The following is a 288,358-nucleotide window of genomic DNA, read 5'->3' on the forward strand; positions in this document are numbered from 1 at the left end:
GGGGGGTTGGTGTTGGAAAGTCAAGGAAAAGACTCATGTAGAAGATGTCATCTATACTGAGCATTGAAGAAAAGTAAAGGATCTAGGAGGGATGATAAAAGAATGAATTCTGGGCAGGCAGGACACTCTGTGTAAAGACCTGGAGAAGAGATAAAGCATGCAACATGGGAGGAATAGTTAAAAGAAAGGTCAAATTGACTGTAATATATAATTTGTAAAGGGTAATAATAGTCGTTAGAACTAAAGATATAGAAAAGATTTAAAGGTAGAACTTTAAAACTGATCAAAAAATAAAATTAAAAGATATTTTGGACCACAGATTGAAAATACATTTTGTGACCATTGATAAGATCAAATATCATTTTCAATGTTTAAACACAAAATTGGTTGATCATGTATCAGTTTTAAAATCAGTGAATTAAGAATATCCTAATCAAACTCTCCCTTTCCTCAATTAAACAAAATATTAACAAAAAGATAATAGCAACTTATTTAAAAATTCAGTGTGACCAAGTTGGAATTTTAGAAAGGATTAAAGATTATTATAATTTTTACTTAGGATATTTAACCATATTAATAACCAAAATAATTATATCACATGATTATGTGAATAAAAGCAAAAAAAAAAATCTTGAGAAAATATAGCTCTCATTTATACTTAACCCCCCCGCCCAAGCCAAGCTAGATTCACTTTTTTTTCCCTTGAAATATGGGATCTTTGTTTTTTTTATCTTTTAAAAGTATTTTTGTAATATTTTAAATTCTGAACTGTCCCCCTTCCTCCTTCCTCACCCTATATTAAAGAAGGCCACTTTTTGATGCAAATACACACACACAAAACTCTCTCTCTCTCTCTCTCTCTCTCTCTTCCTATAAAACCATACTCAGCATACTTCTATGCATCAGTTCTTTCTCTGAAGATGGATAGCATCTTTCTCCATAGGTTCTTTGTAGTTGATTTAAATGTTTATGATACTTAGAATAACTTTAATATTTATAGTTGTTTTTTAAACAGTATTGCTATTCAAACAATGTTATTGAATATAATGTTCTCTTGGTTCAGCTAATTTCACACTTCATTATTTCATACCAATTTTTCCATTTTTTTTTGAAAATCAGCTATCTCATTATTTCTTATATCATAGTAGTATTCTAACACAACAATATGCCACAACTTGTTTAGCTATGCCCATATTGATGGGCATTACCTCAATTTCAGTTCTTTTCTACCATAAAAAGAGTTGCTATAAATATGTTAGAGAATATAAGTTCTTTTCCTTTTCTCTGATTATCTTGGAGGAAAAAAAAACTAATATGTATGTATTTATTTTATCAAATAAAACTAATATATATATATATATAACTTTTTGGCTATAATTTCAAATTGCTCTCCCAAATAGTTGCATCAGGTCACAGTTCTACACACAGTGTATGTGTCCCAATTTTTTGACATCTCCTTCAATATTTGTAATTTCTGTTATCATTTCAGCTAATCTGATAGGCATGAGATGGTATCTCAAAGTTGTTTTCAATTTGTATTCTTCTAATCAATAATTATAATGATTTAAAGCATTTTATATGACTATGTAATTTTGATTTTTTTGTGGGAAAAACTGCCAATTCATATACTCTAACTACTTATCAGTTGGGAAATGACTTATATTCTTATACATTTTTGCAAATATCTCTGTATATTTGAGAAATGAGACCTTCATGAAAGATGCTATTTAATCCCCCCCCCCCAAAAAAATTCTTCTTTACTTCCAATCTTGGCCACATTGGTTTTATTTGTACTAAATACTTTTTAATAATCAAAACAATACATTTTACATCTGAAAATGTAATTTTTGTAAATTCATAAATTGTGAATATTCTTAAGTCTGATAGGTAATATGTTGCCTGCCCTTCTAATTTTCTTATGATAGCTTTCTTTATATTCAGGTCAGGTATTCATTTTGGTTTTGTCTTGGTAAATCATGTATGATGTTGGTCTCCATTCAATTTTTGCCATTGTGATTTTCAGTTTTCCTATTTTTATCAAATAGTGAATTCTTATTCCCAAAGTTTAAATCTTTACATTTCTCTAAATCATTTATCAAATAGTTTTGTTAGTTACTACATTACAACATAATTAAACATCTGGGACTGTTAACCTCCTTCTTTTTTTTTTAATTTTCTCCCATTGCTTCATTTTATATTTTTGAGCTTTTGTTCTGTTACTTAAATTTTCTTATTTTTTTTTAATTCAATAAGACACTTTTTAGTGATTTAATTTAGTAATTTAATGATTTAAAGATCTCAGAAGATAGTAGAGTAGGTTACTGATTTTCAATTTCTCCAGATTTCCCCCCAAAATAGAACAAATTTACATCACAGGGCAAACATTGATTGGTGAAAAATCACAAAAACTTGGAGCAAAACAGGGGTCCTCCTGATATAACCCTAATTTGGGGTTAACCTGTCTGAAGTGAAAACATCTTTAAGTTAGCTTTTCAGAAACACAGAAAGGGAATCTGGGATTAGCTGGGTTTGGCTGAAGCCTCAGCAGGAACCGCAGAAACTTTCACCTTGGGATGGTATGAGGAGTTTGGAGTTTAAATCTCTGATTCCCTGCTGATTAGCAACACCAGGTACAGTTGTGCTGCAGAGAAGTGGCCCTGGCCTAGAATGAACCATAACACACATGAATGCAGAAGCTGTGAGGTAGGGACACTGTTGGCTGTGGAAACTTACAGGAGTGGGGAACTTTTGGTTTGGAGTTCCAGGTCAGAGGAAAGAGTTGAAGTGAAGCTAGAGGCATAATCCTCCCACCCCATGATTAGAGGAGCATACAGTAATATCTCTTATTTAAAGTAATGGCAAAGAAGAAAGAATACAACCAAAAAAACTTACTATGGAAATAGGGAAGACTGAGATTCACCTTCAGAGGAGGACACTGAAATAAAAAGAGCTTCTTCTATCCCAAAATGTAATAAAAACTATTCAAGAAAAATAAGATTACTGAAAACTAGTTTCAAAGATGAAAATAACTCTTTAAAAATTAGAATTCGGGGAGAGGAAGCCATTAAAGATACGAAAGACCAAGAAATAACAAAAGATTATAAAGAATAAAAGTATAGAAGAGAATGTAAAATATCTTACAACAAAATTTAAAAATTTAGGAAACAGATCAAAAAGAGAAATTATAAGAATAATTGGACTACCTGATAAACTGTAATCAAAAAAAAAAAAAAGAACCTTGACACAATAATGCAAGAAATAATCCAAGAAAACTGTCCTAGAGTTTTAGAACATGAGGGGAAAGTAGAAATAGGAAAAAATCCACTGATCACCACCTCAAAGAGATCCTTTATAGAAAAGACATAGGGACATAACTGTAAAATTCCAAATCCCCCAGATCAAAGAGAAAAATTTTTAAGAAACAAGGAAAAAATAGTTAAATACACTGGCACCACAATTAGAATTGTGAAGGAATTTTTAGCTGCAACAACAAAAAGGCCAAATTAAAGAATAGAATTAAAGGAAAGAATCAGGAGGGATAGGAAAGATATGTGTATATGTATATGTGGGGAAAGGGGATTGTGTGTGTATATGTGTATATATGCATATATAAATATATTCTTCCTTAACTATAGCTTATTGGGAGTAAGAGAGGGAGAATGAAGGTGGAAAAAAAGAATAAAGTAAAAGTAGTTCACAGCAGAGAACAAAAGAACAATTTACAAGGAAGTAAAAAAAAAATGGACACATGAATATAACTTCTTTTACAATGTGTATATATATATATATATATATATATATATATATGTGTGTGTGTGTGTGTGTGTATGTATATGTATACACACACATACATATATATGTATACACATATATACACATGGATATTTTATTGTACTGGTAATCATTGTTATATATTTCAATCCTCCCTGATGTTCTACTGGGCACATGACAATGTTGTCTTTTGTTTTGTTTTGTTTTGTATTCCTTTTCTATTATGCTTTTGTCAAAATTAAAATGAATAAAAAACAAACAAAAAAGTAATTTATTTGGGATGGTATTGAATAAGTAAATAAGTAAGAATTGGTTATTTTAATTTTATTGACTCTGCCCACTGATGAACACTTAATATATCAACAATTATTTGTATCTGAACCAATTTGTATAAAAACAGTTTTTTGATTATGTTCATATGTTTTTGGGTATGTCTTGGCAAAAATACTTGTAGAGGGCCACAGATAGTGGGTAAGATATAAGACCTTTCAGCTCAGAGATAACCTGATGACAATGTCTGGTTCATCTCCTCTAAGGCTGGCTCTTGGCCTTCCTAAGAAGTCAGAGGGCTGTGACAACCTGAGTTATAAAGTAGAGTGATATGAAGTGTCAAAGAATCATCTACATACAATAACAAGTTGTTTATGTGGTCTCATATGTGCAGTATATAATACATGCACAGTGGGCTTCGTTTACATAAGGGTATTAGGATATATATGGCTGAAAAAAATTGGAAAAAATGGCCTCCATGTTTGACCATCCAGGTGAGTCCCACCTCTTCACTCCTCTTCTAAGAGTGATACCAAGTGGCAAAGAGTCATGTACATACAATAGTAAATTGTTTATGTGGTTTCATATGTGCATGCGCAGTGACTGGCTTTGGTTATATAAGGCTGAGAGAATTTGGAATGAACGGATTCCATGTTTGACCATCCAGGTGAATCCCACTTCTTCACTCCTCTTCTAAGACCAAGGACTTGAGCTGGTACCAAGATCCTCCAGAGAACTCATCTGGACACAACATTTGGCACCCAAGATGGGGTTCTAGAAAGCACAGTACATTTTGCCACTCCAACATGGGGCTCTATAAAACTTGGTGCACATGTGCTTAGTATTGATTTTATTTCATTATGGTACCCTTTAGCAAAATGCAGTTACCTTCTTTATCTCTTTTAATTAGATCCATTTTTGCTTTTGCTTGAGCTGAGATCAGAATCTCTATCCCTGCTTGTTTTACTTTGACTGCAGTATAATGGATTCTTCTGCATCCATTTAGCTTTACTCTGTATGTATAACACTATTTTTTTATTATACCTGTTTATTTACAAGATATATGCATGAGTAATTTTTCAGCATTGACAATTACAAAACCTTTGGTTCCAACTTTTCCCTACCTTGCCCCCCACCCCTTCCCCCAGATGGCAGGTTGATCAATACATGTTAAATATGTTAAAGTATAAGTTACATACAATATATGTATACATGTCTAAACAGTTATTTTGCTGTACAAAAAGAATCAGACTTTGAAATAGTGTACAATTAGCCTGTGAAGGAAATCAAAAATGCAGGTGGGCATAAATAGAGGGATTGGGAATTCTATTTCGTGGTTGATAGTCATCTCCCAGAGTTCTTTCACTGAGTGTAGCTGGTTTAGTTCATTACTGCTCTATTAGAACTGATTTGGTTCATCACATTGTTGAAGAGGGCCACATCCATCAGAATTGGTCATCATATAGTATTGTTATTGAAGTATATAATGATCTTCTGGTCCTGCTCATTTTACTCAGCATCACTTCATGTAAGTCTCTTCAGGCCTTTCTGAAATGATCCTGCTGATCATTTCTTACAGAACAATAATATTCCATAGTATTCATATACCACAGTTTATTTATAACTCTACTTTAAATATATTTCTTGTAAACAATATATTGTAGGATTCTGGCTTTTAATCTAATCTAGCTATCTGCTTCTGTTTTATGCAAGAATTCATCTTTCACATTTCACATTTCAAATTACTAACTGTATTTTCTGCCATCTTATTTTCACCAAGTTATACTTTTTTCTTTCCTTTCCCCCTTTCCCACCTCCCTAGTGTTTTGCTTCTGGCCACCACCTCCCCAAATAGCCTCACCTTTTTTCAACCCTTCCCCCCCTTTTTCCGCCTTTTCCTCTTCTACTTCTATTCTCTCTTCTATAAGGCTGGCCCTTTTTTTCACCCTTTCTTCTCCTACTTCTCTGTAGAGTGAGACAAGTTTCTCTGTGAAGCTACATATGTCTGATATTCTCTCTTAGAGCCAAATCTAATGAGAGTAAAATTCACACAATGTGCATCCCACTTTCAATTGCAATAGGCTTTTTTTTGCCTCTTCATGAGATCTAACTTAGTCCATTTAACCTCCTCTTTCTTTTTTTTCCATTACAATCCTCTTTCCTCCTCTAGTTTCTTCTTCATATCATCACAATAAAATCAAATTATACCTATATTTTCTAAGTGTATCTGCAACAAAGTTAGTTTTCCAGAGTTCAACATACCATCTTCCCATATAAAAATGTAAACTTTTTAACTTTTAAAAGAGACAGTTATTTTTTTTTTATTTTTTGCTTTTTACCTTTTAATGCTTCTCCTGATTTCTGTAGTTGAAGATCAAATTTTCTATTCAGCTCTGGTTTTTCATCAGAAATTAATGAAATTTAACTGTTTCATTGAATGTCCATCTTTTCCCCTGAAAGATAATACTTAATTTTGCTGCATAGTTGATTCTTCATTGCAATCCTTTGATCCTTTAGAGTATAAGCTACTAGGTCCTGGGTAATCCTAATTGTGACTCCTCAATATTTGAATTGTTTCTTTCTGGTTGCATGCAATATTTTCTCCTTGATCTGATAATTCTGAAATTTAGCTTTGATATTCCTTGGAGTTTTCATTTTGAGATCTCTTTCAGGAGATGTCTATTTTACCCTTTGGTTGTAGGACATCTAAACAGTTTTCCTTGATGATTTCTTGAAAGATGATATCTAGGCTCTTTTTTGCATCATCATATTCTGGAAGTCAAATAATTCTTAGATTATCTCTCCTAGATTTATTTTCCAGGTCTGTTGTTTTTCCAGTATAATCAAAGTATGTAAAATAAAATTTACTGGGTAATTCACACAGCCTTCTAAATTCATATTTTATCAACATTAACTCTAAAATTAGAAGATTAGGAGAGAAGTTTTTCAGGATTCTTTTCATTTCTGCCTTATGCTCTTATGAACATTCCCATGGAATGAGATTTGGAATTGTCAGAGGACCTGAGTTTGAATCGCGGCTTTGGCATTATGCTCTAATATAATTTGTTCTAAATAAATGAGCCTATTCTTTCCCTCTTGGCTTTAAGTGCATGTCTATGAAGGCCTGTTATCCTGGGAAAATCTCCTTTTTTATCTCTGGGAATTTAGATATTTTCATCAATTGAATCTACCCTTAAGGCTCCAATTATAGCATTATTTCAGATAACTACTTCACATATATCTCTACCTTTCAAATTTACTTCAAGTCTATAGTCAGTTACAGAGTAGGGGCTAATCTTCATTGGTAATAACAGTTTTCTTAAATTTATACTTATAAAATATGTTTTTGTTATTCCATGAAAAGAGCATTGGATTGCTAGGTATAGAAGATGCAGATTTGCAGTTAGGTTTTACGTTTACTACTTGTCTAATCATAGGCTTATTTTAATTCACTTAATCATGCTCTATATTAGTTTCCATATTTGTACAACCTATTTTCTGAAGCAATTGCCTTGTATACCATATGGTTTCATATACATTAAATCATAATTATTATTTCATGCTTCACAATCTTTCTAAATTCTAAGTACCTTGAGAACAACATTTCTATCATTTTTCTGATTTTTATCTTCAGGTATTAGCATCATGTTTTATAAATAGTAGGCCTGTTGCCAATACCTTTAGAAAAAAAAAAATACTACTAGCAAGAAATCATGGGAGTTTATAAAGACCAGCAGAGGGCAACAGAGAGCCACCTGATGTAGGGACTTTACCACATGTATTTCAGAGCAGCATTTGGAATGAAGGTATTAGTAAAATGGGATTAAAAAAAAAAAAACAAGCTAATCTAAAAACTGGGGTAAGTCCAGAAAGAATGACAGAAGAGACTCCAAGTCAAAAATCAAATAAATAGGTCAAAGAAATAAATGTAGAATTATATCCCATATTCTAGAAAACAATGAATAGTAAGAAAAAATACTATTGTTGAAGTCAAATGTCTTATACATGCATCACACTATATTCCAGTACTAAAAATTTTAGAGTTAAGCAGATGAAGGCTGACAGGTGTATCAAAAACTACTGATCATTTCTGCAGATGGAAAAAAAAATAGTGATCCATAAAGTTTTGCAACTTATTTACTTTCAACTTGGTAGAAGTAAAATTAATGTTGATTGAAAATCAATTCTTCATTTCATTATAACTAATCTGATCTCTTTGCAAATGGTCAGGCCAGTTAAAAAGTATTTCTTGGGGGACAGAGCCAAGATAGTTCATAGGAGATATGTCTTTATCTGAGTTCTACCTTATGTCCTTCAGATCAACACCAAATAAAGGCCCTGAACTGGTTGTGGAGTGACAGAACCCACAAATATTTGGAGTGTAACAAATTTCCAGCAAAAGGTATTTTGAAAGAACTTTAGAAAAAGTCTGTTTCAATAGAGAACAGAGGAAGGGACTGAGTGCAGCTTAGTGCAGGGCCCTATGGCAATGTGCTGTTCCATACCAGGGAATATAACAGGGGGAATTTACAAGAGTGTTGTCTATTCTATGCTAGTTGCAAGGTAGTAGATCAACAGATTAGCTGCAAGGTATCCAAAACAAATACAAAAAGCAAATAGTGAGTCTCTGAATGGTCACACCCACCCAGTACCAATCCAACACAGTCACTGTTACTTGTAGAGGATGCTTGGTTAATCTCTCTTTGCCCTAAAAGCAGATCTCAATCTTAAAAAAATGAGCAAAAAAGCAAAAAGAAAACTCTGACCATATATAGTTTTTATGGAGAAAGAGAACAGATTTCAAAACCTGAGGACACTAAAAACAGATCTCCAGATGAAGCCCCAAAGGTTGATATGAATTGGTTCCCATCTCAAAAGGCTCTCTTAAAAGAAATTAAAATGGATCTTAAAAGAGAGTTAAAAGAAAAATGGGGAAAAGAAAGTTAAACTTTGCAAGAGGGTTTAGAAAAGAAAAGATAAATTATCTGAAGAAAACTCTTTAAAAATAAATTTAGTAAAATGGAAAAAGCAAATAACTTCAGACAAAATAGATTTGATGAAATGGAAAAAGCATATCACTCTTTACAAAAAATGATTTGACAAAATGGGAAAAAAAAATAATTCCTTGAAAAACAGAATTTTTGTAATGAAAAGAAAATACATTGAACAAAATAACTTATTTTAAAATTCAATTGGCCAAATACAAAAGGAGCTAAAAAGGTAACTGAAGAAAATAATTCCCTAAACATTAGAACTGAAAAAATAGAAATGAATAACTCAATGATCAATCAAGAATCAGTCAAAAGACCCAAAAAACCCCTCAAAAATTAAAAAGAAAAAAAGAAAATGTAAAATACCTCATTGGAAAAACAAAGAATTATCCAATCAAGGAAAAAATATTGCAAACAACTAGAAAGAAACAAATATCTAATAGTCAAAATTATTCAAAAACTAGCAGATTCCATATTAAAGGATTGAAAGGTCTGGAATCTGATATTGTAAAAGGAAAAGGAACTTACATTGCAGCCAAGAATCAACTATCCAGCTAAACTGAGCATTACCTTCCAGGGAAGAAGATAGACATTCAATTATACATATAGATGTCATTTATTTCTGATGAAAAGACCAGAACTGAACAAAAAATTTAATCTCCAAATACAGAACAACAACAACAAAAAGAAGTATAAAAAGGTAAAAATGAAAGTACTCTTGAGAACTGCATCTCTGTTATGGTATATTTAGTGCAGATATAATTTGATTTTATTGTGATAATATTAAGAAATGAGGTGGAAAGGGGATTGTACTGGAAAAAGAGGAAAATGGAGGTAAAATGAAGGAAATTACATCTCACAAAGAGGCAAAGAAGAACAATTATGATTGAGGAAAAGAAGGGAGGGGAATGAATATTGTGTGAATCTTACTCTCAACAGATTTGGCTCAAAGAAAGAATATCAGACATATTTGGCCTCACAGAGAAAGTTATTTAACCCTATAGGGAAGTGGGAGGGAAAAGTGGAAAGGAAAGAGTAGGTCTAATAGAAGGGAAAACAGAAATTGTAGGAGAAAGGTATAAGAAAGGAGGAGGAGCTGTAAAGAGAGAATGTTGTGTGAGGGAGGTGATGATCAGAAGCAAAATACTGCAGAGGAGGGAAAGAGGGAAAGGAAAGAGAAAAGCATAACTTGGGGTAAATAAGACTGCAGGAAAAACAGAATTAGTCATTTGAACTGTGAATGTGAATGGGAAGAACTCTCTCATAAAATGGAAGTGGATAGCAGACAGGATGAAAAGCCAGGATCCTGCAATATTCTGTTTATAAGAAAAAGATTTAAAGCAGCATGATACATACAGAGTAAAGGTAAAAGGCTGAAGCATGCTTCAGGCGAAAAAAAAAAAAAAAAAGCAGGGGTAGTTATCTTGATCTCAGATCAAGCAAAAGGAAAAATAGATCTAATTAAAAGAGATAAAGAAGGAAATCATATCTTGCTAAAGGTTATCATAGCTAATGAATCAATGCTAAGCATATGTGTACCAATTAGTATAGCATTCAAATACCTGGGGAGAAGTTAAGAGAGCTCTAAGAAGAAATTGACAACAAAACTATAGCTTTGGGGGAATCTCACATTTGCTATCAGAACTAGGAAAAAAACACAAAATCTACAAAATAAATAAGAAAGAAGTTAAGGGGCAAATAGAAAAGTTAGGTATGATAGAACTTTGGAAAAAATTGCATGTAAGCAGAATGGTGTATAGGTTTTTTTTTGTAGTTCACAGAATTTATACAAAAATTGACGATATGTTAGGGCATAAAAACCTCAAAATCAAATGCAGAAAGGCAAAAATACTAAGTATATCTTTGTCAGATCATGATGCAATAAGAATCACATGTAATAAAGAGATAGGAAAAACTAGATCAAAAATTAAGTGGGTGAAACAACAAACCATAGATACAATCGATAATTTTAGCCAAGAGACTGACAATAATTAGACAACATAAAAAAATTTATGAGATGCAGTCAAAGCAATTCTAAGGGGAAGCTTATATCTCTAGATGTTTGCTTGTATAAAATTGAGAAAAATAAAATATCAATGAATTGGGCATGTAACTAAAAAAGCTAGAAAAAGAACATAACCCAAGTACATACCAAATTTGAAATTTTGAAAATAAAAGTGGAGATTAATAAAATTGAAATTTAAAAGCTTTTAAAGTAATACATAAAACTAAGAGCTGCTTTTACATAAAAACCAACAAAAGAAATAAAAATTTAGTTAATTTGATCAGAAAAGGAAAGAATTTCAAATTGTTAATATAAAAAATGAAATGGATGAACTTTACATCAACAAAGAGGAAATTAGAGCTATAATTAGAAAGCATGTTGCATAATTATGATAATCTAAGTGAAATGAATGAATATTTACAAAACTATAGTTTGCCTAGATTAAAAGAGAAGGTAATGAATTACTTAAATAGTATCATCTTAGAAAAGAAATTGAACAAATGATTAACTCTTTAAGAAAAAATTCTCCAGGGCTAGATGGATTTACATATGAATTCTGTCAAACATTTAAAGAACAAATAATTCCAATATTATGCAAATTCTTTGGATAAATAGGGAAAGAAGCAATACTACGAAATTATCTTTATGACACAGATAAGGTGCTGATACCTAAACAAGATATGATCAAAACAGAGAAAGAAACTTATAAACCAAATTCCCTAATGCATATTGATGCAAAAATCTTAAAGAAAATATTAGCAAAAAAATTACAGCATGTTATTGCCAGGATAATACACTATGATAATAGGACTTATGCCAGAATGCAAGGCTGGTTTGGTATTAGGAAAACCATGAGCATAATTGACTCCATTCATAAGCAAACTAACAAAAATCATATGGTTATCACAATAGAGGCAGAAAAAGCAATTAATTAAATTGAAAAGACATTCCTATTAAAAGCATTGGCAAGTGTAGTATTAAATGGAGTTTTCCATAAAATGATGCTAATAGCATTTATTTAAAGCCATCAGCAAGCATCAGATGCAATGGAGATAAACTAGAACCATTCCCACTAATATCAAGGTTCGTGAAACAAGGTTGCCCCCTATCACCATTACTATTCAATATTGTATTAGAAATTTTAGCTTTGGCAATAAGAGAAGAAGAAGAGATTAAAGGAATTAGAATAGGTGAGAAGGCAACTAAATTATTACTCTTTGCATATGATATGATAGTATACTTAGAGAATCCTAGAGAATCAATTAAAAAAAAACTACTAGAAACAATTCATAACTTTAGTAAAGTGCAGGATACAAAAATAAATCCACATAAACTTTCAACATTTTTATATATACCAAATAGTCCAGCAACAAGAGATACAAAGAAATTCCATTTAAAATACTTTAGGTAATATAGAATATATGGGAGTCTACCTGCCAAGGCAAAGTCAAGAACTATATGATCATAAATATAAGACACTTTCTATACAAATAATCTAATCAATTGAAAAAATATCAAGTGCTCATGAGTAAGCCAAGCTAATATAATAAAAATGACAATATTAAGTAAATTAATGTACTTATTCAGTTCCATACCAATCAAACACTTAAGAAATTACTGCACAGAGTTAGAAAAAAAATAATAACATAGTTCATCTGCAAGAACAAAAGATCAAGAATTTCAAGGGAATTAATGGAACACAATGTGAATGCATTCACTATTCACTGCATCACCTAGCTAATATATATATATATAAAATTATATATATACACATTGAAATTATATATATATATATTATATATTACATGAAAATTATATATATATATACATATATATAATTTCAATGTAAAATCATAACATTTTGTGTCAATTGACATGTGTCATCTTTCTAGTAGGAAAACAGATTTAAAGTACAGAGTGCATTGAAAAACAAAGACAGAAGAAAATACATAAAGAGAGAAAAAAATGATGTAGATCAGGATGGAGGGAGACTGATGTGGTCAAGAATAGAAGAAAAAGAATAGAAGAAAGAAGTTTTTTTTTTTTCTCTTCAACAAATGTTGAAGCTTGGAGATAAGAGGAGTGAAAGCTGGAAAGATTACCAATTCATAAGAAGTGTCCCCTTTTACATATCTGTGGTGACTGAACCAGGAGTCAAGGAGCATACTACTGACTTTTATTTCTAGAGATCTAGGATTATTTACAGTATGGAGACTAATAATAAGCAGGGAAAGACTTCACTGTTGAAAAAGTTGAAATATATATCACTGTGGAACTATATAGATGTAATCAATAGATATTAAGATCTATAGTTTCATTGGTTCAGAATAATCGAATAGGGCCATCTAGCTCTTATGTTTGTGAGTAATAGAACAAATGTCTACTTTAGTTCAAGACCATCTCTTTACTTATTTCATCATTCTCATTCTCCTCTCTAATCTCAAACTTTCCTTGCTCCCCACCCCCTCAATTTTCCTTCTCATATGTGTATTTGTATCATTTTTTTTACATATTTTGATTTTTTCTTTTGGATAGGGTTACTGAACTGCTATACCACAAAAATCTTGTAGAAATTCCAGGAAATATTTGCCAAAAATCTCTCATGCAATTTTTGAGGAAACTTGCAAAGATAAGGTCTAGAGGATAGTATACTCAAATGAATTTGGATCTGACAAAATTATTTGATCCCCAAAGCTATAATTAGTGGAACAAAATACAAATAGAAGTCTCTAAGTGAGATAAGCCATGAATTAGTGATTGATGCTTTTTTGGTCACTATTTTATGATGACTCAGATGAAGCCAGAGAAGATATGCTTACAAATTTTCAGATAAAGCTTAGCAGACTTAGCTAACCCAGTGGACAATAAAATAAGAACTCACATAATTTGGCAAGCCAACAAAGGGTGCTGAATGAAATAATAATAATAATAGCAACAATAACTAATGAGCTAGTATTTATATAGAAGCTATAATGTGTCAAGCAACATGCTATACACTTTGAAATATTAACTTATTTAATTATCACAATAACTTTTGGAGGCAGTGTAGTACATATTATTTTGATTTTTAGCTAAAGAAACCAAGGAAAATGAAATTAATTGACTTCTTCAAAGGCACATAGCTAGAAAGTATCTGAGGCTGAATTTGAACTTAGGACTTCTTGACTCCTGACCCAGCATTCTATCATACTATAAGATCTAAAGATAATAACTGAGCTTTAAAAAAAGGTTTAAGATTAAAATGTAAAATTAAAAAAATATGTACAGGATCAATATGGTGTGGCTGAAGTATAATTAAATGACTAATATATAAGCATTTAAAATATCATAAAATAGTATGACATAGTAGCTGCTTTAATAAATTATAACATGATCCTCACTTCCATTGGCTGGTAGTATCCTTGTGACAGCTGAAGCAGTATCTGTATCAGAAAACACACACACACACACACACACACACACACACACACACACACACATACACACATACTTTCTGCATAGTTTCATAGAAGAAAAACAAGCTAGTAGTAGTAACAGCACCAGAAAAAAAAATGCATTGAAGAAAGACAACTTTGAGAATCCAAAATGATATTACAGTAGATGTGTTACAAAATGTCTAGTGGGAACTTCATAAGTACTTCACAATGATTAGAAAGAAACTTCCAATACCACATGACTATAATTGTCCTTTTGCCATATGTACCTTAAGAACTTGAGTCAAATTTCTCCTAGGTTCTGCAATATGCTTGTATTAATGATCTTTGGAGGGATATTTTGAATCAACTCTTCTTGCTATACTAACTTAATAAAGACTCCTTTCAAAAACTTAAGTCAGGCTGGATTATTTATATGAATTGATAACCAATAAAGAGGAAGCACACTTTTTTTTCAGCTTTATCATTAAAAATATAACATAAACCCTTCAAGATCTATTTGAAATATGATGACATATGCAACAGATGCTTTCCCATAATCATGTTCAATTATGGATTGACTTGGATAAACTCTGAAATCCTTTTTAACTGAGTTTCGGTGAGATTAAAGATCCATAATTGCTGTGTTAATGTGGTAATTTATTTTCTCTTTCCCTTTTCACTTCCCCCAGGCACAAGCAATAACTTCTTTCTATCCTGATAGTTGGTTTCTTGAATTTTAGAAAAAACAAAACAAAACAAAACATTAATAACTTGGTGGCTGACAATCAGGGGACACACCAAAATTAAATTAAGTCTGTCAGGTTCAATGCTTAAAAATTGCTATTACCATGCATCATGAAATAGAATTTTAAACCACTTTGCTAAATGAAAATTAAAAGAACACATTAGAAAAGATAAAAAATAATATTAAATACTACAACACATGCACTCTTGTTTTCTTGAACACCTTAGCTTCCCATTAAATCAAGTGCTTAAACTTCAGTGACCTCTCTACACTTTCCATCCTAGCTACACACAATTTGAACTGCATGCTGGATCTTATCATAATCATTGTACTCCCTCCAAAATCCTCTAAAATTTCTCTATCTAACCATATCCTCCCATTTTTTCAATTTCAATCTCTGTTTTTGCCTTGCTGCTCCAAAATGGATTTCTTCATACTTAATGTAATCTCCCTTTGTCCTCCTCTCTTCCCATTTCTTTCAGTATGTTAGAACTGTTATGTTCTACTTTTTATTCAGTCACATCAAAATCTGACTTCAATGAACCAAATAAACCTGAAAAACTGGTTTAAATTAATTTGTTTTTTTTGTTTTTTTTTTTTTTTTTTTTTTTTTTTTGGTACTTGGGTGCCTTTATTCCAGGGGGATCCACACAGTGAGGAAAGGGACACACTCAGGCCACAGCAAGAGAGAGCCCCGCCCCCGGGTCCTGCTAGGAGTTTATTGGCCACAGTGTAGAGATCTGAGGAATTGGCCAAAGGAGGCCGGCCAGGTCCGGGGGACCCCTGGCCGTCTGCCTGTCTGCCCCAGTCAGTCTTTCCCAGAGATCCCTCACTCATCTCTGACCAGTGCAGCATGTGTGGAGAGGGACAGGAGCTGGCTACTCCTCTGCCCAGCGGGACGGCTGGAACATGGGTCCCCCGGCCTGGCAGCGACCACCTTTAGCAGGGCCTCGGGGTCCAGGTGAGCTGTCTCTGAGAGAGAGGTGACGGTGAGAGCCGAGGGGGCCGAGTGAGCGGCCGACCACAGCCACGGCCTCCCCGCGGCCGTGGCGGGCGGCGGAGAGGAAGGCGCCAGAGTGGCGGCCACACAAAGGCCCTGCTCAGAGTCTTCTTCCTGGAGGGGCAGGGGGAGCCGGCTTACGTGTGCTTTGGGGTTCAGGCTGGACATCTTGGGAAGGTGTGGGATGGGTTTGTTGGTGAGGCTGGAGGATCCTGTAGCAAACAGCGAGTGAGCCCGGGGAGCCCTGGGAAGCGGGGTGTTCTTCCTGGGGCTCCCCTGGTGCCCAGCTCCCCAGGCTCTCACCTGGCTGGAGCCAGGGCCCTGGGGCCTTGGGGGCAGCGCAGGCCCGGCCTGCTGGATGAACTGCTGTAGGTTACACTATCTAAACTCTCGGTTCAGCTCCTCCACCTCCTGGGCCTGGGCCTGAATGGCTAGGAGAGGGGAGTCATGAAGGAGCCTGGCCCCTGCCTTCGCGGGGGGGGCACGGCGGGTGCTGGGTCAGGCTGGCCTCACATGCAGGCTCTGCTCCGTTTCCGCCAGGGCCCGGCGCACGCAGGCCAGGCTGCTCTCCAGCCTCTCGCTCTGGAGGGCCTCGGTCTGCAGGTCCCTCTGGAGCCGGGCGGCCGCCGCCTCATCCTGCGGCCTCCGGGGACCCGGCGCCTCCTGCTGCTGCTGCCGCCAGCGGATCTCCTCCTCCAGAGCCCGGGCCTGAGCGTCCAGCTCCCGAAGGCGCCGGACGCATTCCTCGGTGGCGGCCTGCAGTTTCTGCATGTGGCCCTGCCGCTCCAGCTCCTGTTCCAGTTCCCGCTTGAGCTCCTCTTGCCAGAAGCCCTCCTGACCCAGCTCGGCCTCATTGCTTTGGACCAGATGCTCCAGGCCCCACAGCTCCTCTCCCACGTCCTCCTTGGGCCAGATGGAGCTCCTTCCCAAGGGGGGAGAGGGCCACTCCCTGCGGGGCTCATGGTGGGCAGGGGGCTGGGGCCTGGGGGGAAGGCTGGCCCACGCGAGGGAAGGCTCTGGGGGAAGACAGGGGTCCGAGGCGGGCCGTTCAGCTAGGCTGGGCCCCGTCCGCCGGAGCACAAACTGGACGTCGTTGGCAAACTGTCCACATGTGGCCTGGGTCCCCACCGGGCACTCCTGGGGCAGCATTTGCCGCTCTTTGTCTCGGAGTCGTTGGATGAGCACATAGCGGCCCGTCTGCCCCTTGGGTCCTCTCCCCGCAGCTCCAAACCGACCAACCTCGTTGCGGCTCCGGCTCCGACTGAATTAATTTGTTCTTGAATGGAATTACAATCTTGCAAAAATACCAATATTCTATTAATTGCTATATCTAATGTTTTTCATTTTTCATCTTTTTTGATTTATCTTCAACTTTTGATGCTGAAGACCACCTTTCTACTTGACACTCTCCTGTTTTGGCATCAATTGATTCTGATTTCTCTTTGTTCTCCCTCTATTGGTCTATCCATACCAATTTTGGAAGAATGTTTATGAGCTAATTACATTCATGATGAAAAGTCTGGGGATTTAGTGTCTGTTTGTTGTTATTGTTATTGTTTTTTTTTTTTTTTTTTCCCAAAAAAATCAGTTCCTTAGAGTTGACTGTGTAATATGTCCTGGAACTGGTCTCTTCTGTGAAAATAGATAATCTGAATAAATGAATCACAAGTAAAGAATTATCTCTTTGTTAGTTGAAGTAATTTGGGAATGGGTCCTTTTCCAAGAAAAGATACATGCAGTCATCACTTTCTTTTTGGCTTCTAATATGTGGGCAGTATTCCTTGGATTCTGGTTCTTGTTTTTGGCTCACCAAAGTCAAAAGTATTGACTTTTCCAGGAAAGTGATTCAGTGCTAATATTTAAGAATGCCCATTATATATGCATATATATCCAAAAGATGTTCTTTACTTCTTTATAATCTGAGAAGTGATTCCTAACCTAGGGTTTGTGAACTTATATATTTTTTTAAATTGATACAAATACATTAATATATTAGGTTTTTTACATTTTACTTTGTAAATTTAAAATATTATACTGAGATAAGATCCGTAGACATGGAGAAAATTTTCTCTATGACAAGAATGAGATGAGCCATACACCTCTGTTTTTTTTTAACCAAATATGACAAATTCCAGAAATATTTTCTGTAATTGTTGATCTTCAGAGAAATTCAGTTTACTTTTTATATTTTTTCAGAATATGTAAAAAATGAAAACAGAAATTTTCTTTAAAAAGCAAATTACTTTCTAATTCAAGAAGTTCATAGTGGGAATAGTAGGGGAGAAAAACTATCAAAAACTTACCATTTTGTATTTAAACAGGGACAGTTCAGCTATTGAACTACTCATACAAATGGCTGGATTAAGAATAATAAAACTTTAAGTGTATATATAACATTGGTCAGGGACAATTGGTGGTTTGCTTGGAGTTTCTGCAAGCTCCCTATCATTATTATAGACTGAATTTATATATATATATAATTTTTCTCTGTTATAATGTCTGCATTATACTAGTCTTACCAGTAACTTTGCTATCTGCATGTTTAAATCGTATTTGATTTTTAAATTTTATTTACTTATTTGTGGCTTTAATTATTTTCATGAACATTTTCAGGCAGATAATTCATGTAATGATACATCCTGCCCTTACTGTGCTTCTCCCCAATCCCTGCCTCCCTCCTTCCACACACACACATGTTTTTCCAAAATTCTTCCAACACTAATGTTAAGGGGTTGATCTGACTCAGGATTGTCTCCTTGTTCTTTAGGTGTGACAATGTGATGAGATAATTTACTTATATTTCACCTAATCATTAACAACAACAACAAATAATTACAAAACAAAAATTATATAGCCATAGCATAGGAAAAACATACTCAACAAGGATAGAATATTTAGGGCCTGGCCACACTCTAAAACAAAATGATTTTGCTTTTCAGACAGTTTGGTGAATTATGGGGCCTCAGGATTTTCACAAAGTCTAGTAGTATCAGTTCTTCTTAGGGAAACTTTTTATGACCTTGGGTGAGGGCATAATAGTCACAGTTTCTAAATCCAATAGGTTACTGAAACCGCAGCAGCAAATTTTGAGCTATAGCTTCCTGAATCTTCTTTCATTGTTTTCTCAGAAAAACAAAAAGAAACACAAACAAACAAACAAAAACAATTAGCCTACTTGACAAGAGAAATGGAAAAGTGTGGTATGAGCAAGGCAGATACTAATCCTAACATTTGAATATTTTGAACTTTTGACATAAATTTGGTGGGAGTTAATTAAAACCTGAAGTCTTGGAATAATATTTATACTTCATTTATTATTGTGGATTTGGAGGATTTGTTGTTTGTATGGTGTGTGTGTGTGTGTGTGTGTGTGTGTGTGTGTGTGTAACTATATCTATATCTACAATTTAAACAATGGAGGGAGTTATCTGTGAGGAACTTCTTTGAAAAATGTCTATCAGCAAATGTTCTACAACTTGAAGTCTTTAAAATTGCCCAGGAAATTGAGTGATTATATGACTTTTCAGGGTAAACAGCCAGTTTATGTCAAAGTGGGACTTAAACACAGATTTTCCTAACTCTAAGACCACCACTCTATCTAAACAGTTCTTTTGAAATTATTTTGTTTTAATGACTTTTGTTACTATATAATCCTGAGTTCCTATATATCTTGGATATCAAACTCTTATTTGAGATATTTGCTTAAAAAAAAAAAACTACTTTTATTAAAACTATTTGCATGTTTTTGTTCAAGTTTAACCTTTAAATTTTCATATAATTGATATTATATATTCTCTTTTTTTGGATAACCTCTATTCTTTTATTAAAATTGATCATCTAAAAAATTGATCCTCTAGTCACAAATATGAAATATATTTGATTTGCTACTTTATTTTTTTATGTATGGTTTTTACTATGCAGATGAATACATTATTAGTTTTATAGTAAATGGTGAATGTTCTAAATCTGATTCTGATAAATCATTATTAAACATCCCAGCAAATTATTAAATAGAAAACATATGTATATATCATACACATATACACATATATTACTAAATTTTTATATGTGGGCATAAATTCTCAGTTTTATCAAAAATAAAGTCGGTGTATTCATTTTTTCTGGCTTCCTAATCTAGTCCTTTCCATAGATAGGCTGTCCTGGTTTTTTAACCAGTAATAATTTTTTTTAATGATTAGCATTTTATTGTATAATTTGAAGCCTAGGACTATGCTATCCCTCATTATTAATTTGTCATTGTTTCCCTAGAAATTATCATTTTACTCCAAATGACTTTTATGGCATTATTTCTAGCTTTATAAAACATGTCCTTTCTAAAATAGCTTTGTATAGTACTAAACATATAACGTACCATAGATAGTATTCTGAGCTGGGATAAGCAGTTTCCTTACCAAGAAGGTTTTTAGATCAATGAAATCACAAGTCTAGTTCTTATCATCCCAATATAAGATATGGTTTTGGATAGTTTGTTCTTTCCATAAATAATTATATTAATGGTTTTCCTAATGTCATATTATCATTACCTTCCTGTATAATCCCAATTTATCATAATAAAAATATGGCTATATTGCTGTGCCCTCTTTTGGAAAGATTTAATTTAATGTTTAAATTTATATTTGTTAGTGAACTTGGTTTACATTCTCTTTCCTTACTTTATTCTTACCTGGCTTAGGTTTTGGCATATTATCATAAAAAGAGACTGGTAGAACATTTTTTCCCATTTTTGAAAATAATTTATGCAATGTGTGTTAATTATGCTTTAAATATTTGACAAAACTCTCCTGCAAATACTTCTGGACTATAGTATTTCTCCTTTCATATTTTCTTTATAATTTCCTCATCCCCCCACCCTGAAATTAGATTACTTAATATATATATTTCCTTGTTAATATGGGTATTTGATATTTTTTAATATTTTATTTTTTCAATTATATGTAATAACATATATTTATTATGGTTTTTTTTTTTTTGGAGTTCCAAATGCTCTCATGTGACCACCGTGCTAGCACCCCAGATACCACAGAATCAACCAGAGTCAGGATAAGCAAAAGTCCTTAATCTTTATTCTCAGTCCCCAGATGCAGAATTGAACAAGATGGAAGCAGATTCTCCACAACTGCCTTCCCCCTCATCTACCGCCAAGCGTGTCTCCAGCTTGTTTTACTCCACCTCCTACAATCTTCTATACACCAATTGTTGAGCCAGTACTGATAGTGGAAAGGACCATTTTCCAAGCATATGCCCATAGAGTATTGTCCAATCAGTAGTTAGTCTCAAGCACTCAGCAGTCCTGACCTCAGTGCATCAACCCAATAGTTTCAGCCCTCTACACTCTCATCCCTTTCATGCCCCACATTAAGAAGGCAAACAATTTCATATAGGTTATATATGTACAATCATGAAAAGCATAGTTCTACACTAGATATAGGGGAAAAAACAACAACAACAACAACACAGATTCACCCTCAAAAAAAAAAAAAAAACACGAGAAAAATAAAGAAAAACACAAGTTCTTTCTTTGGAGGTGGATAATATCTTTCATAAATTGTCTTGAATTATATTGCTGAGGAGAAAAGTCATTTACAGTTGATCATCATCTAATCTTGCTGCCACTGTGTACAATATTATACTGTTTCTGCCCATTTCACTTTGCATGAGCTCTTATAATTCTATCCAGTTTTTTTTAACATCTGCTTATCATTTCTTATAGAAAGATTGAATTACAATCATATACCATAACTAATTCAGTTATTCCCCAATTGTTGGGCATGCCCTAAATCTCCAATATTTTGCCACCACAAAAAAAAGAAATATATTATATTTCTTTGCCAGTATAAATCTTTTTTACTTTTTATCTCTTTGGGATATAAACTTAATAGTGGTATTACTACATTAAAGGCTATATATGGTTAAATAGCTCTTTGGATACAGTTCCAAATTGTTCTCCAGAATAGTTGGATCAGTCTACAACTCCACCCAAGGTGCATTAGTATCCCAATATTATTAGCTCCAGGATTTGTTATTTGCCTTGATATATCATATTAGCTTTAGAGTTGTTTTAATTTAATTTCTCTAATCAGTTGTGATTTGGGGCATTTTTTTTCATATGATTATAGATAGTTGTAATTTCTTCATATGAAAACTGCCTATTTATATCCTTTTACCATTTATTACTTGGGGAATTATTTGTATTATAAATTTCTTCACATTTTAAAGGGATTTTTTAAAAATTCTCATTTATTTGAAAATAACTTGTGATAATTCTTTTTCTTTTTTTGTGATTCACATTGCTTGCTTTTTATCTTATTTATTTCATTTGCCCCTTTAATCACCTTTTAAAATAATTATTGCTTTTGTTAGTTGTCTCAAAAAATGGTTTTTAATTTTGTTTATCCATCCCACTCTTTTTTGTTTTTCATTTTATTTCTCCCATAATTTTCAAAATAGTTTCTTTTATACTTATTTAGAATTGCTTTGTTGATACTTTTAGCATTTTTTTTCTAAATTGCATGTTCAATTCATGCTCTATTTTGTTAATGGAAATTCTTAATAACATAATTTTCTTTCTGTTTCAGTTGCATGCCAGAAATGTTGTCAAGTTGACTGTTGCAGCATTAATTTTCTCTTTAATACTTCCTAATTTTTCTATGATATATTCTTTTAAAGTCATTATTTAGAATGTTATTAATAAATATCTATTTAGGTCCCTGTATTTTATTTTTACTCCCTCTATTATTTTTAAAGCTTCATTGTAATAGACTACAAATTATACATTTAGTATTTTTTTTTTACAATTAACTGCATTTTCTCAGTATCCTTATCCATGACCATGTAATGATAAAAAGTTTTGCTGAAGAAAAGAAAACTGTGTGTGTGTGTGTGTGTGTGTGTGAGCATTCTTTTATGTGTGACCCAGTCACCTTTTTGTCATATTAGCCCGTCTGATAGGTGTAAAGTGATACCTCATATGTCTATGAATAGTTTTGAGTTTCTTCATTAGGAAACTGCCTGTTCATATACTTTGTGCATCAGTTCATGTAAGTCTCTCCAAGCCTCCCTGTATTTATTCTGCTGGTCATTTCTTACAGAACAATAATATTCCATAATGTTCATATACCACAATTTACTCAACCATTCTCCAATTGATGGGCATCCATTCATTTTCCAGCTTCTAGCCACTACAAACAGGGCTGCCACAAAGATTTGGCACATACAGGTCCCTTTTCCTTCTTTATTATCTCTTTGGGGTATAAGCCCAGTAGAAACACTGCTGGATCAAAAGATATGCACAGTTTGATAACTTTTTGAGCACAGTTCCAAATTGCTCTCTAGAATAAAACTCAACTTTTTAAAAAAATGAGTAAAAAAGCAAAAAGACCTCTGACCCTAGATAATTTTTTGTGGTGAAAGAGAACAGATTTCAAACCCAGAAAAGACTAAAAGCAGATTATCTCCAGATGAAGACCTAAATGACTTATATTGTCATATATTTGATCCAATTCTGTATATATTTGAAAAGTGAGGCCTTTATCTAAGATTCTTGCTCTAAAGACTGGTTCCCAGCTTTTTGCTTTTTTCTAATTTTATTTGCAATGTTTATGTTTATATAAAATGTTTTTTTTTATTTTAATAGATCCAAAATTATGTTTTACATTTCATAATTCTTATAGTTCATTTGATTTCTCCTTTATGAATTTGGATGTTATACTACTTTGTGTATTTTTTAAATATTCATATTGCTTCATATGCTTGGCATTCATTACTTTTAACAGGTATAGTTCCCTCCTTTATCTCTTTTTAATTAGGCCCATTTCTATTTTTACTTTATCTGAGACCAGGATTGCTTCCACTGCATTGGGAAACCAGGATCTACCACTAGTTTGCTGGCTTGCTGCTAGTTTGTTCAGAGCCTTCCTGTCCTGGACTGCATTCCCTTTTTATGTAATACACAGATCTGCATCTATTGAGATAACCTTATGATTTTTATTAGACTGATTATTGATATAGTCTATTATGCTAATGGCTTTCCTAATACTGAACCAGAATAGGAGAGGGAGGGAGTTAAGTTGGCAGAGAGGACACACATTTCTTTCTGACCTTCTCCAATGACTCTCAGATTAATTAGCAAATCCAATCTCTGAATTAATTCCACAAATATTGGGGAAGCAACAATTAACCAGCAGAAAATAATTTCAAAGCTCTCTAGAAAAGGTCTGTTTCAATCAGGCATGGGGCAGGACAAATGCAAGTAGGCTGAGCACAAGACACCAGAGCGCAGGCAGCACAGTCCAGGGGCAGTGCAGGCTAGAGAATCATCTATAGCTGTGTTGCCTACTCTGTCCTGGTTGCAAGCCACTATATGAGCAGAGAAGTTATAAAGCATCCAACAAAAACACAAAAGGTAAATAATGAATTCTGAAAGGCCAACATTTCACAGGACCTGCCCATGCCCACCCATCACTGGAACTCAATTAATGCTGACTCCTTCTAGCAAGCACTGAGCCAACATAGCTGTTGCTGCTTGTAGAAGAAGCTTGGACAATCTCCCTTATCTAAAAACAAAACTCAACTTTTTTATAACTTTTTATTGACAGAACCCATGCCAGGGTAATTTTTTACAGCATTATCCCTTGCATTCACTTCTATTCTGATTTTTCCCCTCCCTCCACTCCCTCCCCTAGATGGTAAGCAATCCTTTACATGTTAAATAGATTACAGTATATCCTAGATACAATATAGGTGTGCAGAACCAAACGGTTCTCTTGTTGCACAGGGAGAATTAGATTCAGAAGTATAAATAACCCGGGAAGAAAAACCAAAATGCAAGCAGTTTATATTCATTTCCCAGTGTTCTTTCTTTGGTGTAGCTGCTTCTGTCCATCCTTGATCAATTGAAACTGAATTAGCTCTCTTTATCAAAGAGATTCACTTCCATCAGAATACATCCTCATACAGTGTTGAGGTATATAATGATCTCCTGGTTCTGCTCCTTTCACTTAGCATCAGTTCGTGTAAGTCTCGCCAGTCCTCTCTGTATTCATGCTGCTGGTCATTTCTTACAGAACAATAATATCCCATAATGTTCATATACCACAATTTACTCAACCATTCTCCAATTGATGGGCATCCATTCATTTTCCAGCTTCTAGCCACTACAAACAGGGCTGCCACAAAGATTTTGGCACATACAGGTCCCTTTTCCTTCTTTATTATCTCTTTGGGGTATAAGCCCAGTAGAAACACTGCTGGATCAAAAGGTATGCACAGTTTGATAACTTTTTGAGCACAGTTCCAAATTGCTCTCTAGAATAAAACTCAACTTTTTAAAAAAATGAGTAAAAAAGCAAAAAGACCTCTGACCCTAGATAATTTTTTGTGGTGAAAGAGAACAGATTTCAAACCCAGAAAAGACTAAAAGCAGATTATCTCCAGATGAAGACCTAAAGAATGATATAAGTTGGTTCCCATCACACAAGGGTATTCTAGAAGAAATCATAAAATATAGTAAAAGAAAGCTAGAAAAAATGAGGAAAGGAAATGAGAACTTTGCAAGAGATTTTGGAAAAGAAAACACAGAAATTATCTGAAGAAAATTCAATAAAAAATAGTGAAATGGAAAAAAAAATGTAACTCTTTAAAAACAGATTTGACAAAATGCAAAAAGAAAATAACTCACTGAAAAAACAGAATTTATGAAATGTAAAAAGAAAATAGCTCCTTAAAAACAGAATTTGTGAAATGGAAAAAAAATAGAGTAAAACAACTTATTTAAAAATTCAATTGAACCAATACAAAAAGAACTAAAAAAGCAAATGAAGAAAATAATTCACCAAACATCAGAACTGAACAAATGGAAATGAATGATTCAATGAGACATCAAGAATCAGTCAAGCAAAACCAAAAAAAAAAAAAAAAAAAAGAAGAAGAAGAAAAGTGAAATACCTACTTGCGAAAACAATTGACCTGAAAAATAAATCTAGGAGAGACAATTTAAGGATTATCAGATTTCCTGAAACCATGATGAAAAAAAAAAGAGCCTAGACCTCAACTTCCAGGATATAATCACAAAGAACTGCCCTCATGTCATAGAATTAGAAGGCAAAATAGTCATTGAAAGAATTGACCAAAAACCTCCTGAAAGAGACTCCAATTTTTTTTTAAAAAATAATTTTAACTTTTCATGGACAGGATCCATGCCTGGGTAATTTTTCTACAACATTATCCCTTGTACTCACTTCTGTTCCAACTTTTTCCCTTCCCTCCCTCACCTCTTCCCCCAAAAGGCAAGCAGTCCTATACATGTTAAATATGGCACAGTGTATCCTAGATACAATATATGTGTGCAGGCCCAAACAGTTCTCTTGTTGCACAGGAAGAATTGGATTCAGAAGGTAAAAATAACCCTGGAAGAAAAACAAAAATACAAACAGTTTACATTCATTTCCCAGTGTTCTTTCTTTGGGTGTAACTGCTTCTGTCCATCATTGATCAATTGGAACTGAATTAGATCTTCTCTGTTGAAGAAATCCACTTCCATCAGAATACATCCTCATACAGTATTGTTGTTGAAGTTTATAATGATCTCCTGGTTCTGCTCATTTCACTTAGCATCAGTTCATGTGAGTCTCTCCAAGCCTCTCTGTATTCATCCTGCTGATCATTTCTTACAGAACAATAATATTCCATAACATTCATATACCACAATTTATCTAACCATTCTCCAGTTGATAGGCATCCATTCATTTTCCAGTTTTTAGCCACTACAAACAGGGCTAACACAAACATTTTGGCACATACAGGTCTCTTTCCCTTCTTTAGTATCTCTTTGGGGTATAAACCCACTAGTAACACTCCTGGATCAAAGGGTATGCACAGTTTGATAACTGTTTGGGCATAATTATAGATTGCTCTCCAGAATGGTTGGATTCGTTCACAACTCCACTAACAATGCACCAGTGTCCCAATTTTCCCACATCCTCTCCAACATTTGTCATTATTTTTTCCTGACATCTTAGCCAATCTGAAAGGTGTGTAGTGGCATCTCAGAGTTGTCTTAATTTGCATTTCTCTGATCAATAGTGATTTGGAATACTCTTTCATATGAGTGGAGATAGTTTCAATTTCATCATCTGAAAATTGTCTGTTTATATCCTTTGCCCATTTATCAATTGGAGAATGGCTTGATTTCTTATAAATTAAGAGACTCCAAAATTAAAACTCCAAGGAACATGATGGGTAAATTTCAAAACTATCAAACCCTGGAAAGAATATTACAAGCAGCTGGGGGTGGGTGGAGATTCAAATACTGAGGAGCTGCAATAAGGATTAGGACCCAGCAGCTTCTACCTTAAAGGATCAAAGAACTTGGAATCTGATATTACAAAAAAAGCAAAGGAATTTGGAATGCAGCCAAGAATAAACTATCCTGCTATACTGAGCATTTTCTTTCAGAGAAGAAGATGGACATCAATGAAACAAGTGTATTCCATTTATTTCTGATGAAAAGACCAGAGCCAAACAAAAAAAAAAAAAAATAACCTCCAAATGTAGAACTCAAGAGAAGCATAGAAAGGTAAAAAGAAAAGAACTCTTGAGAACTATTTCTATTATGGGTATAGATAGAAAGTGCATGTATAATTTGATTTTACTGTTAAAATGTAAAAAAAGAAACTAGAGGTAGAGAGGGGATTGTACCAGAAAAAGGAAAAAGTGGAGGTAAAATGAGGGAAATTACATCTCAAAAAAAGGCAAAGAAAACTTACTATAACTGAGGGAAAGAAAGGAGGATGATGAACATCATTTGAATCTTTCTCTCATCAGATTTGGCTCAAAGAAAGAATGGTAGACATACTTGCTTTCACAGAGAAATTTCTCTCATTTTATAGAAAAGTGTGAGGGGAAAGGGGAAAAGAAAAGGGATAAGCTAAATAGAAGGGAAAATAGAAATAGTAGAATAAAGATATAAAAAAGGGAGAGGGACTCTAAAGAGGGAGGGCTGCTTGAGGCAAGTGATGCTCATAAATATAATACTGGGCTTTTCTCCATTCCCTGCAGGTGGGGACTACACCACCCTGTGTCTCTGCACTGTGCCTGTGCTTGGTCTTCTCCCTCCATACCCGATTGAAACAAATATTTTCTGAAGTTCTTCTAAAATATCTTCTTCTGGAAATTTGTTATACTCCAAATATTTGCGGGTTCTGTCACTCCAAATTAGTTCAGAGGTTTGATTTGGTGTTGATCTGAAGGACATCAGATAAGAGTCCAGATAAAGACATTTATACTCTCTATCATTTTACCTCTGCCCCTGCTCTCTTTCATTTTTAAGAATTATGTTTTTTTATGGATGTCCTTTAATATCATCAAGACCATCTTTGTCATCATATTTTTTTTTATGTTCAGCTTTTATTTATGACATTTTTAACTCATTTCTTATTTTATAAATTTGATTTGTCTTGAATAATTTTGGTCTTTCCCATTGGCACTCTAAGATACTTAGAAAGTTTAAAAGTTTCTGTCTCTCATAAAGTTATTGATTTCCAGCTAAGTTTCAGTTCATTTTCATGCAATATAATTTTCCCTCCCATGTTGATATGCTACTAACTTCATTCCTCTACTTTACCGAAAAATAACTGTTTCTCACACTTCTTGAGCTGAAGAATAGCTTATGGAATGTTGTTAAGCCAAGTTATTATTGTAGTGTCCAGGCAAATGTTCTAAAACAAGGGCTAGGCATAGCTCTAAGCCTGTGAGTATGGAAGGGGAAAAATAACTTATGAATTAGAGGTTCTTTATATTAATTCATAAATATTTTTATTTCTTCTATGGAGAAATTATAATCTGTAGTTTCCCTATATCTGTGATGGACTTTTTTTAGGAGGGAGATCAGACTGAATGTTTTAAAAGATATAAAACAAGATAACAATTTATCATTTTACTAGTAAAATAAAGGCATATTTTAAAAGCAATGAAACTAAGGCATAAAATGGGAAGTGAAGTGAAAACAGGTTTAGTTAATTGCCAAGATTTCTTCCATCTCCAAACTTCAGGATTTTACCCATTGAATAAGGACATTATATTGTTCTGGAAACATTTCAAATAATTTATGAATTATGGTAATGAGATATTTGAAAGGCAAAATTTTGTTTCGTCCTATTTTTGCATCTCTTTAACAGTCATATTCTCATCTTAATTTTCATGTTCATCAATAATCAGGTTTCTGCTTTGTTCCAGTGCTAGCACAATCCTATGGTAAACTCCAGTACATTTGCCATATTTTCTTCCCCTTCTTGATCATGTTGGGAATGATTGGATTCAGCTTGAAAGTAAACTCCTATGAAAACTATTTAATATCTAAAGAAATAACTAGAAAAAAATATTAAAAAGATAAGATATTTTGTAATTCTTTTAAAAGTATGTATACATATATGTGTATATATATATATATGTTTATTTTGTGTGTGTGTGTGTGTGTATGGTGTGTCTGTGTATATCTGATGTGTAATTATTTGTTAAAAAATGTATATGAATTGCTGGCTATAAGTTATGCTGAAGGCAATAGTATCTGCCAGTGACCAGTCAGGAGAGGAAAAAAAAAGTTTATTTCCTATAGACTGAATTTCTTTGATTTACAGCCACGGATGGATAGACATTGAGGCCAAAATTTTGCGAGTCCCACTTCCTATTCCTAGAGAAATTTTGGCAGCTAAAAGAAGATGAAATATGGGCTTTCCAGTCTTTGTTTGCGTCTTTAAGCAAGCCAGGTCCAATGACACCAAAACTCATGTGAATAGAGTGACCCTTTGGAGTACTGTCAGTTATATAAAGGTATGTGAAGAACTCAGGTACCTTACGGCCAAAGGTCACTATGATTTTATTTACATTATTTAAGAAAAGATCAGTGTCACCTTCATATTTTGAAATATTTTACAACTTTATTCACTAGACATTCTTAATTTCTCAGTAAATCTAAGATGTTTCAAAGTTAGAATAAAAGAAGTAATCCAATTAATATATAAAATGTATATATCCATAGTTGATAGATAGTTATTGTGCTCTTTTACATATGCTATTTTCTCTGTTTCTCATTCTCTTTCTTTCTTTCTTTCTTTCTTTCTTGCTTTCTTGCTTTTCTTTCTCTTCTTCATATTTCATTGTGATTATAGTGGATTCTTATTTCTCAAAAATGCACCCAGATCAGTTGTGATATTTCTTACTAAGTTGGGAAATCTTCCAGAGGAAATATGTTAAAAAAAGGTGCCTTTTATTCAAAAATGCTCAGAGATTTAAAAAGAAGCACCTTTTTAATGAGAAGTCTTTGGTATAACAATATTTGTCTGGTAATGGCAAAGTAAAAAACATTTAGAACTAAAATAATATATGTCAATATATTTGTTACTATTTTAAAAATTCATAGCAACAATATTTATATTTTGAATACAGAGTTTAAGTTTAATTCTCAGAGGATTTACTTCTCCCCATTACACGATTCTTCAATAAACCTAATTTTGGATACTAAAAAGCCCCCCAAAAACAGGTTTGAATTATTCCAATTAACCACTCTAGAATTTGACTTCTGCAATATTGTTGAACTAAAAAAAGCCACAGAATACTGGCTATATAAAATGAAGTTAGATTGATTGATCAATAAAATTTAATTGGTAAAAATGTCTAATTCAGATACATAAAATGAAAGATATTTTGAAAAAGCAAACCAGTCAATGTTTATTTTTTCTTCATTATGAGTTGATTACTAACACAACAGAATAAAGATTAATCTCAAACTTTTATGACAAAATATCATATAAGGATATAAAGTCCCACCTCTTCTTCTTTTGGATTTGAAGCACAACATACAAGTATAATTTTCCATTATTTATCTCATTCGTGTTCTTCAGTGAGGTTAATGGGAATTGTAACTGTCAGAAGACTTTAAACTATAGTTGGCAGCTATTAGAATCCTTGATGCGAAATGTTTGTTAGGTCAGAATTCATCATCAAGTAAATAGCTCATCTGTAATCATCCACATACATTTCCAAGATGAAGTTAGAGTTTGACAACCCATAATTAGTTGAAGATGTTTTAAGGTACCTGGCATTTTTCATATTCAATGGTTTACTTCATATTTTTTTCTAAAGAATTTAATGCTGGACCTGACTACATATTCCTTCTTAAGATATTGTGTGAACCTATAGTTTTTAAAATGTAAGTGACACTGTAATAGTTCTAATAATTCCTTTAAATCATCAGCATATATTCTGACATAATTGTTTGGACTTTATCAGCCAATTTCAGTTGCAAATATGAATATTATTATAGGATAGAATTTGTCATGGCTAATCTGTTGGACATAAATATATAAATGTGTACACAAGTGTGATTATGATGTTTAAAGAATGAAAAAAACAGGTTATAGTACTCTTCACTGCATGCATATGATTTAAAAAAGTGTTTCATGTTTGTTTTTATATCATAGAGAAAATGAATATTATAGAGTTATAATATTAACTCTAGATGAAGAAAGAATAACACTCTTTTCCAGGTAACACTGAAAGGCTATGAATTGAAAGAACAAAATCAAAACAGTATCCTTAAATCTCAGAAGTAAAAGAAGAATGATAGAAAAAGAAAAAAATAGATAGGGAATATTTTGGGTTAAGATGAATAGACTACACAGTTAAGTGAGGAAGTCAATACATTCACCTTGGATTGATACAGAACAGAGATTTTTAAAAACAAGTTTGAAAATTAGAATCCTGGACAAAGAACAGGCTGAATTCAAAGCTTTGAAATGATTTCCAGGGAAGGAACCAAGATGGCTTAGAGGACACTCATTTCTTTCTGACCTTCTCTCAGAACCCTCAGATTAATTCACTGATCCAGCCTCTGAATTAGCTCTGGACTGGCAGAATACATTTCAGGAAGAAGCAAATAAAACCTATTATAATTGAGGGGAAAAAAAGAGAGGGGATAAACATTGTGGGAATCTTTCTCTCGTCAGATTTGGCTCAAAGAGAAAATATTGGACATATTTGGTTCCACAGAGAAACTTCACTCACCTGATTAAAAAGTGGGAGGGGAAAGTGGAAAAGGAAAGGCATAAGCTAAATAGAAGGAAAAAGAGAAATATTCGGGAAAAGGCATAAGAATGGGGGAGGGACTCTAAAAGGGGAGGGCAGCTTCAAGCAAGTAGTACTTATAATAAAATACTGGGGAGGAGGGAAAGGGAAAAATGAAAGAGAAAAGTCTAATTTGATGTTAATAAGATGACAGGAAATTCAGAATTAGTAGTTTTAACCACAAATGTAAATGGGGTGATTTCTCCCTTAAAGTGGAAGCAGATAGTAGACTGGATTAAAAGCAAGAATCCTACAATATGTTATTTACAAGAAATACATTTAAAGTGGAATGATACATACAGAGTAAAGGTAAAAGACTGAAGCAGAATCTATTATGCTTCAGGTGATGTAAAAAAAAAAAATAGGGGTAGCGATCCTGATCTCAGATCAAGCAAAAGCAAAAATTGATCTAATTAAAAGAGATAAGGAAGAAAACTATATCTTGTTAAAGGGTAACATATATAATGAAGCAATATCAATACTAACCATATATGCACCAAGTGGTATGGCATCTAAAATCCTAAAGGATAAGTTAAGAGAGCTTCAAGAAGAAATAGACAGCAAAACTATAATATTGGGAGAAACCAAACATGGTTTATCAGAAACAGATAAACCAAACCACAAAATAAATAAAAAAAGAAGTTAAAGAGGTAAATAGAATATTATACATAGAGAAACCAAGGAAATCAACTAAAATTGTATTAGAATTAATCCACGACTTTAGCAAAGTTGCAGAATACAAAATGAATCCACATAAATCATCAGCATTTTTATACATTACTAACAAAATCCAACAACAAGAGATAAAAACAGAAATTCCACTTAAAATAACTTTTGATAGGATAAAATATTTGTGAATCCATCTGTCAAGAGAAAGTTAGGAACTATATGAGCAAAACTACAAAACTTTCTACACAAATAACTTCAGATCTAAACAATTGGAAAAATATCAAGTGCTCTTGGATAATTTGAGCAAATATAATAAACATGACATTACTACCTAAATCAATCTATTTATTTGGTGCTATATCAAACTCCCAAGAAGCTATCTTACTGACCTAGAAAAAATAATAAAATTCATCTGGAAGAACAAAAGGTCAAGAATTTCAAGTGAATTAATGAAAAGAAAAGCAAGCAAAGGTGCCTTAGCTGTACCAAATCTAAAACTTATTATAAAGCAGTGATCATCAAAACCATTTGGTACTGGCTAAGAAATAGAATAGTCAATCAGTGGAATAGGTTAGTTTCACAGGACAAAATAGCCAATAACTATAGCAATCTAGTATTTGACAAACCCCGAAATCTCAGCTTTTGGGATAAGAACTCACTATTTGTCAAAAAATGCTGGGAAAATTGGAACCTCATATGGATTTTGACCCACACATAACTGTATATCAAGATAACATCAAAATGGGTTTATGTTCTAGACATAAAGAATGATATTATAAACAAATTACAAAATATAGGATAGTTTACCTCTCAGACCTGTGGAGGAGGAAGGAATTTGTGACCAAAGAAGAATCAGAGATTATTATTTATCACAAAATAGATAATTTTGATCATATTATGTTAAAAAAAGTTTTCATACCAACAAAACCAATGAAGACAAGATTAGAAGGGAAGCAATAAATTGGGGAAATATTTTTACATTTCAGGGTTCTGATAAAGGCCTTTTTTTCTAAAATAGAGAGCTGACTTAAATTCATAAGAAATCAAGCTATTTTCCAGTTGATAAATGGTCAAAGGACATGAACAGACAATGTTCAGATGATATTAAAACCATTTCTAATCATATGAAAGGTACTCTAAATCACTATGATCAGAAAAATGCAAATTAAGACAATTCTGAGATACCACTACACAACTTTCAGATTGGCTAAGATGACAGGAAACAATAATGATCAATGTTGGAGGTGATGTAGAAAAATAGTGACATGGATACATTATTAGTGGACAAAGCCAACCATTCTGGAGAGCAATTTGGAACTATGAAAGTTATCATACTGTGCATATCTTTTGATCCAGGAGTGCTTCTACTGGGATTATATCCCCAAAAGATCTTAAATGAGGGAAAGGGACCCACATGTGCAAAAATGTTTGTGCCAGCCCTTTTAGTAGTGGCAAGAAATTAGAAATTAAATGGATGTCCATTGATTGAAGAATAGGTGAACAAATTATGCTATATGAATATTATGAAATATTATTGTTTAAGAAATAACCAGCAGGATGATTTCAGAGAAGCCTGGAGAGACTTACAGGAACTGATATTAAGTGAAATAAGCAAAGCAGAACCAGGATATCATTATATATGGAAACAACAAGACTATATGATGATCAATTCTGATGGAAGTGGCTCTCTTCAACAATGACACAATTTGAGCCAATTCTACTTATTCAGTGATGAAGGGAGCCATCTACACCCAGAGAGAGGACTGTGGGACCTGAGTGTGAACCACAACATTCCATTTTCACTCTCTTTTATTGTTTGCTTGCATTTTCTTTTCTTTCTCAATTTTTTTTTCCTTCTTTCTTGATCTGGTTATTCTTATGCAGCAAGATAACTGTATAAATATGTATACATATATTGGATTTAATGTATTTAACATGTATTGGACTACCTGACAGCTAGTGGAGGAGGTGGGGGGAAGGAGGGCAAGATTTTTAACAGAAGGTTTTGCAAGGATCAATGCTGAAAAATTATCTATGCTTGTGTTTTGTAAATAAAAAAGTTTTGTTAAAAAAGGAAAAAGATTTGCAGATGCAGGAAAATCAATAAAGTTTGTGCAAAACTAAACATATTTGCACTTTATGGTTAGTTCTCTGGTATAGGGAGAAAAAGAATGTGCTATATTTATAATCAGAAGACTTGAGTTTTAATTACACATAGTTCTGTCCTACCAAATTCTTTCTATGACACAAATATAGTGCTAAATGAGAGTCAAGGTAGAGAAAGTTATACACCAAACTTCCTAATGAATATTAATGCAAGCATTGAAATAAAATATTAGTGAAGAGATTAAAAAGCTTATCAGCAAGATAATACACAATGAGTATTATTAGTGGAGTTGTGAACTGATCCAAACATTCTGGAGAGCAATTTGGATTTGTGGACAAAGGACTATCAAACTATGCATTGCATGACAATTGGAACTGGCCTGAAATACCTCACCTTTAAAAAGAGCCACATCCAGCCCTCTTTGTAGTGGCCAGAAACTGGAAACTGAGTAGATGCCCATCAATTGAAGAATGGCTGAATAAATTTTGGTATATGAATATTATGGAATATTATTGTTCGGTAAGAAATGACCAACAGGATGATTTCAGAAAGGTCTGGAGAGACTTCCATGTGAGTGTAATGAGTGAAATGAGCACAGCCAGGAGATCATTATATACTTCAACAATACTATATGATGATCAATTCTGATGGACCTGGCCATCTTCAGCAATGAGATGAACCAAATCAGTTCCAATGGAGCAGTAATGAACTGAATCAGCTACACCCACCAAAAGAACTCTGGGAGATGACTAAGAACCATTACATTGAATTCCCAATCCCTATATTTTTGTCTGCTGGCATTTTGGATTTCCTTTACAGGCTAATTGTACAATATTTCAGAGTCTGATTCTTTTTGTACAGCAAAAAACAGTTTGGTCATATATACTTATTTTGTATTTAATTTATACTTTAATATGTTTAACATCTACTGGTCATCCTGCCGTTTAGGGGAGGGGGGCGGTCAAGGGAAAGAGAGGAAAAATTTGAACAAAAGGTTTGACAATTGTCAATGCTGTAAAATTACGCATGCATATAACTTGTAAATAAAAAGCTATTTTAAAAAAAATAAAGAAAGAAAGAAGGGTTCACATAATGCTCATTCCACTCCCTTTTTACCCTCAATTGTAACAGGTCTTTTTTTGCCTCTTTATGAGATGTAATTTACTCCATTTTACCTCCCCTTTCCTCTTCTTCCAGTATATTCCCCCTTTCACTTCTAGTTTTTTTTTTTTTTTATCATCACAATAAAATTCAATTATACCTACACCCTATAAATATTTCCATAGTAGAGATATAGTTCTCAATAATTAAACATATCATCTTCTCATATAGGGATTTAAACTTTTTAACTTTTAAAAGAAACAAATTTGTTTTCATTTCTTTTTCATCTTTTTATGCTTCTCTTTAGCTCTGTATTTGAAGGTCAAATTTTCTGTTCAACTCTTGTCTTTTTATCAGAAATATATGAAATTCACCTCTTTCATTGAATTATACACACAATAAAATAATTAAGATTTATAGCACTCCAATATTTGGTAACCTCCTAAGCTCCAGCTTCTTGAATAAGAACTGCTATTTGACAAAAATTGCTGGGAAAACTAGAAAATAATATGTCAAAAAATCAGCATTGACTTTCATCTCACAATGCATACAAAACAAGGTCAAAATGGGTAGATGAGTTGGGCATAAAGGATGACATCATAAACAAATTTGAACAGCAAAGAGTAATTTACCTATCAGATTATTGGAGAAGGGAGGAATTTATGACCAAACAAGAACTAGAGAACATTATAACAGGCAACATAGATAAGTTTGATTACATTAAATTGAAAAGTTTTTGCGCAGAATATCCCAACAGAAACAAGATTAAAAGGTAAGTACAAAGCTGGAAAAAAATCTTTACAAACAATATTTCTGATTTTTAAAATATATAAAGGACTGTGTCAAATTTGTAAGAATACATGCTAATTCCCAATTGATAAATGGCCAAAGGACATAAACAGACCATTTTCAGATGAAGAAATTAATACTATCTATAGTTATATGAAAACATACTTTAAATCACTATCGATTAGAGAAATGCAAATTAAAACAGCTTTTAGGTAACACTTCATATCCTAAAATGACAGTAAAAATAATGATAAATGTTGAAGGGGATAGAGAAAAACTAGGGCACTAATTCATTTTGGAATTGTGAAATGATCCAACTATTCTGGACAGTAATCTGGAATTATGCCAAAAGAGCTATAAACCTGCAAATGCTTTGACCCAATAGTGCCATTACTGGGTCTGTATTCCAAGAAAATCATAAAGAAGGGAAAGGACCACATGTACAAAAATGTTTGTAGCAGCAATTTTTGTGATAGCAAAGAACTGAAAAATGAACAGATGCCTGTCGATTAGGGAATGTCTACACAAGTTGAAGTATTTGAAGATAATGGAATAGAGTTTGTTCCATAAAAAAATGACAAACGAGCTGATTTTAGAAAGACCTGGAAAGGTTTATATGAACTGATGCTAAGCAAAACAAGCAGAACCCAGGATACATTTTACACAATATCAACAAGAATGTGTGATGATCAACCATGAAAGACTTGGTTCTTCTCAGTTCTTAAGCAATCGCAATAGGCTTTAAACAGAAAATGCCATATGTATCCATACATAGAACTATGGAAACTGAATGTAAATCAATAGTGCTATGTTTACTTTTTTCCTGTTTTTTTTAAGCTCTCCCATGATTTTTCCCTTTTAGTCTGATTTTTCTCTCCCAATATTGTTGTGATCTAGTTCAAATGGATCTGAATCGGTCCCTGTTTGGGCGCCAAAATGTGGTGAGCTTTTTCTTCTCAAAACGCAGCCAGGTGATAAAAGTTCAGATCTTTTATTATCTCCAATATAGCCTGGTTAGCTTAGAGGCCTATCTCTCTGCTTGGTTCCAAGAGCTCTTGCCGCTTTGTCCTTTGCTTCTGCCTCTGCTTTCTTCACCCTCCAGAGCCAGTACCAAGTTGAATCTGTCTTGCCTTGAAGAGAGGGCTTCTGGTGTAATTCTGCTGAAATCCCGACTTGTAGCTTCTTCCTCTGAAGAACTTCCTTGACTGGCCCATTGAAGCTCTATTTATGCTCCCAAAGAGCTTCAAGGGAGGTGTGAACTCATTGAACTCCAATGAGTAAAGGTGTGAACACAAGCCTTGTATTAATTAGTTCTACTTAGTACCTTGTTTCAGGTTCTGCCCAAAACATCTTCTTGTAAGATTAGATCAACTCTAATTAGTTATCAGTTAGTAAGGATTCCAACACAATATTTTTCATAAAATAATGTATATTAAAAATAAATAAATTTACTTAAAAAAGAAAAAATATAATTGTATATACAAATATATATTTTGACATCTATCTGGAACAACAAAGCCAGGAACTATATGAACACAATTTAAAAAAAATAATTTTTGTACATATGATGCCACATCTAAACAATTGGAAAAATATCAAATATTAATGTATAAGCAGAGTTAATATAATACAAATGATAATTTTATATAAGTTGGTCTATTATTCAATGTCATGCTGATCAGAATGCCCAAAAGTTATTTAATAGAGCTAGAAAAATATTTGGAAAATTCACATGGAAGAATAAAACATCAAAGATTTCAAGGGAATTAATGAAAAAAATTATACAAATGATGGTGGCTTAGTAATAGCAAACTTAAAATTGTAATATAGTGTGGCAATCATGAAAACTATATAGTACTGGCTAAGAAATTGAGTGGTGGATTAGTGGAATAGGTTAGATACATATGACAACAACTAGTAATAAACCCCCAAACTCCAGCTTCTGACATAAAACTTCATTATTTCACAAAAATTGCTGGCAAATTTAGGGAATATTGTCAGATACTAAGCCTTGACCTATTTCTCACTTCATTTAACAAAATAAGGTCAACATGATTATATGAGTTGAAAAGGGTAATTACTACAAACAAATTAAGAAAATGAGGAATAGTTTATCTATAAGATCTTTGAAAAGGGGATGTGTTTGTCGCCAAAGAAGAACTAGAGAGCATTGTGAAATGCAAAATGGAAAACTTTGATTATATGACATTAAAAAGATTTTGCAGAAAGAAATCCACACAGCCAAGATTAGAAGGGAAGCAGTAAGAGGGGGAAAATTTTATAGTTAGCGTTTCTGAAAAAGACTTCATTTCTAAATATATTTAAAGAAAGAACTAAGTTAAATTTAGAAGAATACAAGACATTCCCCAAATGATAAATGATCAAAACACATGAACAGACAATTTTCAGGTGAAGAAATTAAAGCCACATCTTTTCATATGAAAAAAAAAATCTCTAAATCACTATTCATTGAAGAAATGCAAATTTAAACAACTCTAACTGAATCTAACAGGGTCTATGAGGCATGTAAAATAATGCTATTCAATTAATATACATCTTAGTACCTCTATTGAACATTATCTATTTTTTTTAATAGAAGAATGGTGCCTCAAAAATTCCCAAGGGATCATAGCCTATAAAAAACGAATTGGTCTTCTAATTCTTCCTTCATGTGATTTTTAAAGTACATGATTCAAGGAGTGTTTTTAATTCTAAACAAGAAGGAAAAATTAATAAATTTGGAAAAGTTGTTTTTAATGAAAAACATCTGGCATAAAGTGTTGGTCTTATTGAAAGTAGAACATAGAATCTGAGACTTTAAAACTTATTCTCAATAGCATATACTTTATTTGTTAATAAATTATACCTCTTGGCTCTTTCCATTAGTTTTACTTATATAAGAAAACAATTCTATATGGGCTTCTTTCTTGACCATTTGAAAGTAATAGCAACATAATTAACATTGTTTTAGACACAACTTCTGATTATCTCCTTCCCTTCCTGCTTCCCTACCTGTGTGTATGTATTTCTGTCTCTCTTTAAAATGAAAAAAAAAAAACAATTATGACATTTCTAGGTTTGTTATAAGATATGTCCTTTAACCAGTTATACTCCATCTATTTCTATGAAATGTATTTTACTGTGGCAATCCAACTAGATCACAAATTGTATTGAATAGAACAGTAGACTGAGAGTAAGGATAGAAATTTTTCTGTTCTCATTTTACAATAGTAAGTTATTTATGGACAAATCATTAGTTTTCTTTCAGCTCCCAGTTTAGTATGTGATGTGTTCTATTTCTGAAAGAATGAACACAATTCTTATGAACAAAGTTTTATATCATTTAATGCATTTTGACTTACACTGACAGATACAGAAGTCTATTAAAAGAAAAACACAGCAAAGAAAGGAAATAAAACAGGGGGAAACATGACTTCTAATGGCTTTTAAATGTATCTAGATGTATAAATAAAATAATAACCATATTCACAAATGTATCCAGAGTAACACTATCCTGCCTATAATGAAGTATTGTTATAAGTACAAATGATGGAAAAATGAAAATTGTCCTTAGATAGGTAATGCAATTTAAAAATAGTATCTCACTTAGCCTTGACAATTTTCTCAGCAGTAGCTTTCTTGTAATGAAAATCATGATGCTCTTGAACTAAACTATCCATGGGATTTATTAAATTCCACACTTGAGTAACACAATGATGCTTTCTTATAATTTTAAAAACAATGTGCCTATAAAAATTGAATGTGATTTTTTTTCTCTCTAAGGGTATCCCTTGATTTCAATTAATTTATTATCTGTCTTTTGTTTTTAATTATCTTCAGAATTGGTTTTGCGAAAGTTCCTAAAAGTAATGATTTTTTCTCTCTTTTATTTTGGGAGGTAACTTATTTGCCATTTTTGTTCCTTGGCTACAATAATATAAGTTGATATGTTTTCCTCACTTTTAAATTTCTTCCATTAAAATCGATTTGTTCATTGTGGAGTTGTTTTCTACTATCTACTTTATTTTGTTATATATTCCTTTTACTTAACTCTCTCTTTTGAATGTCTTTGCTATATTTTTCCCTTTTTTTCTTTTAGGAATAAAATCAAATAAAATAAAATAAATTTTTTTTTCCTCCTAATTTCTTGGAAGCTTTTTCTAAGCTATTGATTTTTTTTCTTCATTAAAGTTTGATATTGGGTTATTAGATCTATAAATAGCTTGTGACAATGTAACCTGTTCTCTTCACTTGAAATTCTTAACTTGATTAGTGTTACACTGTGATTTTATATTGTTATAGTATTAAATTATCTGTGCATATTGAATGATAAATTTAGGATTAGTTTCAAAGTTCAATTTCCTTTTTTAAAATGAAGAATATGGTAATTACTAAAAAATTTAAAATTAGGTTTAAGCCCAATTAAAAGCTATTAAATGTAAGTAATTATAATAGAAATGCATCAAACCCATATAAAACTACAAAAGCCAATGCCTTAACATTAGCCAACACTTTATACAAAAGTTAAAAAAAATAAACAATTACATTAAATTCAAGATCAGTTCAAGGCAAAATTGTTTCTCTATTTCTTCAAGTCTCAGGTCTTTTTTAATTGACAGAAACATATTGCCTTCTACTCTCCTTGCCCTCAAACCATCAGTGAATACTTTCCTGTCCTGCAAGAATGCTCTCAGGTTCCTGTGCTTAATTTATTACTCTAATTTGTGGCAAGATGGTTTAGCTGATAATGGGTTAATGTCTAACTCCTGCTGTTGTATGAGTGCATATTACATTTTAATGATATCTTCAGTACCTTTAGTCAAAATCAGAGGAATTTTTGGCACAAGGTACTTGTTCTTAGAGATCTGAAAATTGGTACAGGGAAGCTTTATAGTAGCCTTTTAAGTATCACATAAAACTTAGAATTGACTACAACCATATAACTGAAAGAAATAAATAAACTGGGGAACATATAGAGCAAGTGGATTAAAAAGGACCAGTTAAGATAAAGACATCACTTTGAATATTAACTTATATAAAAAAGAAATAGTAATAACTTTTCTGTTTTGTCTATTGCCATTTGAACAGTGATCTGTCTCACTGGAAGACAATTGTGATGCAGAATAGGGGACAATGCTGAGTAGCTTACTCTCAGAGTAAGAAACTCAGCAAATCCCAAAAATCTTTGTTAAATCTTAAAGTTTTAAATGGTATGTTTACTTCTAGACATAATGCTCAGAGAGTAAACCAGTTATAGGATAAGTGGAAATAAATATCCAGAGCTAAGTTTTTAAGCAATAAAACTATTATAGAATTACATCATTTTACTCATTTAAAATGAAGCCAAAAGAAGCATTAGGTAGCATGAATTAGAAATCAATGATTTATTGGTAAGGGAAATGTGGGACAAGATAGTTAACTGGATATTTTTCATATGTGGGACCTAAGATTTCATGCTTTATTTCTAACTATTATTGAACATGGAAATTGTTGCCTTCAAGACTCACAAAACCTTCTTTGAGGTCTATTTTATGCTATTTAATATTTGAGGGCATCACAGGTTTGGAATATAATGGAACTTAAGTGATATAACAGCATGATGATACTTTTGCAGATCCATGAAGTAAGTAAGTTAAGTAGAATTTAATTTCCATTAGGTTATTTCACTGCTGAAGTTTCTAAACCATGAGCTTTCTGTTAATTTATATCACTTTTTGTGGTATCAAAGTAATGAAATGCAACTTTGAAGTAAATATATATATATATATGTGTGTGTGTGTGTGTGTGTGTGTGTGTGTGTGTATACAAATTATGTATATGTGACAAATATATGCATGTATGTATGTGATACCTATGTGACAACACATAGATAGATTAAAGAGAGAAAGATATCTGAAGATAAATCAATAACTTGAGATTGGGTTCTTAGGTCTTATATTTATTTGTTATATGAGCTCTAGGAAATCTTATTTATTATTTATAATTACATATTTAATGAACACTCTTTATTCAAATTTTGTTATCCTTATTTTGTAGATGACTTCAATGCAACATAGGGACATTTTTAAACATATTAAAGGTTTCAGTGATTGTTGTGTCTAGTCAAAGAGTATTAATGAGAGGAGCAATAAAATTCTAGTCCAAATCTTGCCTCAGACATTTACTGACTTCAGTACCTTAAGCAATACACTTAATTTTGTCACCCTCAGTTTTCTGAACTGCAAAATAGAAATTAGATTAACACCTACCTGCTATGTTTATTGGGAGGATTAAATTAGTTAACTAGTGTAAAGTGAATTGCTATGTAAATATTAGCTGTTACAATTATTATTATTATTATATCTCCATTTTATACTTGGTCAATTACCTGACTTTTGTGAGTTAGAATAGAAGGGAAAGTGCCATTGAAACCAGAAGCATGATAGACCATCTTTGCATTTATTTGCCTCATCCAGCAATTGAAAAAATACATGCATTGTTGTTTTTCTTATTATTCTTCACTATGCAGAGGAACTAGGATATCTAACAGAAGACCACATCCATAGTTTCTTAGAAAAGAGAGGTTCTCTCTACAGTGATGGCAGCACCTAAATGGCCTGAAATTAAGTGCAGGATATATTGGCTACCAGAAGGGTTAAACCAGTGTAGCCTGACCAGAGGGTTCTAGAGCAGCACAGGTATCTACTCCCATTCCTTTCATCCATATCTAAAACTCTACCATAACAGATGTAGAACAGGAAAATTAAACTAGTACAGAAAGGCCCCAGTAATTCATCTTGATGGAACTAGTAAGGGAGATTCAATACTGCTGAATTGTTCCAGGTAGATGAGCTATGAATTGGGACTTTTGAGCAACCTTTGTACCATATAATCTCAAACAATTAAGTGCTTTAAGTTAGGTGTATTTAGATGTTTCCAAATCCTTTACAAGGGTGATTTAAGCATGGTTGTGCAGGTCATTCACAACCATTTTGTTTTATTTTGAATATTTCACTGTTATCTTCATATGTTTTGTACCTGTGATGAATGGTATATTCGGAACCATGGGGACCTCTGATGATGGTGCCCAGTTGCTTGGATCTAAGTACAGTACTGAGTGGACTTAGTGCATTGTAATGGAGTAGCAGTCTTGGAAGAATCCTCAAAAGCTTACTTTCTTGGGGGATGGAGCCAAGATGGTAGAGAGGACACATGTTTCTTTCTGACATTCTCCAATGATCCCCTATTAATTAGCAAACTCAGCTTCTGAATCAGTTCTATACTGGTAGAATTCACAAACATTGGGAGTGCAGCAAATTACCTTCAGAAGATAATTTCTAAGATCTCCAGGAAAGATCTGTTTCAGTTGGGCACAGAGGGAGGTGGCCAGCCAGAGGACTCAAGCCCAGGTTGTGCAGACCCAGAGCAGAGTGCAATCTCCCCAGGGCAGTGCAGAGTAGACTACCTGTAGTGGAGAATCTATGGAGAAAACTCTTCCACAGTGTAGGCTCTTCTGTCCTGGTTCCAAGCCAGTAGATCAGCAGGGGAAAGGTATAAGAAAGGAGGTGGAACTCTAAAGGGGGATGGATTATAAAGAGGGATGGCTACTTGAGGCAAGTGGTGCTCATAAGTTAAATACTGGGGAGGAGGGAAAGGGAAAAAGGAAAAAGAAAAAGTATAATCTGGGGATAATTAAGATGGCAGGAAATACAGAATTAGTTTTAATCATAAATATGAATAGGATGAACTTTCCCATAAAATAGATAGCAGACTGGATTGAAAGACTGGATTGAAACAATATATTGTTCACAAGAAACATATTTAAAGCAGAGTGATACATACAGAGAAAAGGTAAAAGGCTGGAGCAGAATCTATTATGCTTCAGGTGAAGTAAAAAAAAAAAAGCAGGAGTAGCCATCTCATATCAAGCAAAAGCAAAATTTGCTTTTTAATTAATTAAAAGAGATAATGAAGGAAACTATATTTTGCTAAAGGGTACCTGTGGTGAGCTTTTTCTTCTCAAAACGCAGCCAGGTGATAAAAGTTCAGATCTTTTATTATCTCCAATATAGCCCGGTTAGCTTAGAGGCCTATCTCTCTGCTTGGTTCCAAGAGCTCTCTCCGAATGTCTTTAAATCCAAAGGTCTGGTCCTTCAGCCTCTGCCTCTGCTTTCTTCATCCTCCAGCCAGCTCTACTCTTCATGTCATTCCGGCAAAATCTCGACTTGTAGCTTCTTCACTCTGAAGAACTTCCTTGACTGGCCCATTGAAGCTCTATTTATGCTCCCAAAGAGCTTCAAAGGAGGTGTGAACTCATTGAACTCCAATGAGTAAAGGTGTGAACACAAGCCTTGTATTAATTAGTTCTACTTAGTACCTTGTTTCAGGTTCTGCCCAAAACATCTTCTTGTAAGATTAGATCAACTCTAATTAGTTAGCAGTTAGTAAGGATTCCAACAGGTACCATAGATAATGAATCAATATCAATACCAAATATATGTACACCAAGTGATATAGCATGGGAATTGCTAAAGGAGTAGTTAAGAGACCTGCAAGAAGAAATAGACAGCAAAACTATAGTAGTGTGAGATCTCAACCTTGCTCTCTCAGAAGTAGATTAATCAAGTGAATAAATAAATAAGTTAAAGAGGAAAATAGAATATTAGAAAAGTTAGGTATGATAGATCTTTGGAGAAAACTGAATGGAGACAAAAAGGAGTACACTTTCTGTTTGGCATTTCGTGGAACCTGTACAAAAAAATGACAACATATTAGGACATAAAACCTCAACATCAAATGCAGAAAGGCAGAAATAGTAAATGCATTTTTTTCAGATCACGATACAATAAAAATTACTTGCAATAAAAAGCCAGGGGAAAATAGACCAAAAAGTAATTGGAAACTAAAAAATCTCTTCCTTAAGAATGAATGGGTGAGGTGTAGCATCTAAATTCTTAAAAGAGAAATTGGGACTTCCGGCCAAGATGGCAGAGAGGAGGCACACAGCTGTATAAGCTCCGAGTTTTCTCTCAGAATCCATTTCATGACAAGCCTCTGAATTAATGCTCGACTGAAAAAAAAAAAACACAAATAGTTACCAAGAGAAGACATCCTTGAAATTTGCCAGGAAAGGTCTGTTTTTGCTCGAGGGTGGGGACTGTTTTAGATCAGGCACAGGCTGAGGGCAGGCCACGGCAGTGAGAGCATGGGAGGCAGCTCACAGCCAAGCAGACTGGAAAGGGGGTGGGGTGTGATCTCAGCCGTCTCGGGGGGAAGGGGAGGGGGAGCTATGCTACAGGAGTGGATACTTTGCCCTGACAGCAAGTCAGTAGCGCACCAGAGAGGCTAGGAACACCGGGGGGTGAAGAATACAACCCCAAACAGCTGGAGTCTCTCGGGACATGGCCATCCCTCCACCACAGTGTCTCAGCATGCTCCGGAGTCTCAGAGTCCTGCTAGTGCCTTGCTGCTGCCCCCACAGTCTGTAGAGAAAATAGCTCGGTAACATCACCCAGCCCCTTCCCCAAAAAAGCAGACTCCACTTAGGGTTATTTTCTTTTTTTTTTTTCTTTTTGCTAGTTTGTCTTTGATTCTTCTCTGACAAAATGAGCAAAAAATCGAAAAGGACCTTAACCCTTGACAGCTTCTATATGGATAGAGAGCAGACTCTAAACCTTGAGGAGAGTAAAAACACACTAACTCCAGGTGAATCCCCAAATGAGAAGATCATCTGTTCCTCAGCACAGATGAACCTCATAGAAGAAATTAAAAAGGCTCTCAAAAGAGATCTAGAAGAAAAATGGGAAAAGAAGAGGGAGGCTTGGCAAGAGAGTCATCCCACTCATTTAAAGACAGAGTGGATAAAGAAATAAAATCGTTGAAAAATAGAATTAGTGAACTGGAAACAGAAAATAGCTCTCTAAAAAACAAAATTGGTGAAATGGAAAAAAATTCCATAGAACAAAAGAACTCAATTGGTCAATTAGAAAAAGATATTTAAAAAGATATTTAAAAGAGTGAAGAAAATATTTCATTGAAAATCAGAATTGAACAAATCGAATTGAATGACTCGAAGAGACAAGAAGAATCAGTCAAGCAAATCCAAAAAAATCAAACAATGGAAAAGAATGTGAAATACCTTCTTGGGAAAACAACAGGCCTGGAAAACAGATCTAGGAGAGACAATCTGAGAATCATTGGACTCCCAGAAAAGTATGATGAAAAAAGGAGCCTGGACACTATTTTCCAGGAAATTATCAAAGAGAACTGCCGAGAAGTCATAGAAACAAAGGATAAAATAGATATTGAAAGAATTCATCAATCACCTACTGAAAGGGATCCTAAAATCAAAACATCAGGAAATATAGTGGCCAAATGCAAGAACCCTCAGACAAAGGAAAAAAATACTGCAAGCGGCTAGAAAAACCCAATTCAAGTATCAAGGAGCCACAGTAAAGATCACCCTGGATATAGCAGCATCCACATTAAAGGATCGAAGGGCTTGGAATATGACATTCTGAAAAGCTAAGGAACTTGGTATGCAACCAAAAATAACTTACCCAACTAGAATGAGCATCTTTTTCCAGGGAAGAAGATGGTCATTCAATGAAGTAAACGAATTTCACCTATTTTTTTTTAAATTTTTATTTAATAATTACTTTATATTGACAGAATCCATGCCAGGGTAATTTTTTTTACATTATCCCTTACACTCATTTCAGTTCCGATTTTTTTCCCCTCCCTCCCTCCAACCCCTCCCCTAGATGGCAAGCAGTCCTTTATATGTTGGATATGTTGCAGTATATCCTAGATACAATATATGTTTGCAGAACCGAACAGTTCTCTTGTTGCATAGGGAGAATTGGATTCAGAAGGTATAAATAACCTGGGAAGAAAAACAAAAATGCAGATATTTCACATTCGTTTCCCAGTGTTCTTTCTTTGGGTGTAGCTGCTTTTGTCTGTCATTTATCAATTGAAACTCAGTTAGGTCTCTTTGTCAAAGAAATCCACTTCCATCAAAATATGTCCTCATACAATATCGTTGTCGAAGTGTATAATGATCTCCTGGTTCTGCTCATTTCACTTAGCATCAGTTCATGTAAGTCTCGCCAGTCCTCTCTGTATTCATCCTGCTGGTCATTTCTTACAGAACAATAATATTCCATAACATTCATATACCACAATTTACCCAGCCATTCTCCAATTGATGGGCATCCATTCAATTTCCAGTTTCTAGCCACTACAAACAGGGCTGCCACAAACATTTTGGCACATAACTTTTTGGGCATAATTCCAGATTGCTCTCCAGAATGGAGATCACAGTTTGATCCAAAAAGTTATCAAACTGTGCATACCCTTTGATCCAGCAGTGTTTCTATTGGGCTTATATCCCAAAGAGATACTAAAGAATGGAAAGGGACCTGTATGTGCCAAAATGTTTGTGGCAGCCCTGTTTGTAGTGGCTAGAAACTGGAAATTGAATGGATGCCCATCAATTGGAGAATGGCTGGGTAAATTGTGGTATATGAATGTTATGGAATATTATTGTTCTGTAAGCAATGACCAATAGGATGAATACAGAGAGGCTTGGAGAAACTTACATGAACTGATGCTAAGTGAAATGAGCAGAACCAGGAGATCACTATACACTTCGACAACGATATTGTATGAGGATGTATTCTGATGGAAGTGGATTTCTTTGACAAAGAGACCTAACTCAGTTTCAGTTGATAAATTATGGAAAGAAGCAGCTACAACCAAAGAAAGAACACTGGGAAATCAATGTGAACTATATTTTTGCTTTTCTTCCCGGGTTCTTTTTACCTTCTGAATCCAATTCTCTCTGTGCAACAAGAGAACTGTTCAGTTCTGCAAACCTATATTCTATCTAGGATATACTGCAACATATCTAACATATTTAGGACTCTTTGCCATCTAGAGGAGTGTGTGGAGGTAGGGAAGGGAAAAATCGGAACAGAAGCGAGTGCAATGGATAATGTTGTAAAAAAAAAAAAATTACCCTGGCATGGATTCTGTCAATATAAAGTTATTATAAAATAAAATATAAAAAAAAATGAAAGCTTATTCTGAAAGAAAAAAAAGAGAGAGAGAGAAATTAAGAGAGCTGCAAGAAGAAATAGACAGCAAAACTATAATAGTGGGAGTTCTCAACCTTGCACTCTCAGAATTAGATAGATCAAACCACAAAATAAATAAGAAAGAAGTCAAAGAGGTCAATAGAATACTAGAAAAATCAGATATGATAGATCTCTGGAGAAAACGTAATGGAGACAGAAAGGAGTACACTTTTTTTTTCAGCAGTTCACGGAACCTATACTAAAACTGACCATATATTAGGTTATAAAAACCTCAAACTCAAATGCAGTAAGGCAGAAATAGTAAATGCATCCTTTTCAGACCACAATGCAATGAAAATTATATTCAACAAAAAGCCAGGGGAAAGTAACCCAAAAAATAATTGGAAACTAAATAATCTCATACTAAAGAATGATTGGGTGAAACAGCAAATCATAGACACAATTAATAACTTCACTCAAGAAAACGATAATAATGAGACATCATACCAAAATGTATGAGATGCAGCCAAAGCAGTAATAAGGGGAAATTTCATATCTTTAGAGGCCTATTTGAATAAAATAGTGAAAGAGAAGGTCAATGAATTGGGTTTGCAACTAAAAATGCTAGAAAAGGAACAAATTAAAACCCTCAAGTCAAACACTAAACTTGAAATTCTAAAAATAAAAGGAGAGATCAATAAAATTGAAAGTAAAAAAAAAAAAAAACTATTGAATTAATTAATAAAACTAAGAGTTGTTTCTATGAAAAAACCAACAAAGTAGACAAAGCCTTAGTAAATCTGATTAAAAAAATGAAAGAGGAAAATCAAATTGTTAGTCTTAAAAATGAAAAGGGAGAACTCGCCACTAAGGAAGAGGAAATTAGAGCAATAATTAGGAGTTACTTTGCCCAACTTTATGCCAATAAATTTGACAACTTAAATGAAATAGAAGAATACCTCCAAAAAATATAGCTTGCCCAAACTAACAGAGGAAGAAGTAAATATCCTAAACAGTCCCATCTCAGAAAAAGAAATAGAACAAGTTATTAATCAACTCCTTAAGGAAAAATCCTGAGTACCAGATGGATTTACATGTGAATTCTACCATACATTAAAAACAAACAAACAAACCAACAAACAAAAACAATTAACTCCAATACTATATAAAGTATTTGAAAAAATAGCGAATGAAATACTTCTACCAAACTCCTTTCATGACACAGATATGGTGCTGATAGTTAGACCAGGTAGGGTTAAAACAGAGAAAGAAACTTATAGAATAATCTCCCTAATGAATATTGATGCAAAAATCTTAAAGAAAATATTAGCAAAGAAATTGCATAAAATCATTCCCAGGATAATATACCATGGGCAAGTAGGGTTTATACAAGAAATCCAGGGCTGTTTCAATATTAGGAAAACTATCAGTATAATTGGCCATATTAATAACCAAATTAACAAAAACTATATGATCATCACAAAATGCAGAAAAACATTTAATAAAATCCAACATCCATTCCTATTAAAAACGCTAGAGAGTGTAGGAACAAATGGACTTTTCCTTAAAATAATCAGTAGCATCTATTTAAAACTATCAGCAAGCATCATGTGTAAAGGGGATAAACTAGAACCATTCCCAATAAGATCAGGGGTGAAACAAAGTTGCTAACTATCGTCATTTCTATTCAATATTGTATTAGAAATGCTAGCTTTGACAATAAGAGATGAAAAAGAGATTAATAGAATCAGAATAGGTAATGAGAAAACCAAATTATTACTCTTTGCAGATAATATAATGGTATGCTTAGAGAACCCCAGACAATCATCTAAAAAGCTATTAGAAAAAATCCCCAACTTTAGCAAAGTTGCAGGATACAAAATATATCCACATAAATCATCAGCATTTTTATACATCACCAACAAAATCCAACATCAAGAGATACAAAGAGAAACTCCATTTAAAATAACCATCATTAGTACAAAATATTTGGGAATTGATCTGTCAAGGGAAATTCAGGAACTTTATGAGCAAAAGTATAAAATACTTTCCACACAAATTAAGTCCCATCTAAATAAGAGGAAACATATCAAATGTTCTTGGATGGATTGAGCAAATATAATAAATATGATAATACTATGTAAACTAATCTATTTATTTAGTGTTATACCAATCAAACTCCCAAGTAACTATTTTATTAACCAAGAAAAATAATAACAAAATTCATCTGGAAGAACAAAAGTTCAAGAATTTCAAGGGAACTAATGAAAAAAAAAAAAACAATCAAATGAAGGTAGCCTAGCTACATCAGATCTAAAACTATATTATAAAGCAGTGGTCATCAAAAACCATTTGGTACTGACTAAGAAACAGACTAGTTGATCAGTGAAATAGGTTTGGTTCACAGGAAATATTAGTCAATAACTATAGCAATCTAGTCTTTGACAATTTCAACGACCCCCGTTTTAGGGATAAGAATTCACTATTTGACAAAAACTGCTGGGAAAATTGGAAACTAGTGGCAGAAACTAGGCATTGGCCCACACATAATATTGTATGTCAAGATAATGTCAAAATGGGTTTATGATCTAGGCATAAAGAATGATATTAAAATAAATTAGAAGAACAGAGGATAGTTTACCTTTCAGATATATGGAGGATAAAGGAATTTGTGACCAAAGAAGAACTAGAGATCATTAATTATCACAAAATAAATCATTTTTTATTATATTAAGTTAAAAAGTTTGTACAAAAGTACAAACAAAATTAATGCAGACAAGATTAGAAGGGATGAAATAAACTGGCAAAATACTTTTATATTTAAAGGTTCTGATAAAGGCCTCATTTCCAATTATATGGAGAATTGACTCAATATATTAAATCACCACATTCTCCAATTGATAAATGGTCAAAAGGATATAAAAAAGGAAAACAAAGATGAAATTAAAACCATTTCTAATCATACGAAAAAGTGCTCTGAATCACTATTGATCAGAGAAATGCAAATTAAGACAATGCTGAGATATCACTACACACTTCTCAGCTTGGCTAAGATGACAGGAAAATATAATGACTAATGTTGGAGTGGATATGGGAAAACTGGGACACAGTTGGTGGAACTGTGAACAAATCCAACCATTCTGGAGAGCAATTTGGAACTATGCTCAAAAAGTTATCAAATGGGGCATACCCTTTGACCCAGCATTATTACTATTGGGATTATATCCCAAAGAGATCTTAAAGGAGTGAAAGGGACCCACATATGGAAAAAAAATGTTTGTGGCAGCCCTTTCATAATGGCAAGAAAGTAGAAACTAAATGGATGCCCATTAATTGGAGAATGGCTGAAGAAATTATGTTATGGAATATTATTGTTCTGTAAGAAATGACCAACAGGATGATTTTAGAGAGACCTGGAGAGACTTGCATGAACTAATGCTAAGTAAAATGAATGGAACCAGGAGATCATTATACATGGCAACAAGAAGTTTATTCAATGATCAATTCTGATGGACATGGCTCTCTTCAACAATGAGTTGATTCAAACCAGTTCCAATTATCCAGTGATGAGGAAAGCTCTCTATACCCAGAGAAAATACTATGGGAACTGAATGTGGACCACAGCATAGCATTTTTACTCTTTCGGTTATTGTTTGATTGCATTTTTGTTTTCCTTTTCAGGTTTTTTGTTCTAGATCTGATTTTTTTTTGTGTGTGTGTGTGTAGCAAGATAACTATAAATATGTATACATCTATTGAATTTAATATAATTTAATATATTAAACATGCATTGGACTACTCACCATCTAGGGAAAAAGGTGGAGGGAAGGAGGGGAAAATTTGCAAGAGAAGGTTTTGCAAAAGTCAATGTTGAAAAAATTACCTATGCATATGTTTTGTAAATAAAAAGACAATTTTTAAAATAGGAAAGGAGGGGAAAAAAACTTACTTTCTCCTAATTGTCTTTGCACTGAAAATTCTGACTTGAAACAAGAGAAAAGTAGTAAATTTTGGAAGTAACTATTACATAAAGAACTCAGTCCAATGGCTAACACATAGTAAGTGCTTGAAAAATGTTTACTGATTAATTATTGATAGTTTGAAATAACATTTGTGTATGTATGTATATATGCTGTGTTAAAAATGACTTTGCCAAATGTTTGTGGCAACCCTTTTTGTAACGTCAAGAAACTGGAAATTGAGTAAATGTCCATCAGTTGGAGAATGGATAAATAAGTTATAATATATCAATATTGTGGAATATTATTGCTATATAAAAAATGATCAGCAGGATGGTTTTAGAGAGGCCTGGAGAGACTTACATGAACTGAGCAGAACCAGAAGAACATTACACATGGTAACATTGCAAGATTATACAATGATCAATTCTGAAGGACTTGGCTCTCTTCAAAATGAGATGATTCAGGTTGATTAAAACAGTCTTGTGATGAAGATAGCTGTCTGCAACCAAAGAGAGGACTGTTGGAATTGAGTGTGGATAATAGAATAATATTTTCTTCCTTTTTTTGTTAGCTTTTATTTTGTTTTCTTTCTCATTTTTTTTCTTTTAAGCTGATTTTTCTTGTGCAACATGATATTTGTGGAAATATATTTAGCAGAATTGCACATATTTAACATATTGCATTACTTGCTATATAGGGGAGAAGGTGGGAGAAGGGAGGGAAAATTTTTGGAAGTTAAGATTTTGCAAGAGTTAATGTTCTTTCCATTGTAGCTTCTGTTAGTTCCTATTTACTGAACAGTGTATGTTGAAGAAAGTTCTAGAACAAAAATTTATAGGTGTATTTACTGCACCTAAATTTGATATTTTTCAGGTGGGCTTGAAATTGGAAAAAAATAGCAGCTATATAGAGAAGACAGTACAGACATGAGAAAAGGAAGCAGAAGCTGAAAAAGACTTGTAAAAATATGTAGAGTTACAGAAACTCAATTAATTAATTGCTGAAGAACTAGTGTGAAATAGGGGAGAAGCTCCATGGAATGGGAGAATTGAGAGAAAGTTCCTTACATAAGCAAAGTCAGCTAGACCCAAGTGTTTTGAGAGATTGGATAGGAAGAGATTATAAGGGAGGAAATGGCATCATATCACAAGCTTCTAAATATGTACTATTCCTTTCCTATGTCAAGACATTAATTAATTAGGCACCAGTAGACTGATTTGTAAATTACTCTCCTGGAAAGTTGACATAATTTTTGCATAAGAGAATAGAAAATTTTTTCTACCTGTTTCTTTTCTATGACATTTATCTTTATGTTTTGTCTTGTTAAAATGTTTTATTTCCTATGGCTTGACATAGATATTGCATTGGCCATAGTCTCAATGGTTCATGAACTTGAAAAGTGATAAAAGATCCCACAGTTATATATGAATCTCTAAACCTGGCCTCTATATATATTCAATATTTCTCATAATATACTTATAAAAATTGGCTGCTCCTTATATTTTAGTTTCCTTTAAGAGCTATTAGGTCACTTGTTTAGAAACAGATAAGAAAAGGAAATTTTAAAACAAATGACAAAGTGCTCTGTTTTTGTGTCAGGAACAAGTAATAATTATCTTATTTCAAAATGCACAGTAAGATATACTTCTTTGATCTCTAGATAATTAGGGATTATGAAATATTGTTTTTACAAAAGAAGGGTTTCAATGTAAAATTATGAAGAAAAAAGTACTTAAAGAGGTAGAAAGCAATTTTAATGTACATTACTGGATAAAATATGAAATAATTTTAATGGAAAATAAAATAAGCTGATCATTTTGACTTATACATTAAATATCAGGTTCTTCATGAAGACAGAACTTTACTTAAGTAAAAAGCAGATGCTTATGATGAAAGTAATGATGATGAGGATCTCCAGATGATATATCATCCACTAAGAGAGAAAGAAAGAAGAAAATGAACAGTGGCAGTTGAGGAGTATTGAATTAGCTGTTTTTTAAATTGACAATACAAATAGAAAGGTCTGCTGTCTTCCTGGACTACATATCTAGGATGTGACAGAACATATGGCTAGATTTGTCAGATCTGATGACCACTAACTACATCTGGTTATTTAACTGGTCACAAATGATACTTCCAGAAGAACTTTGGAAAGCATTGCTAGGGATTATTAGACCTGGACAAGAAACCAAAGACCTTAGGGGCACAGGTGGTATTGTCATCACTGCTACCCATCAAAGAAATGAAATATCATATTTGGGAAATGAATCCCTAGTTAAGAAAATGGTCTGGAAGCATTATTTGGATTGATGGAGCACAGATTAAAATGTTTGAATGATGGGCTTGCCTCCAAATTTCAGTTATGTCAAGAAGGGTTAGACAAAATGTATTTCCCTTTACTTTTAAAATCTGATCAAATTTTGTATTGAAAAGGAATATGGAATGAAAAAGTACTTCCATGTGTCTATCAAACTTTATTCGATAGAGATAAATTATATTTAAGAAAGAATAATATATAGAGATAACCAGAAATTCATCAGGGAAAAAAAAAGCAAGAAATGCAAACACTGAAAAAAACCCATATACTTAATTGTTTACATAAAAATGCACAAAATGTGGGCAATGTGAAAAATGAATTAGAAGTTTATGTACAAAGAGACAAAGTGGGTGTCATAGATATTACCAAAAAAGAGAAAATGAATAAGAATAAAGGGGGAAAGTAAATGAAAGGCATCAAGATATTACATAAGACTGATGAGCAATTTAAATATTTAAGAGCTCATCTCTGATTCTCTATTTACTCAAATTAGAGAAGCTTATAATACGTGAGACAGAGAATGATAATTTTTTCCTTCAAAAGGAAAATGGCCAATGAGGAAAAACCTGAATTTAAACCACATAAATGAAAAAAAAAGTTTGCTAAAGTAGAAATGATCTAAACCTTGACAAGAAATGACCCTTTCGTCTAAGAATTTGTAGTAGAAAATGAAAAGAAAGTTGGATATGGTTTGATATGTGTCAAAGACTTTCAGATAACAATTTCTGAAGGATTTGGAAAAAGAATAATTAGGAATAATAAACTATAGTTCCAAAGGAGAAGTCATTGTGAATTGAGAGTGGAAGCTCTTTAGAGAATAATTCTGGAAAAAAAAAAAAGCAAGAAATGCAAACACTGAAAAAAACCCATATACTTAATTGTTTACATAAAAATGCACAAAATGTGGGCAATGTGAAAAATGAATTAGAGGTTTATGTACAAAGAGACAAAGTGGGTGTCATAGATATTACCAAAAAAGAGAAAATGAATAAGAATAAAGGGGGAAAGTAAATGAAAGGCATCAAAATATTACATAAGACTGATGAGCAATTTAAATATTTAAGAGCTCATCTCTGATTCTCTATTTACTCAAATTAGAGAAGCTTATAATACGTGAGACAGAGAATGATAATTTTTTCCTTCAAAAGGAAAATGGCCAATGAGGAAAAACCTGAATTTAAACCACATAAATGAAAAAAAAAGTTTGCTAAAGTAGAAATGATCTAAACCTTGACAAGAAATGACCCTTTCGTCTAAGAATTTGTAGTAGAAAATGAAAAGAAAGTTGGATATGGTTTGATATGTGTCAAAGACTTTCAGATAACAATTTCTGAAGGATTTGGAAAAAGAATAATTAGGAATAATAAACTATAGTTCCAAAGGAGAAGTCATTGTGAATTGAGAGTGGAAGCTCTTTAGAGAATAATTCTGGAAAAAAAAAAACAAATAAAAATAATTATTCTAGAAGATCAGTGTTGAAGCATGTCTCTAGCCTTATGACAGAGTGGTGATGGATTTGATATAGAATAAGACGTATATTAATGTGTAGATGCATGTAAACATATGTGCATAATCTGTAAATGCCCAATGTGGGCATTTATTTTACCTGAATACACATATACTTCCATCTCTATATATGTATGTATAAGTATCAGAAATAGACGTTTTTCTTTTTCACTTTTTTTTTTTTCAATTAAGATGTATGGGTGAAGTTTGGGAAAGTGCAGAGAACAGTATAGCAAAAGAAAAAAAATGAAGTCATTGAAGAATTTTTTTAATATACAAATGAAATTCAAAAGGATTCACAGATCCATGGGATGACTTTGAAAAGCATACATTGTATTTTTTTTTTTTTTTTTTTGCTGAGATATTTGGGCTTAAGTGACTTGCCTAAGGTCACACAACTAGGAAGAATTAAATGTTTGAGGGCAAGTTTGAATTCAGGTACTCCTGACTTCAGGCCTGCTAAGCTCTCTATCATCTAGCTGCCCCTATACCTTATATTTATTAGGCAAATCATCCCCAAAGTCTTAATGCAGCCTTAAGCCTTACTAATTTTAGAAGTATAAATATAAAAAATTTACAGAAAGTTTTAAAAGTAATTAAAACACTACGTCTTATTATAATTCATACATTGCTGTAGTTAATTTTTAAACATTCTAAAATTTTTCAGTTCTTGCTTAGTAGGTTATCTGTGATGTTATCAATAAAATATTTCAGGCAATAATGCTTTGATGCATATATGACAATTTTGATGTGACTTCACAAGAACAACTCTAATGGAAGTTGATTGACTGATCAAAGTGCACAAAAAGATAGCATTTTCTATATATACAGCAGTATGAACAATGTTATCCAGAAATTGTCACATATTTTATGCTTAAAGACAAATTATCCTATCTTACTAAAATTAAAGTGTTCAAAATTCACAAACTCAATAAAAGGCATTTCAATAATAAAACTTTCAACTGATTTTTGTAAATTTATAGCAATTGTATTTCTGAAGTTAAGGCTTAAAACTGCATTGAGACTAAAAAAATGAAGAATCTTGTACATAATGAACATTTTGAGTTTCATTTAAATGTCTCTTTTTTATTCCACCATGATATTCATATTCATTTTCTTTAGTGTTTGAGTTTAGATATAAAACTAAAATAAAATTAAAGAAATAAATGGAAACAATGCTGCTTAGAAAGAAGAAAGCGGATTATTTAAAGAGGCCACTATGTTACAAAAATAATGCACAAACTAAATTTTAAATTTACATATAGAAAATAGAAACAAGTACTGGAAATGTATACTGAATAAAAGACCATGCAAAGGATGAAGGCAATGGTTCAGTTAAGTGAATGCATAACTGACTGAATGTTTATATCTGAAAAATAATTATTAATTATTTGCTTGTCAATGGAAAGAGATTCTGACTTTGAATGGACTCTAGAGACATAAACATCTCTATGCTATCTAAAATTATTACCAATAAGTTGAATAAATTCTGAATCCAAATACTGGAAAGAATGCTGAACAAACTCATAAATGACATGAAACCTGGGGGGCAATGTTTTTGATAGGTTGGAACTTTGAGTCAAATCACAAAATCATTGTATTTGACTTAGTGATAACTTCAAAGCTCATCATGTTTAACCTATATGTGAACAAGAATCTTGTTTACAACATAAGCGGTATGTAATTATCCAGTCTTTATTCTTTTTTTGCCCTAAAAGTAAATATAAATATGTTTTTCTAAATTCCAACTGGCAGAAAAGTAAGTCCAAGGCATGAAAACCCATCAGATAGCTACAAGAGGGAGAAAAAGAGAAAGAGAGAGCAAGAAAAAGACAGACAGACAGAGACAGAGAGAAAGAGAGAGAGAGAGAGGAGAAGGTAGAGAAAAAGGTGTGTGTGGGCATGTTTGTATGTGTACATGTACATGTACACGTGCATTTTTTAAATATTGAAGTCACTGAACATGTCTCCAAATAAAATCATTAAAATCATTAGATTAGATAGATTTTTTTTTCTTGGATCAGTTTTGTGGGAGAAGTGCTTTGGATGGAGGTACTCTAGCATTATTAAACTAACTGACAAACAATAAGTAAAATGGGTAGCCTCTTGCCAACTGTAGTGTTTATGGGTCCAGGAATCTTTTTTTTTTTTTTTAGGTTTTTTTTTTTTAATTCTTAAAATTGCTTTTTACTGTGAATTTAACAATCCTCCACAAACACAGACATTTCAATATATGAAGAGCATATAAAGAAGAATGTATTTGGAGCTATTAAGGTATACAATTCATTTAATTGCATATTAAGTTTAACATAATAGTAACACAATTGATTCATTTATTGATACTCTCTTCTGAACTGGTTTTATTTTCCTTAGTTTTTTAAATGCATTTGCCTTTTTTGTCCAACCTTATCACTTCATTCCTAAGTGCCTTTTTTAGGGTTACTTTCCTTATATTATATATATATATATATATATATATATATATATATATATATATATATAGTTGGGTAGAATTCTTTCTAAAATTCTATTTGTGTATACACACACACACACACACACACACACATATATAATTTTTGTTGTCAATCCTCTTTCATTATTAAAAAACTAAATTAACTAAAGGTAGAAATATTTATTTTAAAATCTTCATATTTTTTATTCATTGATCCAATGAATTTTTCTTTATGCTTTAAATTTTAGTAATATATTTTTATATTGGAATTGTTTATATTGGAATCTCTAGTTTGGTGTTTATTTACAGATTTTTAATTTGTTGCTTTTCTAAGTTTAAAATAAAGTCACTACAATCAATTCTGATGGACATGGCTCTTTTCTACAATGAGGTGATTCAGGACAATTACAATAGATTTGTGATGAAGAGAGCCATCTGTATTTAGAAAGAGGACTGTAGGTATTGAATGTGGACCATAACATAGTATTTTCACTTTTTTGTTGTTGCTTTCTTGCTTTTTGTTTCCCTCTTCATTCTTTTCCCTTTTTGATCTGATTTTTCAGGATAGTAATTGAGGAAAAATATATAGAAGAATTGTACTTGTTTAACATATATTGAATTACTGTTTAGGAGAGGGGATGGAAAGAAAGGAAGTGGAAAATAATTGAAACACAAGGTTATGCAAGGGTGAATATTGAAAACTACCTATGCATATATTTTGAAAATAAAACCATATTATTTAAATAAAAGAAAAAAGAAAGATCATTAATGGTGAAAAAAAGAAAATGCACCCATTATATTTATTTATAACAGGGTTGCCTTATTATCACTTTATTTTCATTGAAATGTATAGATGTATTCATGTTTTTATTGCTTCTAATAATGTAGTCATTTCAGGGGCAGAAAAGAAAATACAGCCAGAGAAATGCATGTCCTTCTTCTATTTCCCACTATCTGCCTTATCAGATACTCAGTGTCTGTGTAAATAAACCAGTAATTGGGGGAAAAAAAAACCAGAAACATCACTAATACATTCATTTTATCTTTATCTCTTTTTTTGATGAATGTCTTTCTAGATAGACAGCTCTGTTCAAGACATAATATTTTCTATTGCGTCTCATGGGTATTTTTCTTTCATTTCTATTTTTTAATTGTAGAAACTTTATTTTTATTATACGTTGCTTTATGAATCATGTTGGGAGAGAAAAATCAGAGCAAAAGGGAAAAATTATAGGAGAGATAAAAAACAGAATAAAAGAAGTGAACTTAGTATGTGTTGATTTACATTCAATCTTCATAGTTCTTTTTCTGAATGCAGATGGCACTTCCAGCCAAGATGGCAGAGAGGAGGCATACAGCTGCGTAAGCTCCATCTTTTCTCTCGGAATTCATTTCATGACAAGCCTTGGAATTGATGCTTGACTGAAAAAAAAATCCACAAATAATTACCAAGAGAAGACATCCTTGAAATTCACCAGGAAAGATCTGTTTTTGCTGGAGGGTGGGATGGTTTTAGATCGGGCACAGGCTGAGGGCAGGCAGCAGCAGCGAGAGCCTAGCAGGCAGCTCACAGCTGAGCAGATGGAAGAGAGTGGGGTGTGATCTCAGCCACATCTGCAAGGAGAGCTTTGCTACAGTATTGGATACTTTGCACTGGCAGCAAGCCAGTAGACAAGCAGAGAAGCTAAAAACAGCAGGGTGAAGAATACAACCCCAAACAGCTGGAGTCTCTTGGGACCTGGCCTACCCCTTCCCATACAGTGTCTCAGCATGCTCTCAGAATCTCAGAGCACAGGCACAGCACAGTCATCACTGTTCTGCCGATGCCTTGCTGCTGCCCCCCACAGTCTGTACAGGAAGCTTGGTAACACCCCCCCCCCCAAAAAAAAAGCAGATTCCATTTTTTTAATTTGTTTTGTTTTGTTTTGTTTTGTTTTGTTTTTTGCTAGTTTGTCTTTGATTCTTCTCTGACAAAATGAGCAAAAAATTTAAATGGACCTTAACCATTGATAACTTCTATATGGCTAGAGAACAGACTCTAGACCCTGAGGAGACTAAAAACAGACTGTCTCCAGGTTAATCCCCAAAGGAGAAGATCATCTGTTCCTCAACAGAGTGGATTAAAAAATTGAATCATTGAAAAATAGAATTAGTGAATTGGAAACAGAAAATAGCTCTCTAAAAAATAAAATTGGTGAAATGGAAAAAAAAAATTCCATAAAACAAAACAACTCACTTAAAAACTCAATTGACCAATTAGAAAAAGATATTTTAAAAAAGTGAGTGAAGACAATACTTCATTGAAAATCAGAATTGAACAAATGGAATTGAATGACTGGAGGAGACAACAAGAACCAGTCAAGCAAAACCAAAAAAAAAAAAAAAAAGAAAAAAGAAACAATGGGTAAAAATGACAAATACCTTGTTGGGAAAATAACAGACCTGGAAAATAGACCTAAGAGAGACAATCTGAGAATTATTGGACTCCTGGAAAAATATGATGAAAAAAAGAGCCTGGACACTATTTTCCAGGACATTATCAAAGAGAACTGCCCAGAAGTCATAGAAATAGAGCGTAAAATAGCCATTGAAAGAATTCATCAATCACCTACTGAAAGGGATCCTAAAATCAAAACACCAAGAAATATAGTGGCCAAATGCCATAACTATCAGATGAAGGAAAAAATACTTCAAGCTGCTAGAAAAACCCAATTCAAATATAGAGGAGCCACAATAAAAATTACCCAGGATCTAGCAGCATCCACATTAAAGGATTGAAGGGCCTGGTATATGATATTCTGAAAAGCTAAGGAACTCGGTATGCAACCAAAAATAACTTACCCAGCCAGAATGAGCATCTTTTTTTCCAGGGAAGAAGATGGACATTCAAAGAAATAAGCGAATTTCACCTATTTTTGATGAAAAAAAAGGGACTTAACAAAAAAATTGATCTACAAAAAAAGAACTCAAGAGAAACCTAAAAAGGTAAAAAGAAATCTTGAGAACTGTATTTCTGCTATAAAGATATATAAAGAGTACATGTATACCTTGTTCTAGAAACTAGAGTTGGAAAGGAAATTGTACCAGAAAAAGGGTAAAGTGGGGGCACTACATCCCATGAAGAGGCAAAGGAAACCTATTATATCCTAGAGAAAGAATGGAAGTGGATGAATATAGTGGGTATCTTACTGCCATCAGAATTGGCTTAAAGATAAAAATTTTAGACATCTTCAGTTTATGGTGAAACTTCTCCCAATTCACTGAAAAGTGGGAAGGGAAAAGTGAAAAGGGAAGCAGTAAGCTAAGCAGAAGGGAATATAGATACTATGAGGAAAATGAGTAAGATAGGGGAAGGAACTCTAAGGTGGGGGGGAGGGACACTAAAAAGAGAGGGCTGTGAGAAGCAAGTGGTGTTCACAAATTTAATACTGGGGAGAGGGGGGAAGGGGAAGAAAGGGAGAAAAGCATAGACAGGGGTTAACAAGATGGCAAGTAATACAGAATTGGTAATTTTAACCATAAATGTGAATGGGGTAAACTCCCCGATAAAGAGGAAGTGGTTAGCAGAATGGATTAAAAGCCAGAATCCTACAATATATTGCTTACAGGAAACACACCTGAAGCAGGGAGATACATACAAAGTAAAGGTAAAAGGTTGGAGATACTATGCTTCAGGTGAAGTCAATAAAGCAAGTGTAATCATCCTTATGTTATATCAAGCAAAAGCAATAATTGATCTAATTAAAAGAGATAAGGAAGAGCACTATATCTTGCTGAAGGGTAGCATAGATAATGAAGCAATATCAATATTAAACATATATGCACAAGTGGTATAGCATCTAAATTCTTAAAAGAGAAATTAAGAGAACTGCAAGAAGAAATAGATAGCAAAACTATAATAGTGGGAGATCTCAACCTTGCACTCTCAGAACTAGATAAATCAAACCACAAAATAAATAAGAAAGAAGTCAAAGAGGTAAATAGAATACTAGAAAAGTTAGATAAGATAGATCTCTGAATGCAGATGACATTTTCTGTCCAAAGTCTATTGAGATTGCTTTGGATCACTGAAATACTGAGAACCAAAATTTACATAGTTGATCATTATACATTCTTGCTATTATTGTGTACAATGTATTGCCTGTTCTGTTTGTTTCACTCAGCATCAGTTCATGTAAAATTTTCCAGGCCTTTCTATAATCAGCTTGTTCATTAATTTTTATAGAACAATAATATTACATTATCTTCATGTACCACAGATTATTCAGCTATTCCCCAATTGATGGGCATCCACTTCTTTTCCAAATCTTTGCTGCAATGCTTTGCTACTGTAACATCTCAAAAAGAGCTTTTACAAAGATTTTTGCACATGTGGGTCCTTTTCCCTTCTTTATGATTTCCTTTAAGACACAGACACACTAGTGTCATTGCTGAGTCAAAAGAATATGCACAGTTTGATATTTGTTTGGGCATAGTTCCAAATAATTCACCAGAATCACAACTCCACCAACAATGCATTAATTTTCCCACATCCCCTCCATCATTTTTCATTCTCTTTTCTTGTCATCATAGCCAATATGAGATGTGTGAAGTGGTACCTCAGAGTTGTTTTAATTTGAATTTCTCTAATCAATAGCAATTTAGAGCATTTTTTTTCATATATAACTGCAAATGGCTTTAATTTTATCATTTGCAAATTTGTCTGTTCATATACTTTGACCATTTATCAATTGGTGAATGATGGGTATTCTTATAAATTTGATACATTTCTTTATATATTTAAGAAATGAGACCCTTATCAGAAATATTGGCTGTAAAGATTTTTTCCCCAGCTTTGTACTTATCTTTTAAATTTGATTCTGTTGGTTTTGTTTGTGCAAAACCTTTTTAATCTAATGTAAACAAAGTTGTCCATTTTATTTTTCACAATTTCTTCTTTGGTTACAAATTCCTCCTTCTCAAAGATCTGATAGGTAAATTATCATTTATTCATCTAATTTGCTTATGATGTCATCCTTTATGCCCAAATCATATGTCTATTTTGACCTTATTTTGGTATGGGGTGTGAGATGTAGGTCAATGCCCAGTTCCTGATATATTATTTTCCAACTTCATTTTTTATCAAATAATGAATTCTTATTTCAGAAGCTGAAGTTTGACAGTTTATCAAATACTAGATTGCTATAGGCCTTGATTATTGTGTTGTATATATCTAATCTATTCCACTGATCCACCACTCTATTTCTTAGACAGTGTTAAATGATTTTGATTAATGCTACTTTATAATATAATTTTAGATTTGGTACTGCTCAGCCACCATCCTTTGTATTTTTGGTTTCATTAATTCCCTTGATGTTTTTGAACTTTTATTCTTCCAGATAGGCTTTGTTATTATTATTTCTAGTTCTCTAAAATAATGTTGTAGCAGTTTGATTGTTATAGCACTAAATATGTAGATCAATTTAGGCAGAATTATAATTTTTAATATATTAGCTCAACCTAGCCATGAACAATTGATATTTCCCCAATTGTTTAGCTCTGATTTTATTTGTGTGAGAAGTGTTTTGTAATTGTGTTCATATAATTCTTTGTTTGTCTTGGCAGGTACACCCCCAAGTATTTTATTTTGTCTATAATAATTAAATGAAATTTCTCTTTCAATCTCTTGCTGATTACATCAGTATCAGTGTATCAGTAATATATAGAAAAGATGATGATTTATTTAGAATGATTTTATATCCTGAAACTTTGCTAAAGCTATTAATTTTTTCCAGTAGGTTTTAGGATGATTTTCTAGTATTCTCTAAGTATATCATCATATCATCTACAAAGAGTGATAGTTTTATTTCCTTTGCCTATTCTAATTCCTTTAATTTCTTTTTCTTTTCTTATTGGTGAAGCCAACATTTCTAATACAATGTTGAATAATAGTGGTGGCATTAAGCATCCTTGTTTCACCCTTGATCTTATTAGTCATGTGTCCAGCTTCTACAAATAATGCTTGGTGGAGGTATTAGAAAGATACTGCTTTTTAGTTTAAGGAAGTCTCCTTTTATCCCTATGCTCTTTAGTGTTTAAATGGGTACTGTATATTGTCAAACTTTTTCTGCATCTAGTAAGGTTATATGATTCCTATTGGTTTTGGCATATAGTTGAAGATGATAATAGTTTTCCTGAGAATGAACTAGCCCTACAGTGCTGTTAGAAATCATACTTAGTCATTGTATATTATTCTGCTGATAAATTGTTATAATCTCTTTGCTATTACTTTATTTAAATTTTTTGCATCAATATTGAATAGGGAGATTGGTCTATAATTTTTTCCTTTGTTTTGGCCCTTCTTAATTTAGGTATCAGTGTCATATTTGTGTCATAGAAGGAATTTGACAGTACACCTTCTTTATCTATTTTTTTCCAAATAATTTTCATGGTATTGGAATTAATTGTTCTTTAAATGTTAGGTATAATTCACTTGTGAATCCATCTGGGCTTGATGATGATGCACCCCAATGAGACTGAACTTTATTGAACTGTTTTCAGCCTATCTTAAGCTGGAAAGTGGTTTCATTCTGTCAGACTCTGTTCAGAGGCTTGGTATCATGTGGTTTTCAAGAGAAACTGGGAGAGCTGAATGAGCTTCCTGATTTTATTCAGCCATCATGGCTCTACTACTGGAACTCCTCATTGATATTTTTAATAAAATGATCGTTTCTTTGATTCATCCTTACTTTAGGTATAATGCTATCTAATCTCCATTTACTTCTAAATCATTTTTATTGGCATTTAAACATATAATATTTATTTCATATCATTAAATACCCCTTTGATATTTCCTCTTCATGAATTTTGAGAATTATATGATCTATTTCATTGCTGTTAAATCATTTTTAATTGTGTCTGACTCACTTTGACCCCATTTGTGATTTTCCGGGCAAAGTAGTTTTCTACTTCTATCTTCTGAAGTAAATAGCAGTGAATTGACCAGGGTCACAGAGTTAGTAAATGTCTGAGACTGGATTTCATTCCATGAATATCAATCTTCCTGATTTCATTCCTGGTAACTCCATTCAATAATTCCCTGTAGGTGAAAGAAGGAACAGAGTATTTGAACCAATGACCATTTGTGGAGTACCTATTATATATCAGGCACTGTGTTAAGTGCTGATTATATTATTAATAAACATACTTTTCATGCTCTACAAACAAAAGTGACTACACATACAAGAAGGCAGAAAATGTGTGAGGTTAAATGCCAATTTTAAGTATAGCGTCCAATGATTTTGTCATAAATCTCCTTATAAGCCTGATATCTTTGAACAATAGTAATATTGAAAATAAGTTTTCCATTAAAGAAGTTGAGTCTGCTTCAATAATCCACCTGGTGTCTTATTTCTTCCTTTTTCTTTTTGCATTCCAATTTTTTTTGAGTTTATTTATTTTTTTTTAATTTTTATTTAATAATTACTTTATATTGACACTCGTTTCTGTTCCAATTTTTCCCCTCCCTCCCTCCACCCCCTCCCCTAGATGGCAAGCAGTCCTTTATATGTTGGATATGTTGCAGTATATCCTAGATACAATATATGTTTGCAGAACCGAACAGTTCTCTTGTTGCATAGGGAGAATTGGATTCAGAAGGTATAAATAACCCGGGAAGAAAAACAAAAATGCAGATAGTTCACATTCGTTTCCCAGTGTTCTTTCTTTGGGTGTAGCTGCTTTTGTCCGTCATTTATCAATTGAAACTCAGGTCTCTTTGTCAAAGAAATTCACTTCCATCAAAATATGTCCTCATACAATATCGTTGTCAAAGTGTATAATGATCTCCTGGTTCTGCTCATTTCACTCAGCATCAGTTCATGTAAGTCTCGCCAGTCCTCTCTGTATTCATCTTGCTGGTCATTTCTTACAGAACAATAATATTCCATAACATTCATATACCACAATTTACCCAGCCATTCTCCAATTGATGGGCATCCATTCATTTTCCAGTTTCTAGCCACTACAAACAGGGCTGCTACAAACATTTTGGCACATACAGGTCCCTTTCCCTTCTTTAGTATTTCTTTGGGATATAAGCCCAATAGAAACACTGCTGGATCAAAGGGTATGCACAATTTGATAATTTTTTGGGCATAATTCCAGATTGCTCTCCAGAATGGTTGGATTCGTTCACAACTCCACCAACAATTGCATTCCAATTTTTATAAATTTATTATATAGTTCAATATTTTTAATTAAGTTCTTTATGATCTCCATCTTTTCAAATCCTCTTCCACCTAATGAAAAGAGAAATATTATGATATCAACTATACATGTGAATTTATGTAAATCATGTTTTTATATTAGCCATTTTCCCAAAACAAAAAAAAAGTAAATTAAAAAGATACAGAGAGAAACAGAATGAGAGACAGTATGCTATGCATATATGAATTATCTTTATTGATGGATTAATTGATTCACAGTGTAATATTGCCATTAGTGTGTATAATGATATGATTCTGCTTACTTGACTCTACACCAATTCATATAGGTCTTTCTATGTCCCCCCCTAAAAACCATCTCCCTTAACATTTCTTGTAGCAAAATGGTATTTCATCCTAATCATATATGTGATTCCATTCTGTGATTGATAGGCATCCCTCCAATTTCCAATTCCTTGTCACTACACAAACTGCTGCTATAAAAGTTTTTGTACACATAAGTATTTTTTTTCTTTTACCCGATATATTTGGGATATAAAACTAATAGTAGTGTTGTTTGAGCAATACCATCTTTCTTGCTATATATTTTCTTCTAGCTAATCCCCCCCACACACACCTCTCCTTTTCCCCTTCTCCCAATGTGTCACTCTTTCCCACCCCTTTATTGTTTTCAGATTATTGCAACATAATCAGCTCACACCTATGTCAATTGTCTGTGTAAATATTTTTAATTGCCCAAGTAATGATAAAGTTCTGCTGAGTTAATTATATCATCTCATAGAGGAAGGTATGCAGTTTGACTTTATTGATTCCCTTATGATTACTTTTTCATGTTTACCTTTTTATGTTTCTCTTGAGTCTTATGTTGGAATATTTTCTCTACAGCAGCTAAAATTATTTTTTTTCTGAAGCACAGTTTTAGGAATTATATTAGCTCTTTGTTGTTTTTATTTTCATAAACAGATATAAAGTCTATTTTGCTTTTGAAGTCTTTCACATTCTGACCACAACCTTGTTAAACATTAATCTGCTATTCCTCATACACAATACTCTTTTCTGCTCTCTATGACTTTGTACCAGTTCTATGTCTGCATCTCTGTTTTCTTTAAAATTAATTCAAATACCACCTTCTATATGAAGACATTCTTGATTCCCAGTTCTCAGTATGCTTCTCATAATGCCTCCAATTCAAAAATATTGTTCCCCCCAAAAATCATTTTTTAAAAGTTTTCATAGAGGCAGAGTGGTTTATTGGTTAGAGAGTAGGCCATGGAGTTAAGGTTCAAGTGTTATCATTTCCACATATTTGACGATATATCCTTCAGCAAATAACTTAATTTTTAAGAATTGTAGGCAAATCCCTCAGTTGTAGAGAAGGTGATGGAAGAGGTAGTTTCTTCAGCAGAATTCTATTTAACCAGTGAAATTAAAGATTTGGTCACTTTTGTATGTCTTTATATCTAACCTCTGGTGTAGACTCATTCTCCCAAAATCTTATGGATTCCAGAATTAAGATATAAGCAAATAGTGAACTAATTTCTGAATGATCTTAAGGGGGTGAAGCTTCTAATAACATATGTATATCATCTATTTTGGTGTGTTCTATCAATCATATCAAGTAAGAAGTTATCATGAATTAACTTTTACAAGGGGATATTTAATGAAAAGATATAGTTAAAAAACAGTTACAAAAACTTCTTAAGCCAAGGTTACCTTCTCATACCTAAATACCTGGGAAGAATAGTTTCAGATTAGCTTGAAAGATGAAACCCTAGTGTATTATGTATTTACATATTCATTCTTCTAAGATTAGAAACTAATAAACTCTAAAGAAATGGATTTCATGTTTTCAAGAATTGGTGGCTGGCTGAGGGGAAAAGAAAGGGAATTTCTTTCCATCCCCCATGAAGAGGATCACAGCAGCTCCAACTCACCAGGAAAGAGAATGAAAAATAATACATTTTAGCCTTTGTTATGAGTACTCAGTTTCAGTTAATCATTTACTGACTAATCAGTCCTTCTGGGTCCTCAACTACCCAGAATAGTCACCATTACATAGGACTGTTATTGTGTCATGTTGAAACAGTTTCTAAAGTTCCATGTGTTGGATCTGAAGCAAGCAGAGGATATTGCATGTGTTCTATATTACTCATCAGTATGAATAAATCTAACCATACTCAGAGGAAAAGGCTCACATTCATTTAATTACACTTACATATGCACATCTTGTCTTTCCAAATAGAATGTAACATCCTTTAGAATAGGGACTTTTTCTTTTTTTGTCTTTGTATATTCAGTGCCTAGTCACATATAACAAATAGTAGGAACTAAATAAATGGTTTTTAATTGTTCCAATCTTTTCTATGACAGTGCCCCAAATTACTCACTCCATCTGACTATGAAACTCTCAATGAAAAAGAATCAAAGGAAGGCCATATGTATGATAAATAATTTTGAATTAATGTTATATAACAATGAAGGGAAAGACTGAATGATGGTTAACATGATGAGGAGAAGAAAGAATTAGAGCTGAAGAACTGTAGAAGGCTCAGTAAATCAGTCAATAAGCATTTGTTAATTACTTCCTATGAATCAGGTGTCATAATATACACTAGGAATACGAAAGATTGCAATCTAAACTGTTCCATCCTGCTCCCTTGATAGTTACCTCCCATCAAACTCTTTTTTCCCTTTCCTTCTATGTATTGCCTTTCCTTTTTAGAATGTATCTTGTTGAGGGCAGAGAATACCATTTGTGTAATACTGATTGTGTAATCAGTCCTTCTAGGTCCTCAGCTACCCAGAATAGTCACTATTACATAGGACTGTCATTGAAAAATGAAATGAGTTTTCTTCAGAAGTAGTAGTTCCCCCTATTCTTGAAGTCTTTTTTAAAAATTTATTTAAAGCGTTTTATTTTAAAAACAAAAGCATGGATAATTTTTCAACATTGACCCTTATGCAGCTTTGTGTTTCAGATTTTCCCTTCCTATTATGAGCTAGAACTTGAAATGAGTTGTTAACTCATTAGAGTTGATAGAAACAATGCTTATGTAATTGGTTCACACCTTTGGAGTTCACATCTTTAGGAGAGTTCACACATTAGAGGTCACATATTAGAGCTCACACCTTTAAGAGAGTTTACACATTAGCTCACACATTGGAGTTCACAAGTTGGGAGATTTCAGGATTCAGTATGAGATTCATGAGTTTACACCTCCCACAATCCCACTCTCTCAGAGGAGGAGTCAACCTTTGGGTTCACATCTTTAAGAGATCATATGTAAGGAGCTCCTGGAGTCAGAAGTGAGTTGAAGAAGATTGAGAAAGGAGGAGTCAGTGGGGGAGATTGAAAAGCCAGAGACTATAGTAAGGCAGAACGAAGGATTTGGAAGAGGAGAGGCTGAAGCTGAGGCAGAGGCAAAGGACTACCAACAGGAGCTCTTGGAAACAAGGAAGGAGTTAGTCTCTAAGAAAATTAACCAGGCGATTTTGGAAGAGACAATAAAAGATTGAATTTTAACTCTTGACTATATTTGAAGTTATTATTACTTGGAATTGAAACTAAGGCTACCGCTAGAAAACATCCCCAAGAAACCTGCTCCCAGAGACCCATCATTTATTATACAAAAGAAGAGAACACCACATCTTCCTCTCCCCCACCCCCTCCCATAGATGGGAAGCAATCTGATATCTGGTATACATTACAATATATATTAAATCTAATATGTGTAAACATATATATGTATACACATATATTTTACATACACATATACACAGTTCTCTTGATGCAAAAGAAAAATTAGATCAAAAAGGAAAGAAAATGAGTAAGAAAACAAAATGCAAGTGAACAACAAAAAGAGTGAGAATGTTATGTTGTGATCCACATTCAATTCCCACACTCCTCTTTTTGTGTGTAGATGGCTCTCTTGATCATAAGATCATTGGAAATGGCATACATCATCTCATTGTTGGAAGGAGCAACATTCATCAGAAAAGATCATCCTATAATATTGATGTTGCTGTGCTCAATGATTTCCTGGTGCTGCTCATTTCACTTAGCATCAGTTTATGTAAGTCTCCCCAGGCTTTACTAAAATTATCCTCCTGATCGTTTCTTAGAGAAAAATAATATACCATAACATTCATACACCATAACTTGTTCAGTCATTCTCCAATTGATGGGCATCCACTCAATTTCTAGTTGCTTGCCACTATGAAGAAGGCTGTCACAAATATTTTTGCACATGTTTCCTTCCTTTAAGAACCCTTTGAGCTATATGTCCAATAGAAACGCTGCTGGATCAAAGGGTATGCACAATTTGGTAACTTTTTGAGCATAATTCCAAGCTGATCTCCAAATTGCTGGATCCATTGACAGTTCCACCAACAGTGTACTACTGTTGCAGTTTTCCCACATCTGCTCCAAATTTCATTATTATCTTTTGATGTAATCTTAGGCAATCTGAGAGGTAGGTAGTGGTATCTCAGAGTTGTCTTAATTTGCATTTCTCTGATTAATAATGATTTGGAACACTCTTTCATATGAGTGGTAATAGTTTCAATTTCATCCTCTGAAAATTGTCTGTTCATATCCTTTGACCATTTATCAATTGGAGAATGGCTTGATTTCTTATAAATTTGAGTCAGTTCTCTATATATTTTGGAAATGAGGCCTTTATCAGAACCTTTAACTGTGAAGATGTTTTCCCAGTTTGTTGCTTCCTTTCTAATCTTGTTTGCATTAGTTTTATTTGTACAAAGACTTTTTAATTTGATGTAATCAAAATTTTCCATTTTGTGATCAGTAATGGTCTCTAGTTCATCTTTGGTCACAAATTTCTTTCTCCTCCACAAGTCTGAGAGATAAACTATACTATGTTCCTCTAATTTATTTATAATCTCGTTCTTTATGCCTAGGTCATGGACCCATTTTGATCTTATCTTGGTATATGGTGTTAAGTGTGGGTCCATGCCTAATTTCTGCCATACTAATTTCCAATTATCCCAGCAGTTTTTATCAAATAATGAATTATTTTCCCAGAAGTTAGGGGCTTTGGGTTTGTCAAACACTAGATTGCTATAGTTGACTATTCTGTCTTGTAAACCTAACCTTTTCCACTGATCAACTAATCTATTTCTTAGCCAATACCAAATGGTTTTGGTGACTGCTGCTTTATAATATAATTTTAGATCAGGTACAGCTAGGCCACCTTCATTTGATTTTTTTTTTCATTAATTCCCTTGAGATTCTAGACTTTTTATTGTTCCATATGAATTTTGTTGTTATTTTTTCTAGGTCATTAAAATATTTTCTTGGAAGTCTGATTGGTATAGCACTAAATAAATAGATTAGTTTAGGGAGTATTGTCATCTTTATTATGTTCGCTCGGCTGATCCAAGAGCACTTAATATTTTTCCAATTATTTAAGTCTGACTTTATTTGTGTAGAGACTTTTTTATAATTTTGCTCATATAATTCCTGACTTTCCTTTGGTAGATAGATTCCCAAATATTTTATGGTATCAACAGTTATTCTGAATGGAATTTCTCTTTGTATCTCTTGCTTTTGGGTTTTGTTGGTGATGTATAAAAATGCTGAGGATTTATGGGGATTTATTTTGTAGCCAGCTACTTTGCTAAAATTATGAATTATTTCTAATAGCTTTTTAGTAGAATCTCTGGGGTTCTCTAGGTATACCATCATATCATCTGCAAAGAGTGATAGTTTGGTTTCCTCATTGCCTACTCTAATTCCTTTAATATCTTTCTCGACTCTTATTGCCGAGGCTAGTGTTTCTAATACGATATTAAATAATAATGGTGATAGGGGGCAACCTTGCTTCACTCCAGATCTTACTGGGAAAGGTTCCAGTTTTTCCCCATTGCATATGATGCTTACTGATGGTTTTAAATATATGCTCCTGACTATTTTAAGGAAAAGTCCATTTATTCCTATGCTCTCAAGTGTTTTTATTAGGAATGGATGTTGGATTTTATCAAATGCTTTTTCTGCATCTATTGAGATGATCATATGGTTTTTGTTTGTTTGGTTATTGATATAGTCAATTATGTTAATAGTTTTCCTAATATTGAACCAACCCTGCATTCCTGGTATAAATCCTACTTGGTTATAGTGTATTATCCTGGGGATGATTTTCTGTAATCTTTTTGCTAATATTTTATTTAAGATTTTAGCGTCAATATTCATTAGGGAGATTGGTCTATAATTTTCTTTCTCTGTTTTCAGCCTACCTGGTTTAGGTATCAGTACCATGTCTGTGTCATAAAAGGAGTTTGGTAGGACTCCTTCAATCCCTATTTTTTCAAATAGTTTATTTAGCATTGGAGTTAATTGTTCTTTAAATGTTTGGTAGAATTCACATGTAAATCCATCTGGTCCTGGGGATTTTTTCTTAGGGAGTTGATTGATAGTTTGTTCTATTTCTTTTTCTGAGATGGGACTGTTTAGGATATTTACTTCTTCCTCTGTTAGTTTGGGCAAGCTATATTTTTGGAGGTATTTTTCTATTTCTTTTAAGTTGTCAAATTTATTGGCATAAAGTTGGGCAAAAAGTATGTATGAATGAAAGAAAAAGTTGAAAAGTTTGATTGGAATCAGGGTCAAAAGGACTTTAAATGCCCAGGTAATGAACTTTTCCTTGATGCCTTTTAACCAGAAGAGTGAAGTAATAAAGGCTATTGTTTAGAAAAGATTATGCAATGAAAATAATAGAAGGAAGAAAATCAAGGAAGAAACTACTGTAAGAAATCAGGCCAAGGATAATTAGAACAGCAATTAGGGTTTTAGCAATGGGAATGGAATATAAGAAAGGATCTAAGAGCCAGTATGAAGGAAGAATTTATTAGATTTGACATCCATTTGGACATTGTAGATGAAGACAAGGGAAGAGGCCAAGATAGTCCTGAGGTTTCAAACCTCAGAATTTCCTCTGAGTGATTGATGGAGTTAACAAATATAAGAGCAAGGAACAAGTTTGAAGCTTTAAGTGGATAAGAATGAGTTTGGTTATAGATATGTTAAAGATGAGAAGCTAATCAAAAACATTGGAAATTGTATTGCAGGTAATACAAAGGCCATGAGGTGACATAATGGACAAACAAGATGCTGAACTTGAAATTAGAAAGGACTGGACTCAAATATCACTTCAGCTGATGATTTTAATGTGGGACTCTCTCATTTTGTTTACTCATCTGTGAAATGGGTGATAATAATAGCAAGTGTTTCACAGAGCTATAGTGAGAATGAAAGAGATAACATATGTAAAAGATTTAGCAAAAATAAAAGAATTATAGAAAAATGATGATGATAAAATATAGGTTTGGAACTTTAGAGAAGTTTTGAGGGCTTATACAAAAGGTTCTATCCTTATAACACAGATATGACCTGCAAGAAATAAAGGATAAAAGAAGTCTGATTTTCTTAGTTTTGTGTAACTCATGCACCTTTAAAATGGGGTAAAGAAAAAGGGCAAATGAAGTTTAAAAATGTCATAAATATAGTAAGAGAGACAGGTTAGGTCACTATCTTAGGATGATACATGTACAGTTTAAGGGATTTCACATTTATTACAACCCTCTCATCTTTACAAATAAGGAAATACGTTTAAGGAGCCCCCAAACTCCTATCAGGAGTAAACATCAGAGGCCATACTTTAATTCTGACTTTAAGATTTAGGATAACTATTCTTTTCACTGTACTAGAATAAGTTCAAAAGAGAAAAGAATTTCAAAAAGAAGTATGTTAATAAAATGACTAAGTGAAAATTAGTACACATTAAGAAAAAAGCCTTTTTTGAGTGACATCTGGGGTGAAGCAAATATGATGGGTGAAGCCAGGAAGATGCTTAAGCTTTCCCATTTTCTCTTGAAAAGTCACATGAAACCAAGCCTCTGAACAGAGTTTGATGGAGTGAAACCACTCCTCAGCCCAAGATAGATTGGAAAAAGTTCAAAAAAGATTGGTCTAACTAGGGGTGAAGAGGTGTTCAGACAGAAGTCTAGGAAAGCCAGTGAGAGGGTCTGAATCACAGTAGAAGAGGAACTGAGATCCTCAGTTCTGGCTCAGAAGGGGAGAAAACAAGTGAGGCAACCTCCAGTGACAGGTCAGAAGACAAATTCTGGGAAGCCAGACTGTTTCTTGGGAAGAGCAGATAAAGCTACTCCCTGCAAACAAAAAAAGGGCCCCTGTGCTCAATGCCAAGGCTTGGAGCTGCAGGGAAGGTTAGGACGCATCGCTTTTAGTACAGGAACATAATCTGACCATACAAGTCACAAAAGAGAAAAGACAAAAAGAAAAGGAAAGAAAATGAGCAAGAAATATAAATGAATCTTGACCATAGAAAGCTAGTATGGTGACAGGCAAGATTACAACATCAACTCAGAGATTTTCCTTGTGGGATCTCTTTCCAGAGGTGATTGATGGATTCTTTCAAAGACTATTTATTCTTCTGGTTCTAGTATATCATGGCAATTTTCCTTGCTGATCTCCTGAAGACTTCTTTCCAGGCTCTTTTTGTGGTCATGGCTTTCAGGTACCCCAATAATTTTTAAATTATCTCTCCTGGATTTTATTCTTCCATCTCCAATAACCATTATTGTATACTTCTGCCTTTGTTTGTTAAACTTCTTGAATAGGCATCCAAAATAAATATACTTTATTTCCCCTTTCTTACTCTCTTCTTAACCTATCGTGATCCAGCTTCCAACATCATCTTTCATTAGCATTGATCTCTTAATTGCAAAATCTAATGACCTTTTCTCAATCTTCAGACAGAGGGTCAAACAATGAGATCATAGATCCATTGTTTCAATGGGGGAAAAGAAAATAGTTTGAGCCTCTTATGACAATAAAAATGGTAGAACTGTGAATTTCTAAATGTGTAATTTGGTCTGAAAAGGATGCATTTACTATTTCTGCCTTACTGCATTTGAGTTTGAGGTTTTTATGTCCTAATATATGGTCAATTTTTGTATAGGTTCCATGAACTGCTGAAAAGAAAGTGTATTCCTTTCTGTCTCCATTACATTTTCTCCAGAGATCTATCATATCTAACTTTTCTAGTATTCTATTTACCTCTTTGACTTCTTTCTTATTTATTTTGTGGTTTGATTTATCTAATTCTGAGAGTGCAAGGTTAAGATCTCCCACTATTATAGTTTTACTGTCTATTTCTTCTTGCAGCTCTCTTAATTTCTCTTTTAAGAATTTAGATGCTACCCCACTTGGTGCATATATGTTTAATATAGATAGTGCTTCATTATCCATGCTACCCTTTAGCAAGATATAGTGCCCTTCCTTATCTCTTTTAATTAGATCAATTTTTGCTTTAGCTTGATCTGAGATCAGGATGGCTACCCCTGCTTTTTTGACTTCACCTGAAGCATAGTAGATTTTGCTCCAACCTTTTACTTTTAACCTGCATGTATCTCCCCGCTTCAGGTGTGTTTCCTGTAAACAATATATTGTAGGATTCTGGCTTTTAATCCATTCTGCTAACTGCTTCCTCTTTATGTGGGAGTTTACCCCGTTCACATTTATGGTTAGAATGACCAATTCTGTATTACTTGCCATCTTGTTAACCCCGGTTTATGCTTTTCTCCCTTCTTTCCCCTTTCCCCCCTTCCCAGTATTAAGCTTGTGAGCACCACTTGCTTCTCACAGCTCTCCCTTTTTAGTATCCCTCCCCCCGCCTTAGAGTTCCTCCCCCTATCTTATCCCTTTCCCTCCCAGTTTCCGTATTCCCTTCTGCTTAGCTTATTCCTTCCCTTTTCACTTTTCTCTTCTCACTTTTCAATGAGGTGGGAGAAGTTTCACCATAGATTGAATATGTCTTAAGATTTTTCACTTAAAGCCAATTCTGAAGGCAGTAAGATACCCACTATATTCATATCCCTCCATTCTTTCTCTCAGATATAATAGGTTTCCTATGCCTCATCATGAGATGTAGTACCCCCACTTTACCCTTTTTCTGGTACAATGTCCTTTCCACATCAATTTCTAGAACAAGGTATACATGTATTCTTTATACATCTATATAGTCAAAATATAGTTCCCAAGATTAATCTTTACCTTTTTAGATTTCTCTTGAGTTCTATATTTGTAGATCAAACTTTTTGTTAAGTTCTGGCTTTTTCATCAGAAATAGATGAAATTCACTTACTTCTTTGAATGTCCATCTTCTTCCCTGGAAAAAGATGCTCATTCTCGCTGGGTAAGTTATTTTTGGTTGCATACCAAGTTCCTTAGCCTTTCGGAATATCACATTCCAGGCCCTTCGATCTTTTAATGTGGATGCTGCCAGATCCTGGGTGATCCTTATTGTGGCTCCTTGATACTTGAATTGGGTTTTTCTAGCTGCTTGCAATATTTTTTCCTTCGTCTGAGGGTTCTGGCATTTGGCCACTATATTCCTTGGTGTTTTGATTTTAGGATCCCTTTCAGTGGGTGATCGATGTATCCTTTCAATGTTTATTTTTTCCTCTGTTCCTATGACTTCTGGGCAGTTCTCTTTGATAATTTCCTGGAAAATAGTTTCCAGGCTCTTTTTTTCATCATGTTTTTCTGGAAGTGCAATGATTCTCAGATTGTCTCTCCTGGATCTGTTTTCCAGGTCTATTGTCTTCCCCAGAAGGTATTTCAAATTATTTTCCATTGTTTGATTTTTTTGGATTTGCTTGACTGATTCTTCTTGTCTCCTCGAGTCATTCAATTCCAATTGTTCAATTCTGATTTTCAGTGAAGTATTTTCTTCACTCACTTTTTAAAAATCTTTTTATAATTGTCCCATTGAGTTCTTTTGTTCTGTGGAATTTTTTTCCATTTCGCCAATTTTGTTTTCCAGTTCACCAATCCTATTTTTCAAGGATTTTACTTCTTTATCCACTCTCTCTTTAACTGACTTCTCCAGGCTCTTTTGCCAAGCCTCCCTTTCCTTTTCCCAAGCTTCCCTCTCCTTTTGCCAAGCCTCACTCTGCTTTTCCCATTTTTCTTCTAGCTCCCTTGTGAGAGCCTTTTTAATTACTTCTATGAGGTTCATCTGTGCTGAGGAACAGATGATCTCCTCCTTTGGCGATTCACCTGGAGACAGTCTGTTTTTAGTCTCCTCAGAATTTAGAGTCTGCTCTCTATCTGTATAGAAGCTGTCAAGGGTTAAAGTCCTCTTCAGTTTCTTGCTCATTCTGTCTAATAATCAAAGACAAACTAGCAAAGAAAAACAGAAAAAACTGGAGTCTTTCTTTGGGGAAGGGGTTGGGTGTGTTACCGAGCTTCCTCTACAGACTGAGGGTGGCAGCAGTGAGGCACTAGCAGGACTGTGCTGCGCCTGCGCTCTGAGATCCCAGAGCGTGCTGAGTCACTGTGGGGGGAGAAGGGGGTGGGCGGCCAGGTCCCGGGAGACTCCAGCTGTTTGGGGTTGTATTTTTCAGCCCCGGTGTTTTTAGCTTCTCTGCTGGGCTGCTGACTTGTTGCCGGAGCAAAGTATCCAGTCCTGTAGCGAAGCTCTCCCCACAGAGACGACTGCGATCACTCCCCACCCCCTCTCCAGTCTGCTCCCGTACTCTCACTGCTGCTGCCCTCAGCCTGCGCCCGATCTAAAACCGTCCCAGCCCTCCAGTAAAGACAGACCTTTCTTGACGAATCTCAAGGGTGGCTTCTCTTGGTAACTATTTGTGGTTTTTTTTTTTTTTTTCAGTCAAGCATTAATTCAGAGGCTTGTAATGAAATGGATAGTGAGAGAAAGCGTGGAGCTTACACAGCTGTGTGCCTCCTCTCCGCCATCTTAATCGGAAGTCCTCTGGCTTCCATTTTATGGGAGAGTTCATCCCATTCACATGCACAATTAAAATAACTAATTCTGCATTTCCTGCCATCTTATTTACCCTGTTATGCTTTTTCCATTCCTTCCCCCCTTTCCTCCTTCCCAGTATTTTGCTTTTGATGATCACTTCCCTCAAACAGCTATCCCTCATTAGAGCTTTTCCCTCCTTTTTAGGGGAAATAGAACCCTAATGCTACTGTTTTCCCTTCTATTAGTTTTCCCTTTTCTTTTCCCCTTTTCCCTCCCACTTCCCTATAAAATGAGACAAGTATATCTGTGAAATCACATGATGTCTGATATTTTTTTCTTTGAGCCAAATCTGATGAAAGTAAAATTCACACAATTCTCATCTCCCTCTCCTTTTCCTAAGTTATAATAGGTCTTCTTTGTCTTTGAGATACAATTTTCCTTATTTTAACCTAATTTTTCCTCTTTTTCTAGTACAATCCCTTTCCACCTCTAGTTCCTTTTTCATATTATCATAATAAAATCAAATACCCACACTCTCTAAATATACCCAAAAGACAAATATCATTCTTAAGAGTCTTTTCTTTTATACCATTTTATGCTTTTCTTGAATTTTGTGTTTAGAGATCAATTTTTTTTGGTTCAGTTCTGGTCTTTTAATTAGAAATAAGTGAAATTCACCTATATCCTTGAATGTCCATCTTCTTCCCTGAAAGATAATGCTCATTTATCTGGGTAACTTATTCTAGGCTGTAATCCAAGTTCCTTTGCCTTTTGGGATATCAGATTTCAGATCCTTCAATCCTTTAAAATAGAACCTGCTAGGTCTTTGGTAATCCTAATTGTGGCTCCTCGGTATTTAAATTATTTGTTTCAGACTGCTTGCAGTATCTTTTCCTTGATGAGATAGTTCTGAAATTTAGCCACAATATTTCTTGGGGTTTTAATTTGGGATCTCTTTCAGGAGGTGAATGGTTAATTCTTTCTATGGCTATTTTACCCTTCTGTTTCTAAAGCATTTGGGCAGTTCTCTCTGATGATTTCCTGAAATATATATCTAGACTCTTTTTTTCATGACAGTTTTCAGGGAGTCCAATAATCCTTAGGTTGTCTCTCCTAGATCTATTTTCCAGGTCAATTGTTTTTCCTTGTAGGCATTTTATATTTTCTTCTATTTTTTTTTCTTTTTTTGTTTATTTTTTGTTTTGTTTGACTGGTTCTTGAAGTCTTATTGAGTCATTCACTTTCATTTGTTCAATTCTAATTTTTAGTGTATTATTTTCTTCAGTTACCTTTTTTAGTTCCTTTTATACTTGGCCAATTGAATTGTTTTGTTCATAGAATTTTTTATATTTCACAAATTCTGTTTTTCTATGAATTGTCATCTTTTTCATATCTATTTTGTAAGGAGTTATATGCTTTTTCCATTTCATCAAATCTATTTTCTAGGGAGCTATATGCTTTTCCTAGCCCTTCTTCGAAAGATCTCATTTTCTTTTCCCATTTTTTCCTAACTCTCTTTTAACATCCTTTATGAAATCTTCCAAGAAAGCCTTGTGGAATATTGACCAACACATCTCTCCCATTGAGACTCCATCTGGAGTTGATTTTCCTTTAGGAACCTCAGGATCTGAGGTCTGTTCTTCTCTCTGTGTCTATGATGTCTATGATGTCTAACCTGTCTATGATGAGAGTTCTTTTTGGTTTTCTACTCATTTTCCTAAGGCTTGATGTCTGCTCTTATTTCAAAGGAGTAACAACTGCTTCACTTTGCCCTGGAGCAGTTCTGATGATTGACTTCTGGTACTGGATGATCATGGCTAGGTCCCGTCTTCTTCCAGGGTTTAGTGGTTTACAATTTCCCTTTTGTAGCAAATCAGTCAGATTACCTACTTGCAACCAGGACAGAGTAGCCTAAGAGGCTCAGAAAAGATTCCAAGGTGCATGGAAACTATAATGCTCTGACTTTCTGAGGCAGATCCTTGCCCCCAGCTCCCTGTGCTGCAATCTGGGCTCAGCAAACAGTCCCTCTACCCATTTAAAACAGACCTGTCTGAAGTTCTTCCAAAGTATCTTCTGGAAATTTGTTGCACTGCTAATATTTGTGGCTTTGGAGGCTTAATTTACTTTAATTTAATTTAATTTAGAGACTTATTCTCCTATTGATTTGAGAGAAGGTCAGAGGAGGTCACAGAAAGTCATGTCTGTTCTTCACCATCTTGACTCTGTACCCCTTCCTTGAAGTCTTAGAGCAAAAGTTGAATATTTTACATTCAATAGCTATATTTTAGAACATATGGCTTTTACCTTTTTTTTTAACTTTCTGAGCATTTATAATTCCACTTCTCTATAAAAAATAAATACTAATATGTTCACAGAAAGAAAGAATAATTATCATCAATTCTAAAGTCCCATTCTCAAACCTAAATATTTATTTAATCAAGAATTTTTGCTTTGAAGATATATTCTATCATTCAAAAAATTTTTTTTTCTCACTGGGGTAATTAGAACTATTAGCAAACTCAAACATACGTGTGACTTCAAATCAAATCCCTTTTTTTTAAAAAACAAATTTTAATCAAGATGTAAATTCTTAATTAAAAAAAAATCTTTGAAAGGGACCTGTATGCGCAAGAATGTTTGTGGCATTCTTTGTAGTGGCCAGAAAATGAAAATTGAGTAGATGCCCATCAATTGGAGAATGGCTGAATAAATTGTGATTATATGAATAATATGGAATATTATTGTTCAGTAAGAAATGATCAACAGGATGATTTCAGAAAGGCCTGGAGAGACTTACACAAACTGATGCTGAATGAAATGATCAGGACCAAGAATACTTCAACAACAATACTATATGATCATCAATTCTGATGGACCTAGCCATCTTCAGCAATAAGATGAACCAAATCAGTTCTAATGGAGCAGAAATGAACTGAACCAGCTATACCCAGCAAAAGAACTCTGGGAGATGACTAAGAACCATTACATCAAATTCCCAATCCCTATATTTTTGCCCACCTGCATTTTTGATTTCCTTCACAGTCTAACTGTACAATATTTTGGAGTCTGATTCTTTTCGTATAGCAAAATAATGGTTTGAACATGTATACTTATTTTGTATTTAATTTGTACTTTAATATATTTAACATGTATTGGTCATGCTGCCATCTAGGGGAAGGGGTAGGGGGAAGGAGGGGAAAAATTGGAACAAAAGGTTTGGCAATTGTCAATGCTGTAAAATTACCCATGCATATAACTTGTAAATAAAAAGCTATTAAAATAAAAATAAAAAGCCTTTGTAATAATAATAAAGGATATAATTCATTAATCTAGAATAATGGAAAAAAAACACTGAAATAGATATAGGAAAATCTATGTCCTAGTATCAACTACTCTAATTACTAACTGTACAATATTGGACCAGCAACTTCACTAAGCATTAGTTTATTCATTTGTATATACTTATTTGTGTTTCTTATAATTATGTACTTATTTACCTTTCATTATAGTTTTTTTTTTAATAATGAAAGATATGGAATAGCTATGATGAAACTATCTGAAAACCACAAATGTTAGACAGTATATTAATGGTAAATATTATCGGCAAGAGTTTAATTTCTTAAACTGTAATGAATGAATGTGGGGTGTATTATTCACATAGACATTGAAAATGTCATTTAATCTTAAGATCCAGTATTTCATTCATTAATTATTTTATTTAAAGAATGTAATTAAATATCAGATGTTATATTAGAAAAGCTATAGTGCTTTAATTGGACATATATCTTTTGTAAATGTGTACTCAAGAGAATATCAAATAAATTTTTAAAAAATCTAATGCACTTTGCATATTTAAGAACTATGTTAATAATGACAATAATAAATTGCCTTGAATAAAATTTTATAATGAATTTATGAGGTAGTTTAATAATGTTCTAAATACTTTAATTCATTGGTTGATTATCACAATTCCTGAGGTGTCAATGAGCTCTTTTTTCCAACCTTTTCAGAGATGAGGAAACTGAGAAGTTAAGGGACTCTCAAAGGATACACAGGAAACTTAAGATCAGCTTTATAGAGTCTTTCATATCATTTTGCCAAGTTGCCTTATGAAGCAGTCTGTTTCTTATAAAATGTGTTTTATATTAGATTTCAGAAAACACGTTGGAAAAAAAAAAAGAAGAAAAAGAAAAAGTAATTAGATACAGAAAGTTAAGCTGAACCAGTGTTAAGATTTTAAACCAAAAATCTCTAAAAAGAATCTAGGAATTTAAAAGTTTTAAGAACTTTTTTTAGCTTTTTAAGAAAAACAAGCATGTTAGTTCAAGCTAGGTTTCCTGAATTCTGAACTTCATGGCTCAGAACTTTACTACTTTATATCATATCATAAGAATAAATTAAATAATGTTTTGCTTCTCTTCACCATTGTAAACACTCTTAGTGTAACAAAACATGAAAGAAGGGCTCTGAATATTAGGATATTGATATCATCAGTGCTGCTATCATCAAGCATCTAAGAAATAGACCAAAACCAATGGACATTGCAGACATCACATGACAGTTATACTAAGGAACCACAAGCTGGTTTGTCTTAGATCTCTAATTTTCTTTATTATGCTATGATTTATTACTTCTTCCTTTTTCTTTTGTAGGGAGGTGACTTGCCTGAACTTTGTTTATATTCATGCATATATTTTGACTACCTGATAGAATTAAAGTTCCTTGAGAACAAACTTTTTTTTTTTATTTTTGGTCTTGATATTTCAGATATCTGGCACATAGTAGGCATGTAAAAGCATTTATAGATGGATTGATTAATTGTATTAATTTTTTAATTGTTCCAAGATAGTGAGATCAGTCCTTCAACAATTAGATAATTCTATTTGTATGTAATTTTTGTCATTCTCTGCCCTAAAAAAAAAAAAATTGATGATCCATTTTAAACGTCTCTGTTTCAAACTTTCAGATCGTTTAATCATAGTATTTATATAATTTAGTCAGACTAGGTACCACTCTGCCTACTTTTCTGGAAAGTATTAGTTCTCAGAACAGTGTGTGTGTGTGCGTGTGCGCACCTGTGTGTGTGTGGCTGGAAGACAGGTAGCAAATGGGACTGATAGGAATATCAATATCAATAACATGATTTTATCCATATAGGCAACTCCTAGAATGCAAATCAGCAATTATCTGTTACTGATAGTCTTCATAGTGCCCTGGGATTATTAACATGTTAAGTGACTTCAAATTTGAATTCCCTTATCTTTAAATCCAAACTCTGTCATTACTTTCATGACCTTGGGTAGGTAACATAATTTCTCTGAACCTCAGTTTCCTTACCAACAAAATGATGAGTTTGCATGGAATGGCTTGTAGGTTCCTTTCCAACTCTCAATATATGAGTTTATGCTTTGTCTAGTGTTACACATAAAGTATCTCAGAAATTGTAAATTAAACTAATCCAGTTATCTTTAAATCCAAACTCTGTCATTACTTTCATGACCTTGGGTAGGTAACATAATTTCTCTGAACCTCAGTTTCCTTACCAACAAAATGATGAGTTTGCATGGAATGGCTTGTAGGTTCCTTTCCAACTCTCAATATATGAGTTTATGCTTTGTCTAGTGTTACACATAAAGTATCTCAGAAATTGTAAATTAAACTAATCCAGTTATCATGCTTTCCAAAATTTGTTCTCCTCTCTAGTTCTAAGAAAATTAGATGAATTTCAAATAGCCACACCACTTCAAAGAGAGGAATCAGAAAAAAAAAATGATGATTAGGATAATGGGGGTCACAGACTCTAATTTTGGATAATCTGTCCACCAAATTGAAAGAAAGAAAGAAGATCCATATAATTTGAACTCAATTAGTATTAAACATAAGAGAATCAGTTTAACATCTGACCTTTTTTTGTTTGATCTGAAAGTTTTTGTAAAATCTGATAAAATTCATAGATTTCTTTTTTTTTCTTTTTTTGGTAACTCAGAGAGTTAAGGAAACATATAAATAGTATATAAAAGGCTGATTATCTATTTTAGTTAGATTGTCCATACTCACCTTGTGCATCTATGTGGTGTGGGGTTCAGCACCAAAATGATGTTGGTGATGAAGGCACCAAATGATAGTAGGCACCAAAAGTTGGGGTTTGGTCATGTGAAGAATTAGCAATGAGTCATTCTCCTTGGCAAAAGTTAGATGTCTTTGGGGAAGAGGTTAAAGACAAAATGAAGATATACAATAGACTCTAGGAATGGTAAATATGAAATAGAATGGGAGAGCATATGAAAGGCAAGTTCTTCAGTGAAGCTCACAATTACTCAGTGGAAAGGGAGCATCCCATGAGATTAAGGCATGCTTTTAGGCAGGCTAAATCTTAAAGGGACTTGTATTCTAAAAGAGTACATTAGTTAGCTGTAATGAGGAGAAATAGGGTTGAAAAGCACAGAAGAGTTAGAAGAAATACCTATCATGTGGCATAGAGAAAGAGGAAAGACATCACAAGGCAGAATGCCATGGTAGACTGACCCCAAAGGAAGAGATCAGCCATAATAGAATAGCCCATAAATAAATTTTATAAGGAAAATTTAAATTCAGGGATCTGGTTTTCTGACAGGATATGGCAAGGAAAGGCTGCTTAAGACCTCTACAGAAGGTGGAACCACAGAGTTAAACTTATCTCTATCAGTGCCTTCTCCCTGCCTGCTTCAGGGATTAATTTTTATCAAATCCTATGGCAACAGCACCTATCATTGAAGACCTCATCATCTATACATATATAGCAGTTCTTGCTACTGAAATTTATTTTTTTTCTGTAGTAAATGTAAATAAGCAAGTAAGTAATCCCATTTCTCTTCTCCCTCCCAATCAGCTTAATTAATGACATTTTGAAGCTTGTCTCTGAAATCCGATTCTATATTGGAATTTTGCTTTTAATTCCTGCATTCTCCAATTTATTCTCTGTGTATGTGTCATGTTGTGCAATTTACTCACTGTAATATTAATGTATGAGTGATCAGATTTATAATTTAAAGGGTTTGAAGAAAATTCAATAAAATAAAGCCCAGAGCAGCTTGGCAAAGCAATCTTTCAGTTTATCAGTAAAAGTTTCACACTAATCCAATGAAAGTGTATAGCAAGGTGAATTCTCTTGACCCAGAGTTGTCTTCACTTGTGCCTTTTTTTCTCTTATATTGTAGCAGTTTGTATTTATAGATCAGCAGATAAAATCTCAAGACTTTTCCTTGTCTTTAATTTGAATTCAAATGGAATCTTTGACAATCACTGAATTATACCATTCCCTAAGGGTTTCATTAATTAGGGCTATATATTTCCTACTGAGATTTTTCAGATACATATTTTAATAATGACAAATGTGATCTCAACCTGTTTATTTGGAATAGAGTATGATCCTTTGTCTTGATGGAATATCTCTGTTGTTGCTTGCTAAAGTTGAAAACTGAAGCCAAAGCTTTTTTTTTTTTTTTCCCCTTTGGCAAACTTTTCCTTACTCATCTCACTTTCAAAGGTTTGAAGTAGAAATTAAATATTGTATTCTAAATGCAAAACTACAACTGACTTTCCCTTCTGTACTTTGTCATTGAATTCAGTTCAAGTTTCCTTTTATGTCTGACAACTTTCAACTTTATGTTCAAGACATTTCCACATAGTAAAGAACACTTAACATAGTAAAGAGCAGATATTAAAAAGGATTATAAACAACAGAACACAAGGAATACAATTGCAACCATTTCCACATAGTAAAGAACACTTAACATAGTAAAGAACAGATATTAAAAAGGATTATAAACAACAAAACACAAGGAACACAATTGCAACCAGAGAGCTATGATCATTATTGTTTGTGTATGCAATTCACTTGATCAACCTGCAAAGCCAAAATAATAGAATAGATGCCGTGAGTCAGTTTACATCAGAATAACTCATGAGAAGAGATTACAAATACGTGAGGACATACAAATCACACGTATATGATTCAAAAAAAAAAAAAACAAACAAACAAACAAACAAACAAACAAACAAACAAACAAAACATATATGGTTTGCCCTCCACATCATTCACATATTTGGACTAGTATGATGTGAATATGGTAATTTGAACTTCATTCTGTTTATTTAAATTCTTCCAATGTTTTAAATGAAAATTCCCTCCAAAGTTAATCCTACTCAGTCATTTACACATTTGGTTGATATTTTAGAAAGGGTTGAAAGAGCACAAAAATGCTGGATACCTAAGGGACAGCTATTGTAGTGGGCTGAAACTCTTGAGTCGTTGCACTGAGGTCGGTTCAAGCATTTAGGGCTAATTACTGATTGGACAATACTCTGTGGGCATATGCTTGGAAAAATGGTCCTTCCCACTATCCTGTGCTGGCTCAAAGATTGGTGTATACAGAGAATTTTAGGAGGGACTAGGGGGTGGAGTAAGACTAGCCAGAGTCACATTTTGGTGGTACACGAGGGAGAAGGTAATTGCAGAGATTCTGCTTCAGTCCTGTTCAATCCTGTGTTTAAAGACCAAGAATAAAGACTAAGAGCTTTTGCTTATCCTGCCTCCGACTGATTCTAAGGTGTCCTGGGTGCTAGGGCAGTCATCACAAGCTATCAAAATTCAGAATATAGAAAAGGAAGAGAACTTAAAAGGTAAACAACATACTTTAGAGTTGTTTTTGTTGTTTTGGTGGCATTGTATTGTATCATTTGTTTGTTTTCTCAGAATTTGCCCTTGTTACTCCACTATCTGAACTCATCTGGAAATGGATTTTAAATGACACTGTGCAAGAAAACATGCACAGATGCATAGAAATATATAACCTTTGTGTAAAAACAACTCAACCCCCAAGACTGACCAATAAAGAGTTGGTAAGGTCATCTTCATTTATCAAAGACTGCCATTTCATGATATGGAATATTACAATAAAGTTTCAACTTTTGTATGGTTCACTTCCTTTGTGGGAGCCCAAGTCTTATTCTCATATAAGTCAATGTGTTTCACCATCACATAAGCTCAGAAATATTACTATGTTTCTTTGAGTATGTATACATATTACATATATAAGTATGTATACTATGTATAAGTAAATGATGATCTTTTTCTTCTCTCTCTCTCTCTCTGTTTATACAAACATATACACACAGAAGATATATAGATAAATATAAATATTAATCTATATGTATACATACACACACATATAGATAGATAGATAGATAGATAGAGACAGAGAGAGAGATTCAGAGACAGAGATAGAGAAAGAGATACAGAAAGATCTGGTTTCAGCTCTTGCCTCTAATTGACACATACTGGCCATGCAATCCCTGTCAAGTCACTTAAGTTTTTAGTGTTGTAGGCCACTTCCTAAGATTGTAAATTCCAGAGACAGTGTCAATCTCCATTTTGAAGTATATTTTTCTCTTCTTGGAGCTCTCTCTATATAGTGCTAGTACCATCTTTTACATACATATATCTGTATATGCATATGTAGATGCTCATCTACTTTTCTAGACATCTATTTTTTTTATCTAAAAAGTGTTATCAATGAAATTTAACAAAAGGTCAAACCGAGATAATTCTTTGTTAAGGAAAATATTTTATTAATAGGGCACTGAATCTTTAAATGAAGAGGTTACTGGCTTGTCTTCATTTATGCCAAAGAAACAGAGAGAGAGTTATCAGAGACATTTAAAATTAGATGTATTTGACTTGAGAATATGTCATTTGGAATTTCCCTGACAAAGACAAAGTAAGTCCCAATTGGTAGGCATTTTAATGAGGAAATGAGTAAATTGTTCTCAGTGAAGTGATCATTTCTAGAACCTGCCCTTCAGAAATTGTCTGCCATTATAACTGGAGTGTGACAAAAACAAGGAAAAGAATGGAACACAGAATAATGTTGGTTATTAAATAACATAGCATCCAATACTAATTTTCATCAATAGCTAAATATAAGTATGATATAGCTATAAATACCATAGATGTAGATACACATAGCCATAGATATAAAGTTTATTTCAGTTTTAATGCTCAGCATATCATCAAATGTATGTGTCTAAGGTAACTCCTAAATTTAGCCAATAATCACAGAATTATGTGTTTGAAGCTGCAATTGGTGGAGGGAGCTTTCACATTTTAAATTATTTTCTACAGTGAAATCATAGCTACATTATATGATTCAGTCCTCATTGTGTGCTATTCTCAATTATCTTCTTTTTAAATCATTCATAAATGACTTACTTGACATACTGATGGCCTTCCTCCTGGTATTATTATTTTTTTTCATTCTGTATCCATTAACGTAGTGTTCAGGATGTCCATTTGTTATACTTGTTCTTGTAACCTAATTTATTTATTTATTTTTCTAGTCATACATTCCTAGATCATAACTCCTATATAGCTTCTTATTCACAAATTAATATTGACAATATTCTATGGCTCGTGTATACATGTTTCCACTCTTTTCCCACTTCCTTCATAATTTTAATAATCTCTTACTATATGTATCAAGTAACAAGTATAAAGTAACAAAGTAAAAAAAAAAAACAAAGGAAATCAGGAAAAATGCTTTTCACTATTATGGAGAGCTTCAACATAAAATTCTTGTGTTTCATAAATAAATGTTTGTTGACTAAGATGGCATTTGATTAAATAACATTAATATTTTTAAAAAACAAGAGATAATGATAAGCACAATTCCAAATAAGTTCAAAATCATTTCTATTTTATTATAGATATATCTTTCTGCAGATATTTCTTGACTTCAATATTTTAAGTGTCTATATCTGTTGTATTAAACAATGTAATCGATTAGGTTAAGAGTTGAAAAAGTGTGTAAGAGGTGACTTAATTGAACTTAATTTATGTTTAAAGTAATAATTTAAAATGTACCTTAGGACAAATGAGTTATAGAAAAAACTTTCAAATGTATTTGAAATTGAAATTGATTGCATGCTCTTGAAAGGGTTGCAATTGAAAGAGTTGCATGCTCTTCTTGTACTTTTACCGTTTTGGCAACAAATAAAACTTCTAATGTCCAATGTGGCTTGTGATTATCTGGCATGAACAAAACTAAATATTGGCATAGTTATTATGAATGAGATTGTCCAGACAAAGCTTCTAGACTCTTTTCAGATTTTTCATTGTAATTTTTATAAAGCTGCTCATGTGCATTCCAGGCTTGGGAGGTGATATTCAATGGGTATATACTGCATTAGAGATGGATAGAGCAATTTAATCTTTGAAGAATTATTAACATTTTAAGTTGAATTAGATGTATGCTATCTGATTTTAAGATCATATTCTAACATCTAAAGATTATAATTATGCCATTTCTTATGAGTTTGCGATGGATGCTAAACTGTAATACAAAATTAAATCAGATCCTTTAATAAACTAATGAAGCTTTTTGAACTGCTTGATTAAGCTGGACTCTGAATTGCTTTCTCCATCATGTCATAACAAGAATACTTTTTTTCCCCCAAACTTGCACATATGCTTTCAGCTTCCTTTTATGTTTTGTCTTTCCTTGCTGGAATTACAAGCACCTTGTTTTGTGCAGTCTCTGACATATATTAAGTGCTTAATAATTACTGGTTTACTTGATGCTAACTGATAGTCTATGTAATTAGTTTATATTATTATACTATGCCATTTATAAATTAATTCAATAGTAATGATTGAGTTCAATCAATGATTGTGCAAGACACTAAAAGTCGAATAGAAGCAATGAGGTAGTCAGAAAACTCAAGAAAAACATCTTCTAATAGAAAAAGAACATTCATAGCATTAAGGAAACCAAGAACACAAATAATTGGAATTATGGAAAAGGAGTTGAAGATAGGAGGTGACCCCTGCACTGAAGTGGAGAAATAAAATAATTCTGAAAGGAAAAGTTGAGAAAGGAGTATATTTTGCTCAAATTTATGTAAAGGCATGAATGCAAAAAAGAGCACATTGCACTTTAGGAAGATACAGCTGTTCACTTGTCTCACAATGTAGAATGTGTAATAAGAGACAAAGCTGTTGAGAAATCATGATAGTCTTTAAATGCCAGGATGAGGAATTTGTGTTTTGTTCTAGAGACAATAGAAGTCACTGAAGATTTCTGAATATAGAAGTGACAGCTGTGTAGAAGATTTATTGGAGAAATGTGAGCAAAAAATCAGGAAATAAGCTGGCTATTACAATATTAAACAAAATTGAATTAAACTATTGTGTTGTTACATTAGTGAAGAGAAGAGGATTCATCTAAGACATTTATATAGCTGGAATCAATAAGACCTCTAGTACAAGAGCAGGTGAGTAGGAAATGTCAAAGATTACTCTGACTTCACTAACTTTAGTTTCTGGTAGAATAATAATATTCACAACACAAAAAAAGAGAAGTTTGTAAGATAATTTTTGTTTGTTTTTGATATGTGTACATAGATAGCAAGGATGAATGGTAAGTTATATTGTTATGATATAGAATTTTATATTAATATCACCATCATAAAAGTTCTAGAGATATTATTGATAAATATAAAGATTTGAAATTGAATGAATGGCTAGGAGAGGGAATGCAGAAAGAGAACATGTGAATATTTAGAAGACAAGAAAGCTCATGACATTCTTCTTTGATAATATATGTGTCAATGGGATTGGTAATAAGAATCAAACCATGTAGATGGACTAAAAGAAGGAGAAAGAAACAGGAAAGAATTTTACAATGGTAGAATTAGTCACTACTCTTTAAATTCATGGTAACTTGAATGTTCATGCCCAATTAAAGAGGTAGTTAATGAACCTGCACTTATATGCAGCTATGATGTTTAACATATTTAACAATGACTTGAAGGGTGACACAGATGTCATGCTAACAGAATTTTTTATAGTGATATAGCTGAGAGATATAGTCAACACCTTTGGTGAAAAAGTCGTATCAAAGATGGTTTTAAAAGATAAGCAATTAGATCAAGCAGTACAAAAAATTATGCAATGCATGTTATATATAATTTCTTATAATTGGGTTAAAATTAGCTTTGTGAAATATATGACTAGAAAGCAGTTCATTTAAAAAAAAGATCTAGTGAATTTGAAGGACTAGACACTAATTTGGTCTGTTAGACCAAATAAATAAATAAATAAAGTCAATGAGATTTTCCTTCCAGATTAAATCTAAAAACAAAAAGCATTTTTAGCCTTGTTTAAGGAAACATAGTGTTCAGGACTAGCAATGTGATTATATGTCAACATTCTTCTCAGGTCACATCTGGCATAATATATTCAGTTTTAAGGACACATCTTAAGGTAGAAAATTAGAGCACATAAAAACAACGTCAATAAGCATAGGGAAACTCATTAAGATCATGAATGAGAATTGGTTACAGGAACTAGGGGCATTTATCCAAAGGAAAAACTATTTCAGGAAGACATCGTTATTCTTTTTCAGAAAATGAAATACTACAAAGACAGAGGGAAAAGTCTAGCATTATTTTGTCACAGAGGGTTTAACCAGAATCATTAGATAGAATTTGCAAAGAATTTCAAAGAAATTATTCTTTAATAAATGCAAGTTTTCTAACAATTCAAACTAATTTTTGAAGCAGAAACCAAATAGGTATTTCAAGTTTCATGGAAAAATTCTTGTTCATCTATGGATTAGAAAATATTGCTAATGACTGACTGCTAATGAAGTCTATAACTCTATGTCAAGGTAGCACAGATTACCCAGGAGGAAGTGATCAACTGAATCAAACTATGTGGAAAAGGAAAAAAAAATAATGCCTAAGAAAAGTTAGTTGCATTTAAAAGTTGAGAGAGTAGATAATTTTTAAAATACAGTTTCAGTAGAGTGCTGGGTTGGAGGTCAAATTATAAGAGAGAAGTAGGTGCTGAAGAAGCAGAATCAAGTTGTCTGGGGTGTGTTAAATGTTACATTAAAGTGCATAAGAGAATGGAGTGTAGAAGAAAATTATGAATCATGTAATGGATATTCTGAGAATTGTGTTGAAATTGCCTAATGTCAGAACTGAAGTTGGAGAAAAGAGAAAGACTGAACCAGACTTTGAACTTGTTTGAAAGGATAATGTCCTTGAGATAGATAACAGCTATTGGGATCTTGATTGAGTGATAAATATTAAGTGATCCTCAAAGATAGAGAGGTTTCTGAGTGATGATGGTAGAAGAAGGTGACCTGAAACTGCTGGAAAGCCTGACTTGGCAAACTTCCAGGGAGCCTGGTCTTATTGAATGAAAGAAGATAACAGAAAGAAAAGAAGTTTATGATGAAAACAAGATTGTTATCTATGAAGAAGGCATATACAGAGACTACAATAGAAGAGTTAGAGGTTACTTTAAAAGTTGTATTGATGTTATATTTGAGGGAAACGGAGAAAAAAGAGAGGTCAATGGGGAGGTATAGAAAAGGTTTAAATGACAGTCAGAGTTTCTGGTTCACCATAATGAGAATATGAAAAAGGTGGAATACATCAATCATTGAGATATTAGTTCAGGTAGGTCATCATTTTAGTGTTTAGACCTTAGGAAAGATTTATTCAAAACATGTTTAGAGGTGAAATGAAGGAATATGTTATGAGGGCTTTATTTCTTCATTTTTCACTGTGTAATAGTGTTGTGTCTAGAATCCCAAAGATTTGAGTTACAATATAACTGCAGATGTTAACTGTGTGGCCTGGGCAAATCACTTCTTCATTTGTCTCAATCTTCACAACTGTAAAATGGAGATCATAATAGCACCCATCTACTAGGGCTTTTGTAAGGATCAAATGAGATAATAATGGAAAAGTATTTTAGCACAGTACCTGAAACATGGTCAGCACTATAGAAATGGTAGTTATTATTATCATTGTTAATGTTGTTACTGCTATTTCTCCAAAGGAGACTGTTTTTTTTTTTTTATTTGCTTCATTTTTTTTCATTTAATTTTGAAATTATATGTTAATATTGGATTTTCCAAAGATTTTGTCAATGGTAGGTTCATAATTGCACACATATATGTTGGACTTTCTCATATTTTTTTAAATCCAAAATAATCATGTGATATAGAAAAGTTAAACATCATCATCCTCATTTTATATACCAGGGAATTGATTTTTCAGAGAATTCAAGAGATTTATCCAGACTCACAAAGCTAATAAATATCAGACTGAATATCTGAACTCCAGTCTTATACCCAAGTCCAGTGTTCTTTTTCTATAACATGTCATAGACATATGTAATATTTAGTCTTGCTATATCTGAAACATTTGATTCATGTCTTCATTATCTTCTGACATATTGATCTACATATACAAAGTGGAATTTATAAGACATCTTACTGGTTTATATGGCCATAATATAGTTCTTTCATGGAACCTTTCCTAAAAACACCTCAATCTCATTATTGAATTTTCATTTACTGTAGTTTAACAATTATTGTTTATTTTTAAAATATTTCATCTTACATGTATTAGATAAAGCTCATATTCTACTTAGGAACTATAGAAAAGGGCAAAATATTCTATAGAATTTTAAGTTTTAAATAGTCCTTTTACCACAACAGTTTTATGGCATTATAGGTTTTAAAACCCCCATTTTATGCTAAGAGAATTAAGGTTATTACAGATTAAGTTACACATGATTATTAATTACTAAGTGTCAGAAATGGGTAGTACACTCAAGTCTCCTATGTTCCATGTTTATTCTAATAAATCTTGACTTTTGGGACAGTGAACTATCTTACAGGATGACTACACCAAACTACAGATACTGAATTAAAATTAGGTACTGTGGCATCACATTACTATTACAAAGGTCTCCGTTTTCTCTGTGTGTGTTTCTCAAGCTGTCTTCATATCCCTGTGATTCTATCTCTTCTCTCTAGCCCTGACTCTCTCCCTTTCTTTCTTTCCTAACCTTGTCTTTTTGAATACCTGTTATGACTTGTCCAGCTCTAAATTCATAAGTCTAGAATTCTATGCTTCCATGATAAATGAAAATCTTCATATATTGTATTTCCTCTTCCCCCAATTACTGAGCATCTTAGCTTTGCCTCAGGTCACCTAAATTTAGAAGATGATATATGTCTATATATATGTATGTAGATATGTATGTGTATAAAAGTTGTTTAGCCTTCATTGTGCAGAAATCTGTATTTTAAATTTGATACTGTAAGATAGATAATATATTTTTCCCTTTTAAAATTTATTTTAATTCCATTGTTTTATGAATCATGTTGGGAGAGAAAGATTAGAAAAAAAGGGAAAATCATGGGAGAGGAAAAAAAAACAGAAAAAAAAAAAGTGAACATAGCAAGTGTTGATTTACAGTCAATCTCCATAGTTCTTTTTCTGGATGCAGATGGCATTTTCTGTCCAAAGACTATTGGGATTGCTTTGGATTACTGAACCACTGAGAAGAATCAAAGTCTTTCATATTTTCAAGTGTTTTATACTTCTGTAGATAAAGTCCTCAGGTTTACTTTGGCAGGTAGACACCCAAATATTTTTTTTTTTTTGTCTTTAGTTTTTTTTTTTTTTTTTTAATGGAATTTCACTTTCTTTCTCTTGCTGATGGACTTCATCAGTAACATATAGAAATTCTGATGACTTATGGGTTTATTTTATATCCTGCTAAGGCTGTTAATTGTTTGCAATAGATTATGGGATGGTTTTCTAGGAATCTCTAAACGGTTCATCTGCAAAAAGTGAGTTTTTATTTCCTTATGTTTATTCTAATTCCTTTTTTTTTTCTTTTTTTAATTTATTTTTTAAAGTCAACATTTCTAATACATTGTCAAATAATAGTGGAGATAATGGGCATCCTTGTTTCACTACTGATCATATCAGCGACCAGCAAATTGATATAGTCACTTCTGGTAATAATTTTCATGACATTGAGCCAGCACTGAGTTTCTGATATAAATACCACTTGGTCATAGTGTATTACCTTGCTGATAAGTTGTTATAATATCTTTTCTTATATTTTATTTAAAATTTTTGCATCAAAACTCATAAGATTTGTCTGTAATTTTCTTTCTCTGTTTTGACTCTTACAGGTTTAGGTATCAGTACCATATTTGTGTCATAGAAATAAGAACTCCTTCTTTACTTATTTTTTTTCCAAATAGTTTACATAGCTTTGAAATTAATTGTTCTTTAAATTTTTGATAGATTTACTTGTGAATACATCTATCCTTAGAGTTTTTTCTTAGGTAATTCATTAATGGCTTGTTCAATTTCTTTTTTCTAAATGGAATTATTTAAATAATTTATTTCCTCTTCTATTAATCTGGGCAATTTATGTATTTATAAATATTTTTATATTTTCATTAGATTGTTGGATTTGCTGCCATACAGTTGAGCAAAATAGCTCCTAATCATTACTTTAGTTTCTTTTTTCATTGGGTAAAATCACCCTTTTCAATTTTGATCCTAGTGACTTTTTTTTTCTTCCTTTTTTCTAATCAAATTAACCAAAGGTTTATATATTTTGTTTTTTTGTTTGTTTTTCAAAAAAAATCATTTTAATGTTATTAATTAGTTCAATAGCTTTTTTAGTTTCAATTTTATTAATTTCTCCTTAGAGTTTCAGAATTTCTAATTTGTTATTTAATTGGGGTTTCAAATTTGTTCTTTTTTCTAGCTTTTTAAATCACATGCCCAATTCACTGATCTCTTCTTTCTCTATTTTATTCGTGTAGTTATTAAGAGATCTAAAAATTCTAAGAACTACTTTGGTTGCATTCCATAGGTTTTGGTGTGTTTTCTCATTATTGTCATTTTTTTGGATGAAATGGATTGTTTCTGTGATTAGTTGTTTAGCCATTCACTTTTTAGAACTAAATTGTTTAATTTCTGATTGGTTTTTAGTCTATCTTTACCTGGCCCTTTTTTGAAATAATTGTTATTGCTTTATGGTTCAAAAGGAAGCATTTACTATTTTTGCATTTCTATATTAATTGTGAAGTTTTTAAGTCCTAATACATGGTCAACTTTTGTGTAGGTGTCATGTACTACCAAGAAAAAGGTGTATTCCTTTCTGTCTCTATTCAATTTTACCCTGAGGTCTATCATAACTAGGTTTTCAAGCATCCTATTAATCTCCCTAGTTTCTTTCTTCTTTATTGTGTAGTTAGCTTTGTCTACTTCTGAGAGGGAAAAGTTGAGGTCCTCCATTAATATAGTTTTTTTTTTTTTAATATTTCTTTCTATACCTTCCTGTAATGCTTAATATATTCTCTAGAAATCTGGCTATTCATGCATATACATTTAATATCCTATTACTTCATTATACAGATACTCTATATCAAGATGTGCTTTCCTTCCTTATGTCTTTTAATTTGATCTATTTTTACTTCTTTATGTGAGATCAGAATTGTTACCCCTGATTTTTTTTTTAATTTCAGCTGAAGCATAATAAATTCTGTTTCAGCCTTTTACCTTTACTCTGTATGTATCTCTCTTGTAAATCTATCTTTCTTGTAAACAACATATTGTAGGATTCTGTTTTTTAATGTACTCTACTATTTGCTTCCATTTTATGGGAGAGTTCATCCCATTCACATTCACAATTATTATTTCCAGTTCTGTATTTCTTTCAATCCTATTTTTCCCCTTTTGTTCTCTCTTTCCACCCTGTACTTACTAGTGTTTTATTTTGTTTTTTATGCAACCCACTCTCTACCTTGTCTCCTATTACCTGCCCCTTCTTCTTTTAGTAGTGTTTTTCAACTCACTCCAACCACTCCCTTAACTTCTATTACCCTACCACCTTCTCTTACTTTTCTTTTTCCTTGTGCTTCTGCCCTTTTTTTCCTCTTCAGGACCTCCATTTTCTTTCTTCTTTCTTCTCCTATTTCTTTATAGAGTTAGATAAATTTCTACACAAAACTGAATGATTAAATTATTTCTTCTTAGAGCTGAAACTGATGAGATCAAGCTTCAGACAATGCACATCTCCCTCCCTTTTTCCTTCTCCATTGCAATAAGTATTTTGAGCCTCTTGGTGTAAACTAATTGTCTCATTTTACCACCCCTTTTTCCATTACAGACCTTTTCCCACCCTTTTATATCTTTTTCTTTGATGTTATCACATCAGAGTACATTTACAAACACACTGTTTTGTATGGCTTAATGTACTTACTTACATGTATAATCTATATCAAAGTGCTTGCTTTGTCAAGTATGGGGAAAGGATGGAAGGGAGAAATGAAGAGAATTTGAAACTCAAAATGAATATATAAATACATAAATAAATAAATATATATATGTGTATATGTGCATATACATATATATATAATTTTTGTTTATATGTAATTGAGAAAAATATAAATCAAATAAGAAACAAAAATACTTTTTAAATTTATTAATAATAAATAGCCTCCATTTTTATAACTTTTAGGATTTGCAAAGGGATGTATATCTTATTTTACTTGATGCAATGTTAACCTTGTGAGATAGGTATTTTTATTACCATCCTCAACTTAAAGATAGGTACTGAGACTGAGAGACAAAATGACTTGCTCAGGTCAAACACAAGAGTCTGAAGTCTTTTTGACTTCACATACAATGCTCAATCTATTGTTACCTACACCAAGCTATTCTGTTGGTTGACCTCTTATTTACTATTGTTATACTATCAGAAATGATAGTCTGGTACATGTAAAAACATAATGTTTTTGAAAGTGGGATCAAACAAAATCTAGTTTTTCATTGTTTTTATTTGAATAATAAATTTGACCCAAACCATTTTCTTATCTGAGGAATGTTCTCATTAATTTTCATATTAATGGCTTTATCTGTCTACTTCTGCTTTCATCCAATTTCCAAAGAAATACATATGGTTTCTTAATAAAGTAATATGAGCCCTGATGTTTAAGAAATTGCTAAGTTTGCTGATGATTCATATTCCTGTTTACTTAAGAAATGTTCAGTGTGATAATTGAGAACCCACTTGGAGCAAGAGATCAAGACAGCAAATTTGACAGTCTACATTGATACTGGCAGCTGGTAAAGAATTTTAAAAATAATCATCCTGGAACTTCAAAAGCCCACCCAGTGCTTGGAACTGTTTTCAGTGGAAATATTTTTAAAACAGGCTTTCAAAAGTCCAAAATAAAAATAAATAAAGGTGTTCAATAACCTCAGAGCCTGTTCATACTCTGGACAACCAAAAATGCAACACATTGATGATTGTGAAAAGAGTCAGAAGAACTTTTTAAATATTAGTATGCTGGGGAGGTCTAAATAAAATAAGAACAATTCGATCAAGTTGAGAGGAAAGAGACTATACTTACATTCAAAAGTAGGACGTAAATGGAATTGGAATAATGATACTCTTACTCTTCCCCAGAATACAAGGAAGAGCAATTCATGAATGTTCTGACACTCTAAGTGGAGAGGGAAAAGGAGGGAGAATAGGCTCAATATATAAAGAGAATATGTCATAATGCAATAGGTAATGTAATAAAAGTGTGGAAAGGAGAACTCCAGAAAAATTAATTTTATTATAGAGTTACATCTGACCTTAAATGACTTCAGAGGTATTTTTTCCAATACTATTAAAAGAAACCAAGGCACCTAGAAATTACATAATCTTTCCAAGATTATATAGCAGATCAAATAGCAGAGCCATAATTGGAATTTTATTTCTTTGATTCTAAGTCCAGCATTATTTTCTCTATAGTCACATGACATTAATAAATGCTTATTGATTGACTATCTCTCTTTTGTCCCTATTTAAGAACTCTTGAGCAGAAGTAATCAGCTGAAAAGATTTAAGCTGATAGTTCCTGATTAATTAAATATTGACTAAAACTCATTTGAATACAGCTTCAGCTCTACTTATTTCTTATGAGTACCATTTATAATTTTTGAGAGAGATTATGTCTCAGAAATACCTTTGGTTAACTTCTCTAGTTGGAGAGAGAAAAGCAGAAAGTCAAAAGAGTTTTGGAGTTGCTTTGTCATAAAGAGCTAACTAGGTAAATTTGCCTTCTCACCCTAAGAAGTTATGAAGTTTTGTTTTGTTTTGTTTTGTTTTTAAAGAAGTTTCTTTTTCCTTTCATATAATTGGGTGATATATCATCCTGGTGAGAGAATAGCTGCCTGGGCTTGTGTTATACAGAGATGGCATGTAGAATTTTGTGATTTTCTGGCTGAAACAGAACTGTTGTTCAAATGAAGTGTTAAAGTTTTTCACCTCTCTTTAACCTACTTTTGCTTTACATATATATATATATATATATATATATATATATTTACACATACTTCCCCCCCTCCCCCATATATATATATGTATATAAACATATATACATATATATGCAACCCACTAATGTTTGTGAAAAGAGTAAGAGGAACTTTTAAAATATTAGTTTGCTGAGGAGATCTAAAAAAAAATAAGTACAATTCAATCAAGTTGAGAGGGAAGAGACTATACTACATTCATATATATTATAATATTAGTAAATGAACTAATTGTGAGTTCTACTGAGAACATGGTTTCTCTTTCCTCATGTGCCTTCATGTAAGGTTTCTTAAATGTCTATCTACTCTTTTAGGGAAATTGAGAGAATGTTGCGGAGAATATAATCCAGATTTATATGTGAATGAATTTATAATTATTATTCCATGTTTAATGTAGGAATAACTATGTCTTTATCATTTACTTTATTTCTACATGAATAGTTCTGTTTAAAATTTTAAAATGTCATTTTTGTGAGTGGCTGGCTGTGGATTTAAAAAGCTAATTTGTTTGGTAAAATGGATTCTCCAGAAACAAGGTTACTCCAAGGGTACTGAGAAGATCTGAATATAACCATGTTGCAATGCTTTTCTGGAATCCAATCTATAAATGTTTGTTTTAGGATAGATGGTAGTGAGAGGGGCAGATTGGAGAGTGAAAAGGTACCTACAAATTATGTGTGAGATCTGTGAAACATTTTATAGTGAGTGAAGCACAGCACACATGTGTGAAATAATACCAGAAGATTATAGATTTAGAGTTGGACAGGACTTTGGAGTAATTAAATTTATATTTTTTCAGTTCACAAATGAGGAAACTGAAGAACAGAGAGTTTAAATGTCATATAGTTAATAATAATCTGAGGTTATTTTTGAACCTGAGCTTTCCTGGTCCATCAAATAATGTCAAAACTACCTAACACTGAACTGTGTGACTCTTGGATTACAGATGTATAGACATAATGTTAGAAAAAAATGTAGATTTTTCATAAATAAAAGTATAAGTTATCTCAGTATGCAAATTAGTCCCCAGAAATAGAAGAATATTTGAGACATGTTTTAATCTTTTCAGGAAACACTAAAACACTGACCCATTAAATGATAATCCAGGATTCCTAAGGTCCATTTTCATTAGTGATTTGGTATGTACTACCTTTCAAAACTTACAAAATTGACTCCATGTTAAAAAATCTGTTTAACCTTTAAATACAGGCAAAACAAGACTGCGAGAAATGGCGGTCTAAAAATTCTCTGTACTTGACATGGGCAAAAGTTAATTTGGCATACAACTCATTGTCTTAATGCATGCACGAATCAGCATTTTCTCTCCTAAATGGAAGTCATTTACTTTTGATTATAGAATCAATGTGTAATTTATAATAGACTTCACTGCAACTACTTTCTGCCTGAGCATGGTGATAAACAACCTTCATTTTATTTTCCTGAGTTTGCCTGATTGTTCTAAGGAAGCCTAAACTAAGATTCTTCTTAACCATATAATTAGAGGAATAAATAGAGAGATGATAGATATAGATATATAATGTATCATTTAACCCACAAAACTGTACCTTTAAATATGCATCGATCTTGTAACACAGAAAATGGTTTCAGAAAATCTGTCCTGGTAGTAATCTGGTTTTTCAAATGGAGAAACATTTTTATTATTATATATTCCTTTCTATAAACTGATAGATATCAATTGACAAAGATAAAATAAAAATAGTGGTGTAAAAAAATAATTTCATTGGTGGAGGGGTGTAATTTATAGATATGACATTTGTTTGGAGTAAGAAAATAGGTTCAACGTGCCTCTGATTAGTTTTTGGTTTTTTGTTTGTTTGTTTGTTTGTTTTTTTGAGAAATGACCTTATTCTTCCGGCCAAGATAGCGGAGAGGAGGCACACAGCTGTGTAAGCTCCGCATTTTCTCTCAGAATTCATTTCATTACAAGCCTCTGAATTAATGCTTGACTGAAAAAAAAAAAAAAAACCCACAAATAGTTACCAAGAGAAGACATCCTTGAAATTTGCCAGGAAAGGTCTGTTTTTGCTTGAGGGTGGGGACAGTTTTAGATCAGGCACAGGCTGAGGGCAGCGGCAGCGAGAGCACGGGAGCAGCTCACAGCCAAGCAGACCAGAGGGGGGTGGGGGGTGATCTCAACTGTCTCTGTGGGGAGAGTTTTGCTACAGGATTGGATACTTTGCCCTGGCAGCAAGTCAGGAGCCCAGCAGAGAAGCTAAAAACACTAGGGGTGAAGAATACAACCCCAAACAGTTGGAGTTTCTTGGGACCTGGCCACCCCTCCCCCACAGTGTCTCAGCAGGCTCTCGGAGTCTCAGTGCACAGGTGCAGCACAGTCCTGCTAGTGCCTCACTGCTGCCCCTGCAGTCTGTAGAGGAAGCTCGGTAACACACCCAGCCCCTTCCCCAAAAAAAGCAGACTCCATTAGGGTTTTTTTTCTTTTTCTTTTTTTCTTTTTGCTAGTTTGTCTTTGATTCTTCTCTGACAAAATGAGCAAAAAATTGAAAAGGACCTAAACCATTGACAGCTTCTATACAGATAGAGAGCAGACTCTAAACTCTAAGGAGACTAAAAACAGACAGTCTCCAGGTGAATCCCCAAAGGAGGAGATCATCTGTTCCTCAGCACAGATGAATCTCATAGAAGAAATTAAAAAGGCTCTCACAAGTGAGCTAGAAGAAAAAAGGGAAAAGGAGAGGGAGGTTTGGCAAGAGAGTCTGGAGAAGTCATCCCACTCATTTAAAGACAGAGTGGATAAAGAAATCAAATCCTTGAAAAATAGGATTAGTGAACTGGAAACAGAAAATAGTTCTCTAAAAAACAAAATTGGTGAAATGGGAAAAAATTCCATAGAACAAAAGAACTTAATTGGACAATTAGAAAAAGATTTTTAAAAAGTGAGCGAAGAAAATACTTCATTGAAAATCAGAATTGAACAAAAGGAATTGAATAACTCGAGGAGACAAGAAGAATCAGTCAAGGAAATCCAAAAAAAATCAAACAATGGAAAAGAATGTGAAATACCTTCTGGGGAAAACAACAGACCTGGAAAACAGATCCAGGAAAGACAATCTGAGAATCATTGGACTCCCAGAAAAGCATGATGAAAAAAAGAGCCTGGACACTATTTTCCAGGAAATTATCAAAGAGAACTGCTCAGAAGTCATAGAAACAGAGGGTAAAATAGACATTGAAAGAATTCATCAATCACCTACCGAAAGGGATCCTAAAATCAAAACACCAAGAAATATAGTGGCCAAATGCCAGAACCCTCAGACGAAGGAAAAAATACTGCAAGCAGCTAGAAAAACCCAATTCAAGTATCAAGGAGCCACAATAAGGATCACTCAGGATCTGGCAGCATCCACACTAAAAGATCGAAGGGCCTGAAATATGATATTCCGAAAGACTAAGGAACTTGGTATGCAACCAAAAATAACTTACCCAGCTAGAATGAGCATCTTTTTCCAGGGAAGAAGATGGTCATTCAATGAAGTAAGCGAATTTCACCTATTTTTGATGAAAAAGCCAGAACTTGACAAAAAAGTTTGATCTACAAATATAGAACTCAAGAGAAATCTAAAAAGGTAAAGATTAATCTTGGGAACTATATTTCTGCTATAAAGATGTATTAAGAATACATGTATACCTTCTTCTAGAAATTAGATGTGTACCAGAAAAAGGGTAAAGTGGGGTTACTACATCTCATGAAGAGGCAAAGGAAAGCTATTATATCTAAGAGAAAGAATGGAGGGGGATGAATATAGTGGGGATCTTACTGCCTTCAGAATTGGCTTTAAGAGAAAAAAATCAGACATATTCAATTTATGGTGAAACGTCTCCCACCTCATTGAAAAGTGAGAAGAGAAAAGTGAAAAGGGAAGGAATAAGCTAAGTGGAAGGAAATACGGAAACTGGGAGGGAAGGGGGTAAGATAGGGGGAGGAACTCTAAGGTGGGGGGAGAGATACTAAAAGGGGAGGGCTGTGAGAAGCAAGTGGTGCTCACAAGCTTAATACTGGGAAGGGGGGGAAGGGGGAAAGAAGGGAGAAAAGCATAAACAGGGATTAACAAGATGGCAAGTAATACAAAATTGGTCATTTTAACCATAAATGTGAACGAGATAAACCCCTCATAAAGAGGAAGATGTTAGCAGAATGGATTAAAAGCCAGAATCCTACAATATGTTGTTTACAGGAAACTCACCTGAAGTGGGGAGATACATGCAGGTTAAAGGTAAAAGGTTGGAGCAAAATCTACTATGTTTCAGGTGAAGTCAAAAAAGCAGGGGTAGCCATCCTGATCTCAGATCAAGCTAAAGCAAAAATTGATCTAATTAAAAGAGATAAGGAAGTGCATTATATCTTGCTAAAGGGTAGCATGGATAATAAAGCAATATCAATATTAAACATATATGCACCAAGTGGTGTAGCATCTAAATTCTTAAAAGAGAAATTAAGAGAGCTGCAAGAAGAAATAGACAGCAAAACTATAATAGTGGGAGATCTCAACCTTGAACTCTCAGAATTAGATAAATCAAACCACAAAATAAATAAGAAAGAAGTCAAAGAGGTAAAGAGAATACTAGAAAAATTAGATATGATAGATCTCTGGAGAAAATGTAATGGAGACAGAAAGGAGTACACTTTCTTTTCAGCAGTTCATGGAACCTATACAAAAATTGACCATATATTAGGATATAAAAATCTCAAACTCATATGCAGTAAGGCAGAAATAGTAAATGCATCCTTTTCAGACCACGATGCAACGAAAATTACATTCAATAAAAAGCCAGGAGAAAGTAGACCAAAAAATAATTGGAAACTAAATAATCTCATACTAAAGAATGATTGGGTGAAACAGCAAATCATAGACATAATTATTAACTTCACCCAAGAAAATGATAATAATGAGACATCATACCAAAATGCATGGGATTCAGCTAAAGTGGTAATTAGGGGAAATTTCATATCTGTAGAGGCCTATTTGCATAAAATAGTCAAAGAAAAGGTCAATGAATTGGGCTTGCAACTAAAAATGCTAGAAAAGGAACAAATTAAAAATCCCCAGTCAAATACTAAACTTGAAATTCTAAAAATAAAAGGAGAGATCAATAAAATTGAAAGTAAAAAAAAAAAAAACTATTGAATTAATTAATAAAACTAAGAGTTGGTTCTATGAAAAACCAACAAAATAGACAAACCCTTAGTAAATCTGATTAAAAAAAGAAAGAAGAAAATCAAATTGTTAGTTTTAAAAATGAAAAGGGAGAACTCACCACTAACAAAGAGGAAATTAGAGCAATAATTAGGAGTTACTTTGCCCAACTTTATGCCCATCAATTGGAGAATGGCTGGGTAAATTGTGGTATATGAATGTTATGGAATATTATTGTTCTGTAAGAAATGACCAGCAGGATGAATACAGAAAGGCTTGGAGAGACTTACATGAATTGATGCTAAGTGAAATAAGCAGAACCAGGAGATCATTATACACTTCAACAACAATATTGTATGAGGATGTATTCTGATGGAAGTGGATTTCTTTGACAAAGAGACCTAACTCAGTTTCAATGGATAAATGATGGACAGAAGCAGCTACACCCAAAGAAAGAACACTGGGAAATGAATGTGAACTATTTGCATTTTTGTTTTTCTTCCCGGGTTATTTTTTACCTTCTGAATCCAATTCTCCCTGTGCAAGAAGAGAACTGTTGAGCTCTGCAAACATATATTGTATCTAGGATATACTGCAACATATCTAACATACATAGGACTGTTTGCCATCTAGGGGAGGGGGTGGAGAGAGGATAGTAAAAATCAGAACAGAAGCGAGTGCAAGGGATAATGTTGTAAAAAAATTACCCTGGCATGGATTCTGTCAATATAAAGTTATTATAAAATAAAATAAAATAAAATATATTTTAAAAAAATAAATGACCTTATTTTCTTTTAAACTCTGGAAACAAAGGTCTAAGAAAATCCCAAGATATGTAAACATATGTTACAAGGAAATATAATTAAATGTATCTCAGTTCTTTGTTTTTGAAATTATATGTACCATTCAGTATAAATAGGTTGAAAATTTTAAAGAATATGCCAATTCAACTTTTATCATTTATAATGTAAATTTGTCCATTAACTCTAAGAATCTCAGATTTACTTATTTTAAATGTTGATAATTCAATTTAATACTCTTTTGTTCAAGAGATGATTAGGGTAATAAAGATAAAGAAGAAAAATTTCTGCTCTCACAGAGATTCTAGTTTGGTACAGGATGAAAGACATGTGCAGAAATTACTAGTGACAGATAAAATCAAAATGCAATGGGAGCAGAGCTGAGAAGAATTACTTCTCACTTTACTAAGTGCTTTACATTGTCAAAGGTGGAAATGGGGAGTGTTTGAGACTTTCCTTCTGAGAATTGCCATGTATGCCATATCAGCTGGTAGGGTGGACCCAGGAGGTAAAAGGAGGCTTGGCCTTTGAGGCAGGAGTCTTACAAGTATTAGATCTTTTCTTAGGATGCAGCACTAACACCAGGTGTCTCCCTTCTGTGGATCCACCTACACAGTGCTGAGTGGGCTAGGCACAAGATAATCTCAGAGGAGAGTAAATATAAATGGCTAGCTTTGCCATAGGCAAAGAGAAGGATGCTGAAAGAATTTGAGAGAGGCAATGATGCAGAGAGACGCAGAGAATATGCATACACTTGGCCTTGCTTCCTGCTAACCCCTGCTGAGATTACCGATAAAGAAAGGCTGTTTGGCACTTTAACATCGTCTAATCTCCATGTCTATTGGATAAGAGTGGTATGGTTGCCCCTGGCAATCAGTAATCTCGGAGGTGGGAGGTTACATGGGAGAAGTGGAAGAAATAAGTATGGAAAATAAAGACACAGAAGCTTTCTTGGGCAGAGGTGTTACAGAATTAGAACTGGAAAGGAACTTAGAGGTCACTTGTTCAAACTGTCATTTTACAGATTTACAGACAGTAAATGAGGTGCAAAAAGAGGAAACAATTTAGAGCTCTTCCACTATTGTGATACCACATTGTCCTACCATTTGGAAACAAAGTGCAAAAAGTATGTATGAATGAAAGAAAAAGTTGAAAAGTTTGATTGGAATCAGGGTCAAAAGGACTTTAAATGCCCAGGTAATGAACTTTTCCTTGATGCCTTTTAACCAGAAGAGTGAAGTAATAAAGGCTATTGTTTAGAAAAGATTATGCAATGAAAATAATAGAAGGAAGAAAATCAAGGAAGAAACTACTGTAAGAAATCAGGCCAAGGATAATTAGAACAGCAATTAGGGTTTTAGCAATGGGAATGGAAATGTAAGAAAGGATCTAAGAGCCAGTATGAAGGAAGAATTTATTAGATTTGACATCCATTTGGACATTGAAGACAAGGGAAGAGGCCAAGATAGTCCTGAGGTTTCAAACCTCAGAATTTCCTCTGAGTGATTGATGGAGTTAACAAATATAAGAGCAAGGAACAAGTTTGAAGCTTTAAGTGGATAAGAATGAGTTTGGTTATAGATATGTTAAAGATGAGAAGCTAATCAAAAACATTGGAAATTGTATTGCAGGTAATACAAAGGCCATGAGGTGACATAATGGACAAACAAGATGCTGAACTTGAAATTAGAAAGGACTGGACTCAAATATCACTTCAGGTGATGATTTTAATGTGGGACTCTCTCATTTTGTTTACTCATCTGTGAAATGGGTGATAATAATAGCAAGTGTTTCACAGAGCTATAGTGAGAATGAAAGAGATAACATATGTAAAAGATTTAGCAAAAATAAAAGAATTATAGAAAAATGATGATGATAAAATATAGGTTTGGAACTTTAGAGAAGTTTTGAGGGCTTATACAAAAGGTTCTATCCTTATAACACAGATATGACCTGCAAGAAATAAAGGATAAAAGAAGTCTGATTTTCTTAGTTTTGTGTAACTCATGCACCTTTAAAATGGGGTAAAGAAAAAGGGCAAATGAAGTTTAAAAATGTCATAAATATAGTAAGAGAGACAGGTTAGGTCACTATCTTAGGATGATACATGTACAGTTTAAGGGATTTCACATTTATTACAACCCTCTCATCTTTACAAATAAGGAAATACGTTTAAGGAGCCCCCAAACTCCTATCAGGAGTAAACATCAGAGGCCATACTTTAATTCTGACTTTAAGATTTAGGATAACTATTCTTTTCACTGTACTAGAATAAGTTCAAAAGAAAAAAGAATTTCAAAAAGAAGTATGTTAATAAAATGACTAAGTGAAAATTAGTACACATTAAGAAAAAAGCCTTTTTTGAGTGACATCTGGGGTGAAGCAAATATGATGGGTGAAGCCAGGAAGATGCTTAAGCTTTCCCATTTTCTCTTGAAAAGTCACATGAAACCAAGCCTCTGAACAGAGTTTGATGGAGTGAAACCACTCTTCAGCCCAAGATAGATTGGAAAAAGTTCAAAAAAGATTGGTCTAACTAGGGGTGAAGAGGTGTTCAGACAGAAGTCTAGGAAAGCCAGTGAGAGGGTCTGAATCACAGTAGAAGAGGAACTGAGATCCTCAGTTCTGGCTCAGAAGGGGAGAAAACAAGTGAGGCAACCTCCAGTGACAGGTCAGAAGACAAATTCTGGGAAGCCAGACTGTTTCTTGGGAAGAGCAGATAAAGCTACTCCCTGCAAACAAAAAAAGGGCCCCTGTGCTCAATGCCAAGGCTTGGAGCTGCAGGGAAGGTTAGGACGCATCGCTTTTAGTACAGGAACATAATCTGACCATACAAGTCACAAAAGAGAAAAGACAAAAAGAAAAGGAAAGAAAATGAGCAAGAAATATAAATGAATCTTGACCATAGAAAGCTAGTATGGTGACAGGCAAGATTACAACATCAACTCAGAGATTTTCCTTGTGGGATCTCTTTCCAGAGGTGATTGATGGATTCTTTCAAAGACTATTTATTCTTCTGGTTCTAGTATATCATGGCAATTTTCCTTGCTGATCTCCTGAAGACTTCTTTCCAGGCTCTTTTTGTGGTCATGGCTTTCAGGTACCCCAATAATTTTTAAATTATCTCTCCTGGATTTTATTCTTCCATCTCCAATAACCATTATTGTATACTTCTGCCTTTGTTTGTTAAACTTCTTGAATAGGCATCCAAAATAAATATACTTTATTTCCCCTTTCTTACTCTCTTCTTAACCTATCGTGATCCAGCTTCCAACATCATCTTTCATTAGCATTGATCTCTTAATTGCAAAATCTAATGACCTTTTCTCAATCTTCAGACAGAGGGTCAAACAATGAGATCATAGATCCATTGTTTCAATGGGGGAAAAGAAAATAGTTTGAGCCTCTTATGACAATAAAAATGGTAGAACTGTGAATTTCTAAATGTGTAATTTGGTTTTAAAAGGTTTTTTTTTTTTTTTTTTTGGTGTTTTTTTGGTTAACATTATCCTGAGTTATTGAAATATTGAAAACTACGTTTTCACTCAAATAGTGTCTTAAGAAAAAAAAATAAAACATGAAATGGCAAAGGGTCAGAGATTTAAACATATGTGTGTGTGTATTTTAATAGATCTTTCCTTGAAATTATAGTGGTCATAAAGAAAGTATCTTATTTCTCATTGCTTGCCTTCATTCTTGAAGAAGACCATGATATCAGGGAGGCACTCATGTGGTGAGGAAATTGGATTTAAGTAAGGGAGGACTGAATGCATCTCCAAGACATATAGGTTTTATAGAGTAGATTTCTTTCTTAAGGACCATGCCTTTTAAACCCAAATCACTCTGGCTTTCATTGATTAGTCAAAAAACAGTCTCTAGATAAGCCCCACTTGGTCATTGTTTGAGTCCTTGATTGGCTGAAAGGGAATGTAAATAGCAACTTTTTCTGCTGTAGTCAGAAACTTTTCAGGATTGTTCCCTCCCAGATGGTTTTGCTGTTAGTTTTTTTTTTTTTTTTTTTTTTTTTTTTTTTTTTTTTTTTTAATTAGGTAAAAGAAGCTACTTTTTGCTTCATTTCTTATCTAGTCTAAATCACAAATTGAGTATTACCTCAGTCAAACAGACCTATTAAAAAGACATGAGCTTGAAAAACCAAGCTCTCCCACTATATCCAAGGCCACCTCTAGTCATGCTGATCTATATCTTGCCACTGGACCCAGAGAGCTATGAAGCTCTCCTATGGAGGAGAAAGTGAGACAGATAGTGACTTTGAATCCCATTTATACTCACTGTGGTAGAATGTGGACTTGTTTTGATTAGCTTTCATTTAATCTTACATCATTTAAATGTTAGAATTCACATTTATTTCTTAGATTATTTCTTCCGGTTTCTATCTAACTATCTATTTATATATAGTCCAACAAATGAACATTTGAGTCAGGATTCAGTGAAACACAGATACTAAGATGAATTTTGACATTGAATACTTAAGCTTTTATCATAAAGAACGCTATGAAGAGGCCAATCAAATACAATCTCTGTGAATTGAGTGTAAAATGAATTATGAACATATTTGCCCATAGATTAGATAAGTAATGAAGAGGAAGCTGTTTTGTGATTGCTTTAGCAACTCTTCTAATTGAGATAAAATACAAAACATTGTCATAAAAATGTTGCAAACTTTATGAAGATTCATAATGTAAATATATAAAATCTGATCCCCAGTCAATTTTGTGGTGGAATGTGGTAGTCCTTATTCCCAAGTATTATTAGAGAGATAATTTTGCTTATTGTTGCTTAAGTTTGTTTATTTCTGAAGATAAGAAATTCTACATTGTGACAAGAATACAAAGAAACAATTTGTTATAATAGATAGAGTCAGGAAAAGTTGGGTTCAAGTCTCATCACTGACATATGTTAACTATAACTTTCTGGCTACTCAATTTCTCAGTGCTCCTGGCAACACTCTTCAAACTACTTGCTGCTTATCAGCTGTTGATTGCATTTGGTAATTTACTCAGGAGGATTTCCATGTTGTAACTAAAGTAGTGGTCTACATCAGGACTTCTTAAACTTTTTCCACTCGACTTCTTTTCACCAGAAAGATTTTTTTTTAACAGCATCGTAGGTATATACATTTAAAATAGTTATGCAAATCAAACATTTACTGATAATAAATCATACTTTGTGACCCCCTCTCCCCCCACATTCAGTTATATGATCCCTTTGGAGGCACAACCCAAAGTTTAAGAAGCTTTTGTCTATGCAAAAATTCAAAAGAAAAAAGAAAAGAAAAGAATCACAAATATTAACTTCAGAAAATATGGAATTAAATCTAGAAATTACTGACTTCCTTTTAACATTTTCAGGACAACAATCCTAAAATAAAAGTTTGAATTCAGACTATATGGCTCAGGACTCAAGAGGCTGGAGTATTAGAAATAATTAATTTCACCACATATTCCATCACAGGTTCTGTAGAAAATGATATTACAGTCTTAATGAATTCAAGCTAAAATTACTAAAAGTAGATAGCCACAAATCACAATTTTTCTTTGAAGATCAAGAGATATAACTCTTCATATACATTTTCATTTTCTTACTTCCTATTCCCTCCCCTCCTCCCCACACCTCACCTACTCAACTTCTTGTTCAGTTACTTTATATCATACTTGGCATATTCTTCCTTTGTGGTGTGGCTCAGTGAATGCAGAAAATATCCTTTAAACATAAAAAAAAAATGTTCTCACTAGTTGAGCAGAGATTTGAATTCGACATTCCAGGAAGTAACACTGGATGTCTTTTTTTTTTTTTTTCCCCTCATCTTTCCACTTCGATGCAGTGAATTTGGAAAGTTAAATTAGGGGTTCTGTTGACTTAAGCATCTAAGTGGTTTTCCTGCTAAAAGGAGGCCACAACATGCTCCCTGTTTTACATTCAGTGTCAAAATAATTTTCTATCATACTAGGAAAGAATTTTCCCAAAGGAGATGACTACTTGAAATCTGCTTAAAGAATCAGTAGGCCTTTCTTAGGCAATTGCTTATAAGGATTTTAGCTTTATTGGTTGAATCAGTTCTCTCAGATTCTTGGTTTTTGGAATATCTATGCAAATGTAAAATATTTGGGATACATGACTACATTTCCTATGTATATTGAGTTGATCCAAGAAGTTTTTAAATACATTTCTGAAGCTATTTTCAGTGAAATTATAATGCATTTGGTTTTGATTTATATAAATTTATTTCAGGAAAATATTGCTGTTAAGAGCTATTTGGTCCAAGAATCCTTTGGGGAAGGGGAAGGAAATAAAGGTCATGTACCCCACCCTCCTTTCAGTTCAAAATTCCTTCCTAATATTTATCTTGTATTTTTTCTGGTCTGGTTTTAGTTGTCCCAAAGTTGATAGTTTTATTTTTTTTTTAACTTCCCATAGGAGAAAGTCTCTTAATCAAATAATTCTGTCAGTTTCCTGATATAAAACTTAACTGTTTTTTAACAATCTTGTCTCAATTTTAATTTCAAATTTTAATCTCATATCATTTTCTTTCCTGCATAGATTTATTCTAGCAAAATGAAATCGTAATCTAATAAATATTAAAGTTTTGTTTTTTAGATGTCTTTTATTCCTTTCTTGGATGTAGTAATCAAGTCAATAGTACCATAGCTTCTGAAAATGAACCATCACTTCTTGCCCTTTAGTTTAACTCCCCAGTCACCATATGACTATTCTATCCAAAATATTCTCCCTGGCCATGCTCATTGTAGCTTTTGTATATATTAAACACACATATAAGCTTACTCATATATACATACACACACACACACACACACACACACACACACACACACACATATATATATATGTATGTATGTATATACACATATACACACACACATACACACAAACATATACATACACACCATACACACACACACACACACATACACATAAGCTTACTGTAGATAAGGATGACCTTACTTTTTGTACTTGCATCCTCATCATTTAACACAATTTTGGCACCTAGTGCTGAATAAGTACTAGTTCATTCATCAGTTAATTCATTCTTCTGTTCATTAATGAAAACTCAGTGGTAGAATAAGTAGAAACCAAGGGAAGATAGGAGATTCCTTTTTTAGAATTCTTCAATGATATGGTAAATGTCTATGGCTCTGAAACCTTTTAAATCTAAACTTTCATGAGGAGAGACAGTTAGAGGAGATCAAAGCATCCTTTGCCCATCTAACCTTCTGATTAGTTGTGCTTTTATAAGTATCCATAAATTTTTCTGTAGTTGAGCTAGAAAGGTGAATAATTCAGAATCCCATTCCTTTGCACTCATGCAAAGGTTGTAATTCAATTATAATGAATTTTAAATGTAGAGGACAATGAAAGAACATCTCTCTGATTTCTGTTTCGTCAATTTCACTGTGACTGCACAATGATTTTTTACCTTTTCCTCTTCAAATCTTGATTTGAAATGATCTGGTACTTTTTTTCTCATTTAATATATTTCTTTTATTGAATCACCTATGTATTCATAATCATCTGTTCTAGTTAAAAGACAAATTAGACCATACCTTCTTTTTCAATGTTTTCCTCAAAATTTCTTAAATAGATCTTCAAAAAAAAAAAAAAAACTGACAGTCTCCATGGCTTAATAGAGGTAAGGACCACAAAAAAAAAAAAAAAAATGACAGCTATACCAACTCTTAGTTTCTCTTATTTATAAACTAACAGTGACAGTTTTTATAGCCTCTGTAAGATATTTTAAAATGAATTAAAATATAAGTTATGTATATGAACAAGGAATATACCATTCATAAACTTTATTGTGAATAAATTTTGTAGATATATAATATATACATATGGACACCAACACATATACACATAGTTCTCTCAAAGATGACAAATTTATTTCGGAAATGAAGAGCCATATTTCCTTTCTTTAATAAACACTTTTTTCAATGATGTTTTATACTTATGAATCTTAGAATAACCTTTAGGTAATTGTAATAATAGCTGACTTAAAATAATACTCAAGGACTTTATTGTTATCTTTGGAATTTTGCATATGTTCAAAGGAAAAGGACACTCAATGAAGTATTATATGAGTTTTTACAACAAAATTGGACCTATGGTGTTCTGCTTTTATCAAATAATATCTTTACTCAGTTCTGAATACCATAGTCTAATAAAACACTGATAAATTTGACTCCATCTAAGGGAGGACAACAAAGATTTTTGTTTTTCATCCTTCATTCATCAAGAGAATAGTGAGAAAATAAGAGAATGCTGTAGGAAGTTTGGTTTAAAAACATAAGAATGTTTAGTCTTCAAAAAAAAAGTATTAGGGTTTATTTGTCTTATCCCAAACTCAAGAGTATATACAACAAAAAATATTTAGTTATTTTATCTTAAAGAGGGCATAATCTATAATATTTTTATCAGAACAGTTTAATTGTTATTCCAGAAAAACTGTTAACTGAAAGGGTCAGAGAAACTAGGAGAAGTAAGAGATATTCCTTCCTAAGAGACGAAGTTCAATTCTAATGCTTTTTCATATCCCTTCTTGAGATGTCAAGGAGGGTATGACCATTTTCTTTTTATGGTGTTTTCACTTTTTTTTTGGAGCAATCAGGGAAGGCGTGATCACCTTCTTTTTGGGGTTCTCACCTCCTTGAGAAGTCAGGGAGGTCATGATCACCTTATGTTCTAAATCAAAAGAAAGCAGGAGATGTTAGAATCCTTACAAAGTGTTAAGTCATTAGAATTGATGGAGACAATAATTATCTAATTTAGCATGGTTCAGTATGATTGATCTGATCCTACAAGGAGGTGTTATGGGCTAGAACTTGAAACAAGGTACTAAGTGGAATTGAGGTGACAATGTTTAAATCTGGTTTAGAATTGATTTAATCCTACAATAAATAATGGTTTTCCAGTGGTATAATGATTGATGTGTACTCAGTGTACAGAATATAAGCAAGAAGCTCTTCAGGGCCAAACAGCACTCTGGGAGACACAGAAGCCCACTCACATCAGTTGGAGATTGAGAAGCCATGAGTTGGAGTGAGGCCTCTAAGAAAGCTAACCGGGCCTAAGGAAAGAGAGAAGACTTGGAAGTATAAATAAATGTTTGGATTTTATCAGCTGGCTGCATTTGAAGTGATTATTACTTTGAATGGAAACAAAGGCTGCCTCCAGAAATCTCCCCAAGAAACCTACTCCCAGAGAGAACGATCATATTATACAAAAGAAGAGAACACCACAGGGAAGAAAATATACTCTGAAGAAAAATTAATGGAAATTGTTGAAAACTATTCTGAGAATGTTGAATGATGGGAATTGTATTTCTAAAGTTGAAGATAAATCAACATTTACATTTATTTATGAAGAGGATTATCCAAGAATAAAATAAGGAGTAAAGTAGAGGCACAATTATTATAGCCTTCAATCAATATCAGATAAAAATATTTAAATTTCATTTGCAAAGGTGAGTTAGTGAATGGCATAATTAGGACTGTGAGTTAGAATGACTAATTTGGCAATGGTATTTGGAAGAAATTTTTAAAAGAGAATATTTGTAGGGAAAGAGGATATGACACTATTGACAGTAATTTAGAGAACAAGTATATAGTAGTATGGTGACTGAATAAATATTAATAACTGACAGCTGTATAACACTTTTAAAGTTTATATGATGCTTTGCTTATATACTCTCAGCTAAGCCAAACAATAGTCAAAATATAGCAAATAGTCTATTATTATTTACCTTTTATGAATAAAGTTAAAATTAAATTATATTTCCAATTGCAAAGTGAGAAAACACCATAACTGGTATTTAATTCAATCCTTTTTTTTTTTTTTCGGAAGTGTAGTACTGTTATAGAATATTGTCTGATTAAGAAGATATATGCAAGGGGTACTATAGTTGGAAATTGAATTCAGTTACCACTTTCGTTCTTGCCATATCTCATGTTTCAATAAGATTCCTTTTTCATCAATTTTGAGCAGTTTGTTATTCTTTCAATTTTAAGAATTAAATTAAATTGAAATAAACTAGCCCTCTTCACAAAGATATTTATATATACATACACATCTCTTGGTATTCAAGGGAGTTTGTGAGTGAATTCACTTAGTAACAGTCTTGTACACAGACAATTGACTAAGAGACTTCCGGGGATTGACCCAAAATGGCAGAATGAAGCCAGGAAGCTTTTCAAGCTCTCCCAGTTTCCCTCAAAAATCACAAGAAATAAAGTCTCTAAAATAGTCTGACAGAAGGAAACCAAGGGTGTTCAGCCCAGCTCAGAGTCTGGGAAAACCAGTGAGAGGATCTGAATCACAGATCAGCAACTGAGACCTTAGGTCCTCACTCAGTAGTAGTACAGACCAGTGAGGCAGTCCCTAGTTTCAGCTAGAAAGGCAAATTATGGGAAACCAAGGTTTTCTTGGAAAGAGAAGGCAAAACTACCCTCTGCAAATACAAGGAGGCCCTATGCTTAAAGCCAAGGCTCAAGAGCTGCACAGAAAACTTGGGGCAGCACACACTTTGCCCTAAGAGCAGAGCTCCAACTTAAAAGTCACGAAAGAGGAAATACAAAAAGAAAGGAAAAGAAAATGAGCAAGAAACAGAAAAGAAGCTTGACTATAGAAAGCTCCTGTGGTGACAGGAAAACCAAAACACCAACTCAGATGATAACAAAATGTCTACAGAGAGTCTCAAAGAGTGATATAAATTAGTTTCAAGTCCAAAGAGGCTTCTTGGAAGTGCTCATAAAATACTTTAAAAGAAAAATAAGAAAGGTAGACAAAAAAATGAGATAAGAAATGGGAAGTATGCAAGAGCGAGGCAACAACTTGGAACAGAAAAATAATTCCTTAAAAAACACAATTAGTCAATTGCAAAAAAAAAAAAAATCCAGTGAAGAAAACAACACATTTTTTTTATTTCATAGTTTTTTTTTTTTATTTACAAGTTATATGTATGTGTAATTTTTACAACATTGACAATTGCCAAACCTTTTGTCCCAATTTTTCCCCTCCTTCCCCTCACCCCCTTCCCTAGATGGCAGGATTAGATAAATTAGATACACAATAAGTATACATGACCAAACTACTATTTTGCTGTACAAAAAGAATCAGACTCTGAAATATTGTACTTAGCCTGCGAAGGAAATCCAAAATGCAGGTAGGCAAAAATATAGGGATTGGGAATTCAATGTAATGGTTCTTAGTCATCTTCCAGAGTTCTTTTGCTGGGAATAGTTGGTTCAGTTCATTATTGCTCTATTGGAACTGATTTGGTTCATCTCATTGCTGAAGATGGCCAGATCCATCAGAATTGATCATCATATAGTATTGTTGTTGAAGTATATAATGATCTCCTGGCCCTACTCGTTTCACTCAGCATCAGTTTGTGTAAGTCTCTCCAGGCCTTTATGAAATTATCCTGGAAAACAACACATTCAAAAGTATAATTCATCAAATGGAAAAAGCAATTCAAAAACTAACTGAAGAAAAGCACACATTAAAAACTAGAATGGGGAAAATGGGAGCTAATGACTGTATGAGACATCAAAAATCAATTAAACAAGCTAAAAGGAATAAAAAAGTGGAATGAAATGTAAAATACCTCATTGGAAAAACAACTGATCTGGGAAATAGATCCATGAGACACATTAAAAAAAAAAAAAATTGGTGTATTTGAAAACCATGATCAAAAGAAAAAAAAAGTCTATTTAGCATTCTTCAAAATAGCATCAAGAAAATCTGCCCTACTTATATTACAACCAAAAAAGGAAATATTTATTTTAAAAATCTATTGATCATCTTCAGAAAAAAAAATCCCTCAAGGAAAGCCTGAAGGAACATTGTTTTGAAACTCCAGAAGTAGAATTTCAAGGTAAATATATGACAATCTGCCAAACAAAAACAATTCAAGTTTCAAGGAAGAATAGTTAGGATAATCCAGGACCTGGCAGCATTCTCAGTCTTAATCAAAGGACCTGAAATATCATATTCCAGAAGGCAAAGGACCTGGAGTTACAACTAAGAATAAACTAACCTACCCATCCAGACTGTATATCATTTTTCAGGGGAGGAGATGGATATTCAATGAGGTAAGAGACTTTCAGGCCTTTCCATTGGAAACAAAACAAAACAAAACAGAACAAAACAAAACAGACCTATACAGCTAAATTGGGGGGAATATGTATTATTTAAAGATTAAACGGTTATCATCCCTAAATGGGAGAATTTGCTCTTGGGATAGTCAGAGTGAGGCATCTCATGGATGGAGGATGTGATTGTGAATAGACTTCAATGTGATAAGAAAGCAAAAGACTCTAAGGAGTAAAAATGTCTGCACTAAAAGAAGAGGAAAGGGAGGCATAGTGGGATAAATTAGATCACATAAAGAGTCACAAACGACCTATTACAATTGAGGGAAAGAAGAGAGGGCTATGAAGATTGGCTAAAGGTTGATCACATATATTTTGGCTCAAAGAGGGGCTAACTTATTCATTCACTTGGGTACAGAAATTTTTCTTACCCCATAAAGAAGTAGGAGGGGAAAGCAGTCAGAAAAGGGAGGAGCTGGATAGAAGGGAGGGGAGGTAAAGGTTAAATTGAGTTAAAAACAAAACAGTATTAAGGAGGGACTGAAAAGAGAGAACAAATCTACATACAGGAGAGAAAATAGGATGTAAGGAAATCCACAGCTGGTAATCATTAATGTGTATATGAATAGGATGAACTTATATAACATGGGCAAAATATCATCTGCATCCAGAAAAAGAAATATGGAGACTGAATGTAAATCAAGACAAGCTAAGTTCATTTCTTTCTTTTTTTTTTTTTTCTGTTCTCCCAACATGATTCTTAAAGAAATCATTTAAAAATTTAATGCACATGTATAACCAGAAAAAAATAAAATAACTAATCAAGGGAAAAATTAAGTAAAATCATAAGCAAATAATGGTAACACATTTTCAACATGTAATTGGAAGGAGATTTTGAGTAAGATAATAAACAAACAAGTAATTTAATAAATAAAGATCTAGTGTGCTTTCAAAGTTATATTGATGATCTAATCTAAAGGAAGAAAGAATGGTGTATTCATAAAATTTACATAATTTTGAGGATGTTGTCAAGTTTAAATATGTTACCTAGAAAGATATCATAGCGATTCACTATGAAATTAATCACATAAATATTTCATTATCTCAGGGATCTGAAATTAATTGGTTATTTCATCCAACATTGGGCTTGATCACCATTTTCCAAGGGAAACTGATACATATGCCATATGCTCTTTTATTCTCCATATCAAAAGATCTGGAGGAAGAAATTAAGAGGACCTACAATAGTGAATTTTTGTGATGATTGGCCAGCATGGGAAGTCATAAATGTGCTGCAATATTAATCTATGGACAGTATTTATATAGATTTGCAGATTCAGTGAACTATGAAAAAATGGGTTTTTTTGGCCATGGTAAAATTCAGAAAAGGAATATAAATAATATTTTTTCATCCTATGATGTGTTATATATTTTTATATAGGTTTCCATAGAAATATTATTATTATCATTTATTTTTATTAAATACAATTCTGAGTTCATTGGAACTTGTTTTTTATTATTTTTAAAATGCATATATAATTTTCAACATTCAACATTAACCTTGTGTTCCAAATTTTTTTTTTCTTCCTGTTATCTATCTACTCTCTCTCTTAGATGGCAAGCAATCCGATATATATTTTTATTTACTTATTTTTGCTGTGGCAATTGGGGTTAAGTGACTTACCCAGGGTCACACAGCTAGGAAGTAATCCAATATATGTTAAATGTGCACTTCTACACATATTTCCACAATTATCATGCTGCACAAGAAAAATCATATCAAAAAGGAAAAAAAGCAAAAAGAAAACAAAAGGCAAGCAAACAACAACAAAAAATGAAAATACTATGTTGTGAACCACACTCAATCCCCACAGTCTTCTTTCTGGGTACATATAGCTCTTTTCATCACAAGACCTCAAGACCTTTGGAACTGGCTTGAATCAGCTTGCTGTTGAAAAGAGCCAAGTTTGTAAGAATTGATCATCATATTATCTTGCTGCTGTTGTGCTGGATCTAGGCAATTTCACACAGGATTTGAACTACTAATTAAAAATCCTCCCAAAGCTCACTTAACTTACATCCTGACATAAGTTCTGTTCAGTAGGGCAGCTATAAAATTATTCTTATTTCTATTATACCAGTAAGAAAACTGAAATCCCAAGCATTTTGTGGGACATTGGAATCCTAGATTGAGACCTGAAAGTAATGTAGATGACACCTAGTTGTCTAAAGAAAGTGACTTGACTATTATTAAAGAGCTAGCAAAAGTTTAAAATGGAATTTTTAACTCTAGTCTCTTGATTACAAGTTCAATACCATCTCTACTACACTTCATTTAGAATATGAAAGACACTTGCAATTTCACAAAAGGTACAAAAGGATCTATTAGCAATTTTATCTTTTGGGATAAGCTGCCATCAACAATACCTGAAATCTACCATAAAAGGAATCTGTTACTGATGAATTACTGAGGAGAAAATCAAGTACTGCCTTTGGGAACAGCTCTGAAGGATCACTCCCTTAGTTGTAATGTTCTTCTCTAAAACATAATGTTTTCTGGGAGCAGGTTTCTTGGGAGCTTCTGGAGACAGCTTTAGTTTCAGTTCAGTGATCACCCCAAATGCAGCCAGAAGTTAAAGTGCAAATCCTTTATTTTCTCTTTCAGGTATTGTCTCCTTCCTTGGGTCCTGTTAGGTTTCTTAGAGGCCTAAGCTCTTGGAACCAAGAGCTTAAGCTGCCTTATCTGGTTTATGAATCTCCTTGATTGAATCCTGGCTGAGGCTCAGAGCTTCTAGTGGGCTTATGTGTCTGGCCCTGAATGCTCCTTGCTTATATGCTGTACACTGAGTACACACCAATCATTATTTCACTAGCAAACCATTATTTGTTGTAGGATTATATCAGTGCTAAACTAGATTTAATCAATTCCACTTACTTAGCACCTTATAAGAATCCTATCACTTAGGAAATTAATTAGACTTTATTTTATAATTGAAGCAGTTAAATATATGTTTTTTTCAACAAATCTTCATACAATGTGATTTCTGATTACATCATTCAACTAAATTTCTTTCTGAAATCATTAGTGATTTCTTGATTGCTGAATCTGAGTCTTTTCTGGATTCCCATCCTATCCACCCTCATTTCCTTTGATACTACTGATCAATATATTTTCCTATTTACTTCCCCTCCTTTCATCTAAGAGTTTTTTCTTATATTCTTTCAATCAATCACAATCAAACAATCAATCAATAAGCACTTATTACACAGTTCCTCTATAATGGGCTAAGTGATTGAGTTACCAAAAAAAAAAAAGTAAAAACAAACAAAATAGTCCTTGTCTTTAGAGTGCTTGCATAATAATAAAGAAGATATGTAAATATGTTAAGTGTATTTATGATAGTTAAATATTAGAAAGAAGACAAAGTCTAAACAAAAGATTCACATAATGGGGGTAGAGAGTATGAATGGGAAGGCCCACTTCACAGGGTGTTATTTGATGTATATTGAAATAATTTCAAAATATCAAAAAACAGAGGGGACAACTAACTATAGGTATACCATTGCTTTGGTACAACGTTTGGTTGTGCTCTAAAATAAGTACTGATTAATTCATTAAATACTTCCTCCTTGATTAAATCTTTCCTGATCCCTGACAAGAAAGTACACTAATACTCCACTAGCTTTTTCTTCTCTCTATATAATCTTTTGAGAACTCTTCAACTTATATGTGTTTAATTATCATTTTTATACTGATGATTCTTAGATGTCCATTTCTAGCTTCAGTCTCTACTAAGCTCTAGTATGACTTTATCAAATTATTACCAAAAATTTTGAATTGAATGTCTTAAAGACTTCTGTTCATCATATCCCAAATTTAATATATTGCCTTTACACCCAAATCTGCTCTCTCTTTCAAACTTCCCTATTACTGTCAACAACATGACCATCTTTCCTCCCATTCAGAGTCTCAATTTCATTGCTATATTCCAGTCTTCAAATTTATTAAGTCCACATGCCTAATCAGTTGCCAAAATATGTCATTTCAATCTCCACATCATTCAAATATGTCACCTGCTCTCCAAAGATGCAACCACTACCCTGGTTCAAGTCCTTCTTACTTTTCTTCAAGGTATTATAATAGTCCATTATTTAGAGTCCCTGAACCAAAACTCTGTCCACTCTATTCCACCTTTTAGACGATGACTATAGTATTGTTCCTAAAGCTCAAATCTAAACACATTACTTTATTACTCAATTTGCCTCAGTGATCCCCTATTATTTCATTGATCAAGTATTAAATCCTTTCTTAGGTAACCCTGTTCAACCTGGTTTGCCACCTTCCTTTCCAGATTTATTATGCATAAATCCTGGGTCTAATCCCACTGGCCTTACAGTTCTTCATACATGATAATGCATCAAGTTGGTCACATACTTTTGAAAAAAAAAATGAATCGTAATTTCTACTTTTGTGGTTAAAGATCAAAATTACTTCTTGGAATAAAAGGCAAAGAAAAGGAAATAACAGTTCTGGAAAAATAAAAGATTAAAATTAAGTGATTCAAGATTAAGGTCTATTTTTTGGAAGTCAATATTTCTATATCAGTAATTATTGTAATTCAACCAGAATGACTTCTTATTGCTGTTTATTTCAATAAAATTCATACTGGAAGGCTATCCAATAAGTGCAAATGCATTATCTAGAGTCTATAACAAACTGCATTTAATAAATAACTTGAAGCTAACAGAACTGGAATCCTCATGAAGTTATTCATAATTTCCATTAAAAATGTTATATTGATTTCATAGATGTTCTCAAATTGCAGCTAAGTTCTCTCAATTCTATTTTATTTCAGTTGAGTTAAACAAATACTTAATAAGTAGATTATATATATATATTATATATATATATATACACACACACACACATATAAAGACATATGCATACATACTTTTTATATTAAAGCTTTTTATTTACAAAGTGTATGCAGGGGAAATTTTTCCAACATTGAACCTTGCATAACCTTTTGTTCCAAAATTTCCCCTTCTTCCCCCTACCCTCTCCCTAGCTGACAGGTAATCCAATACATGTTAAATGAGTTGAAATACATTTTAGATCCAAAATATGTAGACATACATATGTGTGTGTGTGTATACATATATATATATATATATACAGTTATCTTCTTGCACAAAAAAAAATCAGATCAAGAAAACAGAAAAAGAAAAACTAAGAAAGAAAACAAAATGCAAACAAATAACAACAGAGAGAGTGAGAATGCTATGATGTGTTGATATGTTTTACACTCTGGTCCCATGGTCCTTTCTCTGGATGTTTATGGCTCTCTTCATCACTGCACAAATGGAACTGGTTTGAATCATCTCAGTGTTGAAGAAAGCCACGTCCATCAGAATTGATCCTCATATAGTATTGTTGTTGACCTGTATAATGATCTCCTGGTTCTGCTGATTTCCCTTAACATCAATTCATGTAGGTCTCTCCAAGTCTCTTTGAAATCATCCTGCTGGTCATTTCTAACAGAACAATAATATTCCATAACATTTATATACCATAATTATTTCAGCCATTCTCCAATTGATGGGCATCCACTTAGTTTCCAGTTTCTTGCCATTACAAAGAGGGCTGCCACAAACATTTTTGCACATGTGGGTCCCTTTCCATCCTTTAGGTTCTCTTTGATATATAATCCCAGTAGAAACACTACTGGATCAAAGGATATGCACAGTTTGATAACTTTTTGAGCACAGTTCCAAACTGATCTCCAAAATGGTTGGAAGCATTCACAGTTCCACCAACAATGTATCAGTGTCCCAGTTTTCCCATATTCCCTCCAACATTCGTCATTATATTTTCCTATCATCTTACCCAATCTAATAGGTGTGTAGTGATATCTGAGAGTTGTCTTAATTTGCATTGCTCTAATCAATAGTGATTTGGAGCACCTTTTCATGTGACTACAATCAGTTTCAGTTTTTCATCTGAAAATTGTCTTGCTCATATCCTTTGACTATCAATTGGAGAATGGTTTGAATGATTATAAATTTGAGTCAATTATATATTTTAGAAATGAGCTCTTTATCAGATCCTTTGGATATAAAAATGTTTTCCCAGTTCATTGCTTCCTTTCCAAACTTGTCTGCAGTAGTTTTTTTTTTTTTTTAATTAATATAATGAAAAGTATATATTTTGTGATAAATAATAATCTTTAATACTTCTTAGATCGCAAATTCCTTCCTCCTCCACAAATCTGAGGTAAACTATCCTATGTTCTTCTAATTTGTTTATAATATCATTCTTTATGTCTAGATCATGAACTCATTTTGGCCTTATCTTGGTATATGGTGTTAGGTGTGGATCTATGCCTACTTTCTGCCACACTAGTTTCTAATTTTCCCAGCAGTTTTTGTCAAACAGTGAATTCTTATCCAAAAAGGTGGGGCATTTGGATTTGTCAAATACTAGATTGTTACAGTCATAGGCTATTTTGTTCTGTGAACCTAACCTATTCCACTGATCAACTTCTCTATTTCTTAGCCAGTACCTAAAGGGGTTGATGACTACTGCTTTATAATATAGTTTTAGATCTGGTAAAGCTAAGCCAACTTCATTTGCTTTTCTTTTCATTAATATCTTTGAAATTCTTGACCTTTTGTACTTTCAGATGAATTTGGTTGTTATTTTTTTTTTTCAAATTTAGTAAAATTTAGTTTCTTGGGAGTTTGATTGGCATAGCCCTAAATAAATAAATTAGGTAGTATTGTATTTTTGATTATATTTGCTTGGCCTATCCAAGATCATTTAATATTTTTCCAATTGTTTAGATCTGACTTTATTTGTGTGGAAAGTGTTTTGTAGTTTTGCTTATGTAGTTTCTGACTTTTCCTTGGCAGATAAATTCCCAAATATTTTATATATAATTTATAATTTATATTCAACAGTTTTTTTAAATGGAATTTCTCTTTATAACTCTTGCTGTTGTATTTTGTTAGTGATGTATAAAAATGCTGATGATTTATATGGATTTATTTTGTATCCTGCAACTTTCTAAAGTTGTGCATTATTTCTAATAGTTTTTAGTTTATTCTCTGCAGTTCTCTAAGTATGCCATCATATCATCTTCAAAGATTGATATTTTGGTTTCTTCATTACCTATTCTAATTCCTTTAATCTCTTTTTCATCTCTTATTGCCAAGGCTAGCATTTCTTATACAATATTGAATAGCAATGGTGATAATGGGCAACCTTGTTTCACCCTTGATCTTATTGGGGATGGTTCTAGTTTATCCCCATTATATAAGATGCTTGCTGATAGTTTTAAATAGATGCTACTGACTATTTTAAGGAAAAGTCCATTTATTCCTATATTCTGTAGTATTTTTCATAGGAATGGGTGTTGGACTTTGTCCAATGCTTTTTTTTGCATTGATGGAGATAATCATATGCTTTTTGTTAATTTGGTTATTGATATAGTCAATTATACTAATAATTTTCCTAATATCGAACCAGCCCTGCTTTCCTGGTATAAATCGTAATTGGTCATGGTATTTTTATTTAAGGATGATTATTTGTAATTTATTTGCTAATATTTCATTCAAGATTTTTACATCAATATTCATTAGGGAGGTCGGTCTATAATTTTCTTTCTCTGTTTTGTCCTATCTGGTTTAGGTATCAGTACCATGTCTATGTCATAAAAGGAATTTGGAAGGACTCCTTTAATCCCTATTTTTTCAAGTAGTTTATATAGCATTGGAGTTAATTGTTCTTTACATGTTTCATAGAATTCACATGTAAATCCATCTCATCCTAGGGATTTTTCTTTAGGGAATTGATTAATAATTTGTTCTATTTCTTTTTTCTAAAATGGGACTATGTAAGTAATTTATTTTCTCTTCTTTAATTGAGACAAACTATATTTTTGTAGGTATTCCTCCATTTCACTTAGGTTGTCAAATTTATTGGCATAAAGTTGGGCAAAGTAACTGCTAATTATTACTCTAGTTTCCTCTTCATTGGTGGATAGGTTTCCTTTTCATTTTTGAGACTAACAATTTGCTTTCCCTCTTTCCTTTTTCTAATCAAATTAACTAAAGGTTTATCTATTTTTTTTTCATAAAACCAACTCTTAGGTTTATTTATTAATTCAATCTTTTTTTTTTACTTTCAATTTTATTAATCTCTTCTTTTATTTTTAGAATTTCAAGTCTGATATTTGATTGGGGGTTTTTAATTTGATCCTTTTCTAGCTTTTTTAGTTGCAAGCCAAATTTATTGATTTTTTTTTCTTTCTCTATTTTATGCAAGTAAGCCTCTAGAGATATAAAATGTCCCCTTATTACTGCTTTGGATGTATCCCACAATTTTGGTATATTGTCTCATTATTGTCATTCTCTTGGATGAAATTATTGATTATGTCTATGATTTGCTGTTTCATCCATTCGTTCTTTAGGATGAGTTTATTTAGTTTCCAATTTCTTTTTGATCTATTTTCCCCTAGCCATTTATCAAAGGTAATTTTTATTGCATTGTGATCAGAAAAAAAAAATGCATTAACTGTTTCTGCCTTTCTGCATTTTATTTTGCGGTCTTTATGTCCTAATATATAGTCAGTTTTTGTATAGGTTCCATGAATTGATGAGAAGAAAGTATAATCCTGTCTCCATTCAATTTTCTCCAAAGGTCTACCATATCTAGTTTTTCTAGTATTCTATTTAGCTCTTTAACTTCTTTCTTATTTATTTTGCAGTTTGATTTATAAGTTCTGAGAGAGTAAGGTTGAGATCTCCCACTATTATAATTTTTTTCTGTTTGTTTTTGCAACCCTCTTAATTTCTCATTTAGGAATTTAGATGCTACATTACTTGGTGCATATATGGTTAGTATTGATATTGCTTCATTATCCATGGTACCCTTTAACAAGATATGATTTCCTTCCTTATCTGTTTTAATTAGATCAATTTTTGCTTGTGCTTGTGCTTGATCTGAGATCAGGATGGCTACCCCTGCTTTTTACTTCACTTGAAGCATAATAGATTCTACTCCAGCTTTTTTTCCCCTTTACTCAGTATGTATTGCTCTGCTTTAAATGTTTTTCATGTAAACAACATACTGTAGGATTCTGGGTTTTAATCCAGTATGATATTCACTTAAGTTTTCCATTCATGTTTATAATTAAAACTACTAATTCTGTATTTCCTGCCATCTTATTAACTTATACTTTTATCTTTCCTTTTCCCTTTTCCCTCCTCCCCAGTATTTTACTTATGAGCACTACTTGCCTCAAACAGTATTCCCTCTTTAGAAACTCTTCCCCTTTCTTATACCTTTCCCCTACTATTTCTCTTTCCCCTTCTATTTAGCCTACCCCTTCCCTTTTCAGCTTTCCCCTCCCAATTTCCATAAGATTAGAGATGTTTCTTAGTGAAACCAAATATATCTTATCTTTCTTTCTTATGCCAAATATGATGAGAGTAATATTCACACATTATTTGTTACCCTCCCTTCTTTCCCTCAATTATAATATGGTTTTCTTGCCTCTTCCTGAGATATAATTTCCTTCATTTTACTTCCAGTTTCCCCCTTTTTCTTCCTGTTACAATCCCCTTTCCATTTCTAGTTTCTTTTTTATATTATAACAGTAAAATATTATAACAGTAAAATCAGATTATACATGTACTCTCAATGTATACCCATAACAGAAATACAATTCTCAAGAGTTTTTTTTTTTTTTAACCTTTTTTCTACTTCTCTTGAGTTCTATATTTGGAGGTCAATTATTTTGTTTAGCTCTGGTCTTTTTATAAAAAAATAAATGGAATTCACCAGTTTCATTGAATGTCCATCTTCTTCCCTCAAAGAAAATGCTCAATTTAGCAAGGTAATTTATTCTTGGCTACATTTTAAGTTCCTTCACCTTTTGGAATATCTGATTCTGGGCCCTTCTATCCTTTAAAGTGGAAGCTGCTAGGTTCTAAGTAATTGTTATTGTGGGCCCTCGGTTCTTTGCTTCAAGAGTTCTCAAATTTAGCCATGATATTCCTTGGTGTTTTAATTTTGTGGTCTCTTTCAGGAGGTGTTTGGTGAATTCTTTCAGTGTTCATTTTACCTTCTGATTTTATGATATCAAGTCAGTTCTCTTTGACCATTTCCTGAAAAATAATTTCTAGGCTCTTTTTTTTTTTTTTTCCATCATGTATTTAAGGAAGTTCAGTAATCCTTAGATTGTATCTCCTAGATCTATTTTCCAAGTAAGTTGTTTTCCCAGTTAGGTATTTTTACATTTTTTCTATTTTTTCATTTATTTATTTATTTATTTTTGTTTTGTTTTGCTTGATTGATTCTTGTTGTCTCATTGAGTCATTCATTTCCATTTGTTCAGTTCCTAATGTTAGAGAATTATTTTCTTCATTTATTTTTTTTAACTTCTTTTTGTATTTGTCAAAATGAATTTTTAAATAAATTGTTTTGATCTATGGCATTATTTTTTTCTATTTCACAAATTCTGTTTTTCTGGAAGTTGCTTTCTTTTTCCATTTTATCAAATCTATCTTTCAGCGAGTTATATGCCTTTTCCAAACCCTCTTGCACATTTTTTTCATTTCCTGTCCTCCTTTTTTTTTAGCTCATTTTTAAGATTCTTTTTAATTTCTTCTAGGAGAGCCTTGTGTGATGCTGACCAGGTTATACTGCCTTTTGGGGCTTCATCTGGAGACATTCTGCCTTTAGTCTCCTCAGGATTTGAAATCTGTTCTTCTCTTTTACCATAAAAGCTATCTATTGTCAGAGTCCTTTTTTTTTTTCTTTTTTACTCCTTAAAAAATAAATAAATAATAAGCTCTTCCTTTAGGGGAGGGGAGGGTTTCCAACTTCAGCTGTGGTGGGTCAGTGCTGATTCACTTCCAGTGCTGGCTGGGTGTGGCCAGTTCCCATGAGAGTCTGGCATTTGGGGGTCCACTATTGATCTTTTGTGTTTATGTTGAAAGTTTTATATTTCTCTGTGTGATATCAATCTATTTATTGGCAATTTTTTTAAAGCAAAACCAAGCACTATTGTTCATCAGCAATTGTTTTAAAATATAATCAAGCAGTATTTTAGATACTAGATATACTCAGTTAAAATTAAATCGGTTTCTACCTTCAAGAAATATTCAGTCTTGCCAGAAGTTTACATGTAAAATACACATGCATACACACATATATTTGATATGTCTGATAATTTGAGAGGATGATACTAGTTGCTAGGGAGGTCAGAAAAGCATTTACTTGGAACTTCATATTTGATCTGAACCCTAAAGGAATCTAAAGATTGTAAGCATTTGTGATAAGGAGAAAGACTTAAGGAACTGTTCTTCCCTGGCAAAAAAAAAAAAAAAAAAAAAAAATATAGTTGTTGTTGTTGTTGTTGGTATAAGAAAAACTATGAACGTTATCTTTGGCTGCACTATAATATTCCTAAAGGAAAATAATATGCAAAAAGTCTAGACAGATTATATTGGAACCAAGTTATGAAGACACTAAAATGCTAAATAAATTTCATATAGGGTATCCATTAAGGAACAGGTCAATTCCTCGAGAGCCTCCACAGATGTGGATCATAACATCTGAAGGAGTTACAGGGCAGCCTTTGCTAACACAGGTGTTGCGGACTGGAAATGGGATAAATTGGAGGCAGAGAGAAGAGGAGAGAGGTCAGACAACACAACGGCCTCTCAGTTGGAGAGATCAGAGAACAACCATTGCCTCTCAATCTCCTTCTATCATCCTCTCACAAGAGGAGATCCATTCTGATTTGGATCTCCAGCAGGCACTGTCAGGTGGCTCCCCTGTATTCCAGCAGTTATCCTGTGTATTACAACAGGTATCTGTTTTTTTTTTTTTTTTTTTTCCCTGAGGCAAGTGGGTTAAGTGACTTGCCCAGGGTCACACAGCTAGGAAGTGTTAAGTGTCTGAGGCCAGATTTGAACTTAGGTCATCCTAACTTCAAGGTTGGTGCTCTATCCACTGCACTACCTAGCTGCAAAAAACAAACTAGAAAAACCCACACAAACGAAAACTGCTGTTTCATGAATGATGAGACTGAGAGGTTCATCTGACACTTAACAGGAAAAGGGTGACAGAAAATGATACAGGATTAGAACTAGGAAGAGGGAATAAGTCTGGATAGGAGATTCATTTGTCTAGAGATGCTAACTAAAATCATGTGGGCCAAAAGAAAATGTAGAAAGACAAGAAAGTGGGGCCTAAGAGTAACCTTTGGAGTATGACACAATTAGAATGAATGTTATAGAACATAATCCAGAAAATGAAAATGATAAGGAGTGGTAAGATAAAACACTCCCCACACAGCTCTTCCATCTGAGCTTTATGGACAGTCAATTGAATAAATAAAACATTCTTATCATACTGGACATATTGGAAGAGTTTTGTCATACTTGCAATGAAAGTGGCCTGCTAAATTTATAATCTATTGGAAGAAATTTATTGGTTGTTTTTGAGAAGCAATTCATGTCTGAGGCTGGAAGGAAGAAAATTTCCATACAAACTCATCATTCCCAAGAATTGTGGTACATTTTTTTAGGTTTTCATGGAGTTTCAAAGATTGATAGCATTTTAAAATTTCACATGATTATTCTTTAACATTTGTTTTAAAAACTAAATCAAAAGCTTTGTATTTTTTAAAATATATATTTTTTTCTAATTTCTCTTCTCATAAAAAGTGGATGCAAATGCCTTGGTTTTGAATCCTGGATATTTCACTTAGGGGAGTGATCTTGAATAATAAGATAATCTCTCTAAGTTTCAGTTCAGTTCAGACCTCTAAAATCAATCCCTAATCTGTAAAGTGAGATATTTGAAGTAGATGAATTCTGAAGTCCATTCTAACACCAAATAAATAACCCTGTTTTACTATATTATGAATAGGGAAGTAAAGATTATACACTAGTTTTTTTTTACTGGCAAGGTGTTATTAGCAGTTACATCATCAAATTTGTAATCAAAATCCCCCTGCCCTTCGTAGTACTTGAGTAAGGTTTTGATAATAAGAAGAAAAATATAATGCTTCACTCAAATAACTGTTATGTTTTTAAGCAAAGCCAAATTCTTTTTTCAAAGTTCCTGATTCTGTTTTTGGCAATATGCACTCTGGAAAAAGTTTGGCATGTTTTTGGCTGCTGAGAGATGTTGTTTGGACTTATCTCTTGTCCTTGTTCTAGTTGCTAGGTAACTGAACAAAGACTTGTCCAAGTGCTAAAAATTAGAACTCTGGGGACACTGATAAAGAGCTGGACTCAGGATCATTTAAGTCCTGTTTTATGACCCTAGAAGGGGAAGAGTTAGTTCATTAATAATAAAACATGAATCAACTGAATACTTCAGTAATTAAAATTTTTAATATTTTATTCTAATGGCTCTTTCAGAATTTTTGGTAACTTGGCAATGACTAAGGGAGATGATTTAACATAAAGCCAATTGAATAGATTTCTCTGAATCTTTTATTTGGATTTTTTCATGACTATTCATCTAGTGGCAGATGATTTTTACATTTTCTTTTGTTATTACAAAATATATAGTTTTAGGAGAAAGGAATGTGCTAAAGTGCAAAGTGATCTTAGCTTTATCCTCACAACAGTCTTGTGATATAGGACTGGCATCTACCGCCTGTCATATTATTCTTCCTCATAGTCAAGAGTAGTGCCAATTAGAAGAGAGAAAAGATGAAAAATAACACCTACATGAAATTCTTTCCCTTGCACAAGTCCCTAAGGCATTTACTAAATAGTATTCTTTTATCAGAAAGGGGTCAAGACATTGAGTGATGTCATGTTTAAAAAGAAAAAGCACTTCAAATTATATAGAAAGTAAAAGGAAAAAGTCAAGTTGTATTTACTCTCCATTTAAATAGATTTTTCCTTATTTAAAGAAGATAAAAGATTAGGGTAAAGGGAATGGTGCAAAGTTTTCCTTTCATAGGGCAATTCTCCCTTGAGGGAGAGTGGGAAAGAAAATTCCATATTGGATAAAACAAATACATTAAAAGGAAGTTGTGAATTCATTGTATTTATCACATACTTTAATATGAGCTTAAAGTGAATGAGATGGGGCCAAGATTAATCAAAATGACCAAGTAAGTGTTTGCAAAAAAGCAGTTTCTAAAGAAATCAACTAAAAACATGGAGCTGTGGACATACTTCAGAAATGTATGTGAGTGTTTGAATTCTTATTGTCTACTATGTACTTAATAGGTTGTAAATGGAAAAATTAACAAGCATGAAAAGGACTAAATAAATAAATGTTTTATTAAAATATATATAGGCAATGACTATAGTAATCTACAGTTTGATAAATCCCAAAACTCCAACTTCTGTGATAAGAATTCATTGTTTGACAAAAAATGGTTTTTTTCTGCTTTTTCTTTGTCATTTCTTTCCCCCCTTTTTGGACTGATTTTTCTTGTACAACGTGACAAATAAAGAAACATGTTTAAAAGGATAATACATATTTCACCTATATCAGATTGCTTGCTGTCTTGAGGAAAGGGAAGGGAGGGTGGAGAAAACATTTGGAACACAAAGTCTTATAAAAATGAATGTTAAAAACTATCTTCACATGAATTTGGAAAAAGAAATTACTATTGAGAAAAATGTACAAGAAAATAAATATGCTCTGACAATACAGGGAGCTCAGACATAGCTTCTATACAAACAAAATAGCAGACTACACGTATTAGCTTAATGAGGAGGTTCTGATTTTTTTTTTTTTTTATCAAGGGCCTCTGGTGAAACCTATGTATGTCTCAGAATATTTTAAAATACAAGAAATGAAATGTATATTATAACCAAAAAAGTCAGTGAATATAAAGGGATGTATGTGTATACATGTGTGTGTGTTTGTGTATTTTTTTCAGTCCAAGTTTGTGAACCACCTGAAATATACCCATGATCTCCTTAGGGGTGAAGTGACTCCATTTTAGAAAATTTCTGGTCTTATGCTTCCCCCAAGTTGTCTAAGAATGTAGTTTCCTATTATTATTTACAATATGTTTTATATCAATGTTAAGATCATCATTATTTCCTAACCACTACTCTCCGATATGACCACAAACTCAATAAAAGCATTTCTTGTAACAGATTAGTTCATTTAATCAAAACAAATCAATGTGATTTCCATGTATTCCTCATTCCAATTTTCCCATCAGTCTCATGAAAGATGGGAATCTTATTTGACTTTTGAAATAACAATTAGTCATTATAATTCTCAAGTTTTTTATTGTTGTTTTCTGTTACATTATTATGATTGCCATATATATTATCCTCTTACTTTTTTCTATCCATACAAAAGATCCTAGCCTTCTCTAACTTCTTCCTAAGCATTATTTCTTATTTATACAACTATATTCTATTCTGTTATATACCACAAATTTACTCAGCTATTTCCCCAATCAATTATTATCCATAGTAGCATAGATTTGTAGCTAAAAGGGATCTCAGCAATAATCTAGTCTAATCCTCCAATTTATATTTGAAGAAACTGAGGCTCAGATAATGACATGCCCAAGGTCACATAGGTACAAAGTGGCAAAATTCTAATTTGAACCCAGATCCTCTAACTTCATAGCCTCTAATGTCTTAATTCTTTGCTGTTAACTGCTGCTCTTTCTAATTTTGCCCTTTCTTATCCTTCCTTTTGCTTCTCCTTATTTTCCTCTTTCTGCTGCTGCTAGTGCTACTATTACTACTACTAGTACTACTACTATCACCAGTACTACTATTACTAATATTCACCAAAAATGCTTGGGGGGGGTTTGTTTTAATTTTGATGTTTGTGAACTTTCCCTCTTTGATCTCCTTAGGATAATGTTCCCAGTGGTGAATGATGTCTGTTTCTGTTTTACTCAGGCTTTCTCTAGAAGTAGCTTTTATGCTAAAGGCAGCAGCTATGTGGTATAGTGAATAGAGTACAAGGTATAGAATCATAAATAATCATCTTCTTGAGTTCAAATTTGGCTTAAAACACTAATTAGCTGTAACGTCCTGGGCAAGTTACTTAACCTTGTTTTCACATTTCATCATCCATAAAAAGAACTGAAAAATGAAATGGCAAACCACTGCAGTATCTTTGCCAAGAAAAACACACAAGGGGTTTGAAGAGTTGGACAGGACTGAACAATATCAAGGATTCATGTTGAACAATTACTTACAGAGTCCCTTTGTATAGAGGACTTCAAATGCATGTAACACCAACTTTTTAGCAATAACTTCCTTACAACTATTGCTTTTTGTAGAGGGCCAGATCCCTGAAAAGGTGTACTTGAATCAAGGAAAGCATGGTGCTTATAATTAAGCACCTACTCAGTGTGAGATAATGGTTCTTTATGTGGTGATGTAATGGCTGTGTGCTCAGTGTGCTGTCGTGATGTAATTGTACTGAGGTATTTAAGGGAGTCTCAGACACAGAAGACTCTCTCAAGCACAGACATAGAAGAAGAATCACAGTCACAGACACAGAGAAGCCTTCAGATATCAGACTCTATCTTTGACCAGCCTCACGGTGGCTGTCCTGCCTTCATCTCTCCTCCTCTAAGACTAGATCCCAAGGTTCTGCAGAGAGCTAGTCCAGACATCACAACTTTTTTTGTCTGCGAGTTCTATTCACTCTATCAGGACTTTCCAGGGTACTCTGATAAGTGAAGTCCTGTATTCTCACTTTATCAGTGTCTGCTATTGATAGTCATAAGTTATCAGAATAATGAGAAGCAGATCAGTGTCTTGTAGTGAGGCTCTGTTCATACACTTGTTGTCTGAAAAAGATCTTAGATTTCACATTTCAAAACACATTGAATGATAATTAAGAAATTTAAGAGTATGCCTTATAATATTAAAGGAGGCATATTGAGGTTCAGAGAGCACTGGTTTTAGAATCAAAAGATTTGGTTGAACTCCAGGTTATGATGTTTAAGTCTTTGAACTGCTGAGGACTTCTCTGAGTCTTAGTTTTCCAAACCACAAAATGAGGATGGAAACTAGACTTGTGTTTCCATAGGTGTATGGAAGTTCCCAGATGAAGAAATTCCTTCTACTAATGCAAATCTGTATCTTCTCTGCAACTCTGAGAATTTTCTAGACCACTGAGAGGGTAAGTGACTTGTCGACAGCACAGTTAGGGTGGACAGTGTGGTAGTAGAGAGAATACTGGGCTTTGGGTCTAAATATAGTCTCAAACACACATAAGAAATATGACTCCTTTTTGTCTTTACTTCCTAATCTGTGGAATCCTAAAATTGGGGTAAAAATAGTACCTATTTCCCAAAGTTAAGGTGAGGAACAAATAAGAAAATATATGTAATCCCCTTAACAAAGCTTAAATTCATACATAAATCATAACCATTAAAACATAAAGTTCTTCATTATAAAGTGCAAAAAAAAATAACTTTCACTACATTAAATTAAAAAAAAAGTTTTGCCCAAATAAAACCTGTTAAGAACCATGCCTAAGTGAAGGAGCAGTTCAATTCTCTGAGAGACTCCACAGCTGTGAAATATAAACTTGAAGGAGTTGCAAAGTACCCTTCTCATATGTTCCTTATGGATTGAGAATGAAATAAATTGAAGGCAAGAAGGAAGAGGAGAGAGGTCAGGGAATTCAACTGCCTCTCAGTCTCCTTGTATCATCATCATCCTCTCACATGAAGAAATCAATTCAACAAGTCTGAGTTAGATCTCCAGCAGCCACTGGTAGGTGGCTCCTGTATCACAACAAAAACCAATGCATTATTAATGCAATACCAATGCAAAGATTAGAAGGAAAGCAGAAAACTGGGGGTAGGGGGAGGATTTACAACTAGTGTTTCTATTTGATAAAGCATTATTTCTTTTTTTAAAAAAAATTTTTTTAATATTCAGTTGTAACTTTTTATTGCCAGAATATATGCCTGGGTAATTTTTTTAAAAAAAAAAACATTATCCCTTGCACTCACTTCTGCTCCTAATTTTCCCTTCCCTCTCTCCACCACCTTCCCTATATAGTAAGCAGTCATACATGTTAAATATGTATAATATATCCGAGATACAATATTTGTGTGCAGAACCAAACAGTTCTCTTGTTGCATGGGAAGAATTGGATTCAGAAGGTAAAAATAACCCCGGGAAGAAAAACAAAAATGCAAACAGTTTACATGCATTTCCCAGTGTTCTTTTTTTTGAGTATAGTTGCTTCTGTCCATCATTGATCAACTGGAACTGAAGTAGATCATCTCTTTGTCAAAGAAATCCACTTCCATAAGAATACATCCTCATACAGTATTATTGTTGAATTATATAATGATCTCCTGGTTCTATTCATTACAGCAAAGGATCTAATTCTTTGGGAGGGACACTGATACATTGTGGGTGGAATTATGAACACATCCAGCCATTCTGGAGAGCAATTTGGAACTATCCTCAAAAAGTTATCAAACTGTGCATACCCTTTGATCCAGCAGTGTTTCTATTGGGCTTATATCCCAAAGAGATACTAAAGAAGGGAAAGGGACCTGTATGTGCCAAAATGTTTGTGGCAGCTCTGTTTGTAGTGGCTAGAAACTGGAAAATGAATGGATGCCCATCAATTGGAGAATGGTTGAGTAAATTGTGGTATATGAACATTATGGACTATTATTGTTCTGTAAGAAATGACCAGCAGGATGAATACAGAGAGGATCGGTGAGACTTACATGAACTGATGCTAAGTGAAATGAGCAGAACCAGGAGATCATTATATACCTCAACAACGATACTGTATGAGGATGTATTCTGATGGAAGTGGATCTCTTCAATAAAGAGATCTAATTCAGTTTCAATTGATCAAGGATGGACAGAAGCAGCTACATCCAAAGAAAGAACACTGGGAGATGAATATAAATTGCTTGCATTTTTGTTTTTCTTCCCGGGTTATGTATACCTTCTGAATCCAATTCTCCCTGTGCAACAAGAGAACTGTTCAGTTCTGCACACATATATTGTATCTAGGATATATTGTAACCTATTTAATATGTATAGGACTGCTTGCCATCTGGGGGAGGGGGTAGAGGGAGGGAGGGGAAAAATCGGAACAGAAGTGAGTGCAAGGGATAATGTAAAAAATTACCCTGCCATGGGTTCTGTCAATAAAAAGTTATTTAAAAATTTTTTTTTAAATGTATTTCTTTGGGATATGAGACCAGTAGTAGCACTGTAAAGCATCATTTCTAAAATGTATAGAGTACTGATTCTAATTTAAAAGAATATAATCATTCCCCAATTAATAAATTATCAAAGGATATGAGCAGATAATTTTCAGATGAAGAAATTATAGCCATTTATGATCATATGAAAAAATGTTCTTAATCATCATTGATGCTCTAGAGGAATGAAATTAAGACAACTCGGAGGTACCATTTCATACTTCTCAGGTTGGCTAAGATGACAGGAAAAGCTAATGATGAATGTTGAAAAGGATGTGGGAAATGTGGAACATTAAGATATTGTTAGTGGTACATTAATAAATTATTTGTGGAGCTGTGAATTGATACAACCATTCTGCAGAGCAGGTTGGAACTGTGCCCAAAGGGCTATAAAACTATGCATACTCTTTGATTCAACAGTGTCTCTACTGGATCCATATTCCAAAGTGATCATAGAAGAGGACGAAAGACCCACATTGCAAAAATGTTTGTAGTAGCCCTTTTTGTAGTGGCAAAGAACTGCAGTCTGAGTGGATGCCCATCAATTAAGGAATGGCTGAATAAATTATGGTATTTGGAGGTAATGAAATATTATTTTCTATAAAAATGATGAGCAAGCTGATTTCAGAAAAACCTGAAAAAACTTGCATTAACTGATGCTGTGCAGAATCAAGAGAACATGGAACACAATAATAATATTATGTTATAATCAACTGTGATGAATTTGGATCTTTTCAACAGTGAGGTGATTCAAGGTAATTCCAATAGACTTTGGCTAGAAAGGATGCCTTTTGCAACCAGAGAGAAAACTATGAAGATAGAATGTGGCTCAAAGCATAGTATTTTTAGCTTTTTTCTGTTCATGGTGTTTTTTTTTTCTTGGTACTTTCCCTGTTGATCTGATTTTGTGTGTGTGTGCAGCATAAAAAAAATGGAATATATATAAAGAAGAATTGTACATATTTAACCTATATCAGATTTCTTGCTGTTAGGGGTTAGGATTGGGGGGTATGGAGGGAAAAATTTGAAATGCAAGTTTTGTAGAGGTGAATGTTGAAAACTATCTTTGTATATATTTGAAAAAATAAAATAATATTTAAAAAAGTAACAAAAAGCAAAAACAAAATCATAAAGTTCTTGAGAGCAGGGATCATTTTGTCTTTTGTCTCCAGAAGTTTTCACAATACCAAGGATATAATAAGTGCTTTCTAATTGATAGAAATTCTTGTTCTGTTGATCTTTCATAAGAAGTAAATCATCATTTATATTTGGATGTACCTTAAAACTATAAATACTCTTTAATCCAGAAGTACTATCATTATCTGTTTCCTAAGTTGATAAGGGAAAAAGGAAAAGAACCTCAATGTTCTAACATTTTATAACAGTTCTCTTTGGGTGGCAAGGAACTGGAAATTGAGAAGATTCCTCTCAATTGAAGAATAGATAAAAAAGTTGTATTATGTAATTGTAAAGGAATAATGCTGTTCTATAAAAAATGATGAGCTTGTTAATTTTAGGAAAAAAATTAAGAAAAAAACATGGCAAAACATGAAAAAAATGAAAAATGAAGTGAGCAGAACCAAGAGAATGTTGTACATTCAAAGCACTATGTTATTCAAAGAACTAAATTATTGTATCATAAAGAGTCAAATCAATTACAAAGGACTCATATAGGTGGATGACATTTTCCTCCAGAGAAAAATTTGGTAAGCTGTGAAATGGTGGCCTACCATAGGACAAACTGGAGAGAAAGGGATGGAAACAATCTAGAACTAAAAAAATGTAATTAAAATAGATAAAATTACTTTTTTAAAATAGAGAATTAAATATATTTGCTATTCTTCATTGATAACCATAGAGTAAAATGCAAGTGACTAAGTTGAAATCAAGCTATTGGATTATAGTCTTGACTTGGTCACTAACTAATTATATGACCTTGAGTAAATTAGTTCACTTTTATGGGTCTTTTTCTTATCTTACAATTGGAAATAAAAACTCTGCATTACTTATATTCTGTGTATTTATATGGTGAGATAGACCTGAACTTGTGAGAAATGAATGCATATTATGATATTCATATTATCATATATTTCCTTTCTTTTAACGGTTTTGTTATACTGAAAAGGAGGGAGGACCTAGGTGCTAGAACCTATATAGTTGGCCTATAGTATATAGTAGGTTATGATTTTCAAATCAAAAAGGGTGTTTTTCTACCTATTATTACTATACTTGATAGTAATATATATATATATTACTATATCTAACTATACTTGATAAGAAATTGAAAAGGATCCTATCAAGCAGCTGGAAATAAAAGGGTACAGATGGAAAGTTTTTGAAATTGAAAATTCCAGCCCTTATAAATAATGATTTATTTTCCAGCACTAGGAAGCTTGCCCAGGAAAAAATATATTTGTATTCCCATCCTTATTTTCCCTTTATTTTTCATAGAAAAGAGATTGAGAATTTGCTTGCTTTACATGGAGTGAAAATATGATAATCACAGGTAGCTCTCTCTCTCTTTCTTTATCTATTTATCTGTGGTATCAGTATTCCTCTGTTAATAGATTTTTCTCTGTCTGTTCTTTGTTTTGTATCTGACCAGTTTATTTTTTCCTCTAGTGATTCTGGGTTTATTATATCTGAAGTGTGTGATATGTGTTTATTTGTTTTCAAGTGAATTCACCATTTTCTAAATGCTTACTACATGAAGCTCTCTAAAACATATGGGTGTCTAAATTCAAATCAGTAAAAAATTCTGAACTCATAGTCAATTAATTTTTTTTGATCCGCTGTCATGTCTGTTTAGTTCATACAGGCTTTCCTTGTTTCATTTCTGCACAATACAATCCTTATATCACATTTGGTTATTCATATATCTTTGTACAAAGGACTAATGTTGAAACCTTAAATAATTACAAGGTCCTGCAAAAGTTCACAGTGGTTTTTGGCTTCATCACAGAACATCATCCCATGATAGTCAAAGTCAATTGAGGCCAGATGAAAGTCTGTTTCCACTGTTTCTAACATTTTTATTATAAGGGAGAAGGGCAGGAAGTGCAATCAGTTTCAAAGTCTAGGAATCCCCGTCTTCTTATATGCTTGCAGAGAAATCCACTTTATTTCAGAATATATTACAAAGTAACACTTTTTGCTTTAGTTTCCCAAATTACTTCCAAAGACTTTTTGGTTAAGAATCTTTAAAACTTTCTATTTAGCATTTTCTTTGTTGTTGTTGTTGTTGTTTGCATTGTAATAGTACTGTATAGAGTATAATTGTGACCTTATGCTTCTTCATTAGACATTTTTAAAAGAAATTTTAATGTGATAAAACTTATCTCAAATGACCCCTAAAACATGAATATGTCACTGCTTATATGTTCCTTTTTATTATTTCTGATTGTTTCTTGTCTTCTTTATATTGTATATTAATAAAATTTTAAAATATATATCGTGTATACTTTTTCTTTTTTAATTTTAATGTGTTGAATTAAATGCAAAATAACAAAAAATAATAAGAAAGAGAAAGACAGAAAAGAAAAAAAAACAAAACAAAACATTGTCAGGTGCTCAGTAAAACTTCAAGTAAGATTCAAAATGTATAACAGTAAATTAACTTGGGAGATGAGCATTAGGACCTTAAGAAAATTCTTGGCCTTTTTCTTTTTTCATTTATAAGAAGGGGATAATAATCTTTGCATAATAACCTTTCACGATGCTGAAAAGGGCTTATAATGTTGACTAGAAGAAGTATATGTTCATTTTCTCAAAGACACAGTGGGTGGGGGAATTATTGGGAATATTTTAAAAAGTATATGTGGAAAAGCAAAAAGCATTCTTGAGACAGAAGAAGAAAATAAAAAGGAAACTACACACCTTTTATCCATGAGTTCCTTTGGAGGAAAAAAAGAAAACAAAACGCAATTCAGCTATTTCCCTGATTAAAGAAACAAATTATTTAAATGTATCTATTTGCATAGTATTTCTTAAAAAACACATTATATAAAGAAAGACTCTAACAAGTAATTATAAATGATCTCAGTAATGCCCTAATGTACTCCTGATGGTTGAACTTATGAAAATATGATTCTTTTCCTTGTGATTCTTTTACTCTATAATTGATGGATGGATGGAAATAAAAGTAAGCACATAGCAGAGAGCAAAAACAAAATAAAACAAAAACAAAAACAAAAAATAAACGAAGAGTACCAAACAGTAACTTACAATGCTTATATTCTTTGTGTCCACTGTGTTTATAGTGAAAACACACCCACCATGCCCATACACACACACACACACACACACACACACACACACACACGGTTAGATGTGTATATATAAATATATGAATATATATGTACATATATACACAAATAAATATATTTACTATACATATGCATTGTATATATTCACATATATAAATAAATATATTTAGCATATACATATATATATATATGTATATATTTAGCATATATAGTATCTGGAGGCCAGAGTTATTTTCTTAATTCTGACACTAAATAATTAGGGAACCTTGAGCTGTTTGCTTCTTCTTTCCTGAATGGAGTTTCTTTTTGCAAATTAGAGAGCTGAATCCTCCTCTTTTCTTGAGTGCATTCCATGTTCTAGATTCTATGATTTTAAACTTTTAACTGAGTGACTAGCTTGATTATTTAATACGAAGGTGCCTTTTGAAAACTATGTTTTCATCATATTGGTTATAATTCAAAGAGATATTTTGGTTGACTAAGGAAGCCTGAATAGGCAAAGAAACATTATGCTAGGAAACAAATGATAAAATAAATCTTCCTTGTTAAGGCCATATTTATTAAGTTTGATAAATCTAATTTTTTCTTTAGCATTGCCTTTTATGTCAATCAAGGGTTTTTCCTGGCACTCTCCCTTGATACATTAATATAGAATATGTATTTTGAGCTCTTCTTTCCTAAAGAGCATGATGCTTTTGACTTATAACATTAAACATATTGAAGTTTCAAAGACCTCCTCTCCCCCAGTTCTAGTTAATTCCTTCTATTACCTTTCTTTATAATACCATTCCTTTTGGATGCCTTCATAGTTCCTAGCCTGTCAAGGAGTTTCCTGTGTTACTGGAGCTTAAACTATGTTGATATATTCCAGTAACATATCTCACCCACAACATTCTCTTACCCCAATCTGCCAGGAAATAAGTTCATGAAAGAATGGAATAACATGTTGGGTTGTTACAAGACAAAGAATATTGCAAATACAATTGCTTAAAACATCTAAAGGGAGTGTTTATTTGCATAAATGTAACTTCTTGACAGTTACCATTAGTAATATTTGTATAAGGAAAGACAATGTGAGCTGGCAATGCTTACTTTTTTTTTTCTCTCTCTTTATGGGATTCTTTAAATCCTATCTATCATGCTAGGGCTATTATATTTTAATCCCATTCCATAATAATTATTAATCACAGTAATTTGAAACAAAGTAAAAAGGAAGAGGTAACAATAATTGGGATAAGAGGGAGGACTCAAACAAAGATTGTAATTTTTAGGATTACTTTTGTCATGCTTTATGAAAAGGTAAATGTAAATTTTCCTCAGTGAATTAAAGTAGGAAATTCCTTTCCATTTGTATCCTGAGATAATGACTAGCTTTATTGTTTTTTTTTTTTTTTTTTCTCATGTTCACACTACTTCTCTGTAACCTTCAGAACTGGCTTAGGTATTAAACACAAGGGAAGGGTGGGAGGGAAGAAATATATATTAAGTGCTGCTATGTGGCAGACTCTGTGTGTTTTACAATTATGATCTCATTTGATTATTGTTCTACAAAATATAATGAATGGGCTGATTTCAGAAAGGCCTGAAAAGATTTACGTGAACTGATGCCAAGCAAAACAAGCAGAACCAGGAAAATATTGTGCATAGTAACAAGTTTATCTGATTATCAATTATGAAAGACTTGGTTCTTCTCAGCAGATCAGTGATCTAAGGCAATTCCAATAAACTTTGGATTGTAAATGGCATCTGCAATCAGAGTGAAAACTATGGAGATTGATTGTATGTTCACTTTTTTTCTGTTTTTTTTTTCCTCTCATGTATTTTTCTTTTGTTCTGACTTTTTTCTCCCAACATGATTCATGAGAAAATACATTAAAAAAAAGAATGTACACATATTACAAAAAAAAATTATATATAACTGAAGAAAACAAAAGAAAAATAAACTTGCCACTGGAAGAAATAATGAGAAAAGTGCTGAAGGCAATCATTTGAAAAAGATAAACTCTGTGTTCCCCCACAGGAAATTGCTAAATTATTTTAGTCTAGATTTGATTTGTATTAATGTCTTCTTTCTCTACTTTTGGAAAGATGTCCCATATCTGAATAAATAAAAATATGACTTTCATGTATTTCTAGTATTCTGTTTTGGGAAAGAGCCTTTCTATTTCTTTCCACTTGACCACTTCTTGACTTCCACAGCATTTCACTGACATATCACAAATCAGCCATCTAACAGTTACCCCACTTTATATCAGAAAAAAAGATGTATCAAGGAGAAAAATGCATGGAAAGAAATAAAAGAAATAGAGTATGATTAGTGCAAAGAATCAGGCAGCTAGATGGTGCTGTGGATAGAATACTGGACCTGAAATAGGGAAAACCTGAGTTCAAATTTGGCCTCAAACACTAGTAGTAGTTACACTGGGCCAGTCACTTAATTCTGTTTGTGCCAGTTTCCTCATTTGCAAAATGAGCTGGAGAAGGAAATGGTAAACCACTCCAATTTGTTTGCCAAGAAAAATTCAAATGAGGTTCCCAACAGTCACACAGTACTGAACAATAATAATGCAAAAAATAAAAATGTGAGAATTCAGCTATTCTATCTTATCTCTAGCAGACTCTAGCTATCGATAGTGATGTTTCTATTGGTTTCTGAATGCATTGATTAAAGACTTTATCCTAATATCTCAGTATTTTTCATTCCTTTCTTTATTCAGTCAACATTGAAGCAATAGCAGCAGTGGCAATGATAGCATTCCCAAGGCAAATCAGTCACACACCCAGGTCTCCTACCATACTTAATAACACAACATTTGTATTGTCCAAATTTCTGTACTTGCTTTGTCTGATGTGCTCACATATGAGTCTGATTCTCACTCTTTCTCTACTTTCTTGGGCCTCATTTTTCTGATGAGACTCATTTCCACCCACCCTTAAGACAGTACAAAGGCTATTTTCACTTCTAGACATATCTCTCTACAGGTGCTTAAATAGACAAACCCTGGGAAATTCTAATTTTCCAGCAAATATAAGTTAACAACTACAAAATGACTTGTCTTGTTTAAGTTAACTTAAGAGATATCTAGATTTTTTAATAGTATGTTGTAGTTCCATTCATTTTCATCTCCCCAAGCTAGTAAAGGTTTCTATTCCCAACAATTATTGTTGAATTTATAATAATATCTTTTCTAATAGATAATCCAAGCATAATGCACTTAGTCACATGAACCAATACCTGGAGCTAATTGCTTTTAGTTTCCTTAATTCCTAATCTTGGCATCATATTCTTAAAATTACTCTCTGGGAAAGAGAAAGGAGAACTATGAAAGATGTTACAAAGATAGAACATTACAACTGAATGAATATGAAGGGGTTATTGGGAAGGGTAGAAGCTGAGAGTAAGGAATCCAGAATAATTGGCTCAAAAGTTATGACTGTTTAGTAACTTTTTGTGCAGAATACTAAATTGCTTTCCAGAATAATTAGTATGCACAATTCAACTAAAAGCATGTCAATATACTTGATCTTTTCTAAAGCTCCTCCAGAATTTTATTTTTGTCAATTTGTTTTATTATGTGGGAGGTAAAACCCCAGATTGGAGTGCTGATTACTTTTCCCAGCAATATTTGTTTTAATCAGATAGTAAATTCTTATTTCAATAGCTGAAATCTTTTTGTTTATTGAATACTATGCCATTTTGTGTAATATGAAAAATAGTTGATTAAAATTTCAAAATACTGTTATTTCTTATTAAAATTCAACATTATCACTATCTTGTATTGAGATAAAACTTTAAACTGAGTTTTGAACTTTGTAAAAGCTTCATCAACTGCTGTTCAGTGACTGAAAGAATTGCATTTCTATTTTTGTCCTTACAATAATCCAAAATCATGGTTCCGTCACATACAACACAATATTTTAGATGTGATTTCACAAGGAAAAAAACTAATGGAAGTAGGTAAGCTGAGAGAAATGGCCAAGAAAGACATGGCCATTTTACTAATGCTCCAGTCTGAAATTCTGAATTCTGAATTATCTTTTAGAAAAAAGAAAAATGAAACCATAATGAAAAGATGCTCTGTCCTGTTATAATTATTTTTAAGAAACAAAACTAAATAAATATAAACATAAATTTAAAAATCATGTTTTTATGTGTTTGTGGTATTCCTATTTCTAAGTTGTTAAAGTTTAAAACGTCACTAAGACTTTTGCAGTGCCTTGTATACAAACCTTGCAATAATCTTATGAATAAGGGATAGGTAAACACAGATATTGTTATCATTATGATACAAATGTTGAAAATCAAGCTCAGAAAGATCAATATCATATAAACATGGTTCCACTGGTAGTATCTCAGTCAAAATTTGAACCCAGATCATCCTATTTTCAGGTCCAATATTCTTACAGTTGTTCTCTATGATGTTCTCTATGCCATACTGTCTCTCCTCAGTTATCCATTAATGTCTATATATCAATATTAATGCTGGATAGCATATAAATTTCACACAGTGTGTAATATCAAAATAAAATATGAGCATAAAATATTACCTCAAAGGGAAAAAATCTACATATATATTTGTATATTGCTCATGATAAAGCACTTTGTATTTTGAATTTTTCTAAAGCCTTGTTTAATGAATGGTAATTATTTTGGAGAAACTGACAAATATTCTTCAATTTTGTTGCTGTTTTTTTATAGTATTATTGATATAAAATTCAGAAGTCTCTTGGACCATCAAATATAATAATATCATTGAAAAACTGTTGTTTTTAGTATTTAGTGGCATAATTTTAGGACAATAAACTTATAGTAATGTGGTCATTGGTTTTTATCACATCTGCACTTCCGGTATCCAAAATATGCAGGCTTTTGGTGATCAGGGCAAATGTAAAATGCTAAATCTCAAAGTATGGTGGTTTAGCAAAGATGATCTCTCACAATACCTACAAACATTTTATTGCGTGAATCCAAATTCACCCAAAAAATTATAACCAATTACATTTTCCATGTGTGTATTATCTTAGTGTTCAAGCATGTTTGGAAAACAGCAAAGATCCATAGTTAGGACTTTGTTCAGACATCTGTAGTAAAATGAAAAATTTCCTGAAAAGGATATGACCTTACCTTTCAGAATATTATTTCAAGAAAGAGTTTCAGACTGACTGAGTTGAGGGACTAACTTTATATTATGAACAGGGCAGAAAGAGACACTTTGATTTACAACTGCTGTATACAAAGAATTACACAGACAGAATTAGGACCAGTCCTGTCATGAATATTGGATGATCCTTGATATTTAAACCACTTCCAAGAAAAGGAAACTTGACAAAGTTTGCATTGTTGAAGAAAATCTCTTGCCTCCTATAAGGAGTAGACAAGAGAGAAGATGTGACCTGGTCAGAGTAGAAGGAACAGATGGGCTTTAAAAGTACCTGATTTGGATCTGTTCTTTTCTTTTGAATGTTTTTTTTTTCTTTTTAGAAAGAAGAGCAAAGAATTGGCTGCAATTTGCCTCTCTTTTTATATTTGTGAGGGGAAAAGCAATGCTTGGCTCTCTGGTGATCACATCACGAGGTCTAAAGGACGTTAAAGAAATATTTCTTGAGAATTCTTTACCATTCTCCTTTCAGAAATGTATATGTATCTCTTCTCTTAATAATCATTGTGTTTTTTTAAAATTTCATTATATAGAAATCTTTATTGATAATATTGTATTAAGCTAGGAATTTCTTCCTGTTAATGAAGGTGCTTTTAGGTACTTTTAAACCTCTCTCTCTCAAAAAAAAAAATATTTATTAAATCCAGGTGCTATTTTATCCCTGGAGTAGGAAGACACTGAGAGTATTCATCATTAACATGTTTTGGGTAAGATAATTTGATGATTATTCAATATGGTTACAGTGATAACTATGATAGATCACAGAACTTTTATCAAAGTTCATTCACAAAATATTTTATTCAGTAAGGGCACTGGACCTGCTTTTAATATCATTTCAAAACCATCCCTAAGGGGAAAAATCCCTGTGACCCACTGTTGCTGAGAGTGGAAGTGACCCACCTTTATCACTAGCCCCAAGATGAACTACTGACTAATTCCCACTGGCACACAGGTAGCTGTAAAGAGTAGCACCATCAGTATACATGAATATGTGTGTTTATGTAAATTTCTGTATGTATATATCATTCCTGTTTTATCTTATGATTGTATATATTCACATAAGTGTTTATCCATACATACACACTTATATTATAGGTAGAAAGTTAAGCAGTTAAAATGGATTGAGTTTCAATCCCCCATGAAGATGTCATCTGAGAAATACTTCAATGAGTGATGCAGTTCTGATTTTAACACTCACAGCTACTGAAAATCAACTAATAAAATAAGGAAAGTTAACCTGATGGGAAAGGAATTATAATAATAACAATTTGCTTTAGCTTCCTTAATTCCTAATCTTGACATCTTTTTACAGATGAAGAATTGAGAAAAACAGAGTTTAGTGACTTTCCCAGCATCTTATGCTTTGTAAAGTATCTGAGGCTGGATCTGAACTCATGAAGATCAGTCTTCCTCATTTCAAACACACTGTTACCACCTCGCTTCCATAATAATGATGATGATTAGTATAATGATTTTTAAGGGATTTATCTCATTTGACCTTTATGACAACTTTATTAATTTGTTTATATTTATTTATATGAAAACTTTATGACAACTCTGGACAATAGGTACTAGAAAATAGTTATTATTCCCAGTTTATAGATAAGGAAAATGGAATAATTCGAGATTGTGACTTGACCAGAGTTGCACAGCTAGTAATAACAGGCCATATTTGAACTCATATCTAACTAACTTTAGCCCTTGTATTTTATCTATTTTGTCATTTAGATATGGCATAGACAAAGACATAAGCAAAATATTTTATATCCAATGGAAATATTTTTTTTTCTACATTAATGTAGAGATCTGCAGATAGTGAGGAAACTCTGGGTAAGATATAAGACCCTTCAGCCCAGAGAAACCTGCTGACAATGTTTGGTTTGGGTCCCCACCTTCCTTTGGTGCTCTCACCTTACCTGAGAAGTCAGGGAGGGCATAAACATCTGTGTTCTACTAGAAGCAAGGGATATTTACAGTAAAGAGAAATATTTACATATCAATAGCAGGGTCCTTATAGTTAGCACTTGCTCAGTATTATATGATGATATAATGGTTCTCTAGTTGGCACATACTTAGTGTGCTGTAATGATGCAATCATACCAAGGTATTTAAGGTCTGAGAGAACTTGAAATAAGGACTCCATCTTTGACCATCCTCCTGGGTCTCCTTTTTCATCACTCCTCCACTAAGACTAAGGCTGGTCTTGAGATTCTCCAGATTGCAAGTCTATCCAGTATATTTGGGCACCCAAATATGGGGGCTCTAGAAAACATAGTATATTTTGGCACCCCAATTTGGGGGCACTAGAAAGCACATTACATTTTGGCATCCAACGTGGGGCCCTAGACTTGAGGCTCTAGAGGCTCTAGACAGGAGGCCCTATACTCACCAGCTCGACTGAGGTGATCCTCAAGTTCAGTGGAGAAGTCCCATGACCAGAAATAGGGTAAATATAAAAATAGGCAAAGTGGAAAGATTCAGTAAGGGCTAAATTAATCACTTTGATTTTTTTTTTCAGCCAAAATGGGGCAAATACTTAGAAAAGAGCCTCCTCCACCCTGAGGGAAGGATGAAGCAAGTGTAGTTAGGTCAACAGAGAAGCAAGGTTTGTTGGTTACTCAGAAACAGATCACTGGGCTCTTAAATATATTAGAGTGCATGTATCCTTGGCTCTCTAAAGAAGAAAATTAGAGTCAGAGATGTGGAAAATAGTGGGAAAGCAACTAGGTGGATATTACAAAGCTATGGGTCCTGATTCAATTACTGAGGAAACATTCCTTATGTACAATATAATACGATTGGTTTAAAGAATCCCACAAGTTTTAAAACAAGGAAAGATTTTAATGTAAATGACCAGACAAGGAAGTGTGAAAAGAGCAGGAGGGGGATAATACTGACAATGCAGCTGAAAAGCATGACCATTTGGGCAGGGAAAAAGTTAAATATTTTAAGGACAGTGATGATGAGTTTAAGAGGGGTGATGTTTCTTATTTTCACAGCTCAGTTCCACCTACACTCAAGCATGTGCCCTTAGGGTCTTCCCCAACTCCTGACCCTCCTCCCTCAACTTTGCCTTCACAGGCAGGGGAAAGAGGAGGAGTGGGAGGGGCAGTGACACCATCAGCACTGCCAATGAAGCAGTTTTGCCCATCCTGATGTCACCATTATAAGAGGCATTAGTTAAAGCTAAAGCAGGAGGACAAGATACATCTGGTTTGAGAATAGAAGCATATCCTGTGGTTGAAGAGCTTGACTCTTTAGGTCAAGTCAGGAAAAGATACACTCCTTTTAATCTGGAAATTATCAAAAATCTGAAAAAGGCTTGCACTCCTTATGAGTCTACATTGTCTTATGTTAAGATGCTATTAGAGAATTTGGCTTATGAAATTTTAACCCCTAATGATTGGAAATCTATAGAAAAGACATGTTTAGAACCTGGACACAAATCTTGTTGTAGCTTTCTGAGTATAGTGAAATCTGTAGAATACAAGCCCAATGAAATAGGCAACCTAGAGTTAATATATCAGTCACCTCTGACCAACTAACAACTGTAGGTTATTATGAAGATACTTTAGCTCAGATTAATTACCTTTTGACAGCATATGAGCAAATTGCTTCTGCTGCTACCAAAGCATGGGTCACCATGATGCAGGTTTTTCAAGATCTGAAAATGGGAAGACAGGATCCCTTTTGGGAAGGGATTTCCAGAGAGACTTGTCAATGCTTTCAATGTGGTAAAGCAGGGCATTTGAAAGCTCAATGTTGGCATAAAGATAAAGTGAAAAAACAGAGCGAGAGAACAAGAACCAAAAGCTTGTGTCCAAAATGCAATAATCCTCAATGACAGTAAATAGTAGAGAGATGAAACTGAGACATCAAGATGCTCCTCAAAAAAAAAAAAAAAAGAATGGGGGAGCCACAGGTAACCCTAGAGAACTTCTAAACTTAACCCTTTATACTATTAATTTTTTGATTTTTTATGGCGATGCACCTTGATAAAGATGGTTTCAGCAGACAGGTTTCATAACCTGCCAGAAGGGCAGTGTCCAGTGTGAGCAGCTCCACTATCTTTAGATAATCACCAGGTAATGTGGAGTGATCCAGAAAGTGGTAAATGGAAGGGACCAGATAGGTAAACTGTTTGGGGGAGTGGGTTTGCTTACATCTCTGCAGATGGAGAAGGATTCAGATGGGTGCCAATGAGCCATATTCACCTTGTCCATCAGAAAGAGATGGAAAAAGTGAAGACTCTTGATATGAAGAAGAAGATCTAGGAAACATCTGGTGGTTCCATCTCTGACTACATGTGCCACTGAAAAGCATGGCTGTTAACCCAATGTGTATGGCCATTGACTCATGAACATCAAAAATTGTTGATGAGACTGTTGGAGGACTTCAAAACCAGCAGGGATCATTGGATTCCCTGACACAGGAAGTGAAGGACAAATGATTGGTTTTCGATTACCCCTTGGCTGCTGAAGGAGGTGTATGTGTGATTGTTATTTATATACCCTCCTTCTAGGACTCATGGAAATCTTTTATAATACCATGTTGATTAATAATGTTTGTTACATTACTACTTGCTTGTCTAATACCTCCCATACTGATGAATTTACGTATACTTGTTTCAACTAAAATAAAAGAAAGCAGGAGATGTAGAGGGCTGCAGATAGTGGGGGAACTCTGGGTAAGGTATAAGGCCCTTCAGCCCCAAGGGAACCACTGACAATGACTAGTTTGGCTCCCCACGTCTCTTTGGGTCTCTCACCTTTCTTGAGAAGTCAGAGAGAGCATGACCACCTCCCTTTAATGTTCTCACCCTTCCTGAGAAGTCAAGGAGGGCATGATCACCTGTGTTCTACATGAAGCCAGGAATACTTACAGTAAAGAGAAGTATTTACATATCAATAGCAGGGTGCTTATAGTTAGCACTTCCTCAGCATGATATGATGGTATAATGGTTCTCTAGTTGGCACGTACTTAGTGTGCTGTAATGATGTAATCATACCAAGGTATTTAAGGGCTGAGAGGACTTGAAATAAGAACTCCATCTTTGACCATCCTCCTGTGTCTTCTGCCTCCTTCACTCCTCAACTAAGACCAAAGCTGGTCCTGAGATCCTCTCTGGAGGATCTAGAGCTAGTCTGGGCCGGTATATTTTGGCACCCCAATTTGAGTGCTCTAGAAAGCACACTGCATTTAGGTGCCCAACATGGGCGTGCTAGAAAACAGAACATTACACATTAACCCAATATATTATTTGCCTAATGATGTTACTTATCTTGCTAGAACTTGGAAAAAATATTTTCTCCTGTATCTTTTTGATTTAGAGCTGTGAAGAGGTTTTAGAGGTCACCTTGTCAAATGGCCTCATTTTATAGGTGAGAAAACTCAACCTCAGATGTATGAAATATCTTGTTTATAGATAGAAAGCCACAGAGCTGAGATTTGTAGCCAGATCTTTAGATATCAAAGCCAAATTCCTTCTTGTGAACAATGCTGCCATAATATAACCACTCTTATCAATCATAGTGCTACTTGTTTTGTTTTGTTTTTTGAAGGATCACATGAAATGCCTAGAAGAATTAAATAAGACTCCCCATGCCCTCAAACCAGAATAATACCTTAGTTGTGTCATGTAGGATGGTATTTTCAAACTTGAATTTCCCAATGATTATATGATTATTATGTCATATAGAAGATAATAGCATTACATTGTTGGTGGAATTGTGAACACATCCAGCCATTCTGGAGAGCAATTTGGAACTATGCTCAAAAAGCTATCAAACTGTGCATACCCTTTGATCCAGCAATGTTTCTACTGGGCTGATACCCCAAAGAGATACTAAAGAAAGGAAAGGGACCTGTATGTGCCAAAATGTTTGTAGCAGCCCTGTTTGTAGTGGCTAGAAGCTGGAAAATGAAAGGGTGCCCATCAATTGGAGAATGGTTGAATAAATTGTGGTATATGAATGTTGTGGAATATTATTGTTCTGTAAGGAATGACCAGCAGGATGAATACAGAGAGGACTGGCGAGACTTACATGAACTGATGCTAAGTGAAATGAGCAGAACCAGGAGATCATTATATACCTCAACAACGATACTGTTTGAGGATGTATTCTGATGGAAGTGGATCTCTTCGATAAAGAGAGCCTTAATTGATCAAAGATGGACAGAAGCAGCTACACCCAGAGAAAGAACACTGGGAAATGAATATAAACTGTTTGCATTTATGTTTTTCTTCCCGCATTATTTATACCTTCTGAATTCAATTCTCCCTGTGCAACAAGAAAACTGTTCAGTTCTGCACACATATATTGTATCTAGGATATACTGCAACCCATTCAACATGTAAAGGACTGCTTGCCATCTGGGCGAAGGGGTGGAGGGAGGGAGGGGAAAAATCGGAACAGAAGTGAATGCAAGGGATAATGCTGTAAAAAATTACCCTGGCATGCGTTCTATCAATAAAAAGTTATTAAAAAAAAAAAGAAGATAATAGCATTTCTCTCTCCCTCTCCTTCTCCCTCTTTCTCTCCCCCATTTCTCTGCCTCCTCCCTCCCTCTGAATTTCTCTGTCTCTGTCTCTCTCTATCTCTTTGTCTCTCTCTCTCTGTGCCTCTCTTCCTCTTTGCCTCTGTCTCTCACTCTATGTGTGTGTCCTGTGAGCTCATTGGTGTGCGCTACACTGGGAATCATGCCACAAAGGCAGATGAACATATCATTTGTGACTTAGGGACTTAGAGAGAGAGCTTTCTTACTCTAAGAATGACACTCAACCCACTTTAGTTGATTATCTTTCTATCTACAGTATATGTATGTGTGTGTATATGAATAAATGTGTATGTTTATGTATACAATTATAGAATAAAACAGGAATGATATACACATATACATAGTTATACACATGCATACACATTTTTGTTTGTACATATGAATGTATATGTACGTATCTGTGTATGCATATCTATGTAGTGTGTGTGCATGCATATGCAGATACACATTTATTTAATGAACAGTTATATAAAAATGAAAGATAATTTAGTCATGTGCTAAGCCTCATATCAAGCCAAATCTGTGGGTTTTATATATGGGAAAATAGCTTTAAAAGGTGAAATGAAATATCTGGGTGATTTTGCCTCTACCTTTAATACCATGTTAACCACTGTAATATTTTTAAAAGGTGACAGTCTGCTTCAAATCAAGTTTTATACTGCCCTTTACTTTTCAATATTTCCATACTATCATAAAATAATAATAAAAAGGCACATTTCTTTTTTTTTTTTTTTTTTTTTTTTGTTTTTTTCTTTTTTTTTTTTTTTTTTTTTTAAGTTTTTTTATTTAATAATTACATTATATTGACATTCATTTCTGTTCCGATTTTTTTCCCCTCCCTCCCTCCCCCCCCTCCCCTAGATGGCAAGCAGTCCTTTATATGTTGGATATGTTGCAGTATATCCTAGATACAATATATGTTTGCAGAACCGAACAGTTCTCTTGTTGCGTAGGGAGAATTGGATTCAGAAGGTATAAATAATCCGGGAAGAAAAACAAAAATGCAGATAGTTCACATTCGTTTCCCAGTGTTCTTTCTTTGGGTGTAGCTGCTTTTGTCCGTCATTTATCAATTGAAACTCAGGTCTCTTTGTCAAAGAAATCCACTTCCATCAAAATATGTCCTCATACAATATCGTTGTCGAAGTGTATAATGATCTCCTGGTTCTGCTCATTTCACTTAGCATCAGTTCATGAAGGTCTCTCCAAGCCTCTCTGTATTCATCCTGCTGGTCATTTCTTACAGAACAATAATATTCCATAACATTCATATACCACAATTTACCCAGCCATTCTCCAATTGATGGGCATCCATTCATTTTCCAGTTTCTAGCCACTACAAACAGGGCTGCTACAAACATTTTGGCACATACAGGTCCCTTTCCCTTCTTTAGTATTTCTTTGGGATATAAGCCCAATAGAAACACTGCTGGATCAAAGGATATGCACATTTTGATAATTTTTTGGGCATAATTCCAGATTGCTCTCCAGAATGGTTGGATTCGTTCACAACTCCACCAACAATGCATTAGTGTCCCAGTTTTCCCGCATCCCCTCCAACATTCATCATTATTTTTTCCTGTCATCTTAGCCAATCTGACAGGTGTGTAGTGGTATCTCAGAGTTGTCTTAATTTGCATTTCTCTGATCAATAATGATTTGGAACACTCTTTCATATGAGTGGTAATAGTTTCAATCTCATCCTCTGAAAATTGTCTGTTCATATCCTTTGACCATTTATCAATTGGAGAATGGCTTGATTTCTTATAAATTTGAGTCAGTTCTCTATATATTTTGGAAATGAGGCCTTTATCAGAACCTTTAACTGTGAAAATGTTTTCCCAGTTTGTTGCTTCCCTTCTAATCTTGTTTGCATTAGTTTTATTTGTACAAAGGCTTTTTAATTTGATGTAATCGAAATTTTCTATTCTGTGATCAGTAATGGTCTCTAGTTCATCTTTGGTCACAAATTTCTTTCTCCTCCACAAGTCTGAGAGATAAACTATTCTATGTTCCTCTAATTTATTTATAGTCTCGTTCTTTATGCCTAGGTCATAGACCCATTTTGATCTTATCTTGGTATATGGTGTTAAGTGTGGGTCCATGCCTAATTTCTGCCATACTAATTTCCAATTATCCCAGCAGTTTTTATCAAATATGAATTCTTTTCCCAGAAGTTAGGGGCTTTGGGTTTGTCAAACACTAGATTGCTATAATTGACTATTCTGTCTTGTGAGCCTAGCCTTTTCCACTGATCCACTAATCTATTTCTTAGCCAATACCAAATGGTTTTGGTGACTGCTGCTTTATAATATAATTTTAGATCAGGTACAGCTAGGCCACCTTCATTTGATTTTTTTTTCATTAGTTCCCTTGAGATTCTCGACTTTTTATTGTTCCATATTAATTTTGTTGTTATTTTTTCTAGATCAATAAAATATTTTCTTGGAAGTCTGATTGGTATAGCACTAAATAAATAGATTAGTTTAGGGAGTATTGTCATCTTTATTATGTTCGCTCGGCCAATCCAAGAGCACTTAATATTTTTCCAATTATTTAAGTCTGACTTTATTTGTGTGGAGACTTTTTTATAATTTTGCTCATATAATTCCTGACTTTCCTTTGGTAGATAGATTCCCAAATATTTTATGGTATCAACAGTTATTCTGAATGGAATTTCTCTTTGTATCTCTTGCTGTTGGGTTTTGTTGGTGATGTATAAAAATGCTGAGGATTTATGGGGATTTATTTTGTAGCCAGCTACTTTGCTAAAATTATGAATTATTTCCAATAGCTTTTTGGTAGAATCTCTGGGGTTCTCTAGGTATACCATCATATCATCTGCAAAGAGTGATAGTTTGGTTTCCTCATTGCCTACTCTAATTCCTTTTATATCTTTCTCGACTCTTATTGCCGAGGCTAGTGTTTCTAATACGATATTAAATAATAATGGTGATAGTGGGCAACCTTGCTTCACTCCAGATCTTACTGGGAAAGGTTCCAGTTTTTCCCCATTGCATATGATGCTTACTGATGGTTTTAAATATATGCTCCTGACTATTTTAAGGAAAAGTCCATTTATTCCTATGCTCTCAAGTGTTTTTATTAGGAATGGATGTTGGATTTTATCAAATGCTTTTTCTGCATCTATTGAGATGATCATGTGGTTTTTGTTTGTTTGGTTATTGATATAGTCAATTATGCTAATAGTTTTCCTAATATTGAACCAGCCCTGCATTCCTGGTATAAATCCTACTTGGTCATAGTGTATTATCCTGGTGACAATTTTCTGTAATCTTTTTGCTAATATTTTATTTAAGATTTTAGCATCAATATTCATTAGGGAGATTGGTCTATAATTTTCTTTCTCTGTTTTCAGCCTACCTGGTTTAGGTATCAGTACCATATCTGTGTCATAAAAGGAGTTTGGTAGGACTCCTTCAATCCCTATTTTTTCAAATAGTTTATATAACATTGGAGTTAATTGTTCTTTAAATGTTTGGTAGAATTCACATGTAAATCCATCTGGTCCTGGGGATTTTTTCTTAGGGAGTTGATTGATAGTTTGTTCTATTTCTTTTTCTGAGATGGGACTGTTTAGGATATTTACTTCTTCCTCTGTTAGTTTGGGCAAGCTGTATTTTTGGAGGTATTTTTCTATTTCATTTAAGTTGTCGAATTTATTGGCATAAAGTTGGGCAAAGTAACTCCTAATTATTGCTCTAATTTCCTCTTCGTTAGTGGTGAGTTCTCCCTTTTCATTTTTAAGACTAACAATTTGATTTTCCTCTTTCCTTTTTTTAATCAGATTTACTAAGGGTTTGTCTATTTTGTTGGTTTTTTCATAGAACCAACTCTTAGTTTTATTAATCAATTCAATAGTTTTTTTACTTTCAATTTTATTGATCTCACCTTTTACTTTTAGAATTTCAAGTTTAGTGTTTGACTGGGGGTTTTTAATTTGTTCCTTTTCTAGCATTTTTAATTGCAAACCCAATTCATTGACCTTCTCTTTCTCTATTTTATACAAATAGGCCTCTAGAGATATGAAATTTCCCCTTATTACCGCTTTGGCTGCATCCCATACATTTTGGTATGATGTCTCATTATTATCGTTTTCTTGGGTGAAGTTATTAATTATGTCTATGATTTGCTGTTTTACCCAATCATTCTTTAGTATGAGATTATTTAGTTTCCAATTATTTTTTGGTCTACTTCCCCCTGCTTTTTTGTTGAATGTAATTTTCATTGCATCGTGGTCTGAAAAGGATGCATTTACTATTTCTGCCTTACTACATTTGAGTTTGAGGTTTTTATGTCCTAATATATGGTCAATTTTTGTATAGGTTCCATGAACTGCTGAAAAGAAAGTGTATTCCTTTCTGTCTCCATTACATTTTCTCCAGAGATCTATCATATCTAGCTTTTCTAGTATTCTGTTTACCTCTTTAACTTCTTTCTTATTTATTTTCTGGTTTGATTTATCTAATTCTGAGAGTGCAAGGTTAAGATCTCCCACTATTATAGTTTTACTGTCTATTTCTTCTTGCAGCTCTCTTAGTTTCTCTTTTAAGAATTTAGATGCTACCCCACTTGGTGCATATATGTTTAATATAGATAATGCTTCATTATCCATGCTACCCTTTAGCAAGATATAGTGTCCTTCCTTATCTCTTTTAATTAGGTCAATTTTTGCTTTAGCTTGATCTGAGATCAGGATGGCTACCCTGCTTTTTTGACTTCACCTGAAGCATAGTAGATTTTGCTCCAACCTTTTACCTTTAACCTGCATGTATCTCCCCGCTTCAGGTGTGTTTCCTGTAAACAACATATTGTAGGATTCTGGCTTTTAATCCATTCTGCTAACCGCTTCCTCTTTATGGGGGAGTTTACCCCGTTCACATTTATGGTTAGAATGACCAATTCTGTATTACTTGCCATCTTGTTAACCCCGGTTTATGCTTTCCTCCCTTCTTTCCCCTTTCCCCCCTTCCAAGTATTAAGCTTGTGAGCACCCTTGTTTCTCACAGCCCTCCCTTTTTAGTGTCCCTCCCCCCGCCTTAGAGTTCCTCCCCCTATCTTACCCCTTTCCCTCCCAGTTCCCGTATTCCCTTCCGCTTAGCTTATTCCTTCCCTTTCCACTTTTCCCTTCTCACTTTTCAACGAGATGGGAGAAGTTTCACCATAGATTGAATATGTCTTAAGATTTTTCACTTAAAGCCAATTCTGAAGGCAGTAAGATACCCACTATATTCATCCCCCTCCATTCTTTCTCTCAGATATAATAGGTTTCCTATGCCTCTTCATGAGATGTACTACCCCCACTTTACCCTTTTTCTGGTACAATGTCCTTTCCACATCAATTTCTAGAACAAGGTATACATGTATTCTTTATGCATCTATATAGTCAAAATATAGTTCCCAAGATTAATCTTTACCTTTTTAGATTTCTCTTGAGTTCTATATTTGTAGATCAAACTTTTTGTTAAGTTCTGGTTTTTTCATCAGAAATAGATGAAATTCGCTTACTTCGTTGAATGTCCATCTTCTTCCCTGGAAAAAGATGCTCATTCTCGCTGGGTAAGTTATTTTTGGTTGCATACCAAGTTCCTTAGCCTTTCGGAATATCATATTCCAGGCCCTTCGATCTTTTAATGTGGATGCTGCCAGATCCTGGGTGATCCTTATTGTGGCTCCTTGATACTTGAATTGGGTTTTTCTAGCCGCTTGCAATATTTTTTCTTTCATCTGAGGGTTCTGGCATTTGGCCACTATATTCCTTGGTGTTTTGATTTTAGGATCCCTTTCAGTGGGTGATCGATGAATCCTTTCAATGTTTATTTTTTCCTCTGTTCCTATGACTTCTGGGCAGTTCTCTTTGATAATTTCCTGGAAGACAGTGTCCAGGCTCTTTTTTTCATCATGTTTTTCTGGGAGTCCAATGATTCTCAGATTGTCTCTCCTGGATCTGTTTTCCAGGTCTGTTGTCTTCCCAGAAGGTATTTCACATTTTTCTCCATTGTTTGATTTTTTTGGATTTGCTTGACTGATTCTTCTTGTCTCCTCGAGTCATTCAATTCCACTTGTTCAATTCTGATTTTCAGTGAAGTATTCTCTTCACTCACTTTTTTAAAATCTTTCTCTAATTGTCCAATTGAGTTCTTTTGTTCTGTGGAATTTTTTTCCATTTCGCCAATTTTGTTTTCCAGTTCACTAATCCTATTTTTCAAGGATTTTACTTCTTTATCCACTCTCTCTTTAACTGACTTCTCCAGGCTCTTTTGCCAAGCCTCCCTCTCCTTTTCCCAAGCTTCCTTCTCCTTTTGCCAAGCCTCACTCTGCTTTCCCCATTTTTCTTCTAGCTCCCTTGTGAGAGCCTTTTTAATCACTTCTATGAGGTTCATCTGTGCTGAGGAACAGACGATCTCCTCCTTTGGGGAATCACCTGGGGACTGCCTGTTTTTAGTCTCCTCAGGATTTAGAGTCTGCTCTCTATCTGTGTAGAAGCTGTCTAGGGTTAAAGTCCTCTTCAGCTTCTTGCTCATTCTGTCTATTAATCAGAGACAAACTACCAAAGAAAAACAGAAAAAACTGGAGTCTTTCTTTGGGGGGGGCTGGGTGTGTTATCGAGCTTCCTCTACAGACTGCAGGTGGCAGCAGTGAGGCACTAGCAGGACTGTGCTGCGCCTGCGCTCTGAGATCCCAAAGCGTGCTGAGTCACTGAGGGGGGGGAAGGGGGGGGCGGCCAGGTCCTGAGAGACTCCAGCTGTTTGCGGTTGTGTTCTTCAGCCCCGGTGTTTTTAGCTTCTCTGCTGGGCTGTTGACTTGCTGCAGGTTCCAAACCTGTAGCGAAGCTCTCCCCGCAGAGACAGCTGCGGTCACTCCCCACCCCTCTCCAGTCTGCTCCCGTGCTCTCACTGCCGCTGCCCGCCGCCTGCGCCCGATCTAAAACCGCCCCAGCCCTCCAGTAAAGACAGACCTTTCTTGGCGGATCTCAAGGATGGCTTCTCTTGGTAACTATTTGTGGGTTTTTTTCAGTCAAGCATTGATTCAGAGGCTTGTAATGAAGTGGATAGTGAGAGAAAGCGCGGAGCTTATGCAACTGTGAGCCTCCTCTCCGCCATCTTAACCGGAAGTCTAAAAAGGCACATTTCTGAAAAATTAACAAATCAGGAGGTCTGCAAAGACTTAATGACATTTTTCAGTTTAAAAAAAAGAAATTATTTTTCATATTTGGATTGGATTACATGGCCTTTGAAGTCTCTTGTAGTTCTGAAATTCTAATATTCCACATACAAATTAACTATATATTTGTTATTCTGTCAATTGAACCATCTGAAGGCAGAATACCTCGCTGCCCTATGTTGTGCAAAGAATGCTGTATGAAAACATATGTCAAAAAGAATTCTCAGTCTTGAAGGCAAGACTGTAAGAAAAACCTATATATAGTATCTGTTTAAGAATGGAATAGAGGCATGCCTATAATTTCTATAGTTTAATAAACTACATATATACATATATATTACATAAACTATAAAATAATAGTCAGCAGTTTCTATGAAAATTTGTTACTTTAGTCCAGAATTTCTTAAGCTGTTTTTGTATCATTATACCCTTTTATCAGCATGGTGAAGCATGCTGTTCCCATTGTAGAATGATTCTTGTAATTTCATAAAATAAAATAATGTTAAAATAGAAAGGAAATCAAGTATTCCAAAATAAGTGTATCTATACATATCCACATACACATATCTATAGATATATTCATACATAAATATATTCACATATAAATATGTCTAATTCTGCTAATTTTTTTTTGTACACAAACTTTTATTTTTGAACATTCATACCTCCCTCCCTTACCCCAGTCATAACTGTGAAAGGTATCTAATTAAATTTTTCTTTGAAATAATTCTTAATATTCAAGGCGCATAACAAATCAAAGTATAATCTCAATTATTAACATTTTCTTCATCATTTTTAAAGACTAGACAAGTGCTAAAACAATATTTCAATTGCTTATTTGTTATGTATTGTCAAGTATGCTAGGAATTGATTCTAGCATACTTCTTTTCTTCCCCTAAATAATTTATGGATGAAAGTTTTGTCCAAACAGAATTTAGATAAAGAAGGAAGCTGTTGATTGATGAAGAAGCATTGTGCCAAACATGCCTGCTAGGCACATAATATCTAAGATACAAAGGCAATTAAAAAAAAATGAATAGAATATAGAAATTGTAGAAAGGGATGGAAGATATTGATACTGTGTTCAAGGAAGAGAGAACAAGCCAATTTGATTGGAACAAATGGGAAGAGGAATAAAGTATGATGTAGGAAAAAATGAGTTGAAGAAATTTATGTTTTATCCTAGAAGCAATGGAGATTCATTGTAGTTTAAGTAGAGGTGTGATGTCAATTTTGTAATGCAGGAAGATCACATTGGAATATGAATAAGAGTGTGAAGAGATTGAAGCAAGAAGTATTTCTCACAACTATGTAAAGAATAAAAATTACTATGTAAACAAAACAACTATGAAATTTCTGTTAAATTTGCAAAGAATGAAAAAGATACAAATTGACTGTGTTAGTGAATCTCTGAATTGGTCTAGCCGTTCTGAAAATAATAGGCAATTATGCTAAAAACTAATTTAAGTGAAATATCCATATGCCCTTTGTTCCAAAGATATATTTCTAAAATGTCAGTGGTATAAAGAAAGACCTCATATTACAGTAAAAATACACTTTTTTAAGCATCAAAGAATTGAAAATATAGGGGATGCTCATCAATTGAGCAATAATCACGGTGATACTTGAATGTAATGGAATATAACCTTGAGGTAAAAAGATCTTTATCATTTTATGAGTTGAAAAAGAATCTTTTTTTTTTTTTTTTACCCTTAATAAGGTCTTCAAGCCAAAAATAACTTTTTTTTTTTTTTTTGCAAACCATTTTTTTTTTTTGTTTAGTTTTTCTTAATAAGAATTACTTAGTGTTTTCTTCTCCCTCTGAGAAGGAAAAAAAGAAACAGTATCAGACAGGTCCAATGCTGTATGTCTTGTTATGCAAAGTGGGATGAATAATAACATTTTTTTCATTGCTGGGAATCCTTGAAATCATATTTGATCATTGTGCTAATCAGAGAAAAGGCCAACTTTAAATTTAGTTGATAAAAAGTCAAACTGAAATTTCTTAAAGACCATAGCTTAAAAAGGCCAAGATCTCCCAATGCATCTTGGGTGGTATCCAGTCATTTAAATCTCAATCTAGCCACTTGACCCAGATGGCTCTAGAGAGGAAAGTAAATCAGGTGACCTTGCACAGGCCTCCCTCATTTAAATCCAATTCACTTGCATATATTGGCATTACCTTCCTGATGTCATGGTCCTCAAGAAAGAAGGAAAATAAAAAACAACAAATTTTCTAGAATTCTAAGCAGCATGCAAAATTGACTTGTGGCAAGACAGCCCATCTGACTATGTGACCCTATGCAATTCATTTAAGGTCTTAGTATCTCCTGTGGGGATACTGATTTGCATCAATAATAATAAAATATATTACAACGGATAGTAACTCTTTTTACAAGTCTTTCCTCATCTATATTCTCACAACAAACCTATGAAGTAGATACAATAATTCCCTTTCACTGTTTGAGAAACTGAGTCTTAAGTTTATACAAATGAGCTTAGGCCATAGGTTTCATTAAAAGGCTATGCAAGCAGTTCTAAAAGGAGAGATCCTTACAAAATTTGAATGTTAAGAAAGCCAGACCAGCTTGGAATGTATATACTCGAGGAGCTTAAGTGGGCACCTGATCTCATGGAATTTGTCTCTCCCTAGTGAAAATATGAGCCATGCTGATTATTGCAAGGCAGAGGAGCTATAGTAACCCTCCATCCTTATGATATAGAGCTCATTTTAGCCCAATAAAGTAGTTTTTTTTGTTTGTTTGTTTTGTTTTGGTTTGGTTTTTTTACATGTGAGATGGATGGAAAGAGCATTTGTTATAGCCAGATAAGAAGTAATCCTCTGGCTTTAAGTCAGATGGATTTGAAAAGTACAATTGTCTTGAAAGGAATAAGAATCCCTTAACTTTTTAAAGCTTTTTTCTTTAAGAAGTTTCAGTCTGACTAAAGCAGCAGAATAAAATAATTTTCTAATATATTGTAAAGAATAGGCATAAGGGAATCATGTAAGTTACCAAAGGAGAACAAAGGACAGGAAATAGCTGAAGGATGAATGTTAGAACAAGGACAAGAAAAAAAAAAAAAGATAAATGACTAGTGATGTCAATGATGAAAATAGATGAGACTAGTTATGGAATTAAAAATAGATCTGAACACTAAGATATCTTCCAGACAAGGAGTCTCTTAGGGAAAAGTTTAGTTGAAATTTTGAAGCTGAGAAATTTAACATTAAGAGTTAATAGCCCTGGACTAGTTTCATTAAAAGATTAAGATCAGAGGGACCTCTTTTGAGAGATTTCTTTGTCAAGGAATTTTTTGGCTGATGTCTATGGGGCATACAGGAAAATTGGATTTTATTCTTCTACTTAAATAGCTCTTGGATTTGGCAGTCAAAAAAGAGGTGGGTGGAGTTGTATATGGAAATCCCCTTTCCCAAGTAGTACTATATCAAGGCAAGTCATACATTTATCATTACATCATCTCTTTCTAGCCCATCACAAAACTTATAACTATGATAATAGTGGAAGCTAGGAGAACTTAAAGGTCTTTAAACTCTCCAATTGGCTTTCAATCAATACTTACACTTTTACAATTTGTATATCTTATTTTCAAAACTTTCCTAGATTTTTTTTTTATTTTCCTCATCTACTGAAGAATAGCAATAATGATGCAAAAAATTTTTTTTTTGAAAATGCATACCTAGAGTAGTTCAGAAAATGATATTTTGAAAATACTGTATAATTAAAAGAAACATTTTTATGAAATGCTAATTCATATTTTTACATAAAATCCTATTATAAAATTATCCTATTCTACATAAAGTATTGTCAAAAATATTTTAAGCTTTAAATTTTAAAAGTTTTTAAAAGTAATTGCAACTTAAAATTGTATTATATTTTTGAGGTACTTTACATATTGAAATGTTCTTTTTCTTTTGTACTTTGGTAAAGAACAAAAAAAAATTAAATGAAAAAAATATTGATCTTTACTGTGGCGTTTTTCTTCTTTAAAATAATATAAGAATGGTTCTCTCTGGGAGCAGGTTTCTTGCGCAGGTTTTCTGGAGGCAGCTTTAGTTTCAGTTAAGAGTAATAATCACTCAAATGCAGCCAGGTGCTGAAAATTCAAATCTTTTATTGTGTCCTTCAATATAGCCCGGTTAGTTTTTCTCAGAGGCCTTTCTCTCTCCTTGGTTCTAGGAGCTCTTGCAGCTTTGTCCTTTGCTTCTGCCTCTGCCTCCAGCCAGCACCAAAGTAAAAGTTGTAATGAATCTTTCTTGCCTCGGAGAGAGGGCTTCTGGCTCTCCCAGAGTGCTCTGTATCTGGCCCAGAGTGCTCCTCTCCAATTTAATTCACTTGAACTCTCACCCGAAGTAACTAACTCACCAAAAGCTAAGAGCCTCTTTATATATGATCTCCCAAAGGTTGACTCCTCCTTCTGGAGGCACACCTAAGGGAGGTGTGAATTCACAAAGTTAAAAAGTTTACTTTGTGAATCTCCCATACTTGTGAACTCCAATGAGTAAAGGTGTGAACACAAGCATTATATCAATTAGTTCTACTTAGTACCTTGTTTCTTCTTGCCCATAACATCTCTTTATAGGATCAGATCAATCATACTGAACCATGCTAAATTAGATAATTATTGTCTCTATCAACTCTAATGACTTAAAAGTTTGTAAAGATTCCAACACTCTACAATCTCTTCTTCCTCTATGGGTAAGCAAAAACCTCAGTAAAGAAATGTTTAAAATGCTTGTTTGGTATTGATTCAAGTAGTTTAGTGGTAGAATAGATAGAATTCTAGGCCTACAGTAAAGAAGAGGTGAGTGTAAGTCTGGCCTCAATTTCTGATTGTGTGAACCCAGGCAAATCATCTAATCCCTGCCTCAGTTTTTTCAACTATAATGTAAAGGATTATATTAGTACTTGCTTTGGAAGGTTGTTTGGAGAATCAGATGAAGTATTTGTTAAATGCTTAATACAATGTCTGAAACAAAGTAGGTATATTAACACAAGATTAGAAGGGAAGCAGAAAACAAAAATATAAATTGCACAGATTAACAGAAGAGGAAATAAATTACTTAAACAGTCACATAAAAAAATTAATAAGCTATTAATAAAATCCTTAAGAATAAATGTCCAGGGCCAGATGGATTTACATGTGAATTCTACCAAACATTTAAAGAATAATTAATTCCAATACTATGAAAAGTATTTGGAAAAAGGAAATGAGTCCTACCAAATTCCTTTCATGATACAGATATAGTGTTGATATCTGAATCAGATGGGTCAAAACAGAGAAAAAAAAATATAGGCCAATTTCTCTAATGAATACTTTCAAATGCAGAACTCAAGAGAAGGATAAAAAGGTAAAAAGGGAAGAAAAATATGTTTTTAAAAGTTAAAATGTTTACATCCCTATAAGTAAGTCTTACCTAGCGTCCTCAAACTTTTTAAAATAGGGGGCCAGTTCACTGTCCCTGAGCCTGTTGAAGGGCCGGGCTGTAGTAAAAACAAAAACTTTGTTTTGTGGGCCTTTAAATTAAGAAACTTCATAGCTCTGGGTGAGGGGGATAAATGTCCTCAGCTGCTGCATCTGGCCTGTGGGCCATAGTTTGAGGACCCCTGAATTAAGATAATATATTTAACTCTTGAGATTTGTATCTTTGTTAGCGGTATACTAAGTGGTTATAAGTATAATTTGATTTTATTTTGATAATATAAGAAATAAATTAGGCATGGAAAAGACATTGTTCTGGAAGAAGAAAAAGTAGGTAAAATGTGGTAAATTTTATTTATTATGTAATAATTATATTATCAAAAAAAATCAAAAAGGACTCTGACCATAGGCAGCTTTGTTGCAGAAAGAGATGAACTTCAATACCTGAGGATGCTAAAGGCAAATCAGCTCCAGATGAAAGCCCAAAAGGTGATATGAGTTGATCCCCATTTCACAAGACTTTCTTGGAAGAATTCAAAAAGAATCTCAAAAGAGAATTAGAAATAAAATGGGAAAAGGAAATGAGATTTATGCAAGAGGGTATGGAAAAGGAAAACCCAAAATTATCTGATTTTTTAAATAGACTTGATGAAATGGAAAAAGCACATAATTCCTTACAAAAGAGATGTGAGAAAGAAATCAATCAGGGTATCAAAACATCAAAAATGAATAGACCAAGCTAATGTAATAAAAATGATACTTCTACTCAAATTATTCTACTTATTCAATGCCATACCAATCAAATTGCCAAGAAATTATGTACCAGAACTAGAAAAAATAATAACAAAATTCAACTGAAGGAACAAAAGATCAAGAACTTCAAGGAAATTAGTGGGAAAAATGCAAATCAAAATTCCCTACCTGTACTGGTCCTAAAATTATATCATAAAGCAGTGGTCATCAAAACCATTTGGTATTGTCGATGCAATTGATTAGTAGATCAGTGAAATAGGTTATGTTTCCAAGATGCAGTAGGCAATGACTATAAAAATCTAGTACTTGATAAACTTAAAGACTTCAGAGTCTGGGATAAGAATGCACTATTTGACAAAAGTTGCTGGGAAAGATGGAAGAAACTAGGCATTGACCAACATTTAACATATCTAACACTATACCAAGATAAGGTTGAAATGGGTTCATGATTTAGACATAAAAAGTGATATTATAAGCAAATTTTGGAATAGAAGGTATGTAAGGATAAATGTTGAAAACTGTCTTTTTATATATTTTGAAAATAAAAAAAATATTTTTTAAAGAAAATTTTTGGAGCAGCTCTTTTTATACTGGAAAGGAACTAGAAATGGAGTGGATGCTTATTAGTTGGGAAATAGTGGAATAAGTTATATTACATGAAAGTAAATAGACATTATTTTTCTATCAGAAATAATGAGAAGATTGGTTTCAGAAAAGTCTGGAAAGACAAGAATTGATGCTGAGTGAAGTGAGCAGAACTAGGAGAACATTGAACACAGAAACAACAATATTATATGATGATCAATTGTGATGGACTTGGCTCTTCTCAACAATGTGTTGGTTCAAGATTTGAATTGGAAAACATCCAGAGAACTATGAAGAGTCAATCTGGATTGAAGCATAGTATTTTCACCTTTTTGTTTGTTTGTTTTTCTCATAAACCCCATCCCTTTGGTCTGATTTTTCTTGCACCACATGATAACTATGGGGAGGGGAGGATCCTAAAATAAATTATATTAAATATATACTTATGCAAACTCTATATTTAAAACACGTTCGATGTTAATCATAAAGAGGTTGTAAACTAGTAAACCTGGATTCTTCTTCTATTGCTGTGATTGACTGTACAACCATGGGAAAATCCCTTAACATACTAAATTAATTTCCTCATTTCTATTATATAATATGGGGAAAGTAGTTGTACAATCTCTTAAAATTGTTTTCCAGGTTTGAAATTTTATCTCTCATAATACAAGAGTACATCTAACCCAAATAAAGTTAATTCTCAGAAACAATTAAATTTAGATCACACTAAAGATATGGTTAAGATTTAAAATCTACTCAGACTAGAAATTCGTGTATTATTCTGAAACTGAATTTTTCTTTAAGGTTTACATCAGTGGATTTAGAATATGGAAATTCTTAGAATCCCCTCCTTTTTAATTCCTGGATTCTTCTGTAAGACACTTTCAGATAGCAATAAAACATCTGGCTATTCAAATTTCCTGTGGGTGATAAAAAAAAAAAATGATGGTTTATTTTGTGTAGGTATTCAAACTTCAAAACCACTTTTCAAATCATCTAGATGTTGCAAACACTTCCCTATTTGACAGGCATCCTAAAAAGCATTATTTTATTACATTTTTGATTTGAATATAGAATTTGGGTGTGAATTATTACTAAAAATTCAATTTATGTGTGTGTAGCTATGTATTTTCCTGGTCTGTCTCCTCCAGAAACTCTGGAAATCATTCCTCCTCCATACTAATAGTTATCTTTGATGACATACAACTGTGTTCAACCTCCTCCTGAAATCTGGTCTTCAGAACTATCATACAAATGAACAAAGCAATCTAAACTGAGAGAGCACAGGACTGCTTTGCACCACATGGATTATTTCAAAGAATGACTGATAACACTCTTGCAATAGAGATTCAATAGAAAACTATGCAATTCTCAGATTAATGCTTGCAGTCATGGCTTCATTTGAAACTTAATGAGATCCATGTGGTTAACAAGACTTGGAAGGAAATAAATGGATGGATCGCCACCTTTCCTACCCTCAACTCCATCCTATTTCTTTAATGGAAAACATCTAGGCTAAAATTGGTTTATTAAGAGATAAATTGACAAGTTAAAACTATAAGAATTAGCATCTTGTACTTTTTGACTTCTTGCATTCTTTTTTTTTTTTTTTAACTTTCTCGTAATTTAAGTGTAATGTGGACTTAACTTAGTAACAATGCATTTGGGAGGGGCAAAATTCATTTCCTTTTGATTTTTTAAAATGAGAATACCAAAAAAAATATGAAACTCAGTTTTACATGAACATAAACTCATTGATTAACATTTGGACCATTTATTTTTTCAGCCTTTGTAATGGTTGCATTCTGGATAATCAGTAGTACTATTCACAAACTAGACTTGCTGAAGTCATAACAATGATTCCAAGTAAAGACTCAACACAATGAAAAAAAAAAGTATTAAAATGTCATGATATATTGTGGTGAGAATTAACTTGTGATTTTGATAATTAATCAATTATTAAGGAACTACTATATGTTACTTAACATATCCTTAACTGCTCTATTTTTTCTCAGGCCACTAATGGGTTAATAAAGGCAATTTTTGTATTTTCCTTTACAGGATGTCACAAGATAGTGCATTTTCCAGTTCATTCTGATTTCAAAGTCTGTACTCAGTACTCCATGGTACTTTTTGATTGTTTTAACTTATTATAAAGAAAACTGTCCTGTTGAAGTCATCCATGTATTAATACCCTTCCTTACCAAAGTAAGTCAAAGAAAATATGGATATAAATATCTAAACATATGAAAATTCTGTCATCTCAAAAATGGATAAAAGCTCACATTTTTCTTAGCATCTTATATTATCCAGCATCCTTAGGTTATTTTTAATTTTTAAAGATTTAAGCTACTTATCAATACATTTCCCTAATTCTCCTTTGTTGTCCCCACCCCAGCCCCATCCCTTTCTCCTCAATTTTGTCTTTTCATAGCAAAGTTTCTATGTTCAAGGATTATAAAACATCAAGACAATGAGAAACTCAAATATCTACCTATAATCCTTGAGGGTGGGGAGTATTACATTAAATATTGCCATTGTCTCTGGAAGGGACATGAAATGGATTGTTCTATGATGCTACTTAACATGGAGAGCAAAACAAACTTACTGAGGAATCACTTCTATATATATGCTCCCTTTCAAATTTGAATAGAAATTCCTTATGGATAAGGACTGTTTCCTTTTGGTATCCATAGTACTTTGCACATGGTACACTTTATTAATGTTTTTTCATTTATGTATCTATTCATCTTTGTACCTGTTATATGAACTTCATTGTGAGTCTAATCTATATATTTTTGTGTACTCATTATTATGTATTGCCAAAAAAGTACATGCTTAATACATTTTGGTTGAATTTATCCTTATCAAAATATCCAATCTGTTTTAAAAAGAGTCTTTATGTGATTGATATTTTCTAGGAGTTAGAAATGAGAAATCTAATGAAATCTTATGTAGGTTTATGGGTTTATTTACTATAATGAATGCATTTTATAAAATTTTGTTCAGCCTAGTTATGAATAAATTAGATGAAAAGGCATGAAGTAGATTCTTTCCCCAAATATTAAGTAACATTGTGATAGTAGTTAAATGTCTATATGTTAAAACACTGGATTGTAAGAGCAGACATACCAAGACCCTTATATCATGTGCTCTCTGGATGGCTTCGGTTAAGATGTAAATAACAAATCAAACACAGATGAAATGAGGAGAAAAGAATTACTAAAAAAACAAAAAAAAAAAAAACAAAAAAACAAAAAAAAACAAAAACCTGTATTTCTGAAGGTCTACATTAAATTTGCCAAACATTTCTTGAAACAATGCAATATATTTTGTGACCCAAAGTCTAATTACTCTGATTATTCATTAGATTTGCATTTTAATATATAGATTAAAAATATTGAAGGAAATTTGTACCAAGATATTTCAGCAGTGAAAATGTGTTAGAGATATTTCTGATATCAAAGATTTAAAACCATTCTTTTTTTTATTTTTTCATTATTAAAGCTTTTTATTTACAAAGCTAACATATATTAAAAATTGCAGAAGAATCATTTCTGGAATAGAAGTGGAATACAGAAATAAATAAATGGAAATACTTTAAATAATTTGTGTTTCAAAACAAAACAGCTTACTATGAAAAAAAAAAATAGAAAAAAAGCTGCATAATGTGTTTTCCAGAATGGAACAACAAAGTCACTTTAGATACAAAATGATCACAGCAAAAATTTCTGAAAATTCTTTTTTAAGTCAAAAATTCTTTTAATATTCAAATTTTTGCTGGAGGAAATAGCCAGAATAGGCAAAGGAAATGTCATTAAGATTAAGCAGTCTCAAGAAAACCTTTCCTTCAAAGTCAAACATATATACAAATACACACACAGAGACACAAAGAATACAGAAATTTATATTGTAAGCCCAGATTTTTTTTTTTTTTTTTTTGGCGGGGGGAGCAGGAAAGGTTAGGTGATGACATTAAAACAAACAACCCAAAAACTATTTCAAGGTAAATTTACGCCAAGGTAGCAAAAACATTAACAAATCTCAAATAATGGCACTCTAGAGCTTAATTTTGAGATTTTGAGACAACTCAGTACTGAGTATATGTCTAGCCCAAAGCTATTCTGGTTGATTGGCAGCTAGATGGAGAAGTGGATAGAGTGTTGGGCCTAGAATTAGGAAGATTCATACTGGAATAAAATATGGTCTCAGATATTTACTAACTGTAATCTTGGGCAAGTCACTTATTGTAATTTGCCTCAGTTTCCTCATCTATAAGCTAGAGAAATAAATAGAAAATTACTCTAGTACTTTTATCAAGAAAACCCTAAATAAGATTATTAAAGTGGAACTGTATTGAAATGACTGAGGAAGACAAATAATATTCTTGCTGAATGCATGATTCAAGTATAGCTATTCAGAAAACAATGTTTTATTTCTAAGGCAAAATGCTAACAACATCTTGTCAGAATGAAACAAAAAGGCATTAAAACAATTTCATAAAAATAACACGCAGAAATTATTGCTCTTTTTCTATTGATGTTCTTCCATAAGTAAGGTATATATTGCTCCTGTAGATTATACGTCTATCCACATGAGTGTCTGTGCACATGAGTGCTTGTTAAGAGGCATTAATAATTATCTCTAAATGTACCTTTACCTTTCCAAGAGAAATAGTAATTCCTTCTGAAAACAAGTAGATAAAGTGGTCATAAGACTGTTCTGTTCTACTAAGAGAGACTAAAATTTTGCACACATTCACATGCTGAGATCCTAGCTAACAAGGTGGGATTGGCAGAGAAAGCATGAAGTACTGCCAAGACTATAATACTTCTGAGGCAAGCCGGAGAAGACACTGATGGGGATCAGGTTAGTTTAATACTACCATTCCTGTGACAATTTTGGGAAATCCCGTTTTACTATATCAAATCAGAAAACCAAGTTATGATGTCAAAACTCTGAGTTTATATTCCCCTGTAAATCTGTCCTTGGCTTATACCTTCTTTATTAAATCCCTTTTGGGTTAGTCTGCCAGAACTTTCTACCTCCTGTTGTATTTTCTTTCACCTCTTTCCCCATACCTCATGGTGTTTTCCTCCTTTTTTAGCTAACTCTTTTACAATGCTAAACTTCTCTATGAATTTAACCTGTCAGTTACATGACATACTCCCATCTCATGGCATATTTCCTTTCTCCCAGTTAATTGTGAATTCCACTAGAAACTTTATCTTTTCTAGTTTTAATTGTTAAAAACTTTTTTCTTGCTAACTGTATACTCTCCCAGTACTATTTCATATTTATCTCTCCTGGGAGCTATTTTACATCTTCATTTTATCTGTAATCTCATAAATAAAGGGATCTTTTGGCTAATAGAATTCTCTTGTGAATTTATTATGTATCTTGCATTTTGTGCCTCAATCTAGGAATTGCTACCAAATCTTCTCAGTTGGTGCCCAAACACACACACACACACACACACACACACACACACACACACACACACACACACAAACACACTCACTCACAGAGAGAAAAGACAGAGAGATCCATCGATAAAACTTTATCTTAGATAAATCCTTCCTTAAATTAGACTTTATCTATCTAACTATGGATCTATCTATTGATCTATCAACAAATCTGTGTGTGTATAATAAATAAAACCTCCTCTATCTATATAGCTATTAATCAATTTTTCTATCCATCTATGAATTTATCTATACACATAATACACCCCCCCCACACACACATATACATACACACTCTGCTTTTTCTACAGTCTTCTATATTAAGAATCCTGAGGAGCTATCAACAAGTAATATAACATCAAAAAAATCTATGAGGTAGCCTCTAACAACTTACTCAATTTTCTTTTCCCACATGTCACCAAAATGCAGTTACAAGGCTACAGATGTTAAACCAAAAGCTTATAGCCAAACTCAATTCTAAATCCCACTCTTTCCTAGTGAAGGAAAATAGAAAAACTCAAAACTTGCTTCAACACAGACCTGGGGAACAGAATGAACTGAGATTAGGATTTTTTTTTTGTTTTTTCTGATAGTATTTTATTTTTCCAAATACATATGTAAAGATAGTTTTCAACATTCATTAATGTAAAACATTTGTATTCAAATTTTTTTTTAATCCCTTTGTCCCTTACCTCCCTTCTTTCCAAGTTGGCAAGCAGATATAGATTAAACATTTGAAATCCTTTTAAACATATTTCCATATTTTCCTTTTTGTAGAAGAAAAATCAAACCAAAAGGGGGAAATGCCCACAAGAAAAAGCAAGCAAACAAATAAATAGCAACAACAAAAAAGTGATAATACAATTATTAGATTGACATTCAGTTTCTATGGTTTTCTCTTTGGATGTAGATGCCATTTTCCATCCCATGCCTATTGGAATTGTAGGGTTTTTATTTGTGATTGTGGGTCATTCCACTAACCCAGAGAAAGAGCATCCAGCCAGAGTGACCTCTTTGCTACAGAAGTCATGTGATAAAGAAATGGAAGCTGGTGAACAGTGAAATACCTATCTAGAGGGAGACTGAAAGATATTTGATCACTAGCTGAAGGGGAAATCATAGAAAAATCAGAAATAGTCAGAAAGTAAGTTAAAGGAGATGTGGATGAAAAAAGAAATCTCTGAAATTATGAAAGTTTTTAGGAAGAAGAAAATTCAATTAAAGATGTTGAACCTAAGTAGGTAAACCAACAATGACAATATTAAGAGTAAAATGTAAAAAGAAAAAAATGCCTCCAAATCAATTAAAAATCTATATATTTTTGAATAAATATTGCAAGACAGTGGAAAATTATTCAGTCCTTGATAGTGCAAAGGAATACATGGATACCTACGAGAACATGGAACATAATGATGAGATGCTCCTCAATGATTTAAAAGTGAACAAAAAAATCTGAAAGTGAATTAGTCAACAAGCATTTATTAAATACATATGGCCAACTATCACCATTGCTATTCAATATTATATTAGAAATGCTTGCTTTGACAATAAGAGATGAAAAAGAGATTAAAGGAATTAGAGTAGGAAGTGAGGAAAGCAAATTATTACTCTTTGCAGATGATATGATGAAATAATTAGAGAACCTCAGAGTATCTACTAAAAAGCTATTAGAAATAATCTACAACTTTAGCAAAGTTGCAGGATACAAAATAAATCCACATAAATCATCAGCAATTGTATACATCACCAACAAAATCCAACAGCAAGAGATACAAAGAGATTCCATTTAAAATAAGTGTCAATAGTATAAAGTATTGGGGAATCTATCTGTCAGAGGAAAGTCAAGAACTATATGAGCAAAACTACAAAACACTTTCCATACAAAGAAAGTCAGATCTAAGCAATTGGAAAAATATCAAGTGCTCTTGGATAGGTCAAGTGGATATAATAAAGATGACATTACTCCCTAACTAATCTATTTATTTAGTACTATACCAATCAAACTCCCAAGAAATTATCTTATTGACCTAGAAAAAATAACAACAAAATTAATCTAGAAGAACAAAAGGTCAAGAATTTCAAGGGAACTATGAAAAAAATTAAATGAAGGTAGCCTAGTTGTACCAGATCTAAAACTATATTATAAAGCAGCAATCATCAAAACTTATTTGATACTTGCTAAAAAAAACAGACTAGTTGATCAGTGGAATAGGTTAAGTTCACAGGACAAAATAGTCAGTAACTATAGCAATCTAATGTTTGACAAACCCAAAGATCCCAACTTTTGGGATAAGAATTCACTATTTGATAAAAACTGCTGGGAAAATTGGAAACTAACATGGCAGAAACTAGGCATGGACCCACACTTAACACCATACACCAAGATAAGACCAAAATGGGTTAATAATTTAGGCAAGAAGAACAAGATTATAAATAAATTAGAAGAACATAGTATAGCTTACCTCTCAGACTTGTGGAGGAGGAAGGAATGTATGACCAAAGAAGAACTAAAGATCATCATTGATCACAAAATAGAAAATTTTGATTATATTAAATTAAAAAGGTTTTGTTCAAACAAAACTAATGCAGACAAGATTAGATAGGAAGCAACAAGCTGGGAAAACATTTTTATACTCAAAGGTGTGTGTGTATATATATATATATATATGGTGTTGACTCTAATTTATAAGAAATAAGCCATTCTCCAATTTATAAATGGTCAAAGGGTATGAACAGACAATTTTCATATGAAGAAATTGAAACTATTTCTAGTCACATGAAAAGGTGCTCAAAATCATTATTAATCAGAGAAGTGCAAATTAAGACAACTCTGAGATACCACTACACATCTGTCAGACTGGCTAGAATGACAGGGAAAGATAATGCAGAATGTTGGAGGGTATGTGGGAAAACTGGGACACTGATACATTGTTGGTGGAATTGTAAATAAATCCAGCCATTCTGGAGAGCAATTTAGAACTATGTTCAAAAAGTTATCAAACTGTGCATACTCTTTGATCCAGCAGTGTTACTGCTGGGCCTATATCCCAAAAAAATCTTATAGAAGGGAAAAGGACCTGTACGTGCAAGAATGTTTGTGGCAGCCCTCTTTTGTAGTGGCTAGAAATTGGAAACTGAGTCAATGCCCACCAATTGGAGAATGTCTGAATAAATTGTGATATATGAATGTTATGGAATATTATTGTTCTATAAGAAATGACCAGCAGGATGACTCAGCCTGGAGAGACTTATATGAACTGATGCTGAGTGAAAAGAGCAGGACAAGGAGATCATTATATACTTCAACAACAATACCATATGATGATCAATTCTGATGGATGTGACGCTCTTCAACAATGAGATGAACTAAATCAGTTCCATGTGTTCAATAATGAATAGAAAGTGCTACACCCAGCAAAAGAATTCTGGGAAATAAGTATGAACCACTACATAGCACTTCCAATCCCTCTGTTTTTGTCTGCTTGCATTTTTTATTTTCTTCACAGATTAATTGTTCATTATTTCAAAATCCAATTATTGTAATGTTCTTCTCTAAAATGTAATCTTCTCTGGGAGTAGATTTCTTTTTTTTTTTTTTTAATTGTAACTTTTTGTTGACAGAACATATGCCTGGGTAATTTTTAAAACATTATCCCTTGCACTCACTTCTGTTCCGACTTTTCCCTTTCCCTCCCTCCTGTTCCCCCCATGTAGTGTAGCTAGTCAGCTAAATACTTTAATGCTGGTAGGGATAGCAATGATTATTCTTGCTGATGTGAAATATGCCCATGTGTCTACATCTAGCCCAACAGTAAATATATGGTGAGCTCATACAATGAAGCCTAGGAATCCAATGAATAGCATTGCTCACACCATTCCTATGTACCTCCTTGTTGGAATCCTTACTAACTGCTAACTAATTAGAGTTGATCTAATCTTACAAGAAGATGTTTTGGGCAGAACCTGAAACAAGGTACTAAGTAGAACTACCCATAATCCCTCTCTTTGGAAGGAGCATAAATAGGCCAATGGGCCAGTCGGAGAGTTCTTCAGAGGAAGAAGCTACAAGTCGAGATTTCGCCGGAATGACATGAAGACTGGAGCTGGCTGGAGGCTGAAGAAAGCAGAGGCAGAGGCTGAAGGACCAGACCTTTGGATTTGGCGACATTCAGAGAGAGCTCTTGGAACCAAGCAGAGAGATAGGCCTCTAAGCTAACCGGGCTATATTGGAGATAATAAAAGATCTGAACTTTTATGGCCTGGTTGTGTTTTGAGAAGAAGAAGCTCACCACATTTTGGCGCCCAACGTGGGGCAAACAGACCCCCTTCAGTGGATTTCAGTGGAAAAGCTCTGATCCTGATTCAAGTGGAAAAGCCTTTGAGCCTGTTCCAGTGGAAAAGACTCTTCAACCCAGAAATTAGGGTGAGTGCAACAAAGAAATTTTGTTAGAAGAGTTAAAGTAGAATTTCAGCTAAGATGGGACAGATATTTAGAAAACAGCCTGTTTCTGTTCAAGGAAAATGTTTAGAGAGCATTGTCAAAGTTATGGAAAGCCAAGGTTTAATTATAAGTTTACAGCAAATCACTGAACTTTTACAAACTGTAAAGGACATATGTCCTTATTTCTCTCTTGATAAGGAATTAGATCTAAATGAATGGAAATTGGTTGGAGAGGATCTTTGTCAATTCTATGATAAAAATGGGCCTAACTCAATAATTAATACATATAATGTAATATAATTGGCTATAAGAAGTTATTTAAGTGATAGAATGATGAAAAGGAAAGTACAGGAGGAAGAAGTGCCAACTTTACTAGGTGAAAAGGAGGACGAATCAGATGAGAATGGAGTTAATTACAATTCTGAGTATGATACTTCACAGCAGGAGGAATTAGGTGATTCCACATCTCATGACCCTCCCCCTGCAATTAACCCTTCATGGGTGGAACAAGGGGGAGGGAGAGAGACAGAAACACAGTCAGCTTCTCCTGTAAAGCAGAATTTGACAAGATTAGAAAAAGCATTAATTAAAGCAAAAAATGAAGGAGAAGATATATCTGATTTTATAAATGCATATCCTGTGATTGAAGAGCTCAACTCCTCAGGTCAAAAAGGGAGAAGATACACTCCTTTTAATTTGGAAAAAAATAAAGATTTGAAAAAGGGTTGCACTCTTTATGGGGCTACATCATCTTATGTGAAGATGTTACTAGATAATTTGTCTTATGAAATCCTAACCCCGAATGACTGGAAATCCATAACAAAAACTTGTCTAGAACCGGGACAAAATTTATTGTGGCTTTCGGAGTTTCATGAATTATGTAGGATTCAAGCCCAACGCAATAGGCAAACAGGAGCTATTGTACAAGTTGCTTTTGACCAATTAACTGGAGAAGGTCAGTATGCAGAGAGTTCAGAACAGATTTATTATCCCATAACAGTGTATGAGCAAATTTCTAAGGCTGCAATAAAAGCTTGGAATTCTCTCCCTGGACAGAAAGATGGAAATAATGCTTTCACAAAAATAGAGCAAGGTCCCAATGAACCTTTTGCAGATTTTGTGGGACGTTTACAAACAGCTGTAATAAGAACCATTGGAGACAATGCAGCAACAGAAATAATGACTAACCATTTGGCTAAGGAAAATGCCAATGAGGTTTGCAAAAGAATTATATGGGGGCTAGACAAAGATGCTCCTTTAGAAGAAATCATAAGACGCTGTGCCACAGTGGGCACAAATGCTTATTATGCCCAGACTATGATGAACATGGAAAGACAAGGTCCTTCTTGGCAGAGGAATTCTAGAGAAACTCGTCAATGTTTTCAGTGCGGAAAAATTGGACATTTGAGAGCTCATTGTAGATATGGAGATAGAATGAGAAGACAGGGTGAGAGAAAACCCAAAACCCCATGTCCAAAATGTAACCAAGGCTTTCACTGGGCCTCTAAATGTATATTGACCCAGAGGAATGAGAGGCAGGGCCCAGCTCTAAAGTATCAATCAAAGGACAGGTGGGGCATGATAGCAGCTGAGGTTACACCCAGAGAGACTTTAGAAATTCAGGATTCTGATGTCATCAACCAACAGAAAAGCAATCAGGATTACAGTTGGGAAGAATACAGGCCTTTTAAGACAACAAGACAATATCCAATGCAAAGGACTCCAATGTAATTACCAGATGATGAGGAGAAATCCCAAATTTGGTAAATAGAAGGGAATTAGATTAACTGCTTGGGGAAGAGGATCTGCTTATATTTCCACAGATGGAGAAAGAATCAGATGGCTGAATATGAAACTGTTAAAAAGACTTTTAAAAGCTTCAGGAATCATTGGATTTCCTAACACAAGATGAAACTGTTTTACTTCTTGAAAAACCAGCAAGAATCATTGGGTTCCCTGAGATGAAAAATTGTTGATGAGACTTTTGCAGTACTTCAGGGCTTACAGGAACTATTGGATTCCTGGCACATGAACTAATGGACAATGGAATCCTATTGGACTGTTTCTAGGACTTATGGACATGTGTAAATTTTTAGGTTGATTCATGTTGTTACATTACTACTAGCCTGTGTTATATTGCTATGTACTTATGTAAATTATGTATAATGCCTCCCATATTGATGGATTTATGTATACCATGTATATGTGTTACAAAGTTCTGGCCCATATTGATGGATTTATGTGTACCCCCTCAGAAACCCCCTATGTTTTAAAACAAAAGAAAGGGGGGAATGTTGGAATCCTTACTAACTGCTAACTAATTAGAGTTGATCTAATCTTACAAGAAGATGTTTTGGGCAGAACCTGAAACAAGGTACTAAGTAGAACTACCCATAATCCCTCTCTCTGGAAGGAGCATAAATAGGCCAATGGGCCAGTCAGAGAGTTCTTCAGAGGAAGAAGCTACAAGTCGAGATTTCGCCGGAATGACATGAAGAGTAGAGCTGGCTGGAGGCTGAAGAAAGCAGAGGCAGAGGCTGAAGGACCAGACCTTTGGATTTGGTGACATACGGAGAGAGCTCTTGGAACCAAGCAGAGAGATAGGCCTCTAAGTTAACCGGGCTATATTGGAGATAATAAAAGATCTGAACTTTTATCACCTGGCTGCTTTTTGAGAAGAAAAAGGTCACCACACCCTCTCCCCTAGATGCATGCAGTCTTATACATGTTAAATATGTTATAGTATATCCTAGATACAATATATGTGTGTAGAACAAAACAGTTCTTTTCTTGCACAGGAAGAATTGGATTCAGAAGGTAAAAATAACCTGGGAAGAAAAACAAAAATGAAAATAGTTTACACTCATTTCCCAGTGTTCTTTCTTTGGGTGTAGCTGCTTCTGTCCATCATTAATCAACTGGAACTGAATTAGATCTTCTCTCTCTTTTTTTTTTTTTTTTTTTTGCAGTTTTTATTTTTTATTCATTTATTTATTTATTTATTTTAAATTTAATTTTATTTAATAATAACTTTGTATTGACAGAATCCATGCCAGGATAATTTTTACACAGCATTATCCCTTGCAATCACTTATGTTTCGTTTTTTCCCCTCCCTCCCTCCTCCCCCCCTCCCCCCAAGATGGCAAGCAGTCCTATATATGTTAAATATGTTGCAGTATATCCTAGATACAATACACATTTGCAGAACCGAACAATTCTCCCGCTGCACAGGGAGAATTGGATTCAGAAGGTAAAAATAACTCAGGAAGAAAATCAAAAATCAAATAGTTCACATTCATTTCCCAGTATTCCTTTTTTGGGTGTAGCTGTTTCTGTCCATCATTTATCCAATGAAACTCAGTTAAGTCTCTTTGTCAGAGAAATCCACTTCCATCAGAATACATCCTCATACAATATCGTTGTCGAAGTGTATAATGATCTGCTGGTTCTGCTCATCTCACTTAGCATCAGTCCATGTAGGTCTCTCCAAGCCTCTCTGTATTCATCCTGCTGGTCATTCCTTACAGAGCAATAATATTCCATAACATTCATATACCACAATTTACCCAGCCATTCTCCAATTGATGGGCATCCATTCATTTTCCAGTTTCTAGCCACTACAAACAGGGCTGCTACAAACATTTTGGCACATACAGGTCCCTTTCCCTTTTTTAGTATCTCTTTGGGGTATAAGCCCAATAGAAACACTGCTGGATCAAAGGGTATGCACAGTTTGATAACTTTTTGGGCATAATTCCAGATTGCTCTCCAGAATGGCTGGATTCGTTCACAACTCCACCAACAATGCATCAGTGTCCCCGTTTTCCCGCATCCCCTCCAACATACATCATTTTTTTTTTCCTGTCATCTTAGCCAATCTGACAGGTGTGTAGTGATATCTCAGAGTTGTCTTAATTTGCATTTCTCTGATCAATAGTGATTTGGAACACTCTTTCATGTGAGTGGTAATAGTTTCAATTTCTTCATCTGAAAATTGTCTGTTCATATCCTTTGACCATTTATCAATTGGAGAATGGCTTGATTTTTTATAAATTTGAGTCAGTTCTCTATATATTTTGGAAATGAGGCCTTTATCAGAACCTTGTAAAGATGTTTTCCCAGTTTGTTGCTTCCCTACTAATCTTGTTTGCATTCGTTCTGTTTGTACAAAGGCTTTTTAATTTGATATAATCAAAATTTTCTATTTTGTGATCGGTAATGGTCTCTAGTTCATCTTTGGTCACAAATTTCTTTCTCCTCCACAAGTCTGAGAGATAAACTATCCTATGTTCCTCTAATTTATTTATAATCTCGTTCTTTATGCCTAGGTCATGGACCCATTTTGATCTTATCTTGGTATGTGGTGTTAAGTGTGGGTCCTTGCCTAATTTCTGCCATACTAATTTCCAGTTATCCCAGCAGTTTTTATCAAATAATGAAATCTTATCCCAAAATTTAGAATCTTTGGGTTTGTCAAACACTAGATTGCTATAGTTGACTATTCTGTCTTGTGAACCTAACCTTTTCCACTGATCAACTAATCTATTTCTAAGCCAATACCAAATGGTTTTGGTGACTGCTGCTTTATAATATAATTTTAGATCAGGTACAGCTAGACCACCTTCATTTGATTTTTTTTTCATTAATTCCTTTGAGATTCTCGACTTTTTATTGTTCCATATGAATTTTGTTGTTATTTTTTCTAAATCATTAAAATATTTTCTTGGAAGTCTGATTGGTATAGCACTAAATAAATAGATTAGTTTAGGGAGTATTGTCATCTTTATTATATTCGCTCGGCCTATCCAAGAGCACTTAATATTTTTCCAATTATTTAAGTCTGACTTTATTTGTGTGAAAACTTTTTGTAATTTTGCTCATATAATTCCTGACTTTCCTTTGGTAGGTAGATTCCCAAATATTTTATGTTATCAACAGTTATTTTGAATGGAATTCCTCTTTGTATCTCTTGCTCTTGGATTTTGTTGGTGGTGTATAAGAATGCTGAGGATTTATGGGGATTTATTTTGTATCCTGCTACTTTGCTAAAATTATGAATTATTTCTAATAGCTTTTTAGTAGAATCTCTGGGGTTTTCTAGGTATACCATCATATCATCTGCAAAGAGTGATAGTTTGGTTTCCTCATTGCCTACTCTAATTCCTTTAATCTCTTTCTCGACTCTTATTGCAGAGGCTAGTGTTTCTAATACAATATTGAATAATAATGGTGATAGTGGGCAACCTTGTTTCACTCCAGATCTTACTGGGAAAGGTTCCAGTTTTTCCCCATTGCATATGATGCTTACTGAAGGTTTAAAATATATGCCCCTAACTATTTTAAGGAAAAGTCCTTTTATTCCTATGCTCTCAAGTGTTTTTATTAGGAATGGCTGTTGGATTTTATCAAATGCTTTTTCTGCATGTATTGAGATGATCATATGGTTTTTGTTTGTTTGGTTGTTGATATAGTCAATTATGTTAATAGTTTTCCTAATATTGAACCAGCCCTGCATTCCTGGTATAAATCCTACTTGGTCATAGTGTATTATCCTGGGGATGATTTTCTGTAATCTTTTTGCTAATATTTTATTTAAGATTTTAGCATCAATATTCATTAGGGAGATTGGTCTATAATTTTCTTTCTCTGTTTTCAGCCTACCTGGTTTAGGTATCAGTACCATATCTGTGTCATAAAAGGAGTTTGGTAGGACTCCTTCAATCCCTACTTTTTCAAATAGTTTATTTAGCATTGGAGTTAATTGTTCTTTAAATGTTTGATAGAATTCACATGTAAATCCATCTGGTCCTGGGGATTTTTTCTTAGGGAGTTGATTGATAGTTTGTTCTATTTCTTTTTCTGAGATAGGAGTATTTAGGATATTTACTTCTTCCTCTGTTAGTTTAGGCAAGTTATATTTTTGGAGGTATTCTTCTATTTCATTTAAGTTGTCGAATTTATTGGCATAAAGTTGGGCAAAGTAACTCCTAATTATTGCTCTAATTTCCTCTTCGTTAGTGGTGAGTTCTCCCTTTTCAATTTTAAGACTAACAATTTGATTTTCCTCTTTCATTTTTTTAATCAGATTTACTAAGGGTTTGTCTATTTTGTTGGTTTTTTCATAGAACCAACTCTTAGTTTTATTAATTAATTCAATAGTTTTTTTACTTTCAATTTTATTGATCTCTCCTTTTATTTTTTGAATTTCAAGTTTAGTGTTTGACTGGGGGTTTTTAATTTGTTCCTTTTCTAGCATTTTTAGTTGCAAGCCCAATTCATTGACCTTCTCTTTCTCTATTTTATACAAATAGGCCTCTAGAGATATGAGATTTCCCCTTATTACCGCTTTGGCTGCATCCCATACATTTTGGTATGATGTCTCATTATTATCGTTTTCTTGGATGAAGTTATTAATTATGTCTATGATTTGCTGTTTCACCCAATCATTCTTTAGTATGAGATTATTTAGTTTCCAATTATTTTTTGTTCTACTTTCCCCTGGCTTTTTGTTGAATATAATTTTCATTGCATTGTGGTCTGAAAAGGATGCATTTACTATTTCTGCCTTACTGCATTTGAGTTTGAGGTTTTTATGTCCTAATATATGGTCAATTTTTCTATAAGTTCCATGAACTGCTGAAAAGAAGGTGTACTCCTTTCTGTCCCCATTACATTTTCTCCAGAGATCTATCATATCTAATTTTTCTAGTATTCTATTTATCTCTTTGACTTCTTTCTTATTTATTTTGTGGTTTGATTTATCTAATTCTGAGAGTGCAAGGTTGAGATCTCCCACTATTATAGTTTTCCTGTCTATTTCTTCTTGCAGCTCTCTTAATTTCTCTTTTAAGAATTTAGATGCTACACTACTTGGTGCATATATGTTTAATATAGATACTGCTTCATTATTCATTCTACCCTTTAGCAAGATATAGTGCCCTTCCTTATCTCTTTTGATTAGATCAATTTTTGCTTTAGCTTGATCTGAGATCAGGATGGCTACCCCTGCTTTTTTGGCTTCACCTGAAGCATAGTAGGTTTTGCTCCAACCTTTTACCTTTAACCTGCATGTATCACCCCGCTTCAGGTGTGTTTCCTGTAAACAACATATTGTAGGATTCTGGCTTTTGATCCATTCTGCTAACCACTTCCTCTTTATAGAGGAGTTTACCCCGTTCACATTTATGGTTAAAATGACCAATTCTGTATTACTTGCCATCTTGTTAACCCCGGTTTATGCTATTCTCCCTTCTTACTCCCTTACCCCCCTTCCCAGTATTAAGCTTGTGAGCACCACTTGCTTCTCACAGCCCTCCCTTATTTAGTATCCCTCCCCCCCTTTAGAGTTTCCCCCCCCAACTTACCCCTTTCCCTCCCAGTTACCGTATTCCCTTCCACTTAGCTTATTCCTTCCCTTTTCACTTTTCCCTTCTCAATTTTCAATGAGGTGGGAGAAGTTTCACCATAGATTGAATATGTCTAAAATTCTTCTCTTAATGCCAATTCTGAAAGCAATAAAATACTCACTATATTCATCCCTCTCCATTCTTTCTCTCAGATATACTAAGTTTTCTTTGCCTCTTCATGAAATGTAGTACCCCCACTTTCCCTTTTTTCTGGTACAATGTCCTTTCCACATCTAGTTTCTAGAACAAGGTATACATGTATTCTTTATATATCTTTATAGCCGAAATATAGTTCTCAAGATTAATCTTTACCTTTTTAGATTTCTCTTGAGTTCTGTGCTTGTAGATCAAATTTTTTGTTAAGTTCTGGCTTTTTCATCAGAAATAGATGAAACTCGCTTATTTTGTTGAATGTCCATCTTCTTCCCTGGAAAAAGATGCTCAATCTCGCTGGGTAAGTTATTTTTGGTTGCATACCAAGTTCCTTAGCCTTTCGGAATATCATATTCCAGGCCCTTCGATCCTTTAATGTGGATGCTGCCAGATCCTGAGTGATCCTTATTGTGTCTCCTTGATACTTGAATTGGGTTTTTCTAGCCTCTTGCAGTATTTTTTCCTTCGCCTGAGGGTTCTGGCATTTGGCCACTATATTCCTTGGTGTTTTGATTTTAGGATCCCTTTCAGTAGGGGATCGATGAATTCTTTCAATGTCTATTTTACCTTCTGTTTCTATGACTTCTGGGCAGTTCTCTTTGATAATTTCCTGGAAAATAGTGTCCAGGCTCTTTTTTCATCATGCTTTTCTGAAAGTCCGATGATTCTCAGGTTGTCTCTCCTGGATCTGTTTTCCAGGTCTGTTGTCTTCCCCAGAAGGTATTTCACATTCTTTTCCATGTTTGATTTTTTTGGATTTGCTTGACTGATTCTTCTTGTCTCCTCGAGTCATTCAATTCCAATTGTTCGACCCTGATTTTCAGTGAGGTGTTTTCTTCACTCACTTTTTTAAGATCTTTTTCTAATTGTCCAATTGAGTTCTTTTGTTCTGTGGAATTTTTTTCCATTTCGACAATTTTGTTTTCCAGTTCACCAATCCTATTTTTCAAGGATTTGCTTTCTTTATCCACTCTCGCTTTAACTGACTTCTCCAGTCTCTTTTGCCAAGCCTCCCTCTCCTTTTGCAGAGCCTCACTCTGCTTTTGCCAAGTCTCCCTCTCCTTTTGCAAAGCCTCCTTCTCCTTTTGCCAAGCCTCCTTCCCCTTTTGCAACGCCTCCCTCTCCTTTTCCCATTTTTCTTCTAGCTCCCTTGTGAGAGCCTTTTTAATTTCCTCCATGAGATTCATCTGTGCTGAGGAACATATGATCTCCTCCTTTGGGGATTCACCTGGGGACTGTTTGTTTTTAGTCTCCTCAGGATTTGGAGTCTGCTCTTTATCTGTATAAAAGCTGTCAAGGGTTAAATTCTTTTTCAGTTTCTTGCTCGTTCTGTCTAATAATCAAAGACAAACTATCAAAGAAACAGAAGAAAAAAAAAACCCTTGAATGGAGGCTGCTTTCTTTGGGGGAGGGGCAGGGTATTCATGAGACACGGGTCCTACTGTGCTGGCGCCTGCGTTCTGAGATCCGAGCGCTCTGAGACACTGTGGGGGAGGGGTGGCCAGGTCCCGAGAGACTCCAGCTGTTTGGGGTTGTATTCTTCACTCCGGTTGTTCTCTGCTGGGCTGCTGACTTGCTGCCGGAGCAAAGTATCTAATCCTGTAGCAAAGCTCTCCCCGCAGAGACGGCTGCGATCACGCCCCACCCCCTCTCCACTCTACTCGGCTCTGAGCTGCTATCTGTGCTCTTGCTGCAGCTGCTGCCCGCAGACTGTTTCCGATTTAAATACCGTCCCCGCCCTCGCGCAAAAACAGACCTTTCTTGACGAATCTCATGGATGGTTTCTCTTGGTAAGTAATTGTATGTTTTTTTTTCAGTCGAGCATTAATTCAGAGGCATGAAATGAAATGGATAGTGAGAGAAAAACACGGAGGTTACACAGCAGTGTATTTCCTCTCCGCCATCTTGGCCGGAAGTCTAGATCTTCTCTTTGTCGAAGATATCTATTTCCATCAGAATACATCTTCATACAGTATCATTGTTGAGGTATATAATGATCTTCTGTTCTGCTCATTTCACTCAGCATCAATTCATGTAAGTCTCTCCAAGCCTCTCTGTATTCATCTTGCTGGTCATTTCTTACAGAACAATAATATTCCATAACATTCATATGCCACAATTTACTCAACCACTCTCCAGTTGATGGGCATCCATTCAATTTCCAATTTCTAGCCACTACAAACAGGGCTGCCACAAACATTTTGGCACATACAGGTCCCTTTCCCTTCTTTAGTATTTCTTTGGTATATAAGTCCAGTAGTAGCACTGCTGGGTCAAAGGATATGCACAGTTTGATAACTTTTTGGGCATAATTCCAGATTGCTCTCCAGAATGGTTGGATTCATTCACAACTCCACCAACAATGTATCAATGTGGCAGTAGATTTCTTGGGGGGCTTCTGGAGGCAGCCTTCTTTTTCTGTTCAGTATAATAATCACCTCAAATGTAGCCAGGAGTTAAAGTCCAAATCCTTTTCTTCCAAGTCTTGTCTCCTTCCTTGGACCTAGTTAGCTTTCTTAGAGGCCTATCTCTCTCCTTGGTTCCAAGAGCTCTTGCCACTAGTTCTTTGCCTCTGCCAGCTTCAGCCTCTCATCCTCCCAATGTCTGCAGCCAGCACAAAGATGGAAGTTGGAATGAATCTGACCACCTCCGAGAATGGGCTTGTGTGTTCTTGTGGGCTTGTGGGAGCTCCTTCTCATATATTCTCTCTTAAAGGTGTGGATCTTATGGAATTCTAATAAGTACTAAGTACATTTAGAGAAGTGTTAAGCACCATGCTAAATAACCATTGTCTCTATCAATTCCACTGACTTATCACCTTGTAAGAATTCTAACAGATTCTTCTTGTGCAACAAAATAACTGTATGGATATGTATACATATATTGTATTTAACATATATACTTTAACATATTTAACATATATTGGTCTACCTGCCATATGGGGGAGGGGGTGGGGACAAGGAGGGGAAAAATTGGAACAAAAGGTTTTGCGATTGTTAATGTTGAAAAATTACCCATGAATATATTTTATCAATAAAAAGCTATTAAAAATACAATACTATTAAAAGAAAACTATCTTCATACAAGTAAACTTATTGATCCCAAAGACAGGATTTAAGGATTTTAGGATTTTCAGGACTCCCAAAGTATACAAAGTATTCAAAAGTCTTAACACAATAATTCAAGAAAAATATACACACAGGCTGTCTAAAACTTCTGAACATAAGAAATTAAGTGCCAATTGGATGACCCCACAAAACATTTTCTTTTTTTTTAAGCTTATGCTTCAAATTTGAAGACACATGGTAGTTAAACTTAAGAATGGCACTAATAAACAACAAATTCTATAAGTAAAGATAAAGAAAACCATCAAGTATAAAGGGAAAACAAAATTTGAATGACACAGAAATATTTTGCAACTAGATACTACAGGTGGATGTCTTCCAAAAACAAAGCAGCTCTAGAAAATACAAAGTTATCTACCAAGCAATTCTGAGCAGATTAATGGAAAAAAGATGAACATTCAATAAAAGGTGATATATGATAAGTGTCTGTAAATAAAACAGAATTGATTTTTTTTATTCTTAAACATTCAACACAAAATAAGTACAAGAAAGATAAATAAATACAACAACTAAGAGCAAAATGTCAATGATGTGACCATTAAACATTTTTTTAATGTACATAAGGATGCAAACCTGAAAAATCAGAATTAAAAAATAAGTAAGGCTAGAGAAACAGGACAGAGACATTAAGGATTAAACCTCACAACAGATTTTTTGTTTGTGTTTTTTGACTGTTATAGAATAGGAGAACATATAAAATGGGAATAGGAAAGGAACATATATGTGGTTTTATATATATATATGGAAAAGATGTATGTATATGTATATACACACATGTGTGTGTGTGTGTGTGTGTACCCTAATCAGATGAAAGGTTAACAATGAAAAGAAAATAATTTGTATAGTGTTTCATGAATAGGAGAGTGCAGAGGAGAACTAACATGAGGCAAAGTGATTTTAAGGGGAAAATAAATGGATAATCTTGCTTTTAGTAGTTGGAGCAGATGCCACTGAGTGAGGCATGTTACTCTAGGCAAAGAGAGATTCTGGAAAGGGGCACTGGGAATCTATATTTTGTATAATTTGAAGACATTTGGTTCTTAGACCAATCAGTTTACCTCAGGAAAGGGTGAATCAGTTTTCCTAGGGAGAGATAACATTCAGAAAGTGTCCCATGGCAACTCTTTCTTTTTTTTTTTTTTTAATAATTATAACTTTTTATTGACAGAACCCATACCTGGGTAATTTTTTTTACAACATTATCCCTTGCACTTACTTCTGTTCTGACTTTTCCCCTCCCTTCTTCCACTCTCTCCCCCAGATGGCAAGCAGTTCTATACATGTTAAATAGGTCACAGTATATCTTAGATATAATATATGTTTGCAGAACTGAACAGTTCACTTGTTGCAAAGGGAGAATTGGATTCAGAAGGTAAAAATAACCCGGGAGGAAAAACAAAAATGCAAACAATTTACATTCATTTCCCAGTGTTCTTTCTTTGGGTGTAGCTCCTTCTGTCCAGCATTGATCAATTGAAACTGAATTAGATCTCCTCTTTGTTGAAGAAATCCACTTCTATCAGAATAATCCTCATACACTATCATTGATGAAGTGTTTAATGATCTCCTGGTTCTGCTCATTTCACTTAATCAAAATCTGGGCAAATATCACCAGATTGCCTATCAGAAGTGTGTATCATTAAACCTGATGCTACTACTTCTCCTGGTTGATAAGTCACACATTGTCCACCTATATTAGTGACTGAGATATTATCTATACATTCTTGAGTTTCCCAAATCAGTGTATGGATGGATATTGTTTTATAAGAACTCTCAAGAGGTGAAAAGGTCAAGTCTATTTTGCCTGGAAGCAAGGAATCCATAGACTGGAAAAGAACAGATTTCACCTCTCCAGGGGATATTTCCATAGTCCCACCTGCATACAACTCTATTCTCCCCAATTGTAATCCCTTTCCCCAATCAGGTTGCTTCTTGGCTGATTGGTCATGTTGGAGTACTGAACTTCTAAAGGGTCTCTGGTATAGCATCTGCTGCTATTATGCCCCAAATATTTTGTTTTGCTTTGTTTTGTTTTGCTTTGTTTTGTTTTTGTTTTTTTTTTGTTTTGTTTTGTTTTGTTTTTTGTTTTTGTTTTTGTTTTGTTTTGGGCCTTGGGGCTGGGCCTTACATCCTATTTACCTGAATCAATCTACATTCTGATGTCCAATGGAAGTCTCTGTTTCATTTTGGAAGTGTCTTTGTGTCTTGTTCTCTTGCCCTATTTCCTCACTCTGTCTTTATGCCAACATTGAGTTTTCAAATGCCCTATTTTACCACATTGAAAGCATTGATAAATCTCTCTGCAAGTCCTTTGCTAAAAGGGACCCTGTCTTCCCATGTTCGAATCTTGGGAAGTCTGCATCATAGCCTGGATATAAAAGATATTTATGGCCACTGTGGCACAGCATCTTATGATCTCCTCTATAGGAGCATCCTTGTATAGTCCTAGTATAATTCTTCTACAAACCTCATTAGCATTTTCTTTAGCAATCTGTCTTATAATTTCTGTTGCAGCATTTTCATCAATAAGTTCATATGACAGCTGTCTGCAGACATCCCACAAAATCAGCAAAGGGTTCATTTGTGCTATTTTTGTGAAGCTTCCCATCTATATTGCCTTCCTGGGAGGTGCCCCATTCTTTGACAGCAAGCAGCAGCAATTTGCTCATATGCTTATATAGGGCAATTAATCTGCTCTAAAGTGTCAGCATAAGGACCTATACCTGTTAGTTGGTCACAGGTGATTGGCATATCAACTCCTGGTGTCCTATTTCATTTGTCTTATGTCCTACAGAGTTCACTGTACTCAGAAAGCCACAACAAGTTTTGTCTAGGTTTTAAGCATGTCCTTGCTATAGATTTCCAATCACAAAGGGTTAAAACTTCAAAAGCCAAATTCTCTAATAACATCTTAACATAAGATGATGTAGACCTATAAAGAGTACAAGCTTTTTCAGATCTTTTATAATTTCTAGATTAAAAAGGAGTAATTCTTCTTTTTTTCTTGACTTGAAGAGTTAAGCTCTTCAATCCCAGAGTGTGCTTCTATTTTTAAATCAGATATATTCTGTCCTTCTACTTGTGCTTTAAGTAGTTCTTTTTACCATTGGTGGGAGGGTTGCTGTGGGGAAGGTGCTGATGATATCACTTGTTTTCCCACTCCTCCTCCCTCCATCCAGGAAGGTGAAATTGATGGAGATGGGTCAAGAACCTGCTTGGGTGTAGACAAAGGTGAAGCTGAGCTGTGAGAATGAGAATCACCACACTCTTTAAGTTCACTCAACTCTCCAAGCCTTTTCAGTATTTTATCAGTACCATCCCCCTTCTCTTCTTCTTTCTCTTCAAGCTTTCTTGTCTGGCTGTTCCCCTTAAATCTTTTCTTTTCTTTTCTTTTCTTTTCTTTTCTTTTTTTTTTTTTTTTTAGAACTTGTGGGATTGTTTAAGGCCAATTGTATTATGTTGTATATACAGAATGTTTCCTTAGAAATTGAATCAGGACCATTATCACCGTATTCATTAACTTAGTTGTTCTCCTACTAGTTTCCATTTATCTGCCTCTATTTCTTCTTCCTTAGAGAACCAAGAGGTCATGCATTCTAATGTTTCTAAGAGTCCACCAATCTGCTTTTAAGTTATAAGCAAACCTTCCCTCTTTATTAACTTAAATATGCTTTCTATAGAGCTCCCTTAGGGTGGGGGTGGGACAGGCTTTTTTCCTAGTATCTGTTCCATTTCAGCTAGAAAATGAAAGTTACTAGTTTAACCCTTAACAAAGTTTCCTGCTTGACTATTTTAATACTCACACTGTTTCCTGGTCACAGGGACTTCTTCGCTGAAATTATGAGCAACTTTCATGCAGGTTCTTAGTCCATGTTAGCATCAATATAAAATGTCCGGGTTAGCTCTCAGGAGGACCTCAGGATTGGACAAGTCAGGATTAAAATCCTTGGTTTTTAGAAGGAAAAGTGAAGGAAGCAGGCAAGCTGCCATGCTGCTTGCCAAGGATGAATCCTGGACTCTGGAGTCTTGAGACTGAAGTCTCTCTCTTGCTTGTCCTGCAGCAGAGAGACTCTGACCTCTCTCCCTCAGTCCTCTAATCCTTGCCTACAATTACCTCACTCCCATATATTCAGCAAGCACTAATCATGAGGAGAGCCATCACATCACCATCTCCTCTAAATACATGTATATAAAACCATTATCTCGCATCAAGTAGATAATTGGCCTTAAGTTTCTGCTGTCTCAGATTCAAGTACACCTTTTCAGAGTTTTAGCCCTCTACACATATGACATTGTTGTACAGAGAATTCTTGCTCATGGAAAGTTCCTTTTTTATGCTGAATAATTATGTGCTTGTAGTTAACAGAAAATTAAGAATGTACACAACAATCATTAGGTAACATACAGCAATGTGGAAACAATAAACCTATTGTGGACAGGTCTGGGGACCTATCAACGTACTAAACAATCACTAGTTCATAATTGCAAAATATCTAGTATGTGAAAGTTTACAAAATATTTTTGTTAACTTATTTGATCCAACTCTTAACAACTCATTGATGGGGCATTCAATTATTATCCTCATTTTACAAATTCAAAGATTTTCAAGTTCACAAAGCTATTAAATATTTGAGACAGAATTTGAATCCAGGTGTTTCTAAATAAAAGTCTTCGATTCTATCTATTGGGGTACTTAGCTTCTCTTGCCTAAACATAGAATACCTACTATATTTAAAATTGTGCTAGAATTAACATGAGGGAGTTTGGACTCTTCTTTCCCAAAAGTTGTATTCTCTATCATTTAGATGAAATTAAAAAAAAAAAAAAGTTTATGCCAATGAAATTATATTGCTGACATTGCTTTAAGTTAGGTCCAATAAAAATCTGTGTCTTAAGTCCAAGACAAGTACAGTTATATATGAAGAAGCTCATTGGCCCATGCTATCTAGTAAAATGAACAATATTTTAAAATCATCCTTAATTTTTTTCTGCAGTGATAGTGACAAAGGGATAGAACAGAAAGTACTAAGGAGAACACTGGTTTTTGAACATCTTTCATGATTTATTTCATTCTATGTACACTTTGTCCAATGACCATCAAGTTGATTTGCTATTGGAGGAGTTAAATTTCATTTTCACTGATGTTCTCATTATGAATCAAATCAGGAGAGAAGCAGTTGTAGCTAAATGGAACAATGGTTTAAAGGTTCTATTGGAGAGGTAAAAAAGAAACATTGGTTGCCTAAAGCCAATGGGAAAAAAAATTTCTTGGCACGTATGGATCTATGAAGAAAGCAATCCAGTGTTATAGAAAGAACCCTGCATTTGGAATCAGTGGACCCAAATTCATAATTAATACAGGTAATCTTATATAAATCACTTAATGCTGATTGGTCTAATTTTCCTTTATTTGTAAAATGAGGAAATCCATTGATCATTAGGAAATCTTCTGGTTCTAAAGCCATGATTCAATGATCTCACTTTGTAGTGTTCAGGATGAGTGTAAACAAACAGAATGCCATGGAGATAATTGCACTTTATGCAAAAAACATGCAGAGGATAAAATAAAGAAGTTCTTCTACAAATAACTTGGCAAGATCCCTCAAGGCCAAAAGAGCCCCCTAACTCCTTCAGCCAGCAGACACCAGATCTCCTGCCAACTAGAAAGGCATGGTAGCCAACAACAGCAATGGTTTTAGAGCAAAAGCTCAAATGCAAAACAGTTACAGGAAGATAAGGGATGATTATGAATATTATCTCCTCAAAGACTTGTGTAAATCAATTGAGGAGAAAATAAGTGTAGAGTGAAGTTGGCAAAAACATCCATTAAAATGAATCATTCTTTTTTTTTAATTAAAGCTTTTTCTAATTTTTCAAAACATATGCATAGATAATTCTTTGACATTAATCCTTGCAAAACCTTGTGTTTCAATTTTCCCCTCTTCTTCCACCACCTCCCTTAGATGGCAAGTAGTGCATATATGTTAAACATGGTAGTAATATGCATTAAATCCAATATATCCATGCATATTTATACAATTATCTTGCTGCACAAGAAAAATCAAATCAAACCTGAAAAAAATGAGAGAGAAAATAAAATGCAAGCAAACAATAACAAAAAAGTGAAACTGCTATGTTGTGAATCACAATCAATTCCCATAGTCCTCTCTCTGGGTTGTTGAAGAAAGCCAGGACCATCAGAACTGATCATCATAATCTTGTTGCCATGTACAATGATATCCTGGTTCTTCTCATTTTACATCATATCAGTTCATCTAAACCTCAGGCCTCTCTGTAAGCATCCTGCTGATTGTTAGTTTCTGTCATTGTCTTTCTTTCTCTGAGGTAATTGGGGTTAAGTGCCTTGCCCAGAGTCACACAGCCAGGAACTGGTAAGTGTCTGAGACCAGATTTGAGCTCTGATCCTCTTGACTTCAAGGACTGGTGCTCTATCCACTGTACCACTTAGCTACCTCTTGCTGATTGTTTCCTATAGAATTTTATAATATTTATATACTATAACTTATTCAGTCATTTTTCAACTTATGGGCATCCACTCACTTTCCAGTTTCTTGCCACTACATAAAGGGCTGCCACAAACATTTTTGTCCATGTAGGTCCCTTTTCCTCCTTTAAGATCTCTTTGGGATATAAGTTCAATAGGAACATTGCTGGATCAAAGGGTATGCACAGTTTGAAAATTCTGTGAGCATAGTTCAAAATTGCTCTCCAGAATGGCTAGATCCATTCACAATTTCACTAACAATGTATTAATGTCCCAGTTTTCCCTTATCCCCTCCAAATTTGTCATTATCTTTTCCTGTCATCTTAGCCAATCTGAGAAATGTGTAGTGGTATCTCAGCATTGTCTTAATTTGTGTTTTTCTGATTAAAATGATTTAGAGCACCTTTTCATATGACTAGAAATAGTTTCAATTTCTTCATCTGAAAATTGTCTGTTCATATCTTTTGATCATTTATCAATGAGAGAATAGCTTGAAGTCTTATAAATTTAAGTCAATTTTCTATATATTTTAGAAATGAGGTCACAATCAGAACCCTTCAATGTGAAAATGTTTCCCAGTTTATTGCTTCCTTTCTACTCTTGTCTGCTTTAGGTTTGTTTGCACAATTTTTTTTAAGTTAATATAATTAAAATTTTGTATTTTGTGATCAATAATGATATCCAGTTATTCTTTGGTCACAAATTCCTTCATCCTCCACAAATTTGAGAGGTAAACTATGCTATACTCTTCTAACTTGTATATATTTCTTTGTGTCTAGATCATGAACCCAATTCAATATTATTTTGTTATACAGTGTTAGGTGTGCATCAATGCCTAGTTTCTGCCATACTAGTTTTCAATTTTCCTAGCAATTTTTATCAAATAGTGAATTCTTATCCCCCAACTTGGGTCTTTGCATTTGTCAAAAACTAGATTACTATAGTCATTGATTATTTTGTCCTGTGAATCTATCTTATTTCACTGATCAACTATTCTGTTTCTTAGCCAGTACCACATGGCTTTGATGACTGCTGCTTTATAATATATAAACTGAATAATTTTAATAGTATTGATAAATGAAATTTGAAGAACAATGACTACAAAAACAGGTCAAAATGAAACCAATTTGCTGGCATTTCTATAGTAATCTATTCTCAGATTATTGGAACCATAATATTTGTACTCTGCCATTTCACCAGCCTATATAGCAAGTGTGAAAATTCTAATGGCATCTAAGAAGATAATATTGAGAAAATGATGTGGGGGGAAAGCATAAGTAGAATTGTTGATGTCAAGGAGGAAAAAATATCTTTAGAACACTAGAGAGGCTTTTAGGTTCTTTCAGTGCTAAATCTATGCTCTTAGGGCATTTTTATCATATTGATACTTTGCATATATTTATTTGTTTATTATAACTTTTTATAGACAGAATATATGCATGGGTAGTTTTTTAACATCGTCTCTTGCAATCGATTCTGTTCCAACTTTTCCCTTCCTTTCCTCCACCTCCTCCCCTAGATGGCAGGCAGTTTCATACCTGTTAAATATGTTAAAATATATCTTAAATAAAATATATGTGTATATATTTATACAGTTCTCTTGTTGCACAAGAAAAATCAGATTTAGAAAGGTAAAAGTAAACTAGGAAGAAAAACAAAAATGCAAGCAGTCCACATTCATTTCCCAGCATTCTTTCTCTGGGTGTAGCTGGTTTTGTTCATCACTGATCAATTGGAACTGAATTGGATTTTCTCATTGCCAAAGATAGCCACTTCCATCAGAAGTGATCCTCATATACTATTGTTGAAGTATATGATGATCTCCTGGTTCTGCTCATTTCACTTAGTATCAGTTCATGTAAGTCTCTCCAAGCCTCTCTGTATTCATCCTGCTGGTCATCTTTTAAGAACAAAAGTATTCTATAACATTCCTAGCACAATTTACCCAGCCATTCTCCAATTGATGGGCATCCATTCAAGTTCCAGTTCCTAGCCATTAGGAAAAGATCCACTACAAACATTTTTGCACATACAGGTCCCTTCCCCTCCTTTAATATCTCTTTGGGATATAAGCCCAGTAGTAACACTGCTGGATCAAAGGGTATGCACAATTTGATAACTTTTTGAGCATAGTTCCAAATTGCCCTCTAGAATGGTTGGATCTGTTCACAACTCCACCAATAATGCATCAGTGTCCCACATCCCCTCCAACATTTGTCATTATCTTTCCCTGTCATCTTAGCTAATCTGACAGATGTGTAGTGGTATCTTAGAATTGTCCTAATTTACATTTTTCTGATCAATAGTGATTTGGAACACTTTCATTATTTTGATATGTTTTACAAATAATTTACTTGACAGAAACTGATAAACAGGAACATTCAAACAAAAACAGAAAAAAATGACTATATGTAAAACAATTATTCTCTAATAAATTGTTTTAAATGTTAAATATTTAATGTAATGTTGTATTTTAAGTTATATTTAATAGTGCAAATATTTCCCTTATATTTTATGTTATTGGCTAAAATTATTTTTGTTGTATTGTGTATTTTTAAAATGATTTACTGATATATTTTTCCTTAACTTTTTGCTCCTTATCTCTTTCCTCATTTTTCCTTCAATTATTATTATGCTTATTGTTATTATTGTCTTGTCTGAGCTCATAATTGCCACCTTTGATTTGTTAAAGTCACCTGGAGCATCAAAAATCTGTTCAGATCCCTCAGTTTATTTAAGAATATTTATCATTGTGTTGTTTCCTAACAGTATATGTTTACATGCTGTTTTCAAATTCATTTTTTTACATTATACCATTTTATGGGTGAGTTCAATACATTTATATTAAATGGTGACTTAATATAATCCACAATATCGAATATCAATAATAATTTGTCTCTTCTATCTGCTTCATTTCACAGAAAAGAAAGTGTAAAAGAGAAGAAATGAAATTAATAATAATAATTCCTAAATGGGATGATGAAACTCCTTTGTTCCTGTCCCCCTTTTTTAAAGTCTAGACCCTTATTATTAAATGTTATATTATTTTTCTCCCCTTTAAATTCCTTTTGTATTTATGATATATTGCTGGTAAACATTTTCTATGGTACTCTCTTCTATTTCCCTCTCTGTTTTCCTGTTAAATTCAATATATGTTTATGTAAAAGTCTTCATATGTGTTCATCCCTGTTCTCTCTAGTATACACAAGAGATATATGCATGAGTTAACTCATCCTGTACAATATTTTAAATATTGTTTCTATTTCTTCTAGTGTGCCACAAATATTATGTGGATTTCTTCCATCTTCTTTTTAATTTCGTTGTCAATGCAAACACCTCCCATCTTTTTCTTTTCATTAAAAAATGAAAGGGGAAAATTTCCAATATCTTTTGATTCTTTGTTCTTTTTAAGACTCAAATCAAGTTTAACTTATTCATCATCTTTCCTGTTCCTCTTACTCTCATCCCCACAATAGCTTCTAAATGCCTTCAATAACATAGATAAATTAAATATTCTTTATATATCCCCTGTATGGACCTGTTTATGTATATGTTTCTCCATTAGAATGCAAGTACATTTAGGAGAGGAGCATTTGGGAGGAAGAGGCTTTATTCTTTGTATCCCTTAGCCTTCCTACTCTACCCTGTACATATTAAATGGTTAAAAAAATGGTTGATTGAACAATTCATTTATTCACGTTTACAGAGAGGCATTATGAATGAACATTTTCTTTTTCCTCTTTTTAAAATGTCAGCACTTTACAATAACTAATTACTTTCAATTGCTCAGATATATTTATTTTTATGCATTGTTTTGGTTTAGATATAATTCATAACTCTTATCTTTTCATTTGGAATTTTTGAACTTCCTTTAATATACTAAAATTACATATATTGCTTCTAAGGAATATGCCTTCTAATCACATGGAAATTATTTTTTTTCTTGAAAGCATTTTCCTTTTTCTTTTTGGATGATTACATTCCAAGATTGTCTTTTCTTTATTGTGTTGATAGTATTATCCTCCTTGACTTTTAAATATTGTGTTATTCTTCTAAAAATGTGTGATCTTTTGTATGTGTTTGTATAATTTCTCCTTTTACATATTAAAACATTTTTTCTTATATGTTTCCCTTTATCTTCTACACATTGGTTCTCTTTATTCCACTCTGTGTTTATTCTTTGAAGATTTTTTTTGTTGTATTATAAGATATTATTTATCTTTTTATTTTTCCTAAAAATATTTAATTTTATTTTCCCCTTTTGGCTTTATTTTTAAAAATACATGCAAAGAGAGTTTTCAACATTCACCCTTGCTTTCCAAATTCCTCTCCTTTTCCCCAGCCCTCCTACAGAGCAAGTAATCCAATATAGGTTAAACTTGTGCACTTATTTAAACTTATTTTCACATTTATTATGCTGCACAGGAAAAATGAGATCAAAGAAAAAATGAGAAAGAAAAAAATCACTTTTGCTTTCTTTTTAAAGCCATTATTGAAGTATTTTTAGCCAGTTGATTACCTTTGAGATTTTGCTTGTTTTGGGGGCTGAGATTATTTTTTTTTCCTCTATTGAGTTTTTCTTGATCCATATAATTTCATTCATCTTTATTTATTTCTATATCTTCTATGTCATTGAATAATTAAAATGGACACTAGAAGTGATGATATGAAATAGATTCCAGAGAGCAATGGATTATAAAAAGAATATCATATACTAATAGTATAGTAAATATTCACTTCTAGTTCCCTTGACCTGAAGAAATCAAGTTGATCACAAGATACAAAGGTTTGCTCTTTTATTTTACATGAAAGTAGTTTCACATGTTTAAGCAGATACAACACAGAAGGCAGTCATACTGAATGATTAATTTGGTTGGAGGGAAAAAAAGAACAAAAACAAAAACAATCTTTTAAAGTATCAGATGAGGGTTGACAGGGTCTATTAAGTAAGGGGGAGGAATTAAAGAGAAACCAGGTGAAATCCATCTACCTGATATGGTCCTAGAATTATCTAAAAATATTCTAAACAAGAACTCAAAATTTGTTGTGACTTTCTTTTAAAGACGCTAACTAGATGGTATCAGATAATGGAAAACCAAATGGGCTGCTTCAAGGTTTTCACCTCACATCATTGAGACAATAGAGGCTAAATCAGAGGAGTTTCAACTTTTTATTATTTTAAATATTATAATCTGGAAGAATTGACTTGATGATGATTCTCATTTTCATAGTTCCATAGAATAAGCCACTTGAGGGTTCACATCATTATTGGATTTGGATTTATTACCAAGGCCAGCCTCTGCCACTGTTTACTCTGTTGGATGGGATTGGCAGGATTTCTTTGATTATTTTCCTTTCATGTTGTTGCTGCAGCTGATGATATAATTGGTACATTGGTATAGCCATACTTTTTACTAACAGTTTCTGGCCAAACATGAGTATCAGTCCAGGACCTTTCTCTGTATTTTTCTCCTTGCATAATCCTCAATTGGTAGTTGATTCTTTTGTCCTACTATACCTGTGCCAGATCCCAGTTAAATGTTAACAGTCATGCTGTTTCAGGCTTATTAAAAGGAGCCTTAATAAATTTACAGTCATTAAGTTTATTATACCACATATTATGGTTCCAATTTCTCAGTTGCTGCTTTAAAATAATGCTCCCCTTTTGCTTTGGGGCCCCATTTTTAAGAGTTCTTATTTTCTAAGTGGCTCCTGGTGTGGATACATTGAAAGATTTTTTCAAGCTTCATGTCTAAAACTTCTTATTATATGCCAAAGATATGGAAAGATCTTTCCAACTCCATAGAGCAATTACATTAGATACAGATTATATTTATTTTTGATCCTATTTATGAGTAGTAAGGATGGATTTGGGGTCCCTTTATCTTCCCTCCAAAACTCCATTCATGATTACAATGGGCTGATTCAGTCTTTATATTTTAGGTCTTGAGCTGCCTTCTGTTTTCCCTAGCTGGACTTTGTTTTGGATGTTTGCATGGTTTTAATAATAGTTTTATACCATTCTGGGTTGTATTAATTTGGTGAGTTTTTAAATATTTACTTCAGTCTTGTAGGAAAGCTGAGCACCTCAAGGACTTTTTACATTTTTCATAACCAATTTAAGTACTTTTCAATGACTTTTTCTCTACTGTGTCAATATAGGGACTTAAAAAATTTTTAAAAAGATCACTTTCTCTGTTCACATTCTTCATATAAAACCTGTGTGTTAGATATTTTAAGTACAATGAATTCCCCAAATATGCACTTTTTTTCTTATTTTGGAATGCAATTTCTGTAACTTCCCATCTCACCCTACCAGTTGAATATGTATTTAAACTGAAAAGCATAATGTTAAAATGGACTATATTATTCATTACAAAAAAACACTAAATCTCAGTTAGAAGGTACTTTCAAGTCTGTCTATACCAGCTGCTGCCTGAACAATGACATTGTCAATAGCATAGAAAACAAAAGTTCATCTAGAATCTAGTTAAAGAGGCATAATGACTATGAAATCACCACTTCCACAGCCATGGCATTTTCAACTATAGCTTTAATTGTTAGTTTTTTTTTTTCTTTCTCTAAAATCTATTTATTTTCTTCTGCAGGTTTCACGCAATTATTTTAGTCTGAACTATATGTGGAAACAGAAAAAAAAATCTTCATTATAGTCTTTCAGATATTGGAAGAGAAGTAACATTTCCCACAAATCTTTGATTCTCTGGGTTAAATATCATCTGCTACTTCAACAATTGTTATGTAAGATGAAAGCTTTTAACATCTTAGTTGATAAAGACTTTCTGGGTTTTCAAAGTCTTTTCTATGATAGTGATAATTTAACATACTGTTCCAGGTATGGTTTACTTGGTATAAGTTTTGCTATTAATCTCCTACTCTTCTGGTCAACACTCCCATATAGAAACACCATTTTGGAATAATTTTCCTTAATATACTTTAATATTATGTTACTTTTTTGATTATCCTGTCACATTTAATTTATGTGACTCTTGAAGTTTACTAAAACAAGCAAACAAAAAACCCCAAAGATCTTTTTCAGACAAATTTCTGTTAGTCATATCCCTTCTTGATTTATTTGGTCCAAAATGGTAGACTTTAAATTTATCCCCTTTAAATTTATCTTATGAAAGTTGATGCAAAGTTTCAGATTTTCCAGAAATTTTTAATTCTCTTAAGAGGTATAATATTTGTTAATCATTTTAGTTTTCTTTTATCCTCAAATTTGACAACCATGTAAAAGGTCTCTATCAAAGCTGTTCATAACATATTTTAGTAGATACAATGTACCGTGAATTCCTAGAACATTCAAATAAAGACCAACATTAGAGTCAACTTCAAAGTATTAATGATCATTCTTTAGGTCTGGTCATTCAACCTGTCCTAAATCTGTCTAACCTGAAGGCTGCAATTTTATTTATAAAAGGTATTTGAGGAACTTTGTCAGATGATCTTATTTTTGTAGTCTTTTTTTCTGGCAAAGTACAATTTGCATTCTCCATGAATTCTGAAATCTCATGGACAATATCTTAGCAATCAAATTTGACACTTTTTTCACTATACTGGAATTTATTTGATTTTGTACTTATGACTATACAAGGGTAAGTAGGCATCCTCAACTATCTTCTTTCTTTAGTTTTGACTTAATTTTAGCATTTTTATTAAATTCTTTCCAATCAAATAATAATTTTCCTTGGGAGAGAAAACAGAAGGAAAATTAGATTTTTTAAAATAGTCCTATCTTTGAGTTTCCTTTATTCATTTTTCTACCTTCTGTTTTCCCCTTTTCCATGAACATTGGTTAATCTTTCTTTGCATCTTCTTTACCAAAATATGATTAAATATTATTCTTATTTTCATTCTTTTTATTATTCCCCAACCTTAGCTAATTTTGCTTTTAAATGATCTATTATTGACAGTGTTTCTTTCTCCATTATTCATCACTTGTCCTTACTTTCATTTTATGTACTTTAAAAAAAAAATAAATAGTGAGTTCCCTGAGCATCTATTTAAGTTTCCGTAGAGAATTTCATTTCATCAGAATTATTTTATATTTTCTTAAAATGTTATTCTATGGGACTTCTGATTTCTTCTAGCCTTATTTTTCCATAATATATTGGTATAGGACAATAAACATATATTTTCCCCTCTGAACTTTTTATAATCATCTCTTTCACAAGCTATCATGCCCCCTATATCTTTAGCTTTCCTATATTTCACTAATATTCTCATAATTTTCATAATAGTGTCTACGATTCTAAAATTGTATTCCAAAAATCTAAAATTATTTGCCAATGCCTTCTAGATTCTTTTGTTCGGAATCATTTGTATCTATATCTATAATTAGAAGTAGATAAGATTTTTCAAGTTTCTTACTTTTTGGATGCTTTCCATTAAGTACCACATATAAGAACTAGAACCAGTTTATATATCCTCTCTCAAGGGACTGGAAGGATCATCAATATGACAAATGACTGGCTCAATACTTCTCAAGAGGGGGTCACTAATCTCCTGGTAGTGCAGTGGACAGTGAAACAGACCTAAATAAGAAGAATTGAGTTCAAATCTGGCCTACAAGATTTATCAGCTATGTGACCCTGGCCAAGTTACTTAACTTCTGTTTCCTCAGTTTCTTCATCTGTAAAAAGGTGTTAATAATATCACCAGAATTGTTATGAGGATCAAATGAGATAATTATAAAATGCTTATCAAGGTGCCTGGCACACAGTAAGCAATATTAAAAATTAGTTAAATTATCATTAATAGCAGTATTAGTAGTATTATTATCTCTCACTGTATAGAATCTTTGAAAACCAAATGCTTTCTTCAAGAAAAACTTCTTTAGAGTTCTATTGATAAGATAAAGCCTTTTTTTATTGGGTTCATAGTACTAAGTATTCAGTGGTCGCTCTTCTTCCCTTTTCATTTGGTGTTATATTCTTCCATTCTTCTATTTCCTGAAACCAGTTAGGATTAGTCTTTGCCTTTATAATAGTATTTTTTCTTATTCTTTTTTTTTTCTCCCACTCAAGCCATGTGTTACCACCATCACCATCATTCCATTTTTCTCTTTATCGCTATCTCTCTATATTCATCATTTCTCCTCTTTTCTCCATTATACAGAAACAGACTGATTTTAATACATTTTAGAGAATAATTTCTTTGTCTAGTAGTTATAAATGTTTCAACCAATAATGTTCCTTCCAATCCCTTGAGTAAAGATAAAGTGACGTTTGATCATACTTTTCTAATTATGAAGACAATATTACTGGTATTTGACATAAATGTATTTCTTTTCATCCCATCAAGTCATAGTTTCTCTTCTATATCCTGATTATTTCCTCTTACTGAGATTTTTTTCCCCCTTGGGATACTAACAAACACATCATATTTATTTCTTCTCTTTCATGCAACACCACCCTAATTCCCTTGTTTAACCAAAAAATACATGTTACATTCTTGTATATTTTCTCCTAAGTTTCTCATCTCCTGTTCCTTAAATCATTCTTCTTTTATACTCTGAAGTTTCTACATTAAGTTTATGTATTTCTTTTCAATCTTTGGAAAATATTAAATAGATTTTGTTCTTAAAGGTAAATAGCTATTTAATGTGAAACATGTGAAAGACACAAAAAGCCGCTTTTTATTTTTTTCTTTCTCAAATTTGTACTCTCCTTCCTATTTTTACTTTGCTAGAAACTCTCTTATGAATACTGCTATCAAAAACTACATCTTCTGATTTTCAAATTTCTTCAACAAGTTTCTTCCCTTGCTCATGAAATTTATGGTCAATTATTCCATATGCCAACCCTTAAAAGAAAATCTGGTATTGAATGAATTTATTTCATATTTTGATGGTAGTATAAGTTTGAACACTAGTATATGCTTTCCAATAGTTCAATTTATTATGAAATTCTATGTCTTGTTGTAGTATTTAAAAATTATTATATTCTGGTACTGTTCTTAATTAGGACAAAATACATTATTCTATTTGGCCAATGAATACAATACATTTCTCCTGTCACTTCTGGCAGCAAAACTTGAAACAACAACATTTATAAAAATGGAATTTTTCATAAAAGTATATAAAAGAAATCACACTGAAAAGTGAGAATTCTTCTAAATTGATAAACATAATTCCTCTTCTGAATAATAAATAATATATATTATCATTTAGATAGCTATTCAATTTGAACTGATAGTGTGATATTTTTCTCTGATCAATTCATATTGATAGTGTGATCAGAAATTCTCAGGGATCAGATAAAAGTGTAATTTCTATCTACTCCATCATGCTTAGACATGCGGAATTAAAATCTGAATTAAAAAAAATGTTTTGAGTTTACTTGAACTGTTCTCTTCTTGATTCCATTACCAAAGACTTATAGTTGAAAATATGCCAACTTGAATACAGGAATGGTTTGTGTTAAGATTAGTCCTTCTGGCATAATCAAAGGGAACTTAAAGCCAAATCATAGAGGCTTCTAAACGCATTTTATCCAGAGTGAGGAATCAGTAAAATTTTTCACGGGAAATATTTGTGCAGAATTACCTAAGTCCTGATGTCCTTCTCTTCCACCATAGTTTTACTTATGTGCATCAGCCCCGAAGCTTCAAGAGAATGACTGGGAAAGCATCAAAGCTAACACATTTTTACAAGGAGCAGCAAAAAACAACAAACAAAGAAACAAAAGAAACTTGGAAATCAACCAGTTACCTAACAAAGCACTGCTCCTTTCAGTTCCCAGTCAGTTCTGCCCTACTTTTTAAAATTAAATATTTGCTTTTTATTTTCAAAATATATGCAAAGATAGTTTTCAACATTCACTCTTGCAAAATCTTGTATTTCTAATTTTTTCTCCCTTCTTTCCCTCTACTTGCCTCTTTTATAGCAAGTAATCCGATATATGTTAAGCATGTGCAATTCTTCTATACATATTTCTACATTTATCATGTTGGCAAGAAAAATCAAATCAAAAAGGAAAAAAAAGAAAGAAAACAAAAAGTAAGCAAACAACAACAAAATTGATTTGAACCATTATTTCTTATCTTCAGATGTATTTCACTTTGATAAAAGTAAGAAAGTTAGATATTTTTCAATAAAGATTGAGATTTCATGCTATTATTTTATGAAATTAAAGGACAAAAAGAAGCTTCTTTCCCTCCCTGTCAATTAAAAGTAAAATTTGAAGAGATTTTTCCCCTTCTTGCTCCATCTCTACTCATATATCCAGAAAACAAATATAGTTCTATAAGATTTGATTGATATATTCATGTTAGGGGCCTGCATCTGGATAATCAAAAATCCTTTCCATGTGTCTTCAGAATTGAATTTATGCAGTGCATATACACACACATAGTATTATGGTTTTCTAAAAAAAATTACATTTTCTGAGTTCACAAATAAATTGCAAAATGTCTAGGAAAGGGATGAATATTCTATAATTGAGTTGAAGGGGAGGAAGATGGTCAGGAAAAAAAGTTTAAGAGAAACATATTTCCTGGATTCTCTTATGAAACTATGAACCCCTGTGTAATTGTTACTTCTATTTCTGCCTTCTGACAACTTCACATTCATCAGAGGATCTGAGTTCAGGTAAAACTTCTGAAACTTACTATGTATGACCTTAAACAAGTCACTTATATTTTGTTGATTTCAATTAGTTCATTTTTCAAATGAGAAAGTTGGCCTAAATGACCTATATGATTACCTAATCTAGCCTTTGATCTATGACTTAAGGTTGCTGGGAACTATAGCCTATTGATTCTGAAAGGTAGGTTTTGCTTCCCATTCTAGCTCTTATCTTTCTTTTTTTTTTATTTTTATCAACAAAGCTTCTACAGGGGAGTTGTCAAAAATATACCAAAATTACAATTTTAAGTAAATTTTTTTTTTGCTTTTCTTAAAGTACAAACTAGATGTAGGTGGACAATTACTATTGCTTAAAACAGAGAATAAATTATTTTTGTCAACTTTGTCTAGGGTTCTAGGGTCACAAGTGTTCAGCAAAAATGCAAAGCATAACCAAAGCTAGAAGCAGATTAAAATGTACTTGGAGAATATTTAACAACAAAAATAAATAATTAAAGGCCAGTTAATGCTAACTTGTGATTTTCTAAATCAACATATAGCATAAAGTAACACATTTTTATTTTAGTTTGATGCTATAACAGAGGATAAAATATCTCAGTCCAGGGTTTCCCAGTTTATACAGAGTGGCAATGCATTTTCTTCAAAGACAATTTCCTGAACCCTCACTCTTTTTGAGCTCTTTTAACAAACCAGTCCCATATCATATCCATTTTCCCTCTCCTTTTGTTCCCTGGTCTCCCTGCTAGAGAACACAAGTTTTCTTTTTTATTTAATTTCATATTAAATATTCATATTCAAAATCAGATTTTTTTTATTTCTCCTCTTCCTCTTTTCCCTCAACCTTTCCCCATTCTCATGATAATGCTTCTATTCTTGCTCCCTCTCCTAATTTTCTTCTTGCTACATTAAATTCAAGATCTGGAGATGTCATTTTGACTAAAAGGCTTCTCTCTATATTATACATAGAGCTATTCTATTAGTTATAATGCCTTTTTCCTCCCTACAGATAGCCAATCATTTTTGCCATAGAAAACAAAATAAATCTTAAAAAACAGACTCTTTCCCAGACTTTACCAGTCTGATCATGTAGATCTTATTCAAAATATTTCTATAAAAAAAAAAAGAAGAAGAAAGAAAGAACATGAATCAGAGGTTAGAAAATCATGGAATTGTTCTGGGATCTTTGAGTTGTTACACCTCCCACCCCCACCAAATGAGATATCATTGACTCCACCCCGATGGCCTATGAACACAGGAATGCTTGTAGACTGCCATTTCAGGACAATGGCTAGCAGAAGTTTTGGGGTGAAGTAGAGAAATAGCATAATGCCAAGAGCTGCCAAACACCGGGCCCCTTAAAATGTTCTTTTCCTGTATCTCTTATATGTAAACAACAACAACAACAACAACAACAGCAACAACACAACATTATATTTTCCAACTTGTCTGATTTCTATTTCTCCTTGATGCCAGAAATGGAGAAGGAGTAAAAGGAAGAGAATGTAATTAGACCTCTGACCATGATCTCATAAGCAGCCATCTTCTTATTTGAATTAGTTATTTTCTGACATTTACTCCTTTTGCTTCCTACACATTTATTGATTCAACTTTATTCCCTTGATATAAATGAAAACAAAGTGCTTTTACTGATCTCCAGTTCCCCATGAAAACAAAGTACCATCCTTTTAACATAGCATTCTGATGGCATTTTTATAGGATAGCAAGGCTTGGAATACAATTGCCTTGGCAGATTTGAGAGATTGCAATGAATAGATGCATGGTGGGTGGGAGCAGACTGTAGCATGTAAACAATGAGTAAATTATATACAAAGAACTCACTTGAAAGATCTTAAGGAATTTGATAGAAGAAGGGACCTTGTCACTTGGCAAAAAACAGATTATAAAAGATAAATAGTCCTAAGGCTTGTAGTCACCTCTAGAAGTCAGGAGAAAAAAAAAGTTAGTAAGACCTCAATCTTCTTAAGTAGAACTCGATGGCAAATCTATAAAAGGATAAAGAAATAAATTACCAATCCAAAAGGACTTAAATATCTTTAAGCTTTAGATGCAGAGAAAAGACAGAATGAAAAAAAGAAAAAAAAAAGATGGTCAAACACTCTATTCTTGACTAAAAGGCTTCTTTCTATATAATACACCATGCTGTTCTATTTTTTATAATGCTCTTCTCCTTCCCACAGGAGAACAGCCAACCATTGTTGCCATAGAAAAAAAGATAACTTGATCCAGCTCAAACCCTATAAGGGTTTTGTTTTCCTGTCAAATCTGAAAAAAATCAAGTTGTATATAATGCCATGATTCCTCCCCCCCCAAAAAAAAATCTCTCTCTCTCTCTCTCTCTCTCTCTCTCTCTCTCTCTCTCTCTCTCTCTCTCTCTCTGTGTGTGTGTGTGTGTGTGTGTGTGTGTGTGTGTGTGTGTAAAGGAATACGGTAAAAATGATGTTCATACACTTTCTTTTTTCTCTGTCAGATTTGCTTTTTAGTCAAGTCAGATGAATCTCCATGTAAAGTTTCTTCCAAAAGTACTCACAGTGAAATTTTCTTTTTGGAAATGGAAGCTTTGGGTGTGGTGGTTTTCAGTATTGCTTAAAGGGTGATATTAATGCTTTGCTTGATGAATAGCCCATAGTGATTTGAAAATCAGACACATCTCTCATCTCTAGAAATTCTTTCCATCCATTTATAAACTTTTTATGAATGGAACAGAACTGTTTAAGTGCACCACCCATGTAATATTAACTACAAAAGCAAGTGCAAAATATGGCTCATAAAGGCACTCAATTTTCTTTCCAAATAATGGCCCAAATGTTCTTTGTAAATTTATATATATGGCAATACTTTTCCTAAAAACCCTCTAAACAAGATTATATTAATTTACTGAATAACATTGCTTAAAACAGAGAGAGAGAGAGAAATATAGAGAGAGAGAGGAGGGAAGGAAGGAAGGAAAGAAGTAAAGAAGGAAAGAAAGAAGGAAGGAAAAAGGGAGGGCGGGAACGAAGGAAGGAAGGACAGAAGGAAGAAAAAAGGGGAGGAAAGGAAGGAGGGAAGGAGGGAGGGAAGGAAGGAAAGAAAGAACAATTTTTGGAGCATAATTTAGAGCACTGATTGATTATAATTTTAGTATATTCACTTTGAAGCATGTTTCCCATCTCTAAAAGAGTTGTGGTGTACTATAAGTGCAAAATGATGCAAACAGATAAAAATATAGCTAAAGTGTTAACTTCTTTGACCAATTTAAGTTTCCTTGTCACAAAGAAGAATTCTGATGAATTAAGGTGGAATCATTGGGTAGTGGCAATGATATAAAAATAAGCATTGATATTTTTATATATTTTATTTTTATGAATCATGTTGGAAGAGAAAAATCAGAGCAAAAGGGAAAAAAACAATGGAGAGATTAAAAATAAGAAAAAAATGAACATAGCATATGTTGATTTCCATTCAGTCTCCTTAGTTCTTTTTCTGTATGCATATGGCATTTTCTGACCAAAATCTATGGAATTGCTTTGGATCACTGAACCATTGAGAAAAACCCAGTCTTTCATAATTGGTCATTGGTCATTCTTGCTGCTATTGTGTATAGTGTATTCTTGGTCCTTCTTATTTCACTCAGCATCAGTTCATGTAAATCTTTTGAAGCCTTCATAAAATCAGATTGTACATCATTTTTAAATAGAACAATAATATTTCATTACCTTCACACACTGCAACTTGTTCAGCCATTCCCCAATTGATGGGCATCGACTAATTTTTCAATTTTTTGCTACCACAAAGAGGAGCTGCTGCAATCATTTTTGTAAGTGTTATTCGTTTTCCCTTCTTTATGATTTCTTTGAGATACAGACTCAGCAATGGCACTGCTGGGTCAAAGGAAAACATATCATTTGGATTAGTGTCCCAGTTTTACCACATTCTTTCCAATAATTTATCAATATATTTTCCTGTAATCTTTGCAGAGGTATGAGGTGGTACCTCAGAATTATTTTAATTTTAATTCTCTAATCAATACTGATTTAGATAATTTTTCCTTAACTATATATGGCTTTCATTTCATCTTCTGAAAATTATCTGTTCCTATCCTTTGCCATTTATCAACAGGGGAAGAACATTGAGCTTTCAAATCAAAATTTTCAAAATAAAAGAACAAAAATGGAATGGGGTAAAAACAACTCAATATTGGAATCACTGTTCTCTCTTTTTAGAAATCAGACTTGTTACAGTATTAAAACTCCTTTTATTAGAAACCCAGAAGAAACTTCACAGAATATCTAGTCCAATTCTTTCATTTGACAAATGAGAACAATGAAGCCCAGGTTGGTTAAATGTCACACAGATATAAGAAACAGGATTGGATTAAACAATGAATTGGCCAAGTATATCCTCTTATAATAATTATGATTAATCGTTATGAAGTACTTTGCCTATGCTCTCACCCTAGCAACTGTTTGCACTACAAATAATTACTGGGTCCAAAGTAAAATTTCTTGTAAGATCTGTATTTTGGCAAAGGAGTGGCAAAGGAGAGTTCAAATGTGCTTCATCAGGAAATATCTTGCAAATATGATAGACTATTTGAATATCTTTTTCCAAAGTTGAGCACTGACAGATCTGCTAGTGGGTGCTGTGAGGCAGGATTTATCTTTGTAAAATACTCCTGAAAAAAATTTTAAGACTTAAACTCTTGACCAAGAGTCAGGACACCTGCCACATTTTTATATTGGATCTGTTATTAGCTATGATACCCTTGCCAATCCATTTATCCTCTCTCAAGTCCAATTTCTTTATCAATAAAATGAAAATATCTTTTAATTAACTTCTCCATTTTACAGATTGTTGTAGATTGAATGAGATGCATTTGAAATCACTTTTAACAAGCATAAAATGCTACAAAGATGCAAAGCATTTTTCTGCTTGATTACTTATATTAATGGTATCTCATAGTCAGCTTTATATCCTAATTGTAACTTATCTTATTGTCTTCAAAACCAATTCTTTTCTGAAGAAAAGACTTAATCTCAAAGTTTTCATACTATAGTTTGCATGTATTTATGTAAAAAATTAAGTTTTTTTAAGTTCTTTCCTTAACATTCTTTGAGAGATAGTTATATTAATAGCTAACAGTCACAAATCACTTTACATGTTGCTGAGCACTTTGAACAAATTACTTCATTTGATCTTCATGAGAACTATGGGAGGTAGCTGCTATTGTCCCTCTTTAATAGTGGGGGAAACCAAGGCAGATTCAGCTTAAGGGAATTTCCCAAAATCACAAAGATGATAAATATGTAAAGCCAGACTTGAACACCTGTCTTTCAGAATCCAGTCACAATGTTCTCTTATACCACCTACGGGTTCCAAAGGGTGCAAATATTTTTATTCCCATTTTACAATTGAGAAAATTGAGGCTCAAAGAGTTTAAATAATTTCTCCAAGAATTTAGAAACTAATAGATTCTAAATTGCAACGTATTTTCTCTGATGCCAAAGTCCATTTTTTCCATTCTACCACATTTTTATCTCTACATTGCACCATTGTAATATACCTAGTAACAGCTCAGAAACATTTGTTGAATGAATCTATCAACAACTGTCTCCCTGAGAAACAGTCCACAAAATAAGGCTATACATGTAAATGCGGATGCCTAATTTCATGGATGTTCTATAGCATTCCAAAGGAACTGATATGAACATATTTGGTTTCTTCTTCAGCTGTTTTGCAGAGGAGCAACAAAAGAAATTGGAAAAGGATTCTGTGCCAAAAGCTCACTCATGCTGTGCTATCTTCTTTAATTAATGGTTTGGGGATCAGCATTTTTCTCACTCATCATAGATATTTACATGGCTTGTGAACTTTTCCCTATTTATGAGTACTATTGTGTTTGCTTGAATTTTCTATAAAACATAATCATATTCACTTGAGGAAAAACTTTGTTTTTCTCTTTCCATTACTAAAAATGAGTAGCAGAAAACTTTGGACAGACAAGATTATACAGTGATTCTGCAATAGCTTTTCCCAGGTCCTAAATGAAAAAAACAATGGTTTTGGAGATTTAAAATTAGACTTTTATTACCTGTGGATAATTTCCTACTTTTATGGCCCTCAGAGTAGATCCCACCTTCTTAAACTATGGATTATAGCCCCATATAGGGTCTCATAACTGAATATGGGGGATCATGAAACTGTTATTTATTATCAACAAGTTTTTGATTTGTATCCCTATTTTATTTTTCTCCATACCTAGGATCACATAAAAATTTCTTAGGCAAAAATGGATTCCAACAAAAAAAATTAAGATGATCCCAAAAGACCCATCCCAGTTCTAAAATTCTTGTTCCTATGACTTTCTTATCTCCTTTTAGTGATTAAACTTTGATTATGAAGCAGTCATAGGAACCTCCAAGGTCATCTAGCCCAAAGTGTATCCAAATAGAAATCATTAGAATATACTAGTCACTCTGTATTTTGAAGTTTTCTTATGAAAGAGAATTCATTATTTCAAAAGGCAACCTATTTCAAGGAGCCCTAAGTGTTAGGAATCTCATGCTTATATATAGCTTAAATCTTTCTCTTTGTAACTTTAACCCATTAAAGATTATTAAGTCCTGTGTTCTGGATCCAATGAGAAAAACACTAATTCTTTTTATTTTTGCATCTAAACATATTTTCATTAAAAAATCTATTTTCCCTAAAATGAATATTTGAAAGGAGACAAATAAAATACTACTAATAAATATGCATAATCAAGGAAAACAAATTCCTACATTAGTCATGTCCAAAAAAAATGTATCCAAATCTTCATTTTAATTTCATAAGAACTTAATCAGGTGGTAGGCAGTGTGCCTCATTCTTCATCCACTAGAGAATTGTGGTTTGACTTTGCACTGATCACAGTTCTAAAATCATTAAAATTGTTTTTTTTTATAATGTGGTTTTTGCTGTGTAAATTGTTTCCCTATTTTTGCTCAACTAACTCCTTATGAATTTATAAAGTGTTCTCAGTTGATTCTGAAACTGATCATTTGGTTACATAATTCCTTTTCTACATGATGTTCTTTCAAATTACTAGGCAGCTATCATGGTATGTTCTCTTCTCCAAAGTACAATGCCCTAAAGTCCTTCAAATGATCCCTTTTTGGCAAAATCTTAAATTCCCTCATTCACTCACCGTGTGTGTGTGTGTGTGTGTGTGTGTGTGTGTGTGTGAGTATCCTTTAACTAATATATCAGTTATTCACTAAGTTTATTACATCAAAAAAGTATGCATCTCATGGATTCATCTAACTTATTAGCAAAAATGTTGTACAACATAACATCAAACGGAAATCCCTGGGCCTCTATTAGAGACCTTTCTCCATGTTATTATCAACATACAGAATTAATTTTTGCATTTGATCAAGCAACCTCTTTCAAATTAATATACACATACATATAAATATGTGTATGTAAAGAAATGTAAGCATACATGTGTGCATATACACATACCTATACACATGTACAATACACACATAACATACACACAAATATACATACCCACATATATATTTGCCATCTATGTTTACAAATACAAATACAAATATAATATGTATATGAGTATATGCAATATGGATATAGATAAATATAGATTCATATAGAGAGATTTATAGATTAATATACATATATAGATTATATATATTTTATATGTAGATTTCTCATATAGATTGCTCTTTATCTTTATTATCCTCTTTAAATTAAATTATACTTAAAATAAGGAAGGAAACTACAACTTGCTAAAAGGTTCCACAGAATATAAAGCAATGTCAACATTAAACATATATGGATCAAATGATACAACATTCAAATTCTTAAAGAAATTCTGAGTTACAGGCAGGAATATACAAAAGCTATACTAGTGGGGGATCTTAACTGAGAACTCTCAAAAATCCATAAATCGAATAAAACATAAACAGAAAATAAAGTCAAAGAGATAAATAGAATCTTAGAAAAATTAGATATGACAGACCATTGGAGAAAGCTAAATGAGAATAGGAAGGAATATACTTTTTTTTTTTTTTTTGGCAGCAGCACTTGGCACCTATACAAAAATAGACCATGTAGTAGAGCATAAAAATTCCAAATCAAATGCAAAAATGCAGAGATATCAAATGCATTATTTTAAAATCATCTTGAAATAAATGATATGATTCCAAAACAGGGCAACGGAAACATAGATTAAAAATTAATTGAAAATTAAATAATCCTAAAAATTAAGTGAGTCAGGGAACAAATTATAGAAAAAAAAAACAAATTCATTAAATAAAATGACAATAATAAGACAGCATAGCAAAATTTATGGGATACAGTCAAAGCAGTACTTATCGAAAATTTCATCTATCTATCTATCTATCTATCTATCTATCTATTTTTTCTATTTTATTTTATTTTTTAAGCTTTTTATTGACAGAACATATACATGGGTAATTTTTCAACATTGTCCCTTGTAATCACTTCTGTTCCACCTTTTCCCTTCCTTTCCTCCACCCCTCCCCAGATGGCAGATTGTCTCATGCATGTTAAAAATGTTAAAGTATATCTTAAATACGATATATGTGTACATATTTATACAGTTCTCTTGTTGCACAGGAAAAATTGAATTTAGAAAAGTAAAACTAACCTGGGAAGAAAAACAAAAATGCAAGCAGTCCACATTCATTTCCCAGTGTTCTTTCTCTGGGTGTAGCTGGTTCTGTTCATCACTGATGAATTGGAACTGAATTGCATCTTCTCATTGCCAAAGAAATCCACTGCCATCAGAATTGATCCTCATATAGTATTGTTGTTGAAGTATAAAATGATCTCTTGGTTCTGCTCATTTTATTTAGCATCAGTTCATGTAAATCTCTCCAAGCCTCTCTGCATTCATCCTGCTGGTCATTTATTACAGAATAATAATATTCCATAATATTCACATATCACAATTTACCCAGCCATTCTCCAATTGATGGCATACATTCAATTTCCAGTTTCTAATCACTATGAAAAGGGCTGCCACAAAGATTTTTGCACATACAGGTCCCTTTCCCTTCTTTAGTATCTCTTTGGGATATAAGTATAGTAATACCACTGGATCAAAGGGTATGCACAGTTTGATAACTTTTTGAGCATAGTTCCAAATTGCTCTCCAGAATGGTTGGATCCATTCACAACTCTACCAACAATGCATCAGTATCCCAGTTTTCCGAAATACCCTCCAACATTTGTCATTATCTTTTCCTATCATCTTAGATCTGACAGTGTGTAGTGATATCTCAGAGTTGTCTTAATTTGCATTTCTTTGATCAATAGTGATTTGGAACACCCTTCCATATGAGTAGAAATAGTTTCAATGTCATCATCTGAAAATTGTCTGTTCATATCCTTTGATCATTTATCAACTGGAGAATGACATGATTTCTTATAAATTAGAGTCAATTCTCCACATATTTTGGAAATGAGGCCTTTATAACAACCTTTAACTATAAAAATGTTTCACCAATTTATTGCTTCCATTCTATTCTTGTCTACATTAGTTTCATTTGTAAAAAAAAGCACTTTAACTTAATATAATCAAAATTTTCTATTTTGTGATCAATAATGATCACTAGTTCTTCTTTAGTCAAACATTCCTTTCTCCTCCACAGGCCTAAGAGGTAAACTATCCTATGTTCTTCTAATTTATTTATAATCTTGTTCTTCATGACTAAATCATGAACCCATTTTGGCCTTATCTTGGTGTATGGTGTTAAGTGTAGGTCCATACGTAGTTTCTGCCATACTAATTTCCAGTTTTCCCAGCAGTTTTTGTTAAATAGTGAATTCTTATCCCAAAAGTTGGGATTTTGGGGTTTGTCAAAGACTAGATTGCTATAGTTATTGATTATTTTGTACTGTGAACCTAACTTTTCCACTGATCAATTAGTCTATTTCTTAGCCAATATCAAATGGTTTTGATAATCACTGCTTTGTAATATAGTTTTATATCAGGTACAGCTAGGCTGCCTTTATTTGATTTTTTTTCATTAGTTCCTTTGAAATTCTTGATCTTTTGTTGTTGAATTTTGTGATTTTTTTCTAGGTCATTAAAATAGTTTCTTGGGACTCTGGTATTGCACTAAATAAATAGATTAATTTAGGGAGTATTGTCACCTTTATTATATTCGCTCAGCCTATCCAAGAGCACTTAATATTTTTCCAATTGTTTAGACCTGACTTTATTTGTGTGGAAAGTGTTTTGTAGCTTTGCTCACATAGTTCCTGACTTTCCTTTGGCAGATAGATTCCCACATATTTTACATTATTTACAGTTTATTTTAAATGGGTTTTCTCTTTGTATCTCTTGCTGTTGGATTTTGTTGGTGATGTATAAAAATGCTGAGGATTTATGGGGATTTATTTTGTATCCTGCAACATTGGCAAAGTTGTGGATTATTTCTAATAGCTTTTTAGTAGAATCTCAGGGGTTCTCTAAGTATACCATCAAATCATCTGCAAAGAATGATAATTAGGTTTCTCATTACCTACTCTAATTCCTTTAATCTCTTTCTCAACTCTTATTGCTGAAGCTGGCATTTCTAATATAATATTGAATAGTAATGGTGATAATGGGCAACCTTGTTTCACTCCTGATCTTATTGCGAATGGTTCCAGTATATCCCCATCACATATGATGGTTACTGACAGTTTTAAATAGATGCTACTGAGGTTACTGACAGTTTTAAATAGATTCTACTGACTATTTTAAGGAAAAGTCCATTTATTCCTATACCATCAAATGTTTTTCATAGTAATGGATATTGGAGTTTATCAAATACTTTTTCTGCATCTATTGAGATGATCATATGGTTTTTGTTAATTTAGTTATTCATGTAGTCAATTATGCTAATAGCTTTCCCAATATTGAACCAGCCCTGCATTCCTGGTATAAATCCTACTTGGCCATGGTATATTATCCTGGGGGTGATTTTCTGTAATCTTTTTGCTAATATTTTATTTAAGATTTTTACATCAATGTTCATTAGGGATATTGATTTATACTTTTCTTTCTCAGTTTTCAACCTAACTGGTGTAGGTATCAGTATCATGTCTGTGTTGTAAAAGGAATTTGGTAGGACTCCTTCAATCCCTATTTTTTTCAAATAGTTTATATAGCATTAGAATTCACATGTGAATCCATCTGGTCTTGAGGATTTTTTCTTAGGAAGTTGATTAATAGCTTGTTCTATTTCTTTTTCTAAAATGGGACTGTTTAACCAATTTACTTCTTCCTCTGTTAATCTGGCTAAGTTATATTTTTGAAGGTCTTCATCTATTTCATTTAATTTATCAAATTTATTGGCATAAAGTTGGGCAAAGTAACTCCTAATTATTGCTTCATATTCTTCTTCATTAGTGGCAAGTTCTCCCTTTTCATTTTAAACACTAATAATTTGATTTTCCTCTTTCCTTTTTTTCATCAAATTTTCCAAGGGTTTAATCTAGTTTGTTGGTTTTTTCATAGAATCAACTCTTAATTGTATTTATTAATTCAATTTTTTTACTTCAATTTTATTAATCTTTCTTTTTATTTTTAGAATTTCAAGTTTAGTGTTTGACTGGGTTTTTTTTTTTCAATTTGTTCTTTTTCTAGCTTTTTTAGTTGCATGCCTAATTCATTGATTTTCTCTTTCTCTATTTTATGCAAATAGGCCTTTAGAGATATAAAATTCCCCCTTCTTATTGCTTTGGCTGCATCCCACACATTGTTATGACATCTCATTATTCTTTGTCTTTTTTCATTTTCTTTTCATTTTTTTAATTGATATTGATTTCATCCTGTTCATATCTGATACTTGATATTTAGTTTCCTTCTTTCTTTTTTTAAATCAAATTAATCAATCATTTATCTTATTGTTTTCCTCCCATAAAACTAGCTATCAAATTTATTTATTAGCTCAGTTTTTAACTTTAAGTCTTATTAATCTTAACTTTGACTTTAAGGATTTCCAATTTGATGATTAATGGAGAATTTTTAAATTTATTCTTTATCAAGTCATTCTTTAGTTGCATGACCAATTAATTGATCCATTCTTGGGTGAAATTGTTGTGTCTATGATTTGCTGTTTTACACAATCATTCTTTGGGATGAGATTATTAGTTTCCAATTATTTTTTGGTGTATTTTCCCTGGATTTTTATTGAATGTAATTTTTATTGTATCATGATCTGAAAAGGATGCATTTACTATTTCTACCTTTCTCTCATTTGAATTTGAGGTCTTTATGACCTAATATATGGTCAGTTTTTGTATAAGTTCCTTGAACAGCCAAAAAAAAAAAGTGTACTCCTTTCTTTCTCCATTTAGTTTTCTCCAAAGATCTACCATACTTAACTTTTCTAGTGTTCTATTTACCTCTTTAAGTTCTTTCTTATTTATTTTGTGGTTTGATTTATCTAGTTCTGAGAGTGCAAGGTTGAGATCTCCCACTATTATAGTTTTGCTGTCTATTTCTTCTTGTAGCTCTCTTAACTTCTACTTTAAGGATTTAGATGCTATACCACTTGGTACATATATGTTTAATATCTATATTATTTCATTATCTACATTATCCTTTAGCAAGATATAGTTTCCTTATGTCTTTTAATTAGATCAATTTTTGCTTTTTCTGCTTTTTTTTATTTTATCTGAAGTATACTACATTTATCTACATTTTTCATCAACAAAATGGAAAAAGAATGGATCAATTAATTGGTCATGCAACTAAAGAATGACTTGATAAAGAATAAATTTTAAAATTCCCCATTAATCATCAAATTGGAAATCCTTAAAGTCAAAGTCAAGATTAATAAGACTTAAAGTTAAAAACTGAGCTAATAAATAAATTTGGTAGCTAGTTTTATGGGAGGAAAACAATAAGATAAATGATTGATTAATTTGATTTAAAAAAGAAAGAAGGAAACTAAATATCAAGTATCAGATATGAACAGGATGAAGTCAATATCAATGAAAAATAAATTAAGGCAATCATTAAGAAATATTTTGCCCAAATACATGACAATAAATATGACAGTATTAGCAAAATTGGTGAATATTTAAGAAAATAAAAAAAAATCAAGATTAACATATCAGGAAAAAGAGAGACCAAATAATTCCATCTTAGAAAAAGAAATTGAAGAAACCATTAATGGATGCTCTTGGGAAAATCTATAGCACTGGTTGGGGTAACAAGTAAATTCCAATACCATAAAAACTATTTGTAAAAATGGGCAAAGGAGTCCTATCAAACTCCTTTTATGATCAAATATGGTGCTGATATCTAAACCAGGAAAAGCAAATATAGAGAAAGAAAATTATAGTTCCCTAATGAAAAATTTTAAAATTTGAACAAAATACTAGGAAGATAATTATGGCAAGATATAGATATAGACCAATATCTTATATCATATACCAAAATAAGATTAAAATGGGTGCATGATTTAGATTTAAACTGATTGAAAGAATAAGGAGTAGTCTACCTGTCAGATGCATGGAGAAGGGGAGAATTCATAACCAAACAAGAGATAGAGAACTTTAGAAAATGAAAGATAGATAATTTTGATTATATTAAATTGTACATTAAATTACATATTAAAATTTTATAAAAAGAACAAATGCAAATAAGATTAGAAGGAAATCAAAAAAGTGATGTTTTACAAGTATCTTTGATAAAGATATCATTTTCAGAGAATTTGACTAAAACACAAACATTCTCCAATTGATGAATGATTTTAGGATATGAAAAGGAAGTTTCTGATGAAGAAAGGTCTTTAGTAACTTAATTTAATCTTACAAAAATGATCTCATTACTCTGTGTTGTATACGACACACATGTGATTAAATGCCCGATCACTTATTATTCAGTTAATAACAATGCATTTGATCATATGTCAATTTACATATTACAGATGGCCCAGGCCAAAGTTTCATTTGTCAGGCAGTGGACATTCTTGCTTATAACAAGTGTGTATGCATGTCCTCAAGAAGAAGTATGCCATTATTTACAGCAAAATCCTGTATAACAAGAGTATCCCAAAATATGTTAGAATAGATGTTAGAATGATGAAACCAATGTCAAGTATACAATCATAGAAATCATGGTTTTATGCAGTATGATATAGAAAGTTAATTAATGGCATGAATTATTGAAGGAGCCAGGAGAAATTGATGAGCTTTGGAGTACAAGTATTTTTTTTTCAAAATAATATTGTAACCCCTTACTAAACTCAGACTTTTTCATGATGATCTATTAAGAAAAACTTAAGGAAATCATAGAATTTCTGACTTGGAAGAGACCTGTGATTTCAATGAGTTCAGCTCATATTGAGACAGTAACATCATCTACAACATATTCATCCAGCCATCCTCTCTCTCTCTGCTTGAAGATTACCAGAACTGAAGAAATGTTTATCTCCTAAATCACAGTTTTTTTTTTTTGTTTTTTTTTTTTTTTTTGGTGACAGCTATGATTTTTCAGTAGCTTTAATTTAGTTTTCTTTGTCCAGCTCTCTATGACCAAACAGAACAATTCTAATTAACTTTCCAAATTTTTGAAGAACTGATTATCATGTTCCTCCATTTTTTTCTCCCCAGTTCTTCTGTTTAATCATTTTGTGACATAACTTCAAATCCTTTCACTCTCCTAATGGCCATCATCTATCTGTAGTAGAGATCATTCTTAATTTCCCTAAAATATGGCAACCAGATTTTAACAGTAGCAGTAAGAAGGTGACTTTTTGGAGATGAGGTTATTTCTTTCTATTTAGATTTTAATAGAATCATTTATGGACCTGATCATTTGTTAAATTTAAAGATCTGTGTAGAGAAAAATAGGAAGAGGCATCAGATTGCTTCTCTATTTATTCTCTTCATTGATTAGGATTATCTGATCATAAATTTACATCTGCAAGGGACCTTAAAAAAACAGGCATTTCAGAATCCTCATTTTATAGATGAAGAAAATGAGGCCTGTAAAGCTGAACATATTTATCTCAGATCTCACAGACAGGCAAAAACAGAAGTAACAGTTAAATTCAGGTCCTTTGACTGCAATGCTTTTGCTCCTTTCTCATTTCCAGAATTGTTTTGATTAAAGACATTCTGTTTGTTTCTAAAAGACAAAAATAATTTATTTTCTATTGTAAAAAGAAGGCATTTATGTTGGGAACTCAGCCTTTTTTTTGATAATCTAACATTAAAAAACATCAGTGTGAAATTGGCAGCAAAATTTGCAATGTAAAACTCCCTCTTGGCATCCTATCAATTATCTACATCTGCCATTACCTTCAGCAGGAAGGATAGAGCAAAATTAAACATTGAAAGCTTGTTTCCCCAGATGGCTGAGCAGTTATGCTATTGTCTACCAGAGAGGATCTCACTTCTGGGATTCGGTTTAAGTCTTGGTAAAAGATTAATGTACAAATGCAATAATATTTAAATGTTTAGAGAGAAAGGTGAGATGATAAAAAAAAAAGTCAAAGATCTTCTTGGCTTCTTGGTTTCTTTGCTGCTCCTCAGGTATCAAGTTGAGAAATCATAGTGATTAAACTTTTAGTTTGATTCTAAATGACTAAATGGATTTTCAGTGATCATATTACTGAAAGAGGCAAAATGTCTCTGTGATTTGAATCCAGCCTCTGATACTTAATTACTTACCTACTCTTAAGCAAAATTACTTTGAACCTCTACATCTTAGTTTACTCATCTGTACAATGAAGGATTTGGACTAAATTGTCTCTGTGGTCTTTTTTTAGCTCCAAGAGTCTGTGAAGCTAATGTTTAATGGGCTCATAAGAAACTTAGCATAGCACTTAACTTATAATAATGGCCTTATAAATGTTTAACAACTGACTGATTGGTTGTACTATTCTCCTTTTAATATAAGAAAACACCTTTTTTCCCTAATTTGCAAATAAGCTAAGTCTTATCTGTTATGGTTTTGGAAAATAATTTATTCTTTCTACAACTCTTCTGAAAACATGAATGAATGTAAATAAAAATGTTTTCAAATAGTTGGAAGTTACATATTAAATAAAGTAAAAAAAATTAAATTAAATTAAAGTTAAAATATTTGTATAAGACAAGTCAGAAATTAAACAATCTGTATATTTTGTAAGGTTAGATATAATGAGTATATTTCATACTTATATTAGGAGGCTGACATTAGGAAGACTCGAATAAGATAAGAAGACATTGACATTTTAGGATCTATATTTTTGAAGCAAATAACCAAATAATAAGGTAACATATCAATTTTATTTAGAAAAATTTTTTAAAACATTAATGTTATTAATTGGGAAAAGGAATCTATCATTAACTGCTATAGAAAGGGCAATTTCCAATTCTAGCCTACCTGGTTCCAGTAAGTGCCTCAACACTATCAGAAAGTTATCACAAGGAAATAATATGAATTTTCTTTTCTTAAGAGAAAAAATAGGTAATATATACTTGTAATAGAAGGATTTAGTTTGGGTATTTGCTCTCTTTTAATGGTCAGGTCTGAAAAAAGAGCCTTTTTAAAATAGCAGCGACATCTCATTGAATTCTGCTTTTTTCCATTATTCTTGGAATTTTTTTTTTTAATGTCAAGAATAGGCATATGTCAATATCTACTCAGGGAGTCTTTAATACATGGATCAGTGAAGGGGCCATGAGGATGGACCTGTGGTGCAGCTTCATCCAGACTGACTCACTTAATAATATATTATTACAAGTGCCCAAAAGCTCCATTGTAAGCTACTTTGTCACAGTCTATATAAGGAGGCTTAATCTGTGAAATCTTGACTATTTTATACTTCTACAATGGTCACAGCAGTAGATTTTCAAAGGGCTGGTCTGGTCAGTCATCTCAAGGCAGAAGGCCATCATTAGCATACAGATCTTTGAGTCACTGAATACTAGCTCCTGCCCATGAATCTATGGGAACCCTTTGATGCATTAATTGTTAACAGGATAATGTGTTGGTAAAATTTTAATGGACAGTGGAAAATTAAGCTAAATAAAACTGTTAAACATTTTCTTTTAATAAAACTTTGTCACTTTAACTTTGTTTACCTTTCCAAAATACACTGAAGACACGTTACTCTCCATATTTATAAGATAATAGTCTGAAGAGTTTGGTTTCAACATTCCAGGCAGAGCCAGCACAGTAGTCCTGAGCATAGTCCTCTGCCTTCATACACAAGGGACTTCGGTTTAATCTCCAAAATCCATTTTCCACTCCACAGCTGGCCAGAGCCATGTGCTTTGCAGAACCCCATGTGCTCAGGCCTTAGAGTGATGAAGGGAGGGACGCATATGACTTTTCATTGACCTACTGGCTCATGGAGCAAGCATCCTACAGCTGTCTGGTAATTGTACAATATGGTTTAGAGGAAACTGACAGCATTTTGACTATAGTCCATCACTTACAGCGTCTTAATGCTTTAACACAAAAATCTGCCATAATTCTGTTCAGTTTTCTCAAGTGCTTCTGGAGAGTTGGATTTCTACTTACATCAGGGTTCAGAATATGTCATGTCATATTTCTAGGAATATAAAATTGTCCTGTATGATAAGTGTCTTAATGATTCGCTTCTGCTCTGTGAAAGCCAGATACAGTGGATAACTACTGACACTTGGATTTTTTTGTCTATAATCAAGTCTGTGTTGCATTTCCAAAATGGTATATTTCTCAAGTGTTAGAGTATGATTTGAATGGAGCAAAAATTCCCATATTTATTTTTATTTATTCTCTAATATCAATTTCATGATATCCAGCACAGCAAATTGTGATATGACAAATTGTTTCCTTCCCTTAAAAATTGCTAGAATAGGCACAGAGGTTACAGAATTATTGAGAGCACATGAACTAATACCAAAATATAATTACAATTTTCACATTAAAAAAATCATGATATATTAAAAGTTTTGAAAACAGGATATAGGTCATAAAATATTAGAAGAGAGTAATTTTTAGAAGAATATGTAGATGTAAAATGTAATCGCAAATGCAAAAATACAAACATATAAAACACATACTCCCATTTGTACATATGTATATGTGCCACATACATGGGAATTATCTTTTTTATATCAATAGTACAGCCAGTTTTCTGGCTTTTTAGTATCTTTGAGATAACATTTTCTTTCTTTCTTTCTTCCTTCCTTTCTTTCTTTCTTTCCTTCCTTCCTTCCTTCTTTTCTTCCTTTTTCCCTTCCTCCTTCCCTCCCTCCTTCTCTGCTTCCCTCCCTCCCTCCTTTCTTCCTTCTTTCCTTCCTTCCTTCCTTCCTTCCTTCCTTCCTTCCTTTCTTTCTTTCTGGATTATGAAGTAAACAAACTTTGGAGTGATCTTTTACACCTGTCGCTGTAGCTTTGAAAGTGACTTCTTAGTGAAGTTTGCCATCTTGTGGTGAGTCTAAGAATAAGTATTGCTATTTAGAATTTTTGTTGTAAATTGAGTAAAATTTAATCAAAATCTGATCATTAAGAAATACTTGTTGAGCAAAATGTGCAGTTATCTAGAAATGGCTAGGAAATATTTTTGTGATTATGAAGCCTCTTGTTCAACAAAATTGAAAAGAATTCTGAAGATAATGGAATTCAACTTTTACATTTTACATATAAGAAAAATAAGACAATCTATTGAATTACTATGAATAATTAAAAAAAACTGAATTAATTCTACTATATAGTTTGTGGTATGGGATTGACAATAAGTTTTAAAATTCTATGTTTTTAAGGTAATGACTTTGGTAAATGAATTTGTTATGACTTCATCTGAACACTGATTATTTTCAGATCAATTTGAAAAACAAAGCAAAACAAACACAATCAAACAGAAACCCTGAGTTTCCAAGTTCAGTAAAGCTGATAAACAGAAGAAATTTGGTCACCATCCAATCTATCAATAAGCAGGTATCTATTAGTTACTAACTTTTTATTAACTAATGCACATGATATCAGGGATAAAAAATTAAAAAAAATAAAATCGTTCTTAAAATTAAAGTATATTTTATAAGAAGGCAATGACTAGGTGACATGTTTATGTCACAGTAATTAGGAAAATAACTAGGAAGACATAATAAGATTGCAATCTAAATATTGAAAAAACCCTAAATTTTAAAAATTATATATGTTTTGAAGTATAAATATATATATATGTATATATATGTAAAGCATAAAGCTAAGATAATATTATGTAGAATTCTTTCACCCTAAAAGTACTAAAAAGATAATTTCCATTGCTATCTTATTATTAGGCTTTGAGCTAAAATTCTTTAATTGATGGATTTTAATTTTTGATCATGTTCTTTAAGATAAATTATTTTCTTTTATTTCTTTTTCAAAACTCTTACAAGGAAAATGTGATGCAGAAATTATATTGTATGTGAGTCACTTTCTTTTTTTTTAGTTGAGGTGGAAGACTTAGAATAGGTCTCTCTATTATCTGGCTTGAGAATAAATTGGAAAGTGAGTATGTGATCATATGGGGTTTAAAGTATGTAGGGAAGGAAAGCAGAATGGTACTGTTTTAAACATCTCTAAGCTTGTCACTTTGATTATGTATATTTTGATTGAGAGTGAGAGCTGAAGTACTCTATGGTGCAAAATGTTCTGAATGACTGATATATCAGTAACCAAATGTGAATGCATTTTAGAATAACCAACAACTCAAAATAGTATAATACCTATAGGAAAACAAAGGGAAATTCATAATTTGAACCAAAGAGGAAAGGGTTCCTGTGGCAAATCAGCGAAAGCTCCTTATGAACTTAATGCACTGATTGATACCAAATCATAAAATGTGGTACTTAAGTTTGGTTTTCCTTGGGGCAGGAAATATTTGTCACATGTTATTCCTGTATGAGTGATGGAACAAGAACCCACAATCACTTTCCAGAGACAAATATCATACACATTTTATCCTGCATATGGAATGTCTTTCCCAGGCTCCTTCCTTTGGTTTCTTGAAACTACAGTTTATGGTTATTTTCCCTGGACATATTTTTGGTTCATTTTTTTTCTGGATATACATGTACATTGTTTTTTTAAATCCACATTTCTTTATGAATCATATTGAGGGAGAAAATCAGAATAAAAGATAAAAAACAACAGAAGAGAAAAATAACAGAAAAAAAAAGAAGTGAACATAGCATGTGTTGATTTACATTTAATCTCCATAGCTCTCACTCTGGATAAAGATGGCGTTTTCTATGCAAAGTTTATTGGGATTGTTTTGGAACATTGAGCCACTGAGAAAAAAACATAACTTTCATAGTTGATCATCATACAACCTTGCTATTATTGTATGCAATGAATTTCTGTTTCTGTTTGCTTCACTCAGTATCAGTTCATGTAAATCTTTCCAGGACTTTCTAAAATCTCCTTTGTCTTTAGTTATATGTGTCATTTTTGTTGATATTATTTAACAGGTACTTCAATGTGTCATTGACATTTGAAACTACATATATAGATAACATGTTTGGATTACAGTTGGCCTTTTTTGGCAAGGCAAGAAATTAAATAAGGAATGCATAGAACTACTATATTTTGAATTATTTGTCCTTTATAGTTCTTCTTAAGACAAATAATAGGAAAAGAAATCATTTAGAAAAGACCTCTAAAAAAGACTATTCAAATCATGCCCTGATAATGTGAGGAGATAGTAGATATTTCTATTCTGTATTAATTTGTCCTCAATATTAAGTTTGACAATAATAACATTTAAACATTGTCATGGAGAAATCTCTGAAATGTTATTTTTCTTTCTTCCTTCCTTCTTTCCTTCCTTCCTTTCTACCTTTCTTCCCTCCCTTCTTTCTACCTTCCTTCCTTCCCTCCTTTCTACCTTCCTTCCTTCTCTCCTTTTTACCTTTCTTCCTTCCTCCCTCCCTCCCTCCTGCCTTTCCTTCCTTACCTCCTCCCTCTCTTCCTTGTTTCCTTCCTTCTCTTTTTTCTTGCTTTTGTTTTCCATTCCTTCCTCAATTAGAAATTCTTAAAGAAAAATAACAACTTCCCAAGTCAACTCCAATTTATTTAACAATATCAACAAGAACAAAAGGCCACATATCCTAAGATATAAGCTGACAACAGTATGTTAGCCCCATGGAAATCTGTCAAAAAGGTGACAAAAAAAGATTAACATATTAAAAGTTTTTCAAATGATTTTTCCTCCTCAAGCAGAATAGGACATCCATTCTGGAAAAATTCCATTATTTAAAAATAATGCTGGCATTTACTACTCTTTATTTTCACTTTTTGTAATCGCATGCAAATCTCATCACATTTCACAAAAGCCAAGTGAATATTTAGTTGGTTCTGGTTAAATGCCAGTGTAAAAGTCTTATGTACTAGGATCTTTTACATAGAGTAACACACATCCCTCATCAGTTCAACATTTAAATAAATCTGATTAATTGAAGCTGTTTACAACTATTATGTTAAGAAGAACTGAAGGAAAAAAATGTTTCAATTGTTTAGGTAGAAACTAAATGTTGGAGACATATTTCAAGTAGACTCAAATTTTCTCAGCTCAGAACTACACTCTTTTGAAATTTTTTTAATGGCAAAATAGAATTTATATTTTAGATAGAGGTTTCTGTATTTAACAAAACATTTTAATCATTTGGATAATTTCTTGAACAACATGTTTAGGTCTCAAGTTCAACAATTTGTGGTAATATCATTAGTTGATGTCATTATTAGCAATTTAATTTTTGAGTCCTAAAAACATTATTTAATGGGAAATTCATCATTAAACACACCCACACTCTATGATAAAAGTGATATAATGAAAGTTACTTCCAGACTGTACAATATTTAAACCTATCTTCTTTATTTTATCTTCTTTACTCTCTACAAGATATTTTTTATTTTGCTCATTCTTAAAAACAATGTAAATGGACAATCTGGAAGAGAATAGAACAAATGAAACTAAGCCTTTTGTATCTTAATGAGGCCACTATGATAGCTGTATTCCTTAACTTTATTTCAGCCAAATGTTTCAACCTTATCATCTACCAGTACTTTTCTTAAAATTTATTTTTAACAAATAACAGAAAAAATGAAGTATACTTATCTCTTTTAATTATTCTAATGTGATCTATTAATAAACAGTGAAACATCATTATAAATAAGAGAAGTAAGAATGATAAACGAAGCTGAGGCTATCATATGAGTGGCCCCTAGATAAGAGTGAGCTAGATCTCTTTAAGAAGGAGATTATCAAGTGTAGCTCTTGATTGAAAAATGCAATCCTTGTGAAGAGGAATAAAGGACACATATTTATAAATGAATCCTTTATGGATATCTCATTGTACAAGGTTAATTATCTTATTTTAAATGCTTTATTAAAGTTCACAGATCATTGACTTCATAACCAGCAATTGAGGTCAGTATTGCTAATATTATTATCTTCATGCTATACATTAAAAATCTATGTTTCAGGGAAAGCTCAGGTCTTATCCATAGTTTGACCCAGAATTTGATATTAAGTTATCTAACTTCAAGTATTTTTTTCTTTAAATGACCACAGAGCGTCTCTAAGTTTTTATGCCAATGTTAGGTTTTTTTTCCTCCTAAAAATTGCTTTCAATGTTCCATCCAAAAAAATTGAATAACTTACTATAAATTGAAGTGAGTTCCTTGGTACTCGATTAACATTATCATCACAGCAATAATAACACCTGGTAACAGCAATAATAGCTCATTTTTATTTTAACATTTCCAATGTATATAATTTAATATCAGAAGTAAAAAATATAATTATTATTCTTATTATTTTACTGCAAATTATACTGTAAGTTCCTTGAAGGCATGGAGTATCTATTTCCACTTTTTGCCTGCCTTTATATCCACAGGGCTTAGCAACAATTTAATGAATGATTTTTTTTTTATTATTGATTTTATTAATGAAAATATGGGGATGCTTAAAGGTTAAACATATCACCCATGATGATGTAGTTTATAACAGCTTGAGATTATATTTGAAACTTGGTCTTATGATTGACAGTCAAAAATTCATATTGTGGATATTTTTGAAGGAAGTCATGCTTCAGGTGAGATTGAAAAAGATGATATTTACAATGTCCTTTAACTCTGACTTTTCATGATTCTACACTTGGATTACTTTATTGAAGTTAAGCACCATTGATCTTTTTCCCTCTTTACTTCTGTAGCACTATATAAATTATTGTAATGTGAATAGAACTCTGAGCTAAATTTATCATACATTAAAGAGCTCTATGTTAATCTAAAAAAAAATGAGAGACCACCATTTTTGGATTCAGAGGACTAAAGTTTATATCTTACTCTTGATGAAAATTACCCATGTTACCTCAGATAAATCACAACTTTTCTGGACATCAATTTCATTGTCTATAAAATGATTCAATTTAACAAGGTGGCTTATAGAAGATATTTATAAATCTATATCTGAAATTCTGCTAAATCCTCATAATTATTTGAAGTGAAAATAGTATTTTTTAGTATCCATTTTCTTTATATCTAATACACTTATTGCACAAACTGTGTCAAAAGTTTAAGTGTGGTTTTAAACTTTAAAATTAAAGATAAACATGAAATACATATATACATAAAAAACACACTACAACTTTCAGGACACTCTGTGTTTTGACAAGACTTACTATGTTAATTAAAATGTTTTGTTTTTACAATATATTACTGAGCAGTTCTGTAAATAGAGCCAGAGTGAAGCCAGGAAGCTGCTCCCTTTCTCCCAATTTCCCTCAAAAACTAAGCTTCTAAACAGAGTCAGATGGAATGAAGCAACTCTCCAGCTCAAGACAGATTGGAAAAATGTGAAAAAAAAAAGTCAGTTTTGGGGGTGAAAAGGGTGTTTAGCCTAAGTCAGATGGAATCCAGGAAAGTCAGTGAGAGGGTTTGAATCACAGCAGACTTGCAACTGAAATCCACAACCCTGCCTCAATAGAGGAAAACGGTGAGGCAACCTCCAGTTACAGTTCAGACAGCAAATTTTGGAAACCAGGTTGTTTCCTGGAAAGAACAAATAGCCTACTGCAAACAAAAGGGGCCCCTGTGCACAAAGACAAGACTTAAAGCTGTACAGGAAGGTTGTGATAGGGCTCCCTTTAGCCCAGGAGCAGAGAATGACCATAAAATTAAAAAAAAAAAAAAAAAAAAAAGAGGAAACACTAAAAGAAAAGGAAAGAAAATTGAGCAGGAAACAGAAAATAACCTTGATCATAGAAAACTATTGTGGTGATAGGGAAGACTAAAACACGAAATCAGACAAGGATAAAATGTCCAAAAAGAAAATTTCAAAGAGCAATAAAAATTGGTTTCAAACCTAAAGAGACTTCTTGGAAATACTTTAAAAGGTAAATAAGAGAGGTAGAAGAAAAAAATGAGAAAAGAAATGTGCAAGAGATAGTGAACAGCTTGAAAAAGAAGGCACTTCCTTAAAAACTACAATTGACCAAATGCAAAAAAAAAGAAAAAAAAATCCACTGGATAAAACAACACCTTAAAAAGTACAATTAAGCAAAGGGAAAAAAGAGATACAAAAGCTAACTGAAGCAAATCACACATTAAGAACTGGAACTAATACACTAAGACTTTTAGAACTCTGTGTCCTAAATGGAAGCTAAGAATTCCATGAGACATCAAGAATCAGTCAAACAAATGAAAAAGAATGGGGAAAAAAAGGAAGAAAATGGAAACTACTTCATTGAAATAATAATTAACCTGGAAAAGAGATCTCAAAGACAGAATTTAAAAATTATTGGTCTACTTGAAAGTCATGGCCAAAAAAGCAATCTAGATAGCATTTTTCAAGAGATCATCAAGACAAATTGCCCTAATATTCTAGAATCAGAAATGTAAATAGTCATTGAAAAAGCCACCAATTACCTCTGGGAAAGAGACTCCATAAGGAAAACCCCAAGGAACATTATTGCAAAACTACAAAAGGAAAATATACTAAAAGCTTCCAGACAAAAACAATTCAAGTATTAAGGAGCAATAGTAAGGATTATTTAGGATCTGGAAGCTTCTAGAATAAATGATCAGACATCCTAGGGTTGCATCCAAGATTTGGGTTAATTACCCAGAGAGATTGAGTATCATCTTTTAGATGAAGAGATAGATCTTCAGTGAAGAAAGAGACTTTCAATTAATTCAATTTTAAAAAAAGAACTAAACTGAAAATATACTTTTCAAATACAGGATTCAAGAGAAATATAGAAAGGTAAACAGGGAGGAAGAATATATATTACTTAAAAGTTGAACTGTTTACATCTCTGGATGGGAAAATGATACGTTTAACTCTCGAGAATTGTATCTGTTACTGGGGAAGACAGAAGGGTACAGCATATGGATAAGAGTGTATTTGTGAATGGACTCTTATGTGACGCTAGCAAAGGAAAAGACATTAAAGGATGGAACAAAGATTGTACTGGGAGAAGATAAAAGGGAAGCTACAATGGGACAAATTAGGTCACATGAGAAGTCATAAAAGACCTATTACAATAAAGTGAATAAGGGAGAGATATAAGCATTGTCTGAAGCTTGATGTAATGAGTTTTGTCAGTTGGGTATAGAAATTTATCTAACCTCCTAAAAAAGTAAGAGGACAAGAAGGAATGAAATATGAGGGACTAGATAGAAGGGAGGGTAGTAAGGGCGAAACACTAAAAATAAAAAAGTAAGTGAAGGGGAAGAGCTGATAGAAGATAGGGTGGTGAATGGGGTGGTTTAAAAAAAAAACACTACTAGGAACAGTGAAAAAGAGATAACAAAAGTATAAATTAGAAAGAAAATAGGATGAAGGGAAATACAAAAATGATAATAATTGTGAATGTGAATGGGATTAAACTCTCCCATGAAACTGAAGCAAATAGCAGAAGTGGATTAAAAAACAGAATCCTACAAAATGTTGTTTATAAGAAACACATTTGACAAAGAGATTATAAAGTCTCTCTAAGTAAAGGTAAAAGGCTGCAGCAGAATTTATTACAGTATTGCTGAATTAAAAAAAAAAAAGCAAGGGTAGCAATTCTTATTTCAGATAAAGCAAAAGTAAAAATAGATCCAATTAAAAGAGATAAGGAAGGAAAGAATATGGCGCAATAAGGATACTAAATGTATATGCACCAAGTGGTAGGACATAAAAATTCCTAGAGAAGATATTAAACCAGGGAGAAGAAGAAATATATAGCAAAACTTCCCTGTCAGAATCATACAACTCTAACCACAAAATAAACAAGAAAGAAAGTAAGGAGGTTAATAGAAACCTAGAAAATCTACATATGATAGACCACTGGAGAAAATTGAATAGGGACAGAAAGGAGTACACATTTTGCACTGTAATACAATACACCTACAAAAAAATTGATCATGGATTAAGGTATAAAACAATCTCACAATCAAATGCAGAAAGGCAGGCATAGTAATCTTCTTTTCAGAACATGATATAATAAAATTATATTCAATAAAGCATCAGGAAAAGATAGACTTAAAACCAATTGGAAATTAAATAATCTAATTCTAAAGAATGAGTGGGTCAAACAGCAAATCCCAGAACCAATGCAAAATTTTATCCAAGAGAATGACAATAATGAGACAACATACCAAAACCTATGGGATGCAACCAAAACATTTCTTAGGAGAAAATTTATGTTTCTTAATAGTGACATGATTAAAATAAAGAAACAGGAGATCACATCACAAATCACATCACAAATAAAAAGAGTGAACATGCCATCAGTGGAAAAGAAAATAAAACAATTATTATGAGCTATTTTGCTGAACTATATGACAGCAAATCTGACAATCTAATCAAAATGGATAAAAATTTACAAAAATATAAATTGTTCAGATTTATAGAAGAGGAAATAAATTACTTAAATAGTCGATTTTAGAAAAAAGAATTGAACAAATCATTAATGAACTCCTTAACAAAAATTCTCCAGTACCACATTTGAATTATACCAAAAATTTAAAGAATAATTAATTCCAATACTATCTAAACTATTTGGAAAAATAGAAAAAGAAGGAGTTCTGTCAAATTCCTCCTATGACACAAATATGGTACTGATACTAAACCAGGAAGAGCAGAGAGAAAATAACAGACTTATCTCCCCAATGAATATTAATGCAAAAAATTAAAAAAAAATGTTAGCAAAGAGTTACAGCAAATTATTGGGAGCATAAGTGGGGATTATTCTAGGAATTTAGGACTAGTTCAATATCAGGAAAACAATAGCTATAAAGCACCATATCAAAAAAAAAAAAAAAATCAACAGAGATCATGTGATACTTTAAATAGGTGCAGAAAAAGCTTTTGATAAAACACTATAACCATTCTGATTAAAAACATGAGAGAGAGAGAGTAAGGACTTCCGGCCAAGATGGCGGAGAGGAGGCACACAGCTGTGTAATCTCTGTGTTTTCTCTCACTATCCATTTCATTACAAGCCTCTGAATTAATGCTTGACTGAAAAAAATAAAAAACACAAATAGTTACCAAGAGAAGAAATCCTTGAAACTCACCAAGAAAGGTCTGTTTTTGCTCGAGGGCGGGAATGGTTTTTAGATCGGGTGTGCAGACTGAGGGCAGCAGCGAATGCGAGAGCACGGGAGCAGACTGGAGAGGGGTGGGGTGTGATCGCAGCAGTCTCTGCGAGGAGAGCTTTGGTGCAGGATTGGATACTTTGCCCTGACAGCAAGCCAGCAGCCCAGCATAGAAGCTAAAAACACCGGGAGTGAAGGATACAACCCCAAACAGCTGGAGTCTCTCGGGACCTAGCCACACCTCCCCCACAGTGTCTCAGCACCCTTTTGGAGTCTCAGAGTACAGGGACAGCACAGTCCTGCTAGTGCCTCGCTGCTGCCCCCACAGTCTCTAGAGGAAGCTTGGTAACACCACCCAGCCCCGCTCCTCAAAAAGAAAGACTCCATTTAGGGTTTTTTTCTTTTTTTTCTTTGCTAGTTTGTTTTTGATTCTTTGACAAAATGAGCAAAAAATTGAAGAGGACTTTAACCCTTGACAGCTTATATACAGATAGAGAGCACTCTAAACTCTGAGGAGACTAAAAACAGACAGTCTCCAGGTGAATCCCCAAAGGAGGAGATCATCTGTTCCTCAGCACAGATGAATCTCATGGAAGAAATTAAAAAGGCTCTCACAAGGGAGCTACAAGAAAAATGGGAAAAGGAGAGGGAGGCTTGGCAAGAGAGTCTGGAGAAGTCATCCCACTCATTTAAGGACAGAATGGATAAAGAAATAAAATCCTCGAAAAATAGGATTAGTGAACTGGAAACAGAAAATAGCTCTCTAAAAAATAAAATTGGTGAAATGGAAAAAAAAAATTCCAGAGAACAAAAGAACTCAATTGGACAATTAGAAAAAGATATTTAAAAAATGAGTGAAGAAAATACTTCATTGAAAATCAGAATTGAACAAACAGAATTGAATGACTCGAGGAGACAAGAAGAATCCATCAAGCAAATCCAAAAAAATCAAACAATGGAAAAGAATGTGAAATACCTTCTGGGGGAAACAACAGACCTGGAAAACAGATCCAGGAGAGACAATCTGAGAATCATTGGACTCCCAGAAAAGCATGATGAAAAAAAGAGCCTGGACACTATTTTCCAGGAAATTATCAAAGAGAATTTCCCAGAAGTCATAGAAACAGAGGGTAAAATAGACATTGAAAGAATTCATCGATCACCTAATGAAAGGGATCTTAAAATCAAAACACCAAGAAATATAGTGGCCAAATGCCAGAACTCTCAGACAAAGGAAAAAATACTGCAAGCAGCTAGAAAAACCCAAGTCAAGTATCGAGGAGCCACAATAAGGATCACCCAGGATCTAGCAGCATCCACATTAAAGGATCAAAGGGCCTGGAATATGATATTCTGAAAGGCTAAGGAACTTGGTATGCAACCAAAAATAACTTACCCAGCTAGAATGAGCATCTTTTTCCAGGGAAGAAGATGGACATTCAACAAAATAAGCGAATTTCACCTGTTTTTGATGAAAAAGCCAGAACTTAACAAAAAAGTTTGATCTACAAATATAGAACTCAAGAGAAATCTAAAAAGATAAAGATTAATCTTGGGAACTATATTTTGGCTATAAAGATGTATAAAGAATACATGTATACCTTGTTCTAGAAACTAGATGTGGAAAGGACATTGTACCAGAAAAAGGGTAAAGTGGGGGTACTACATCTCATGGAGAGGCAAAGGAAACCTATTGTATCTGAGAGAGAGAATGGAGGGGGATGAATATAGTGGGTATCTTACTGCCTTCAGAACTGGCTTTAAGAGAAAAATTTTAGACATATTCAATTTGTGATGAAACTTCTCTCACCTCATTGAAAAGTGAGAAGGGAAAAGTGAAAAGGGAAGGAATAAGCTAAGTGAAAGGGAATATGGAAACTGGGAGGGAAAGGGTAAGATAGGGGGAGGAAATCTAAGGCAGGGGGAGGGATACTAAATAAGGGAGGGCTGTGAGAAGCAAGTGGTGCTCACAAGCTTAATACTGGGAAGGGGGGTAAAGGGGAAAGAAGGGAGAAAAGCATAAACTGGGGTTAACAAGATGGCAAGTAATACAGAATTGGTCATTTTAACCATAAATGTGAATGGGTAAACTCCCCCATAAAGAGGAAGTGGTTAGCAGAATGGATTAAAAGCCAGAATCCTATAATATGTTGTTTACTGGAAACACACCTGAAGTGGGGAGATGCATGCAGGTTAAAGGTAAAAGGTTGGAGCAAAATCTACTATGCTTCAGTTGAAGTAAAAAAAGCAGGGGTAGCCATCTTGATCTCAGATCAAGCTAAAGCAAAAATTGATCTAATTAAAAGAGATAAGGAAGGACACTATATCTTGCTAAAGGGTAGCATGGATAATGAAGCACTATCTATATTAAACATATATGCACCAAGTGGTGTAGCATTTAAATTCTTAAAAGAGAAATTAAGAGAGCTTCAAGAAGAAATAGACAGCAAAATTATAATAGTGGGAGATCTCAATCTTGCACTCTCAGAATTAGATAAATCAAACCACAAAATAAATAAGAAAGAAGTCAAAGAAGTAAATAGAATACTAGAAAAATTAGATATGATAGATCTTTGGATAAAATGTAATGGAGACAGAAAGAAGTATACTTTCGTTTCAGCAGTTCATGGAACCTATACAAAAACTGACCATATATTAGGACATAAAAACCTCAAACTCAAATGCAGTAAGGCAGAAATAGTAAATGCATGCTTTTCAGACCACGATGCAATGAAAATTACATTCAACAAAAAGCCAGGGGAAAGTAGACCAAAAAATAATTGGAAACTAAATAATCTCATACTAAAGAATGATTGAGTGAAATAGCAAATCATAGACATAATTAATAACTGCATCCAAGAAAACGATAATAATGAGACATCATACCAAAATGTATGGGATGCAACCAAAGAGGTAATAAGGGGAAATTTCATATCTCTAGAGGCCTATTTGTATAAAATAGAGAAAGAGAAGGTCAATGAATTGGGCTTGCAACTAAAAATGCGAGAAAAGGAACAAATTAAAAACCCCCAGTCAAACACTAAACTTGAAATTCTAAAAATAAAAGGAGAGATCAATAAAATTGAAAGTAAAAAAAACAAACAAACAACCAACTATTGAATTAATTAATAAAACTAAGAGTTGGTTCTATGAAAAAAAAAAAACAAGAAAATAGACAAACCCTTAGTAAATCTGATTAAAAAAAAAAGAAAGAGGAAAATCAAATTGTTAGTCTTAAAAATGAAAAGGGAGAACTCGCCACTAATGAAGAGGAAATTAGAGCAATAATTAGGAGTTACTTTGCCCAACTTTATGCCAATAAATTTGACAACTTAAATGAAATAAAAGAATACCTTCAAAAATATAGCTTGCCCAAACTAACAGAGGAAGAAGTAAATATCCTAAACAGTTCCATCTCAGAAAATGAAATAGAACAAACTATCAATCAACTCCCTAAGAAAAAATCCCCAGGACCAGATGGATTTACATCTGAATTCTATCAAACATTTAAAAAACAATTAACTCTAATGCTAAATAAACTATTTGAAAAAATAGGGATTGAAGGAGTCCTACCAAACTCCTTTTATGACACAGACATGTTACTGATACCTAAACCAGGTAGGCTGAAAACAGAGAAAGAAAATTATAGATCAATCTCCCTAATGAATATTGATGCTAAAATCTTAAATAAAATATTAGCAAAAAGATTACAGAAAATTATCCCCAGGATAATACACTATAACCAAGTAGGATTTATACCAGGAATGCAGGGTTGGTTCAATATTAGGAAAACTATGAACATAATTGACTATATCAACAACCAACCAAACAAAAACCATATGATCATCTCAATAGATGCAGAAAAAGCATTTGATAAAATCCAACAGCCATTCCTAATAAAAACACTTGAGAGCATAGGAATAAAAGGACTTTTCCTTAAAATAGTTAGGGGCATATACTTTAAACCTTCAGTAAGCATCATATGCAATGGGGAAAAATTGGAACCTTTCTCAGTAAGATCTGGAGTGAAGCAAGGTTGCCCACTATCACCATTATTATTCGACATCATATTAGAAACACTAGCCTCTGCAATAAGAGTGGAGAAAGAGATTAAAGGAATTAGAGTAGGCAATGAGGAAACCAAACTATCACTCTTTGCAGATGATATGATGGTATACCTAGAGAACACCAGAGATTCTACTAAAAAGCTATTAGAAATAATTCATAACTTTAGCAATGTAGCAGGATACAAAATAAATCCCCAGGGAAAAATAATGATGAATGTTGGAGGGGATGCAGGCAAACTGGGACACTGATGCATTGTTGTTGGAGTTGTGAACGAATCCAACCATTCTGGAGAGCAATCTGGAATTATGCCCAAAAAGTTATCAAACTGTGCATACCCATTGATCCAGCAATGCTACTACTGGGCTTATACCCTAAAGAGATACTAAAGAAGGGAAAGGATCCTGTATGTGCCAAAATGTTTGTGGCAGCCCTGTTTCTAGTGGCTAGAACCTGGAAATTGAATGGATGCCCATCAATTGGAGAATGGCTGGGTAAATTGTGGTATATGAATGTTATGGAATATTATTGTTTTGTAAGAAATGACCAGCAGGATGAATACAGAAAGGCTTGGAGAGACTTACATGAACTGATGCTAAGTGAAATGAGCAGAACCAGGAGATCATTATATACTTTGACAACAATATTGTATGAGGATGTATTCTGAGGGAAGTGGATTTCTTTGACAAAGAAACCTAACTCAGTTTCAATTGATAAATGATGGACAGAAGCAGCTACACCCAAAGAAAGAACACTGGGAAACGAATGTGAACTATTTGCATTTTTGTTTTTCTTCCCGGGTTATTTTTACCTTTTGAATTCAATTCTCCCTGTGCAAAAAGAGAACTGTTTGGTTCTGCAAACAGATATTGTATCTAAGATATACTGCAACATATCTAACATATATAGGACTGCTTGCCATTTAGGGGAGGGGGTGGAGGGAGGGAGGGGAAAAATCAGAACAGAAACAAGTGCAAGGGATAATGTTGTAAAAAAAAAAAATTACCCTGGCATGGATTCTGTCAATATAAAGTTATTATTAAATAAAATAAAATAAAATATTTAAAAAAAATGAGAGAGAATAGGGTAAATGAAGTTTTCCTTAAAATAATTAGTATCATGTATTGTATCTAGGATATACTGTAACCCATTCAACATGTAAAGGACTGCTTGCCATCTGGGGGAAGGGATAGAGGGAGGGGAAAAATTGGAACAGAAGTGAATGCAACGGATAATGCTGTAAAAAATTACCCTGGCATGCGTTCTACAAATAAAATGTTATTAAAAATAATAATAATTAGTATCTATCTAAACCAACAGCAAGCACTATTTGTAAGGGAGAAAGTTCGAATGCATTCCCATAAGAACAGGGGTGAAACAAGGATGCCTGTTATCACTGCTATTATTCAACATTGAAATAGAAATTTCAAAATTGAAATAGAAATAGAAATAGAAATTCAACATTGAAATTACTTCAGCAATAACAAAAGACAAGGAAATTAAAGGAATTAGAAAAGACAAGGAGGAAATAAAATTATCACTCCTTGCAGATGATGTGATGATATGCTTAGAGAATCTCAGAAAATCACCCAAAAACTACTTAAAATAATTAACAACTTTAGCAAATTTGCAAGATATAAAATAACTCCACACAAATCATCACCCTTTCTATATATTATTGACAAAACCTAGGAACAAAAGATGCAAAGAAAAGTTCCATCTAAGATAACTATAAACAAAATAAAATATTTGGAACAGCCAAGACAAACCCAAGAAACATATGAACACTATTACAATATATTTCTCACACAAGTAATGTCAGATCTAAACAACTGGAAAAAAAGCAAAACAAAACAAAACAAAAAACAATTGTTCATGGGTAGGCCAACCTATTATAATAAAAATGACAATTCTACTTAAATTGGTCTACTTCTTGCCATACCAAACTGTCAAAAATTATTTTATAGAACTAGAAAAAATAATAACAAAATTCATCAGGAAAGAACAAAAGGTCAAGAATATCAAGGGGATTAATTAAAAACAAAACAAAACAAACAAAACAAAAAAAAAAAAACAAAAAAAACAAAGGATGGTGGCTTAGCAGTAGCAGGCCATAAAACTATATTATAAAATAAAAGTCATCAAAACCATTTTTTATTGGCTCAGAAATAGAGTGATGGATAAGTATAATATGTTGTATACAAATGCACAATAATCAATGCTTATAATAATCTAGTCCTTGATAAACCTCTAAACTTCAGCTTCTGAGATAAAAACTCAGTATTTGACAAAAATTGCTGGGAAAACTAGAAAATAACATGTCAGAAATTCAGGATAGACCTATATCTCCTATGCCATACCTAAATAAGGTCAAAATAAGTACATGATTTGGGCATAAAAGTTGATACCACAAACAAATTAGGAGAACAAAGTATAATTTAACTAACAGATTAAGGGAGGAATTTATGACCAAAGAAGAACTAGATAACATTATGAAAAGCAAAATGAATAACTTTGATTATATTAAATTTAAAAAAGTTTTTTTTTGTTTTTTTTTTTTTTTTCCCACAAACAAAAGCAACAGAAACAAGATTAAAAGGGGAATAGAAAGCTGGGGAAAGTTTTGTTTGTTTGTTTGTTTTTTAACAGCCAGTGTTTCTTATAAAGTTCTCATTTCTAAAATACATAAAGAATTGTGTCAAATTTATAAGAATACATTGTTATTTCCCAAATAATAAATGATCAAAAGATAAGAACAGAGAATTCTGAGATGATGAAATTGAAACTATTTCTAGCCATTCTAAAAGATGTTCCAATTCATTATTAATCAGAGAAATGCAAATCAAGATAAATATCTGTCTTAATTAATAATTAAATATATACTTAATATATATTATATTTAATACATTATTATATATATTAAATATTACATATTAAATAATTAATTCTCAGATGATGAAATTAAAGCCATCTATAGTCATATGGAAATTTTTTCTTTTTCTTTTTTTTTTCCAGGATGAGTTGAAATATATTTACTTCTTAGTAGTCTAAAGACAAGCAAAAAGGATCTGAGCCATTGGTGGGGGAGAGATTCCTAGGACACTAGTAAGTGTAGTAGGGAGTGAAAAGGGACTGGCTGGAGGCAGAACTAGATATGCCTGAATGAATGTACTGCCCTTTGGCTGCCTGGCTGTTTGCCTGAGCTCCCTTCACAGATGCCTCCTGCGTGGCCTTCTTGTTTGCAGCTTTGCCCCCCCAGGCATCAAGTGCACTGGCCTGCAGGGCCCATCCATAGGAGAAACTCAGCTTCCAGGGCTTGGGCAGTGGGCAAAGGTTGATGGCATTTAAATTAAGAGTGGCATCTTCCTCACTAATGCCTCCAGATAGAAAACAGATGCCTGGAACAGCAGCAGGCACTGTTGGGTGGAGGGTTGTGACAGTAGCCATAGCCACCTGTCCAGGGGTGTACTTCTTGGTGCAGGCATGTCCAGCTGTCACCATGTTGGGTTTCAGGAGAGTCCCCTCCAAGTAGAAATGGTGGTCATTCAGGGCCTTGTAGACAGCGGCCAGTACCTTTTCAGAGACATACTGGCAATGTTCAATATCGTGATCTCCATCGGGGATGACTTCAGGCTCCACAATGGGCACCAGCCCATTCTGCTGGCAGATACTGGCATAGCGGGCCAGTGCGTTGGCATTTTCTTGAATGGCCAGGTTGGAAGGACACTGGTCAGCGATCTTCAGCACAGCCCGCCACTTCCTAAAGTCAGCACCATCTTTCTTGTACTGGGCACAGCGCTGAGAGAGTCCATCCAAGCCTTGAATGGTGGTTTCTTGATTTGTTCCTGCCAGGGGAGCAGCACCTTGGTCTAGCATGATTCCCACCACAATCCCCTTTTCCTTGAGGATATCTCTGAACCACTTTCCTTGGCTGTCTTTCTGATAGAGAGTTTCATGGAAAAGGATCATACCCCCAATGCTCTGGTTGATGGATTTGTCGATGGAGAAGAGAATTTCTCGGAACTGACGGCGGTTTTCTTCTGTGTTCTCTACCTTGATTCTCTGCAGGCGATTGCCCATGGTACCTACAGACTCATCTGCAGCCAGGATCCCCTTGCCATCGGCAACAATGCGTTTGGCAATGTCTGAGAGCTCTTTCTTCTGCTCTGCAGTAAGTGCCTGAAAACGATAGGCCATGGTGGTAGGTTGTTTGGTGGAGAGAGTCTTTCGGTGATCAGTAGTTCCTGATGAGGAGGCAACTGCCAAAGAGCGGAGATTTTTTCTAAATCACTCTTGATTAGAGAAATGCAAATTAAAACAACTGTGAAGTATCACCTCATACCTCTCAGATCGGCTAAAATGAAAGGAAAAAATAATGAGAAAGGTTGGGAGGATATGGGAAAACTGGGACACTAATACACAGTGTTGGTGGAGTTATGAAACAGTCTAGCCATTCTGGAGAGCAATATGGAACTATACCCAAAGAGCTATAAAATTTAACACTTTGACCCAGTACAGCCATTACTGAGTTTGTCTCTGAAGGAAATCATAAAGGAGGGAAAAGCTCTCTCTCACGTATACAAAAATGTTTCTAGAAACTCTTTTTTTTGTTGTTGTTGTAGCAAATAAATGGAAAATGAGTAGATCCCTATGAGTTAAATAATGCCGAACAAGTTGTGGTATATGAAGGTAATAGAATATTATTGTTCTATAAAAACTGAAGAACAAGCTAATTTTAGAAAGGCCTGACAAAAATTGCAGGAACTGATGCTGAGCAAAACAAGCAGAATTGAAAATACATTGTACCTAATAACAGCAAGAATGGACAATAATTAACTATGAAAGACTTGATTCTACTCAGTGGTTCAGTGATCCAAGGTAAATCCAATAAACTTTGATTAGGAAATGGCATCTGCGTCTAGAAAAAGAACAATGGAGACTGAATATAAATCAACACATGCTATGTTCACTTTTTTTTCTGTTTTTTTTTTTCTCTCCCAAAATGATTCATAAAGCAATGTGTATTAAATTAATTTAAAAAGAAAAAATACAATATATTACCAAGTATTTTTAAATGTGCCTCCAAGTTTCACACATACACACATATGTGACTATATGTGTGTGTATATATATATATATATATATGTGTGTGTATTCTTGTTTGTATTGGTGTGAATAATGTCAACATATACTTAAAATCACATTTAAGAGTACATTAAGAAGTTTCAGTGTGAGAGAATTTAATTAATTAATTTAATTAATGATAAGATGAGCTTGCTTGAAATTCTTGTGCTTTATTTCTCATAATAATGACAATAACAATAAGACAAAAAGAACAAAAAATCAGAGGCTCAGACAGCTCAATTAAATCAGGAAGAATGCAGATAATAGGAAAGAGCTCTATTGCTTCTATTTTCCAAGAAAAAGGAAAAGGAGAAATTGAGTCCCATGATAGTAAAAAGTTATGTTTAGAAAATACACTCCTTTAGTCAGAAGAAAGTAAAAAAAAGTATCAATTACTAATACATGGTCTCTTTACCCCTTAAATTAAAAGTCTGTTTTTCATAGCCAGTAGATTTTTTTTTCTTTGTAAATATGAAACTATTGGCTTAAAGATTTTTTTTTTGCAATTTATCTGCTAAATTACATTAAATTAAAATTTTAGCAGTACTTTGGTAAGCCTGATTAAATAGCCCAAAATTAATGCCTCAACAGTGGTGAAAAAAAAATAGATAGATTATCATAATAATATATGAGTGAGAGGGAGAGCTAACCCTGTGATTTCATTTAGTGTTACTGAAATTCCTATTGTAAAAACTCCATCCACAATATCCATTTTTTAATTTAATGTCTTAGGGAGTTGCAAGTTAGTATACTTCAATGTTTAATTTCCCATGATTTCATAAATGTTATGTGTCAGAACTTAAAATATATGCTTTTTATTCCAAAGTCAGGACTTTATCCATAGCAACATATTATTTCTGAATTACATTTTCCAGGAATCAAAGTGAGGGTCATCAGCTTATACTTGCCAATCGTAATTTTCCCCTTTTCTGATTAAAAAAAAAAAATGACATGACTTGTCTTTTTATAGTCCTTCAGGAATTCCCCAGTTCTCCGGGGGAAATCATATCCCAGAAATCATATCAAAAATTTTATTGAAAATGAGTGTCTTACAACACAAAATCTGTTGAATTTAAAGCCATAAGGTATAGTTCTAGGGCCTGTCTTTGCTACTCGTCACCTTTGTGACCTTAGTTCAGTCCTTTAAATTCTTTGGGCCTTAGAAATGGATTTAAAAATAAGGATATTGTGTTAGGCATCTTTTGAAGTAACTTTTGGTTCTAATTCTATGGACTTTTACTTACTGGTTGTTTTGGAACTTTTGATGTTTCCATCTTAATTTCTTTGTCCTAAGTTTAGTGTTTGGGCTAGCTTTCTGGAGGACCTTGGGAACGGCCTTGATCTTAGTGCAGGAGTGCAGGAAGCAGGAAGGCCATCAAGAAGCTGGTCAAAAATAGAATGTCTATCTTCCAATCCTTCTTAACCCTTACATACCTTATTGTAATTACATCATTAGAGCATACTGAATATGTGTGAACTAGAGAACTATTACATCACCATACTAAGTACTAAGTATATATGTGAACTAGAGAATCATTATCTCATCAATTCCACAGAGTTAATACCATGTTTCAAGTATACTTCTCCAGAGTTCCAGCCCTCTACACTAAGTATTCTGGGATTTTTTTTTTTATCTTTCTTCTCTATGACACATTATTGTACTCTCCAACTTCATACATTAAGTCCGAATTTCCCTCTGCCTTAACAGAATATTTACCTGTTTTTTTGTTGGTTTTTTTTTTTTTCATTGTGAAATCCTTCTTCAATTCTCTAAAGGAATGTTCCAGTCTCTCTAATAATAGGTAATCTAAAATTATACATGTACATATATATGTGAGTGTATATGTATATAGTTTGATGAATCTGATTGTTTAACAGCTCAAAAAATCTCTGAGCATTTTGTACATCTCTTGAAGGGTAATAGGATAGTTTAAATCTAGACATTTGCATTCAAATTTCTTAACCTCAAACTCCATGTAGGATGACAGAGACTCATTCATTATGAGCTTTGGCCAGACTCTTCCAATATCCTCATTAAGGACTAAAAATTATTTATAGACAATATATATATATATATATATATATATATATATATATATGTGTATATATATATATATATATATATATATATATATATATATATATATAGACATAAGGCCAAATTTTAGAATTGTTTTGAATTTTACTTTCTCTCATTAGTAGAAATTTGAAATAATATTTCAAATGGTTATTATTAATTGATAATTTTAAAAGAACAACTTTTCATATATTCTCTTCACTTGTTAAGAAATAGCTGTTGTTCTTATGTCTGTATTAATTTCTTATAAATGAAGGTAGATAGATAGAAAGATAGATATAGATAGATAGAACTTGAGCATAGAAAAGTAGCTTAAGATTTTCTTTATTACCCATAAGTAATTTTATTGCTATTCACAATTGTAAAAATATCTTCTTATAGTTTCTACTATTTAAAACAATGTTATATTTTATATACTTAAATATTTTTTTAATTTAAAACAATTGCTGGTATATGTCATGTTATGCTGATCCAAATTTACTTCTCTCTCTTGTATTTTTTGTCAGAGAGCCCTTCCCCAAGAATTTTGTGTTCTTGAAGCTATTAAATACTTATTTGAAATTTACTTATATCAAATATTTTATTCCTTCTAATTATATGCAAAAAGGTTTTAACATTTATTTTTCAAAATGTTGACTTCCAAATTATTTCCCTTCCTCCCTGTCCTCCCTGCTACCAAATTGAGAAGGCGAGAAATTTGGCATGGCAGTCATGTAAAACATATTTCCATATTAGTCATGTTGTGAACTAAATCACAGACCACAAACCCCACAAAATTAAAACTTATAAAAATATATGCTTTGTTCTATATTTAAACTTTATCACTTCTTCATGTAAAGATAGATAGATGACATTTTTCATCATAAGAGTTTTAAGAATTGTCTAAGATCATGACACTACTGAGAGTAGTTAAATTAATCCCAGATAATGATCATATAATATTTTTGTTACTATGTATAATGTTCTCTTGGTTCTCCTTATTTTATTTTGCATCAGTTCATATCAGTCTTTCAGCTGTACTCTGATGGATAGACATTCCCTCAATTTCCAATTTCTATTACCTCAAAAAGATCTGCTTTTAACATTTTAAAATATATATGGTATTTTTCTTTTCCCCTTTTATTTCTTTGGAATATAGTTCCAAATTATATTGCTAATATTGCTAAGTAAATGTTGCTAAGTAATATTTAATATTGCTAAGTAATATAGGTAAGTAAAAGCACATGCACAACTTTATGGCCTCTTGAGAATAGTTCCCAATTGCTGTACAGAATACTTGGATGAGTTCACAATTCCACCAACACTGCATTAGTATTCCAATTTTCCCATATGTCCTACAACATTTTTAATTTTTATTTTTGTCATATTAGTCAATATAATGGATATGAGAGTGTACCTGAGAGTTATTTTATTTTTTCTAATCAATAGTGATTTAGAACATTTCTTCATATACATATAGATAGCTTTGATTACTTAATCTGATTATTGCCTATTTAGATAAAGGGATAGAAAGATAATTTATTGCTTGGGGAATGAAGTGTACTCTTATAAATTTGACTCAGCTCTCTATATTTTTGAGAAATGAAACTTTCATCCGAGAATTACTATAATTTCCCTCAGCTTTCTGCTTTCGTTCTGATCTTGGCTGCATTATTTTGTTTGTGCAAATCCTTTTTTAAATTTAATGTAATAAAATGTTTTATTGCACATCCAGTAATGCTCTCTCTCTCTCTTGTTTGGTCATAAATTCTTCCTATCTATAGATATGATAGGTAAACTAAACAGCCTAAAACCATGTATGTACAATTCAATACTGTCTTCTTTCCAATCCCAGCAAAAAGGATCCCTGTAATCACATTCTGACAAATTATCTTGTACCATTTTTATCTGTGACTGAAGGAACCAAAACTGACTCTGTTTTGGATTCTGTCACCCCCAACTCCTACTGCTGATTTTCCAAGTTTGGCCTTTATAAGCATGGCTTGTGCCAGGCTGAACTCCACTCTCTCCACAGTAAGAAAGACCTTTCCTACAAAACTTACAAGTTGTGTGCACAAAAACTGTTTCAACCTATCTTTTTGTTAGTTCTGTAGCTACAGAATTCATTGTGAGGCATTATTTTTAATGTTGTTTGGATGGTAATTATTTACAAATCCTTGCCTTTACTCAGAAAATCCCTACTTTTAATTTACCCAAGCTTTACTTTACCATCTGAACAGCTACTCTTATACCTTCTCCCTCTTTGCTTTTGTTGCCACTTATCTCAGTAACTTCTGTGGTTATCAAAGTGTGATTAGCACTCCATTTCCTTTTGTCAATTGTCATTTTTCCATGGCTGTATCCAAGTAACCAAACATGCCTCCCCTTATACCATAACTTCTTAAATTAATTACTAATTCAATAATACTTTCATAATATAAAAGTATTTTGATAGATTAGAATGTTGAGTTGAAAATTATAGGATAAAGTTCAAAAAGTAAAAAAAAATAAATAAACAAAAAAATTATTTTTTTGTTCCAAGTAAATGAGAGGTATAAAATGTAGGAGACATCACTAAATATCAATTTGCTTACAAATAACAGGGGGAAAAAGCTGTGCTTCATTTGAGTCAAAGTGATAAAATCATAGTAATTTATAAAACAATAAAGCAAATGCAATCTGAGCTTGAATCTTTGATAGATCTTGGTGAATGTACCACTGGAATTATATGAGCAGTCTGAATGCCATGTTTTATAAAGGAAATTGAAAACATCATTGAGGACATTTTGGAATACATCCAAAAAAGGACAAGATTGGCAAGGTGCTTCTAGATTATGCCAAATGATCATCTAGTGAAGAAGTGGAGGAAGTGTGCCCTAGAGGATAAAGATTTTAATGAGATCATCACAGCTAGATTCATTTACTTGAAGTTACAAATGAAAAAAGGAATAATTAATCTTGTTCAGAGGACAGAAGTAAAAGCAGTAGATAGAATGTACAAGAAAGAATATTCAGGCTTAATACAAATGAACAAATAAATTCTACATAACTTCTTAATAGCACAATGTGCAATTGAAGCAGATTTCATTGGGGGTTAGGTATAATAAGTGTATTTTTGAAAAGGCTTCAAAAAAAGTCTGAATATTTGTGAGATAAATCATAGATTAGGTTTCTATTCATTTTTGAGTTTTACTCCTTGGAGATATCTTCCAACTGTGGCTTACTATCTCTTATTCTACTTGGAGCTGAGGAGAGCTAAAACAGACCTGTACAGGGCAGTGATATAGAGAACTATTAAAAACCACTGCAGTGGACCTATAGAAAATATCACTTGGGGGTAGCTAGGTGGTGCAGTGTATAGAGCATTGGCCCTAAGGTCAGAAGGACCTGAGTTCAGATCCGGCCTCAGACAGTAAATACTTCCTAGGTCTGTGACCCTGGGCAAGTCACTTAACCTCAATTGCTTCAGTGAAAAAAAAAAAGAAAAGAAAATATCATTTTGAAACATTGCTTATACTGCTAAATAGAGGAAGCAAGAGTTACTAGAGAAAAGGAACACTGATTTTATAAAAGGATCCTGGAGGAGAATATAAATGTGGGGCAATTAGTTCCAAATGTCCTTGGCTGAGGCCTTGCCAAGATCAATATTGTATGTTATGATAACTCTATTGTTCTATTGGTAATGACATGCTACAAAGAGTAAAGCAGAATTTATATTTCTTCAGAGTTGTGTGTGAGTTAGATATCTTTCCAGTTTCTTGTAAATAAAGCTGTTCCTATTTTGAACTTATAAGTGTTAAATACTTAAGAATAGAACAGTGTTAAGTACTTAAGAATAATCTTAAGTACTTAAGTTTTAAGATCACTTTGGCATGGGCAGCCAGCAAAGTAATTGAGAAACCCTGAATGTTTGGACAGTCTGTCCTAAAGATGGAGTCTCTGGAATTAATATTACAGTTTACCATACGCCTAATCTGTCATTTTATATTAATTCTCATTTCTATATTCCCATTGTCCTCTCTCTCCTCCCTAAACATTTACCTTAATACTAGTATGGAAAAAACAAGCAAACAAAATTTTTCTTGTTCATAGTAGATGTCTTTTTCTTCATTAAGAGTGTGCTTGCCAGCAGTTACCAAAACCATTTGGTATTGGCTAAGGAATAAATTAGTTGATTAGTGGAATAGGTTAGGTTCAAAGGACAAAACAGTCAATAACTACAGCAATCTAGTTTTTGACAAACCCAGAGACCCCAGCTTTTGGGATAAGAACTTACTGTTTGACAAAAATTGCTGGGAAAATTGGAAACTAGCATGGCAGAAACTAGGCATGGACCCACACAATACCGTATACCAAGATAAGATCAAAATGGGTCCAGGAATTAGGCATAAAGAATGAGATTATAAATAAATTAGAGGAACATAGGATACTTTACCTCTCAGACCTGTAGAAGAGGAAGGAATTTATGACCAAAGAAGAACTAGAGATCATTACTGATCACAAAATAGAAAATTTCCATTATATCAAACTGAAAAGTTTTTGTACAAATAAAACTAATGCAGACAAGATTAGAAGGGAAGCAATAAATTGGGAAAATATTTTTACAGTCAAAGGTTCTGATAAAGGCCTCATTTCCAAAATATATAGAGAATTGACTCTAATTTATAAGAAATCAAGCCATTCTCTAATTGATAAATGGTCAAAGGATATGAACAGACAATTCTTAGATGAAGAAATTGAAAGTATTTCTAGCCATATGAAAAGATGCTCCAAGTCATTATTAAGCAGAGAAATGCAAATTAAGACAACTCTGAGATACCACTACACACCTGTCAGATTGGCTAGAATGACAGGGAAAGATAATGTGGAATGTTGGAGGGAATGTTGGAAAACAGGGACACTGATACATTGTTGGTGGAATTGTGAATACATCCAACCATTCTGGAGAGCAATTTGGAACTATGCTCAAAAAGTTATCAAACCGTGCATACCCTTTGATCCAGCAGTATTACTACTGGACTTAAATCCCAAAGAGATCATTAAGAAAGGAAAGGGATCTGTATGTGCACTAATGTTTGTGGCAACCCTCTTTGTAGTGGCCAGAAACTGGAAACTGAGTGGATGCCCATCAATTGGAGAATGGCTGAATAAATTGTGGTATATGAATATTATGGAATATTATTGTTCGGTATGAAATGACCAACAGGATGATTTCAGAAAGGCCTTAAGAGACTTACACAAACTGATGCTGAGTGAAATGAGCAGGGCCAGGAGATCATTATATACTTCAACAACAATACTATATGATGATCAATTCTGATGGACCTGGCCATCTTCAGCAATGAGATGAACCAAATCAGGGCAGTAATGAACTGAACCAGCTACTCCCAGCAAAAGAACTCTGGGAGATGACTAAGAACCATTACATTGAATTCCCAATCCCTATATTTTTGCCTGCCTGCATTTTGGATTTCCTTCACAGGCTAATTGTACACTATTTCAGAGTCCGATTCTTTTTGTATAGCAAAATAACTGTTTGGTCATGTATATTTATTATGTATCTAATTTATATTCTAATATATTTAACATCTACTAGTCATCCTGCCATCTAGGAGAGGGAGTGGGGGGAAGGAGGAAAAATTAGAACAAAAGATTTGGCAGTTGTCAATGTTGTAAAATTACCCATACATATAACTTATAAATAAAAAGCTATGAAATTTAAAAAAAAAAGAGTGTGCTTGCAGTATGCCACCAATGCCCACTCTTGCTTCTCCTTTATTGTTGTTTCTAATCTTCTCCACTCAAGATTCAGCTTATGGGCTCATCAATTTTTAAGTTAGATGGAGAGTTAGAAGTTAAATTGGAGAGCAAGTGGTCAATGCCCTGCTCCTTTCCTATTTGAGGAAACTAAGACCCAAAAAGGTTAAATAATTTCTCTTGAGTCACACAGCTAGTACATAAAAGAATAACTTGAACCTTAAGATTACTGAATTTTAACCTTATTCTCTATTTTCCATGCTGTGTTTTTACTTTTCTTCATTATTTTCCCTTCTGAAACTTTTCCAATATTTCTTAAGTTTTGAGTCAAAAGTGATTTTATGGGGGGAGGTGGATCAGCAGAGACAAGATGGCAGAGAGTAGACATGTCTCTGAGCTCTTCCAAGCTTCCCTCATATCAATAGCAGATTAAGCCTCTGAGATGATTTTTGAGTGACAGAACCCACAAATATTTGGAGTACAATAAATATGTAGCAGAAGATACTTTGAAAAAAAACTTCAGAAAATATGTTTCAATTAGACAGTGAGAAAGGCTGCAGAGCCCAGACCACAGCACTGGAGAACCAGGATATTAAGGTGTACCCACTGGGAATTTACTGTGAGGTTCTTAGGCTACTCTGTCTTTGTTACAAGCGAGTGGATCATCAGATTTCCTGTGAGACACAAATACAAAAGGCAAATTGTGATCCTCTGAACCCCAGAACCCCAAAAAACCCAGGACCTGGCCATGCTTACCCAGCAATGGAAGTCAGTAACAACACTGGCCCAAGGCAAATTAAAGCAGCTATGAGCCCTTTATCTTAAAATCAGACTTCAACCAATTAAAAATAAGCAAAAAAGCAAAAAAAAAACTCTGAAAAAAAAAGAAAAAAGAAAAAATGCTGTTTTATGGAGAGAGAGAAGAGCAGACCTCAAACTCTGAGGATCCTAAAGGCAAATCGGCTCCAGATGAAGCCCCAAAGGGTTAGAGTTGGTCCTCATTTCATAAGGAATGAATTATGAAAGAATTCAAAATGTATCTTAAAAGAGAGTTAGAAGAAAAATGGGGAAAGGAAATGAAATCTTTGCAAGAGGGTATGGCAAAGGACAACAAGAAATTATCTGAAGAAAGTTCTTTAAAAAATAGACTTGATGAAATGGAAAAAGCATGTTCACACTCTGAGAGAAGACTGTGGGAAATGAATGTAGTTCAGAACATAGGTTTATATATCTTTAACATATATTGGATTACTTACCATCTAGGGGAAGGGGTGGAGGAATATGTGGGAGATATTGGAATACAAGGTTTTCTAAGAGTTAATGTTGAAAAATTACAGATTTTTGATGCAGATGTTTTGAAAATAAAAAAGCTTTAATTTAAAAAAAGAAAGAATACACCAATCACCTCCTGAAAGAGACTCCAAAATGAAAACTCCAAGGAACATCATAGCTAAATTTCAGAATTATCAAATCAAGGAGAAAATATTATAAGCAGCCAAAAAGAAACATTTCAAATATTGAGGAACCACAATCAGGATTAACCAGGACCTAGAATCTTCCACTTTATTTTCCCCCTTTTTAATGATTTCATTTTTTTTCTTTAAAAGAAACATTCTTTAAATGTTAAAGCCAATATATGCATACATATTTATACAATTATTTTGATGCATAATAAAAATCAAATCAAACCAGAAAAAATGAGAAAGAAAATAAAATGCAAGCAAAAATCAACAAAAATAGTGAAAATGCTATGTTGTGAATCACACTTAGTTCCCACAATCCTCTCTCTGGGTGTAGATGGCTCTCTTCATCACAAGACTATTGGAACTGGTCTAAATCATCTCATTGCTGAAGAGAGTCACATCCCATCAGAATATAGTCTTTTTGTTGCCATGTATAATGATCTCCTGGTCCTGCTCATTTCACTTAGTATCAGTTATGTAAGTCTCTCCAGGACTTTCTGAAATCATCCTGCTAGTCATTTCTTACAGAACAATAATATTCCATAACATCATGTACCATAATTTATTCAGCCATTCTCCAATTGATGAGCATCCATTCAGTTTCCAATTTCTTGCCACTACAAAAAGTGCTGTCACAGTTGGGTTCCTTTCCCTTCTTTAAGATCTCTTTGGGATATATGCCCAGTAGAAACATTGCTGGATCAAAAGATATGCACAGTTACATAATGTGACGACCTAGGTCACTAGTCACCAGTCTTACCTTATCCCAGGTCTTTGGATGTCTCTGACCACTGCCTCATTGAGCAGTACTTCTTTGTTCAATAGAACACTTCAACACAGGAGTTTAGGAGCACAGGTTTTTATTGTATGTGGTCACATCCTTAATTCCTGCTACTTCCTGGTCCCCACTATTTATATTGGGTCTATGAGGTCACATGCACAGCCAATAAGAGAAAGAGATGTATCTGCTGATGATGCATCCTCAATGCAACCAGAGTTTCTGCACTTGTGGCAACTCCCGCTACCTACAGAAGTCACCTCCAAGTGCCTCAGGCATTAAGGCCTTTTTACTTCCTTGTTGCACCATTTGAGCTTCCTCCCCTGATCTTTACAATTCCCTTTTCTTGTTTAGTGGGGACTGCTCATAACATCAAACTAGCTTTGACATCAACAATAGCTTGCTTAATTAATGAGATTACAAGGTATATAAAAATAGGACAAAACAAAAAGTAAAATAGTAAGAACTGTTTTTTAGCACTGTCTCACTAACTTTGGCAGGTAGGCTTGTTGGTTTTTTGCCCATTAACTTGGAAGCATTGCTTACAAATGGAAAATGAGGCAAAGCCTTGCCCCATCCCACTATATGAATAGCGGGAGGCCTTGGGAGAAGCACCCAAGTCCATTGTCCAATTTTGTCAGCCTCTAGGCATTGCTCATCAACAAGGGCAATCCAATTCAGCTGCAGCACTGGTGCTGTGTTCACAGTCTTTGGTGTCAAGGTCAGGAGGGACATGGCTGTCATCAGCATCTGAAGGGCTTCTGACATTTGGCTGACCTTTCTGGGCCATTGTCTTCTAGTTCTTCTTGATTCCCCAGGTCACAGATGTTCCTGGTTAGGATCTATATCTCAGCTATTGAGTCTGCATCTGGAATGACTAGAGCATACCTGGGTCCCCAAACCTTGACTCAACCTGGGCCTTTCCAAATACCATCTAAGCCCTTTCACATCACTATGAAGAAAGGGCTCTTATTCTTGTCAGCCAGTCTGTTGTTCAACTGTGCCTTTTGCATGTGCCAAAAATGCATAGCTGGGGTTAGATTCAGGGGATGTGAAAATTGCAGGTAATTATATGTATATATTGCTGCATCTAAGGGAGCCTGCATGAGTCAGTTGGAGGGTTGTGTGAACTCCAACACCCCCTTTTCTTGTATAGACAGTAGCATTTTAGGGTATAGTTAGCCCATTCAACAATAGCTTGGCCAGTAGGATTAGATGGGTTGCCAGTGGAATGGGCAATGCCAAATTCAATGCAGAAGGACCAAAATGCAGAAGACATATAAGCTGGTCCATTATCCATCTTAAGGGACACGGAACTCCCACAATGGAAAAACAAGGATAAAGATGGCTGATCACATATTTAAAGGTTTCTCCAGATTGAAGGGAAGCCATGAGAAATTGAGAATGTGTATCTATGGTTACATAATGTACTGCTTCTTTACATGAGTAAATAAACATTTGCCATTAAACACTGGGCAACTCACCACAAGGATTTGTTGCAATAGTGTGTGAAGCAGGATAAAAAGAAGCACAAATAGTATAGCAGCGAACAACAGCCACTGCTTCTGCTTTAGAGATACCATAGAGCCTCCACAATGAGTGGGAAGATAAATGAAATGAAGCATGAGCTTTTTGAACAGGGGAATTGGAGCAGAGGCCACACAAAGGATAGAGAAGGCCAACAACTACCCTATTGCTCTCAAATATAGGACCGATACCATCAGTATGAGATCTAACGTGCATAATGAAAAGAGGTGTGGCTTTGTCATTCAGTGCATTTTGTGCCTGATGAAGGAAGTCAGTCATAGTAGAGTACCTGTCATATAAATATGCATGCAGTAGATGTTGGATGACTTGACAGGCATAAAGACTGTCTGTAATGATATTAGTAGCCTCTTGATATCATTGCATGGCATATATGATAGCATATAATTCATTCTTTTGTGTGGAGTTATGAGGAATGTCAAGAATGTGTGTCTCCTGAGTGTTTTCCCGGTATAGGATATCATTTGCACTAATGAAAGAGATTCAGTGGCAATGATTCAGTACAACTGCCTCAGTGCCTGAGAAGCATGCAAAGGGTAAAGGGACAAAGCTGTAATAGAGTGGTCCACAGTAAGTTATCCTGGGCAATAGCAAGCACCTGTTGTGATAGTATAACAAGAGCCAATTGATGGGGCCATCCCAAGATAATTAAGGCCTATTAGCAACATTGATACAAAAAGGAACCAAATCCCTCCATTTTATTTAACAGAATACCTTATGGTCTAATAGGATACAATCATCCTATGGAGGGCTCACCTTGGTGAAGCGCAGTGGAAAAGGGCTTATCAACAAATTCTAATAACATTAAGGCTTGTCAATAATCAATTACAGACGTAGGAAAGCACACAACAAAGGAATAAATTGTCAAGGCATAGGAAGGTGGCTCTTTCTCTGTTCTACTGGGAAAGAAACATGTCCCTGTAAAGGAACCTTTTGCTTCTTCTCTGACTCATCCTGTAGGTGAAGCTCTTGCACCTTTTGTTCTATCTGCTATAAGATATGTCTTCCCCACAGATTGATGAGGATTTTTTTTAACTACAAAAGGAGTAAAAAATCCTGTTTCATCTTCAAATTTCCATCTCAGAGGGTTAGCACTAAATTCAGCTACTATTGATGCTTCCATGCCAGACATATGAGTGTTTGCTGTAATCTTTGGCCAATGACTGGGGCAACTGGCACTTTTAATGACTGGATGAACTGCACCTGTGTCTACCAACCCTTTCAATGGTATTCCATTTACATAGATTGTGAGCATAGGAGGGTCAGCCATAACAACTGCAGTCCAGAATATTCCTTGATTCTGTTGTTGGGAGTCAAAATCAGATTAAATATTACCAAATTGCATTTCAGGAGTATGTGTCAGGAGACCTCATACTACTACATCTCCTGGGTAATACATCACACATTACCTACCTATATTCGTGACTGGAATATTAGCTACACATTCCCCAGTTTCCCAAATCAGTGTATGGATGGACACTGTTTTGTAAGAACTCTCAGGAGGTGAAATTGTCAAGCCAATTGTATGTGGAGGCAAGGGATCCATAAGCTGGAGAGGAACTACAAAAATGGACATGACTGAAAATAATTGAACAATAATAGTACCATAAACATGAAGACATTCCATTAATATTAAAAATAAATGCATGTTTAAATGTTTATACTTTATATATGTGTGTGTATATGTCTTATTCAACATATTATTTGTATTAATATATGTACACATAGAAAGCTTCAATATTATATCTAATTTTTTCAGCAAAATTACTTTCACTTTAATGTTTCTCTTTTTTACTTTTCATCAGCAAAAAGAGACATAATTGATTAATAGAGCCAGGTTACATTGTCATTTTGAGATATTTGATATTGAAAGAATGAACTTTAGTAAATGACCTCAGTGTGGTGTTACCTAAGTATAGTTTCTCATTTTTAATTATCTATGACCAATAATTGGAATTACTTAATTTCAGAATGAACTAGAATTTTATGGTTCTTCCACTTCATTTAAAATTGTACTATACTTAAGATTACAGCAGATAAAAGTACTAATGTCTGCTTACACTTACCATAGTTCATAAAAGTGATTTTGTATTCTAGGAACCATTTGGTTTTCATTATGTGTGAAACCAAAGCTACAAAAATTTAAGAAAAAATGGCACAATGGACAAGTAATCTTTTTTAAATTCTTTTGAATTGTATACACCTCGGACAGAAGCCTATTTGTCAGGTCCTGTCGGAAATGTTTGATATAGAAATGTGGGAACCTATTCATAAAATAAAATGGAACTTTAACATCTTATATATGATTTCTTATTTCCTCAGAGCTTCTCTTACTTATGTTGTGTTTGGCAGTCTGTTCACCAAGAAGATGGATGTTGTTATTAGATTTTACAAAGAGTGAGCTTCAAAACTGAAAACTTTTTGTTCTTATCTTAATCACTGTACTGTCGAACATGATTTCCAAGTGAACACGAAGCATCTAATTTAAAAAAAAAAAAGTTCTTTCCCATCTGAAGTTCAGGAATTTTCACCTCTCCATGATCTCATCTTACCTCTCACCCCCACCCCCACCAATAAATGTTCTATTTATGTCCTGGTGAAATGGAATTATTTTTCAAAATCAATCAATGAAAGGGCACTTTATTAAATACCTACTATGTGCCAGGTCCTGTGCTAAACACAGGGGATACTGAGTCAAAAGTGAAAAAGTTCCATTGCTTTAGAGGAATTTACATTTTATTGAGGGAGATACTGACATGATAATCTAAAACATGAAGTTTGCTTATCCCTTATAGCATATCAAAAATGAAATCATGATTGCCTTATTCCTATTTTATTGTTCTGTCATTTAGGTTTTTTTTCTGATTCTGTGACCCCATTGGAATTTTCTTGACAAAGATACTATAGTGGTTTTTCACTACCTTTTCCAGATTATTTTTAAGGATAAGGAATTGAAGCAATGCAGGTTAATTGACTTCCCCAAAGTCACATAGCTAGTAAGTATCAGAGACCAGATTTGAATTCAGAAAGATGAGTCTCCTTGACTTCAGGCCTGGCGTTTTATCCACTATACCACCTAACTGTCCCATCATAATGTTATGCCATTAGTTTAAAAGCCTGTCATAATATTAAATTCAATAATGTCAATGTGGTAAAATCTATAAGTTGAACATTGTTTACATTGAAAAATATTCTTTTAATCTTATTTCATAGATTCTTAGTTTTAAGAGAACTAATACATCACCTAATTCACTATTTTCATGGGTAAGAATAATATGCAATATTTATTATTTCTTCATGTCTTACAAAGTAATGTAAAGTATAAAAAGAGTGGAAAGATTTATTTCCTCTGAATCTCTAAACTTGAAGTCTTTAAAATAATTATGTACTTTCCAACTGTCTCCTAAATTGTCTTAAATTGTAAGTATTGCTTAAAATGGATTTTTCTCATTTAAGTTTGAAGCTTATTCTTCTTGACTGAGCAAAGGAAAACCAAAGAGAAGTTTAATCACTCTTTCTTTTGTCATCTTCTGAGCCAATTTGATACAAACTGTTTCATACAGCTTGAACAATACAGGAATGTTGAGGTCAGAGGACTTAGGCTCAAATCCTCACCCTACCATTCATTACCTATGATCTTATGCAGTTAACCAACTTCTCTGAACTTCAGATTTCTTGTTTATAAAAGGAAGGGGATTGATTAGGTTATCTTTTAAGTTTCTTCCAGATCTAAGTATGTGTGTGTGTGTGTGTGTGTGTGTGTGTGTGTGTGTATGTTTATATAGAGACATATTATATACATGTTATATACATATAATTCCCCTATGGATATTGATATATATTTCTATATAGATATAAAAATGTGTGGGTATGGGTATTGATGTGCATGTGCATGGGTGGATGTGGATGTGAGTGTGGGTATTTGTTTCTTTTAAATACCATTTCCCCTGAGTATTGGCATTAAGACTAATTCTCCTTGTTTTTTATTCACAATCTTAAAATCAACTTTAAAATTTTTGTTATTCTCAATATATTTTAAAAACCTACATTTATTTTCAACTTTCACTTTGCTGATTCTTTTCATGTAAATTTGTGTTTCATTTCCTTTCATGGTTGCTTAAGATTATGTGTTCAGAAAGATTAATAATGAATATTAATTAATATATTGTATATTATATATGCATATTACTTAATATACATGGTCCATATGTAGATAGGGACAATAAAAAAACAAGCTATTTTGCAATCATTTAATGGGAGGTAGAGACTGTCATTAAAAAAAGATCATCATACTTGGAAAGAGTATTTGCTTATACCTGATTTCCCTCAAATAATATCAAAGCCTTGGGTTTGACATGTTGGTATATGTATTCTGATAGACACCAATTGGTGGTGATACTTCTGGAAATCAAAGAACAAGACATGGGGAAAGGAATGACATTAGATAATGCCAGACTTCATGACAAAGATATGACATAATAAATATCTATACTCCATCCATATAAGAAATAAAATTCAATTGTTATATTAAACTTCACAAATAAATGCTATAGCCATAATTGATAATAATATAGAGCCAAAATGTTTTGTATACTAATGACTTCATCTTAATTTTCTTACCTATAAAATGAGACAATTTCTCTGCATGACCTCTAAATGGTATTCCAACAAAAAGTCTATGATCATATTATCTAATGACCTTCCCCCTTGCTCTTTTTTGTGTAAAAATGTAAAAGGTCTTTGTGTATTTTTTTCTATATGCATCCACAATTATTATTCATAATTTCATGATTGTATATCATGAAGGCTTTTTTTAAGGAATAATAAGAATTTCCTGAACTTAATAAGTACTAAATATATCCACAAAAAGTAAAATTACTTGTTAATGATTCTGCATATATTTTCAAATCAGCAGGCCATAACCAATGATAACTTTGCAGTAAAGGAAGCAATTAATATCACATTTGAAGAAAGGGTAACAATGAAAAAGAAATACCCCCCCCTCTCTCTCTCTTTCTCTCTCTCTCTCTCTCTCTGTATGATTATATATATATATATTTTTGTGTGTACATATGCATATATATATATATGTGTATATATATATATATATATATTTGTGTGTGTACATATGCATATATATACACTAATGCATATATTGAATCTGAAGAATGGCAAATAGAAGTTTTAAAAATAATCTCTTTTTTTAATCAAGAAGTTGATCTGATTGTAAAAAACAAAATACTTATAAATAGGGAGAGTTAATGAAAAAATCAACCAATTTACTCATCAGGGGCTTATTCTTTTTATCAAATGGAAAGACATGAGAGCTAAAAACTTCACTCTTTCAGAATATAAACTCAGTTTTTTAAATTATAAAAAGAGGAAAATTAAAAACTTTAACTTCATAAAATAGTGAAGCACAAGGGAGGAGGGAAAAGTTCCCAGAGACTTAATGTGAAATCTAGCCCAGTCAAATAATTCTGACAATGCTTGTTAGTTATAATGGTAGGAGATAAGTGCATGCTCATGAAATGAAATATATCTGAAGATATTTCTATTTCTCCCTTTTCTCGTCAGTAGCAATATGTAAAATATGTTTGTACTACAGCATATCATATGTAAAATGTGAAGTATTTTTAAAAAAATGATAATGAATCTGATGAATTCAGTAAAACTTGTACAGTATTTGTGGAAGTCTTTGTGTTAGAAATAGAACAATTCTAAATGTATTCAAGAACCATTTTTGTTAAATGTTCTATGATGAGAAATTCTAAAAGAGAAGTCACTATAAGAGGAATACATATAAAAAAAATTAATATCCCTGACACAGGTACCTCAAAGGATAGAAAATTCCAAAAGGATGGAAAAGATCAGAGAGAGCTTAGTTACAAAATTTAAAAGTTTTTGAAAAGATATCAACAATTATCAACAATGCCAACATCCTCTCTTTATGAAGATGATTTCTTCATATATTGATAATAAGGGCAAATTGGAATATAAGATTTTACAGATGATTTATCTCAACACATCATATCTTAATAGGCACAAAATTGAGAGTTGTAAAGACTATATTTCTACATTTTTGGTAGAAAATGTTTCCCTTATTTGCTGATTGCAAACTAGTTTTTTGCACAAAAATATAGCCCAAAATTTTCTCTTCAAAAAATTGCTTCTAATGAATGCTCTTTAAATAGTAAATGATTATATGAGAAACATGGTTAGAAAAATAATTTTGATCTGCTGATTTTCAACATCAAAAGAGACCATACTAACAAATAAAGTGACCCATACTTAACAAAGACATTTGTATAAAGTTATGCATTATAAAACTTTGTCAGAAACATATCACCATTAGCCATTCCAACATCATAAGAAATATGGATGAAGTATGCTTGTTGCTGAGATTAACACATGGAGTTGAATGTGTAAAATGATGAGTTAATCTAACAATATACACATATCTTGGATGGATACTAGAAATATATGATATCCTAGGCCCATAATTGGACAGAAGTAAAATTCAGGCAGGATCACATTTGGTGGAATAAAAGTGCTTTCATTTATTGGCATAATACCCTTATCTTCTTAAACATACATATATGCATATATACACACACAGAAAGAGAGAGAGAGAGAGAGAGAGAGAGAGAGAGAGAGAGAGAGAGAGAACAAAGTTCTACAAGAATGAGAAGTGATTTTATAAAAAGCTTGGTATAAGACCCAACTTAGTGATATCATTTCAAGAAGATTAAAGAATAAACCATTTTAGTCTCAATATACTACCTGTGGGAATGGAAATGTGCAATATTATTATATTGCACTACCAAATTCACAGGATTGTTGTGGGGAAAACGGTTTTCAAATATTTAAACAACATATAAATATGAGTAATTATTGCAATTAAATACAGAGAAGAACTTTGCTGGAAATGACAATTCATTGGACACCACAGAATGTATATAACCGAGGAATATGAAAATAGCATTTTTTGGGGGGAGGAAATGCATACTTGTACTTCATCAGAATAAGAAATTCTCAGTAACAAAATCTACCGCAAAAATGCAGAATGACAGACAATTGCTACAACTTTTGTTTATAGAGAGATGTGAGATTTTATCATCATCTCTGATATTTTAGTTTTGTAATGAGATTTATCTGGATGCAAATTAAAAAACTTCTTCATGAAGGAATAAATTTACTTCAAAAATCGCATAATGTAGTAAATAGTATCTTCATAGTCCTAAATTGCCTAGAAGGCAAAGTGCATAAAATACTTTAATTTGTTTTTATTATAATTTTTTCATATTTTATTATAAAATTACATTTCATCCATTAAAAAGAATACATTCTAAAAGTCTTTTCTTCACAATAATTTTTCTTGGTGCATCTATTAGGTTAAAAATTACTTTACTGATATAATAGATAGAATAATTGATTTTTAATTTAGAATCCAAGCTTTAAATATTAACATTCCTCTAGTAGTATCATAAGAACACAAACCATGGAACATTATAACTTTCTAAATATCACAGTTAGACAATGACATAGTTTATTTAGGGAGATAATAAGCTGCAGCATTTTAGCAATGACAAGTTGCATAGATAAAATTACTTAAATAATATCAACCAAGACATAGAGACTGGAAAAATGCAGAGAACCTAATTGAGCAGAGTTGCATTTCTGTAATCCCTATGACTAGGGAGTCTAAGGCTGATAGATTACTAGAATTCAGGAGTTTTAAGCTACAGCAGACTTAAAGCTTTAAAGGTTTTGCTATCTTGGCATATATAGAATCAGAGGGAAGATAATTTGTTACTAAGTGAAAAACTATGAACTTACTTTTGTCAAATTACAATATTTCTAAACACAACTCAGACAGTTTATAGATGAAGTAATTTAGACCCAGAAAAGTTAAATGGGGAGGCAGAGCCTTTGGAGGAAGAGGATTGAATATTCAATGAAATAGAAGGCTTTCCAGCATTATTAATGAAAAGACCAGAACTGAATAGAAATTAGCTTTTCAAATACAAGACTCAATAGACACATAAAAAGATAAAAAGAAAAGAGAAATCATAAGGCACTAAATAAAGTTAAAATGTTTCCATTACTACACTGGAAAAAGATAATTATAACAAATAAGAACTTTCTCATTAGGGCAGTTAGGAGTTAGACAGTTAGACAGAGGGAACATTATGAGTTGAATATGGAGGGATGACATAAAAATAAATCTAATAGGTGAAAGATGAATGTACTAGAATAAAAGAAGAGGGAAACATATGGATAAATCATCTCACATAAAAGAGGAAAGAAAAAGCTTTTATAATGAAGGGGAATAAAGGGGACGGGAGAGTAAGATGGTGTCAATGAACCTTAATCTCAGAATTGGCTCAGAGGGAATAACAAACATACTCAATTAGGTATACAATGATATTTTACCCTATAGGCAAGTAAGAGGGAAAGAAGATAGGAGAAGGGGAAGGTGTGATAAAAGGGAAGGCCTGTTGGAAGGAATTGTTAGAAGCAAAATCTATATGAGGAGTGATAGAGTGGAAGGAAAGAGAGAATAGAATAAGTGTGGTGGGGGATATAGGATGGAGGGGAATGCAATTAGCAAAAGTAATTGTGAAAGATATTTAAAATAAGTTTCTTTGCTATAGACCACATTTTTCAAATTTATAGAAAATTGAGTTAAATTTATAAAAATAACAGCCATTCCCCAAATGATACAAGGTCAAAAGATATGAAAAGTTTTCAAATAAAATAATCAAAGCTATCCACAGCTAAATAATAAACTATTCTAACACATTACTGATTAGAGAAATGCATATTAAAAATAATTGTGAGCTACTTATAGATTAGCTAATAGGGAAAAAAAAAGAAAAAAAGGATAATAGTATGTGATTATGTTTGAATACTATTGTGTTATAAGAAATAATGAGCAGGGTGCTCTCAAAAAATCCTGGAAAAACATGCATGAGCTGATGCAAAGTGAAATGTATTGGTTAAAAGTAACGACAATATTGTAAGATGATATGCTGTGAATAACTTAGCTCTTCACAGCAATATAATGAGTCAAGACAACTCTGATGGATTTAGGATAAAACATACTGCCTATTTCCAGAGAAAGAAGTGGTGGTATCTGAATAAAGATTGCTCATATTTTAAAAATATTTTGTGAGGGTTTTTTTGATCTGTGTTATTCTCTCTTTTTTTTTTTTTTTTGTAATTATACCTTTTTATTTACAAGTTATATGCATGGGTAATTTTACAGCATTGACAATCGCCAAATCTTTTGTTCCAATTTCCCCCCTTCTTCCCATCCCCTCCCCTCGGTGGCAGGTTGACCAATGCATGTTAAATATGTTAAAGTATAAATTAAATACAAATAAAAACACATGTTGAAACAGTTATTTTGCTGTACAAAAAGAATCAGACTTTGAAATAGTGTACAATTAGCCTGTGAAGGAAATCAAAAAATGCAGGTGGACAAAAATAGAGGGATTGAGAATTCTATGTAATAGTTCATAGTCATCTCTCAAAGTTCTTTTGCTGGGTGTAGCTGGTTCAGTTCATTACTGCTCTATTGGAACTAATTTGGTTCATCTTATTGCTGAAGAGAGCAACATCCATCAGAATTGATCATCATATAGTATTGTTGTTGAAGTATATAATAATCTTCTGCTCATTTCACTCAACATCAGTTCAAAGGCTCTCCAGGCCTTTTTGAAACCATCCTGTTGGTCATTTCTTGGTGAACAATAATATTCCATAATATTCATATACCACAATTTATTCAGCCATTCTCCAATTGATTGGCATCCACTCAGTTTCCAGTTTCTGGCCACTACAAAGAGGGCTGGCACAAACATTCTTGCACATACAGGTCTTTTTCCATTCTTTAGTATCTCTTTGGGGTATAAGCCCAGTAGTAACACTGCTGGATCAAAAGGTATGCACAGTTTGATAACTTTTTGAACCCAGTCCAAATTACTCTCCAGAATGGCTGGATGTATTCATTATTCCATCAACAATGTATTAGTGTCCCTGTTTTCCCACATCCCCTCCAACATTCTGCATTATTTTTTCCTGTCATCTTAGCCAATCTGACAGGTGTGTAGTGGTATCTCAGAGTTGTCTAAATTTGCATTTGTCTGATTAATGATGACTTGGAGCATCTTTTCATATGGCTAGAAATAGTTTCAATTTCTTCATCTGAGAATTGTATATTCATATCCTTTGACCATTTATCAATTGGAGAATGGATTGATTTCTTATAAATTAGAGTCAATTCTCTATATATTTTGGAAATGAGGTCTTTATCAGAACTTTTGACTGTAAAAATGTTTTCCTTTTTTTGTTTATTGTTTCCCTTATAATCTTGTTTGCATTAGTTTTGTTTGTACAAAAACTTTTCAATTTGATATAATCAAAATTTTCTATTTTGTGATCAATAATAATCTCTAGTTCTTCTTTAGTCAAAAATCCCTTCCTTTTCCACAGGTCTGAGAGGTAAACTATCCTATGTTCCTCTAATTTATTTATAATCTCATTCTTTATGCCTAATTCATGGACCCATTTTGATCTTATCTTGGTATACGGTGTTAAGTGTGGGTCCATGCCTAATTTCTCCCGTATTAGTGTCCAATTTTCCCAGCAATTTTTGTCAAACAGTGAGTTCTTATCCCAAAAGCTGGGGTCTTTGGGTTTGTCAAACACTAGACTATTAAAGTTATTGACCGTTGGTTGTCCTTTGAACCTAACCTATTACACTGATCAACTAGTCTATTTCTTAGCCAATTCCAAAAGGTTTTGGTAACTACTGCTTTATAATATACAGCTAGGCCAACTTCATTGGTTTTTTTTCCCATTAATTCCCTTGAAATTCTTGACCTTTTGTTTTTCCATATGAACTTTGTTGTTGTTTTTTCTAGGTCATTAAAATAGTTTTTTGGGGGAGTCTGATTGGTATAGCACTAAATAAATCAATTAGTTTAGGTAGTATTGTCATCTTTATTATATTTGCTTGCCCTATCCAAGAGCATTTAATATTTTTCCAATTGGTTAAATCAGACTTAATTTGTGTGGAAAGTGTTTTGTAGTTTTGCTCATAAAGTTTCTGATTTTCCCTTGGCAGATAGATTCCTAAATATTTTATAATATCAATAGTTACTTTAAATGGAATTTTTCTTTATAACTCTGTTGGATTTTGTTAGTGATATATAAGAATGCTGATGACTTATGTGGGTTTATTTTGTATCCTGTAACTTTGCTAAAGGTATGGATTATTTCTAATATTTTTTTAGTAGAATGTCAGGGGTTCTCTAAGTATACCATCATATGATCAGCAAAGAGTGATAATTTGGTTTCCTCATTGCCTACTCTAATTCCTTTCATCTCTTTCTCAACTCTTATTGCCAAAACTAGAATTTCTAACACAATAATTGAATAGTAATGGTGATAATAGGCAACCTTGTTTCACTTCTGTTGATCTGTGTTTTTCACAATATGAGTGTTATGGAAATATTTTGCTTGACTACACATGTATAAACTTAAATGCTTGATTCCTCAATGGAGATGGAACTGGAGAGGTAGAAAAGAGGATAATTTCGAATCCAAAGTTTTCAAAGCAAATATTAAAAATGTTTTTCATATCTAATAGGAAAATAAAATATTAAATAATTTTAAAATAAAAAACAAAAAAGTAAAAGGAAGGAAAAAAGAAAGAAAAGAAGGAAAGAAAAAAAGAGGGAAGAAAAAAATTAAATGGCTTGCTCAGGTAACATTTATAATGTGATTTATTCTTCTCTATAATAGAACTATACAAATATACCAATGTTAGCTATTCAAAACATATTTTCAATGACAGAACAAAGTCTTTTTTATCACTTCTAATATAATCTACCATTTCTGTTGACCCTTGATATTGCTGAAAAACTAATTAAAAATAAGAAATCTTGTTATTCATCTTCCCACCAACTATAGTCAGATTGTTTTGAATGTGGCAGTCTCACAATACACTCTTGTTGAAAGAATTTGGCAATTTTATTTTAGTATACTCTACTTACATGATATATAATTATCTCATTTGAAATCATCTTTTAACAATCATATTTTGAATCATTTATATTACAATTTCATCAATAAAACAAGCGTAGAAAAATATAATTAGATTGATTTTCTCTTAGAATATGGCTTATACATTGACCCATACCTAACACTATATACCAAGATAAGGTCGAAATGGGTTCATGATCTAGACTTAAAGAGTGATGTTATATAAAAATTAGAAGAGCATAGGATAGTTTTCCTCTCAGATCTGTGGGAAAGACAGTTATTTGTGACCAAAGAAGAACTGGAGCTCATTATTTAACACAAAATACATAATTTTCATTATATTAAGTATAAAAAGTTAAAAAAAAGTTTTTAAAAAATTAGTTTTGAACAAACAAAACTAACACAGACAAGATTAGAAGGGAAGCAAGAAAATTAGAAAACATTTTTACATTCAAGGGTTCTGATAAAGACCTAATTTCTAAAATATAGAGATAATTGACTCAAATTTATAAGAAATCAAGCCATCCTCCAATTAATAAAGGGTCAAAGGATGAACAGAAAATTTCCAAATGAAGAAATTAAAACCATTTTTATTGATATGAAAATGTGCTCTAAATCACTATTGATGAGAGAAATACAAATTAAGAAAATCTGAGGAACCTCTATAAACCTCCCAGATCCATTAAAATGATATGTCTTATTATATATCATAGGAGATATAGGAAAACTGGGACACTAATAAATTGTTGGTAGAGTTGTGAAGTGATCTAACTATTCTGGAGAGCAACCTGGACAATACCCAAAGAGTTATGAAACTGTACATATCCAGCAGTGTTTCTACTGGGTTTATATCCCAAGGAGATCTTAAAGACTTTAAAAGATCTTAATACAGTGAAATTTTGTGACAGTGTAGTAGCTTCAGGAATAGAGAGAATAGAGAGAAAGGGATCTTTATGTGCAAAAAATGTTTGTGGCAGCTCTTAATGTAGTGACAAGAAACTGGAAATTGAATGGACATTCATCAGTTGGAGAATGACTGAATAATTTATGGCATATTAATGTTATGGAATATTATTATTCTATAAGAAATGATCAGCAGGATGGCTTCAGACAGACCTGGAAAATACTTAAAGGACTTGATGCTAAATGAAATGAACAGAACTAGAAGATCACTGTACACAGCAACAATAAGATTATACTATGATCAGTTCTGATGGATGTGGCTCTTTTCTTTTCTTTCTTTTTTTTTTTAAATTTAATTTTATTTAATTATAACTTTGTATTGACAGAATCCATGCCAGGGTAATTTTTTAATATTATCCCTTGCACTCGCTTATGTTTCATTTTTCCCCTCCCTCCCACCCCCCCCAAGATGGCAAGCAGTCCTATATATGTTAAATATGTTGCAGTATATGCTAGATATAATACATATTTGCAGAACCAAACAGTTCTCCTGTTGCACAGGGAGAATTGGATTCAGAAGGTAAAAATAACTCGGGAAGAAAATCAAAAATGCAAATAGTTCACATTCGTTTCCCAGTGTTCCTTCTTTGGGTGTAGCTGTTTCTGTCCATTATTTATCCATTGAAACTCAGTTAGGTCTCTTTGTCATAGAAATCCACTTCCATCAGAATACATCCTCATACAATATCGTTGTCGAAGTGTATAATGATCTCCTGGTTCTGTTCATCTCACTTAGCATCAGTCCATGTAGGTCTCTCCAAGCCTCTCTGTATTCATCCTGTTGGTCATTTCTTACAGAACAATAATATTCCATAACATTCATATACCATAATGATGTGGCTCTTTTCAACAATGAAATGATTCAGACAAGTTCTAATGATCTTGTGATTAAGAATCATCTACTTCCAGACAGAGGACTGTGGAAACTGAGAATGGATTACAACATGGCATTTTCACTCCTTTTTATTGTTGTTTGCTCACATTTTTTTTTTCATTTTTTTTCCTTTTTTGATTTGATTTTTCTTGTTCAGCAAGATAATTTTATAAATTATTGAATTCAATATATTTAGCCATGTTTAACACATGTTTGTTAGGTTAGTGTTGAAAAATTATCCATGAATATCTTTTGAAAATTAAAAATCCTTTTAAAAAGAATAAAAAGGGTCAGCTAGTTGGCTCATTGAATGAAGCACCAGCTCTGAAATCAGGAGGACCTGAATTCAAATCTGGTCTCAAACATTTAACACTTCTTAGCTATGTGACCCTGGGAAAGTCACTTGACCCCAGTTGTCTCAGCAAAAAGAAAGAAAGAAAGAAAGAATAAAAAGAAGAATATAGACTATAGTCAATTCATTCACCTATTACCACTATGTATATTTTGATTGGTACGTAGAAGCTGTTTAATAAATATTTATGTGTAAATTGCTAGGAGACAGAGAAGGAACATTTTTTGCAATCTTCTAAAAATAATGAGAGGGAAGAAAACTTCTATAGATAATACACTTTCTTTTTTTAAAATTTTTATTTAATAATTACTTTATATTGACACTCGTTTCTGTTCCAATTTTTTTCCCTCCCTCCCTCCACCCCCTCCCCTAGATGGCAAGCAGTCCTTTATATGTTGGATATGTTGCAGTATATCCTAGATACAATATATGTTTGCAGAACCGAACAGTTCTCTTGTTGCATAGGGAGAATTGGATTCAGAAGGTATAAATAACCCGGGAAGAAAAACAAAAATGCAGATAGTTCACATTCGTTTCCCAGTGTTCTTTCTTTGGGTGTAGCTGCTTTTGTCCGTCATTTATCAATTGAAACTCAGGTCTCTTTGTCAAAGAAATCCCCTTCCATCAAAATATGTCCTCATACAATATCGTTGTCGAAGTGTATAATGATCTCCTGGTTCTGCTCATTTCACTTAGCATCAGTTCATGTAAGTCTCGCCAGTCCTCTCTGTATTCATCCTGCTGGTCATTTCTTACAGAACAATAATATTCCATAGCATTCATATACCATAATTTACCCAGCCATTCTCCAATGGATGGGCATCCATTCATTTTCCAGTTTCTAGCCACTACAAACAGGGTTGCTACAAACATTTTGGCACAGACAGGTCCCTTTCCCTTCTTTAGTATTTCTTTGGGATATAAGCCCAATAGAAACACTGCTGGATCAAAGGGTATGCACAATTTGATAATTTTTGGGGCATAATTCCAGATTGCTCTCCAGAATGGTTGGATTCGTTCACAACTCCACCAACAATGCATTAGTGTCCCAGTTTTCCCGCATCCCCTCCAACATTCATCATTATTTTTTCCTGTCATCTTAGCCAATCTGACAGGTGTGTAGTGGTATCTCAGAGTTGTCTTAATTTGCATTTCTCTGATCAATAATGATTTGGAACACTCTTTCATATGAGTGGTAATAGTTTCAATTTCATCCTCTGAAAATTGTCTGTTCATATCCTTTGACCATTTATCAATTGGAGAATGGCTTGATTTCTTATAAATTTGAGTCAGTTCTTTATATATTTTGGAAATGAGGCCTTTATCAGAACCTTTAACTGTGAAAATGTTTTCCCAGTTTGTCGCTTCCCTTCTAATCTTGTTTGCATTAGTTTTATTTGTACAAAGGCTTTTTAATTTGATGTAATCAAAATTTTCTATTTTGTGATCAGTAATGGTCTCTAGTTCATCTTTGGTCACAAATTTCTTTCTCCTCCACAAGTCTGAGAGATAAACTATTCTATGTTCCTCTAATTTATTTATAATCTCGTTCTTTATGCCTAGGTCATAGACCCATTTTGATCTTATCTTGGTATATGGTGTTAAGTGTGGGTCCATGCCTAATTTCTGCCATACTAATTTCCAATTATCCCAGCAGTTTTTATCAAATAATGAATTCTTTTCCCAGAAGTTAGGGGCTTTGGGTTTGTCAAACACTAGATTGCTATAATTGACTATTCTGTCTTGTGAACCTAGCCTTTTCCACTGATCCACTAATCTATTTCTTAGCCAATACCAAATGGTTTTGGTGACTGCTGCTTTATAATATAATTTTAGATCAGGTACAGCTAGGCCACCTTCATTTGATTTTTTTTTCATTAATTCCCTTGAGATTCTCGACTTTTTATTGTTCCATATGAATTTTGTTGTTATTTTTTCTAGATCAATAAAATATTTTCTTGGAAGTCTGATTGGTATAGCACTAAATAAATAGATTGGTTTAGGGAGTATTGTCATCTTTATTATGTTCGCTCGGCCGATCCAAGAGCACTTAATATTTTTCCAATTATTTAAGTCTGACTTTATTTGTGTGGAGACTTTTTTATAATTTTGCTCATATAATTCCTGACTTTCCTTTGGTAGATAAATTCCCAAATATTTTATGGTATCAACAGTTATTCTGAATGGAATTTCTCTTTGTATCTCTTGCTGTTGGGTTTTGTTGGTGATGTATAAAAATGCTGAGGATTTATGGGGATTTATTTTGTAGCCAGCTACTTTGCTAAAATTATGAATTATTTCCAATAGCTTTTTAGTAGAATCTCTGGGGTTCTCTAGGTATACCATCATATCATCTGCAAAGAGTGATAGTTTGGTTTCCTCATTGCCTACTCTAATTCCTTTAATTTCTTTCTCGACTCTTATTGCCGAGGCTAGTGTTTCTAATACGATATTAAATAATAATGGTGATAGTGGGCAACCTTGCTTCACTCCAGATCTTACTGGGAAAGGTTCCAGTTTTTCCCCATTGCATATGATGCTTACTGATGGTTTTAAATATATGCTCCTGACTATTTTAAGAAAAAGTCCATTTATTCCTATGCTCTCAAGTGTTTTTATTAGGAATGGATGTTGGATTTTATCAAATGCTTTTTCTGCATCTATTGAGATGATCATATGGTTTTTGTTTGTTTGGTTATTGATATAGTCAATTATGCTAATAGTTTTCCTAATATTGAACCAGCCCTGCATTCCTGGTATAAATCCTACTTGATTGTAGTGTATTATCCTGGTGATGATTTTCTGTAATCTTTTTGCTAATATTTTATTTAAGATTTTAGCATCAATATTCATTGGGGAGATTGGTCTATAATTTTCTTTCTCTGTTTTCAGCCTACCTGGTTTAGGTATCAGTACCATGTCTGTGTCATAAAAGGAGTTTGGTAGGACTCCTTCAATCCCTATTTTTTCAAATAGTTTATATAACATTGGAGTTAATTGTTCTTTAAATGTTTGGTAGAATTCACATGTAAATCCATCTGGTCCTGGGGATTTTTTCTTAGGGAGTTGATTGATAGTTTTTTCTATTTCTTTTTCTGAGATGGGACTGTTTAGGATATTTACTTCTTCCTCTGTTAGTTTGGGCAAGCTATATTTTTGGAGGTATTTTTCTATTTTATTTAAGTTGTCGAATTTATTGGCATAAAGTTGGGCAAAGTAACTCCTAATTATTGCTCTAATTTCCTCTTCGTTAGTGGCGAGTTCTCCCTTTTCATTTTTAAGACTAACAATTTGATTTTCCTCTTTCCTTTTTTTAATCAGATTTACTAAGGGTTTGTCTATTTTGTTGGTTTTTTCATAGAACCAACTCTTAGTTTTATTAATCAATTCAATAGTTTTTTTACTTTCAATTTTATTGATCTCACCTTTTATTTTTAGAATTTCAAGTTTAGTGTTTGACTGGGGGTTTTTAATTTGTTCCTTTTCTAGCATTTTTAATTGCAAACACAATTCATTGATCTTCTCTTTCTCTATTTTATACAAATAGGCCCCTAGAGATATGAAATTTCCCCTTACTACCACTTTGGCTGCATCCCATACATTTTGGTATGATGTCTCATTATTATCGTTTTCTTGGGTGAAGTTATTAATTATGTCTATGATTTGCTGTTTCACCCAATCATTCTTTAGTATGAGATTATTTAGTTTCCAATTATTTTTTGGTCTACTTTCCTGTGGCTTTTTATTGAATGTAATTTTCAATGCATCGTGGTCTGAAAAGGATGCATTTACTATTTCTGCCTTACTGCATTTGAGTTTGAAGTTTTTATGTCCTAATATATGGTCAATTTTTGTATAGGTTCCATGAACTGCTGAAAAGAAAGTGTATTCCTTTCTGTGTCCATTACATTTTCTCCAGAGATCTATCATATCTAACTTTTCTAGTATTCTATTTACCTCTTTGACTTCTTTCTTATTTATTTTGTGGTTTGATTTATCTAATTCTGAGAGTGCAAGGTTGAGATCTCCCACTATTATAGTTTTACTGTCTATTTCTTCTTACAGCTCTCTTAGTTTCTCTTTTAAGAATTTAGATGCTACCCCACTTGGTGCATATATGTTTAATATAGATAGTGCTTCATTATCCATGCTACCCTTTAGCAAGATATAGTGTCCTTCCTTATCTCTTTTAATTAGGTCAATTTTTGCTTTAGCTTGATCTGAGATCAGGATGGCTACCCCTGCTTTTTTGACTTCACCTGAAGCATAGTAGATTTTGCTCCAGCCTTTTACCTTTAACCTGCATGTATCTCCCCGCTTCAGGTGTGTTTCCTGTAAACAACATGTTGTAGGATTTTGGCTTTTAATCCATTCTGCTAGCCGCTTCCTCTTTATGGGGGAGTTTACCCCATTCACATTTATGATTAGAATGACCAATTCTGTATTACTTGCCATCTTGTTAACCCCGGTTTATGCTTTTCTCCCTTCTTTCCACTTTCCCCCCCTTCCCAGTATTAAGCTTGTGAGCACCACTTGCTTCTCACAGCCCTCCCTTTTTAGTATCCCTCCCCCCGCCTTAGAGTTCCTCCCCCTATCTTACCCCTTTCCCTCCCAGTTCCCGTATTCCCTTCCGCTTAGTTTATTCCTTCCCTTTTCACTTTTCCCTTCTCACTTTTCAATGAGATGGGAGAAGTTTCACCATAGATTGAATATGTCTTAAGATTTTTCACTTAAAGCCAATTCTGAAGGCAATAAGATACCCACTATATTCATCCCCCTCCATTCTTTCTCTCAGATATAATAGGTTTCCTATGCCTCTTCATGAGATGTACTACCCCCCCTTTACCCTTTTTCTGATACAATGTCCTTTCCACATCAATTTCTAGAACAAGGTATACATGTATTCTTTATACATCTATATAGTCAAAATATAGTTCCCAAGATTAATCTTTACCTTTTTAGATTTCTCTTGAGTTCTATATTTGTAGATCAAACTTTTTGTTAAGTTCTGGCTTTTTCATCAGAAATAGATGAAATTCGCTTACTTCGTTGAATGTCCATCTTCTTCCCTGGAAAAAGATGCTCATTCTCGCTGGGTAAGTTATTTTTGGTTGCATACCAAGTTCCTTAGCCTTTTGGAATATCATATTCCAGGCCCTTCGATCTTTTAATGTGGATGCTGCCAGATCCTGGGTGATCCTTATTGTGGCTCCTTGATACTTGAATTGGGTTTTTCTAGCCGCTTGCAATATTTTTTCTTTCATCTGAGGGTTCTGGCATTTGGCCACTATATTCCTTGGTGTTTTGATTTTAGGATCCCTTTCAGTGGGTGATCGATGAATCCTTTCAATGTTTATTTTTTCCTCTGTTCCTATGACTTCTGGGCAGTTCTCTTTGATAATTTCCTGGAAAATAGTGTCCAGGCTCTTTTTTTCATCATGCTTTTCTGGAAGTCCAATGATTCTCAGATTGTCTCTCCTGGATCTGTTTTCCAGGTCTGTTGTCTTCCCCAGAAAGTATTTCACATTTTTCTCCATTGTTTGATTTTTTTGGATTTGCTTGACTGATTCTTATTGTCTCCTCGAGTCATTCAATTCCACTTGTTCAAGTCTGATTTTCAGTGAAGTATTCTCTTCACTCACTTTTTTAAAATCTTTTTCTAATTGTCCAATTGAGTTCTTTTGTTCTGTGGAATTTTTTTCCATTTCGCCAATTTTGTTTTCCAGTTCACCAATCCTATTTTTCAAGGATTTTACTTCTTTATCCACTCTCTCTTTAACTTTCTCCAGGCTCTTTTGCCAAGCCTCCCTCTCCTTTTCCCAAGCTTCCCTCTCCTTTTGCCAAGCCTCACTCTGCTTTCCCCATTTTTCTTCTAGCTCCCTTGTGAGAGCCTTTTTAATCACTTCTATGAGGTTCATCTGTGCTGAGGAACAGATGATCTCCTCCTTTGGGGATTCACCTGGGGACTGCCTGTTTTTAGTCTCCTCAGGATTAGAGTCTGCTCTCTATCTTTGTAGAAGCTGTCAAGGGTTAAAGTCCTCTTCAGCTTCTTGCTCATTCTGTCTATTAATCAGAGACAAACTACCGAAGAAAAACAGAAAAAACTGGAGTCTTTCTTTGGGGGAGGGGTTGGGTATGTTATCGAGCTTCCTCTACAGACTTCAGGGGGCAGCAGTGAGGCACTAGCAGGACTGTGTGCTCCTGAGCCCAGAGCGTGCTGAGTCACTGTGGGGGGGGAAGGGGGAGACGGCCAGGTCCCGAGAGACTCCAGCTGTTTGGGGTTGTATTCTTCAGCCCCGGTGTTTTTAGCTTCTCTGCTGGGCTGCTGACTTGCTGCTGGAGCAAAGTATCCAAACCTGTAGCGAAGCTCTCCCCGCAGAGACGGCTGCGATCACTCCGCACCCCCTCTCCAGTCTGCTCCCGTGCTCTCACTGCCGCTGCCCTCAGCCTACGCCCGATCCAAAACTGTCCCAGCCCTCCAGTAAAGACAGACCTTTCTTGGCGAATCTCAAGGATGGCTTCTCTTGGTAACTATATGTGGGTTTTTTTCAGTCAAGCATTGATTCAGAGGCTTGTAATGAAGTGGATAGTGAGAGAAAGCGTGGAGCTTATGCAGCAGTGAGCCTCCTCTCCGCCATCTTAACCGGAAGTCCGATAATACACTTTCAAATTTATTTTGGTTCAACAAAAACCTTATTAATCACTTGAGATTGATGGATTCCAAGACTGATGCTTAGGTATGATTTAGCTCATTCCTTTGAGGAGTTATTTTCTAGTTGAGGGATATTATACTTATTTACCTTAGAATAAAATGTCACACATGACAAATGTATGAGAAATATAAGTGCCACTTAAGAATTAAAATGATATCACCTTTCCTGGGAACTTGATATGAATTCATATATTATTTTTTGTTGGGATTTAAATGAGAAATAGAACTTCAAAAGACTAAACAAAAGCATGAGGAAAAAAGATAAGAACATCTATGATGGACATTGAATGTTTCAGTTTACCTAAAGATAAAATTGAGTACATGGAGAAGATCAGAGAAGCATAAAGCCATTTAGATAAGTTGATGATTTTTGTCACCAATTGTAGTGAACTTTGAATGCCAGCCTGGGTGATTTTTTTTTTTACTTATAGGCAACTGAGATCCACTGCACCATTTTGAGTGAAGATGTAATATGATCAGATCTATGTGAAAAAATGATCATCTGGCAGCAGTGTGAATAATGTGTTATATAATGATAAAACAAATAACAACAACCAAAAAAAAAAAAAAAAACAATCTTAATATAGTGAAATCTTGTGACAGGGTAACAACTGTGGGAATAGAGAGAAGATATAATTTATGGTTTAACGAAGTGCAAAAGGATTTTTAAAATGTCATTATAAAAATGTTATTATGTCTAATGAAGGTATAAAGGTATAAAAAATGAAAACAGAAATACCACTTTTAAATTTCTACAAGTTTTCTACAACAAATTTTTTCTACATCCTAATGAAGATGCTTAATGTTCTTGTTAAATTCTGACATCCAGATATTACATTTAGAATGCAACATTTTACAAGTTAAAGTTAAGAGATATTTTTAAAAGGAGAAACAAAAACATTATTTCAGTCAATTGAATGAGTTTGCCAAATCTTGATGTTCTTCTCTTAGAGATGATTGGAGTACTAAAGGAGGGCTAAAATGTCTGGTGCCTTTTTTCCCTCTTATCATTGAGATGCTGAAGAAACACAGTATTTTTAAGGTGGCATGAAAAGCTTTTAAAATATTGGTTAGCTGGAAAACTGCCACATCTGCTATTAAAAGAAAAAAATAACTACAAGGACTTAGATTTATGAAAAGTTTGATGAGATTTTCAGTGTGTTCTGTAATAATGATTTTAAATTTTGTGCTCTTCTTTGTATGTGAAAGAGAAAATGATAATTCATTATTCACAGAATGCATACTTCTTGTTTCTTACCCCCATAGCATGATAGATTTGTAAGGAATCATTTAGATTCTTTCTCTCCAATTTCTCAGTATAAGTATAGATTTATGATAGTTGGCAAGGATTAGGACTTTTGTTGTTGCCTAAGGAAGACAGCAAAGCTAATTGACCAATAGAAGATTCAAGCTATGACCTTGCCTCATACTCTGATTGTATCTCAAATAATCAAAGACTTTGAAATGACAATTTCCTTTAAGTTTTGTAACATACTATTACTTGTAAGAGAAGTATTGGACAAGACTTGAAAATAGTTATCCAGACCTCTTTTAGTGATTTTTTTTTTTACCTGTAAGCCATTGTTCATTATACTTATGGACACTAAAACTTTTCGTCTTTGAGGCAAGAAACTAAAGACATGAGGGACATGCATAATGCTTTCATATCTATTAATGAGCAAAGACAAAATAAAACAAATATAAAATAGATATTAGTGTTATCCTTTCCCCTTTGCAGCTTTCATCATCCTATTGTTTTTTGATATATTGTATGTTGATACAAAAAATTAAATGGAAACTGTGGAAAACTTTGTGGAAGCCACAGATAACAAATGATGGCTAACAGATGACAAAAACTTACAAATACATAAAATATATGTATATTATTGTATAATGTCATCACATTTAATCTTTTAATGCCATGATATATCAGACATCTTTTCTGGCCTGACCAGAATCCCAAAAAATTTATGCAGATTTTCCTGATCACAGGGGTATCACACTTTAAACTGGATGATACAAAAGGGATAACTAGATTTCTAAAATGATTCTGAAGCAACAATTTTTGAAGAAATAATTAGATTCAAGAAGTGAATACCCAGAACACAAGTAGGTGATTGATAAAAGGATTTGTATTTCTGGACCACAGTTTAAGATTAAGGAATGATGCACTTCTGTTCATAGACTGAGTGCACCTAAGGAAAATAAGAAAGATTGACTTGATGTATTGAAAGAACACTGTCTATCTAAATTGATAAGAGAATAGTTAAAATACAGGAATGAGAAGGCCCTCAGTCCCCACCCATATTCATAAGATATGTGTGTGTGTGTGTGTGTGTGTGTGTGTGTGTGTGTATACAGTCCAAGGAGGAAGTCAAAAATGAATTTTAAGGTCACAGATGAAGATATACCAAGGCAAATAGCATGCATTGTTTGTATGTTAAGCAAGTAAACTAAGGATTTTACTGATCACAAAGAGTCCATGTGATTTCAAGAAAAGGCCATGATAATCTACTTCCTTGTTTGACAAGATTTATGTTAACTGTATAATCACGATCATGCTTTTGTAGAGAATATATTCTCTAATATATAGGGTCAAAAACTGAATTTTAGAAAGTACATAATATGATGAAATCATATTATGGATGAAATGAAATCATCTTAGAGAATGAGTAGTCATTATTAATCTAGAGAAAATAGACAAATATTCCATTGAATAAAAATATTATGCTCTTTCTGGACCAAAATAAATATCATTAATATTACAAAATCAACTCTATTCTAGTGGTTTAGGAGTCTATGATTAGTTCTATGCTGTTTTACATTTATTTCAACATTTTGATAAGAGAATATGTGACATGTTTATTAAATTCACAGATGACCAAGAACTTGATTGGCTTGCTCAAAAATTACTACAGATATCCAGAAAGATTTTGCAAATAAGAACAATGAGCCAAATATGAAATAATGAAATTTATCACAGAGAACCTGTCTTATATTTGCACTAAAAACACTTCAAATATTTGAGAGGGGAACACATCTAATTAGATAGATAGTTATTCATATATTTTTAAAAAATTGGGGAGGGCAGCTAGTGTACTATAAGTTCAAAATTAAATAACTGTGAGACATGGTGGCCATAAAAGATAATGTGAAAATAATGTAACAGTGATGGTTATGCCCTTCACACTAATGCAAGATAGATTACATTTCACTCTTCTACCAATAACTTTAAGGACTTTTCATATATATTTTGTTTCTATTCTATCCTTCAGATCCCACAAACTATGTTTCCTCAGTTTTAAGCATTCCTTATAACCAGTTCCATTTAACCATGGAGTAAATTATTCCCATACATATGAATATTTAAGTTGAAGAATAGGAAAAACAGCCACATAACCTAAAAATTTCATTTCCCACTGCCTCATCCTCTGGAGAAGGATTAGATTTACATTTTAGCTCATTTCCTATAGAGAACACCACCACTAACTCCCTAGTACACTAAGCACTCTAGCTTCCCAAGATTTCTCTGCTGGGCTGGAAGACATATGTGGCCAAGTATTCTATTTAGAATATCATTACATTTTAACTTTCTGAGTCAGGGAATTCCTCTGCTTGCAGTGAGAATTGGAAAAAAAAACAAAAGAGAAGAAATAGATCAGATTTTGAAATTGATTTCTTGAAACTACAGAACTTAAAAGTGAAAGGAGAGAAAGTTTCCCTCCCTCGCAGCCAGTTTAGTTAATTATTTCGAATCTGTTGGTAAATAGGCCTTTTATCATTAGACTGCAGCTGAAAAAGAGATTCTCAAATTAATAAAAATATAGACCCTGGGGACTTCCGGCCAAGATGGCAGAGATGACGCAGACATTTGCTTAAGCTCCATGTTTTCTCTCAGAATAAGTTATTTCATGACAAGCCTTGGAATTAGTGCTTGACTGAAAAAAAGCCACAAATAATTACCAAGAGAAGATATTCTCGGAAGTCACCAGAAAAGGTCTGTTTTTGATTGCGTGTAGGGAAGTTTAGATCAGACACAGACTGAAGGCAGGCAGCAGCAGCACAGAAGAAGAGTAAGGCAGGCAGCTCACAGCCTAGCAAACATGAAGAGGGTGGGGTGTGATCCCAGCCGTTTCTGTAGAGAGAGCTTTAACACAGTGTTGGCTACTTTGCCCTAGCAGCAAGCCAGTAGACAAGCAGAGAAGCTAAAAACACAGGGGGTGAAGACTATAACCCAGAAAAGCTAGGGTCTCTCAGGACCTGGCCACACTCACCCAGAATGTCTCAGCATGCTCTCAGAGTCTTAGAGCATAGACGCAGTGCAGCCATTGCTGTCCTACTACTGACTCGTGGCTGCCCCCTGCAGTGTGTAGAGAAAGCTCAGTAATAGCATCCAGCCCCCTTCCCCCACCCAAAAAAAAGCAGATCATTTGATTTTCTTGTTAGTTTGTTTTCTTTGTCTTTTTGACAAAATGAGCAAAAAATTAAAACACACTCTAACTATTGACAGCTTCTATATGGATAGAGAGCAGACTTTAAAGCCTGAGGAGACTAAAAACAAATTGTCTCCAGATGAATCCCCAAAGAGGGATGATCGGGTTCTCAAGACATAAGACTCTCATAGAAAAAAAATTAAAAAGGCTCTCACAAGAGAGCTAGAAGAAAAATGGGGAAAGGAAAGGGAAGATTGGTAAGAGAGTCTGGATAAGTCATCCTACTCATTTAAAGGTAGAGCAGATAAAGAAATCAAAACCTTGAAAAACAGAATTAGTGAGTTGGCTAAAGAAAATAGCTTTCTAAAAAATAAAATTGGTGAAATGGAAAAAAAAAATTCCATAGAACAAAACAACTCACTTAAAAACTCAATTGGACAATTAGAAAAAGTTATAAAAAAAAGTGAGTGAAGAAAATATTTCATTGAAAATCAGAATTGAACAAATGGAATTGAATGACTCAAGGAGACTCCAAGAATCAGTCAAGCAAAACCAAAAAAAAAAAAAAAAAAGAAAAAAAAAAAAAAAAAGAAAGAAAAGAAAAGAAAAGAAACAATGGGAAAAAATGTCAAATACCTTCTCGGGAAAACAGCAGAACTGGAAACTAGATCTAGGAGAGACAATCTGAGAATTATTGGACTCCCTGAAAAATATGATGAAAAAAAGAGCCTGAACACTATTTTCCAGGAAATCAACAAAGAGAACTGCCCAGAAGTTATAGAAACAGAGGGTAAAATAGAAATTAAAAGAATTCATCAAGCATCTACTGAAAGGGATCCTAAAGTCAAAACACCAAGAAATATAGTGGCCAAATTCCAGAACTATCATATGAAGGAAAAAATACTGCAAGCTGCTAGAAAAAAATCAATTCAAATATAGAGGAGCCATAATCAGGATTACCCAGGATCTAGCAGCATCCACATTAAAAGATCGAAGAGCCTGGAATATGATATTCTGAAAGGCTAAGGAACTTGGTATGCAGCCAAAAATAATTTATCCAGACAAAATGAGCATCATTTTTTTTCCAGGGAAGAAGATGGACATTCAACAAAATAAGTGAATTTCATCTATTTTTGATGAAAAAAACCAGAACTAAACAAAAAGTTTGATCTACAAATATAGAACTCAAGAGAAACCTAAAAAGATAAAAAGAAATCTTGGGAACTATATTTCTGCTATAAAGATATATAAAGAACACATGTATACTTTGTTCTAGAAACTAAAGGTGGAAAGGAAATTGTACCCGGAAAAGGGTAAAGTGGGGGTACTACATCTCACAAAGAGGCAAAGGAAAACTATTATATATGAGACAAAGAATGGAGAGGGATGAATATAGTGGGTATCTTACTACCATCAGACTTGGCTTTAAGAGAAAAATAATAGACATATTTGATTTACAGTGAAACTTCTCCCACCTCATTGAAAAGTGGGAGGGGAAAAGTGAAAAGTGGGAGGGGAAGGAGTCAGTTAAGTAGAAGGGAATATAGAAATTGTGAGGAAAAGGGGTAAAATAGGGGGAAGAACTTTAAGGTGGGGGGAGGGATACTAAAAAGGAAGGGCTGTGAGAAGCAAGTGGTGCTCACAAGTTTAATGATGGGGAGGGGGGTAAGGAGGAAGGAAAGGAGAAAAGCATAAGCAGGGGTTAACAAGATGGCAAGTAATACAGAATTGGTGATTTTAACCATAAATATGAATGGGGTAAACTCTCCCATAAAGAGGAAGTGGTTAGACAACTGGATTAAAAAGCCAGAATCCTACTATATGTTGTTTACAGGAAACACACCTGAAGCAGGGGGATACACACAGAGTAAAGGTAAAAGGCTGCAGCAGAATCTATTATGCTTCAGGTGAATTCAGAAAAGCAGGAGTAGCCATCCTTAGATCAAGCAAAAGCAAAAAATTGATCTAACTAAAAGAGATAAGGAAGGAAACTATATCTTACTAAAGGGCAGCATAAACAATGAAGCAATATCAATACTAAATATATATGCACCAAGTGGTATAGCATCTAACTTCCTAAAGAAGAAGTTAAGAGAGTTGCAAGAAGAAATAGAAAGCAAAACTGTAGCAGTGGGAGAGCTCAACCTTGCACTCTTAGAATTAGATAAATCAAACCACAAAACAAATAAAGAAATTAAAGAGGTAAATATAATATTAGAAAAATTAGGTATGATAGATATTTGGAAAAAACTGAATGGAGACAGAAAGGAATATGCTTTCTTCTCAGCAGTTCTTGGAACCTATATAAAAATTGACCATATATTAGGACATAAAGACCTCAAAACTAAATGTGGGAAGGCAAAAATAGTAAATGCTTTCTTTTCAGATCATGATGCAATAAAAATTACATTCAACAAAAAGTTAGGGGTAAATAGACCAGAAAGTAATTAGAAACTAAATAATCTTATCTTAAAGAATGATTGGTTTCAGATGATGAAATTGAAACTATTACCACTCATATGAAAGAATGTTCCAGATCACTATTGATCCGAGAAATGCAAATTAAGACAACTCTGAGATATCACTACATACCTGTCATATTGGTTAAGATGACAGGAAAAAATAATGATGAATGTTGGAGGGGATGCACGCAAACTAGGACACTGATACATTGTTGGTGGAGTTATGAATGAATCCAAACATTCTGGAGAGCAATTTGGAACTATGCTCAAAAAGTTACCAAACTGTGTATACCTTTTGATCCAGCAGTGTGACTTCTGGGCTTATACCTCAAAGAGATACTAAAGAAGGAAAGGGACCTGTGTATGCCAAAATGTTTGTGGCAGCCCTGTTTGTAGTGGCTAGAAACTGGAAAATGAATGGATGCCCATTAATTGGAGAATGGTTGGGTAAATTGTGGTATATGAATGTTATGGAATATTATTGTTCTGTAAGAAATGACCAGCTGGATGAATACAGAGAGGCTTGGAGAGACTTACATGAACTGATGCTAAGTGAAATAAGCAGAACCAGGAGATCATTATATACTTCAACAACAATACTGTATGAGAATGTATTTAAGTGGATTTCTTTGACAAAGAGATCTAATTCAGTTTCAATTGATCAATGATGGACAGAAGCAGCTGCACCCAAAGAAAGAACACTGGGAAATGAATGTAAACTGTTTGCATTTTTGTTTTTCTTCCTGGGTTATTTCTATCTTCCCAATCCAGTTCTCCCTATGCAACAAGACAACTGTTCGATTCTGCACACATAAATTGTCTCTAGGATATACTGCGACATATTTAATATATATAGGACTGCTTGCCATCTGGGGGAAAGGGTGGAGGGAGAGAAGGGAAAAATCTGAACAGAAGTGAGTGCAAGGGATAATGTTGTAAAAAATTACCCTGACATTTGTTCTGTCAATAAAAAGTTATTATAAAAAAAAAAAAAGAATGATTGGGTGAAACGCAAATTATAGACATAATTAATCATTTCACTCAAGACAATGAAAACGATGAGAAATCACACCAAAATGTGTGGGATGCAGCCAAAGCAATAATAAGGGGAAATATTATATCCTTAGAGGCTAACTTGAATAAAATAGAGAAAGAGAAGATAAATGAATTGGGATTACAATTTAAAAAGCTACAAAAGACCAAATTAAAAACTCCCAATCAATTACTAAATTTGAAATTCTAAAATTAAAAGAAGAAAATAATAATATTGAAAATAAAAAAAAACTATTGAATAAATAAAACTAAGAGTTGGTTTTATGAAAAAGCCAATAAAATTGATAAACCTTTGCAAATCTGATTAGAAAAAGGAGAGAGGAAAATCAAATTAGTAGTCTTAAAAATGAAAAGGGAGAACTTTTCACCAATAAAGAGGAAATTAATGAAATAATAAGGGGTTACATTGCCCAACTTTATGCCAATAAATTTGATAACATAAGTGAAATGGATGACTACCTTTAAAAATATAGGCTTCTCACATTAACAGAGGAGGAAGTAAATTGCTTAAATAGTCCCATCTCAGAAAAAGAAATAGACCAAGCTATTAATCTACTCCCTAAAAAGAAATCCCCAGGACCAGATGGATTTACATGTGGATTCTACCAAACATTCAAAGAACAATTAGCCCCAATGCTATATAAATTATTTGAACAAATAGGGAATGGAGAAGTCCTACCAAATTCCTTTTATAACACAGACATGGTACTGATACCTAAACTAGGTAGGTTGAAAACAGAGAAAGAAAATTATAGACCAAATTCCCTAATGAATATTGATGCTAATATCTTAAATAAGATATTAGCAAAAAGACTACGAAAAATCATCCCCAGGATAATACACCATGATCAAGTAGCATTTTTACCAGGAATGGAGGGTTGGTTCAATATTAAGAGAACTATTAGTATAATTGACCATATTAATAACCAAATTAACAAAACCATATGATTATCTCAATAGATGCAGAAAAAGCATTTGATAAAATCTAACATCCATCCCCATAAAAAACACTTGAGAGTATAGGAATAAGTGGACTTTTCCTTAAAATAATCAGTAGCATCTATTTAAAACCATCATTAAACATCATATATAATGGGGATAAACTGCAACCATTCCCGATAAAATCAGGAGTAAAACAATGATGCCCACTATCACAATTACTATTCAATATTGTATTAGAAATGCTAGCTTTGGCAAGAAAAGTTGAGAAAGAGATGAAAGGAATTAGAGTAGGTAACGAGGAAACCAAATTATCACTCTTTGCTAATGATGTGATTGTATATTTAGATAACCCCAGAGATTCTACTAAAAAGCTATTAGAAATAATCCACACCTTTAGCAAAGTTGCAGGATACAAAATAAGCTCACATAAGTCATCAGCATTATTATATATCACTAACAAAATCCAACAGAGTTACAAAGAGAAATTCCATTTAAAGTAATTATTGATATTATAAAATATTTAGGAATCTATCTGCCAAGGGAAAATCAGAAATTTTATGAGCAAAACTACAAAATGCTTTCCATGCAAATAAAGTCAGATCTAACTAATTGGAAAAATATTAAGTGCTCTTGGATAGGGTGAGCAAATATCATAAAGATGACAATACTACCTAAACTAATCTATTTATTTAATCTATACGAATCAGATTCCCAAAAAACTATTTTAATGACCTAGAAAAAATAATAACAACGTTCATATGGAAAAACAAAAGGTCAAGAATTTCAATGGAATTAATGAAAAAAAAACAAAAACAAATTAATGGGGCCTAGCTATACTAGATCTAAAATTATATTATAAAGTAGTAGTTTCCAAAACCATTTGGTATTGGCTAAGAAATAGACTAGTTGATTGGTGGAATAGGTTAGGTTCAAAGGAAAAAACATTCAATAACTTTAATAACCTAGTGTTTGACAAATCCAAAGACCCAGCTTTTGGGATAAGAACTCATTGTTTGACAAAAACTGCTGGGAAAATTGGAAATTAGTATGGCACAACCTAGGCATTGGGCCACACTTAACACTGTACACCAATATATGGTCAAAATAGGTTCATGACCTAGGTGTAAAGAATGAGATCATAAATAAATTAGAAGAACACAGGATGGTTTACCTCTCAGACCTGTGGCAAAGGAAGGAATTTATGACCAAAAAAGAACTAGAGATCATTATTGATCACAAAATAGAAAATTTTGATTATATCACATTGAAAATTTTTTGTACAAACAAAACTAATGCAGACAAAATTAAAAGGAAAGCAATAAACTGGGAAAACCTTTTTTACAGTCAAAGGTTCTGATAAAGGCCTCATTTACAAAATATATAGAGAATTGACTCTAATTTATAAGAAATCAAGCCATTCTCTAATTGATAAATGGTCAAAAGGATATGAACAGACAATTCTCAGAAGAAATTGAAACTACTTCTAGCCATATGAAAAGATGCTCCAAGTCATTATTAAGCAGAGAAATGCAAATTAAGACAACTCTGAGATACCACTACACACCTGTCAAACTGGCTAGAATTACACGGAATGATAATGCAATATGTTGGAGGGGATGTGGGAAAACAGAGACACTGTTACATTGTTGGTGGAATTGTGAACACATACAGCCATTCTGGAGAACAATTTGGAACTATGCTCAAAAAGTTTTCAAACTGTGTATACCCTTTGATCCAGCAGTGTTACTACTGGGCTTATTTCCCAAAGAGATTTTAAAGAAGGGAAAGGGGACTGTATGTACAAGAATGTTTTTGTCATCCCTCTTTGTAGTGGCCAGAAACTGGAAACTGAGTGGATGCCCATCAATTGGAGAATGGCTGAATAAATTGTGGTATGTGAATATTATGGAATATTATTGTTCTTTAAGAAATAACCAGCAGGATGATTTCAGAAAGGCCTGGAGAGACTTACGTGAACTGATGCTGAGTGAAATGACCAGGACCAGGAGGTCATTATATACTTAAACAATAATACTGATCAATAATGATCAATTCTGATAGACATGGCCCTGTTCAACAATGAGATGAACCAAATCAATTCCAATAGAGCAGTAATGAATTGAGCCAGCTACACCCAGCAAAAAAATTCTGATAGATGACTATGAATCACTACATAGAATTCCCAATCTCTCTATTTTTGTCCACCTACATTTTTGATTTCCTTCACAGGCTAATTGTACACTATTTCAAAGTCCATTTTTTTTTGTACAGCAAATTAACTCTTTGGACATGTAGACATATTTTGTATTTAGCTTCGACATTAACACATTTAAACATGTATTGGTCAAACCTGCCATCTGGGGGAAGGGGTGGGGAGAAGGAGAGGAAAAGTTGGAATAAAAGGTTTTGCAATTGTCAATGCTGAAAAATTACCCGTGCATATATCTTGTAAATAAAAAGCTATATTAAAAAAAAAAAAGAATTTAGATGCCATACCACTTGGGGCATATATGTTTAGTATTGATATTATTTCATTATCTATAGTACCCTTTAGTAAAATATAGTTTCCTTCCTTATTTCTTTTAATTAGGTTTATTTTTGGTTTTGCTTGATCAGAGATCAGGATCGCTCAGCCTGCTTTTTTTACTTTATCTGAAGCATAACAGATTCTGCTCCAGCCTTTTATCTTTTCTGTAAATATATTACTCTGCTTTAAATGTGTTTCTTGTAAACAGCATATTATAAGATTCTGGCTTTTAATATAATCTGCTATCCACTTCTGTTTTAAGAGCGAGTTCACCCCATTCACATTCACAGTTAAAATGACGAATTCTTTATTTCCTACTATCTTATTTACCACAAATTATGCTTTTCTCTTTCCTTTCCCCTTTCCCTCCTCCCTAGTATTTTGCTTCTGAAGACCACTTCTCTCCAGCACCCTTTCCTCTTTACACAGCCTCTCTTTTTTTTTCTTAAACCTTTCCCCTACTACTTCTGTTTTCCCTTCTATTAGCTTCCCATTTTCCTTTCCCTTTTCCACTCCCACTTCCCTATAAACTGAAACAAGTTTCTCTGTGAAACCAAATATGTCTAACATTCTCTCTTTGAGCCAAATCTAATGAGAGTCAAATTCAGACAATTTTCATGCCCCTCCTTTTTTCCCCTCAATTATAATAGGTCTTCTTTGCCTCTTCATGATATGTAATATTCATTTTGCCTCTATTTTCCTCTTTTTTTCAGCATAATCCCTTTTCCACCTTGTTTCTTTTTTTATATTATCACAGTAAAATCAAATTATGCCAGCACTCTCTAACTATACCCATAACAGAGATATAGTTCTCAAGAGTTCTTTCCTTTTTACATTTTATGCTTCTTTTGAGTTCTGTATTTGGAGGTCAAATTTTTTGTTCATCTATGGTCTTTTCATCAGAAATAAATGAAATTCACTTGTGTTATTGAAAGTCCACCTTTTTTCCTGAAAGATAATGCTCAAATTAGCTGAATAGTTTATTCTTGACTGCCTTCCAAATCCCTTTGCCTTTTGAAATATCAGATTCCACATCCTTCAATCCTTTAAAATGAAAGCTGCTAGGTCCTGGATAATCCTGACTGTAGAGCCTCAGTTTT

The 288,358-nt window shown here is 33.3% G+C and overlaps 2 protein-coding genes across 2 annotated transcripts; both read right to left on the reverse strand.

The window, feature by feature from the left end:
• Positions 1–15,780: 15,780 nt before the first annotated feature.
• Positions 15,781–150,936, reverse strand: LOC127538643 (ras association domain-containing protein 7-like). The gene is given in 4 exon segments (XM_051962417.1): positions 15,781–16,312; positions 16,502–16,621; positions 16,712–17,459; positions 150,881–150,936. Coding segments are annotated over 4 exon segments (1,209 nt in total). The 3' UTR covers positions 15,781–16,027.
• A 90,289-nt stretch (positions 150,937–241,225) lies between these two features.
• LOC127539483 (fructose-bisphosphate aldolase B-like) lies at positions 241,226–242,427 on the reverse strand. Its single transcript, XM_051963726.1, has one exon. It carries the CDS (start codon positions 242,358–242,360, stop codon positions 241,266–241,268), a length of 1,095 nt encoding a protein of 364 aa, XP_051819686.1. The 5' UTR covers positions 242,361–242,427; the 3' UTR covers positions 241,226–241,265.
• Positions 242,428–288,358: the final 45,931 nt, after the last annotated feature.

Source organism: Antechinus flavipes, chromosome 5, assembly GCF_016432865.1.
Source record: "Antechinus flavipes isolate AdamAnt ecotype Samford, QLD, Australia chromosome 5, AdamAnt_v2, whole genome shotgun sequence".
Classification (NCBI taxonomy): Eukaryota; Metazoa; Chordata; class Mammalia; order Dasyuromorphia; family Dasyuridae; genus Antechinus; species Antechinus flavipes.

Bases quoted from the DNA above. Each gene is read 5' to 3' on its own strand.
- LOC127539483 (XM_051963726.1), bottom strand. From the start codon at position 242,360: ATGGCCTATCGTTTTCAGGCACTTACTGCAGAGCAGAAGAAAGAGCTC.